The sequence below is a fragment of the Elaeis guineensis genome, chromosome 10, assembly GCF_000442705.2.
Source record: "Elaeis guineensis isolate ETL-2024a chromosome 10, EG11, whole genome shotgun sequence".
Taxonomy (NCBI): Eukaryota; Viridiplantae; Streptophyta; class Magnoliopsida; order Arecales; family Arecaceae; genus Elaeis; species Elaeis guineensis.
The window spans coordinates 22,967,045-23,253,879 of NC_026002.2; the positions used below are offsets into that span (position 1 = coordinate 22,967,045).

The following is a 286,835-nucleotide window of genomic DNA, read 5'->3' on the forward strand; positions in this document are numbered from 1 at the left end:
TATTTGCTATTATTATCTACTATCGTTTGATTGAGAAATTAAAATATCTACATTTATTGAATGCCGGTATCATTTCTCGGTATGTTAACAAACCAGATGGAATACAATTTGCTATTAGCTCTATCATGTGAAAAATATAGCTGGAGAATCAAAGTAAAGGTATTAAGAATGTGGGATTCAATGAATCCAAATATGGATAATCAACTTATTAGTACTGATTGTATACTACTTAATGAAGAGGTTATAACATTCTTTTTTATATCTTTATTGATATTTAATTTAGCACAGTGAGATACCCATCCATCAGCATATCTTTTTAACAAAGATCTTCTATTCAAGCATCTATATGAAGGGAGGATGTTGGTTGATTTAAGAATCTTCTCGCGGAAGGAAGTATATATTATCTAGAAATATTTAACGTTGCTTCAATAAAAAATTAAAAAAAAAAATCTCAAAGCAATTGTGCATCTGCATATGATCTACATCAATTGATGGACAATTGTACAACAATTAGATGACAATACTAATTCTATGTCTTTCCAAAAATTTAATTTTACTGATTTTGATAATATTCTATCAAAAAATTATAATGTTCTTTATCTAATAGGTAATAAAAAATATTGCATATATCGTTTTACATTAAAAAAATGCAATGCAAAAATACAATATATGCTTATTTTTTTATAGATGTAATTGGGCACTTCGTAAGCATAGATCTATTAGAGCAGATACATGAGGCAAAAATTAGTTTTAAGAAGGAATCTAGAAATCAAAAACTAGAAATAATGTGCATTACTTTTATATAATTATTTTTAGCATATACATTCACCTCTATTTCCTCGGCTTTACTCTGCTTTATGATGTTCAAATATCACAAAACATATAAAATCATCTTTATAATCCCGTGGGATGCAAAAATGATTGGTTACATTTTGGGATAAATTTGCTAAGGAGTTTGATGGAATGCTCATCCATGAAAAGGAAAATGAAGATTCAATTGTAATTATTTTGGCTGGTGTGATTGTAAGAACAAAGATAACTTTTGCCTAAATTTGTTTAAATAATATATAGCATATCATAAAATCACAAAAAAAAAAAAAAAAATCTCTATTTAGAAAAGCGTGTTATCAACCTTTTTTGCATCAAGATATTATGTGGATTTGCAATTCCCAGAAATAGTGGAGTACCAAAGTAGGTTGCCAATAATTTTTTTTAACAGTCAATGAATAGAAATTTCATATATCATTATTTGAACATGCCTATAAATTGATGTACAAATTAACCATATCAACTACTCCAAGTATATTCATAACACAAGGTAAACAGGTCATTGTTGATCCTCAACAAGAAGCAGCAGCCAATAGAAAAACAATTGAAAGCTTGCTCAAATTGGATCCTAACAATTTTTAGGTATAATCGATTGATTCGATGTCTTTTTTGTTTCAGTCGGAGGATGAAATTTGGGTATTTATTATAGCATAAAACTATATTTGTTTAGTAGAAAATTGAACTTATGTGCCAAGATTTATTTGCGGCTTTGCTACAATTTTGCTTTGTTACAATTTATTGATGCAATAATTGTATATTATCTATCATCTCTTTATTAGGATACAAAATTTATGTGTAAAATAATCTTGAAAACAATCTATATCTCATATGGTTGATGATATAAAGTATATTATAATTACAAAACTTCAGTGAAAATTTATGGGAATGATTTTTGGTATAGCCGGTGTGAAAAAAATAATTAACCTTCGGTATCTTGGTATACTTATATAGATTTTGTTTCTCTTTACTCTTTAAAAATGATAAAATTATATTTATTCCATTAAATTAAGTTGGCTAGTATTTGTTAACTTATTTTCAAGGTACAAATTAAATGCAAATGTTGAGGAAGAAACTGGTGTCGCCACTTTCATAAAATTTGGCAAATTAGCTTAATAATTAATTGGTGTTCCAACATTAATCTTGTAGTGGATGTAAGATCAAACAGATTCAATTTATCCTCGATTATTGAAAAGATTCTCTTTGTCACCTATATCTTCCAAACTGCATTTGGCTCACCAAATTACAGTACTAATATTGCTAGCTTTAAGGTGACAATTTTTTCAAGAAGATGAACGACAAAAGCTAATGTTTGTTAGAATACCAGTGCTAGACCATCTTCATGTCATGTTTCAGAAGAATTTGCTGTCACAACCCTTGAGGTGGGTGTCCGTGTCGAGTTCTTGCGAGAAGATACTCCTTTAAATTTATCTTTAGCTATGGCCAAGTACTTTCCTTTTGATGTTTGTCATCTTGGAGCCAACCATAAAAATTTTATTTGTGATTTTTATAATAATATCAAACATATGTTTGTTCCCATTTGTATAGACTTGGATACACTGCCTTCTTTAAATTTAGCTTTACCCATACCTAGGTACCATCCGTTTGATGTTTATCATCCTGGAGCAAACCACAAATATTTCATTTGTAGTTTTTACAACAATATCAGACATTTCTTCGTTCCCACACATAGAGATTTTAATACGCCATCTCCTGCAGCAAACAAAAAAAACAAAAAAAAACAAAAAAAACAAAGAAGAAGAAGAAGAAGAAGAAGTAAATCAGATTTTACGAATCTTCTGTCATCACTTTTTCATGCAAACCTTTTTTTTTTTTTTTATTCAGCTCGACCAGTGACTGTATAACCAAATACATGATAAGATGATTAGGTATCAATAATCTATATCTTTTTAAGTTTTCTATAATATTTATTAAAGAATCAGTGCACAGTGTGGGTTTACTACTAGTTAAGTCATAAAGTTTTATGCAGATGACTTTTTGAACAATAATTTTAGCATAACATGAAAAATCACCATCGTGAAGATTACTTAAATAAGTACATATTCAGCCTGTACCTCCGATCATCAAACTTGAAGCATGATTTTATTTTTTTTCACTATTATAATGAGAATGCTCCTATTTGGATTCCATCCAATTTTGACTCCATTTTGCTTCAATAATATAGTTTTATGGATGCTGGAGACTTTATCACATATATTCTATTTTTCTTTCAAATTTATGGACCCTTTCCAAGTCACGTACACTGCATGTGCACAATATTAGTATTGGTTTAAACATGACCTGAACTTGCTAAAATTAATATCATTAAATAGCCCATCCCAATTTTGGCTCTATTTTATTTTAATAATTTATATTTTTTGGATATAGGAGGCTTATCATATGTGTTTTATTTTTTTTCAAACTTTTGGGCTCTTTCCAAGCAATGTATATGCACAATATTTGTATTGATTCAAACAAGCGCCGAGCTGGCTAAAATTAAGATCACTTAATGGCCCACCGGCTTTATTTTATATATATATATTGGATATGGGAGGACAAGCATGTATGTTTTATTTTTCATTCAAGGTTTTGGAATTTTTTCAAATCACGTGAAATGCATGTGCAGCGGTCTAGACATGGGCCAAAATTAGATGCAGATCACATAGGGCCCACCACCAAACTGATCCACTGCATATAAAAGAAACGTCCATGCAATATATGAACGAAGAGTTTAGAGCTCTCTTCCATTGCAGCACGTATTGCTATTTCAGATGGGACACATGTCGCATTGTAGATGGGCTCTAAAATTTTCTGGCTGCCGTGCCCGGATGCCCCAAGGAAAGTAAAAAAGATAAAAAAGAGACAAACAGATATATAATTGGATGTGAAAAAAAAAAAAACTGTAGCAACCGGCTATATCATCAGATCATGTCAATACTGCATATCTGTGGCATATCAGCAACAACAATCTACATCAGAAATATGTCACATCCACGTCAGTGCCATGTCAGTAAACTACAAAGAGAGAAAGAGTAGAAAAAAACCAGTGGACTGTGAAATGTCTTTTCAAAGGTGCATCTTGCTTGTTAATTAAGAGAAGAGTAATGGCATGTTTAGCTTTAAATGGGAAAAGAAATTTTGGTGGTTTTTCGATGGAGGGAGAAGGGTTTTCAAATATGAAAACAGAGCAATGAGACAGAACAAATGAATAGTCAAATCTAAATCATTTCTATTTTTTTCTCTCAGACCATCCTATGTACATATACACGAGAAGTCATAGGATCAAAAAAAAAAAAAAAAAATTAGGAGAGCCCAACAAATAAAATCGAAGAAACATGCATTTGGAGAGATTAATGAGAAAAAATAAGTTCACATACTTTTTTTCTATCTTTTTTTTATTTCTAAATTCCATCGTTAATTTGTTGGAAAGTTATTGGCAACAATCCAATAATTTTTCAATTTCATAGGACATCATGTGAGAAATCACAACATGTTTCTCATCACCATGGGAGGGTTGCTATCTCAATTTCGGCAGCCTTTCACTTCTCAATTGAAATTTCATATGAGAGAGAAATTTGAAATAGTTGTTACTATGGATGTAGTAACCTTCTACTCCCAATTAAAAGATTGGAGTCATAATTTAAGTACCTCTTCATAAGGTGTTAATATCATTTAAGGGAAAAATTTTGGAATGACTGCTCCCGTAAATGCAGCAATAATTTTCTAGTTCCAAAGAGTCAAGGATAAAAAGGAAAGAATGAATAGGGTCAAGGGATCGAACAGAAAAAATTATTGGGGTGAGGAATTAATAGAAAAAAAAATAATTAGGATCATTGGATTAGGATAGTGGGTTGGGTAATGGAATTGAGTTAATGGATTAAAAATGAGGGATTCAGATTAGTAGGTTAATGGATTTGAGTTATTGGGTTAATGGTTTAATGAGTTAATGGGTTTTGGATTATCGGGTTTAGGTTATTTTGTTGTGAGTTAGGTTTAGGTTTTGTTGGGGAATACCCACCGACCGACCGACCGACCGATAGCCCGACCGACCGACCGACAGTCGGACCGACCGACCGACCGACCGACGGCCGGAGGGACCGACCGACCGACAGCCGGAGCGACCGACCGACGAACGCCATCACCGGCCAATTCACGGCCCTTAACCGACTGATGATGTGTCGGGCGGGCATACTTTTCCCGACCGACTGAACCTGGAAGTCTGATGGCCGACTCACGTAAGGCTCGCTGACCAACAAAGGGGCCCGAATCTCCATCCGACGTCACTCAGCTGGCCACCGACCTAGGGTCGGTCGACTACTCCGATCGCCGTACAGCCGCCAGAGCGTGTCAGTCCTGACAGCAACATGCGGCACTGCCACCTAGGGGCATTATCCTGCCTAGGGCATTATCAACCCTAGTGACTTGACAGCCCCACGGCGATATGACACTTTTACGGCGACTCTGACAGTCTACAGTGAGTTGACAACTCCTCAATTGTCTGCGCCATTAATGACGGCGCCATACCACGCTCCGCTATATATATCGGGGAAGGCAACAGTGCTAGAGACGACTTTTCGACTTCAAAACCACAGGCTTGCTCCTCTCTCTCTCTCTCTCGATTGAGCTCTCTGTCTTCATTTCACTGTTGCCCAACCACCTCTCTGACTTGACCGTCGGAGGGTCTCCCACCGGAGCCGCCTCCGGTCAGTGTGGACTTTTCTTTATACAGGCGCTCGTTCTCCGGCGATCAGGCGACGAGGGGATTGGCCGTAACAGATTGGCGCGCCAGGTAGGGGGTCAGCAAGCTATACGGCACTGTTGCCTCCCCAAGCAGGAGATACTGATGACGAAGACAAGAGCCCAACGATCGAGGGTCACCGGGTCGGCGAGACGCTCTTTCCGTCGGGAAGAGGCCTCCCCGCCACCCTCAGCGGCGGAACCTAGCTCTCCACACCCCGCGGTGACCACGGAGGCGCAGATCGCGGCCATCGTGCGGCAGATGACCGTACTGACGGACGGGGTCAAGAGCCTCCAGCAACAACCGACGGCCCGTCCGATGCCCTCCAGGAGCAGTCGCCGATGCCCGCGTCGGTCCCCGTCGCCTCCGTGCGAGCGTCCGCAACAGCGCTCCCACGGGGAGGAGGAGGGACGGCCATGGCGCGATGACCGACAGTCCCAGCAGCTCTCTCCTTTCCTGCTGGAATGGGCGAGGAAGGAGAAGCGACCGCGAACACCGTCCGCCTCCCTCTCGGAATCTTCCGAAGACTCCACCCCTGGGGTCTCTCAGCACCGACGGACGGACGACTACGAGCGCAGGTTCGAGGAAATCGACCGTTGGCTTGCGCAGTTGCAGGTGGACGGCCAGAAGTCTTCGAACGACGTCGACTTCCAGACCGCCCAACCTCTCTCCCGACTGGTTCTCGACGAACCGATTTCCAGTCGGTTCAAGATGCCGCACGTGGAGCCATACGATGGCTCCACCGACCCAATCGACCACCTTGAGAGCTACAAAGCTCTCATGACGATCCAAGGGGCAACCGACGCTCTCTTTTGCATCGGCTTTCCCGCTACACTCCGCAAGGCTGCCAGGGCTTGGTACTCCGATCTTCGATCGGGAAGTATCCACTCCTTCGGGCAGCTCGAGCACTCTTTCGTGGCTCACTTCAGCACCAGCCGGAAGCCGCCGCGAACGTCGGACAGCCTTTTCTCCCTCAAACAGGGAGAGAATGAGACGCTCCGACACTTCGTGGCGCGATTCAACACGGCCACGCTTGAGGTCCGGGATCTCAACGAAGACATGGCTATCTCAGCCATGAAACGGGGGCTGAGGGCGTCCCGATTCACCTACTCTCTGGACAAGACCCTCCCCCGGACGTACGCCGAGCTGCTGGAGCGCGCATACAAGTACATGCGCGCGGATGAAGGAGCTTCCGACCGACGCTTGGCCGAACCCAGAGGCCCGATGGAGAAGCGGAGGAAGGGTCGGGAACCCGCCGAACCCAGCAGGCCCCCGACCGATAGTCGGGTCTCGACGCCACGACAGAACCAAAAGTCGCCCCAGCGGCAGACTCCGAGGCCGACACGCCCCAGGTATGATTCCTATAACCCTCTCTCTGCCCCCCGTGCGCAGATTTTGATGGAGATCGAGGGGGAATAGTACCTGCGATGGCCTCCGCCTCTGAAGGCAAAAGGCCTCGACCGACGGAAGTACTGCCGATTCCACCGGGGCCACGGCCACAACACCGAGCAATGCATCCAGCTTAAGGATGAGATTGAAGCCCTCATTCGCCGGAGGTATCTTGATAAATTTCGAAAGAACCCGCCGACCCAACCAGTTGCCGACCGACGACCCCAGCCGACTGAAGAAGCGGTGACTAACCAGCCGACGGCCAGAGTCATCAATATGATCTCCAAGCGGCTGGGCCCGGGGATGTCTGCGGGAGGGGAGCCGACGAAGAAACTACGCCCGGACGACATAATCACTTTTACAGAGGAGGACGTTCGGGGCATCCAAACTCCCCACGACGACGCTGTTGTTGTTTCGGCAACAATAGCAAACTATGATGTAAAAAGAATTTTTGTAGATAATGAAAGTTCGACAAATATTTTGTTTTATTCGACCTTCTCCCGGATGCAACTGTCAACCGACCGACTTAAGAAGGTTTCTATGCCCTTGATCGGCTTCACCGGGGATGCTGTCGCAATGGAAGGAGAAATTACCCTGCCTGTGACGGTCGGCACCGAACCACGGCGAAGCACGGTCCACTTAACTTTTGCGGTCGTCCGAGTGCCTTCGGCTTATAACGCTATTCTTGGACGACCCGGACTAAACGCCCTCAAGGCAATCGTCTCGACGTACTATCTCCTCGTTCGGTTCCCGACCAAAAATGGGGTCGGGGAGATGCGCGGGGATCAACAGCTCGCCCGACGATGCTTCCAGATCTCCGCTCAAAATGACGAGTTGAGGGGCTCCCTGACGATCGACAAGCTGGACCAACGGGAGGAGGAAGAACGGGGTTCGCCGGTCGAGCAGCTCGTGCCGATCCCGATAGCGAAAAATCCTGACCGGAAGGTATGGGTCGGATCTCAACTGCCCGACTCCGAACGACGACTATTGACGGAGCTGCTGACGGCCAACGCCGATATATTTGCTTGGTCGGTAGCGGATATGTCGGGCATCCCCCCAGAGACAATAACCCACCGACTCAACGTCGACCCGACGATGAGGCCGGTGAGGCAGAAGAAGAGGTCCTTCGCTCCAGAGAGGCAGAGGGTCATCGACAAAGAAGTGGACAAGCTGCTCGAGGCGGGCTTCATTCGGGAATCCACGTATCCCGATTGGCTCGCCAATGTTGTCATGGTCAAAAAAGCCAACGAAAAGTGGAGGATTTACATCGACTATACTGACCTGAACCGAGCCTGCCCAAAAGATAGCTTTCCACTTCCAAAGATCGACCAGCTGGTGGACGCGACGTCCGAATTTCGACTGCTCAGCTTCATGGACGCCTTCGCCGGATACAACCAGATCCGGATGGCGCCTGAAGATGAGGAGCATACCGCCTTCGTGACTCCCAAGGGCCTCTACTGTTATCGGGTGATGCCCTTCGGGCTGAAGAACGCCGGCGCCACCTACCAGCGACTTGTCAATAAGGTCTTTAAAGATCAGATCGGGCGCAACATGGAGGTATACGTGGACGACATGCTGGTGAAAAGTGCGCAGATCCCGGATCACGTTCGGGATCTCGAGGAGACCTTCCGTACTCTACGACGACATCGAATGAAGCTCAATCCGATCAAGTGCGCTTTTGGGGTGACCTCAGGAAAGTTTCTCGGATTCCTCATTTCTCAGAGAGGGATTGAGGCCAACCCTGAGAAAATAAAGGCGATCCTCGACATGCATCGTCCGAACACCAAGAAGGAGGTCCAACAGTTGAACGGAAAAATCGTCGCTCTCAGCCGGTTCATTTCTCGATCAGCTGAAAGGTGCCTCCTGTTTTTTAAAACTTTGCGGCAAGCAAATGGTTTTTCTTGGTCAGATGAGTGCCAACAGACCTTCGAAGATTTGAAGAAGTACTTGGCTTCCCCGCCGCTGCTCGTAAAGCCGCAAGTCGGAGAGACCTTGTATCTCTATTTGGCCACATCTTCTGAGAGAGTCAGTTCGGTGCTCGTCCGAAAAAATGAGAATCGAACCCATCAGCCCATCTACTATACCAGCAGGGTGCTCCACAGCACCGAAGCCAGATATTCGGAGACGGAAAAGATGATTTTCACCCTGACCGTCTCCGCACAACGACTCCGTCCATACTTCCAGACCCATGCCATAGTGGTTCTCACCAACCAGCCCCTGAGGGCGATATTACGCCGACCGGATACATCTGGACGACTGGCAAAGTGGGCGATGAAGCTCAGCAAGTTCGACATTCAGTACCGACCGTGGCCTGCCTTGAAGGCTCAGGTCTTGGCCGACTTCATCGCCGAGTGCCCGACAACCGACCAAAGGTCGGGAGCTGAGGACCCGGGACGAGACGCGGCCTCCGAGCCAGATCCGGTCTCCACCTGGGTACTGCACATCGACGGAGCTTCAAACGCTCAGGGGAGCGGGGCCGGGCTTCTGCTCACAAATTCGGATGGGGTGGTCATCGAGTACGCCCTCCGATTCAACTTCAAGGCCTCCAACAACCAAGCTGAGTACGAAGCACTCCTCGCTGGCTTGAGGATGGTGAGGGAGCTGGGCGTCGACAGCCTCCGGACATTCTCCGATTCTCAGCTGATCGTGGGGCAGGTCAAGGGCGAATTCGAGGCACGAGATCCGATCATGGTCAAATACCTTCAGAAAGTGAAGGACCTCGTAGCCCGCTTCAGGTATTTTGAAATTTCTCACATCCCTAGGTCGGAGAACGTCCGTGCCGACGCACTCTCCAGACTGGCGACTTCGGCTTTCGACTCTTTGGGTCGGACGTTCGTGGAGAACCTCGAGCAGCCGAGTGTCGATCGGGTCGACGAGGTGCTACAACTAACGTCCGAACCAAGCTGGATGGACCCGATCGTTCGGTATTTGACCGACGGGATCGGCCCCGAGGATCCCGTGGATGCCAAGCGGCTCCGATGGTCGGCCTCCCAATATGTGATCATGGATGGCCGACTCTACAAGAGGTCGTTCTCCCTCCCCTTGCTTAGGTGCTTGGGACCGACCGACACCGACTATGCTCTCCGAGAAGTGCACAAAGGGATCTGCGGGAATCACTTGGGGGGCAAGTCTCTAGCCTACAAAGTCCTGCGACAGGGTTACTACTGGCCTACCATGAGGAAGGACGCGGTCGAGTTGGTCCGGAGGTGCGAACCTTGCCAGAAGTACGCCAATGTGCAACACCGCCCGGCTAGCCAAATCGCTCCTATTGTTGCTCCATGGCCCTTCGCTCAGTGGGGGGTCGACATTCTCGGTCCTTTCCCTCCAGCGTCGGGTCAAGGAAAGTTCATAGTTGTCGCCATCGACTACTTCACCAAATGGGTGGAGGCCGAACCCTTGGCGCAGATCACCGAGCGGAAGATGGAGGACTTTGTCCAAAAATCCATCATCTTCAGGTTCGGATTGCCGCATACTATCATCACCGACAATGGGCGGCAATTCGACAACCAAGACTTCAGAAATTTCTGCGCAAGGTTCCACATCACGCACCGACTGACTTCAGTCGGGCACCCACAGTCCAACGACGAAGTCGAGGTGACCAACCGGACCTTACTCCACGGACTCAAAACCCGACTAAATGAAGCCAAAGGCCTCTGGGTCGACGAGCTGGGCTCCGTCCTGTGGGCTTACCGAACGACCCCCCGCGTTCCGACTGGGGAGTCGCCTTTCAGCTTGGCCTACGGGACGGAGGTGATGATCCCACTCGAGGTTGGACTGCCGTCTTCAAGGGTCGAGCAGTATCAAGAGCCGGACAACTCTGATTGTCGGAGGGCCGATCTAGACCTCCTCCCCGAACTGCGAAACGAGGCCCAAATTCGCATGGCTTCGTACCGACAGAAGGTAGCTCGATATTACAATGCCAAAGTCAGACCAAAGCTCTTCAGGCCTGGTGACTTGGTCCTGAGGAAGGCAGAGGTCTCGAAGCCCCTGGACCAAGGGAAGCTGGCTCCGAACTGGGAAGGGCCCTACAAGGTAGCAGAAACCTATGGTCCGAGAGCCTACCGATTGGAGACTCTAGAGGGGAAGCCCATTCCTCGAACATGGAATGCCGATAACCTGAAATTGTACTACCAATGAACTCTGTATTTGTCCAGTCGGAATACAAATCCAGTTTGAAATCTCGGAGTTTATCTCTTCGACTAACGATCGGCGCCCGCCAAGGTCGAGCACCGACATGCCAACTCGGACTTGGTATCCGTGCGAAACCGATGGCTCCATGGTCGACGATACATCGGATCCTTACGAGGACCGATATATTTATATTTACGGGAGTTGACACTCCTTCGACGGTCGATGATACATCGGATCCTTACGAGGACCGATATATTTATATTTACGAGAGTTGACACTCCTTCGACGGTCGACGATACATCGGACCCTTACCAGGATCGATACACCATATTGACGAGAGTTGACACTCCTACTACGGTCGAACTTTCGGGCCAGACCATCGGCTAACACGCCGATCGGGCCCCGACCAAAGAAAGGCGGAATGCCTGCGCGACCGACGTCGCGACTCCCGACCAAGCTGCGACCGGTCGAAGGATATTCGGCTTGCCACCGTCTATCACACAATGCGACCTCGATCATATTCATAACTCACCGATCGAGCTACGGCCGGTCGAAAGATATCCGGCTTACCCCTGTATATCACGAGGTGCAGTATGGGTACCCGACACAAGGGTACCAGGATCCGACTTGCCGTCGTCTCCTCGACTGAATGCGCCGGACGACATTCGACTGAACGCGTCAGAGGGAACCCGACTACCGAACCTTTACCACGGTCGGTCGGCTCCCGACTCAACGGACGTGCCCGACTGACGACCTTGACTATCAAAGGCTGATTGAAAGTCGGGACTTGGCCTACCTTCGTGGTGGCGTGGGTTGCCGAACGTCCTAACCGACCTATATAAATTGGCAACTCATGTGTTCGGATGCATTCCACAACTCATGAAAGAAAGGAAAACAGGGAAAAGTTAAGTTTAAAAACTGATTTCATTCAAAGTCAAAAGAAGTTTACAAAGTCAGGCCAAAGCCCGATTACGAGTGTTCTAAAAAAAGGAAAAGACAAAAGAAACCAAAAGTCGGCAAGGCCGTGGTCATCCTTCAGAGTCGATCTCCTCGACCGACGAAAGATCGGGGATAACCGGTGTATCGACCACGATCGGTGCCGGGTCGACAGCCGAAGCAGGACCATCGGTCGGTGGGGGACTGGCAATCGGTGCCACTTGCTCCGGAACGGCTTCCTCCGCCACGGCGATGCCTCCAGATGGACGGTCGGCCATCTCTTCAGTAACTTGCTCCTCGGCCCCCGGCGGGATGATACTGCTGAGGTCCAGCTCCGGGTACAAGGCATGGACCGCATCCCGACCGTCCTCGTACCCCACCCGGTACGACGTGAAATCGGACTCCAGCATTTCCTCCCGGTACTGGTCGGTGGCACGGAAGTCATCCACCGCCCGGCTTGCCGACTCCTTCGCCGACCTTGCTTCCTCTTCCGCCCGGCCGAGCGAGTCCTTTGCCGACTCTGCTTCTGCCTTCTCTATGTCGGCGTCAGCCTGGGCGATTGACAGATCCTCCTCAGCTTTGGCGAGCTTCTCCAGGCTGATCCGAAGCTGCTCGCGCTCGCCTTCGAGTTCGACGGCAACGCCATCCCGCTCGCGCCGCAGACGATGCACGGTCCGGCCCTTGCGTTTGGCTTCTTTTTTGGCCGACCTTAGCTCGGACCCGAGGCGGGAGACTTCGTCCACCAACTTGGCCTCCCGATCGGCCGACTGCTTTAGGTGGTCGACCAACATTGCCCGGTCAGCTTCGGCCACCGCCGACCTTTCCTTCCAAGCCGCCCGGACGTTCCCGAACCTCCGGTATCCGGCTTCGAGCTCCGACATAGTGTAGATCAGCTGCCGACGCAAGTATTTCATCAGGAAAACAAAGTAACGAGAATACTAAGGAAAAAGGAGGCGAGACAGGACTTACCTCGACCATGGTCGGGTAGAACGAAGACAACATCTCGGTCACTTGCCGAGACCTTAACGCCTCCACGTCGGTCGGGAGGAGGATTCCCTGGCACAGCCTCCTGGCCAGGTTGTGGTCGGCCAACGCCGACGCCCCTTCGGGGAACTGTGCGTTGGGCGGCACAGTGCGACTCCCCGACCTTGTGTCGTCCGTGGGGTCCATCGGGGCTTTCCCTCGATCGGCCGCCCCGACCGACGGAACCGGCAGGGAGGGGATGCTCGAGTTTGAACCGGCACCCCCCGTAGCGGCCGCAGACGCCGTCGGATGGTGTTCAGTTTCCCGAACGTCATCCGACTCCACCGCTGCCGACGAGACTACCGACGTACCTTCGACCGCTTCTTCCACTGGCCTCTCCTCCGGATGTGCTGTCGGAGCCGCGAGCGCTATCACCGGCTCCGACTGGTCGGTCGCCGACGCTTCGATGGTCGGCGCCGCGGGAGTGGGCTTCTTCGGTGGACGCGAAGGTCCTGCCCCCGATGTCGGCCTCTTCCTTACTGCATACTGCCGAATCTCGACGTCGGTTGGCCGCATCCTTGGAGGTGTCCCTGCGATACCGACAGAAGTGTTAATCTAAGAACCGGAATAAGGGCCGAATGAAAAGAGGACCGGGGGATCGGGCGATACCTAGTCGGGGGACCAAGCTCAGGCCGGCGTCATAGAGAGCTTGTTCGGTAACAAGCTCCCTCTGCTTCGGAACCGACATGTCTTTTAGTCGGTGAAAGTTCTCCCGGTCGTCCGCCTCCACCCGGCTGTTGTCGTTTGCTTCGGTTCGGGGCACGCCCCAGTGGGAGGGGAAGCCCCAAGGAGATGGAGATGAGACGAAGAAAAACTGATTCTTCCATCCGTGGATGGACGATGGAAGAGCAGTGATGAAGGAGAGACCCTTCCGGGGGTTGAAGAGCCACCACCCTCGGGCTTTAGGGTGGGGTCGGAGCACAAAAAATGCCCGGAAGAGCGAGATCCGAGGGTTGGTCGGCAGAAGCTGACACAACAGTACGAAGCTGATTATCAGTCGGACAGAGTTCGGCGCTGATTGCGCCGGACAAAGTCCGTAGTAATCCAACAGATTCCGGACGAACTCCGAAATCGGGAGCCGAAGACCCGCGCGAAGATCTTCGACGTACAGCGCCAGCTGGCCCGGCGGAGGATTGTTAACCCGACCGCCGGCCCCTGGGGCGAAAAGTTGAAACTGCTCCGGAATGCGATACTGCTCCCGAAGCCGATCAACGTTCGGCCCCGAAAGCGAGGAGACCTCAGCTTCTGGAGTCGGTCGAGAGTCATCGGTCGGATTTCCCGACCGATCCCCCCGTGACGGATTTCCGGCCATCACACCAGAACCGAACAAGAAGCAAAGAAGAGGAAGAAGGAGAGGAAGAAGAAGCAAAGAGGAAGAAGAAGAAGAAGAGGAAGAAAAAAGGGAAGACCACGAACCAGAAATAAACCCTTTGGAGAGCGGGAGGAGAGACGACTGCCGGCGATGACGGAGAAATCGCCCGGATAGAGTCTCTGCAGCAAAAACGTCAACAATAAGGTCTTGGGTCCGGATGGTCCTATATATATAGGGCCGTCCGACGGCCGAGATGCCCCCACGCCGATCGAAGCCTCACCGATGTGCGACACGTGGCGGCTTCCGGGCCCTCCTTTCGGCCCGATGATTCGGCGCGCCCATCCCGGGACGGCCGCACCGCCCTCATTTAATGCGAGGGGCGCCGGCCCAACCACCTCCGACACGTGGCGAAAGGGGCCGCGGTTCCGAATTAAAGCGCCCGCGCCGATTCGCATTCCCGATGGGACGCCTGACAGCGCACCGCGCTCCCAGAATCGATGCTGGGCGATGGTCTGCGTTCCCCAGAAGGCGCCGGATATCCGATCGCCTGACACCGAATCGTCCGGCACCCGACCTCCTGACACCGACGTGACGTCTGACGACGACAAGACGGGATGCCTGATACTGACGTTACATCCGATGTCAGCGAATCGCCCGGCATTCATGAAGCGCCTGACATCGTATCCACTCACGGTACGGTCGGAATTGGGCACACAGTGATCCCACTCCTAGCCGCCCAGCGTCGCTGTCCGAGCAATACCGTCGGCCAGCTCACCGTCCGACTCAGGAGTGGAGGGGGGCAACTGTTGGGGAATACCCACCGACCGACAGCCCGACCGATCGACCGACAGCCGGACCGACCGACCGACTGACCGACGGTCGGAGGGACCGACCGACCGACGGCCGGAGGGACCGACCGACCGACCGACAGCCGGAGCGACCGACCGACGAACGCCATCACCGGCCAATTCACGGCCCTTAACCGACTGATGATGTGTCGGGCGGGCATACTTTTTCCGACCGACTAAACCTGGAAGTCTGATGGCCGACTCACGTAAGGCTCGCTGACCAATAAAGGGGCCCGAATCTCCACCCGACGCCACTCAGCTGGCCACCGACCTAGGGTCGGTCGACTACTCCGATCGCCGTACAGCCGCCAGAGCGTGTCAGTCCTGACAGCAACATGCGGTACTGCCACCTAGAGGCATTATCCTGCCTAGGGCATTGTCAACCCTAGTGACTTGACAGCCCCATGGCGATATGACACTTTTACGGCGACTCTGACAGTCTACAGTGAGTTGACAACTCCTCAATTGTCTGCGCCATTAATGACGGCGCCATACCATGCTCCGCTATATATATCGGGGAAGGCAACAGTGCTAGAGGCGACTTTTCGACTTCAAAACCACAGGCTTGCTCCTCTCTCTCTCTCTCTCGATTGAGCTCTCTGTCTTCATTTCACTGTTGCCCAACCACCTCTCTGACTTGACCGTCGGAGGGTCTCCCGTCGGAGCCGCCTCCGGTCAGTGTGGACTTTCCTTTTTGCAGGCGCTCGTTCCCCGGCGATCAGGCGACGAGGGGATTGGCCGCAACAGGTTTAGTGTTGGGAGGGGTGGGGAGGGGGGTGTTGGCGTTGGGATGTGGGAGAATGGGGAGGTGGAGGGGGTTGGGGTGGGGTGGGGAAGGGTATAGCATGGGGATGTGGGAGAATAGGGAAGAGAGTTGTGTGGGAGGTTTAAAAAAAGCCTCGCATAAGATTTGTATACGGTCAAAATGCATAAAATTCATATCTTCCGATTTTTATTGCAAGCGTCCACATAGAATATTTATTTAGATTTTTTTTTAAAAAAAGCTATTTTTATCAGATTCATTATATTAGCAATATTATTAGAAAAAAAATTTAGAAAATTAATTTCTATATTTTTTTTCAATATTATCATGAAACTCCTTGTTGTTTTTTTTATTTTCATATATTTTTAATTATATTTTTTAGAAAAGGATGATTGACACTTTGTTGATTAGTACACTAATTTCTATATATAGGTACAAATTTACTTTGATATTCATGAATTAATTTGATAATTTATTTTTTTATTGTATAGATTATATTTATAATCAAATTTTTTATTATTATGGAGTAATTAAAAAAATTTCATTGTAGTTGCTGAGTTGCTTATTTTTGCATGAAATTCATTTTCAGGTATAATTTTTTTGGATTAATTTAATTTATATTATTATTTTTAAATTGATCGAGAGATATATTTTTCATTTGCATATCTTAATCTTATCATTAAAAAAAAAAAAAATTATAGAAACACCTCCTCAACTTTAACTCAATTTTATTTATATCCCTTCGATTTTAAAAAGTATCAAACTAATCCTTCAAATTTTTGAGATATTTCTAAATTATCTTATCATTTATTTTCATTAATAAAATAATACCATATGACTATTATATGATACCATTATTTTATAAAATGACTGAATTATCCTTATACCGACCTCCCTCCTCCCTCCCTCCTCCTTTCCCTCTTCATCCACCGATGTCCCTCATCCCTCCTCCTTCCTCCTCCTTTCCTTCTTCCTCACCCCCCATCTCTTTCTTATTGTTCTCCTCTTCTAAGCCCCCCCATGAGCCCTTCCCCTCCATTTATTCCTTGCCAATGACCCATCCTTCCTCCTCTCCTCTTCTTTCTCACCTACTTCTTCTCCAAAATCATCTATGAGTCATCTTCATCCACTGTTGTTCTTTCCACCTTTGCCCTTTTCTCTTCGATGACCCCTCTTTCCCCCTCATCTCCTTCCTCCCCTTCCTCCTCAACCCCTTCTTATTCTCATCCTCTTTCTCCTCTAACTCTGTCTACAAGCCTTTCTCCTCCATGGCAGCTCTCTCTATCTCCGTCTATTCTTTTCGTTCTTCCTTATTCACTTTTTCTCCTCATCCTCCTCCTTGAAGCTCACCCATGAGCTCTCTCCCTCCACTTTGGCTCCCTCCATCCCCACTCCTTTTCGCTAGTAACCCCTCCTTTCTCCTTCTTTTCCATCTAACCTCCTTTCCTCCTCCACATCCTTCTCCTCTAAGCTTACCTATGAGCTTTCTCCCTCTATGATGGCTCAATCCATGTCCATCCCTTTCTTAATGATAACTTTTCCTTCCCTCTCCTTTCCTTCCTCTTCATCCACTTCTCCTCCTCTGATTCTATTCATGAGGTCTTCAATGCCGCCTTCCTTCTCCATGCCAACCTACATGACCTTATCCTTTCTCTCTACGACCGCACCATCCATCTCCATCCCTTCCTTGCAAGCGATCTTTTTTGAGCAAGGAGTATTTTCATTTATTAAAATAAAAAGCTGATATTTTTTATCAGTAAGTGAACAACAGGATTCTTTTGAAACATCTCAAAAATTTGAAAGAATAGTTTGATATTTTTTAAAATTAAAAAAATATAAATAAAATTAAACTAAAATTAAAAAAATATTAATTCTAAAAAATTACTAATAATTAGATATTAATTTTTTGATGTATTTTTATTTTTTCCTTCGCACAACCCACCACGGTCTCATGCTAGTCTCCCACCAAGGGGAGACCATAACCATCTAATTATTGGCCTCTAAGGTAGTGTTTGGCAGCTGTTTTGGTATTTTTGGAATTAAAATATCAATTTTTTAGAATATTTATTCACTATTTTTATTCTAATTTTGTGTTTGGTTGAAAATTTGTCGGGCTCATCAGAATTATATATTATTATTTTTTAAATTAAAATAATATAAAATTAGTTCTCATTATTTTTATAGAATAAACTATTCAATGATAAAGTATGAAATAGTTTAAATCAGATGAAAATAAAGTGCAATTAATGCATCTTTGATCCGAATTGTAAAACCCATGGATCCCACTATCATTTCACATTGTGTTTGGGGGAATAAGATGGAATAAGTCCTTATTCCACCTTATTCCCAGCAACCAAACGCTACATAAAGCCATACTCGGCCAACCCTAACGAAAACCCCAAAGCCACCCAGTCTCCTTTCAAACCAAGTATCCTTTTCCTTCTATTCTGTCCCCCATTCCCGTCCTCCCGAGTCCCAGCCCTCCTCCTCACCGGACATGAGGGCTTGAGCCCTCTTCCCATAATGCCTCCGCTCCCCTGCCGCCCCCTCCACAATCTCCTCCACTTCAGCTTCCTCATGGGCGGCTCCAAGCACCTTGCGGTGAGATGTTCCGCCGCCGCAGCTGTGCCCGTCTCCCCTTATCGCCTTCTCCATCTCCACACCCGTCGGGGCCTTCTCTTCCAGAGCGCACGAAGTCCCAGCTCCAAATATCGACCAATTTATCTGAAATCAGCTCGGTTCTTCTCCGTTAGCCCGGTTATGCTTAGCAAAGCTGGTACCGAGCTTAAAAATCCAATCTTTTTTCTTTTTTGTAACGTGAAAATTTGTTAGAATCTCATAATCGATTCGTTTTTTTTATCCTGGTGCTTTTTTGGGGTAATTTCTTGTGGCGCCTTAGAGCGATGCTTAAAAATTCAAACTTTTTATCGTTTGATAAATACCAGTCTGTCAGAGAATCGTAGGTGAATCGATTTTCTAAGTATTGTGGGCATTTTTTTTTTTTTTGGTTGTGAGTTAGTTCATCTGCCAAAGCTGGATGATAAGATGATTGACACAGAGCGACTTGTTAAATTAAAATTGAAGTTGGAAGAACTAGGAATTAAGTGTGGTTCTTGTCAGCCTGGGCAGTATTCGCATACGACATGCCCGCAGGTGCCTTCTGCTCCACTATAATTTGCTCCTTCTACCATTTGCTATATGTAATGACATTGTTAGTTGATTATATTAATCTTAATTACTGCGCATGTTAATTATAATTTGTAAATTGTAATTCCCTATTCTTATGCTCATCTCTCTCTCTCTCTCTCTCTCTCTCTCTCTATATCTCTCTCAATATGAGCTCTTTTGTTTGTCCTTTTCCCATATATAAATTGGCTTCTTTTCTTTTTTTGTTAATTTGCTTGTTAATTCTCCTTTGATAAAATGACATATTAGGTTTCTCATGAGGATGATGAGAACATGGTAAACCTGCTCTATTCTATAATATAAATTTAAAAGCATTCAATGTTTCTATTGTATCTTCTGTAAGCATGTACTAGATATACTTGTTTGTATTTGTAAATTCACACAAATTGATTTTTCCAACTTATGAATTGTTTGTAACATATTTCTTCGCATACCTATATGCATATACTGATGACGTTTGATGCAGATGAGATGACATCTGCCTTATGTTGTATGAGTATAGCTCCAGATTGCATTTGACGAAGCAGATGCTTTAAAAGTTTTATTTACATTATTTTGTCTTCATAAATGTTGAATTTCTATAGAACTTCTGGTAGCGCTCAGGCATATCATGAACTTCCCTTCCTTTTTGTTCATTATCTTAGACATGAGTAAAACTTCAAAATGATGAACTAAAGGGTTGTTATGATAGTATTTCTGACAACAGATTTCCAGTTTTGCTATACTAGAAAGACACCTTTGAAATCACTATAATTTTTATAGATTCACAAACATCAGTTTGTTCAGTATATTTTACATTAAAAAACATATTTTATCCATTTGTTAATCGTACACTGACATCACAGAACTTTGCATGTTCTAAAGTACTGTTTTATGGATAAAGAAGTTTGTGATCCATGTAATAGTGCCAATCATTTACTTTCTATCATGTTCGTGAAGTTCACATTGGTTATGATTTTGTAAATAGCAGGCTTAGTTGCACCTTGCTTGTCGTCTTTATGAAACTTCAAAACAGGAATTAGCTGTTCCCCTTTCGAACTGTTTGGTGAAAAGAAATAATGTTGTTGCCTTTTCTGCTAATCCATATTATTTCCGTTAAGCAAGTTCTAGGCAATTTACCTTAACTTCTTGCTGATAGCTTGAAATTCATGAATGTTCGGGCGTACTTTGGATCCTGATCATTAGGCTATCTGATGCTTGGTTTTTATAGGTATTGCATTCATATAATGCATCATTGTATACATTGAAAATAAGACAAGTAGATGGGGAAAAAATTATAAATGAACACTGAATTTACAATTCCTCAAAAATTGAAATTCACCATATTTTGATCAGATGACGTATGCTGCAGAAAGTACTATGATATGCTTTACCTGAAGAACATCATACTTCTGAAAGTTCAATACTCAAAGCATGATAGAAGGGTAGTACAGCAGAAAAGTACTTATCATATGCCGAAGTGAGTGGCAACCAAAATTTCTCAAAGCAATAAAAATAGAAGGTTAGAAGATTATATGATTGCACATGCCTCAATGCAGGCAATTTGATAGAGGTTATTTCACTTTGGCATACTCATACAATAATGAATAATCTCCACTTTTTACTCACAGTGAGTCTCTGCTTAGACTTGCTTCACCAATAATAAAGGCATCTAAGGTTTCCACGAACCTTGGATTGCTTTAAGAAGCTGTAGAAAAGGGAGGGAGAAGATATAAGTGAGAAAGGAGAGGAGTATTAGAGAAAAGAATGTGAGATATCCTATGGGTGAATCATGCCTCCTTTTATACGGGAGGTAGGTGGTTGCCTCTTGCCCTTCTTTCCTAATCATATTAGGAGAAAGAGTGGCACACTTAAGTGGGAGCCCCACTTAAGTGATTAGCTCGTTCGCTCTTCTCTCCTAATCCAATTTGGAGAGGAAAGAAGCTGCTGTACTAGCAGGACTGGCCTCCTCTCTCCTAACTCTTAGGAGAGGGTGTGTTTGCAATTATAATAGGCTTCCTCATGATTCTAAATGTTTAGCCCAATGCTGTCGAAGGCATGCCTAAGGCACAAGGCTCACCAAGGTGCCTCCTTCATGCCTCGCACCAAGGCGTTGCACCTTGCCACCTTCAGTGGTTGCTGCTGTTGTGTTTCTGTCCATTAGAAACAATGAATAGAAGATTGTCCCATCCCCTTCTTCTTGACATGCCAATTTTTTTTCATATATGCATAAATCTGAATGCTGATGCTTTTCTATATTTTTATTTGTATTTGGTTAGTTGATAATTCATTACTAAACATGTTCAATAGCATGCAACATGTTTAAGATTATGCATTCTTTTTTATTTATACATGTCCATATTTTTGTGCCTCACTTCACCAAGGCATGTGCCTTGCTTTGCACCTTGTGCCTAGGCTTCACAAGACCTTTGTGCCTTAGTGGACCTTTCGCCTTTGAACACTTTGGTTTAGCCCAAAAATGGACACAATAACCTCTCAAAATGGGCTAAAAAAGCCATTTGAGCAACCTCAAGCGGGATTGGACTTCTAGTTAGCCTAGCTCTACTATTGTGCTGAAACGGTGAGTTTATGCCTATGCATCACTCTAAAATCTTGATTAAGTGCATGCATCATGCATGGGCTCTAAAAAAAAGCTTATTCATGTTTTGAATGCATCAGACTGTCGGTAGATATGAGGTTTCAGTCACAGGGCTATAGGTGTACTACCAGTTAAGCTTTAACGAGTCATTCCTATCACAGCTAAAATGATTCTCACATCTAAAATATAGGTGACCGAGGAACATAAGTTTATGACAATCTCTATAGGACACAAAACATCATGATATTTAAGGTCTACTTGCACTTGCGTGCCTCCGCTGTAGCCTGCAAGTTTGTGTCGGTCCTCGTGATAGTATGATGACATCATCCAGATCCTAAACTTACATGTATCATTGGGCTCTAGGGTTTCATCAGGCACTGATGGCTCACTTTTTATAAGAAAATGTTCTGCAAACAAATAGATATATTTTATTTTTATTTTATGCAAAATAAATTTATTTTTTTAACAAATAATTTGTTTGGACTTGATTGTCTGATCAACGTTCATCACACAAATTAATTAACCTCCATGTGGGGTAGTGGATCCTTCGTTAGGCATCTACATGTTGTTACTATAACATGTATACTCAATAAACGACTAAAAATAACCTCTTGTTTTGCATAGTTCAGTCATCAAATTGTATACCTATGGTAATCCACATGTTTCTGTTGTGTTGAGAAACATGAAAAGGCTTCCACACGGCGAATATGATCTATCTCAACAGTATTGTTTCAGCTGGGCATACTGTCATGCCAGCCTGTCAACATTTTTTGACATTCCTAAGGTCCCTACTCCAGTAATTGGGAATAGTTGGCACTATCTAAGCTGACAACATCCACAGTTGGCATCTGTATGAGTAAAGTCTTTGAACCATGCCATATCTGTGAGTAGTCCAAAGAACATGGAGTTGGAACTTTAGTTATCCCTTGGTTGTTTAAAGCAACTGATTGAGTTTCCCTACAATGTCCCTATGGATCTTGGGCAACTTATGCTTTATTGCTCTACTCATGTTGACTCAATAGCACCTAGACATTGCATAGAAATAGGAAAAAAAACTCACAAATGCCACAATATATATGTTATACAAAAAATCAAGGTTTTCTTAGTGTATCATTTCAACAAATATTCCTTACCTCCACCTGATTGGTGAAATGTGAATAAACTGGAAATCATATTCAAGAAGTATGAATTTTAATTCTTTATTATTATTTTTTTAATTCGCTGTTGCCATCTTTACGTGCATTTGCATTCTGTTTCCTCATGGTTTTACTTTTTATCTGCATTACAGATGTTTCGTATCATTTACATGCACATATATCTTTTTGTATTAACATGTAAATGTATGCTCATATTTATATATGTGTTTATATACATGTTTTTGTATGTGTGTGTGTGTTTATGTGCGCAGACATGCATATGTGCATGCAAACCTCCTTGTGTACAATTCGGATGGATGAGGTGGGTTAAATAAATCAGAGTAGCTTTGTAAGGTTCTTTGTAGAGATGATGTTGATAATTTTATAAGTAGCATAGAAACAAATATGTCTGACTAATCCAGCGGATGCCAATTCATGTCCAATATTGCTTTCTTATGAAAAAGATTTTACCAATTTACACTATTGTTATGTTAGTGTAAAGGAGGGCTTTCAGAGGAGAAGAGCCTCTCACTTTTCATCCGCGAAGATCTGTGAGTTTCAATTTTTCTATATATCACATTATTGCCATATTTTTTAATGTCCTTACAATTGTTTAATTATTAGCCTCATAGTTTTTAGAACTTTATATATTTATCTTTGTATTTCTTCTTGATGCCATAGACAGCTGGCCATGTGGTCATGTTTCAGAGCTAAATGTGGTTGGAGAGGTGTTGCAAAGGTATCATTAACTTATAGCAGACTTTTTTGTGGATGCCATAATGATCTATTGCAGACTTGTGCACTTTTTACAGGCCTCTGGAGAGATGAAGGCATATAATCCTGGGGCAAATCAGCCTTTGCAAGTTAAGGAGTATAGAAAAATCTCAGAAAGGGACCTTCAACTAGAGCCTCTGTGTGAAGAGGTGGTTTACCAACCCCCTCACCCTCTTCCCGCCCCCCACCCACCCCCGCAAAAAAAAAAAAAAGAAAAAAAAATAAGAAGAAGAAAAAAAGGGGAGGAGGAATTTGAATCAGCTTGTATTGTTTCTGAAATTCATGGTTTGAGCTGTCGTTTAGATTCAATTTTTCAGAGCCAATTTGGCATGAGCTTAAGGTGAATACATCCATCTATAGTAAAATAAATAGTTTGGCTGGTCATGGTCTAGGCCAAACTGAAAGCAACATGCGCACGCACGCGCGCGCGTGCACACACACACACACACACACATATAATATTCCATTTCCGTACATACATTGGGGAAAGAGAGTACATGTTTCTCTTATTTTGAGTCCATTGTCCCAGTTTGAAAATAAGGGTGGGATCATGGATTTCCTCTCTTTTCCAGATTGCACATTCACTCAACAGCGAGAAATGAATTGTGTCTCCAATCTAGATGATGTGAGCTAAAAACAAGAGGAAATTGTTTGGAATTCACTAACAATGGAACTCAGTAAGATTTATACCCTTTTATTACTTTTTTAATAAAATTTTTAAAAATTATTCAGAGGATGTTGCTTGCTTTGGATCATCCTAAAGTTTTGTTGGCATCGGCGTTTCTTTGATTAAAATTGTAAATATACTCAAAACAAGCATCTTGTGCATTTTGCATGCTTTATGTAAAACCTAGCTTATCTTGGATCATTATGATTTTTCATATAATTTTTTCTATTTATTTCCTTTATAATGAGAAATTCTGAAAGTTAATCAACAATTAAAATAAAAAGATACATGCTTGTGATGGAATATTGACCTTGCGTTAATCATATTTTTACTTACATTGTAATAGTTTTTCTCAAATTTCAGATTTTATAATTATGTTTGTCCTACTCAGTTGTGTCTTATCAAATGATATTTTGATATTTTGCTGACATAGTAGAATTTCAACATAAAACTACCAAAGCTACAGGAATAAGGATCCTAGACAACTGCAACATACAGTAGAATGGTGCAGAATACCTTTCTTGCCTTTTGTGTTTCCTTTTATTTTATTTTATTTTATTTTTGACTGTTTGACCAAAACTGTGAGACTCAGAGTGGAATTGTTGAAACTGCCAGAATTTAAACTTTCACAAGCTTGACCAAAACCAAAACTGTATCTCTGTCAAATACCTATGGACAACACATGATTGTAGTGTTTTCATCAATTGTTGTTCCTGCAGTGAACATTTACTTGTGGAAACCTGAAAGCAACAATTTCTCACCCTATTTGATGATGGTCCTAAACTCGTTATAAACCATTGTTCACAAATAGCAAAACAAATTGCCGTCTGCCAGAGTTATGCTTAAACAAGTTTTGAAAGTTTGTAATGTTAATATTTGCCAAAAAAAATTTGTAATGTTAATCATGGATTTCAATATACTATAAGTGCTGTAACTTTATCTAAAATTTTATTGTTGGAAAGCATATCTGTTAAGGATCTAATGATTATCCTAAGGGTCCTCATGTCATTTAGTCATGCTCATTGTTAGAATCTTATGATTCATGATTCGTGTCTTAGGATGCAGATCAAAGTTGCCCGGAACAATCGATCTGATCCAATCCTTGAATCAGGATCAGTTACAGTTATAGGATCTAGATATGTATCATGGATTTTACAGTCCCTTGAATCATAAGATCCAGCTTGATTATGCTATTTACATATTAAATCATGTGAAAATCCACTTTCTATAATTTATTTGAATTTATTGATTTTGGATTGCTTATAGTTAACGAGTCTTGGGTAGGAAAATTAGCAAGCCTTTTTTGGTTCTTCTTGGAGTCAAAATTAAGAGGTGGATTTCTGTATATCTGCAACCATATTTTTAGATCTTATGCTTGTGTTTTTTGAAATATTGTACCTAAAAGGATAATTGAATTAATAGAGAGTACATAACTATCTTGAATAATTAGACAATAGTTGATTCATGAGACATTCTATATGTATATGGACTTAAGATGGCAGAAACTAGAGTTCTTATGTGTGTGGCCTTTTATTCTCCATTCATCTGCTTTATTTTATAATTGATTCCTATATTAAATTTCATCGTTCTTTTATATTTTAAAGATACTGGAAAGAAAGTAGAAATTTTTTTACAATTTGCAGTCTAATCTAAATGCCTAATAAATTATTATTTATTTTTGATCTTGAGACATCACTCATGCCAGATTATTGTCAATTATATCATTGTCAATTCGTGGATGCATTTACTCATTAAGTTCATGTCCTGCATTTAATTTTCAGCTTGTTGCATACTTCTCTGAGAGAATGATATCAGCAGAAACGCTTCGAAGAAATGCCGTATTGCAGCGTAAATATAATAATCAGGTCTAATTGCAGTCTTTGGTACTTGCATATCTGTGCTATCGGTGACAATAATAACATTGTAAATATTATCTACAGATTGTTATTGCTTTTACCTATCGACGAAATGGAGCTCTTGTAGGCTGCAAGTATCGTGCAGTCTCCAAAGAATTTTGGCAGGTCAATGATCATAACCCTTATGGAGTTTTCTGTTAGTCATATAATCTCAGCTGCCAATATATGTGATGAAGAAATCTTTTAAATTGTTGACATATTTGTTCTTTTTTGTACCAGGAAAGGGACACTGAAAAAATTTTTTATGGGCTTGATGATATCAAACAAGCCAATGATATTATAATTGTAATTTATCCATCCTGGCCTACTCAATTTGATAAAGCTACTTTTTCTTTTCTTGTCTGATTTTGATGTTCTTCTCTTCCTAACTTCCCCCTCTGTCATGGTAATAGGTTGAGGGCGAAATGGATAAGCTTTCTATGGAAGAGGCTGGCTACCGAAATTGTGTTAGTGTACCTGATGGTGCTCCTGCAAAAATTTCGGAAGATATACCTGTGGAGAAAGAGGTTTGGACCGCATTCCAAGTTTGAAGGAATTCTGTAGTTGATCCTTGAATGCCAAGTGTTCTTGATAACTATTATCCGATTAATGCAATGCTTAATGAAGGTAGAGCATTGTTTCTCTACTTTGATGAAAGAAAATAAAGGATACCATTTCATGCGGATTTTAAAGTGTAGAAGTTGTGGTCTAGATAAAAAGATTAGGCAATAAGTGTGTATTTACAGTTTGGGGAGGTGGGAGCCTACTTTCATCTTCAAGGCACAACTTAAAGAGCCTTGTTTGCTATGGACCAACATGGAACTGCACAATGTTTGATAAAATGGAGCAACTGAGCTACTATTATTTTTGAGGGAAAATCTACAAGCAGTGTTTTCATGTGTTAGGACCACATCTTTTAAATGGAGAAAACACAAAAACTAAGGAAATGCACACAATTACACACAAAAATAATGTTTAGCCTGTTTTCTGAGACCAGAGATTGTTGTACTGCTCTAAAATGGCTAATGCGGGCATATCAAGGCAAGGAACTGGCATGACTTGTAGGTTCCCAGGTTCTAGTTGAACTAAGGTGAACCAGTTTGTAGTGATTGATACCAACTGACACCTGCTGCCTCCATCTGGGTAGACTTTTTCTCTTCATTTGTCGCAGTGGGAGAGAGGAAAACGAGGTGAAGATAAGCTAGGGGGTGTTGAACCAGGTTCATGTCAAAAAATTAACACCCCCCAAAAGCCTGGAGCATCAAATGTTATTAAAATAGGACAAAATGCATTACAAACATTAAAGAAACAATGAAAGAAAAGAACAAAACTAAGAAAAACTTTAAAAAAATTTAATAGTTTAACTCTGGCCTACTATTCTTTTATTTTTAACATTAAAACTGATTAATGCATTGCTTAATGAAGGTAGAGCATTGTTTCTTTACTTTGATGAAAGAAAATAAAGGATTCCACTTCATGCAGATTTTTAAGTGTAGAACTTGTGGTCTAGATAAAAAGATTAGGCAATAAGTGTGTATTTGTGGTTTGGGGAGGCGGGAGCCTGCTTTCGTCTTCAAGGCACTACTTAAAGAGCCTTGTTTGCTATGGACAAACATGGAACTGGGCAATATTTGATAAAATGGAGCAACTGACCTACCATTATTTTTGAGGGAAATCCTGCAAGCGGTGTTTTCACGTGTTAGAACCGCATCTTTCAAATGAAGAGAAACACAAAAACTAATGAAATGCACACAAGTACACACAAAAATAATGTTTAGTTGGCCTGTTTTCTGAGACCAGAGATTGTTGTACTGCTCTAAAATGGCTAATGCGGGCATATCAACCCAAGGAACTGGCATGACTTGTAGGTTCCCAGGTTCTGGTTGAACTAAGGTGAACCAATTTGTACTGATTGATACCAACTGACATGTGCTGGCTCCATATGGGTAGCCTTTTTCTGTTCATTTGTCGCAGTGGGAGAGAGGAAAAAGAGGTGAAGATAAGCTAGGGCTTGTCAAACCAGGTTCATGTCAAAAAATTAAAACCCCACAAAGGTCTGGAGCATCAAATGTTATTAAAATATGACAAAATGCATTACAAACACAAAAGAAAAATGAAAGAAAGGAACAAAACTAAGAAAAACTAAAAACATTAATAATTTTACTCTAGCCTACTATTCTTTTATTTTTAACACTGAAACGTATCCTAGAACCTGTAAAATAAAAGTCTCTTAAACTGTGAAACAACAATCAAAACACACAAGGACCATAAAAAACAAAAAAAAATATTTTTGTAGTTTACCGATACTGGCTGTGACTGTCCAGCATACCATGCTTCGGTATGGTACTATATCAACCTAGCACCTGACAAGAACGCCTGACAAGTATGTTGAACCTTGTTCAAAACATTGACTAGTGACCTAATCAAGGTGCAATATCTGTAAATTTTACATCCTTAGAAAATTTGAAGAGCTTGGTTGCTGAGGCTGGAAAACTTATATCGCCTTCAAATTTGTTGATTCTGCTAAAAGTTGAATTGTTTTTTACACTTGTAAATGAGTTTGTAAGTTAATCAACAGTGTCTGAGAATAGGTTAGGAGCCTAGGTTAAGCTTTCATGCCTTTTTGTTTGACACCTAATTTTAGGAGTAAACAATTTGTTCTATATTATGTTTGCTAAAGTACTATCTAAATAAACAGAGATTCTAATCTCTACCAGCTCAAGTACTTGAATGACAGAAGCTTGAAATCTTAATCTCGCTGCATCTTGAATTTGGGTCTCCATAAACATGTGATGATTGTGTTGATGATACAGTTCCACTGGATCACTATGCTAGACAACTAAAACTGAAATCAAGACATGAAATGACAGGTTCTAGAGGTTGAATATTTGAAATAAAATGAAACTGAAATGGTTAAATTTAAGAAATAATCTCCCCTAGTTGAAGTTTGATTGATCCGGATCTCACTGTTGGCTCGGAAATAGCAACTGTCTAGCTCAAGTGAACAATGACTATAGATGATTTTTTCTCCACTGCTTGCGTAGTTCTTTTGTTTGGAAATTCTTGAACTTTGAAAATAGAAGGAAAATGTGGCTGAAGTCTTTTTTTTGATAGGGAATAGTCTTTAGTTTTTTTTTGCCTGATAGGATTGCCAGCTTCTGAAGTTGACATTACAAGATAAAATTGAGGCAATATAATTTGAGACCATTAAAGAAGTGTCAAAGTGGTTGCTGTAATAGCCAATGGAGGTCGAACTAAAGATGGTGGCTTTCAATATGGATGGAAACAATTCTCATCTCCATGTTGGTTCAATTATGTATTTTATGAGCATTATTAGGATTCTATGATTATCAAGGTATGATATCATAGAGGTGCTAAGAAAAGTCCTGCTTAGAGGATATATTGGAAAGTAATTCAATTTTATGGATGGTTAATGTCATGGACATTGAACTTATCAGCTTGGTCATAACCTGAAGTCTGGTCAAACACTTTGATTTTTTAGGCCACTTATGGAAATCTTGGAGCATGGTTGCTCTGATTATGGACCATTGTGGCCTTGTAAATCATGGACCATGCGACACTTTAGTCTTCCTAATATTTAATTATCAACTGTTAGGTTTGACTGAGTTTAGGATTCATTATTTTGGAGAAACATTCAAATGATCAAAGTCTCAGTCTATAATCGGTTAAGAAAGCTTTGATTCAAACTTGGGTTTCATTTTTGTGTGTGTGTGTGTGTCCGGGGGGTTTATCTCTCTCTCTCTCTCTCTCTCTCTCTCTCTCTCTCTACACACACACACACACACACACACACACACATATACATACATACATACAAAGTATAGGTTGGAGTCACAGTCATTATTTTTTGGAAGTAGGATAAAGTTTGAAAATTGCTTAATATGTCTAGCAGTTAGTGATTCCACTTCTTTCTTCCTTGCTCATTTCTCTTAGTTATCACATGCCCCTTGTGTCAAACATCTGCTGCCAATTTTCAGCATATATCAGTCCATGGAGACTTCATTTCTTTTGGTTACAGTGAATATCTTTTTCAGTAAAAAAAATTTCGAGGTTCAAGTGTTGGATCCAAATATTTCTTGATTCACCAAGAAGATGGATGGATGCATGAAATGAATAAGAGCCATATTGAAATGGTTGAGGGTTTGATCATGTCAATCAGCATGACAAGTACCTTAAAACTCTGAAGCTGTAATCACTTTGTCACTTTGTGATGGAAATCCAACAACTTCATTTTGTCAAAGTAATATCATTGAAGATTTTGAATCATTTGATTATCTGAAATCTTGTTAAGGTTTTGAAGGATTTAAAATATTTACTAAATAACTGATGATCTACCTATAGATAAGGAGATCATCATTCCTATATCTCTTATGGAAACAATATGATCGAGGAATTATGTGTCATTTGTATTTGTATTGTTTGCTTTTGTTCCATGCATATGATGTCCTTGTTTTAATGAGTCTTCTTTTGATGTTTAATAGTTTGTGGCTCATAAGAATCACATGCCATGGCGATATGATGGAAGATAGGGATTTAAAAGCCAGAGGGTTGGCTCTTAAGAATCTTGACTATATATTTTTTCTCCTTCAGGATTGTTGTGTTTGTATAATTACATGGACCTCAAAAACAGTTATGCAAGAGTGCCTATTTGGACCAAATTTAAGAACCAGGAATTGATAGATAAGTGGGCAGTCATGTTCTGCATTTGTCAGTTGTCAATGCCTCTATATCTCTTATTATGTCCTTCTTTGGATTATACTTTTCAATATTCTAGGTTTTTTGGACTAAAATTGAATGTAACACCAGTCTATCATTTATAATCTTAGAGAAAAAGGTAAAACAAAAAAGAGAACTCAATTTTGGGGAGTTTAATAGTCAAAATAAAGGAGGATTTTTTATCATTGTTTTCTGGTGGAGTCTATGCCTTGCTTTCTTGATGTTAAGGATTCTTTTTTGAAACATGCAACGAGCCTACTGTTTTGCTGAATTTAAGCTTCTACATGGTGAAGCTTTTTGATTATATTCAAGCCTGGAACAAGGATTATTTATCATTTTTCTCTGGCAAAGTCTATGCGTTGCCTTCTTGATGTTAAGGATTTCTTTTTTTAAACATGCAACGAGCCTACGGTTTTGGTGAATTTAAGCTTCTATATGGTGAAGCTTTTTGGTTATATGCAAGCCTAACAAGTTGTTGAGCTCATTTACTGTTTTAGGTCTGAGTGAAACTTCTTTCTTTTTGTACTTAATTGCTGGGTTGTTGCAGCATCTTGCCTTTTCCCAGTTACCTTAGATGACTGCTCAGTTGAGATCTAACCTTTGATCAGTGTTTTTTTTTGTAAAGCTAGGACAAAAAGTTTCAGTATATGTGGACCTGCAAGGAGTATTTAGAAAAGGTAGTATTTTAGTATGCAAAGGAAATTAATGTCAAGACACTTGCTAAAAAATAGCTTATATGATATTCCTGATTTGTTTAACTGAATTTGCAATGTACTTTTGGAAAAAACCTACCAGGCATCTCGTATAATACTAGCAACAGATGCTGACCCGCCAGGCCAAGCTTTAGCTGAAGAAATAGCCCGACGTGTTGGTAAAGAAAGGTTTAGTTTCTTATCATTATCATCTCTGTGCATTTTGTTCATCAAAGGAACTGTTTCATATGTGTTCAACACTTTTCTTGGCCAAACAAGTAGATGCTGGAGAGTCAAGTGGCCCGAGAAAAATTCTACTGATGTTTGCAAAGATGCAAATGAGGTTTGATCTGTGCTTTAAACTTCCTTTTCTTTTATCTGAGAACAAGTTGTACTTACAGTTTATATTTACTGCATCTTGATTGCTTTCACTAGAACCAAATGAAGGCTCAATGCAATAACCTGTGTTGTTTTCCTCTTTGTGCTCGAATATGCCTATCTGGGAATGCTGATTGTTTACCACACAAATATCATCACAGATATGGAGAATAAAATATGCAAAAAATGATGTGCTGCTAATGGATTTATTTTTTTGTCGATGTAAATAGTATAGGGGCTAGAAGAGAATAAAGAATAAGCAAGCCCGTATGTTGGATTTGTCTTTACCTTTCTGCTTCAAACTTCCAGTTTGTGTCTCTAATAGTCCTTCATTTTGCACGACTTTTGTCAATCTCTTGTAGGATCAAATAAATGTGAGGGATTTCGCATTTCTCTTTTGCCTCTTGTGTTGAAGTTTGCCACCAGCTCGCTGCATGAAACAGCCATTTGGGTATTAATAACCCTTGTTTTGGCACATTGTTGACTATTTATAAGCTAAACTAAACAATATTAGTTCATTCAGAAGCCCCAAGCTGATACAAATTGTATATCCATTTTTCTGGTTATGTTTGAAATTCTTTTCAAGCACTAAAAGGGATCGTGGAAACTGAAATACAAGAAAGAGAAAAATCTATGCTGGTATACATTGTCCAGGCCCTCCAGGGCATGTGTTCCCATTCTTCCATACATGTTTTCTCCTTCCCTTCTTTGCTTGCTACTCATCCATGCAGAGACTTGTGTAGATCTTATGCTTATATCTTAGAAGCTAAAAGCAGACAGGGGTTAAGATTTTGTAGATGGAAAATTATGGGAGGGAAAATTATTCTGTTACACACAGTTTAGATTCTTTCCAGGAAATGAACGAGATGCCACTCATAACAGGGTTTGTCACTGTGATTTCATGATTCCTGCTCCCAAGGTTCATAAAACTCATTGTAGACATTTTATACTAGTAGTTGTGGAGAATATTGTTGATTGCTTGCTACGTTGAAAGAGTTATTAAAGATGGTAAAGAAAATGCTATCACTGTGTTAGAGATTGGAAGAGGGAAACAAAAGAAAGTTTTGCAAGGTCAAACTTTGATCCGAAGATTCTTTTAGACAATCATTATGCTGAAGTGGATGGCGATTCATTATCATTGAAGTCTGTTAAATTCAATTTGATTAAACACAAAATAATTCACATTTTAAATATAATATTTTATGACATAGATCTGTTTAGGCATGGGCGCTGAAAGCAAACTGGTGATTTTTCTACTTAGCAAATTTGCTTTTCTTTTCATCACACTCACAATATATGTAATTTAAAATATTTGCTTTTTTTTTTTTGATACGAATGGGCGATCATACTAATCTAGTACGAGAGCAGCCCAATATATCAAGATACAAAAAATCCTGCAGAGCCTGCGGGCAAACCTCGCCTTGCCTCCATAGCCAGATATCAGATTGCTCGGCAACAAAAGTCACTACCCAATCTGCTGCCGTGTTCGCCTCTCTATAAACATGTCAGACTCTCACAGCAGCAGCTCGACGGAAGGAGGCCCAGATATCCTTGAGAAGCGGATGACCATCAAGCTACTTGGCCTCCTCCTGGATTCACGAAATGACAGTAGCAGAGTCACCCTCCAAGACAATCCGCTCTGCATGAAGCTGCTGTCTAGCAAAGGTGACACCTGCCCAAACAGCGTGAAGCTCCACAAGCTAGGATCGAAAGCTTAAAAAGGTGGGAACCACCAGCTGCTAAAAGTCTCCCATTTGGGCCACAGAAAACAAAGCCAGCTTCGCTCCCACCCATCCGGACATTGCCATCGAAGTTCACCTTGACAAACCTTGGGGGTGGGGGCTCTCATGAAATGGAAAGAACCCTATGGATCGCTATCGAGGCAGCCAGGGAGCTCCAGAGATCGGAGATGTCAAGGGACGAAGCGGCAGTATCAAACTGATAGTACTTCTGAGCTAAACAGACAGCTCGCTCCAGCACCCGATGAGCAGGAATCACTTCACCATCGAAGGCAAAGCTGTTCTTGGACAGCCAGATCTGGTAGGCAATATAAACCAGCCACCCTCCAGCAATAAACGTCCTGTCAGCAACACTCTGATGGATCAAACTCAGGAAGGATGCCAACCAAGGGCCAGGACTCCTCTCCCAAGGGTAATCGCCCACCCGTCTCCAAATCGCCTTCGTCCTAGGGCAGTGCAGGACAGCATGCTTCGTAGACTCATCCTCCATCCCACGAACCAGGCACAAGGTCGGAACTTCCATGCCTCGCTCCCGAAGTAAAGTTCGAGTAGGGAGCCGATCCCAGGCAAGCTTTCAAAAGTCCGCACCTGAGGATGAGCAGTGACTCTCCAAATCCAGGCGGCCTTAATCTGTTTGAAAGGCAGCGGAGTGTATAAACGTGAGGTCTCTCAAGAAAACCTTCAAGCAGGAGGAGCAACCCCAGACCCTCGCATTCTGTGTAGGGTGCACCGGAAGCGGGATGCAATGATCCGTTCCGCAAGTGGCCTCCCAAAGTAGCGAGTGATCTCCTGTACTCTCCAGCCCAAAACATCAATAGTGATGAGGTCAGACACCCGCGTGTGGTTCTCCACGTCGGTGCTCACAAATGTCGGCTAGCGAGATAGAGGATAGTTGGAGACCCAGGCATTCTGGATCACCACGACTGAGCGATCTTCGCCTATCAAATATCTGACTTGCTCCATCACCTCGGGCCTCCGAGCACAAATCTCCCTCCAGATGAAGGAGCACCCTTTAGCTGGCTGGATGGGGGTCTTTTGGCTCCACTCATCATAGCGGGCTCGCATCACACTGCTCCACAAACAGTCCAGTTGGAGTAAAAATCTGGCAGCATGTTTGGCAATCAAAGCCTCCTCACCAATTAGGAATGGATCCCTAGGCCACCATCCCGCAAAGGCCGACACAACCTCCCAAGAGAGTAGATGGAGTGGATGACGATCGCGCCCAGATCCCTAGAGAAAGTTGCGAAGCTGCTGATCCATCCATCTAATAAAAGCAATTGAGACAATCGTATTGGTCAGGAGGTAGATAGGAACTGAGCTCAGCATCGATCTCACCAAGGTCGTCCTCCCCATGAAAGAGAGGGCGTTGACCTGCCAGCCTTGAAGGCGCTCCTAGATCCGCTGCTCCAAGGGCCTACACTCCGCCCGCCGCAGTTGACGATCGGTGATCGGAACACCAAGAAGGTCAGTGTCCCAGACTGCTCACGAATCCCCAGGAGCTCCTTGATCCCCAACCTGACCTGGGGCTTCGTCCGTGGGCTGAAGAAGATCGTAGACTTCTGCGTGGGCTCATGTTTAAATTAATTAAAAACTTACATATATGGAAAATTACAATATTAAATTATATGAAGGGACTATATTTTCTCTACATTTGTAAAAATTTCACATATATTTTATTATATTTACTAAAACAATATCATTATATCTGATGATCTACAATCTAATTCTATGATTTAATTTGATCTGTTATGATCTAAGTTGTGATTCCTTTTCCTTAGAACATTCTTCAGACCTTGATTTAATATGGAGAACCACTCCTATTCTCCATTATGTAAAATTATTTTTACCATGTATTGCCCTCTAAATCAACTTGATAAAGGACATGGTGCATTTTTGATGTTTTGCTTAAAATTCATCTTGTTTATGAGAGATTACAAAAATTGCTAGGTTATATCTCTTATGTGATAATCAGAGGGTTTCATTGCCTACTCTCTTGCATGGTAGGAAACTGTCCTTCCTCTCTAACAAGAGAGTACATCTTATATTTTGATAGTTGCCCTTCTTTTGTATAACCTCAATAGTTGTTCTTCCATCTCATATTTTGATGCTAGATTACATTTGATAATATGTTCGTCATGATGGACTACCTCTTGAATATCGCCGTTGTGCAGATTAACTTGATTTTAAGGGGGCTCTCATCATATTTATTCCTCCAACCCCCCCCCCTTTTTTCTCTTACATGCACTACATACATACATTCATATATACATATATACTTACACACACACACATGCACACACACATACACATCTATACATATACACATATATACACATGTCTATACATATGCACATATATACACATGTCTATACATATACACATTCTATATACACGTGTATACATACACACCTATGTATGTACACACACACGCGCACACACACGTAGGTATGCATGTATACACACACGCACACACTGCATTAATGTCTACTTTGTTGGACCGGCTGGAAATTTGGTTTAATTGTTTGATGATATTTAGATCTAGAATGAAAAAAAAAACTTGTATGTTTATTCGTGGCTTTTTGGGATATATTGTTATTGCTGGATTTGAATTATTATTTGGGAGAGGTGAGCCTTGGTGCAATGTTAAGGTTGCTCTATTTTGAATTGGAGGTCATTGGTTTAAAATATGGAAGCAGCCTCTCCGTATATGGGGGTGAGGCTGCATGCATCCAACCTTCTCCAGACCCTGTGATTGTGGGAGTTGAGCCACCCATTTTTGAATTATCATTTGTGACCTGCCATGCAGGTTGTTGTTGTTAAACTCCAAAATTCATGTTCAGGGCATCATTGATTGCACACATTTGTCAACCTGTTCTCTAGATAGACTTAACCAATATGTATGTTGACAAATGGAGATAATAACAGAGTGCATATGTGTAAAATCTGGTACCATGATGTAAATTGTTTTCAGGAGTTTGGTATTTATGGGTGTCTTTTGATAGATTAATATGATAATGAAGAGTGCATGTGTGTGAAATCTGGTATTGTGCTATACATTCTTTTGAGGTTTTTGGGTATTTAGGATGCATGGGACCTTGTTGCTTCCAAGTTGGGCTTGATAGTGCCTGTGATGGAAAAATGTTTGGTTGAGCGGGGCTTTTTTACAAAAATAATGTTAATTTAAAAAATATTTATCAAAATAATATTTCGTGCAAACTATTTGTGAAAATGCTGCCCATCAGAAAGTCGGCCTACCATAGGGCGACTTTATTTGTCATGTAGCCACGGAGAAGCTAGGGTGGGAAGGGGAGGGGTACTAGTTCAATAGCCGCGCTATGGTAGAGCGACTTATAGAGTCGCCTTATAATAGGGCGACTCTCTCCCCTCCCTCTCGAACTCATCCCTCCCTCCCCTCTCTCCCTAACTAATTCTCGATCCCCGCTGCCTCTCCTCTCTCCGTCACTTATAGAGTCGTCCTATTATAGGACGACTTATAGAGCCACCCTACGATAGGGCAACTCATGCCACCTGTTCCTTAGCTGGCGGTAAGAGCAGTGAGTCAGCATGAAAAGTCGTCTTATCATAGGGTGATTTTATTTTGAGCAGCATTTCGGTAAATAATTTTGAAAAGATATTGTTTTGGTAATTTTTTAAAAAATTAACATTAAATCGGTAAAAAAATCTGTTGATCAGCTGTTTAATGTACTTAAACAATGTTTCTAAAACCATTGAAATTCAATAATTAGGGTTTCTTCATATGATAACAAATCTGTGTGAAGCTTCTTTCTTTTTATTTAATCTTTTGTTTAAGGGATGTAGGATTATGGATTCCTTCTTGGTGAGGACTGCCAAGGATGGGGATTGAATTTAACAACTTTGCTGGTGGGTACTGGTTTGCAATAACTCTGGTTGAGACTTACAATGTTTAAAAGCTCAATTTAATTTTCTAGGTTGATGAATGTCTCATAACTGAGTAAATACACTTAGCGTTGCGATAGCAGAATCAGAAATGTGCATATGTGAAGCTGAAAAATGAAGTGGCACAATTTGCTGGGTCATTTTGAAATTCTGGCCCACATATTCTACTTTTAATCAAGTTATATACCTTACATGCTGGTAATTCTTTTTACTTGTATTGTTGTATCTTTTGTGCTACAGTGGATTTGCTTTCATATTAAACTTTTCAAGTTAAAGTTACATGCCCCATTCAAAAGTTGGTTGGCAGTTCATGAGCAGTCCTCAACTTACAATATGCTAGATGATAAGATGATGTGAATGAAGAATTCTATAGAAACTACATAATCACAGCTGTTATAGTTTGTATCTTTGATCCTAAAATGCATAAAATTCCTTATCCTGAAGTACATGCTTTTATAGCTAAACATTAGGCCTTTAATTTTAGGAAGCTGCTTGATGCATTTAGCTTATGCATCATTAGCTATTACAAGGTATATATTCCATGGGAAGATAATCTAGAACAATACTTGATTTTTCTTCTGACATTGTGTTTCATCTTTGATTGTAGGTTTTGCTACACTTTGTTGTATTAAATGTTTTCTTGATCTTTCCTTCAGGTGCTCATGTATTTAGGACCAGATGCACTGAGAAAAGTTATAGAGACTGCTGAGTTGTGTCCCATACGTGGTCTATTTACCTTCAGTGATTTCTTCCATGAGATTGATGCTTATTATCATCGCAGTTGTGGATTTGAACTTGGTGTCCCAACAGGTTGGAAGGCTTTAGATGAACTATATAATGTAAGGATTGTGGATCTCCATGAACATTTTCCCTTATGCATTTCTTTTGGAAAAATATGGTTACATTATAATTGAATTATTTTATATGAAAACCAATATATTTTTGGAAGGCATCTAGTGGATGAAACATAATATCCATGATTGTTAATTTTGCATGGTTACCGATCACTTTAAAATATCATTTTAAGATAAATAGCTGCTGCATGCATTATGTTCTAGTTTGTTAGAGCTAGTTCTAGGTTGTCACAGTCAGCAGCCTAGGCACCTAGGCATTGTCACCTAGATGTAAGGTTTTAAATCCCGTGGGATGGGGGCGTCCAGTTTTCGCCTGGAACGGGACATCCCACCCCGTCCCGTCCCGATGGCCGTCTCGATCGGGCGTCGCGGTACGCACTTGGGACATCCTTTTATATATATAAATAATATATTTTTTTAAATTTATCTTGAAGTTTTACTGATGTATTTATTATTTAAATATATTTGAACTTTAAAAGTGATATATTTATAATAGATCAGTTCTATTTAATACTAACGCTCTGATGCATTATGAATTTTTTAGGTTATTGAAGATCATTTGTTGATTACGAAGCAAAGATTTTTCATAATTGACGCATCCATGAGTATTTGATACAGTAAAAATGTCAAAATTCAATAAAAAAGCTACGATCCATACAATTTGAGCTTAGTCACTTGTATATGCAAATATAAATATGCTAATAATTTCAATGTTGCACAAAATAGATTCATCTGTTTAAGATAAACATCGCGGATTTTACTTACTAATTTCAAGTGGAATGCCTATGATGTTTATAAATATCTGGATCCTGCTGATAATCGGAGCCTTGAATATGATGCCAATTTTGATACTAAGCTCATCCTTGTGTTTATCTTGTATTTGATGTTGTTTAGGATAATCCTCTTGATAGTACATTGGGTAAGAGACTGTCCATTTTGGATTAGGATAATGAGAGGTAATACTATACCGTGGTTCGAAAAAATATCCATATAAAGATAGATACTGCATATGAGAATACTCCTCAGGATATGACTATTATGAGGATACATCTGAATCATTCGTAGAAAAAGAAGAGCCATAATATGCACTTTGGCTATTTGATGCTCCAACGGATCCTGTTCTGATTGATGATGATGATGACCTAGCTTGCTCAGATTCTAACCTATTTCTCAAAACATCTTGCTCCATCCGCGTCATAAACTTTGGATATGCCCGACGTCGATGTTCCTCAGTTATTCTCAACTTTTCATGAAAATGATTCAAAATATTTGCAGCCTGTGTGCCACGTCTTGCAACAATTCTTCTTTCCCTCCTATAAGCCAGCAACTCTTGATATCTAGATCTGGATCTGGCTCCATGGTCCTGGTCCTATGTAGCATGAGTAAAATATGCTTTTTCAGTAAAAAGATTGATTCTATATGCTTCACCACCTCCACTCTGACCATCATGATCATCAGATCTATCATCACTCTTGCTATCATTATCATCATTACTATTATCACGAGATGATTTAAGCAATCCGAAATCTGAAGGCTCGGGTGTTTCAATATGACCATCTCGAATTTGCACATCATCAATTGCCTCTAGTGCATCAATTGTAGCCCTCCCTTTTGATTTGGATTTTGCATCTTTGCTCAACTGCAACTCTCTGGCTCCCTCTCGAGCTCTAACTAGCCTTTACTTGTTGACTTGTTCTACCTCTACTACTGATCGTAATGCCCTGGTTATCTTTAGAGATCTTTGTTTGATGTCTTGAACTAAACATTTTATGATCAAATCGTTGATCAGAATCCTCAGATTGCCTGCTACCCGATCTACCATCATCTCTACCAGTATCTCGTATTTCACTCTGAATGGGGGATAAATGAGAGGCCGCCCATTAGTCCACATCTTGTCCCTCTACTTCATGTGCTATTATTTTGTATGGTCGGGAGGATTTTCTAGCTCATCCAACACTGGTGGATTCCGTACTTCCTGATCTGCAATCCAGCTCGGCATAGGATCCTCTTCATCATGGACAAAGTCCTTTTTGAATGGGTCATCTTGTTTGAGCTCTTTCTTCATTTTTCCTTATTGACATATTTGAGCTTTAACCTCATATTACAGTGGACAAAAATCAGATCTCTTAATCTTTGTGAGGTTAGACGATTTCTGATTTTCGTATGGATTAGAGCAAATGTACTTCAGTTACGCTCGTATCCATTGGATGAGTTGGTATGTGATAGAATTTGAATGGCAATCTTTCTTAGATTTCGTGCGGATGTGCCCCACTGGACCCACACTCTCCTGCATTTAGATAATAGATATGTATATAAATGTTTAAGTCCTCGACTATACATAGATGTAAAGATAATAAAAAATAGTCCCATATTAATACCTGGTGATATTTTAGATACGGATCGATGTGCTCTTTGTTCTCCAAAGCTCCCTTTCCTCTCTCAAAAAATTTTTTCCTACCCAATCAATATAGATATGGTCATTTAATTTCAATAAATTAGTATAATTCAAATATATATCAACAATCCTACTATGATAGGCATCTACTCATTTATTACCTCATTTATAGCTTCTGCAGTCAAGCTCAGATCACTTTCTAGCCTATACGCCACATTCCTTAGGGCCATTAGAAGCTCCTCGTCCGAGACAATATTATGGTATTACTGATATTTAGGTTTTAAATAGTAAGTTGTACGAAAAATAAGAACAACATTGATTAAAACAAATATATTCACAGCTTATTCGATAAAGGATAAGTGAGAGTTGAGATTTAAATAAATTTTACTTGCCAAGTGTAATTGCTTCCTCATTTGAGTATCCCATTCGTCCTCAATGATGCGCAAATATGGTGCGGTTTTCTTTTATCCTCCTGCGGCTATAATCTCTTCTTTACAGGCAGACATCTTGGGATATACATAGCCCATTTGAGGAAACTTCTTAGTATCTAATATCCGTGGTACTACATACAAGAGCTCTACTGCCTTAACCACCACAGAGCACCTATCCCAAAAATCATTACTCAATATAATGCCCTCAACACATCGTCCGTCATTGATCCTTGCATATTTGGAAGCCCTCCATTCATCAGAAGTCATCATAGCTCTCAAATTAGATTTATTATCAAGAAGGCTTTTCAATGCTATGTAATTAGTAGCAAATCTAGTCAATCCCGGCCTAAGCAGCTCTCCTTGTACATGTTTTCTCATAAGAGCAAGTATCCAGATATGATTGTAGATGTATTTCGATACTGTTTGTCCACTGTCTACTGTGGATTTTACCTTAGGCAGCTACCTGATATCCTTCATCATCAGGTCTATACAATGTGCTGCACAAGGGGTTCAATACAGATGTTGCTTTTCTAGCATCAAATCCTTTCCTGCTTTCATATAGTTTGCCTTATTATTTGTGATCATTTGGACGATATATTCTTCACCAATCTCATCAACTACGTCCCTCATTAAGCCCAAAATATAATTAGAGTTATGTATTTTGTTTGAAGCATCAACTGAATTATGAAAGATGGTCACCTTAGCACAATAGACTAGGAAGTTGATAATACTCCTAGTAGGTCCAGACCAACCATCACACATCAATGTCACTCTATAAGTATTCCACTCCCTTTTACAACTTTCAATCCAAGATTTGATATATGCAACTTGCTGTTGCAAATATGGTCCATGTATCTCATAGGGTGTAGGGGGATCAATATCTAGACCGGCTTTCTGTATCGTACTAATCATCAATCAAAAGTACGTATTTGTTGCTGTCCATGCTGGAATATGGCTAAAGTGAAACCAATTAGCAATTGCCCTTCTTATTTGTTTTTTCTTATCTTTATTTATATAGTCATCAATTCGTGGTTGCTTTGGCTCTGGATCTGGATATGCTGTAGGATCTAGATCATGGATCCTGGGACTTTTTGAGTTCTTTTTCGACTTCTTCCCAAATACACCGAACAATGACTTGATTGAAGATGATTCCATCTTCGTAGACTGACTCCTCTCTAATCCAGCAAACTGTAAATGTGAACATGATCTTTCTCCTGCACCAGAACGATCAGGACTAGTGCTAGCATAGTTCGGCTCCAGTTTGGTGAATCTTGGTATTGACTAGTGCTAGCAATAGCGTTTGCCTCGATAATTCAAAATCTGGGTTGTTTTAACATGTCTGCTTCTGTTGACAACCAGATAGTTTATGCTCTTTTTCACCTTTCAAGTCAATAAACCCTGATATCAAGACATATGAACTCCTGGCACTTACTCTGTATGGTTGTTTCAACTCTAACATATTCTGAAGCAAAGATTTTGCCAACTCTATCAAATTGAAAAGTAATTGGTACAACAATTTATTGATCATATATAGTCATTTTTGAATATTTACAAATGCATATACATAATATAGATGTGTCTCCGTTCCTAATCTTTTGAAGATTCTCATATCTAACTCTTCTGGACACTAGGACACTTGACACTTGTGTCTGTCATGTGACTGGCAACATTGGCCATTAGGACTGGGTTTAGCCGAACAAGGCCTGAACTGCCAGGATAGCGCCAGATCAGGCTTGAAGCAGTTCCAAACCAATTGTGTACTGTTCCCTACTGGTTGAGAAGCCTTCTAAACTAATTTTTTGATGTTTTCTGCCATTTTAACTTTGAAGGTGGGAGCAGCCAAGAAGCATCCAAACTGCGAAAATATAGATAGACAAACTGCTAAATACAAATTTAGTTATATGAATATTATTTAAGTAAGTGTTCTTTTTTTTGGGTACGGTGAAGTAAGTGTCCTTTTATTAGAATATTACATGTGAGGAACAACCCCCTACTTGAGTTCAATCAAGATACTCAGAACTTAAGATTCCTTGAGAATAAACTTTGAGTTTAATTTTAATTTAACTTCAATAGTTTTGCAGTTGGGTCAAAATTTCAACTTTTAGATGTTAAATGCATTTTCAAATCTTAAAGGTTCATAAATTTTATTTCACCAAAACACTGTTAGAACCTAGAACTCGTAAGAGAAGTCATATATTTTAGTCTCTAAAGCATCTCATATAAAACAGCACTAAACAATATTTAATGCTTCAACAGTTCCTCTATGTAGATGGTTAGTTATTATATGTCTACAAGCCTACAAGGCATTTTTTTGGGGCATTGAGGTGATGAACTACATTCTATATGAAAGATGTGGTCATTGTTATTGAATATATGGTAAATATATTGATCTTCATTCATTTCTCAAATCACTGTTGGTACTGAGCTTTTTCATCTTGAATCCACTCCAAATTTTGGCATCATTCATTAATTTTAGGATTTTCAACACCTTAATTGTGTTTTAATTATTAATATACGCATACAGTTTGCCAAGGTAGATTTAATTGCAAGTTATGTAAAATTATATATTAAATTAGATAAAAAAATCTGCACACTGGATATGATAGCTAGGACATTTAAATCAATACACTCATCATATTTATGCATAATTAGAGCATTAAGACAAATAAAATATAAGGAAATGATCGAAAAATCAATTTGGAGGCCAAATGGACAGTACCAAGGGACTATTGGCTGTATGAAAGCATGCTGGCTCAATATCATTTGTACAGTGCGCCATGTGGTTAGCACTATATCAGTTGGTCATCAATATCCACCGGACCTCGATGTTTGAATCCTTGGTCCTGAACGGATCCATGCAATGGGAAACAAATGTTAAATGGTAAATTCAACTTCAAAAACAGCATTCAACTCATTATCACTTAGCAGACCAATAAAAACAAAAAAAAAGATATTTGGGTTTTCTAGTTGTAATTTTATCTAACCAGAGGAAGAAAGAATGGATGGGTCAATATAATGTAGATTAGCATAAGATAACTGCTACATGAGAAACTGGGGCTTTCACCCTTTTTCGGATATCTTAGCACAAGAGAAACTGGGGCTTCATACCATTCGATCTACCAGGGTCAGGTGATTTGAACCACCAAAGCATAAGAAAATGAATGAAATTCATAGTTAAATGAATAAAAACAAAGAGAGAGGATATCTAGCTTTGCCTTATGAGTCTTTACAACTTGGATTTTCAACACCCATCTCTCTTACCACTAACCATGTTGTCATTTTGGTGACTAGGTCACTAGACTTGTGTCTTTTGATGGACAGATCAACCGTCTAGGCACAAGAATTGTCTTGGGCATGGTTGTAAATTGCAGAAGGGGTTCCTATTGTGGCCACCTCACTCCCTTGTGTAATTTTTTGTGATATCTGTAGATAGGTGCAAAATGTTTAGTTGTAGTTCACAAATTTGAAATTGGGAATTTTTGTGCAGAACTCATTGATATATTTCTCTTGTGCAGGTTATGCCTGGAGAGCTGACTGTGATAACAGGTGTGCCAAATTCTGGCAAAAGTGAGTGGATTGATGCCTTGTTATGCAATATTAGTGAAAGCCATGGGTGGAAGTTTGTGCTATGCTCTATGGAAAACAAGGCAAGCTCACTCCAACATTATATCATGTTTCTTTTTTTTTTAGATTAATAATTAAATGATTGCATTTATTGGCCTTTAGGTTAGGGAGCATGCAAGGAAGCTTTTGGAGAAACATGTTAAGAAACCATTTTTCAATGCTAGGTAAAATCTATGTCATCTAATTATGTTTGTTCTCCTTACAATTCTGTTCTATGTTACTTCTAGCTTTACTTCCATGAACTATAAATGTTTATTTCTTGCATTCAGCTACCTAATATTACTTTCCATTACCATGTTAATCCCTGAGTTTTGATAATTAAACTGGGATTGGTTGAAAGTTCTTGATGTCTCATATACTAACCACTGTGCAACAGACTAGATCTTAACTGTTTCCTTGATTTAAATGAGCATAGAATCCTGATTTATAATTTCGGTTAGTTTTTGTTTAGCAAATGTATCGTTCTTTTGTTTAAACATGATCTTTTCCTAATTGAGATGGATAAGGCTTTTGACTCCACTTGGTGCCTCTGTTGTATGAATTCAAAAGGCATGTGGTTGACTTGGCCTTGACACATTATTGTCATCCAACCCTTGACTTATCAAATTGTCGACAATGATGGATTGCGATGATTTGATCAGCAAATAGTTGCAAGTTCTTCAAGACGTGATACTCGATGAAAGAAAGAAAATGACCTTAAAGCTATATGGATGGCATGATTCTATTTATGAGGAAGTGGCCGTTGACTGAGTGTGGCTGCAACTTAGTACTTTTTGTCCCTCCCAAAAAGGAGTGTCCAGAGACTCCAGACAGAGGTCTTTGAGTAGAAATAATTACGGAAATATAGGAGGAAAATAAAATTACGAGTCTTCCAATTTCCTATGAAGCTATTAATAATAATCCAACACTATTATTTGAGATTCTTTGCACTTCTGATTTACTCTCTATTTTCATACAGTACTCTCTATTTTCATCTGTATGAAGTGATTGATCTTCAGGTTGCAACACCTTAAAAATATGATCATCTGTTAAATGTAGTTGACGAAAATAAACTTCAGTTTCTTTTGTGGAAGAATGGGACTACATATTATGAAATAAAGTGACTTCATCCTCTTAACCTTTTCTGTGCTTTTGGTCTCCCTATAATGCCAAGTAGATTAGTGTTGGGACTAGTAAATTATGTGGGAGTTCCTCATGCACCATTAGTCATAAGCGAAGGATCACTCACAAACTCTTGGGCTGCATTTGTTTGTAGAATATTAACCTGGAATAAATTGGTGAACTTCTCCTAGTCCTCTTTACCATTGAATAAACTACTCCACCTTATGGGATGGGTGGAGTAGTTTGCTAGATTAGGTAGAAAAAAGTGGCTCTACAAATTTTTTTAAATGTCCTTTCCAACTTGGAAATAAATTGGGTTATGGTAGAGTAAACAGTTTTAAGGGATCATAATTCCATTACCCTCCTTCAATCCACAACCAATGCAGCCTATCGATCTTCTCTTTATGATGTATTTGGATGTTCTGCAAACTTATGATATTCTCTGATTATATATGATTTTCTGAATATGCAAGTTATGATTATACATAATTTGGAGATCCTTTGTTGTAAAAATTGTTAAAATTATTGAAATCATGAAATTGAAAATCTTTACTTTGTGATGTATTTGCCAATATTATGGTTTCCTCATCCTTACCATCTTATGTCGATCCTTCTTTGGCTCCCCTGTTAACAATCAAGAATATAAACCATTTTAACTGGGAAGTCTTGAATTGAGATGGAAATCATTGTGAGAATAGTCTGAGCAAAAAGAAAGAAGAAAATAGGAACCATATTGATTTGGACACTTTATCATGATTTGATGTGGATGCTTAGTACTATCATGGTGGGATATGATATAGATATGTGATAGTTTATTCATTTTTTCCAAGCAGCAGACAATGAAAATCTAGACCTACGAACACTTCAGACTCAAATAAATGATGGAAGATCCAAAGTAAACAAATTTCCACCAGCGCATTTTTATAGTGTATACGCTCAACATTCTCTCCTATTTTTCCTTCATCCAAGTTTATCTTATTCTTCTGACATCTATTCATCGAAGACTGAGGTGAGAAAAACCATAATTTAGTCATGTTGAATTTATAAATTAAACAACCTTTATTTTTAAATTAGAGCTTTTAAGTTCCTTGCATATGGGAATTTAACATATATTGTTACTCAATGATTATTCTCAGAATTTGCTTTCTGAGAAAACTTAGATTACCTACAACATTTTTTGTTTACCATATCATAATTAATGGAGGAGCTTCCTTTATGATAGGCTTTCTTTGTCATATGTACATGATTGACATTTAATATAGTTTTTCCACCTGTATATGCTTTCTAATCAACTTGAGTGGTTATTCTGAATATTTTATAAAATATATGTGATTCCTTGAGTAGCTTATTTTTGCTTCTGGCTACTAATAGATATGGAGGATCTGTTGAGCGTATGAGTGTTGAGGAGTTAGAACAAGGGAAAAAATGGCTGAATGATACATTTCATCTTATCCGGTAAGTTTGTTCTTTATGCACAAAGAAATTGTTGAAGTGACTAAATGCTTTTATTTTACTCATTTTATGAAGATATTGAAAGAACACCATTAGTTAGTGGACTGGTTTGGTTTTCTTGTTAGTATAGTCCATCAAAATTACAATTGTTTATTATGTCTGAATATCTGTGCAACCTTGTTGGTTTATCATGTTATGGGGGCCTTTTAGCACTGATATTAGTTGTTTGTGTAATAGGTGCGAGGATGATTGCCTTCCATCTATTAAATGGGTTCTTACCCTTGCTAAAGCTGCTGTTATGAGATATGGGGTGCGTGGATTTGTGATTGACCCATACAATGAACTTGATCACCAACGTCCTGCAAATCAGTGAGAGTTCTACAACTTTGCCAAATGATGGTTTTATTTGATTTCTTATGGAAGAGCTCAGTAAATAAATCTCTCTCTGTATCGGGGCTTCTGTATAGATACTTATTTACTGTCACAAGTTCTAATAGTTGCTTAGGTTCAAACTATATCTTGCTGTTATTTAATGCAAATCTCTTCGTGGTGTATATGAAACTAGTCTGTCTAATCTTCTTGCCTTCTCTGTAACAGAACAGAAACTGAGTATGTGAGTCAGATGCTTACCATGATCAAGCGCTTTGCTCAGCATCATTCATGCCATGTATGGTTTGTAGCACATCCTAGACAGGTATTCCATATCATGTATATAACCTTTGCATGCACACTTTTTCTCTATATCTATTCTTTTCTGATAATGACTTCGCCTCAGCTACAACACTGGAAAGGTGGTCCGCCTAATATGTATGATATTAGTGGAAGCGCACATTTTATAAACAAATGTGACAATGGTATTGTGATTCATCGTAATCGAGATGAAAATGCTGGGCCTCTTGACCGTGTGCAGGTTGACATCAATTCTTTGTTTAAAATAGATAATTCCTTACGATATATGTACCTTGCTAATTTTATGCTCTTCTAACTATTTTTTTATTTAGGTATGTGTACGGAAGGTACGAAATAAGGTTATTGGAAATATTGGAGAGGCTTTCTTGTCGTATAACCGGTATGCAGTCTTTTCCTGTTCTATTGTAAGCCTGTATATTCTGATGTGCTTAAGAGACATATATCTTGACAGGACCTGGATCTAATTGTGGACCTAAGGAAGCTTTAAAATCTCATTAGATTTCAAACATATTCAAATATTTAAATCTGCTTCGGAGAAAGATGCATTAATTACTTGAGAAAGATATTTAACTTAGAAATTGGTGCCATCTTTTTTCATCTATTAGGTTCTATGAATGTACCCACTCCTTGATTTAATTACCTATTATTCAGCACCATAGACTGATCAGCTTAAGTTAGACCCCTGCTGGGTACCAGGTTTCGAGTGCAATTATTGTTTTTCTTATGGAGAAATCAGTATTAAAGACAGCAACTCTTGAATGCAGGACTTCAACAAATTATTGGACTTGATCAATCATTTCTGTTGTGTGTTGATCTAATTAACGTATTCTCTTCCAATGTTTTAACTAGATTTTGAAGGGGGTTGACAAGTTAGCATTGAATTTGACTCAATTGGAAATGATAATGTTGTCATATTCTGCTGTTCATTGTGTGGACCAGATCAAGTCATATGGGTCGAGGGAGTAATAAAGGCAGCTCAGTGCATGAGACATCCACCACTGCAGGTCTTGGGAGGGTCGCATTTATACAGCCCTACCCTGCCTGCAGAGAGGCTGTTTCTATATTTTGAACCCGTGACACCTAGGTCACAATGGAGTAACTCTACTATTGTGCCAAGGCTCACCTTGTATGGGTCAAGAGAGTGGAATATAAATAGAAGAGTGGTTTCCATGATTAATGTTGGATGAAAAATGATCATCCAACCAATGTAGATAAATAACTATTTTTTCATAGGCCAACCTTTTGTATGTTCCAGCTTTCAAAGACATGATACTTCTGTCTATTGAGCAATCAGAAAGCCCAAGCAACCAAGAAGTTGGAGACAACTTGATTAGGGTGCATTTCATATAGTCAATCAGAAGAAAGTATCTGATCCCATTTGTACCTCTTCCCTCTACAAGTTTGATAGCCGCATTGGAGCTGAAAACCACACCATAACATAGTTGAACTGCTATCTTGATGGCGAACATAATTTCAAACTATCCTCCTTCAGAAATTCCGTAGTAGTTCTATAGTTTGTGGTGGAGATCAGTGAGGCTCATCTAGTATGTTTTTTCTGGTGGATGGGTTGGTGGATGGATCAGTTATCTTGTATTGTGATTTTTAGTGGCTTTCTTTTAGCTTTGCTAAGAACAAGATGTTATTTTTGCAATACTGAGCTTCTTCATCTACAAGGTGATGTTACCAGTTCTCTTATTTTTTGCCTTGGGCTCTCAGTGGATGGGGTTGGGTTGGGTTGCCCTCTGGGAATGTGACCAACATGCTGCCCAACCTACCTGAAGGTCAAAGAATACACACACAAACTAATGGAAGGGGTTGCCAAGGGCTCTCAGTGGATGGGTTGACTTGGACCTAGTCCTTTTGACTTGTCTAAGGAACAGGATAAGCAGCAGTGGGGTGTTGATGAATGGTTCAACTGCAGGTTGTGAGTTTCAACGTTTGCTTTGTTAGGGCTGATGGCAAGGCTGGGATGGCTATCAAGGCTGATGGCTAGGTGGTCTTGGTTGCTAGTGTGATGGTTTTGAACTGCCAGAAGAGTTAGGTATGGAGGTCTTTAGCATCTGGTGATAAGCATAACAATGGATATAATGATGAATGGGGTGAATGGGGAGAGGAGAGAAGGTGAGTGGCGGAGGTGGTTGGGGATAGGAATGGACTAGTTAGAAACCCAATCAGAGGCCAGGCATGATTGTTGGCATTTTGATAATGTATAACATGATCTTTGGATGTCCTTATAACAAGACCCAAGTGTTGAGTAGGGGTGCTGCAAATGATGAGTGGAGGAGAAAATGAGGGCATCGCATACAAGGAAAAAGGTAATGTAGGGTGAAGTGGCAGAGTGGGAAAGAAAACCTTGGGATTAACTGCCCGCTATCTTACTCTCTCTCTTATCATGAATGTCATCCCATCTCCATCAAGTAGTCTCAGTTCACGTAACTAATTTTATTGGTTGGGCTTGTGCCATGACCTGATCACAAGTCATTGATCTAAATCCATGTTGTCTGGTTCGCTTGGTTTATATCCAGGTTTGTAATTTAATCTTTGCTGCCTGTCAAAGAACTTGATTTGCTAGGAATAGGATTAGAAAAAAATATTTTTTTGAAAAGTAAAATTTTACCAACTTTGATAAGTTTGGTCAGGGCTGAAATTGGTCAGATAAATCCAACCTTATCTGTCTTCATATCGTATTAGAATCATATTTGGATAATAATTCTGGTACCAAGCGGATCCGGATCCGAATTTGGGTACCTACTTATAAATCTTGCAAGATATGGATCTGAAGTCGTATTTTAAAGGCTTTTCTGATTCGGAGCTGGATATCTGGTAATAGATTCTCTAAAACTGTGATCCCTAGGATTCGGACTGGTGACCGTTTACTCATATGGCAAGTGTTCAATCAGCAAGCTGTAATGTGTGTTTTCATTCAATATTGGTACTCGGTAGTTTATTTTACTTATTCTGTATTCAGGTCATAACTGGTCAGTTGATATATATTGTAGTATTTCATATTTTAATCCTTATTTTATAAAAATAAATCCTTATAGTAAATGTAATCTTTATTTTATTTTATTCTTTATGATATAATCTGTTAATGAGAGAGCCCAATAGACTTTGGTTCATGTGTGTTGCACATGTGAGTTTAAATTGATCAATATTTCAATAGTAGTTTAAAGTACTATTCAATATGATAAAATTCAAAATACTTCTTCAATATGAATGCATATGCTATTCAATAGTAAATTACTTAAATATTAAATATATATATATACATATTTTTAGTAATAAATAAAAAATTATGAGATTATGAATAAGATGAGTAAAATGATGAAATTATGAAAATAATTTTTTATTTTCAATATTTTAATATAATTTGGATGGACCCATGATCTGGACCCTTGGACCAGGTCAGTCTCCATGCGGGCTTAATAACTATGCCTTAGTTACTTATGTGTCGCATGCAATCTACATAGTGAATTTTATTCCATCCTTTATAATGATATAATTAACGTTTGTGCCATTGAATTCTGCTAAAAGTCTGATTTATGTCCAAATAATATCCTATATCCATATTTAGATAAAAAAAGTATGGATAGAACTAATATCTGATTTGTATTTGTATACATTTAGAACAAATATGAATACTAATTATGGTATCAGTTTAGTATCTATATCCATATTCGAGTCAGTTGGAAAATATGGATACAAATATGGTTATATCGGTATCCGACCCATTTTTAGCCCTAGTTTTGGTTACTAGATTCAAACAAAAAATGACTGGAAATAAATAATGCATTTGTTAAGAATTCAAGTTTGTCAATTATTTAATTATATATGATTCAACTTATTAAATTTTTAAGTGAGTGAGATGTTTTAATCTTTTATCCCACCTTTCCCGCTTTTCATAAAAGAGATGATCCACCGTTCTTTGTATTTCAAACTCAGAATTCTATAATCCCACCCAGAAATTTGTGATCTCTTGGATGCCCTCTTCCAGAGAGACTTCCTTATTTGTAAGTCCCTTGTTATTATCCTCAACTCTTGATGTCCAGGAAGAGACATGCATAATTAATGTTAAAGCGGGAGACCTTTGCTCAGCATTGGCTAAGAATTTCAAACAAACTAAAATCTCTCATCCATTGCTCCTTTATTCGAACTGGTGCAGATTGTATTGGGAATCAGTACGAAACTTAAGAATTCGCAAGATGCACATAATGAGCATGAATTAAGTACTCTCACCAAAGTTCAAACTGACCGTGTCAACAAAATCTAACTTGAAGCCAAGATGTGAACGGATGGACTGTGTTATGCAGGTCAGATTTCGGTCAGGTGAATAGGTCTGCATTGTTTTGACCCCGCCACCCCCGCCCCCCCCCCCCAAAAAAAAAAGAGGCCCATGCCATCTTTGCCACTGCCACTTCCCCCTGTAGTCTTGGGTTGCTCTTCCATCATCCTTCTGAGATTTGCTTTCTATGATGTTTGAACATATTGAGGTCATGTGCATGTGTAAAAGATGGAGCAAAGTTCTAATTGCTTGTATTGGCTTTTCATTTGTCACCGTTATTTCGTATCTGAGTCGTGTAATTAACATTGTAGACATTTTGTGTTCATATCGACACCATATAATGTCAAAATTTAGAAATTGTGGTGATAAATGTGGTTTTTTTAAAAAAAAGTTAGATTTATATGCTTATTTATACTGGCTGATAGCCTACAGATTCATGTAGAACCCTTGGCATTTTCATTTTATCAATGAGAACCAGAAATTCTTAATTGTCCATCTTCTGTATATGCATCCACCAAAAGGCTGTCCAACTTCAATTCTGCGGGAATTGCTGCAGTCGTTCAAAAATACTGTATAAGGAAGCTAATGCTTTAGCTGCAGTTATCTCCTATGTGGTTTAAAGCCTTTTTTAATCCTCTTGAGCTTTTTTTTTTTAAATTTTTCCAACACCAAATAACATTATGCCATTTTGCCTTAGACATTCAACATTTTAATTTTATTTAAACTAACAAATGAATTGTTATGTTGACTGTGGTTTTATGCAGGGTCACGGGAGAATTCATGGATATTGATGACAAGGATCTGGAAAATTTGACCTGATACTTATTAGCTTACTCGGTGAACAGAGTACTCTGGAAGAAAGGTTAGACTTTTAGCTCAGAGCAGAAACCAGAGCATGCAATGTCGGAAGAGTCGGGCACTTCAATTTTGCTGTATCTATTCGCAGAATTCTTGCAAGGGGTCTGGAGGAAGTTGCACCATCATTGTGTATAGAGTCACTGCTAGAAGTTCACTCATTTAAGCTAGGTTGCTTAGGCTTTGATATTCACCTAAGCTCATCTATGTTGTTTCCACACTGTACATGCTTGTATATCTGAAACAACTACAAGACACTATGTGGGTAGAATCCATGTCACTAAAATTTTCTCTTTTTATTCTCGTGGTTGTAAAATTTTGGTCTACCTTCCTTGTAGCCTTCTCAGACTCCCGTCCCCAGAGACGACCCATGAGAGTTGCATAAGATTGGGTTTATTTTTATTGTTCTTTGTGAGTTGCCATTATCTTTTACAGTATAACCTGTCATGGATCACATTTGTGGAACTTTGATGAGTTATACCATCCGCCACATTCAACTTATCAAATTCTAATATTTGAACGTTTAAGGTGTAAGAAATTGGTTATGTAATCTCTCTGGCCTTTGTTGTCTAGGAAACATGTACGAACTGTTTTAAATGATCGAGAAGGATTTTGGCCCCCAAACAAGGGCGTCTTGTACGTGGCCGGCTAGTGACATGCCATGCCATCAAATTTCGTGCCAATTGACAACCAATTAGCGGCAGAAGGTTGCTGGACTTTCATGTCAAATGAGTAAGAAATTGGCATCATCACCATCAGCAACAAGATCAAGTATGTTGTTAATTAAGTCATAAAATATTATAACATAATTATAAAATCAATGAATTATTGAGTAATTCTTGATTAAGTTGATGGGGGAAAAAAAAAAAGAAGAGAAGGTTATTTGAAGAACTATCAAACAATGTGGTGGCTGATACCTCCAGAGAGGCAAATGGTGTTGCATTTTGATTGTAGGTTGTCTCATGTTGTCAATCATACTTGGGTTATCTTGATTTTGTTCTTCCTACTATTTTGGAACTTTTATATGCTAGCTCTCATGGATGTTTTTATACATGTTATGTATAGTATATCCACACTACTCAAAGAAAAAGCCATTAAGCCAAAGGAAAATATCATGATTATATCAAGTGTCTTCAATAATTCATAGATTACATCATATTACAGTCTACAACATACGTTGGGTCATCAAACGGCTATCATATTGCAATTTGAATTCAATGTCATTAGTTTCATCTAATTCGCATTTGAGTAAATAAATTTGTTTTCTTAATTTAAAAAAACAACGATGGCATCTGGTCTAAATTTGGTACAATAAAATATTGATGTCCTGCTCCAAGGTCACAAGAAGTTATGTTCATAAGCATCCAAATTGCTGGTCCAATCAATCCTGGCCATCCAATTCCATCAGTTTCTCAGCCACTGGCCCTAATATTGGTCTAGGCTAAACTGAGTTTACCTGCAAGCAAATTTGGCATCTGTAGATACTCGAGGGTCATGGAAGAAAGAAACGCTTTGCCATGAAAAGAAAACAAAAGAAACTAGCCGTTAGGGGATTTGAAAAAAAAAAAAACAAAGAGAGGTAGGGAATCTCTCTCTCTCTCTCTCTCTCTCTCTCTCTCTCTGTAATGATAAGGCGGAGCACTTATATAAGTTTAGTATGGACGTAATAAAAAAGATTAGAAAACAAAACATCATGAAATGGGCCCAGCATAGTTCTCACATCAGTTCAGAGCATTTCTCTAGAGTGCTTCATAATAAAAGAGACGATCTAGTTTGTAGCACTTCTCACATCTCAATAGATATATCTGATATACAGAGAGATGGTCTTCCACAGTAGCAGGGAGATATCATACTATAGCGGACGGATGGTGTTTGACATCACATTTGATTGAATCCATCCTCCCATCGTGGATGAGTTATCTCAATGATGAGATGGTCAATCCCCAGAATGACTCTCGCATAGATGATGTCCACCTAGGTAGCCCGCAATTTCATACCCGATAGCATGGTCTCAAATAGATGGCTCCCATCCATAGCTACTAGTCTTGATTCCAATTTGTGGATTATGAACCTAGCTCCGTTTCTACTGTTAATTATACTGTAGTCAAAGTTGACCTTAAAAAAGACTGGGAGTGGGGGCTCCCATGTAATAAACACCCTATAGGTTGCTCCATAAGCTGAAAGGGGTCCTAGGAATCTAGAATCTTTAATGGCATACCAATCGATGATGGGTGAACAATCTTAGTAGCCTAAGCTAGAGCTCTCTTTAGGATAAACCTCACAGAAGATCTCCTCGACTCAACCACCAGATTATTTCTGGACAACCAAATATAATATGCAATATACTCAGAAGACTTTTGGGGCTCTTTAGTAATGCTAAAAATGCTTCTCCAGCCTTGCCACATCCTATCAATAGGATAGGATCCTCCAACAACTCTTCTGGGTGGTCCTAGATTAGTGATCTTTGGCAGGTCCCTATGCTCAATAAGTTCAAACCCAAATATAATTGCAAGGACCCCAGCCCCCCTCTCTCCATGCAACTACTCTCTCCTCTAACAGCGAAGAAGATTGCTGTACTTGTATGTTCTTAATTAAAGTATTAGAGCTTTTTACTCTATCTCTATCCTCGAGAATGCCAATCGATGTGAAATTTGATGCAGCCTAGATATAGAGGAGACCATCGAGGTTGTCGAGGAGCAAGTAGGAAGGGAAGAATATGAAGGAAAAAGAAAGGGTTAAGGAGAATAAGAAACCTAAAATCAATGAAGGAGAAAAGGTGAAAACTGAGCTGAAAGAGAAAGAGGAGGCAAAGGAGGAGGAGGAACTTGAGTCCTAAGAAGGTGGTGAAGGAGATAAAGTGAAACCTGAGCCAAAGGAGAAAGAGAAGGTGTAACCTAAAAACAAAGAAGGTAGAAAAGAAGAAAAGGCAAAGCCTGGCATAGCTACCGAGCAAAAGGCCAAAGAAGTTGAATCCATGCAGGAAAAGCCCACATTTCTACAATAAAAGTTTGTACAAGTAGCTGAAGCAACTAAGATCAAAGAGATTGAAGTCTTCGACAAGGAGATGTCTATTTGGGGAGCGCCCCTTATAGCAAAGATTTTGAGAGCACCGATCTGATCCTTTTGAGTTCAAAGTGAAAAAGGCTTACGAGATATCTCAGAATACTCTTCAGTGAAGAAAGTGTTCAGTGTTGACAAAGTTCTTGATGAGGAGTTGCTGAATGTCAATCTTACAGTAGTGAGCCATATAAATAGCATTAACTATGAGGGGCACCTTGTTTGTTGCAATGTCTCGGGGCGTTCAAGGATGACAAGATGTACTTGAAGATTTTTGGAACAAAGGTGGGGAGGGAGTTCTTGAAGTGGAGGATTCAACTAATGAAAAAAGATATTCAGTATAAGAAGTCTAGTTTATCCTTCCCATGCTTTCTTTCTTATCTTCTGTTTGGCCCTAGTGCCCTATGTATAAAAAAAATGATCAAGTTTATATCTATTTTTTCATTTATTTTTTCTTTTCTCAAAAAAATTGAGGCAAATATCTTTTTAAGATTTTTTTTTTTTACAAATAAAATAAAAATAGGAAATACGCAAGTACAGGGACCTCCCCTGAGGCCCTTATGGGCTATCTCCTCTATCTCTTCTCCTTTGATGCTTGCTAATTGGAGAGGTCTGTCCTCTAATTCCATTTCCATAGGGTCTCTCATAAAGATCCTTTTGGTATGCAGATTTAGAAGATAGAAAAATAGAACAAGTCATCCATTCTAATCTAAAAAAATCTACTACTTCGATCTTCTCAGGTTTCTGCTCAACCTCCATGCCTCGTCAAAGTGCTATAATTCTTTGTGCTCACTTTCCTACATAGTTCACTATGGTTTTCACAAACTGCAATAGCATGGCTCTTCTACTTAGTGTATCTACTATGCCATTTTACTTTTTTGCCTTATATTGTATCATGCATGATGGAAGGAAGAAGATCTATTTTAAAGAAGCTTGATTTTCAGATTGAAGGGATTGCCCTGATGCTTCAGATTACAAACCTAAATGACTTTTCTGATCCAGCAAAGAAGGAGCCAAGGATTGCTCTGAAGCAGGTCACCCAGCTGCTTCAGGATAATTATCTAAAATTTGTTGCAAGCAATGTGAGTATCATTCAAGTTTATGCATCTATCTTCCCATTTCTTTTTGTGATCGCAAAATAGGCCCAAACCTATTACCAATTTGATGAATTTTTATGGTTTTGTTTCATGTTGCCAAGGTCTACATGTTTGGGCGTAGCCCTTACACCCTTCCTTGATTCTCCCTTCCTTAATGTAGTAGCAGCAGTTGAGCCTCCATTTTTTCTTACAAGCTCTCAGTAGTTGGATAGCTCTACTTGATCTTGATGTAGTGTCCACACTTCCTCCGCTTCTCCTTCCTCAGCATAGTAGCAGCAGTGCCTCAGTTTTCCCTTGGAAGCTTTCGACAATCGGTTGGCTCTATCAGCCAATGGATCCAATATTCCTCTCTCCTTTCTTGCTCTCCTAATCTCTCTCTCTTTATCTCTCCCCATCTCTCCCTTCCTCTCTTTCTCCCTTTCTCCTTCTCTCTCTTCCCCCTTCTCTTCCTCTCTTCTACCCTCTCCCTTGGCCTTCTATCCCATGGCCAAGAAAATCTAGGGTTCTCCTACTCTCTCTTCCTCTCTTTCTCCCTCTTTGCCTCCTCTCTATCTACTTGTGTGATGGCCCTTCTACCTTCCTTCGCTTCCTCCCTCTCTCTTTTTATGTGAGGCCCCTTCCTCTTTCTTTTCTATGAGAGGCTGTTCATCTTACTTTTCCTCTTTGAGCCTTACACTTTTTTCCTGCCCGTGAGACAACTCTCTTTCTCTTCTCTCTCATCAGTCTGGCTCTCTTTTCCTCTCTTTATATATTTTCTCATACTCATTTTTCATTTCGGTGTTTGAAGCAAGGAGAGGATTAGATACTTTCTTATTCTTCTTCGACTGAGTTATCTGGCGATCGACGTGCTCTACAAGCAGTGACAAAATATATTTCTTTAAAATTTTAAAATTTGAATTTCAAAATTTACTGGATATTTGATGGTTGGAGGGGGTTCTAAATGTCAAATTTAAAATTTGAATTTCTCTTCTTATATTGTATGGAAGTAGGAGGGTCTTCTCATTTATATACCTTTTCCTCTTTTGTACTCTTTTCTATTGTCGTGTTTTTTTTTGCTCAATAAATATCGGATGGATTTCTCTCCCTTTTCATAAAAAAAAAGAAGAAAACATTGGCATAAATTTAAGTAAAATGGGTAGCCTTGAATAGGTGCATGAAAAAAAAAAAAAGAATAATATTTCATGAATCATGAAGATTTTTATGGCCACGCTGGAGAATGCAAACAGACATCATTCAGAAAGACAAGTTGTTTTGATGTTCATTTACCAATATGTAAAGATAAATGTGGTCATGTTTGTGGAAGTGTAAGCCTATGATGCATGCACATGAACCCGACATCTTGCATCCTCAAACACGAACGATGCATTGGATCATGAGCAATAGATTGTACTTGATGATGAATAGATTTCCTACTTGATGTTCCTATAGGTTGGAATTACCCTGGGATTTGACTTTGTCGGACAGGAAGCTGAGGTACAAAGAGGAGTTTGTTCATGTTGATGACCGCCATCATCATTCAGAGAGGCAAGAAGATGGGAGCTCAACAAGAATCATGAGGAACTCATGCAAGATCGAACAGCGAGCCTGGGAAGGTTGTCCTGACAATTGAGAACAGCTCATTCACAAAGGTCTTGTACCAATACAAGACCAAGAGTTCTTAAGAAAGAACAGCGAGATTCAAATCCTTCATAATTTCTACAAGATCAAGGGTGAGAGTGAGATGAGAGTTACGATGAGAGAGTGGGGTCGACTCATTCTTTTGGGGTGGGTAGCACTAAATGTTTCCTCTTTTGCTATCATTCTGTTAGCGGGATTCTGTGTGGGTTTTGAAGGTTTGCTTCCAAATTTCTTCGTGATTATATTACGGTGAAGTAGCTTTCCTGACACTTGTAATAAATCAGCAATTTTTCATTTGATATACCAATTCGAACACATATGCCAATGAATCATGTATGGACCAAAAGATAAATCCATAAAATATTTAGATATAGGCCTGGATTTACTCAAAATTGAGCTAATCCGAACCTGACCCCATGCATGCTCAGTTTATTTGGAACCTGGACCGGTCCAACATGGACTCAATCTCTACCCAACCAGGTCCTACTCTAACCTGACCCAATCCAATAGTGAACCCTCTAAGTAGTCAAGTTTTGGTTTGGCAATACTCATACCCGACCTAACCAATAGCAACCTTAACACCTATTTAAGTTCTACCTCTGGTTTTGGGACTGGCTAATCCAAACGTCAGTAGCTTGTTTCTTAATAACAACAATCTAATAAATTATTATATGAGCAATTAATTCATCCCGATCGCGTGGCCTAATGGATAAGGCGCTCGCCTCCGGAGCGGGAGATTGTGGGTTCGAGTCCCATCGCGATCGTTGACAGTTTCTTACTTTTTCTTTTTTTTTTTTTCCGGTAACAGGAAAACTTGAGCTTATATACATATGACAACCAATTTCCCCTCCCCGCTTTTCTTTTCAAAGTTCTACAATGCCAACTTCATGTCGATGAAACAAGCATTTGATTTTTTTTCCTTTTTCTTTTTGCTTTATTTGTCTTCAAATCCCAACAAGCCACCTTCTTGGTGCCGAACAAAAGGTCATCCTCTTCTAGATTTCAATTATTTTTGTTTTATTTGTCTTCAGAGGATGCCAAATGACTAAGGTAGACATAGAGCTGAACAAAGAAGATTTTATTGGCAAAAATCAGCACCTTCAACCTTCTAATCAGTATAGGTGGTTGATCATGATAATCGTATGAATACTCATATGGAAATGAAAAATAAACTTGGAAAGATGAACTAAGGAGGGGTTGCGGCATAATTATCAAGTTAAATTTCAAAATATATCAAAACGTTATGTATAAGATGCTTGCTATTCATTTTGAAGATGACTTATAGTATTTGAAGATTCTAAGGATTGCAAAATCTTTATATCAAAATTTTCATTTTGGCTATTGGGCATTTAGCAATACGAACAAAAATATATCAATAAAATGCAGCCTTTGGGGTTATTGGAAAAAATAAAAGATTTATTGTTAGATTTTTTAGGAGAGGGGAAGGGATATTTCTAGGAAAAAGTGGGGGTTCTATTGTTAGGATTTGATGAGCGGTGAGGTTATCCTAAATCTAAGGGCTAGGAGAAGAGGATTGTCTAGCTTATTCTCATTGGCTAATTGGTTTGAAGGAAGATTTATGAGATGGTATGAATGGATGGTTGAAATAGTTGGAGAGTATATTTTCTCAGCTTGTGTTTTTTTAGAAGGCTAGGACTATATAAAGAAGGGAACGACTAATTCGAGCGCTAGCTATAATTCAATCTAAAAGAATTTAAGGGTTAGAATTGGTAAGATTTTATTGGCAAAAAGATATGAAAAGAGGATCGAAGAGATGGATGACGGAAATTTGAAGGAAAAATATCTCAAATATGTTTCTGTGGAGGGATAGGATGGTGGAGTGAGGAAGGAGTTTGATTTGAGGGCTACGATTCAATTTAAAGAGATCTAAAGGTTATGATGAATTTTTAAGGTGGCAAGGCTCTATTAGTTAGGGGTTAAGGGGTATGAAGGGAGAATTAAAGATATTGATGGACATTTAAGAAAGGTGTATTTGTTTGCTTGTATTTCTTTGGAAGGGTAGGGGTAGTGGGAAGAGTGAGTGCTAAGATTCAGATATAAAGTTTAATCTAAAGATGATGAAAAGAACTAGATGAAAGAATATGATTACATCTTGTCCTATCATAAGAATACTAATGTAAATGGTGGATGAATGGCTAAGATTTTAAAGGAGGGGAGAAAACAATCCACTGATGTAAGTTAATGATGGTATTGGTGTGTATATTATTACATCTAGGGGAAGATTTAGGGTTATTAGATATTTCAAGAAGGATACGAGGATAAAATATAAGACACCAAGATTAAGTCAAAACATATCAAGGATTTGACATCTAAATAGGAAAGGATCGTTATGAGAGAAAATCCACTTATATTTATTGTTTCATGAAGCTAGGATTAGATATAAGGGAGAAAGCATGTGAGAGTTCCCATCATTCTTTTTTTCTTTTCATTGCTCTCTAGCTCAAGTTTAGAGTTTACTCTAGAATTCCCTAATGGGTTTTAGATTTTATTTAATGTGAGAGAGAGAGAGAGAGGGGGGGGAGGAAGAGATTTAAATAAGAGAGATATTATTGAGGTGGGTTTGGGGTGGAGCATACCATTATCCATGTCCCATTTGAACCCACTTTGGATATTTTTTTTAGAATCTATATCTGCCTCACCTCTTAATCGGATTAGATAAAATTCACCTCATTTGAGTTGAATCGGGTTGAATTGGATATCTACCGGATCAGAAAAAATTATCATTCCTAAAATTTGGATTGAAGAATTTTTCATTTGATGAAAGAAATTCTTTCTGATAAATTTTATTAATATATCAAAAAACTATCCATACAATGTACCAGATACATATACAGAGGATATGAGCTCTAACCTAATTCATGGATTAAACTTGAAATAGTACTTAATAATAGAAAAATATATGAGAATTATCTAACTATAATTAAAGAAATATGAATGTATCATCTCTAATAGAAAGTTTATAATAAAATTTGGTGAAAATCAAATTTACTTGTTTTCGTTTGTGACTTCCCTAACTCCTATGAAGCTTGGCATGGTCTAACTAGTATGGTGACCGTATATTACATCATGTCCAAAGATAGACGATGTTCTATCTCTCCAAGCATGTATCTTTGTGATTCAAACTGCATCATGATGCATCACAAAGATCCGAACTCACTTATAGTGCCCTCCAATCATGCACTGCACCTAGTGGCTGTTGGATATTTTCAAAATAAAAGAAATAAAAAAAATTATTTTAAATCAAAAACAGAGTGGTGGTTGTTTGGTTGGCGTGATCTAAAGATGAATGGACCGGTGATATGTAGCAGTATTTAATCACATTCATCATCCCAAAAACCAGACGTCCTCAAAACCGGTAATTTATTATCCACCAGGTGCCTTCGGAAACATTATCTGCCCTTCTAAAAACGGTAATTTATCACCCAATCGGGTCTCGGCTCGGGGCTCACCCGTTCTTGCCGCTCCAGTCGGCGACAACCACCCCAGTCGCTTGCCAGCTTTTTAAATTCTACAGGTATTGGCGGAAGAAATGTACGGGAGGAAATTTCTTTTAAAAAGAACTCCTTTGCCTCCCTTTATCTCTCCCTTCTCTCTGCGCGCGCTCCGCCCTCGGAGAGGAGGAGACCCCTTCTGAGTACGATCACAAGGCTTCGAGGGGGCCAAACCAATCGCGGAGGAGCATTCAGGTGCGAGGTTTTGGCCCTTGTTTCGTGACTTTCGTGCACTTTTTTTTTTGGTTTTTAGGGATGATTCTCAGATCTGGTTTTGTAACTTTGGGGCTCGGAGCGAGTTTTTTTTTTTTTTTCGATGGTTTTGTGGTGGAAATCTGTTGTTCTTGTTGGATGCATGGGCTTAATTGGTTTTTGATGCGCCATTGTTGCATTTGTTTGGTCTTTGATACGTCAAAGTGGCTCATTTCTTGTTTATCTATGTTGGTCCTGGAGTAAAGAACGGATTTTTCGGAGTTTTTTCTTTTAATCATAAGCTTATCGAATCCTTGCTTTTGTTTAACAACAATTTTGTTTTCGTGATACTACTCTGCTGTTTCGTTGAATTACATGATTTTCTGCATATATTTTGTTCGTTCTTCTAATTCTTTTTTTATTTTGAAATATATGTGGATGTCTGGAGAACTATTTGTTGGATTTTCAGGCCATTTTTTATGCCTTGGAAGGCGATCCTTCTTGGCATTCTTAAAATGTTATGTTAGAAATGTCTCTTTTCTTGACGCTCTAAGTTATATCTCAGAATGAGTCTGGATTTCATAGCAAATTTTTTAGGTTTTCCTTGCATGCTGGATCAAAATTATCTATCTTTATATATTTTAATGTGTTTGGTAGTGAATGAATAATGAAATATAGATCATTTCTCCCATTTTCTGGATAAATTTGGTAGGTTGAAATCCATCCATACAGGGTGGAAGAGAAACACACTCTATGAAACTTCAGTGAATAAGGATCACAAAAATGAAAATCTAAATCATTGGATATGAGCTACAAGGTATAAAATACGATGTGTATGTGAAAAATAATATGATATCATATATTCTATTCCTATTCATCAAGGAATTCCATAATTAGAATGTCATATTGTGCCATTAGAACTATTAATTCAGAAAAACTTGATCCATAGGCATTCAGTCTCCAAATAGCATAGCGGTATTGTTTACAGGTGTTTTACACCTTGGAGATCATATCAAAAACTTAGATATTCATTCTGTAATTTTGATCTCTCTTTTACTCAGTTAGTCTACATAAACTCCTTTTTTCCCCTCACACCTTTTTCTGTTAGAGATTTGTTGAAGAAAGATAATTGCCAAAACACAATATGTCAAATACTTTTTTCCTGTTGCTTGTAGTTATTTCTTTGGTCTGTAACTCGGTTTCTTTCTTCATAATAGCTTTTTGTCATCTTGCTATACATTTTCATGTTATTTACATTTTGCTTTATGCAATTGCAGTTCATAAGAACACCAAGATGGTTGCACAAAAGTTCACAGTGGACTTGAGCAAGCCTCTTGTTTTTCAAGTAACATTTCATGGTCAAACAAGCTTCTATGCTGATATTTTGAGTTGCTGTACTTAGGAGACACAATGTCGAACATTCGCATTAGTCGATATTATTAAATGGTAAAAAGGGGTAGGAAGTGGCAATGTCCCAGACACTTTTAAATAAATCAACATATATTAGAGTCATGTATTCACTTGTTATATTTGCATCCAATTAAGATAAGTTTCTTTCAACCTTTAGTGGTATTAAGAGCTTAAACTTATTCAAATACTTTCATGCGACACTACTTTTTCAAGATATGTCAACCTGTACAAATTGTACATCCTTTGTTTCACTCTAAATTTCTGTAAATTTTATCTTGTAAACTTCATATCTGTAAAGCTTTATATGAATAAAGACAGGTGACTTTTGTGCCATGCACAACAATCTCCTTTTCAACTCAAAAAAAAAAAAAAAAAAAAAAAGAAGAGAGAAAATAAAAGAAAAAGAAAAAGCAGCTGTTCAAAGAATGGCAAGACTGCCAAGTGCATTATGTTATATTTTTTTCATAGAGTTATTTTTAAAGTTGTTATGTCTGCTTTTTCTCTTCTCAAGCTGATCATTTCTTTCCTGTTTACTGCACTAACTCCCACATTAAATGATTAGATGAATGAACATAGTGACTGATTGCTTAGTGTACTCATGCATTATTTTTATCAAGTTGATTAGAAATCATGCCATTGAATTAATTCTATTTGCAATGGGGCTAATATGATATATTTATGGCATGTGAAGGAGTAACTTGGAGGGTGGTGATTTACATTCGTTACTTTAGATTAGGGGGTTCCTTTTTCTTATGAATTTAGAGTGTAGAATGGAAATTTTTCATGGTCCGTCTTTTTGTTTAGTAATATCCTTAATGTTCATTCTCATGAACGTGTGATAACCTTCCTACTTGCTTTGCATGGTAGGAATGAAATAACCATGCCCACAGAGCTACTTTTTTGTTAAGCTTCTGTTTGCAAAATTGTATAGATGCTTTCTGGAAATATTTTTTTGTGAGACTCATCTCATGAAATTAGGAGAAAACGGTATTGTTAGTCAAGTCCTATATCCCTGTCACTTGGTCAACTGGTTTTGTCACGTTTTGGTTGATGTTGGGTGACAAACATTTTACACACCAGCGATGGGAATGGGTGGGCGGACCATATAAAAGGAAAGTCAGCATTTTAAATGGTGCCAAGAATTTGGAGAATACGCTGTGTTTGTATCAAAATTGGAGACATTTATTATTTGCTAGTTCATCCTATTTTTACTAATTTTGAGAAATGGTGGGTGGTAGACCCTTAGCTTCCATATATTTTCCATGCAACATTTTCACACATATTAAATATTCAACATTTGACAGCCTTTTTGTACATGATGTATGCAAATATAATTTTTGTTGCCTCTGATATTTGTTTTTTATCTTGTTTCCCTACATTTTATTTTCTTTATATTTCTATATTCAATGAGTACAATCAAATTGATCCCACTGATAAGGAGTCCCTTGAGGAAGAATTATCATAAATCAAAAGACAGTTCACTATTAATAACTGACAAGATATATACGTATATGTTTCAAGAAATGCAATATTTACCCATTACTGGAGCATGGTTTCAACTAATGATAGTTATAATGTTAAAAAAGCTTTTACAATGGTTTTGTGGCACCATTCTCATTATGAAAAAAATATAATAGCTAAATATTATAATGGCTGTCAAATACAAGCACTAAATGCAGGAGAAAAATGAATGTGATATGCTTTTGCTGACAGTGAAGAAGTAGTAGTTTCTAGTTTGGTTCGTCAAAAGGAAGACCAAGTGGAGGAAGGAAAAAAAAATCTGGAATAAGATTGGATTGAGACAGAGATCTTACTGACAAGAACAAATCATGGACTGTGTTCCTGTTTTACCTATGAATATACTCTACGTATATTAAATGTGTTGTTGTGCTGACTGCTGACTAATTATTTGCCAACATGGACAAAAATGACAAGCCCAAAGACGCCCAACTTGTGCTTCTATATGTGCACATGATGCATGTATAATGGTTACCCTGGATGGCTGTGACAATTGGATAACAACATTTTTACAACCTTGATAAAGGTATCAACCTGCAATTTCTCATGCAACCTACATAGAGAAGGAAGCGAATTAAAAAAAGAAAACAAACAAAGAGAACAATCTTGTGGCATGATCAAACAACTCAAGTTATTAACCATCTCATCTAAGAAAACAATTCAAGTTATTAACCATCTCATCAAAGAAAACAGTTTTTTTACGAAAACTCCATATGCCTAACTTAAATGATATTTGTATTCTCATTTATCCTTGAAGATCAAATGATAGGTTTCTTCTCGTTTTCATTTGTGATATCCCCTTTCTAAGCCTATATTCTTGCTCTTCAATTCTGATTCCTAGTTTTTCCAATTTTTAAGTTGGTTACTGATATTTTGTTTTTAATGAATTAGATTCTCTTCTGTTCTATGACATGACCAATGAAAATTCTTTTAGGTTGGCCATCTTGGGGAAGACTATGAGGAATGGGTTCACCAGCTCATTGTGACCAAGGAAGGTCCACGCTTTTTTGCAAATGACTTCTTGGAGGTAATTAGCCAATTCTCTGTGTTCCAATACAGGACTATGAAAAACATTTAATAGTATCCTTCTGATTCGCTTGTGATTCACATTGATCAGATGTTCACCCGTACTAAATGGTGGGTGATTCCAGTCGTATGGATCCCTGTTGTCTGTTGGCTCATGAGCATGTCTATCTGCATGGGACATACAGTTCCTCAGGTAGCTCAAATGGTTGTGGGTGGTATTCTTTTGTGGACACTCATTGAGTATACATTGCACCGCTTCCTTTTCCATATGAAACTTCAAGCTACTGGTATGCTTTTCCTTTTGTTACTTATATTTATGGTTTTTATTATGAACCAGTATGCTTGTTTCTTTTTGAGCACAGGAAATTAATAAAACATGTTAATTGAGATTACACTCAGGGCAAATACCTTACATTATCTTCTTCATGGATGCCATCATAAGCACCCGATGGATGGACTACGCCTTGTTTTCCCACCAGCTGCAACAGCTATTCCTTGTGTGGGCGCCCGTATGCATTTTCCTCATCATTTCCTTTCTACTTCATAATAAGAATCAATTTACCAATCAAACTATGGATTTCTCTGTGTCATCCATGATTTAATAATGACACATCTTGAGATTTTCTAATTTGATAAGATATTGACATAATTCCTACCTGCATGTATGATCGGATCAACTTTAGAAGGGAATTTGTTATTCAGAACTTGCTATCTTTATTTGTCTAACATGTCAGTTTTGAATCCTGATGGTACTTTTGCTCATTCTTTATGGACTGTCTTGTAGATCTGGTCCCTGATTAGGCTCTTAACAACCCCTACTACTGCACCTGCGATATTTGGAGGAGGCTTGTTGGGCTATGTGATGTATGACTGCACCCACTATTACCTGCACCATGGACAACCATCCAAAGACACAGCTCGAAATATGAAGGTAAGAAGAGATTTGAGTTAACCAGAACCTTTGTTGGAATTCCAGTACTTTATATCGCAGTGCTTATGACCCTTGTTTTTGTTTAAGAAATATCATTTGAATCATCATTACAGAATACAAAACAAGGGCTTTGGCATTACTTCTTCACTTTGGGATGTTGTCTTTGGTACATTACCCCCTCCGATGCCATTCAGGAAAAGCCGCTGATTATATTAGTCCATAGGTTAGAAGTGAATGTAATCCATTAAAGTACTATTAAGGTACCTTTCCTTTTCTTCCTAGGCATTCTAGCTAATATGAAAATCTTGGGGCTTAAGATGGTGATATTGTTAACAATGTTTTTGGTCTTAATTGGTTTAAGGAGAGTAGCCCAGCGAGTCTTACTTCAGCCTTCTGTGATTTTTTGCAGCTTCCTGAATCTAAAATTGGTGTAATTTGTTTAAGTGGAAGCAGTGAAAGCAACTTGTAATTTTGTTTTTAGTCAAGAAAATTGCCTTCTTGACTCTGTATGAGGGAAACAGGACGATCAAAGAATTACACTGCATTTGGGTTAAAAATATTCCAGAATGTCAACTACTCTGGCGGACGCTCTTTTCTCCTCTCTCTCTCTCTTTCTCTCGTCAAAGTCCATCCGATGACAATTCTCCCATACATGGGGGCAAAGTGCTTGAGTTGAGCTCAAACTCAGCTCAGTTAAGTTGTAGTAGTAATGCTGCAGTGTTTTTCTTAGCCATCTGGTCAGTTTGTCATGCTGGTGATTCACAAAGGAATTGTTGCAATTCACTAGGAGGTGCTCGAATCATGATGTGTCATTTCAGTGCCATTTCAGCACAAGGAACTGATTGGACCACTGATCAAAGCCCCATAGATTTTCCCTCTCTCCTTCTGGTATTTTCAGCCATAGGGTCGGAGAGTTGAAGGCGGGGACTCAGCAGGTTTCAGAGAGATTGTTTGGTCATATTTTAGCTGATTACTGTTCTTTAGCTCTTGATAACAGAATATAATCAAGTCGGTCTTAATGGACAAGCCTCCTAAAGGCTGTGATGCATGATATGAAACAATATATATAAAATAAAAGGCAACTGAATTGACAAATAACAATTTATTAACTTCTCTTCTTATCGATTTATTTATTTACTTATTTTGGTAGATGACTTCTTATTCAACCAACAGAAATTTCATCTCCGTAAGGCTCCGAAGAGGTGCAAATATTGAAGGCAGAAAGCCACATCACAAATTTTGCCTGTAGGCTCTGCATCACACAAATCTAATCTAAAGATCCCTCTTGCTCTATAAGCTGCTATATAAGCAGGAAAGAGAGGTGGGACTCTGCTCCTTTCTAAAGAAATTCCCGGGATCATCTTTGCCCTTCACCGGTGCCAACCTCTCAAAGTCCCTCCTGAAGTACCACATTCCCCACACCCTAGCATTTGTAAGTGGTGTTACCCCCCCTATCGCTACCCAAATCAGTAGGGATCCCTTGGACTCTTTGAAACATAAGGAGCCATGAACTGACAGGAACTCCTAATCCAATCCAAATGCTTATTACTGATCCAAGCCCACCAAGTGCTTACTGTACATTACACAGGCTCCCTATGGCGCAAGGAGTCTGAGACTCAGAGATCTCATCCATCCTCCCACCATATGGATCGACCATCGGTTGCTCCTCACATCTGAGGAAATCCTCTTGCACCCCAATTCAGTGATGGGCTCTACCATGAACTCTAACTTAGCCTTGAAGGACACATTGAATTGTGGTGTCATATCAAGGAGACTACTTGGAGATCCTCCATTCTCAGGATTCAAGTTATATCCTCCGTATGAAAGAATGATTGACCTTTTTTTCTTTCAAGACATCAATGGTTGGATCGTGCATTACAAATCTTTCAAAGCATCATGTGATCTATGCTGCAGATGGAAAGAAAAGATTGGAGTGCTTTGAAAGCATGCAATGTTTGATCCAATAGTTGACATTGTGAAAGACGATCAATCATTCTTTAAGACAAAAGAAACAACCCAAAGCCCGATTCTCGTAGCAGACTCTATCCAACTGCTCTCTTGACAATCTTCAGCCTTGAAGCCAGCAGTCTTATTCTTCTCAGCATTCTGTACTCTCCTATCATTGTGCCTGGTTGGACCCATGCAGTGTCATGGTTGGCGTCTATTTTAATGGAACCAAGGTTGTGGAGGTGCAAAAATGATGAATGGTGGATCATGGACGCCACTGCTAACTCTAATTTGAAGGCCACGGATACGTGAACAGTTGATTGTGGCTTGGATGTAGCGTTTGAGTATCATGGGGCCCAATAAATTTGGGTTGGTAGGGGGTGCCGAACCTTTGGTTTTGGATGGAGGATCGGAGAAGGGTTGTGAAAATCTATTCGGGCATATGTTCAGTCCCATTATAACTATGTACCGGATTGATGTTGAGTATTCATACAGCGGCAAAAAAAACCTAAGTTACACCTTCTGGCTTGCTTTTTTCGAATAAAATCCTTACAAATAGGCCCATGGTCCACATTCCCTCATTCTTATTCACCTCTATATTTGTATATTCATTCTTTTTCTAAGCAATAAATTGAGGAAAGTTTTTTTCGCTTCCTCCACATGTACTTCAAAAATGAGCTTACGCAGAATATCTTTTCATTCTAGCAATGTTGTCATATAATTCCCATATATTCTATCTTTGATTTTGATATTCTCATGCCTAAGATTATTCCTCACCTTTGTGCTTAAATAATAATAATAATAATAATAATCTAAAAGTAATTCATTTGTAATATGTTCAGCTAATTTCTTGGCCTATCTAAATAGCATATGAAAATAAATTATATTCTCAAACAAGACAAAAGGAATTTGGAGCTAAAGATTTTGGGGTATACCTGAGCGGTGTGGTTTTCTAATTCTTTTTTACGTGTAAAGCTTAACACCAAACAATTGCGATGGTTCTACCTCGAGTTTTCTAAAAAGTTACAGGGTTGTGCTTTAAAATTGCGTTACAATTTGAAAAAAACAGAGCGTAACGCCGTTGCCGGGGATCGAACCCGGGTCGCCCGCGTGACAGGCGGGAATACTCACCACTATACTACAACGACTTTGGTGATGAAGGAATGATAAAATCACTACTTTTAAAATATTTTCCAGGCAATGTTTTGACCCCGACACCCCAATAATATTCCACATCGTAGATACTGGTTTTGAAAAGGGACTTTGAGTGATAAATCCATAACCCCGGAATCGAAAGGCCCAATATGTGCATCCAAACAAAACATTATCATCCAGTAGAATTGCATGCGAAACAAAAGGACAACTAGAGCATGCAAAGGGCCGGTAGCTTTCTTATTCAGTCTCGCGGTCTATGATTCATGAGAATATAAATGGGTTCAGATCCTCTTATACCAGATAATATTTTCCATTTCATTCACAGACTATTTATGAATGATGCGGAAGCAACCTGAATGAAGAATAGGCTAGCGGACCGAACAATCAAAAAATGGAAAAAAAGACGGAAGAATTTTGACAGAGAACTCAAACCCGTTCTCGGACCAAACAGAGGAATATTGTCGGGGGCAAATGTGTCATTTTATTTTATTTTTGGGTAAGATGGGCAAATGTGTCATTTAAAACCTTATTTTTGGTTAAGGCAAGAGCAAGAGGAGTAGATAAACGTAGTGACCATGCAGTAGACAAATGTAGTGACCATGACGAAACCATTATGCAATCCAAAAAACATAATAACGCGTATGAAGAGGATCGTGACCATTATTCACGACGTGCTGCATTACACTGGCATCCCATGAAGATCTTTTTCTAACACACAATCTTTGACATCAAACTGTTACCAGTCTCATCTTTTAACATTCGGGAGAAAACCCGGCGCCAATGTCAATCAAACAAAATCACCGGAGCCTAAACAGCTAATAGCAGCCAGAGGGAACATAAAAACTGCAAAATACAGGGATACTCTACAACATTCATTCCATCACCCTTGCTCGTCATTGCAACCAATCACATACAAATAAAGCTGATAGCTAACTCCAGTGCAGAAAAGATGACCAAATCCTACAAAATGCAAGCCCTGATCTTACAAACAGACTCACTGCTCCGAACATCACAAACATTATGTCGTACAAAGAGTTATACAACCAACCCATAGACAGCAAGCATGTCTAATATTGAAGCAACCCACCCCCCTCACAGCAGCACATTACGACAAATCTTTGCCACAAAGGGAATATACCTCAGGCAGCAACCTCCTCTTCCTCTTCCTCATACTCTTCCTCGTCTGCTGTTGCATCCTGGTACTGCTGGTACTCCGCCACCAGATCATTCATGTTGCTCTCAGCCTCAGTGAACTCCATCTCATCCATACCCTCACCTGTGTACCAGTGCAAGAAAGCCTTCCTCCTGAACATGGCTGTGAACTGCTCGCTGACCCTCCGAAACATCTCCTGAATGGAGGTTGAGTTACCAATAAAGGTGGATGCCATCTTTAGCCCCTTTGGAGGGATGTCACACACGCTGGACTTGACATTGTTTGGGATCCACTCAACGAAATAGGAAGAGTTTTTGTTTTGGACATTAATCATCTGTTCATCAACTTCCTTTGTGCTCATCTTCCCACGGAACATCGCAGAAGCAGTGAGGTAGCGGCCATGCCGGGGGTCTGCAGCACACATCATGTTCTTTGCATCCCACATCTGCTGGGTGAGCTCAGGCACAGTGAGTGCCCTGTACTGCTGGGAACCCCTTGATGTAAGGGGAGCAAAGCCTACCATGAAGAAGTGGAGGCGGGGGAAGGGAATCAGGTTGACTGCAAGTTTCCGGAGGTCAGAGTTCAGCTGACCAGGGAACCGGAGACAACATGTGACGCCACTCATGGTGGCAGAGATTAGGTGATTAAGATCACCAACTGTGGTGGAAAGAAACCAACAAAAATGTTAGAAACAAAATCTCAATAAGCAATATGAAACAACTGATATTACAGGACTAACATTTTGATTCTTCATGAACTTCCCAAAGGACCTAAGACCCAACATCAATGGTCGCATAAAGCATAAATATAGGAATAACAAAACAGATCTTCCTTCCCAAGTTCTTCCTTTCTCATTTCTCCTTATACATAGAATAACAAAACAGTCACCGGTAAATTAGGAAAATCTCAATTTTCTGAAGCATAAAAAATGAGGAGTAGAAAACATCTATAACATGACTCTGGGTAAACATACGAAGGAATGAAAAAAAGGCAACTGCATACACAGAAGCATTCTTGGATGTTCAAGATTACTTCAGCATGACATCAAAGGATAAAAAATCGTATATCAGGAATTGAAATATCACATTATAAATAGGATCCCAAAATTGCAGTAAAATGAGTTGAGAATCATTCATTTACAATATCCTCATCACTTTTAAAAGCATGAAACTACTCAAATTAAAAGATACTTGGAAAAGAATGGATCAGTGTTGTCAAAAAGGGTAGAAACATGCTTCCACTGAGCATTTAGCCCTGAATTTTCAAAAAAGAAAAAAGTTCATGACCAAAAGTTGCCAGTAAAATAGTATTATCAAAGCAGAGTTTGCAAGCCTTCCAGTATCAACAACACAAGTATTGCCAATTAACTATCCAAGTTTGAGTGCTGCAAGCCTAAATCAATATATGACATAAAACATAAAGGAGTCCAACATATTGAGTTTGAAATCAACAACATGAAACCCTCCAATGTTTGTAAATTTCAATTATTTCTTTTACAAAATAAATAAAAATCAAACATCAGATTCTTAAATAATGCATAATAAAGTAATATAAAAACTTACAGGTAGGGGTTGCAAGCTTTAGGGTGCGGAAGCAGATATCGTAGAGAGCTTCATTGTCAAGAACCATGCATTCATCAGCATTCTCAACAAGCTGATGAACGGATAGAGTGGCATTGTATGGCTCCACAACAGTGTCAGACACCTTCGGAGATGGAAAAACAGAGAATGTCAACATCATGCGATCTGGATACTCCTCCCTGATCTTAGAGATGAGAAGAGTGCCCATGCCAGATCCAGTTCCTCCTCCCAAAGAGTGGCAAACTTGGAATCCTGCACATACATGAATTAAAAGGTTCTTTGTTATTGAACCAAAAAAAGAGCTAAAGTTTAGACCACATGAAATGAATAACAAACTGAGAAATCTAACATAAATGCATATACAAGGACTGTAGCTCATTACAAGATAGAGTTGTGTGCTTTTGCCTTTCTCTGAGAAGGACCACAAAACATGATCAAAGAAAAAATAGATATCATGCAATTTTTCGAAAGCACCATTTAACTAGCCAACTTAGAAGACACCTACCCACTTAAATATGAACAGGAATAGAAAAAAGACAAAAATCTAAACACTCATACACAATACATTTCAAATATCAGTTTGATAGTGAGTTTCTAAAGCAATTTTCATCTTTTACGTAATGTCAAGTTTATGCAATTCACTGCTTTCCTGGTTGAAAATTCAAAACTGTTCAAGCCCCAAATTAGACCTTGGATTTAAAAATTTGGTTTTAGCTTTAGCTCAACTTGCAATATCCTAGATTTCCTGGTGCAAAAAGTGCTAAGAGTTTGAAAACACCAGCCTGCACAACCGAGCAAAAACGTGAGCAATAACAATAAACCTTACCATCACGAATACATAATTCTTAAACTGCTTCCATGAACAGAAGTAAAAAGTCCATGATATTCAAACCAAGCAAGAGTCAAGACCCTTCCATGACACTAAAAACTTGCTCCCTGTTCAATGACATAAGTTCATTCATACATAATCATGACTAGTACCAAGAAACCATATAACAATTGTGGTAACACATGAACGCATATCAATCTAAAGCAGACCATCAATGCTTTCGGAAACCTGATACCCAAGCAAAGCTTCAAGCCATGTGTGATAAAAGCATTGGTGCTTTGTACCCCCACTATGTACTGCACCAATCCTGTGAATCACACAAATGCCTTGTGCTTCAAGGCATAGAGCTTTCCTTTTTCTTTTCCTATTTTGGTACCATGGTTGAACACCATAGCATTACTAACAACCCAATGATCATAGTCTAAAGCAATAACTACGGATTATGAAATCTAACAAGCAGGCTTATATACCAAAGCTAGATATTAAAAGAATATAAAGGAGATATAAATTTCTATAGGTAATTAGACATTATTCAGAAACGAACGAAAAAAATTGAAATATATTAACATCCGTCTCAGCCGGAAAAGGAATACAGGGGAATATAAACAGGAAGAACCATTATAATTGAGAAGAAACAAAATCCACTTATTTATCATAACCAAATGCAGAGAATAGAAACATACATCCCGAACAAGCAGACGAGATACCTTGCAGAGAGATGAATGACAAAAAACAAAAAAAGAAAAAAAAAAGAAAATTTTAAATTTCATCAGATCAAAGTATCAAAAAATAAAATAAATTTCCAGACAGAAGGATGGCTGAATTCCCTACAATTCCTAAACTGTAATCCATTAATTTACGCTGATCAACAGTAAGAAGAAGAGGAAGCAGCCCATAAATCATGAGTTTCCTGGAAAATAAGTTTAAATCACTATAAAGAAACCCACAAAAAAGGAAGAAATTTCAGCACATGAACCAGTAATGTCCACTTAAAAATTCATTCAAACAATTTTCACAGGAAACGAAAAGGAATAGAATTGAAACCCCAATTTCTACCCCCAATCCAGTATACCTTGCAAGCAATCGCAATTCTCTGCCTCCTTCCGCACCACATCAAGAACCGAGTCGATGAGCTCCGCGCCCTCGGTGTAGTGCCCCTTGGCCCAGTTGTTCCCGGCCCCGGACTGCCCAAAGACAAAGTTATCCGGGCGGAATATCTGGCCGAAGGGTCCGGATCTCACGGAATCCATGGTCCCTGGCTCCAGATCCATGAGCACCGCTCGCGGGACGTAGCGGCCGCCGCTGGCCTCGTTGTAATAGACGTTGATCCGCTCGAGCTGAAGGTCCGAATCGCCGGAATACTTCCCGGTGTGGTCGATCCCGTGCTCGTCACAGATCACCTCCCAAAACTTGGCTCCGATCTGGTTGCCGCATTGGCCGCCCTGGATGTGGAGGATCTCCCTCATCTTCCCCGGATCTGCGCTTCCTCTAAGATTAGGGTTAGGGTATCGGGGGTCGCCGGCGGCGAACGAACTGACGAAATGGTGCAGGAGAGCGAATAAAGGCGTAGAGGAAACGAGATTTAAAGACTTTTGTAGTATGCTGTCTCGAATCCGGTAACTCTCGGCACGTTTACCACATCCTTTTCTAGGAGGTATAACAGAAAGATGCTATTTTTTGGGTGCAACAGAAAGATGCTATTCGAATTTAATAAAGTTCAGTTGTTTCCGGTGGTGACTACAACTAAGGTCTTTGCAACCTGGGGAATGATACCAATCTTCTAGGCACTTTTATAAAATTTTTATGTGGAATTATCATCGATCCGTCCGTCAATAGTGTCGAGATATTAGAGGCATTGACGCTCTTTTGACGCAATCTATAGGCGGTGATATGTGTTATTTGGTAGAGGAATGGACGAGAATGATTTGATTGCGTAGAGAAAATTTTATGCGGCACGGTATGAGGAGCGTTTTGTCCGGCGACGTTTGGACAGCTACTATTTTTATCGTTTTCCAGAAAATTTTAGGCCTGCTTTCGGTGTGAGTCGATCGTTTTTGTATAAATGGAGGGGAGACAGTTCTATTGTTTCTTGCGGTGTCTCGACGTCCCTGCAACGGCTTGAACCGGGTTGCGATCCCATTTTAAAACGGCGTTTTCCTATTATAACGCCCACCTCCGAAGTGCCATCGGCCGTTGTTTACCTGGTCAAAGTGCTGACCGGGAATTTGTAAAGGGAAATGGGGTTGTTATAACGGTAACCGTTTTATGGCTTAATAACAGCATTGGCTTTATTTTTTATAGTTGCTAGATCTTTTTTTCCTGTGCTCAGTTTTGCCTGTGATATTAATAACAGCATCGGCTTTATTTTTTATAGGTGCTAGATCTTTTTTTCCTGTGCTAAGTTTTGCCTGTGATAAAGAATAATTGTTGAAGCTAATTAACAATATGATATTTATATGAGTACAAAGTAAATTATAAATACTATGTAAGGGCATGATTATCAATGTGAGCTTTTAATTAACAAAAGTTATTTTTATTATCTAATTAAACCTTTATCAATGAACAATAGAGACTGTCTCATGACTTATGTTTCTTTTTTAATTAATAAAGACCATTAATTAAATTTAATTGTAATTTTTGCAATGTAATACTACTTTGTTACTAGTATTATCTAGCTAATATTACTTAATATTAGATAATTAAATAATATCTTTAGTTACAAGGGCTTATTTTGTTCTAAATAAGAAATATTGCTTGTAGATAGTATGTTTATTAAAATGACCAATAATTAATTTGTAATATATCATATTATAAATTGGCATGGTTTATAGTTAATGATACTATATGCATAACTACCGTGATAAGGGGTACATATATATTAACAACTGATAAAAAATGTATAGAATTAAAAGTAGGAAAATTTCTTTTTCTTTCCCATAAGGCATCAAATACTTGTATGTTTAATAATTACTTACATATTTTATGTACTCTAATCTATAATAATATTTATAAATGGAAAATAAATCATAGCCTCTTGGTCCAATGACTTCTTATGGTATTGTACCATGTGTCCTAAGGGCAAATTCTTGGATTTGAAATAACTAAAGAACAAAACATGAAAACAAAGCCATGTTTGTAACTAAAGAAGATTTATATTGATCCAAGTGCCACCTCAATAACCTAAGTTCAATATATGCTAGCTCATTGGTGTGCCATACATATGGAAAACTAATAATGCTAATATAACATATTTTTCTATTATTTCAGTATCATTACCCATCCATTATAATCTAACTTATGAAAAGTACTGGAACGAGTACAAACTATCAAGAAGTTATCAAGTGCAAGAGTTATATAACAACCATGTAATTTCTTCATATAAAAATTTCCTTGTAACTTTAACATTTTCTATGGAGAATTGAGCATTATAATTGGAAACAAAGGAAGAACAAACTAAACCTATCATTGCTAAAAGATCAGACTTGAAAATCCCAATATTGTAATGTTTTGGTCTTTAAACTAAACAAGTATTCACTATATATTTTATGAAAATATTGCAATATTAGAATTCATTCGTAGCCTTATATTTCTACCAAAGACAATGATAATTTTTAGTCTTAATATTGAAATAAAAGAAATTGATATGCAAATTGGCATGAATTCAAATAATAAAATAATTTATAGTAAAATAGTAATATATTCATCATTTATGATCCACAATCATGACAACCCATTAGTAAAGAGCATATCATGGATATATGTAATGACCATTTAATCTTACAAATAAATTCATAAGTATGAATATCATACATGAACACTTATTCAAAAAATAACCATTAAATAGTGATAATTTATCACAATTTCTTTCAAATTATATAATTAGTGGAAAATATACTTTTGGCTAGATAAATTATTATTGTATTATTTCTACAATCGTAAGGAAATAAATATAATTTTTTGTTTGTTTGGTAGCCTTTAAATCCAAAATATCCTCTTAAAATTTAGTCTGTCCCACTATGCTCCACATTCTCAAGTTTGTCCTTAATCATATGTTGCAACTGTACCTTCATCCTCGGACTGAAATAAACAACTGACCTAAGAAGGTTCATATTTTGGCCTGAAGCCAGATAATACTCCAAATCCTCCTGAATCCGACAATATTCCAGACTGAAGCCTGGCCCATCAGCAGGTAATCATCTGCAAAAATAAATTCAAGATCAGCTGGATCTCCGGGCCGACACATAGGGATCTAATGCCAACCCCTAAGATGCAGTACATAGAGCTCATGAGAAGATGCCAACATAGATAATGAAGAGGTAAGGGGATAGATGATAGCTTTGTCACAATCCGACCATGGAGCAGAAGAAGTCTAAGGGCATCCTATTGATCAAAATGGCAAAAGAGGAGCTGCATATACAAACTATAATCCAATCGATCCAATAGGGATGAAAATTAGAGTCCAACAAGACCTCTTTAGGGAACCACCAACTTATACGATCATGGACTTGCTCTATATCTTGTTTGATTGCCATGAGACTGTGGTGGGTGGAGGCACAATAAAAATCATGCACAAATTTTTGAGCAATGAGGATATTATCAGAGATGCTGTGACCATTGACGAACATCTCTTGCTCCAGACAAATCAGATAGGGAAGAATGAGCTTCATCCTGCACACCATAAGCTTGGCACAAACTTTGTATAGACTTGTGCATAGGATGATCAGTCTCAAGTGTCCGAGCTCTGATGGATCCTACCGCTTCGATAGCAAGGTGATCAAGGTCTACTTCTAAGCTTCAGGCATTGGCCGATGGTGAAGAATTTCTGCATAGTTGCCATGATCTCCAACTGGATGATGAACTAATATCTCCTGAAGAAGAGAGTTGGTAAGCTATCAGGTCCTAGGGCTTTGTCCTCTATCATGGACTAGATCACTCTCCACCCCTCATCCATTGTCATTGCTCTAAGAAGGTCCTTGTTCTCCTACTCCATGACCATGCTACTAGGGGTTGGGGGCTCAAAGGTCTTATCCCTACTCAATGCCATCATCCATCTTGATCTGAAGAAGCGCACAATCTTCTACCTGACATCGTTCTCTCCTACCAGCCAGTATCCACTGCTATCCCTGATCACCTGAATCTAGTTCCTATGTTTTCGGATGATGGTGGCCTAATAAAGGGCTTCGTATTTCGGTCCCCCTCCCTGATTGATAGAATCCTAATCTTCTATCTCCATAAAATCTTTTACTACCTCAAAAAAAAATGATGCACAGAAAGCTTACCTTGGAGGTCAACCAGATTATCCTCCATGAGTCTACCCTTATGGTCCTCATGCTCCTGTAGCTCAGAGATAGCTGTCTCTGTAGCCTCAAACCTCCTGAAGATATCATCCACTTCAATTCTGTTCCATCGCATGAGTCATCTCCTAGTTAGCTCTAGCCTTCAAGTCACTTGATACTTGGTATCTTCTAGCATCGATGGTCTCTATACCTCTCTCATAATATCCAACAATTGAGGGTAGGAGATCCAAAACTTCTCAAATCGAAAAGAGATATGATAAGAGAAAGAGGCATCGGTGGTGAATAGAATCAGATAATGATCGAAAGTTATCCTCAATGAGTGGTGGATCTAATAGGTGGGGCAACGTTGGATCCAATTGGCCATCATAAAATCTCTATCAATCCTCTCCCATACTTTGATTTTTCTTTGGCTATTGTTGCACTAGGTATAAACCTCAAGCCTACAAAATCAAGGTCCACTAAGCCACCAGAGTGGAGGAAATCTCTATACTTTCTAGACTCCACATCATCCATGAAAGGTCTATCCCCTTTTTTGGTGAGGACTGTCAATACAATTGAAGTCACCAGCAACAATAGAGAGGATTCCTTGATCAACCATGCTAGACACCTCCTGCCACAAGCTTCTCCTCTCTCTATAGTCAGTGCTCACATATACATGCCAGACAAGAGCCAAGAAAAATTATTTATTTCAGAAATAACAATAGAAATTTGCTGAGGACATCGATGCAAGACATTCACAATGGCTACTTCAGTTTTCCATATAATAATAAGTTTTTTGCCAGATCCTAGGATTCCACAGCATAAAATCTCCAATTTGTCAGGAAACAATGATGGGTGCAGGCCAAGCTCAGACTAAGAAGCCTCGTCTCCACTAGAACATACAGGTCTGGGCTATATTATTGCAAGATCGTTTTGAAATTCTAGTGGAAGGAAGATTTGCCCGCCCCCTGAACATTCTAGAAAAGCATCTTCGTTGATAAACTAGTGATGGGAGGGGTCTTTGGCACCCTCGACCGGAGGTCCGCTTAACTCCAAGTTCTTCTCCCTCTCTCCTCCCAACACCAATTGGCCACCACCAGCTTCTAGGGCCAATTTGAGTCCGCCCACCACAACCTCATTGTCTAATGCTTCTCTCATCAACAGCTCCCCTTTCCCCCAAAGTCACCTCCTACTGCCTTCTTCTTGATGGCCAAGTCGGGTTCACCATCGTGTAGGGTCGGGGCTAGCCTCCAGTGGTCCTCCTCTGGCTGGATCCCATCGAAGACCTCTTGGCATCCCTTATTGCCCCCACCCATCCGGATTCAGTGTTGAGGAGTTATTGTGACCACCCCTAGTTGTTGGCAGCAAGTCCATGGTGGCATTGGTGATGGATGAGGAGGGGACTAGGGTGGTGCTACCCCCGACTGCCAGGGGGTCTTCACCTCTGGTGAGGGTGTCAGAGTAATAGGCAGCACCCACTCGATGCCCTAATTTTTGCTTCCAATTGACCTTGAGCTCGAGCCTGGCTCGCGAGGCCCACATGGACCTAGACCCAAAGCTTGGGCTAGGATCCATTGGGCATCCTTGGACTGGGTCGGTCGAGCTGGACTACTGGCCCACTTCAAAGAAGGCCCACCAGTGTTGGATATGTAGTGGTCTTGTGGGCTTTGGTTCTCCTCTCGGCCCTCTTCCATATCTGAATGTGTGGTGCTCTCAAGACTTAGGAGGCCATGAAAGGAGTCATGACGATGGCTCCAAGAGGCTAGGATCAGATATGGATCCTAGGGCTAGGACGGGAGAAGTCTTAGGAAGAAGGTCTATTTCTATAGCAGAGGAGCCGACTAGGATCTGGATCGAGTCGATCCAGACTTAGTCTAGTCGACTCAAAATTCTGAGAGAGCCAGCTCGGATATGAAATAAAGAGCAAGTTTCACTGGCACGTGCGGTGGCACGTCAGTTGAGCTGGCTCGAGGTCGGCTTGGATATGAAATAAAGAGCAAGTTTCACTGGCACATGCGGTGGCATGTCAGTCGAGTCGGCTCGAGATCTGATCGAGCCGGTTTGAGTTGGGAACAGAATGGTGCATGGATTCTGGTTTTAGCTAGGATTGATTCTGATCCTAGAGGTCTTGAGGCATTATTTGGGAGGTCTTGAGGAGGCTAACTCAAAAGCTTGGACTAAAATTAAGTTCAAGAGATGAGAGCATGTGAGACATAGATTAGACATGGTTCGGTGAGTACTTTCATATATAGGGTTTAGCCAAGAAAAAATTTTGATCGGGCTTAATGGCTGTGTGTAAATATATATAGGTTATATTAGAATTTTATAATGTGATTGAGTGAATAAAGATCTTTTCTTCCTAATTTTCTCTCCCTCTCTGGTTCCAATGCCAAACCCTAGCATCCTTCTCTCTTCTTTGTCAATTGCTAGAGTAGTATCCAGGTTCCACGTGAGGTGTTTACAATCAGGTATGGAGGAAGTCGTACCAGAGTTTCTGCTACAATTGGTATCAGAGCTCGGTTATATGAAGGAAAGAAGAAGATGCCGAAATCAGTTTTCAGCCCAAATTTCTGCAGTGCCCAAGTTTCCCTGATTTTTTCCTATTACATCCTTGATTGTGGTGATCTCTCGATTAGGTGGAGGGATTTAGATACAAGAAAGGGTTGGAGGAAGGTGGAGGAGATCTGTTTTAGATCTGATTTGGTTTTGAGATTGTGAGGCATGGTATTGTAGAAGGATTTAGGGTTGGCTGGTTGTTTGAAGGGTGTGATGGCTTCAAGCGGGTTTAAGATGGAGTTCGAGAAGTTTGATGGCTAAGAAAACTTCACCTTATGATAGCAGTGTGTGAAGAATTTGTTTGTGCAGTAGCGGATCTATAAGATCTTGATACGAGAAAGATAAGAAAAGATCTCTGCTGAGGATTGGAAAGAGCTAGAAGAGATTGCTTTTAAAATGATCAGGATGTGATTGGCGGATCAGGTGTTACTGGAGGTTAGCATGGAGACCACGGCGAGAGGTCTTTAGGAGAAGCTAGAGAAGATGTACATAGAAAAAAAATATGACAAATAAACTTTAGTTGAAGAAGCAGTTATACAGCTTGTGGATGTCTGAAGGAGGCGATCTAATTGGTCGCATCCAGAGGTTTAATCAGGTATGTTCTAATTTGTTGAATATAGATGTAAAGATCGATGAAGAAGATCGGGCATTGTCGCTGCTGTGCTCTCTGCCATTGACATACGATGGTTTGATCACAACCTTGATATACAGTAAGGAGTCTTTGGAGTATAAGAAGGTTGTGGGTGCCCTGAGGTCGAACGTGCAGTAGGAGAAGATCTGCAAGGAAGACTCTATTTCGGAGGCATTCGTTGTTCATGAGAGGTGAGGAAGGCCTGGAAAGAGAAAAAAATTCAAGGATAGTTTGGAGAAGGTTCTGAAGTGTTACAGGTGTCACAAGACTGGACACTTCAAGAAGGATTGTTCATTGCGGAAGAAAAGAAGAGAAGAAAAGGTCTTAATCAGGACAGTCGTTGAAAGCGAAGGGATGGATGATCTCTTGGTAGTTTTAGAGGAGCTCATGAGGTACGAAGGATCCGAGATGACTTCGAAGAGATCCACAGAGTGTGAATGGTCGGAAGAAGCAGTGATGGAGGTCGAGATACAGCTGGGTCACAAGCAGCTGCGGCATGCGACAGAGACATGATCGATGATAGGTGGTTGTGGAGTTGCAGTACGGATGCAGTTGAGACATTCAGGACATAGGCGGTTGCATAGAGTGGTGCAGAGACAGTTGAAGGATAGACAACTATGGACCACACGGACAGCACAAAGGCAGCTGGGAGACAGACAGCTGTGAACCGAAGGTGCGGTATTGAGGTAGTTGGAGGATAGACAGTTGTGGATCATGAAACGGATGCAGTCAGGACACAAGCGGTAGCATGGGGCTACAGCACAGGCATGGTCAGAGAGAGGCGATGATGGAGTTGTAGCACGAGCACAGCCATGGAGATAGATGACTGTGGACTGTGGCACAAGTGCAACTGGAGAAACAGGCAGCTATGGAGCCGTGGTAGGGGCATAGCCGGATACAGATGACTATGGGACAGATGCACAGCTGGACTATAGGTAGTTGTGGGATTCTGAGATCCAAGTGGAGGCTATGGAGTATCGTAATCGAGGAGGATACCTTGAAGAATTTAGGCTTCGAGTTTCTTGATGGCAGAGGCATGCAGGATGCGGGGATGATGCACAGGATGTGGTGCACAGGAGATCCACTATGGCAGCAGTGGATGTAGATACGTCGGATGTGTGAGCATGGAGTACTAGAGGACAACAAGATATTAGAGGGTGCCAAGAGACAAGCAAGGTAGTAGGATCGTGTAGGTGGATTGTGCGGGGTTTGCCAAGGCTTAGGGCACCAAGGTAAAGATTGTTGTGAATGTGTAGTGCTCCCAAGCCTTGGGAGGCCATGAAAAGACTCACGGTGATGGCTTCGAGAGGCTAGGATCGGGTATGGATCTTAGGACTAGGACAGAAGAAGTGTTAGGAAGAAGGTATGTTTTTACAGCATAGGAGCCGACTCGGATTTGGGTCGAGTTGACTCGATTGGATCGAGTTGGCTTGAGATCCTGAGAGAGCTGGCTCGGATATGGAACAAAGAGTGAGTTTTACTGACATGCACCATGGCACGACAGTCCAGCCCGCTCGAGGTCTGACCGAGCTGGCTCGAGCTAGGAACAGATTCTGATTTAGCTAGAATTGGTTTTGATCCTAGGGGTCTTGAGGCTTTGTTTGGAAGGACTTGAGGAGGCTAACTCAAGGGCTTGGACTGAGATTAAGTCCAAAAAGTGAGAGCATGTAAGACATGGATTAGACATGGTTCATTGAGTGCTTTCATGTATTGGATTTAGTCAAGAAAAATTTTTGATTGGGCCTAATGGCTGTATATAAATATACATAGGTTGTATTAAGATTGTATAACATGATTGAGTGAATAAAGATTTTTTCTCCCTAACTTTCTCTTTCTCTCTGGTTCCAATGCCAAACCCTAGCATCATTCTCTCTTCTTTGTCAATTGTTGGAGTAACATCCAGGTTCCACATGAGGTGTTTACGATCAGGTATGGAGGATGCCATACTGAAGTTTCTGCTACAATATCAACTTGACCCGAGCCCAACTTAGTGAGCACTTGGAATGTTGACCCAGACTTGGCCAATTAAACTCAGCCCAACCCTAACTTGCCTCATTGTTTCTCCAGTGAGCAACTTTGGTTGGCTTCTACCAATCCTCTGAGTTCGGTGGCAAACCAGATGAGCTCTCCTTCTACTTGGTGAGCTTAGACAAGAGGGAGACGAGTGTGGGCCCAATGAGTATGGGTTGGACATGATCTCCTTTCTCAGCTTAGTCACAACCCTAGCCAACCATGGCCTCCAGATCCTAAAGGTTGCCACCCATGGTCTGAGTTGTGGCCGCACGATGTGGCCATTGCATTGCCCCCAGCCAAATCCCCTTCCATAGCCATCAAGGAGGCGAAAAAATTCTCTAATTGCAAGGAGCACCCCCTCTCTCTGATCCTTCTTAGGAAAATTAATACTCACTGTTAGTGTGACCCAACCAGCTACACTAGTAACCGGCATCCTTTCATAGATGAACGGTTGCCATTATATCCCCTTGTGCCCTTGGATCAAAAACCCCAGCTTCAAGGGTTTCGATGAATCTAGCTCCATTCGGATCCTCACAAAATTGATTTTCTGGCATTGGTGAACTCATCCATGGCCACTAGTTTACCGGCCACTAAAACTATCCCCAGCAATGGCTCTAACCACCAATATTTTTTAGTAACTCGGGTAGACAGACCTAAAGCACCATCCTTTGGACTATGTTGATACTGGAGATGAAGTCTATAACTCATGGCTCCACCACTAGAAGCTGGCCGACTGACGAATCATGGGCCACCATTGCGAATCCCTTTATAACCTACCTCCAATCGAAATCGGATGAGGTGGTGGTCCTTAGCCACTGAGAAAGATTCTAGATCATATTGGAGCTTACCTCGATTCTTGAATTCCTCCATGATCCACTCTATTGGGACTCTCCATCCTAGGTCTAGATAATAACTAAGAAATTCTTCCATTGTTTTCTTGATTTATTCATCTCCTCCTTTGGAAACTTGAGGATTTTAGTAAAATATTTTTGCAAGTGCCCTATCTCCTCTGGTGTGATCTTATGCACCATCCAATAGGGTTGCCTCGATAGCCCCTGGGCCACTTGAGCCTATGACCTCTCTCCACTGCTGGACTCCGGTGAAGATCTGCCACCATCTCTCGGTCTCTTCTTTTTATCAGCCAGCAGAAGTTCAGCACACCACCCCTAGCTTCAATTTCATAGAAAGCCCAAATGACTACATGATTATTGGTGCAATTGCACAATTGCACTCAGATGCACAAAATTTGATGCGTAGTCGTTGATAGCACCAAAAATAACTCTACTCACTACGTAGGTAGGATGAGTCGAGATCGTATCCTCAGAGACTTTGGGCTAAGTTGAGATTGCAAAATAAAAGAAAGAAGCGTTGTTTTGATTTAGAGAATAAATTATCTTAAAATTGATGTAATTAAAAAATAAAGAGCTCGAGAGTTTTGAATTAATTTTGCACTAGTAGAGTTATATCTCTTTTTTTATATTTAAATAGATACGATTAATTTTAAAAAAAATATCTATCTTTCTTCGGCACATTCCGTACCCGTAGATCATGGTGCATCTTCGAAAAGTACTAGGTAAACAACTCTTCTTTTCTTGACACGTCCCATACCCGTAGATCACGGTGCGTCTCCGAAAAGTAAAAGTTGTTCCTAATATTAATCTAACAGGAAAGCATAAATAAAAGCATATGAAAGAGAGCAAATAAAGAACTCATGACGATTTAAATAAAAAGCATAATCTTTATTGCATATAAAAAAATATAAGAAAGTTTAGAACAATAAACCCACTCTATGTCGTTACAAAATTTTTTCTCCACTCTCGAGACTGCTAGCCTAGCTGCTCATGAAGTAGTCCCTTTCTATTCCTCTATGCAAGACTCTAGAAGAATTTTTGGGCTTCCCCCCTAATGGGATTACAAAAACCTTTTTTATAGGTGTTAGGAGAGAGGAGTTTTATATGATTTTCCGATGTGGGACTAAAGAAAATACTAAGGATTAAAAGATGGATGGATGAGATGGTTTTCCTTTTGAAGTATTTTCAAGTATCGTATTTTTTCCTTTAATGAGCATCTGTTCGTCACTGTGTCCGCTGGCACCACTCCCCGCGAACCCGCCTGCCGTGCCCGTCGTGCCGCCCGCCCGCCCGCTCGTCCGCCCGCACGTCCGCCCGCATGAACCTTCCGCACGCTGTTTACGCTCCAAATTACAAAAAGAAACTTTTGTTTCTTTAAAATGACGTCTATATCCTTTTTGAGTTCCTTGCATAGTATCTTCATTTTCTATAATACCGTATGCATCCTTCTTTTATTTAAATTTTATTTTAAGTCTAATTTTCTTCAAACTTGAATCTTTTTGATCTACGAATCAGACTCTTTGTATCGACGATCATCTTTCCTGTAAAATATAAAAAAATATCAAATTTTTAATAAATAAAATAAATTAAATATAATTTTCTGCTTTAAATGACTTAAATTAAGTGTTTATCACACCCTCCAACTTGAATTTTGCTCGTCCTTGAGTAAAATAGATATATCAGCATTGTGTACCAACTCGGTCTTGAATAAAAAGTTAGGTTAGGCATCTCAAAAGATAGATGATATCTGGTCAGACCATTAAAGAGATACTTCATTGGATTATCAATTTGACCCAATTAGTGACTGAGTATTAACTAAAAAAATTTCAAGAGCTTTTCTTTCACCAACTCTCCATTTTACTCTTTAAATCCTCTAACTTAATGTGAGAGAGGTTTATTATCTTCTTACAATTTAGTCTTCTTATTATCCACTATTTTTTTTTAACATTGCCCACCTTTTTACGCGAACCACAATGCTTACTTAGGCGAAGGGGCCCGATTACTCAGTAAAAAATCAATATATATATATATTTTTTAAAGTAAATTTTAAGGAGAAATTTTGCATACCTCGACCTTTCCTCCCAATCTCTCATGAAGCAGATTTTTTATTGAGATCAGTAAGAAGAGAGTTGTAGAATCACTCCTAAAATTTGGTCTAGTCTAAATCCTACCATTCATTGGGTTTTCTTAATAATTTATTCCTCAGTATCTCTAAAATTATCTTGACCATTAATCATTCATTGATTAGGATGCCTAATTGACTCTTAATCAAAATAAAATTCGGATACACAAAACTAATTATTTTTGACCATACTCGAGGATTTGATTAATTTTCATTTTCTCCCCCCCAACTTAATCTACATTATCCTCAATGGAGTAGGAAAGCAAAGAAAATAAAAGGAGAGAGTGCACCTGGGATAATTTTGCTTCGGAAGTTGAAGATAGCTTCATTGATTAATAGGCTCTTGTTCTAAATTTCTGTAGCTGCAGTAAAGTAAAAAATATGAAATCGTTGGGTTACCTCCCAACAAGTGCTAAGTTTTACGTCTTCAGCCAGACGTTAAGTTTATTGACAGACTCTTCCATACAGAGTGGTCCTTTATTCTTAAGAAAAAATAAAGATCAGTTAAAATAAAATAAAAAAAATTTGGATTGCCTCCCAAAAAGTACTAAGTTTAACGTCTTCAGCCAGACACTAAAAGAGTGTCTATCCTATTCCTGCTCGAATCTTAACATGAGTGTCGATCCCTCTTTCAGAAATAATATGTCCTAATACAATTCCTTTCCGCACCATGAAATGGCTCTTTTCCCAACTTAGGACAAGATTTATCTCCATACACTGTTTAAGAACTTTAGAAAGATTATGGAGACAATCCTCAAAGGTGGTTCCAAACACATAAAAATCATCCATAAAAACTTCAAGATATTTATCCACCATATCGAAAAAAATGACCAGTATGCACCGTTGAAATGTAGCGGGTGCATTGCAGAACCCGAATGGCATACGCCGAAAAGCGAAGGTGCTATAGGGGCAGGTGAAAGTAGTCTTTTCTTGGTCATCCAAAAATACAGGTACTTGATTGTACCCTGAATAACCATCAAGAAAACAGAAGAAACTTTGTCCTGCTAACCGTTCTAAGATTTGATCGATGAAGGGCAATGAAAAATGGTCCTTCCTAGTAACGGCATTCAGTTTTCTATAATCTATGCATACTCGCCATCCAGATGATATGCGAGTGGGAAGCAGTTCACCTTCTTCATTCTCAACCACAGTAATACCTGATTTCTTAGGTACTACTTGAGTGGGACTGACCCATTTACTATCGGATATGGGGTAGATGATTTCAGCAATTAACCACTTTACCACATCTTTCTTTACTACTTCACGTATGTTTGGGTTCAATCTCCTCTGCATATCTCGATGGGGTTTGGCATTTGTCTCAAAATGAATATGATGCATGCAAATGGAGGGGTCAATTCCTTTTAAATCAGTAATGGATCATCCGATAGCCTCTTTGTGTTCCTTCAGAATACTAACCAATTGTGTTTCCTGATTAAGGGTCAAGTCTGATGCAATGATTATCGGGAGGGTGTGATTGGGTCTTAGAAATACATACTTGAGCATAGCAGGAAGGGGTTTCAATTCTAATGTAGGTGGTGATTCTAAAGATGGGACTATTGGTGTACTGGCTAGTGTGGGCAATGGCTCATACTTGATTGTCCATGGAGGAGTAGTTTTATCGTGTGGTGTATCCAACAAGGTGTTAACTTCTTTCATATATCCCTTAAAGTCATACACTCCAAAGTGAGCCAAGCAAGTATCTAAGGGGTCTGGTGCTAGAATTATGGGTGTTGCATCTTCTATAATGTCTTCTAGTGTATCTACTTCGAAGCAACTATCCATTGATGGTCCTTGGAAAGCACCAAATACATTCAGTCTCAATTTTTTATTCCCAAATGATACGTCCATGACTCCTGTCCTACAATTAATGCATGCATTTGCCGTAGCTAGGAAGGGTCGTCCTAAGATAATGAAAATTTGTCTGGGGTTGCCACTTAGTTCCATATCGAGAATCAAAAAATCAACTGGAAAGTAAAACTCATCTACCTTGACCAAGATATCCTCAAGCATTCCACGTGGTTCCTTAATTGATCTGTCGGCTAACTGCAGTGTGACTGATGTGGATTTCAGTTCTTCGAATCCAAAAAGTTCATACACCGAACTAGGTAAAAGATTCACACTTGCCCCTAAGTCCAAAAGAGCTTTTTCAATGTGATAATCTTCTATAACGTAGAAAATGATGGGGGCTCCTGGGTCCTTAAGCTTTGGAGGAGTGGCATGCTGGAAGATAGAATTAGCCTGTTCAGTGAGGCATACTTTCTTTGGGATTTGTGATCTAGATTTATATTTTTGGATGCACAAATCTTTCAAAAATTTGACATAAGCAGGGACCTGTTTGATTGCATCTAGAAGAGAAAGATTAATTTGGACTTGCTTAAACAATTCCAACATCTCATCGAGTTTTTCTCCCTTCTTATCTGCAGGAATAGGGCTTTTCAGGGCATCCAAAAATGAAACTTTAGGCAAGTAAGATGATTCCGGTGTAGTTGGTTCATTTTCTATTTTAAGGTCCTCTTTGTTCTTAGGTAATTTAGCTTCGGTTAGAGGTTTAGGATCGGTCTCATTGGTTTTACTAGTGTGTTCAATGACCTTCCCACTTCTCAGAGTCATGATTGATTTGGCATGTTCAGAAAAAGCTTCTGGGGTATTAGAGCTCTCAATCATAAATTGCCCTCTTGGGTTGCTCTCAGATTGGCTAGATAATTTTTCTTCTTCCCTCCTACTGAATATAGTCACTAGTTGACCTATTTGGATCTCTAGCTTAGCAATGGATTGTGTGTGGGAGTTAAGGGTCTGAGTGTTGACTTTTAATCGTTCTAGTGCTTTTAGAACTTTTTTCTCAAAAGCTGAGCTGTGACCAGTAGGAGACAGTTGAGGAGTATTTTGAAATTGATGGTATGGTCCATGCCTATATGTTGGGTTCTGATATTAAGGTCGAGGTCCGGCAGGGCCAACCATTGGTTGTGGTTTCCAAGAAAAATTTGGATGGTTTCTCCAGTCGAGATTATAAGTGTTCGAATATAGATCATTTTCTGATCTGCGAGCTTGTTGGACTTGAGCTAGCTGAACCTGCTTGTGCATAAACTCAGAAAATTGAGGTGCAGCGGATATTCACTAACAAAATGGTTCGGACTTGCACACAATGCATAAACTTCTTGGATTGGGTTAGGTGGAATCGAGAATTGTCTAGTATTTAGAAGACGGTCTAATTTTTGGGACAATTCATCTACCTTACTGTGGATATCCATGACGTTTCCAATCTGATAAATTTTACTTCTTTTTTGTTGAAGCATGGGTTGTTCTCTAGAGGTGGCAGACATATGATGTAGAAAATTCTCACTAAGTATTTCAAAGAGCTGCCAGGCTTCATCCTCACTCTTTAGCATGAATGTCCCACCACATGATGCATCAACCATTTGTCGGTGTTTCTTCGATAGACCATCATAAAAATACTGACAAAGTTGCCATTTAGAGATAGCATGGTGTGGACATTTACGAATGAGGTCCCTTAACCTTTCCTATGTCTCATGAAAAAGTTCACACTCCAATTGAGAAAAACTAGTGATAGCTTTTCTAATTTGATTTATTTTTTCGATTGAAAAGTATTTCTTGAAAAATTCTCTCTGCAGATGATCCCAAGTTGAAATGGTTATAGAGTCTAAGGAGTTTAACCAATGCTTGACTTTGTCTTTAAGTGAAAAAGGGAACAGTTTCAACCTAAGGGCATCATCGGAGAAGTTTTGGATTTTTACTGTGAAACAAATTTCAAGAAATTCATCCAAATGTTTGTATGGGTCCTCGTTACTAAGTCCATAGAATGATGGCAACATTTGAATAATGCTAGACTTAATCTCATATTGGGTAGCTTCTACTGGAGGTGCTTGAATGCATGGAGAGTAGGTATACGAGGATGGAGTGAAATATTCTCTCAATGAGCGTGGAGGATTAGCCTCACCAGGTGCAGCCATGTCTCTAACTCGGATAGTCCTAAGAGTCTTTTCTAATTCTTCATCTAATGGTTGCAAGTCGGGTTTTAGTGATCATCGACCTAACATGCAACTAAAAGGTCTATATAGGACTATCCTAGTCTGTTAAGGATTTTTTTTTTATTAAGAGGAGAAGAGAAGAGAAAAAAGAGTTCTAAAGAAAAGATCCTAAGAAGTCCTAAAACTAATAGAAGAATTAGTTGTGGTTAGATTTTAATTACAATCAAGTTAGCACGTAGTGGACTCTCTATCCTAAAGTTATCCTAGTTCTAGATAGCTCCTAACTGTAGTTAGCCTTCAAGCCCTTCAAGTCGGAGCTTGACCAATCAACTGGCCAGATAAGTGTAACGTTGGTGGGAGTCCCCCCGTTGCTTTCCTTAGACACCAATTAAATTGGCCAGGTCAGCGAACGGAACCAATTAAAAACCATCTTCCTTCGGGCCCAGTCGTCCCGCAAACCACTTGCCTAGACACCAGCTAGCTGATCAAGTCTAATCTGGTTCAACTCTTAGGGTCACTTGTCCTAATGAGCTCAAAATCCTATGGGGTCAACATCTAATTAATTTTAGATTAAGGTCTAGGTTATGCAAATGCAAGGGAGTGATTTGTGGGCCAAGGAAGGATGATCAAATCCCCACCTTATCTTAGTTAATGGGTTGCACCCTTAAAGTTAATTATGGAGATGCAATGCAAAGAAATAAGGTGTCCAATCAAGTTAAAAATTTTTATATTTGAGGTTATGCTATTTTAGTTAAATGTTATGAAATGTCAGTGGCTTTTTTTTTTTTAATTCAACTGTGCCAAGATCTCCGACAACGGCGCCAAAATTTGATGCGTAGTCGTTGATAGCACAAAAAATAACTCTACTCACTACGTACGTAGGATGAGTCGAGATCGTATCCTCAGGGACCTTGGACTAAGTTGAGATTGCAAAATAAAAGAAAGAAGCGTTGTTTTGATTTAGAGAATAAATTATCTTAAAATTGATGTAATTAGAAAATAAAGAGCTCAGGAGTTTTGAATTAATTTTGCACTAGTAGAGTTGTATCTCTTTTTTTATATTTAAATAGATGCGATTAATCTTAGAAAAAATATCTATCTTTTTTTGGCACGCCCCGTACCCGTAGATCACGGCGCATCTCCGAAAAGTACTAGGTAAATAATTTTTCTTTCCTCGACACGCTCCGTACCCGTAGATCACGGTGCATCTCCGGAAAGTAAAAGTTGTTCCTAATATTAATCTAACAGGAAATCATAAATAAAAGCATATGAAAGAGAGCAAATAAAGAACTCATGATGATTTAAATAAAAAGCATAATCTTTATTGCATATAAAGAAATACAAGAAAGTTTAGAACAATAAATCCACTCTATATCGTTACAAAATTTCTTCTCCACTCTCGAGACTGCTAGCCTAGCTGCTCATGAAGTAGTCCCTTTCTATTCCTCTATGCAAGGCTCTAGAAGAATTTCTGGGCTCTCCTACTAATGAGATTATAAAAGCCTTTTTTATAGGTGTTAGGAGGGAGAAGTTTTACATGATTTTCTGATATGGGACTAAAGAAAATACTAAAGACTAAAAGATGGATGGATGAGATGGTTTTTCTTTTGAAGTATTTCCAGGTATCATATTTTTTCCTTTAATGAGCATCTGTTCGTCACTGTGTCCGCTAGCACCACTCCCCGCGAAGCCGCCTGCCGCGCGTCCGTTGTGCCGCGCCCGCCGTACCGCACATCCGCGCCCACCTGCCTGCCCGCCGCGCGCCCGCCCGCGCGTCCGCTCGCATGAACCTTCCGCACGCTGTTTACGCTCCAAATTGCAAAAAAAAAAATTTTTGTTTCTTTAAAATGACGTCTATATCCTTTTTGGGTTCCTTGCATAGTATCTTCATTTTCTATAATACCATATGCATCTTTTTTTATTTAAATTTTATTTTAAGTTTAATTTTCTTCCAACTTGAGTCTTTTTGATCTACGAATCGGACTCTTTGTATCGACGATCATCTTTCCTGTAAAATATAAAAAAAATATCAAATTTTTAATAAATAAAATAAATTAAATATAATTTTTTGCTTTAAATGACTTAAATTAAGTGTTTATCACACAATCACTCCCATCAACCAACTAATCGAGATGCTATCTTAGCCCACCCTCTATGTATTTTCAACTCTATTACTCTTATAACATGGGGGGCACATTTTACTTCCTCCATTCCACCTTAGAAAAAACAACTACAGTAGTTCAAGTCTCATGTATCTATCATGACAGGTACAAGGCTGCTGACTTAGTTGTTAATTTTGATATTGTTATATGAGGACCTATATTTTGGAACCCAAATGTTTTGTTTGTACTTGACATGGTGCATTTAGCCCATTTCTAATCAAAAGACATGCACTTGTGTGTTCAAACATATTGCCATAATTTTGGGTCCCCTTTTTCTCTTACGCATATACATGTACACATGCACATGATCTCAATGATGTTGATATCTAATGTCACCTTAAATATATAAAGTGTTATTTTCCATTGTAAAAAAAAAAAATTGGCACTTGTTAATGTAGTCCACATGTGATTTGTATCCACATAATACTAGTTGGGCAACTTGACATTCAACTTTTAACCATTTATATTGTATTAATTCTTGTCATTTCTCTAGTGCTGTATAGTATAGGAAACTTGTTTATACAAAATGAGCACTATGTAGCCATGCTTTTGTAAGAAACATGAGCAACGACTATTTCTGCAAATTTGCTCTAAAAATTATAAATACTATTTACACCATATCCAAACTGATGCCTATGATTTCAAAGTCGACACAACAAGAGTGGTGCAGACCGATATAGTAGGTGAAGGTCTATATACCAAGGATGTAGGCTGATAAAGTAATTGTGTAGGCTAAATGATTGTAATATAGATTAGGAGAGGGGAGGTGAGAGCTATCGGCCTAGGATAATGCTTTTTATGGAGAGGAAGCTAAACAATGGATAATCCACAGTTAACACATTATAATAAAAAGGATCTTTAGTTATAGTCAAAATCATAATAATAAATATAGCAAACCATTGATAAAACTTATATCAATAATTGAAAAACTGTGATAACAGATGGCATTGCTAAAAGTTATCGCTACACTTTAGGTGACTGTAAGTATAAGCATCACTATACTGATTGCACTTGTTATTATAATATGGCCAAAATTAGGTATCAGAGATAAAATATTTTTGTTGCAAATTAGTGCTACAAAATAGTTGGATATTTGTCCTTAAAATTTTAAATATATGAAAGCCACTTTAACAACATTAGCTTCTAATATGGAGTTATGGTTTATTATATTTATTCAAAACTTATATTATTAAATATACTCATCTCAGATATATTATGATATTTCATATTTTAATAATTAATTAACTATTTCTGCAAGAATTCAATCCTCTTCCTTTTACATAGAAAATAAAAAATGAATAATATCATTTTATTCTTTATAACATTTTAAAAATATCTTTTCATTTAAAATATTTAAAAATATGAATAATTTTAATATATTTCTATAATTGAATATATTTTTTCTCAAGTCCTTTATAAGTAGATAATTCATGATTTTTTTATGTTGTAACTTAAAGTAATGGTTTTTATTATACAATATTGTTAAAATTTTATATTATATACTTTCTTTCAGTAGTTTTAATTTCTAGTCTATTTTTTAATATAAATTATATTGGATCAATGATCCAAATTTCTACTTAAATTGATCTCCATGAAAGTTTTTAATAATTATGTCTTAGACCATTAACTAGTTATATATGTTGTGTTGCTTGCAAAAGTGGATTTTATGTCAAGATTTATATCTATTTGTTAAACTGACTTGGCTCATATAGCTTATCCATTAAATAGATTGGATATTATATTGAAAATAACATCTTTAATCCATCAAAAAATTTTAAGTTAAAATATAATATATAATCAATTTCATTAAATTTATTGTCTCTCTAATAACCAATAAGCATTAATGATTCTTTCTTTATAAGAGTAGATAAAGATATTATTCACTCACTATATTAATAAATTAATTTTAATATACCTTTAGTTAATTCATAATCATTAATGTATATAAAACTATTATGAAATAGATCAAAAATTTGAAGTCCAACCAAACCTATATTTCTCCTACTATTTACTAGATTGACTTATAATGTAGTCTATTTAGTAAATAGGTCTAGCCAAACAAACTTAAAATATATATTTAATGCATTAAAAATTGTTAAGTACAAATAGAATGTATAATATTTCATCTATATAGTTGAAATCTAATTACTTCTAAAATTTATTAGATATATACAATAACCATTTCTAAAAATTTCAAGCACATATCTAATGATGAAATTTTATCCTTGCAAAACATCCAAATCAATTTGCAATGTTACTAATTTATCATTAAAGAAAACCATAAATAATTAGTAGCAAAAACTATTGGTTAATTATACAATGATGTATGGGGACCAAAATTTATTTCATTGATAAATAGTCAATATTTTGCAAATAAAACTATATATTGCCAATTAAGTTTAGTTTAACAAAAAATATTGTCCTTACAAGGTTTTGCACAACTTAGAAAAAATTAACAAAATCTACAAGTAACCATTACAATATTATTGATGTTTTACTATAATTTTTAGGATAAATTATAGCTAAAACCTCAACTTTTCATTCTTTATGATTACACCCCAAAAGTTTTAATTTTTTAAATTAGATCCTCAATCTTAGATTTTTGTTGCAATGTAGCCCAATTATCCATCTCTATTATGATATGTGAATATATGATAGCCATGTGAGATAAGTTTAGATACAAAATACCACTAATGCCCTTATCAATTGACTTAGCAGAAGTGATGTGTTTCGATAAGAATGAAAGCAGATCATGCTGCGATCTTGTGACTCCTTTCATTTATCTTTCTTTCTTTCTTTCAAAATAGGGGCTTTTCAATCCAATTTTAGTCTAGTTAAGAGAGAGAAGAAGAGAGAGCGAAGAGAGAAGAGAATACCGAGAGAGTGAAGGAGGAAGAGAGCAGGCAAAAATAGAGAGAGAAGAAAGGAACCTAGCTAGAAGCTCCATGGCTTCAAGTATGAACTTGTTCCAAAGCTCCTTCCAAAGCTCTAGCCAACTTTCCATCTACTCCCTATTTTCTGCAACTATGGGCTGAAGGTTTCAGTAAAGACCTTATGACCATGACCAATCTCGAATAGTAGTTCTATGGCTTGCTCCATATATGAGATAAGGAGAGGATGTAGTTTTCAACTAATTTTTTTAAGCAATATCTCTCACAAATTTCTCGAATATAGTTACAGGAGGTTCGTTGGTACGGAAATATAGGATGGAAAAGTGAGATGGGATGGTTAAAATGGAAGATTTCGCCCTATAAGTAGCTGTCAGTATAGTAGTCAAGAAGAGGTCAAGTGTAACTTTTTGAAAGTTTTTAAGTATGTATGCAAATCACGGAAAGTTAAAGGTTATCTCTATAATTTTTGGATAGCTTTTTTCAATTTTAAAATGAGAGGATAAATTAATAATTTGATAGTTGTTATTAACAATATTATTGAAATCTATTGGGTAGTTGGGCCACATTGCAACAAAAAACTTACATTTTGGGATCTATAGAAAAAATTAAAATTTTTGGGATGTAGGTACAAATCGTGAAAAGTTGAAGGATGTTGCTGTAACTCAAATCGTGAAAAGATGAAGGATATTGCTGTAACTTATCTTAATTTTTGAAACTATTAGCATAGAATATAATTTCTTTTAGTGGTTATAAAGTATTGTTGCTATATAATAATTTTTAGTAACATGCTTTAACAAAGCATTGCAATATTTTTGTGATATTTCTTGAAACTATTGCTAGAGAGCATTTATAGTAACAAATTTTGTTATGTGTTACTAAAATTAATTCCACTGCTATAAACAATTTTTATCGTAATGCACTACTCAACATAATTGGAATAGTAGCTATCCAGAATGTAAGAGTAGATGGAAGATGACTATCATACATTATAATAGTGGTCCATTGGCACAAGCCAACAAGAACAAATATCAAAATTGAGTAGTTACACATATTTTACTACTATATATATATATATATATATATATAATGTGGGAAGAGTGGTAGTACTACTCAAAATATAATGGTGGAGGAAAGATAACTATCATGAATGACAATAGTGGCCCATGTAGCATAAATCAGTAAGAATAAGTATCTAAAGTTAGGTACTAACATATATCCTAATAGTTAATAGGAGCTACTTGTAATAAATATCAAATTGCCATTCCAAGAAAGAAAATTTTTGACCAATCAATTAAATAGTTCATCATTGCATGTATCTTTACCTTTAACTTATCCTTGCATTATTTTTAGTCTCCTTGCATTAGCTACTTAGTTTTACTCTAGTTTATCCATATATAGTTGTAGTGTGGAATTATAGCACAAACTATATCTTACCTCCTCTTGTGAGTAAGCGGTATCATGATAATGGAAATCTTTGAATATCAAGACATCAGGACCTGTGCTATGATCTTTCACCCCATTTTCTTTCTAGCTATCTACACTAATAAAATGCTTGTGTATTTACACTTGAACATACCAAGAGAACATTCGCACTAGGGGTGTACAAAATTCTAATTAAACCATCTAAACCATTCAATCTGATCTGAATCAAAGCAAATATGACGACTTGATGGTTTAAATGGTTCGGCTCGATTGAATAAAATAAAAAAATTAATATTTCGATTTGGTTATTGATTTATTGATTTATGTGATCCGCTGAAATCAAACTGAACCAACAAATCAAAATTAAAATATCATTATTTTATATATTTATATACACACCTATGTTGCATGCTTTATATATTTATATATACACTTATGTTAGATGTATATTCAAAGTTGGGCTATGTATTTTATATGAATTAAGAATCTAAAATATTGATTTGATCCTATTTCAATCCAACTTAGATCAAATTTGATGTAATTATGGATCATAATAAAGAAATAAAAAATAGAAACCAAATCAACCAACCGCTTAAATCGAAAAACCATTCAAACTATTTAAATACTTGGGAAAGCTATATGAACAAACCAAACCGACACAAAATCGAATCGAAGAAATCGATTGTGTTTAGTCAAATATTTGATTTTAAGAATCTTTTAAAATAAAATATCAGTTGGGTTTTAAAAAATCACTTAAAACCGAACCGACCGAACCATTTTCAGCCCTAGTTCGCACCATCCATTGCAAGGCTAACAAATATGAGTGTAAAATAACAAATGTTAGAATGCATGGAAAGCAACAGATAATTATAAAAAAAAGAAGTGTTCTTTAATAAGTCAAAACAATATTTTCTAGATGGCATCAATATTTTGAATATCAAAATTTATCAAATAATGATACTTATTTTTTTCTATTTAACTATTACATATCAATAATGATTGCTATTTAAAAGCCTTCATGCTTTTATATAATGTGTCAGGAGACCTCATAAACCAATTTAACTGCCACTGTGATAATGTTGTAGTGGCAGTTGTTTGTAATCTATCTCTCTAAAACGTTTTAATAGTCATTATATAAGTTTACAACGATATTAATCTTCATTTCTATGTACAACGCAAAAGACTTCCTGTAAATATATTCATATACACTGAACACACAAAAAAGGTATCATTGTGCGGATAATATCAGCAAGCTAGTTATGTAATTGATTAAATATAAAATTGTAGATGTTTTAGCTCAAAAGATAAGATGGCGGATAAATAAAGGATCAGATTTTAGGTTCCTAGGTTCCCCTGCACATGGTTGTGAGTGAGGTCGCCCCCGCGATTGCGGGATATGTGACATGGTCATGACTTGAAAGCCTACTGACTTCTGCATGGGTGGTCTCACGAATCCTATATCTAATTGCACTACGTTTGAATCAGCTACAGCTAGCATATAGCTTTTGATTTCTGAAGCATATCCTCGTTCCCACAGCCACTCAATTTTTCTACACTGGCGTTGGTCAACAACCTTTTTGTTTCCTGTACTGTTGAAAATTTTATTAGCCGTATCGTACCATAGATACCTAACCCAAATGCTCACGAAGACTATAGGGCTCATCCACTTAAATTCGTAGTGCACGAAACATTTTAACATATATAGGTGGATGTGGGTTTCTCACTTTAAATTCACCATTAGGTACCGGGTAACCAGTGTCCGTGTATTTCTAGTTGAACCATGAATAGGAGCAAATAATTAACCATTCATGGAAAGATCAAGTAACAAAAAACTACCAACCCATTTAGATCGACGTCAAATTTAATATTGGAGGCATAATTATTTTTTTCTTGACGGCTGGATGTGATGAATGTTATCGTGCTCCTTCTTAATATAAAGAAGCATATTATCCAATAGCGTAGTCGTTATGCATCAGATCTCTCTCTCTCTCTCTCTCTCTCCCCTTCTCCCTCCCTCCATCTCTGAAAACCAATTAGATCAAGCCCTTTAAAATCAACTAGAGGAGCAGCACACCTGATCAATCCACTTCATACATATTTTCAGGCACATTGTAGAAAAAACAGGTCAGGTATCTGCTGGAAAGACAAGTTGAAAGATAGTCTTGATAAACTATTCGAGACCCAAGTTTTCTCGGAAAAGCTATTTCATGTCAAAGGACAACATGGCCCATCCAACTAATGCGACGTAACCTATTCCACAACATTTCTAAATTGTGACATGTACGTCATCAGAAATGGAGTCAATCAATGAGTGCTCTGCTAGCTGTTTTCTTTTTCTTTTTAATTTTATCTGTCCATGTACCTTTACCCTTTATTAATATACTGGATGGCTTTGCTTACCTTCCTTTCTTTTTTTTTTTTTAAAAAAAGAAAAAAAAATCTACGTCACCTAATCCTCATCTCTGCTCTCTATAAATTTGCCTCTTAGCCTCCAAGCTCAGCACAAGTCTAATCTTTCGTTCATTGCATCAATGGCCTCTCGAGCTCTTGTGATCGTCATTATGGCATGGGCTTTTGCTGAAGCTTTTGCCGGAGATCCCAGCCCACTGCAGGACTTCTGTGTCGCTGACTTGAAGTCTCCTGGTATACATTTCATTTCCTCAACTCTTTCCTTGTTCAAAGCCCAACGCATGCTTGCTGAGTTGGCTTCCTAAAACTAGGAAATTAAGGGTAACTTAATTCAACTTTACGAGGAGAAACCGCAGGAAATTAACTGTGTCAAACTATAAGGGGAAGGGAATGTGAACCAAAACTAAGAGTAATTTTCCTATGGTATTTCAATTGTACTCAGCATGTATTCCACTGCTTTTGATCTTTCTTCCTCATTAATTCAGGGATTTTCTTAAACTCCGATATATGTTTCTTTTCACAACAGCGTCACGAGAAACGGGACAATAATTCTTGTTGTCCAGCTCTTTATACATGAATAGATTATTAGCTCCAACTGTGACAATTTGACCTCTAATGTTATTTTTGTGCCCTTAACTTTCAGTGTTTGTCAATGGATTTGTCTGCAAGGACCCCAAGCTAGCCGTGCCAGAGGACTTCTTCTTCACCGGCCTCGACAAGCCTACTAACACACACAATCGGGTTGGCTTCAACGTTACCCTCGTCAACGCTGCCATGCTCCCAGGCCTGAACACTCTCGGCATCTCTATTGCCCGCCTCGACTATGCTCCTCATGGTCTCAACCCTCCCCATACCCACCCTCGGGCCACCGAGCTTTTCACCGTCATCGAGGGATCCCTCTACGTTGGCTTCGTGACTTCGAACCCTGATAACAAGCTTTTCGCCAAGATCCTCCACAAGGGTGACGTCTTCGTTTTCCCTGAAGGCCTAATTCACTTCCAGCTCAATGTTGGGGAGACCTATGCTGTTGCCATTGCTGGTCTTAGCAGTCAGAATCCTGGTGTGATCACTATAGCTGATGCTGTCTTCGGTTCCAAGCCACCCATCTCTGATGATGTTCTGACAAAGGCCTTCCAAGTGGGCAAGGAGATCATTGAAGAGCTTGAGGCTCCTTTTAAGTAGAGAAGCTTGAGATGAGTGTTTCAACTTATCGTATTGTGTGTTTGAATAAGCATGCAAGCATGCTCCGTATGTGTTTGGATATGTTCTATGAGTTAATGTATCATGATGTGGCATCGATGTCTTCGTTATTAAAGAGATGATGCTTGAGTTTGGATTATCAAAGGTTGAGTAATTTATTCATTTTATGTTGTCCACTTGGTTTTAGATTTTAGACTTGCTGCAGAAGGTGCAATGTTTATTGATTTATTTCCAAGTCGTGTGTAAAAGGGACAACCCCACACAACACCCCCCCACCCCAACAAAACCAAAAAAAAAAAAAAATAAAGGGCCACGGTTGTCGGGTTTAGTTAACAATGAAAACGTGAGATATTGATATGGTACAATTAATAAAATGATTTGCCATTTCTATTAACAATGAAAATGTTTATTATATCTGCCATTTCACATGATTTAGTTGTTTCTGCTAAATCTTGGAACTAAATTATATTAGTACTAGGCCTGTATGATTAATCTCCTTTGTTAAGAGAGGAAAAGGAGGAAAATATAAAAGAATTAATTAAAAAGATTATAATGCGTGGGACCAACCAGGATGGGCCTCAATCATGGGGATAAACATGAGAGGAAGGGATATTCGGTTTCTTACCGTGAGTAATTCTTTGTACCCCATATCCGATGTAGAAAAAATATACCATCCCATCCGATTGGGCTACGTAGCCATTACTTTTCAATACGCATTCAATGTCTGTAGGTTCATTTTTTTGTTTAAAATTTTGAATGATGAAAACATCCCTCTTTTTCTAAAAAAATTATGGCATCTCGTGGCCATATTATGATATCCTGCAGTCAAATTATGACTTCCTACATACAGAATATCATAAAGAAGAGAAGAACATTTTCATCATTGAAAAAAATTTATAAATTTTTAATGACGAAAATATCCTTATCTCTTTATGACTTCTGAAAGAAAAATTATGACATCCTGTATGCAGAAAGTAGTAATTTGACCTCAGGATATCATAATATGACCATAAGATGTCATAATTTATTCAGAAGAGAAAAGATATTTTCATCATTCAAAATTTTAAATGAAAAAGTAGAACTGCAGGTATTAAATATGCTATTAAATGTGTGTTGGAAAGTGGTGGCTATGTGCTCTAATGTGATTAGATGGTGCATTCCACATCAATTTTATTACACCGTATGCGATTTACAAAAACTTTCTCTTCTTACCATATTCACCCTCCTTCCCATTACATGTGCCCTTCCTGCACATTTCTTTTTTATTTTATTCTCTCACACCGTGCTTGCTCTCTAGTTTTCTTTTAGCACCTTTGTACCTCTCCACCGCTCTCTCTCTCTCTCTTCCCTCTATTTTTCTTCTCTTCCACGTCTTTTCTCACTCTCCCTTGCTCTCTCTCACACATCAATTCCATCTCATGATCTCTTCCAATCTCCCACTCCAGAGATGGCAATTTTAGCCGACTAACGGATTATTCAACTTAATCGATCCGAATGGAAGGGGGAGGGTTTATCGGATGTATTAGAACTCGGGATGGGCATGAATCTTAGAAAAAAAAAAACCAAAGTAGTTTTGGATTGATATGGATAATCATATGCCCATCTCGAACTCAATTCGATATAATCTTAATCTAAACCTCCTTTCAAAATTATAATTATTTTATAATATTTACATAATGAGTTCCTTATCCAATCCATCCTGGCCCTTGTTATCGACTTGACTTGATCCAATCTGTAGCTCTACTTTACCCAACCCGACCTGATTCGAGGTGGGTACGACATGGATATTGGTATGAAATTTTTAATTACGAGATGGATACAGATATTAACCAATTCGATCCATATCCAATCTATTGCCATCCCTATTCCACTTTCTCTCTATCTTGTTTATATTTTTTTTATTTTTTTCTCTCTTTTTTGCCAATTTCACTTTTTTTTCTCTCTCTAAGCTAGCTTCAAGGAAATTTTCATCGTACCATCTTCTATTCTTGCTTTATAATAACGAATAGGGTAAGGTTAGAGAATAATTTTCACTGCTATGATGATAATAGTTTCAAAATCGAGATTTTCGGAATTTTGGAGAATGCTAGAACCTATTTTGAAATATTCGTGTGATGTTGAGTTGATACAGTTTTTAATTATTTTATCCTAAAGCATCTGTGCGACCTGATCTGATTATTTGGATTCTTAGATATCTGCAAAGATTAGTAACAATTGTGCTCAATGAGTTTTTGAAATAGTTTTAATGATTTTTGCATCTATTTGATAATTAAATGGTCAAGCATATAAAGATCAAATATATATCTTAATATTTTTTAATAAGTTATTTGGATATATGATTTATTTTGAGTAATAGATTTGGAAAATTTGATGGGATAAGTTGTGAATATATATGGCTGCAAGAATCATCAGTCTTTGTTTGTTTTCTCTTTGAGCGACGACCTTTTGTTCTTTGGTATTTTTGTCTATGAAGATTATCGATCTTCGACTATCTTTTCTTATGTACCAGTCTTTTCTTCTGTGACATTTATATTTACAAGAACCATCGGCCTTTGATCTAATTTCAAAACTCACATTGACACTTATAGTACCATCTTAAATTTGAGGAAGAGTATTAGTATAAGTTTAGATGATCATATGATTTTAGGGATCATATGATTCTGGAACATATCCATATTTTTCTACACTGGTGTTGGTCACCAATCTTCTTATTTCCTGTACTGTTGAAAATTTTATTCGTTACCGTACCATAGATACCTAACCCATGTGCTAACGAAGACGATAGGACTCATCCACTCGTAGTGGACGAAATATTAACATATACAGGTGGATGTGGGTTTCTCACTTCAAATACACCTTTAGGTACCGGGTAATCGGTGCTTCTGTTTTTCTAGTTGAACCCTGAACAGCAGCAAATAATTAACCATTCATGGAAAGACAAGTAAACAAACAACTACCAGCACATTTAGACATCAAATTTAATACTGGGGGTATAATTATTTTTTTCTTGACGGCTGGACGCAATACTCATGTTTATATTAATGAATTTTGTTGTGCTTCTTCTCAGTGTACAGAAGAATCTATCCAATAGTGTGGTCTTTTTTTTTTTCTGACGATACAATAGTGTAGTCATTATGCATCACCCCAAGATCTCTCTCTCTATCTCTCCCTCTCCCTCTCTCTCCCCCTCCCCTCCCTCTAAGAACCAATTAGATCAGGTCCTTTTAAATCAACTAGAGGAGCAGCACATCTGATCAAGCCACTTCATACATATTTTCAACCACAATGCAGAACAAATAGGTCGGGTATCTGCTGGAAAGAGAAGTCGAAAGATAGTCTTGATCAACTATTCCCATGTCACAGGACAACATGGGGCATCCAACTAATTATACTACGTAACCTATTTCACAACATTTCTAAATTGTGAAATGTCATCAGAAATGTAGGTGCTCTGCAAGCTGTTTTCTTTTTCTTTTTAATTTTATCTGTCCATGTACCTTTACCCTTTATTAATATACTGGATGGCTTTGCTTACCTTCCTTTCTTTTTTTTTTTTTTAAAAAAAAAGAAAAAAAAATTTACGTCACCTAATCCTCATCTCTGCTCTCTATTAATTTGCCTCTGAGCCTCCAAGCTCTGCACAAGTCTAATCTTTCGTTCATTGCATCAATGGCCTCTCGAGCTCTTGTGATCGTCATTATGGCATGGGCTTTTGCTGAAGCTTTTGCCGGAGATCCCAGCCCACTGCAGGACTTCTGTGTCGCTGACTTGAAGTCTCCTGGTATACATTCCATTTCCTCAACTCTTTCCTTGTTCAAAGCCCAACGCATGCTTGCTGAGTTGGCTTCCTAAAACTAGGAAATTAAGGGTAACTTAATTCAACTTTACGAGGAGAAACCGCAGGAAATTAACTGTGTCAAACTATAAGGGGAAGGGAATGTGAACCAAAACTAAGAGTAATTTTCCTATGGTATTTCAATTGCACTCAGCATGTATTCCACTGCTTTTGATCTTTCTTCCTCATTAATTCAGGGATTTTCTGAAACTCCGATATATGTTTCTTTTCACATACAGGGTCACGAGAAACGGGACAAGAATTCTTGTTGTCTAGCTCTTTATACGTGAATAGATTATTAGCTTCCAACCGTGACAATTTGACTTCTAATGTTATTTTTGTCCTCTTGCCTTTCAGTGTTTGTCAATGGATTTGTCTGCAAGGACCCCAAGCTAGCCGTGCCAGAGGACTTCTTCTTCACCGGCCTCGACAAGCCTACTAACACAAACAACCGGCTTGGCTTCAACGTTAATTTCGTCAACGCTTCCGTGTTCCCAGGCCTGAACACTCTCGGCATCTCTATTGCCCGCATCGACTATGCTCCCTATGGTCTCAACCCTCCCCATACCCACCCTCGGGCCTCCGAGTTCCTCATTGTCATCGAGGGATCCCTCTATGCTGGCTTCGTGACTTCGAACCCTGATAACAAGCTTTTCGCCAAGATCCTCCACAAGGGTGATCTCTTCGTTTTCCCTGAAGGCCTAATTCACTTCCAGCTCAATGTTGGGAAGACCAATGCTGTTGCCATTGCCGGTCTTAGCAGCCAGAATCCTGGTGTGATCACCATAGCCGATGCAGTCTTCGGTTCCAAGCCACCCATCTCTGATGATGTTCTGACAAAGGCCTTCCAAGTGGGCAAGGAGATCATTGAAGAGCTTGAGGCTCCTTTTAAGTAGAGAAGCTTGAGATGAGTGTTTCAACTTGTCGTATTGTGCGTTTGAATAAGCATGCAAGCATGCTCCGTATGTGTTTGGATATGTTCTATGAGTTAATGTATCATGATGTGGCATCGATGTCTTCGTTATTAAAGAGATGATGCTTGAGTTTGGATTATCAAAGGTTGAGTAATTTATTCATTTTATGTTGTCCACTTGGTTTTAGATTTTAGACTTGCTGCAGAAGGTGCAATGTTTGTTGATTTATTTCCAAGTCGTGTGTAAAAGGGACAACCCCACACAACCCCCCCGGCCCCAACAAAACCAAAAAAAAAAAAAAAATAAAGGGCCACGGTTGTCGGGTTTAGTTAACAATGAAAACGTGAGATATTGATATGGTACAATTAATAAAATGATTTGCCATTTCTATTAACAATGAAAATGTTTATTATACCTGCCATTTCACATGATTTAGTTGTTTCTGCTAAATCTTGGAACTAAATTATATTAGTACTAGGCCTGTATGATTAATCTCCTTTGTCAAGAGAGGAAAAGGAGGAAAATATAAAAAAATTAATTAAAAAGATTATAATGCATGGGACCAATCGGGATGGGCCTCAATCCTGGGGATAAACATGAGAGGAAGGGACATTCGGTTTCTTACCATGAATAATTCTTTGTACACCATATCCGGTGTAGAAAAAATATACCACCCCATCTGATTGGGCTACGTAGCCATTACTTTTCAATGCGCATTTAATGTCCGTAGGTTCATTTTTTCGTTTAAAATTTTGAATGACGAAAATATCCCTCTTTTTCTAAAAAAATTATAGTATCTCGTGGTCATATTATGACATCCTGCAGTCAAATTATGACTTTCTACATACAGAATATCATAAAGAAGAGAAGAATATTTTCATAATTGAAAAAAATTTATAAATTTTTAATGATGAAAATGTTCTTATCTCTTTATGACTTTTGAAAGAAAAATTATGACATCCTGTATGCAGAAAGTCGTAATTTGACCTCAGGATATCATAATATGACCATAAGATGTCATAATTTATTCAGAAGAAAAAAGATATTTTCATCATTTAAAATTTTAAATGAAAAAGTAGAACTGCAGGCATTTAATATGCTATTAAATGTGTGTTAGAAAGTGATGGCTATGTGCTCTAATGTGATTAGATGGTGCATTCCACATCAATTTTATTACACCGTATACGGTGCACAAAGACTTTCTCTTCTTACCATATTCACCCTCCTTCCCGTTACATGTGCCCTTCCTGCACATTTTTCTTTTTATTTTATTCTCTCACATCGTGCTTGCTCTCTAGTTTTGTTTTAGCACCTTTGTACCTCTCCACCGCTCTCTCTCTCTCTTCCCTCTATTTTTCTTCTCTCTCACATCTTTTCTCACTCTCCCTTGCTCTCTCTCACACATCAATTCCATCTCATGATCTCTTCCAATCTCCCACTCCAGATATGGCAATTTTAGCCGACTAACGGATTATTCAACTTAATCGATCCAAATGGAAGGGGGAGGAGGGAGGGGGAGGGTTTATCGGATGTATTAGAACTCGGGATGGGCATGAATCTTAGAAAAAAAAATAAAGTAGTTTTGGATTGATATGGATAATCGTATGCCCATCTCGAACTCAATTCGATATAATTTTAATCTAAACCTCCTTTCAAAATTATAATTATTTTATAATATTTACATAATGAATTCCTTATCCAATCCATCCTGGTCCTTGTTATCGACTTGACTTGATCCAATCTGTAGCTCTACTTTATCCAATCCGACCTGATCCGAGGTGGGTACGATATGAATATTGGTATGAAATTTTTAATTACGAGATGGATACAGATATTAACCAATTCGATCCATATCTAATCTATTGCCATCCTTATTCCACTTTTTCTCTATCTCGTTTATATTTTTTTTATTTTTTTTCTCTCTTTTTTGCCACTTTCACTTTCTTTTCTCTCTCTAAGCTAGCTTTAAGGAAATTTTCATCGTACCATCTCCCATTCTTGCTTTATAATAACGAATAGGGTAACGTTAGAGAATAATTTTCACTGCTACGATGATAATAGTTTCAAAATCGAGATTTTCAGAATTTTGGAGAATGGTAGAACCTATTTTGAAATATTTGTGTGATGTTAAGTTGATACAGTTTTTAATTATTTTATCCTAAAGCATCTGTGCGACCTGACCTGATTATTTGGATTCTTAGATATCTGCAAAGAGTAGTAACAATTGTGCTTAATGAGTTTTTAAAATAGTTTTAATGATTTTTACATCTATTTGATAATTAAATGGTCAAGCATATAAAGATCAAATATATATCTTAATATTTTGCTAATAAGTTATTTGGATATATGATTTATTTTGAGTAATAGATTTGGAAAATTTGATGGAATAAGTTGTGAATATATATGGCTGCAAGGATCATCAGTCTTTGTTTATTTTCTCTTTGAGCGACGACCTTCTGTTCTTTGATATTTTTGTCTACGAAGATTATCGATCTTCGACTATCTTTACTTTAAGTACCAGTCTTTTCTTCTGTGACATTTATATTTACAAAAACCATCGGCCTTTGATCTAATTTCAAAACTCACATTGGTACTTATAGTACCATCTTAAGTTTGAGGAAAAGTATTAGTATAAGTTTAGATGATCATATGATTTTAGGGATCATATGATTCTGGAACATATCCATATTTTCCTACACTGGTGTTGGTCACCAACCTTCTTATTTCCTGTACTGTTGAAAATTTTATTCGTTACCGTACCATAGATACCTAACCCATATGCCAACGAAGACGATAGGACTCATCCACTCGTAGTGGACGAAATATTAACATATATTGGTGGATGTGGGTTTCTCGCTTCAAATACACCTTTAGGTACCGGGTAATCGGTGCTCCTGTTTTTCCAGTTGAACCCTGGACAGCAGCAAATAATTAACCATTCATGGAAAGACAAGTAAACAAACAACTACCAGCACATTTAGACATCAAATTTAATACTGGGGGTATAATTATTTTTTTCTTGACGGCTGGACGCAATACTCATGTTTATATTAATGAATTTTGTTGTGCTCCTTCTCAGTATACAGAAGAATCTATCCAATAGTGTGGTCTTTTTTTTTTTTCTGACGATACAATAGTGTAGTCATTATGCATCACCCCCAGATCTCTCTCTCTATCTCTGCCTCTCCCTCTCTCTCCCCCTCCCCTCCCTCTGAGAACCAATTAGATCAGGCCCTTTTAAATCAACTAGAGGAGCAGCACATCTGATCAAGCCACTTCATACATATTTTCAACCACAATGCAGAACAAATAGGTCGGGTATCTGCTGGAAAGAGAAGTCGAAAGATAGTCTTGATCAACTATTCCCATGTCACAGGACAACATGGGGCATCCAACTAATTATACTACGTAACCTATTTCACAACATTTCTAAATTGTGAAATGTCATCAGAAATGTAGTCAATCAATGAGTGCTCTGCAAGCTGTTTTCTTTTTCTTTTTAATTTTATCTGTCCATGTACCTTTACCCTTTATTAATATACTGGATGGCTTTGCTTACCTTCCTTTCTTTTTTTTTTTTTTTAAAAAAAAAGAAAAAAAAATTTACGTCACCTAATCCTCATCTCTGCTCTCTATTAATTTGCCTCTGAGCCTCCAAGCTCTGCACAAGTCTAATCTTTCGTTCATTGCATCAATGGCCTCTCGAGCTCTTGTGATCGTCATTATGGCATGGGCTTTTGCTGAAGCTTTTGCCGGAGATCCCAGCCCACTGCAGGACTTCTGTGTCGCTGACTTGAAGTCTCCTGGTATACATTCCATTTCCTCAACTCTTTCCTTGTTCAAAGCCCAACGCATGCTTGCTGAGTTGGCTTCCTAAGACTAGGAAATTAAGGGTAACTTAATTCAACTTTACGAGGAGAAACCGCAGGAAATTAACTGTGTCAAACCATAAGGGGAAGGGAATGTGAACCAAGACTAAAAGTAATTTTCCTATGGTATTTCAATTGTACTCAGCATGTATTCCACTGCTTTTGATCTTTCTTTCTCGTTAATTCAGGGATTTTCTTAAACTCCGATATATGTTTCTTTTCACAACAGGGTCACGAGAAACGGGACAAGACTTCTTGTTGTCCAGCTCTTTATACATGAATAGATTATTAGCTCCAACTGTGACAATTTGACCTCTAATGTTATTTTTGTGCTCTTGGCTTTCAGTGTTTGTCAATGGATTTGTCTGCAAGGACCCCAAGCTAGCCGTGCCAGAGGACTTCTTCTTCACCGGCCTCGACAAGCCTACTAACACAAACAACCGGCTTGGCTTCAACGTTAATTTGGTCAATGCTTCCGTGCTCCCAGGCCTGAACTCTCTCGGCATCTCTATTGCCCGCATCGACTATGCTCCCTATGGTCTCAACCCTCCCCATACCCACCCTCGGGCCTCCGAGTTCCTCACCGTCATCGAGGGATCCCTCTACGCTGGCTTCGTGACTTCGAACCCTGATAACAAGCTTTTCGCCAAGATCCTCCACAAGGGTGATGTCTTCGTTTTCCCTGAAGGCCTAATTCACTTCCAGCTCAATGTTGGGAAGACCAATGCTGTTGCCATTGCCGGTCTTAGCAGCCAGAATCCTGGGGTGATCACCATAGCCGATGCTGTCTTCGGTTCCAAGCCGCCCATCTCTGATGATGTTCTGATAAAGGCCTTCCAAGTGGGCAAGCAGGTCATTCAAGAGCTTGAGGCTCCTTTTAAGTAGAGAAGCTTGAGATGAGTGTTTCAACTTATCGTATTGTGCGTTTGAATAAGCATGCAAGCATGCCCCGTATGTGTTCGGATATGTTCTATGAGTTAAATGTATCACAATGTGGCATCGATTTCTTTGTTGTTAAAGAGATGATGCTTGAGTTTGGATTATCAAATGTTGAGCAATTTATTCATTTTATGTTGTCCACTTGGTTTTAGATTTTAGACTTGCTGCAGAAGCGGTGCAATGTTTATTGATTGATTTCCAAGTCTTGTGTAAAAGGGAACTCGGAACAGAGGGACTATTTGGTCAACATCTTGGCTAATTGGAGGGTCACAACATTGGCACGGCCATGGTTGTCGGGTCTAGTTAATAATGAAAATGTGAGATTTTGATATGGTACAATTTGTAAAATGATTTGCCATTTCTATTAATAATGAAAATGTTTATTAGATCTGCCATTTCGCAAGTTGTTTTTGCTAAATCTTGGAATTAAAATATATTAGTACCAGGCCTGTATGATTAATCTACTTTATCAAGACAGGAAAAGGAGGAAAATATAAAAGAGTTAATTAAAAAGATAGATTTATTATGATGTGTGGGACCAACCGGATTGGGCCTCGATCCGGAGGATAAACACGAGAGGAAGGGAAGATCCGGTTTCCAACCGTATTCTCCCTCCTTCCCGTTACTTGCGCCCCTCCGGCGCATTTCTCTTTTTATTTTATTCTCTCACACCGTGCTCGCTCTCCTGTGTTCTTTTAGCACCTCCATACCTCTCCACCGCTCTCTCTCTCTCTTCCCTCTAATTTTCTTCTCTTCCACGTCTTTTTTTCGCTCTCCCTTGCTCTCTCTCACACATCAATTCTGTCTCATGCTCTCTTCCAATCACCCATTCCAGAGACGACAATTTTAGCCGACCGACAGATCATCCAATCTATCCGAATGGAGGGGGGAGGAAGAGCATTTGTCGGATCTATTAGAACTCGGGATGGATATTGATCCTGGAAAAAAAAAAAAAAATCCAAAGTAGACTTGGATTGGTATGAATAATGGTATTGCCCATCTCTAACTTGATTTAATATAATTTTAATCTATTTTTTTTCAAAATTATAATTATTTTATAATATTTATATAATGAGTTCTTTATCAAATCCATCTTGATCTTTGTTATCAACTTGACTTAATCCAACCTATACCTCTACTTCACCAAACCCAATTTATACGAGACAGATATCGGTATGGAATTTTTAATTATGGAATGGATACAGATATTGATCGATTCGATCCACTGCCATCTCTATTCTACTTGCTCTCTATCTTATTTATATTTTTTATATTTTTTTTTCTTTCTCTCTTCTTTCTGTCAATTTCATTTTCTTTTATCTCTCCAAGCTAATTTAAAAAAAAAATTTACCGTACCATCTCCCGTTCTTGCTTTATAATAACAAATTGGGAAAGGTTAGAGAATAATTTTCACTATTATGATGATAATAATTTCAAAATTGAGATTTTGAAAATTTTAGAGAATGTTAGAACTCATTTTGAAATATTAGTGTGTTGTTGAGTTGATACAGTTTTGAATTATTTGATCCTAAAGCATCCGTGCAACCTGATTTGATTATTTAGATTCTTACATATCTACAAAGGTAAGTAACTTATTGTGCTCAATGAGTTTTAAAATAGTTTTGATGATTTTGTATTTATTTGATAATTTAATGGTCAAGCATACAAAGATTAAATATATATCTTAATATTTTTGCCAATAAATTATTTGGATATATGATTTATTTTAAATAATGTATTTAGAAAATTAGATAGGATGAGATGCGGATATATATGACTGCAAAGATCATGATTAGCCTTCGTCTGTCTTCTCTTTGAGCGATGACTCTCTCTTCTTTGGTATTTTTGTGTGCGAGAATTATTAGTCTTCGGTTGTTTTTTCTTTGAGCATCGATCTTTTTTTCTCTGACATTTATGTTTATAAGGGCCATCAACGTTTTGATTTAATTTCAAAACTCACGTTGATACTTATAGTACCACTTTAAGTTTGAGAGAGAGTATTAGCATGATTTTAGATGATCATATAACTCTAGATGATCATATGATTTTAGGGATCATATAGCTCTACATAATATTTTTTTCTATTAACACGATCTCATAATAATTTTTTTTTGTTATCATTATTTTCTATTTTTTTTTATTAGTATGATTTTGTATCCATCAATATTATTTTTTTTGAATGGAGTTTATATATTAGTATATATAACCTTGGGGATATGCATACGGAATGTTATTGAACAGAGATAATAAAGTCTCTTTCTTCCGTTTTTCTTTCCCTTGTTTTCTTCTGTAAATTTTTTAACACACACATAAAGACGTATAATTGGGTGGACAATGTCAGCTTAGTTAGTTATGTGAATGATTAAATATAAAATGCTAAATGTTTTAGGTCAAAGGAAAAGTTGGCAGATAAACAAAGGATTAAGTTCTTACCCTCCAAAAAAAAACAAAGGATTAGGTTTTAGGTTCCCTCCTCCATCAATGCCGCACATGGTTTTGAGTCAGGTTGCCCCTTGAAAGTCGACTGACTTCCACATGGGTGGTATAACAAATCTTATATTTAATTGCGCTACATTTGAATCAAATAGAATATAGCTTTTGATTCTAAACTGATCCTGATTCCCACTGCCACTCAAAAAAAAAAAAAAAAAAAAAATCCTCTCCGTTTCCTATGTTTATAGACATATGAGGTATGAGGCACTACCTCATATATTTTATTCACCATTGCACCATAGATACCCAAACCACATGTTACCGAAGAACATAGGACTGTACGAGTAGTGAAGGGAGGTTGTTGACATGCATAATAATAGGCATATGGCACAAACCAATAAGAACAAATATCAAATTAAATTTGAATAGTTACATATATTTTACTACTAGCTAGAACATGGAAAGAACAATAGCACTATTCAAAATGTAAGAGTAGTGGAAAAAAGATAACTACACTACATGAGTACAAATTAGTAAGGATAAGTATTTAAAGCTAGGTGGGGACAAATATTCTAGTAGTTAATAGATGTCATCTATAAATATCAAATTATAATTTCAAGAAAGAAAATCTTTGACCAATCACTCAAACAGCCGATTGTTTTCTCTATCTTTGCCTTTAATTTATCCTCACATTTATTTTTAGCTTCCTTACTTTAGTTACCTAGTTCCACTCTAGTTATTCATATTTGTAGTACAGAACTGTAGCCCTGAATACATCCTACTCCTCTTTCGAGCTAATAGTACCGTGATAGTGAAAGTTTTTGAAAATCAAGATACTATTATAGGTGCTACTAATTAATCCTTCGTCCTATTTTCTTCTAGTGATACCAATGGCATGCCTATGCCTATGCATTCACGACCAAACTTGCCAAGGGACCTTCGTGCCATCCTTTTTCTTTTCCTATTGTTTGACGAAATCATGTTGTCCATTCCATAGCCAACAAATATGACCGTAAAACAACAAATATTACCATGGAGAGCAACAGATGATAATAAAAACAAGGTATTCTTAAATAAATGGAAAACAATATTTTCTAGATGGTATCCATACTCAAATGCCGGAATTTATCAAATAATGGTACTTAATTTTTCTATTTAAAAACTAATACATATGACTAATGATTGTTATTTAAAAGCCTTCATGCTTGTATATAATGTGCCAAGAGGCCTCCTAAACCAATGTAACAGCCACCGTAAATTTTTAATTGCTGTTATTGGTAATCTATCCCTTTAAAACATTTAAAATTTTCTCTTCAGCTTCAGATCTTCGATCATCTATCTTTATCATTGTTTGATAAATTTTTCTCCATCATCAGCCTTCAGCTTCCTTTCTTTAAGAGTTGGCCTTCTTTTATGTGATATTTTTGTTTGTAATTAAGGATCATCAGTCATCGTCTATCTTTTCTTTGAGCATCGATCTTTTCTTTTATGATATTTTTATTTGCAAAGATCATCGATCTTTGGCTACCTTCTTTTAAAGTATCGATCTTCTCTTCTGTGGTATTTTTATTTATGAGGGTCATTGGCCTTCGACTGTTTTTTTTTTAGTATTGATCTTTTTTCTTGTGGCATTTTTGTCAGCAAGAATCATTGACATTTGATTGTCTTCTTTATGTGTGTTGGTCTTATTGCGATGCTACCTTTTGTGTCTTCTCGTAATCACATCATGTAAATCAGTCACACTAGTAGACATATCAGTGTATTATGCTAGGTTCTGTGTATATTCATGATCTAATTATTAAACTCAAATTAGCACCTACAGTACTATCTTATATTTAAGGAAGAGTATTAGCATGATTTTAGATGATCACATGATTTTAGAAATCACATGACCACATATAATATTTTCTTTTGCTAATGTGATCTCATAATATTTTTCTTTGTTGGTATGATTCTATATCATTTTTTTGTTAGCATGATTCTATATCAGCTAATATTATTTTTCTTATATAAGGTCTATGTATCAGTATATATAACTTTTGAGATGTATCGAACGTAATTAAAATAAAGATAATAGAGCTCCTTTGTTCTATTTATATTTTTTTATTTTTTTCTTCTCGTGTAAATATTTTAATACATGCATATGCTTGAAGAGGTATAACTGAGGGGACAATATCAGCTAGCTAGTTATGTGAATGACTACAAATAAAATGCTATTTGTACTCATTCACATAACTAGCTAGCTTTTTTGTTTTGGGTCATGAATAGTTATGTACTCATTCACATACTATTTGTACCCAAAACAAATAGTATGAGTACATAAATAGTATGTGAATGACTACATCACTATTTGTTTTGGGTCAGAATTTGTTTTGAGTATAAATGCTAATGATGTTTGAGTATAAAATGCTAGTTATGTGAATGATTACAAATTAATTGAGCACGTTGAGAAATCTTATAATCGCTTTCAAATATCATTATTAATATAATTTATACTCAAACATCATTAGCATCATCAAAATCAATTCTAGAGTTAATACTATCCATGTTAGATCTCAACTTGTTGTAGTTTTGGTAAGTGACTCTGGTTGTCCTCTCATGACATATGTCTGTTGATATAACTTAACCCTACACCACCTGTCAGATCAACAATCACATTTAGCTGGGCCTACTTTATATTGGTGCTTTGTTCGGCCCTTGAATATCTATAAGAAAAATAGCCTGTAGCAATTAAATTTTAGTAACATTTAAAAACAACATTACAATAAATGCTCTCTAGTAATGATTTGAGAAAAATATCATAAAAGATATGTAATATTATAGTAGTCCATCAAGAGTGTTCCTAAAACTTGTCATATAGCAATGGCATCTTATCAAATAGCAATAATGTTAAAAATTGTCATCTTTATAGATATCACTAAAATTTTCAATATTACGATGGCATATACCTGGCAAGAACAATATTTTCTGCTTAAATAAAACTTAATTGAAGATATACATTGTTTTATTATAGAATTAATACTAGCTATTTGTTGATGAAATAGGTTTTGCTATCCTTACATCGTTGTATAATTAATAATTTTTATTATTAATTGCTTTATTTTTTATTAAATTTGTATCATTACAAACTAACTTAGATTTTTTGTGATGATAATTTTTCATGACTGAAAATATATTTTATTTTATAAAAATATTTCATACATATAATAAATTTTAAAACTAATAAGGTTTCTATTTTATATCAACCACTATGTATTCTATTCGCACTTATCAAATTTTAATGGTCTAAATATGCTAGTTTCAACTTTATTTGTTGAGATCTATTTACTGAATGAGATGTATAATTAATCAAGTCAGATAAATAGTTGGAGAAGAGTATGGCTTGGGACTTTTAATCTATTTAATAATAGTCTTGTATATATTAGTGATTATTGATTAATTAAAGGTGTATTCCAAACAATTTATTGATATAGGAAAGTGTATCATATCTTTTAACTACTTCAACAATAATTTGTAATGCTTATTGGTTATTAATGGAACAGTAAATTTATGAAATTGATTATATATTACCCTTTCAAAAAGAAGAAATTGAATTTTTTGAAAACATAATTAGTTGCTAAAATTAAAATATCATAACACATTTTAAATAAGTATATTTTATGATATGAATAAGCTTTGAATAGCTATAATAAATCATAACTTCATACTAGAAACTAGTGTTATTATGGTAGCTAAGTAGTAGGCAACAATCCAAGAGGTCATATCTTAGATTCTTTGTGAATTCTTTGTGTAGGTGTTTAATTAAAATTGTAAGAATATACCTAAATTTGATCGGAGATAAAGATTTCCATCCAAATCTTATCGAATACTAAATTTTGATTGCATCTATTGCAAGGTCTTAGGTTTGATTTCTTGCATAGGTGTTTAATTAAAATTGCAAGCATATATCCAAATTTGATTGAAGACAAGGATTTCCATCCAAATCTAATAGGATACCAAATATGGACATGATGATTTTGATTGCATCTATAGCAAGAGTGTTATGACATAATTGATGATATCAATTGTTATTAGAAGTGTAGTAATAGTTTTTAGCAATGCTACCTGTTGCTGTAATTTATTCATCATTGATAGAGGTTTTTTCAATGATTTTTTACAGTTTTTGTCACGATTTTGACTACTACTATAGTAATTTTTTATTATAAATATATACTTGGTTTGGAGCATGATTCCTAAGTCAGCTTCTATATAGTGTTCTTTCAACCTCATCTCTTAGCATATGACCATCTAAAACTTATTGTACATGTTCTCGCTCCACCATGTCTTCAATTAAGCACATATCTCTTACATGTTGGTTTGAGCATGGATGTTGTTAAACATGCCCAAATATTGGAAAAGGAACCACAACACGCTAAATCCCAAGATACCATGCATAAAAAATAAGATTAAAGAACAAATAGATGGAGAGAGGATATATGAATAGAGGAGTAAAGAAAATTTAATCTAGATGTAGAAATATACCATTGTTGTTCCAGCTCAAAAATAAATTTAATCAGATGGAGGAGTAAATATACCTCCAGCCATTGTTGTTCCAGCTCAAAAATAAATTAGAGATGAAGAACGTCACGAGAATACTAGAAGATAGATCTTGTAGATGAATCTATCTCATTTTAATCCTGCAAAAGAATACTATGAAAGAGTTCTTCTAGTCTATGCCAGAGGATCTTAATGCCTATTACTTTATGGAGAGTCATAGGACAAGTTCCTTTCCATCAAAAAATCATAACTATAGTGGAGTCCTTATTTTAACTAGAGTCTATCTTTATCTTAAAAAAATATTAATTCTTTATAATTATCTTAATTATCTTAAATTATGTTTAATCATGAGGCTACATATGGGCTACATCAAGTCCCTAATATTGGGATGAGTACAACATTCTCTCACTTAGCTCACATGTTACAATCAAGATACCGAATAAATGATAAACAAAACTATAATATGGCTACAAACCAACTCAAGTCAAAACTCTCACTTAAATAAAAATTTTAATACACGAATCATAATAGTTATATCCTATAAATTGAATACTCTCTTTCATGTATCACAATGCATGCACTTTATATTTTTCTTTATGAATAACTTTTTATAAGTTATTCAGAGTCCAACTTTATGATATGAACTTTATATGTACCAAACAAAAATCATATCTTTTATTTTTAAGAATATCATAAACATTCATACAAGAAGCAAATCAAACAAAAATTAAATTAATAATTCTCATATGATCCACATGATCTTTAAACTGTTTGGTCGATAATTTTTTGGTCATAAGATCAGCAATCATCAATTCAGTATTGATATGTATCCACTTCATATTTTTTGACATGATCTTTAACAGCAAGATACTTTATATCGATGTACTTACAACGACTTTCATTTTTATCATTCTTAGTAAAAAAGATTATAGCAAAGTTGTCACAATAAATCTTTATTGATCTTGTAATAGAATCAAAAATTTTTAAAATAGAAATGAGATTTCTCATTCATATTACCTATGAAGTAGTTTCGTAGTATGCAACGAACTCTACCTCCATGGTAGATGAAGCAACTATAGTTTGCTCATTACTTTTCTAAGATACAACACTATCAGTAAGAAGAAAAATATATTCTGAAGTAGATTTTCTTGTATCCATACATCCACTAAAATTTGAGATCCACTAAAATTTGAGCCTGAAAAATCAACCACCTGCAAGTAATCAGTATGTCTGTAGATAAGCATATAATGCTTTATTCCTTGTAGATACCTCATAACTTGCTTTACCATTTTTTAACGATGAAGGCTAGGATTGCTTTGGTATCTATCCAAAATGCCAATTACATATGTAATATAAAGTCTTATACAAATATGCACATACATCAAGCTTCCCACTGTAAATGAATATGGGATATTCTTCATCTCTCTTTTTTTAATTCATTTTGTGGATACTGATTTCGACTGAATTTATCACCTTTCATAATGGATGCAATTATACGAGTACAGTCTAACATTTTAAATCTTTCCAAAATCTTTTCAATATAAGCTTTTTGAGATAAACCTAAAATCCTTTGTAATATGTTTTAGTGAATCTCTATGTCAATGACATAAGAGGTTTCATCCAAATCCTTCATCCTAAAGTTTTGAGAAAGAAATAGTTTTATCTCCTTTAGTAAATCCAAATCATTGTTTGTAAGTAATTTATCATCTACATATAGAATCAGATATATGTATTTATTCTCACTAATCTTAAAGTATATATATTGATCCATAATATTCTTCGTAAAGTCAAAAGAGCTAATAACATCATGAAATATCATATAGCATTGGCGGAAAGTCTGTTTAAGTCCATATATGGACTTCTTTAACTTGCATACATGGTGACTATTTTTATCTATATAGAAATCTATAGGCTGAGTCATATGCACTGTCTCTTTTAGACTTTCATTTAGAAATACCGTTTTCACATCCATTTGATGTAACTTTAAATCAAAATGAGCTACTAAAGCCATAATTATCCTTAATGAGTTCTTTTTTGAAACTAAAAAGAAGGTTTCATGATAATTAATATCTTCTTTTTGAGTAAAACTCTTAGCTATAAGTCTAGCTTTATATTATTCAATTTTAGCTAATGAGTCTCTTTTGATCTTATAGATCCATTTACAATCAATGGCTAAAGTTCCTTTAGATAATTCAATGAGATCCCAAACTTGATTTTTAACCATAGATTTCATCTCATCTTTCATGACATCATACCAGTATGTACATTTGTTTCCACTAATGGCTTGTAAAAATGACTTAGGATCATCGTTCGGCCCAACATCAAAGTCGGATTCCTATAGGTAGACAATATAATTATTAAGAATTATAGGTCTTTTTTCTCTTGTGGATCTTTTTAATCCTACTATATCTGTATTTTGAGTATTTTCACTAGTGGGCTCAATATGAACTTGCTCTTCATGGAGTGGTTGTTCTTGATCTTGTGGATCGTCTTGAATAACAATCAATTCCATATCTTTTGTGGGTTGATCAATTTGATCCCTTATTTTCTCAAATTCATCCTTACGAGAAAAATCACTCCCACTACGTTTATAATCCTCAAGAAACTTAGCATTCCTAGATTCAATTATTTTGGATATATGGTTAGGACAATAAAACTTATATCTCTTAGAGTTTACTGCATAGCCAATAAAATAGCCACTAATTACTCTAGAATCTAATTTTTTTAAGTGTGATTATAAATTCATATCTCAATTGGACATCCCCATACGTGTAAGTACTTAAACTCAATTTTTATCCTTTCCACAACTCAAAAAGAGTTTTAAGTACAGCCTTCGATGGAATCCTATTTAAGACATACACCATAATTTTTAATACTTCATTTCAAAGAGATAAAGGAAGATTAGAATGACTAATAATACTCCTAACCATGTCCATCAGCATACGATTCCTTCTTTCTGCCACACCATTTTGTTGTGGTGTTTCAGGCATTGTGTATTGGGCAATATATCTTCTTCTTCAGGAGACTTACCAAATGAGCCCATGGACTAATCCCTTTCAATATACCCTCCATAGTACTCTTCATCTCCGTCAAATCTTACAATCTTTATTTTTTTGTCCAGTTGTTTCTCTACTTCTACTTTATAAACCTTAAAGGCATCTAGTGCCTTACTTTTTTTAAAGAGAAGATAGAGATACATATATCTGGTATGGTCATCAATGAATGAGATAAAATATCTCTGACTATTAAAATAGAGAGTAGAAAATGGTCCACAGATATTAGTGTGTATGATTTCCAAAACATTAAAACTCCTTCTAGCACCTTTAGAGAACTTGTTAATTTGCTATCTCTTTATGCAATCCAAACAAATACTAAAGTCAGTAAAATCAATATTTTTTAAAATACCATCATTTACCAATCTCTTTATTCTCTCTAAAGAGATATGGGCTAGTCTTTTATGCCATAAACTTGAAATTTTTTTTTTAATAATATTCTTCTTTATGCCAATATTATCATCATGCACAAATGAATGATTATATTCAAAATTCAGATTTAAATCTATTAGAAAATCAATATCAATAACACTTTTATTCCAAAAAAAAGTTTAACTACAAAATTTTCATAATAAAAAATTAAAATTAAAATCTATTAATTTGAAAATAAAAATTAAATTTCTATTAAAACTAGAGACATAAAAAGTATTTTCAAGGTCCAAAATAAAATCAGAAGTCAAAACTAATTTAAAGATTTTACAGCTTCCACATGTGAACATATTCAGTTACCTGAATAGATATTTTGTTCACTTTTCTTCAGATCCCTTAGATTGAGAAAGTCCTGCATGATATTGATAATATGAATTATAGTACTAGAATCAATCCATCAAGTATTATTAGAAACATCAACAGAAAAAGATTTATATCACACTAGAGATATAAAAGTATCTTTTTTTTCAAGCTATTCTTATACTTTATACAGTCCTTCTTCGTATGTTCTTTTTTCTTACAAAAAAAACATGCATCTTTATTTTCATGACACTTTATTAGCATTGCTGCATTCTTCCTTTTAGAAGCACCTTTTTCCTTTCTTTCTTTATTATGAGAAGCAAGATTAACACTTTTATATTTTATTTCTTGCTTCTCTTATTTTAATCTTTCTTCCTCTTGAACACACATAGTCAAAAATTCATTAACGGATCATTTTTTCTTATGTGTGTTATAAAAAATCTTGAAAAGATCATATTCTGCATGTAGAAAATTTAAAATGAAATAGGCTAGAGAAGAATCAGAAATCTCAACTTTCAAAGACTTGAGCAGTTACATTTCTCATTTTCATGATATGGTAATGTACACCTTTAGTACTATCAAATCTCATACCTAAAAATCTCTTCATTAAGGTACTGATCAATGCTTTATTAGATCTTTTAAACTGTTCTTCAATGACCTTCATGAAATTTTGACCTTATCATATTGAGAGATTGACCCTCTAATACTTTTTGGCGCTTGAGACTTGATGAGTATCAAGCTAAGCGATTGGATTGCTCCTATTTCTCATATACCAAAATTTGTTATGGCGTACTTGAATCTGTGGGAATAGATGGTTCATCCATACGAAGTGCTAGGTCAAGGTCTTTATACCCAAGAGTGTAAAAGACACTATCTTTCCGATCCAAAAAATTATCACCACTTCATATTGGAATAAGAGTATCATCATTAATGTACGCAATAGGATTAGCTGTAATAATTAATAAGCATAGAAAAATTTTAGTGCTGTAAAGCATATACTGTAATTTAAAATAATCTATATTAATTTCAATAGTAAATTCTAACCTTCCTATGAACAGAGGTGCATCATGCGTAGAATTCACTTATGCTTTATCAATTAGATCAGTAACATATATAAATATCAAAAGATAGTAAATTCCATACCTGTGAGTCTAGAAAAAATCTATTCTCAATATCTAGATTATCATCTTATTTCAATTAAATCACAAAAATAACTACTTCATATAGATAAAGTTAATTATTTTTATGATTTAATTATAATTTATTCGCATGCCATTAAATTTTAGTTTATAGTCTTTATATGATTTTTACTGTATCCAGGATGCCGTGGCTACTCCTGAACATAATAAACCCACTATTTTACGTGATTTTTACTATATTTAAGATGCTGTGGCTACTCCTGAACATAATAAATCCACTAGTTTTAATATGATATTGACTAACCTAAATAACCATATAAAATTTTATTATGATTTTTATTTTTATTATGATCACAAAATTTTCAACAAATAAATAATAATTCAAAAACTTTCATATGACCAAAATAAACTACACAACAAAATTTAAAAACCTTTATGCAATAAAGTTTATTATGGGACTAAATTATAATAAAAAAATCTTTATGTAATAAACTCTATCATAAGAATCAAAATGCAATTTTATGAGGATTTTTATGGAATAATTACTTTGTCAGAGACTAAATTGCAAAAGTCCCTAAACGCAATTAATTAAAAGGGCTGTTACCGAATATAGACTTTGTTAGGGGTTACACTGCAAAATCCCATGTTTTAATAGACGGGTCCATGCCGGATTTCGGATTTCGGGTTGGGACCCAAAACCCGAACCTGTTGGCCTTCCTCCCTTCTTCCTCTTCTCTTCCCCGATTAAAAACCCTCAAACCCCATGGCCGGCGGTGGGAAACACCCCAAATGCATCGCCAGTGAGGCACCGGGAGTCCTCAACCACCGGCGGCCGGCCTGAGACAGCCTTCCCGGCCGCCGGTTTGCCGGCGATGGGCGATTTTTTCTCGATGAGAGAACGTTGGGAGAACTAGCGGTGCAGGCCGGCGCTTTTGTCCCTTAAATCCAGGCCGGCGGCACCAGAAAATCTCAATGAAACCCAGTTCCGCCGCCTGAGAGTAATACCTCGGAGTCCTAACGGAGGTCCAGCTGCTGCAATTTCAAAGGAGAGCCGACCGACGTGAAAGATCCGAAAATCACGCCGTCGGTTGTGGGCAGCTCAGCACGGTGGCTGCCGGAAGGGGTTGTTGCCGGATAGGAAGCTCACTGGCGATGTGCTTAAAGTGGTCGCCGGATGCAGACCGGAGGATCGGTCATCGTGATGAAGAGAGGAGGCCCTCGGCCTTCTTCTTCCCTCAAAAAATTCTATTTATTTATTTATTCAAAAAACAATTCTAGCCCAAAATAAATCTTAAAATAAATAAATAAAAAACTATAAATTCTTTATGGGATCCAAAAATCGATCCAGATCGGCAATCAACGTCGCAGCTTCAGGAATCAGCTGTCAGCCTATCCCCCGATATCGGAAGAAGAAAACTCTGTTTTTTTTTTATTATTCATAAATAATAATCAAATAATTTTTAATATATGGCATATTAAAATTTTTTGTATAGCAATAACACCAATGGACCGAATAAAACAGCATAGAGGTGACTACCACTGAATGAAAAAAAATTTATCTATACGTGAAAATAAACATATCTTCCGTCATTATTGTTCAAACTAAAAAATAAATCAGAGATGAAGAACATCACGAGAATACTAGAAGTGGATCTTATAGACGAATCTACCACGCTTCAATCCTGCAAAAGAACACTGTGAATGAGTTCTTATCACAGGCTTTATTTATAGGTTAATATCTGTAATGGAGTCTTTATTTTGATCAGAGTCTATTCTTATCTCAAAAAAAATTTTAATTCTTTATTATCATTTTAATTATCTTGAATTATCTTTAATCATTAGACTACATATGGGCTACATCAAGCTATTAATATTGGGATGAGTACACCAAGGAGCACATGCACTATAACCCTAGGTTACGATTCACATTGGCCAATTGAATACAAAAAATATTTCAAGATAGATTTTTAATACAAAATTTAATCTAAATTTATTATTTTTAAGGAGAAAATATAAGATAGAAGGCTTATCTTATGAAGCACGGGAGCATGCTTCTTACGGCTACAACATGGGGTCGATGGCCTCCTAGGATGGCCGATTTGTTGGTTGGGAGACTGTAAGGATGGTTGGAATAGAAGCAGAAAAAAATTGGGGACAGTGAAATGGACCTCAAAGAAGATTGAACAAGATAGGGGCATGTTTATCATTTGGAATGGTGAGTTGATGGCAATGACTGGTTCAAGGGTTTGTGGACTATATTGTGTTATTTTGGCAACTTAAAGTAGCAAATTGAATACTTTAAACAAGCGAGCATGCATGTGGACAATGTCCAAACTTGTAGTGGTGAAATTGTTTTTTATTTTTCCCCCTATCCTTCTTCCATACAGTTCCATGATCCTTATAAGCGTCGTTTTCTTATCTCTTACTTTTGCAGTATTTTGTTACGAAAGGTCTTTTGAAAGCCAGATCTCCTCGAATGCACTAATTGGATAAGTTTTTTAATTTCTATTTTTCTATATGCATAAAAACATGATCAAGAAAGGGAAAAAAAGACAAGTTTGGTAGCTTAACATCGCGCATGTACATGGAAAGGAAAAAGGGGAAACAAACATGTAATGAGATGATTTCTCCTTCTCCTTCAGAGGTTCAAGAAATCCGTCTAGAGAATGATAATTCAGCTCAAAATCCAAGTACAATAAGGCACTCAGCAATGAACAACAAAAAAGTCTAGTCTAATATAGTAAAGATTCAAGGAAAGAAATGTGCAAATCCTTTTTTGGCACATGACATGGAATGTCTCTACAAATAATCTATGACCATTTCTTCAAATATATTAACCATTTTCACATGCATCGCATGCGTTCCCAACTAGCACAAAATTAAAAATAAATAAGTCGTTTAATTATGTTAACTTTGTTTGGACCAGTTCATGATTAGAAGGAAACTGGCCCGGTCACTCTAAGCATCAAAAGCCGCAATCATTGATCTATTCCACCAAGCTGTTCATCTACCAACACTTGGGTGGACAACTAAAACAACGGTGTGAAGCAGTCGATTTTGGGTTGGGTGGACCATCTAAGAAGAACGATCCAAAAAAAAAAAAACCATTTCAGAAGAACCGTATAAAATAACTGAGTCCTTCCTCGAGCGTATAGGAATGAAAAGGAGGACCGAGTCTACTACTCTTAGAAGAACGTTAGAAGAAACCGTTCAATTTATACTTCATAAAAGAATACAAAACAAATCACGACCAACCTTCATGACTGCTTCAAAGGTCTAACCTTCTCATAAAACGGGTCGCTCTTTTCCCTCCTCACTCTATATATATGTCACGCCCCGAACCCAACATCCGGATCGGATACGTGATGGCCGCACACTCTTTAGAGCAAGCTCTAAAAAATATGCAAGGCCAAATTAAATTGTTACAATCTTAACATCCATAACAATTTATTTCAACAATAATTCGTAAAACCTTGCATAATTATAATTTAAATTTCTTCAATTTTTTGATCAGATACTATGATACCCTATTTATCCTTCTGCTCACCCGTAAATCCAAGCTATAGCCAATCATAAGCGTCCTATAACTTTGAAAAGAAAAAGAAAGATGAAGTGGTGTGAGCTTTACAGCCCAGTAAGAATTCCCATATCACACTGATATAGTAATATAGTCTGAAAATAAGAATAAGCAATAAAATATAAAATCTCATGTTCTATATTCAGAATACTGAAAACATCCATAAATTTACTGTTTTGTTAAAATAGATGCATCATCATATGTTAATAGGTGAAACACTTTTATTCAACAATTATTTCATGTCTTATCTTTCATTTCTCTTTTCATAATCATATGATTTTTAACCTTTTCTTTCTGACTCTGGACTATCTAAGTCTATACCTCAGTCATCATCCGAATCAATTTTCACATAAAAGCCTTTTAAGGCTGTCCCAGGATGAGCTCCTGGCCGGCTGTCCCATATACGAAAGCCCGTGAGAGGCTGTCCCAGGCATAAGCTCCTGGCCGGCTGATCCACCTGTAAGCCAGTGGGGGCTGTCCCAGGCATAAGCTTCTGGCGGGCTGTCCCAGGCATAAGTTCCTGGCCGGCTGTTCCACATGACAAGGCTAGTCCATACCATATATCTCTTTCTTTTCATTTAATCATTATGTGTTGATTTTATCAAATAAATTCTGTCTTGCATTATGATCAATTCAGATATGTCATATCCATATAGTCATGCCATCAATCTCTATACATATATATTGACATAACATACTCATGCTCAAAATCAAATAACAGTATCTCAGATATAATAAATTCATCGATCTCAAATCCGACGATGCAAAACCAATAATGCAAGACCAACAGTAAAATAGCATATATATAATAGTGATCATGTACAGGGATTCTTACTTTTACCGGTGACTGATCCAAGCACAAAAATCAATGTTCTTCTTTGATTTATGAATTTCTCTTAACAAAATATTTCACTCGATATCTTATGCAGACAATCATATCTCTTCATAACTCTGATCAAATATAAAAATCATATATGAAGAAAATTATCAATAATCGATCCTAATAACATAAATCTAGGACCTCTCTTAGAATTAACCAAAATTAGGATTTGTCTCAGTATCTGGATCCTCCACTGATCCATAAGACTTCTAGAGAGAGAAAATTCATGAACAAAAAAAAAATTCTAGAGAGAAAAAGTAGAGAGAGAAAGTGGAGAGAGAATATTCATATCCTTCTGGTAAGGCAATCATGATCGAGATCATCAGAGGTCATATCAGGGTGACTTAATATGGATTAACTATGATTGATGTTATCAATTTTGAATAAAGATCGGATCGGAATCTAATCTACTGCATGAATTTCGGAGCAATCTCAGGTCATCATATTTTCATTTCAATTTTATCTTAGGATTCGTGATGAAATCAGAGAGAGAAAGACACTAGAGAGATAAAATCCATAAAGAGAGAAAGGTCTAGAGAGAGAATCTAGAGAGAGAAAATATAGAGAGAATGTAGAGAGAGAAGAGAAGAAAGAGAGAGAAAGGAGATAGAGGAGATTTTCTCTTTCTTTTTTTTTTTTCTTTCTCTTTTTTTCTTTTTCTTTTTCTCTTTTTCTTTTCTTTTCTTTTTTTTTTCTTTTCCTTCTTCTTTTCTTTTTCTTCTTTCTTCTTTCTTTTTCCTTTTCTTCCCACGGCCTCCCTTGGGCCGAAACAGGGAAAGACTGACGAGGTGCCCCCCCAGTGACCCGGGCTCTGATGAGGTGGGTTGCTTCATCAGAGGTCAGGCAACGATGGCTGACCATGCGAAGCCGGCCGACGACGGAGTTCGACCGACAAGCTTTCCCTCTTCTTTTTTTTTTCCTCAAAAAATAGGGGATCCATCCCCTTTCTTCATGATTTCCGACCATTGACCGGTCGCCGGTGGTCGAAAATAAATGCAAAATGAAAAGAGAAGAGATTACCTTATTCCGGCAGCCAAGGTGAGCTCCGACGGCCCCTTTCTTCCCGATCAAAACCCACGACGCTCTCATAGAAAAATCCCTCAAATTTCTCCAAAATTTCTTTGTAAATACCTAAGCGAGGGAAAGAGGGTTTTATAGAGGAGGTCTCCCACCCCTACTCGGACTCCTAGAGGAGAGGAAGAAGACTCCGGTGAGGAGTCTTCCTCCTCCCATCGGCTTTCTTCTTTTGTTTTTGTTTTGTTTTGTTTTTTTTTTGTATGGGCTTTGGGCTTTTGGGCTTGGTCCAGGGTCCAAATGGACCGGGATGTTACATTCTCCCTCCCTTCAAATAATTTTATCCTCGAAATTAAGTTATGTTATTTGAGATATATTCTAAAAATATATATATACATGCATCATGTCTTTTATTTCTCATGATCTTGTTATAACAAAAATTATTTGAAATCTCAAACTCATCCCTTCTTATTAATTTCTCAACTTTTTGAAGAACTGTAATATTTTGGACTTGTATTAATATACCACCGTTATTTGTCTAATACATTCCACTCAAAATTCATAATTATCTCAGACTACCCTTGATAGAAAAATAAATAAAGGTCAAACATCGAGTACTCTTCACAATCATCGATTTCTTTCTTCTCTTGACCTTCCAACAAATTTTATATGTAGACTCTCATCTTAAGAAAATCTCAATCTTCTGTATCAGTCCAAGTAACAATATTAAATTTTTTAAAAAAATATGAGATCTATGTCAGGATATTCTAAGTTTGAACTAATATCAGAACTATTAAGCTATTAATAAACTTGAGATATCTAGAATTTCTTGGTATTTCTATAATGAAGCAACCTATTGACAAAAATTATCTGGCTATGATCAGATTAGATCAAAATTTATAGCATCCTTTCATTATCAATAAAATCCTTCTTTATTTGCAACTAATGTATTTCATCATAATATCTTTTGATTTAAAAGATTAATATTTCTAATCAATTTAATCCACCATGCTTTTGCTGCACACTCTGATCTTAATTTATCAAATTATATAAGTCTATCAAAGATAAAAATATCCTTAAATGTTAGATCAATCTAGGATAGATCCAACCTTCAAATTTCATATAAGATTTAGGGCAAAATTTTAAGTTTCTTTATCTTTACTACCTTTGGGTATTGCATATAAAAATTAAATCTTGATCCACTTTCTATGTTTGAAATCATTGCATAAGTTTCATCACTCTTCAAAAATCCAACATGTTTAGAATCAATTGGAGTTAACCTTAGATTTACCTTACAATCATTTAGATAATTTCTAAATCAATCTTTCTTTTTAAAAGAATTAATTTTAACTTGACAAACTACAAGAACTCCAGCCAACATCCTTAAGTAGAATCAACTTAATTATTTCTTATAGAGCTTCCTTCATCATAACCCTTAATATTCATCAATAAATCTATACAAAATCTTGTCCCTTGTATAAGTCATTCAAAATTTAACACTAGCAAGATGTCTTAGTTCAATTCAGAAATTCAAATTTTGACTTGAATAATTAATACACTTCACCATCTTCAACAATCACAAGAAAAATTAAAAAAAAATCTAATCCAAAGATAGTAATACGAATTATTAAAGATTTCATCATAACCTATATATCATACTCTGATAAAATAATTTTTTTTCTTTAATTTAACAACAATATCAAAATACTTTTGATCCACTTAGAAAAGTAAGCTTTTGACTTAAAATTCAATGCAACTTGAAAGATCAAGAAATCATATTTAGAATATGATATTTTGAGTAACCAAAGATTTCACCAAGAAGTGTATCTCATATTCTCATAATAAAATTCAAGTATATATTTTCATCTAAAATTGAGTTTCATATATGACCTCTTATAGGTTCAATGTTAAAAAATATTTCTCTCTCATATGATGTAATTTCTTCTTAGACCATATCCTAATTAACTTTTTTTTGATAAGTCCAAAATTCATAATGCTCAGACAATTATCATCGAAATTAAAAAAAATATCATGATCTTCAATCATATAAGTTTTACATTCCAAAATCATCTAATATACTCAACATAACTTATCAATACCTTCCACTTCATTCCAAAGTCAACTCTTTTCATACTTAGGTCAACCTTACTAATTGAAATCTAAGATATAACTCGTCAATTCTATTATAGATATCACATGCCACTTATGCATAAATTTTATCTTAATATCTATTGATTCAAAATCTAAATACTGAATCATTTGTTTTATGTCTATCATGTTTCTTATGATCATAACCTAAGTTTAAATATCACTAAAGTCATAATTTCAAATAATTATAATCTTAAGCTCAAATACTACTTAAATCATATTCTCTAATGATCATAACTTAAACTATAATATCATTCTATTACATCCTTAATGATTATAACCTTAAACTCTGATATTATCTATCATACTCTATTGATTATAATCTCAAAGTTTTGATATCACTTATATGATAATCCCTAGTGACCTTAAACTTGGGCTCTAGTACTGTTCTATCATATCCTAATCACTTGTATCATTGTCTCCAAATAAACGTAACCTAAGCTCTAAGCTCAGATGCCACTCTGTCACATCCTACTGATTTTACATAAAGTTTTAATATCTCTTCATAATCTCTAGTGATCTTAAACTTAAGCTTTGATATTATTCTATCATATCCTAATCATTTATATCGTAATCTCCAATGATCATAACCTAAGCTTTAAGTTCAGATATCACTCTGTCATATCCTATTGATCTTACATAAAGCTTTGACATCACTTCATAATCTTAGTGATTTTAAATCTAAGCTCTGATGCTATTCTATCATATCCTAATCACTTGTATTATAGTTCCCAAATGATCATAACCTAGGCTCTGATACCATTTTGTCATGCCCCGAACCCAACATTCGGATCGGATACGTGATGGCCGCACACTCCTTAGAGCAAGCCCTAAAGAATTTGCGAGGCCAAATTAAATTGTTACAACCTTAACATCCATAACAATTTATTTCAACAATAATTCGTAAAATCTTGCATAATTACAATTTAAATTTCTTCAATTCTTTGATCAGATACTATGACACTCTATTTATCCTTCTGCTCATCCGTAAATCCAAGCCATAGCCAATCATAAGCGTCCTATAACTCTGAGAAGAAAAAGAAAGATGAAGGGGTGTGAGCTTTACAGTCCAGTAAGAATTCTCATATCACACTGATATAGTAATATAGTCTGAAAATAAGAATAAGCAATAAAATATAAAATCTCATGTTCAATATTCAGAATACTGGAAACATCCATAAATTTACTGTCTTGTTAAAATAGATGCATCATCATTTGTTAATAGGTGAAACACTTTTATTCAACAATTATTTAATATCTTATCTTTCATTTCTCTTTTCATAATCATATGATTTTTAACCTTTTCTTTCTGGTTCTGAACTATCCAAGTCTATACCTCAGTCATCATCCGAATCAATTTCCACATAAAAGCTTTTCAAGGCTGTCCTAGGATGAGCTCCTGACCGGCTGTCCCACGTACGAAAGTCCGTAAGAGGCTGTCCCAGGCATAAGTTCCTGACGGACTGTCCCAGACATGAGCTCCTGGCCGGCTGATCCATCTGTAAGCCAGTGGGGGCTGTCCCAGGCATAAGCTCCTGGCAGGCTATCCCAAGCATAAACTCCTGGTCGGTTGTTCCATATGACAAGGCTAGTCCATACCATATATCTCTTTTTTTTCATTTAATCATTATATGTTGATTTCATCAAATAAATTCTGTCTTGCATTATGATCAATTCAGATATGTCATATCCATATGTCATGCCATCAATCTCTGATACATATATATTGACATAACATACTCATGCTCAAAATCAAATAACAGTATCTCAGATATAATAAATTCATCGATCTCAAATCCGACGATGCAAAACTAATGATGCAAGACCAATAGTAAAATAGCATATATATAATAGTGATCATGTACAGGGATTCTTATCTTTACCGGTGACTGATCCAAACACAGAAATCAATGTTCTTCTTTGATTTATGAATTTCTCTTAACAAAATATTTCACTCGATATCTTATGCAGACAATCGTATCTCTTCATAACTCTGATCAAATATAAAAATCATATATAGAGAAAATTATCGATAATCGATCCTAATAACACAAATCTAGGACCTCTCTTAGAATTAACCAAAATTAAGATTTGTCTCAGTATCTGGATCCTCCACTGATCCATAAGACTTCTAGAGAGAGAAAATTCATGAAGAGAGAGAAAATTCTAGAGAAAAAAAGTAGAGAGAGAAAGTGGAGAGAGAATCTTCGTATCCTTCCGATGAGGCAATCATGGTCGAGATCATCAGAGGTCATATCAGGATGACTCAATATGGATTAACCATGATTGATGTTATCAATTTCGAATAAAGATTGGATCAGAATCTAATCTACTGTACGAATTTTGGAGCAATCTCAAATCATCATATTTTCATATCAATTTTATCCTAGGATTCGTGATGAAATCAGAGAGAGAAAGATACTAGAGAGATAAAATTCATAAAGAGAGAAAGGTCTAGAGAGAGAATCTAGAGAGAGAAAATATAGAGAGAATATAGAGAGAGGAGAGAGAAAAGAGAGAGAAAGGAGAGAGAGAGGAGATTTTCTCTTTCTTTTTTTTTCTTTCTCTTTTTTTTTCTTTTTCTTTTTGTCTTTTTCTTTTCTTTTCTTTTTCTTTTTCTTTTCCTTCTTCTTTTCTTTTTCTTCTTTCTTCTTCTTTCTTTTTCCTTTTCTTCCCGCAGCCTCCCTTGGGCCAAAACAGGGGAAGACTGACGAGATGCCCCCCCCAGTGACCCGGGCTCTGACGAGGTGGGTGGCTTCGTTGGAGGTCAGGCAACGATGGCCGACCATGTGAAGCCGACCGGCGACTGAGTTCGGCCGGCAAGCTTTCCTTCTTTTTTTTTCCTCGAAAAATAAGGGATCCATCCCCTTTCTTCATGATTTCCGGCCATTGGCCGGTCGCCGGTGGTCGGAAAACAAATGCAAAATGAAAAGAGAAGAGATTACCTTATTCCGGCAGCCAAGGTGAGCTCCGGCGGCCCCTTTCTTCTCGATCAAAACTCACGGCACTCTCATGAAAAAATCTCTCAAATTTCTCCAAAATTTCTTTGTAAATACCTAAGCGAGGGAAAGAGGGTTTTATAGAGGAGGTCTCCCACCCCTACTCGGACTCCTAGAGGAGAGGAAGAAGACTCCGGTGAGGAGTCTTCCTCTTCTCATCGGCTTTCTTCTTTTATTTTTGTTTTGTTTTGTTTTGTTTTTTTTTTGTATGGGCTTTGGGCTTTTGGGCTTGGTTCAGGGTCCAAATGGGCCGGGGTGTTACAATATATATATCTGCTCCAAGCCATCCCAGCCCCATCTACGTACCTCTGATCTAAACTCCTGCTTGATCTACAGACATGGCTTTTCACTCATCCTCCTGCTTGCTTTCCTTGCGCTGGTTTGTTCTCACGCAATTGCTTCTGATCCTAGTCCCCTCCAGGACTTCTATGTCGCTGACAAGACGTCCCATGGTAATTACATTTGTTGTGTCTCTTTCTAGTTAAACAAAATCTCTTACAGATTCACAAACTTTGTAGGCTTTCAAGCAAGGTTCTTCTCAAGTTTTTCTATCAAGCTTAGTGAATTATGTTAATTTTTATTGTTGCAGTGTTTGTCAACGGTCTTGTGTGCAAGAACCCAAAGGATGTCAAAGCTGATGATTTCTTCTTCTCCGGCCTCGACAAGCCTGGCGACACAACAAACAAACTTGGGTCAAATGTGAGTTTGGTTAATGTGGAGAAAATTGCAGGGCTCAACACCCTTGGCATCTCGTTGGCTCGCATAGACTTCGCTCCTTATGGCCTGAACCCACCTCACATCCATCCTCGGGCGACAGAGATTTTGACCGTGTTAGAAGGCTCGCTCTATGTGGGTTTTGTGACTTCCAACCCGGACAACGGGCTCTTTGCCAAAGTCATCAACATGGGTGACGTGTTTGTGTTCCCCCAGGGTCTGATCCACTTCCAGTTCAACTACGGCACGAAGAATGCGGTTGCTACTGCCGCATTGAGCAGCCAAAACCCTGGCATGTGATCACTGTAGCCAATGCCGTGTTTGGGTCGAAGCCACCCATCTCTCGTGATGTACTTGCGAAGGCCTTTCAGGCGGACAAGAAGATTATTGACTGGCTGCAGGCTCAGTTCTGGATGGACAACAACAATTGACAATGCCAAATGCAATGATTGTTACACTGATTCATTTGCATTCTTTAGAATGTTACACTGATTCGTTTGTGTTCTTTAGCACAAATTAGCAAACAATGAGTTGCAAATTCTACAGCAAGAAAGACAATTTATTCACCGGATAGCAAGAAAGTGCGCTTTTTCCGCTCCAACGTAAGGTCAAGATGGTTGTTGGACATGATATTACAAATGACTTAACTCGCGTATTCACAAATTTAATGTCTCAGAGTGGATTGGAGGAATTAAACTAAAGGCACCATGGAGAAAAAGATGGATCTTACTGATTGGAGGACTGATTAATGAAAGGATTTGGATTTGGATAGTCTTTGGGCATCCTTGGCTTAAAAACTTTGGCAGAAACGGACTACTAGTGTATGGCATTCTCTATAGAGGTTCTAGCAGCACCTGCCTCTAAGCTTCGGCCTAGACACAAGATACTTCTACTTTGAATAATTAGCAACGATAGTTTTACATCAATTAAACTTTAATTAATAATCATGTAAAAAATGATAATAAATTTAAAATAAAATTATGTTGATATGGTCGAATCTTATTTTTAATCTCACTCTGATAGATAGCAGTATCTATGTCGCGACTAAGAATTTAAATAAAAAAAAAAAAAGATATTGAGCTCGACAGTCTAGTAAATAATGAACATTTTATTTAGATAAATCATGTAATAACAATATAGTAAAAATAAATATATAAGGTATATCAATTCAAAGCCAGATAAAAACATACAGCACTGATCAAAACAATATATATACAAAATTAGTTTTTTCAAAATTCAAATTTCATTCATAAATTAATTTTTTTCAAAATCTCAAGTTTCTTTTGCCAGACATAAACCATGACTGCATTTATATCTTGTCGCTAGGCCAGATAATGAGCTCGAAATAGTCAAAATATCAATATATAATTTTTATTTGAAGGATATAAATATGTCAATATATAATCCCTACTGATAGGATGTCGATATGCCAATATATATTTTTATTGATCGGATATGATATACCAATATATAATCTTCACTAATAGAATATCGATGTAGCAATTACAATCTATACTTGTAAGATATCAATGTACTAGCGCACAACTCTCACTAATAATATATCGATATAATAATGCACAGCTTTCATTGGCAGGGTTTTAATATACTAGCGCACAACTCCTACTCATAGGGTATCAATATATAAGTGCATAATCTCTTCTAATAGGATATCAATATATAGTGTAGCTGCGAGCCAAACTCCATCTCAAATTAAAGCTTTTTTTGTATAAATCTAGTTTCATATTTTAAATCGAACAAGATGCAAAATCATTCGAAATTGAAATCAAACTATCATAATCCATAATAGAATCAATACCTTCGATAACACATCGAATAGTACCATCATAAAATGAATTCAACAAATAACTATCGTGCTTTATATTTATAAAGTACAAATAATATGACTTAAAATTTAATGATTTAAATATTATATAATTTATCGATAAATTTAAAAAAAAATTATATTACTTGTCTAGTGAGCGAGACCCATCGATAGATCCAATTAATTCTGAAAACCTTTCTCAAAATATAATGTTTAGAAATTATAATTTTATTAGATTTTTAGCTTTGTTACTTTAAAAATAAAGCCTTATATTCCAACATCCTCATAGAGTTAGTCAAGCGGTAGTGCCTCACATGCTAGTCAGTTGATTTAGGTCATCTAATGGATCAAGCATAAAACATGAGTCATGCTAAGATATAATAATGCAGTAGAAAAATTGATGATGAGATCTAGCGGTGCTCGACTTGGCCGTGGTGGAGATCGGTATGCCGTCCGATAATCATGAATCAGGATCTTTCATCAAGATTGATCATATTCATTACGAGAAAGTCTTTTCAAAGATTCTAAAAATTATAGAAGAGATAGGAATTTAGTGAGAGAAAGTGAAGAAGGACAGTACAAAGAAGGTGGAGAAGTGAGAGAAATTTTTTTTTTTCTTTTTTTCTTTTTCTCTTTCTACCATTTTTTTCTTCCCTTGATTTCTTTGCGAAATAGGGGACTCAAGCTCTTCTATTTTTTCTCAAAATGAAGAAGCCTTCTCACCGGCGATGACTATGGCCAAGAAGATGGGCCATGACGGCATAGTTGGAGGTTCCCTGACTGGTAGCTGGTGGTGACAACTGATGTTGAAAAAATCAAAGAAAAAAACAGAATAACAGAAAAAAATTGGAGGCTCGATTTTTCAAGAAAATTTAGTGATAGGTGGCCAAAAACCATGGTTTAAAGGTTAAGGCAGAGTTTGGAGGAGATTATCAAAGGATTGAGATATCATTACCTTGTTTTGGGCGGTGCTTATGCTGCGATCGGATAGGCATGCTGATGGGCTTTCGAGAAGAAGAAGAGATGGGGAAGAAAATTCAAGTGATCTCCCCATCCAAGCTCCTATATTTGGTGTAGGATCGAAGAAAGTGGTGGAAGGGCTCTAAATAGAGTGGGAAGGGAGCTGGGATTTGCCCCAATGTTGGATTTCGTCTAACGATCTTGGGGAGGAGAAGACATCCTTTTTTTGTTCGAGCCGGTTTCTAAGGTTTAGGAATGGGGTCTAGCTTTTTATCAGCCCAATCGTGCTGGGTTATCACAATTTCTATCCCGTAGGTACCAAGGATCATGTTAGACACCTCATTAGCCAATGAGATGTGAAGGATATTACTTACACCCCATGCTTAGCAATCTAGGTGGCAGCTGTGAGCAAGCATCGTTTGGATCATGTTAGATGGAGTCAGAACTCAGAATAGATGAAAATGACATAACACTTGCTGGACTATATGGTGCTCGGGTATGAGTCATGTTAAGTGTGGAAGCACAGGATGGAGAAATAGAATTCATGATCACACTGCACATGGAATCATAGAAGCGAAATTCGAAGATGACTTAGAATAGTGGTCACATAGGTAGTTAAGGGATCGACAGCCATAATATAGTTATTTTGTTTCTTAATGTAAATAAGTGTAATTAAATTTTGGAAGAAGATCTTTCAACATTTAACTTATCAATGCATATTAATATTTTAGCTTACTTTTGTCATTAGTTTCTAGCTGAAAAGTAGTGTTAACTTAGATCTTTACTTTCATAGTCTGGACTACACCCCTATCCCTATCCAAATTCATCTTCTTTGAATAATAATGCCATGACAGTTACGGAAGTCCTTGAAGTCAGCGCACTTAGACTCACATTGCTCTCATAGCTTCCCTTCGATCATCCTCTTTCTAGTTGATTTAATGCCGATGGCATGCCCGTGCATCAATCTATACATTACTAATTGACTTGTCACTTTTTCTCTCAACTAACAAGTTTCTAGGCACTCTTAGATGGGTCAATAAGGGCAAACACTATCATATACTAATGGTTTCAGTTTGCATGGAATTTCATACTTATGTATCATATATGCATCATGTACTGTTGATTCAGCTAAGAAATCTCTAATTCCATGTTAGGTTGAATTGCTTTCCCCACCATCTCCCCTGCTGGCACTTGGGATATTTCTGAGTCAATGATCTAATTACATAATAAATTTAAGAGATCTAATTAAATTATTTTAAATAAACATAAACTAAATGAAGCTCAAGGAAATTGTGGGGTCAATAGGTAATTTTTCCTTAAAAAATTAGAAGCATGTGAACAACTCAAGAAAAAATGATAAGAGAGAGATAGAAACCAAAGAAAACTTACCTTGAACGTGGAAGCTACGATGAAACCATTGCATCATACCGTGGTGAAACCATGCATCATAATTATACGTTTCAAATGGATATAGTACCTAAGGAGACAACATGAAATATTCAAGAATTCCAATAAATTTACTCTTGGCTTGTCTTGGACAAGAATTAATTAAACACATAAACCAAGAGATGGTATCAGCACCTTTAACCACATGTCTCAGGGTGGTGGGAGAAAACGAAAGTCATCACATCATTTGGGAATATATCAGAATTCAGCTTAGATGGTTCGCTAGTGAGCTCTAATGATGCATGTCGTTTGGAGCATTGTCATTGGAGTAGTCTACAGATCAAAGAATAGAACTCTTTACTCTTTGGATTCAGCAGAAGGCCCAATAAATGAAATTCTCTCTTGACACATAATAGAAAGCCATCACAAGTAATGCCACTAAAAGTGCTACCGGACAGTGTTTCATGGGTATGTAGACTAGGGAGCATAAAAAGGTATGCATGCGCGCGCACACATATATATGCCACAAATCTCTTTTATTTAGAAAAGCAATGCAATTCATCATAGTATACGTCTAGACATATGGGCATATAAAATTGCAATCTAATTTGACCTTTTTTTATTTATATAAATAAATAAATACATGCATACATACATAAAAGATTATTTATGTTCTTGTAGCATGCAAAATAATAATGTATATAACTTTAGACTCTTTAGCCTTATTAACTTTTCCAATTTCAGAATTTTGGCAAAATCTTCTGTTCTCAAATTTTTTAATTTTTGGATGTTTGTTTTTAATGGTGATATTCCACAACTCCGAACTTCTGGCATTTGTGTTTGAAATAAGAAAAAAATCGTGAAGTATATGTGGAGCCGCATGGACCCAACATGGCTCCACGTCTAGTGAAGGGTGTGTGGTTCTGGGTTCTGCCAAGGTGATTATATGTTTATATGTTTATATATATATATATATATATATATATATATATATATAATTAAGTAAGCCGTGTTGATCTCCATGTGCTCAAACAGCGAGACTCTATCCAACTTTTTAATATGTATGACTTGATATGCACAATAGACTGCGTCTGTCGCCGGCAGCCGAGTAATTAATTTGTGTGAAAACTTCGTGCCTAATCCCATAGACTCTTCTACTATGATTTTAAAGCATGGCTCTTCTATATCTAGACCTTCGTTGTTTGGATTAATTTAAAAATCAGATTGTCTTCTAAGATGGTGGTGCATATCACAACGATTAAAATATGTGACTCGTTGTGCAAAACTAGGATGTGCAGGTGTTCCTTTCTATATATTTTTTTTAGTTTACATATTTTTTTTAAAAAAATTAAATTTGAATGAAGAAAATAATTTAAAATTATTTTTTTATTTTAATTAAATTTTGAAATTTAATTTTAAAAATTTATTCCAAATTATAATTTTTAATTTTTTCTTATTTTTTTTTTCAATTTTTTTCTTCTTTTATGATATTTTTTTAAAAAAATTAATTCGAAAAAGATATTGTAATATGAAATGATGATTTTTATTTGAATTAAATTTAAAATTTTTATTTTCTTAAAATTTTGAATTATAATTTTTATTTCTTTTCAATTCTTTTTTATGATATTTTTAATTTTTTTACCATAATTTTTTTCATATATTTTTTTAAAAAAATAATTTAAAAAGATAATTTGAAATAAAAAATAATTTAAAATAAAAAGATAATTTTTATTTTTATCAAAATTATAATTTTATTTTTTAAAAATTTAAAATTATAATTTTTATTTTTTGATCATTTTTTTTATTTTTTTTTTGAGAATATTTAAAAACGTCATTTGGTATGGCGTTTTTAAAAATACCTTTTGGAATGACGTTTTTAAAAACACCTTTTGGAATGGCATTTTTAAAAATGCCATACCAAATAGCATTTTTATTTTTTTTTTTTTTTTCGCGTGGTCCGTGAAAAATGGGGATGGGTGACGTGGACGATAAAACGTCATTTTGAATGACGTTTTATCATTTTTGTATCAAATCGATAAATAAGTTAAAAATTAAATTATTTTTGTAATTATTTTTTTTTTTTATATTACTTTGAAAAAGGACTCGTGTTATTAAAGCATGACTAGTTCCATCACCCAGTCTATATATACCGATCCGCTCCACGCCTTCTTATCCCGCCAAATAACATCATTTCCTCTAGCGATTTAGTTTCCACACCCACAGAGGAAAGAAATGGCATGCCATATCCTCCTTTTTGCTTTCCTTGCGCTGGCTTTCTCTCATGTGATGGCCTCCGATCCCAGCCAACTTCAAGACTTCTGCGTTGCTGACCTCAAGTCACCTAGTAATTACTAGATCTGCACTATTATCTTTTACCATGGTTTCACCATACTGGTTTGCAAGTTACTCTTTGTTAATTACTTAGCTTCTTCCTTTGGTTGCAGTCCTTGTGAATGGTTTTGTGTGCAAGCCACCGACGCACGTGACAGCGGACGACTTCTTCTTCTCCAGCCTTGATATGCCTGGCAACACGTCGAACCAGCTTGGGTCTAAGGTGACACAGGTGAATGTGAACCAAATTGCAGGGCTCAACACACTCGGCATATCATTGGCTCGAATAGATTATGCACCTTATGGTCTCAACCCACCGCACACCCACCCACGGGCCACCGAGATCCTGACCGTGTTAGAAGGCACGCTCTATGTCGGTTTTGTCACATCGAACACCAACAACGGCAACCTTCTCTTCACTAAGATGCTCAAGAAGGGTGATGTCTTTGTGTTTCCTGAAGGTTTAATCCACTTCCAGTTCAACTACGGTCCGACACCTGCCGTGGCCATTGCAGCCCTGAGCAGCCAAAACCCCGGTGTGATCACTACAGCCAATGCAGTCTTTGGATCAAACCCATCCATCCCTGATGCGGTTTTGGCCAAGGCCTTCCAAGTGGGCAAGGATACCATCAAGTATCTCCAGGCTCAATTCTGGATGGATAACAACTAGTGAAGAAGGCTACAAACAGCACAGTGCAAGCGTCGGAACATACGGTTCATGATCATGTGATTTGCTTGTGCTAAGCGATTATTTGGCAAGTGGTTAAATAAGTGGTCTGTTTGTCGATCAATAAGCACACCAGCTGGTATGGAGGTGTCCATTTGTTTGGTGTATGTGTACTTAATTCTGTGTAATTCAGCTTCACAAGGTTTTGAAACTACTCTTTCTTATTATACAAATTTTTACATAAACGAATTATTTCTTTTGAATTTTTGTATAAATCAATAATTGGGCCATATCGAAGGTGCAGAGGTCAGACCCATTGTCTTGAAAAGACCACCCGTCTCCCAAGTCCGCCAATGCACCAATTGTTCTCTCTTGCTCTGTTTGCTCGCTGGCAAACTTGCAAGGTTCTTGCTCCAACCTTCAATGGTACGTAGCTGCTTCCAACAGACCCCAAAGGGGTTTTTACTGCCTCAATATATCCTAGACGGTTGTCAACTTGGTCGCATCTTAAATTGAATAATCTAGCATTAAATGATAGCTCCAATGATCGAAGGATTGAACAAGGAGTTGCTGGGTGCTGGTTTACTTTGATTTGGTTGTGTGGTTTAGTCGACTGTATCTTGGTGCCAGACAATCGTAACCAAGACTAGCATCTATATTCTGCCCCTGATCGGGAGTGCACCTAGTTGCTTCTGGGTGACTGTCTTTGAAGGGAAGTAGGTTGCATGTTCCTTTCTTCCAATAAAAAACTATATAAATTAATGTACCATAATTCAAGACACTATCTAATGTCCCAGCTATTTGAACTCCAAGATCAAGCCTGATTTGTTTACCATTATTTAAAGTTTAATTCGAGCGTTCGTTCAAATCGAGCTTTAGAAAGGCATATTTGATCAGCCGGATAATCCGAATTGAGTTAAAATCAACCTGAGACTAGATAAAGCTTTGTTCAACCATGAATAAAAGCTGAATCTTGATTTCTAGCTTGGTTTTAGCTTTATGATTTGGAGCTAAATTAATATTCAATGGATCTACAGAATAAAAAGTGTACCAATTAAATACATTTGATCCTTATTGCACTGAGTCTGATTGAGGCAGCACAACTTAGATGCGACTTAAAATTAACTTTGGCCCATTTTGCTGGTACAAACTTGGTTTGCTTAGCTTCAAACCAAGCTTGATTCAAGATCTTCTCGAACAGAGCTTAAGCCGAACTTCAGCATGCTTAATTCATTTGGCACCCCTAGTATAAATATGCCTATATATTACTCAATTTAAATACAATTTGCAAGAGTTGACAACTAAAACCCAATTGCACTTTCTCTGTGAAGCAAATGAGAGAGAAGAAATTTTTTTAGAAAAAAAACTTCTCCATCATCGAGCTTCAAGGAGAATGAAACAAGACAAGATGCTTCAAGTTTCTTACCTGATAAGATTTTTGTCAGGGTCATGCCCCTATTCCCTGAAACATCAAAATTAAGAAGGGATTGGTAGCAAGACAGAAATTTACCTTCGCATTGACTTGTGCAAGGAACAGGGCAAAGAGATTCCTGCACTAGCTGAAGGCAGAAAGTATCATCATTTGATGGCATCGATGACTAAGAATCTGACAACAGAGATGACTGAGAATCTAGTAGTTTAGAACCAAGTCAATCAAACTGATCCAGTAGTTATAACCTATGTTCCTTCAAATTTCCAAAAAGTCAATAAGATCAACTAATATATATAATTTGGAAAAGCTTCTGTTAAAGAAGTACTAAACTTTGAAGTCTCCAATTATCTCCTTGATTTCCCCAAATATGAAAGTAAAATATAAATCTGCTGAAGGTTCAAACATTTATTAGACCTTTAGAACCACATCTCTAAATCTTTGTCTGACATAGGAAATAAGTGGATGCCCACAACACTTCGGCCACAATACCTATTATACATTCAAATATTTCAAGTCCATTCTAACAACCGACTACTAATCCTTCCTTCTATCCTATTAAGAGAAGGATTCGTCTCAGAATGCTTCACTCATCTTGAGGGGGAAAATAGAACGGGCATGGGCGGAATTTGCAAGTCTATAATCCTTCCTTCTAACATATCTAGAACCTTAGTCATCGACGGTCGATCTGTTGGCTTAGTCTGGATGCACCATAAACCAACAAGAATCATCCTTTTGGAAATCTCTTCTTCCACTTTGGTTATGGCCCGGAAAGTTTTCAAATTTTCATCCAAGTTAAGATGCTTGTAAATCCAATGTGGGAAGTAGATCTCGCTGGTGTTGTCCACTTGAATCTCAACATTTCTCCTTCCCCCAACCATTTCGAGCACCACCATACCATAACTATAAACATCGGATTTGCTAGAGGCCCCTCTAAAATTCTTCGAGAAAATCTCAGGTGCAATGTACCCTACAGTCCCTCGAGCTCTGACCATTGATATGATGCTGTCCGCCGAGCGGCACAATTTAGCTAGCCCAAAATCAGATATTTTTGGATGAAAATCTTTGTCTAATAGTATATTGTGTGGCTTAATATCAAAATGTAAAATTCCGATGTTGCAGCCATGGTGAAGATACTCTAAGCCTCGTGCAATGCCAATTGCAATCTCCAATAGCTTCTCCCATTTAAGACTTGGTCTTGTTCCTTTCTCAGTGTAAATGAACTTTTCAAGTGATCCGTTGGCCATGAACTCATATATAAGAATTCTGATGGTCCCTTCTAAACAAAATCCTACTAAGCTCACAATATTGATATGGTAAGTGCAACCAATGCTGATAACTTCACTAAAAAATTCCCTATCATTGCCTTTAGAACTATTTAAGACCTTTACTGCCACTAGACAACCATTATCAAGCTGCCCTTTGTATACACCACCATAACCACCTTGACCTATTCTTTGACTGAAGGAAGTGGTCATCTTCTCGACATCGGAGTAGCTATATCTTGTTGGGGCCAAGTGCCCGAAATTCTCCAAGAAGGCTTCTAGCTTTGGATCTTTTCTTGACCCATTCTTCCCACATAAGATTGAAATGTTCAATTTTCCCGAGCAATAGAAATAAAGCAGGAGGAATACAAATAGGAAAATTCCTGCAGTCAAAACTCCACCTGCAAAGTAATATAGTTAGCATTTGGGATGTATTACTATATTCAACTTTAAAGTACCTAAGATGATTGAAAGTATTTGTAATAGTCAACATTCCACATGCAAAGTTGAGATCTAATCTAGGCTATGAGGGAAAGATCAAAGAATGCATGCTATTTATAACATTATTGAAAGTTGAGTTTGAGAATCAATAAGGAGGTCCTAGTTATACACTTCTCACCAATTGGTCAACAGAAACATGTAGTTATTATTTGATTGAAAAAGAAATCACAAACCTAAGATCCTATTGCATCATCTTAGTGAAAATATAGGATTATGATATTTTATTTGAGTGTGCCCATCCGTTGGGCTTCCAAGAGAATGAAACAATACCTAGGATGCTGCTTTAAGTTTATTACCTACTATGATTTGTTTAGCTGGAATTTTGGTCCCATTCCCTACGTCATGATACCTTGTAACATCATGCCCTGTAACATCAAAACACATCAAAATTAGCATGGAAGCTACTAGAATTTTGATTATAAAGCATAAAAGTCTTGCAGAAACTTGCCATCAGTTACACTTAATCTTAGCTATATGCCATTTCTGACCTGATAATCACACAAGTAAATGGTACATTTGAGATGCGCGTATTGGTCTGATCCAGCCCATAACTTACTTGAACCCAAATTGTGGATGGCGGGGGACAAGTTGTCCGTGGCTCGAGTTGAGCTTGTACCAATAATACTACCTTGTTAGCATGATAGCCTCACCCAAATCAGCACACCTATACATGGTATGCTTTGCTTGTGGCTGATATTATTGTACACGCAACAACAACCATTATGTGTTATAGGCATTCTTGCTTTTGTCTAGCACCGCTTTATGTATTACATAAGGAAAAAAAAATTTATTAAAAATAAAATACCAAACATAAAAACATGGGAGCACCTGTGAAATTATTTATTTTTTTTAATTTCACGCACAGCAACGAATAAGAGTCCAATACATGACTTGCATAGCAATTTTTGATGTAAGATTTCAAATTTCAAATTTTGAAATTTGAGTTACAGTTGAGCCAGTCATCTGATGTACTAAATCTTGGATATGAGGTGGGGATGATCTTTGCGATAAATAGATCCTTTTGTATGGTCAGCTTGTTCTAGTAGGGCGAGGCGTTGTTGCTTGAAATGGTTATGGTCCCAACCATCATGTGTCCTCTCTCTCTCTCTCTCCCCGTCTAGATAAATGGGATTGCTCAAAAGAAAAAAAGAAAGAAAAATAAATAAGAAGAAACCACCTAAGTATTGAAATAACTTGAACTACTATTGGATTATTCAAAAGCTATGGTTGGTGTACCTAGGCTTGCAAATGGATCAGATAAGAGCAGATCTGGATCGGATATGATCCACATCAAGTAGGCTATTTATCAATAAAGCGCACCAATTCTCTTTATTGAATAGGTAACCCCACAAATCCAGCATAATCATTTTATAAACAGGTTGGAAGTAATTAAACTTAATTCAATTTTGAACAAGTTAAATGAGTACCAAATGTCATCAAACATGTGATAGGCTCGACCTAAGACAAATATAGTGAGGGACACATGCTGATGGCGGTTAGCACGCAGTTTGCGAGATAATAAGACAGTGGAGAGTGCTGCACGTGGGTGTTCTGCCATATTAATCCCTCTTGGAGACAATACCATTTAGAAATCTACGGTAACTTGTTAGCAACAAAAAGATAATGGTAATTAAGCACTACCTACCGCTTTGAACCGGACAAATGTGAAGATAAGTAAAGCCATTCAGGCAATGACAGAAGACCATGTCATCCAGGAACGAGTAATTCCTACATAGTCCACCAGATTGGACGCACGCGTCGCATCCCATTCTTTCTCGTGCCGTCCATGTCACCTCAAATCCCTGCTTCAGGGCCTCCAGAAGCCATCCCTCACCATCTTCCTCCCTGTTGATCCGTAGGTCCAAACTCATCTGATTCACAACAGCGTAGCTAACCGATGCGCATTCTGACCCGAAGAGACCGCGATCAACCGCAGTGTAATAATATTGGCTAGCACTATCGTTGGAGCAATGCACCTGATGGGCACCATCAAAGACCAGCTGCCGATCAAATGAGCAATTGTCGAGCAGCAAAACCAGTTGATTATGCTCGGTATAGCTGAAAAAAGGCTCAACATCCTGAGAGTAAGTAATCCTTGAGGAAGAACCGCATAAATATGGGTCGTAGGGCAAGAAAGAATCAGCACTGGCCAACACAAGAGTTTGGTTCTCGTAATCGATGTTATTGATCCGATAGTCAAGCGAGCCGATCTTCATAACAACGTGATTTTGTGAACAAGTGATTTGAGGATAACAAGATCCGTTGAGAGGGTCAACTCGCATGAAAGGATAGAAGTCCTTCATATCCTTCCCTCCGCACTCTACTATGGAATCATCGCAAGAGAGTTCTCCCGCAGAGTTCCATACTGGGTAGCCAATGAAGGAAGCAGCTGAGAGGTAGAGGTTATGGGCGAGCAAGAAGAGCAGGAGAAGAAAATTAGAGAGCATTTTTGGGAAAATTCCAAATGCGAACCCCAATATTGCTCAAAGCTGCGGGCTACGGACCAAGATGGAGTTCATATAGATCCTTAAGACCAGAGGGCATGACGAACGGCACGGTGGCTTTCGGCAAAGACTTGGGAAAGGAGACGGGTCTTCGGCATTTGTTTGTTTCCTGAGATATTCAATAGGCTTTTCCTGGACTGCTTCTGGCCTCATTCACCGAGCCTCCCAGCGTTCCCACGCTGTGGGGCCACGTCCGCTGGACTTGGGCAATTTACTGTTACCTAGTTGTCCATCTTCTCTCTTTCTTTTTGCCGACAGCATCCGACGGACTCAAAATTGATCAAAAAATAGATTTCTTTCCAATGATTTTTGTTATAATTTTCTACGAAATTTTACATTGGAAAAAGTCTTTCCTCTTCGTGCACGTGCCCGCGGAAAATTGACATCTGAAGATAGAGGCAATGCGAAACTGGAGCAATTCCACCATTTTTAAATCCATAACGTCAAGCTTTTCTGGACAAAACCAGCAAGATTTCCGATCGCCAAAAATTTCTCCAACTTTTCTCCTTCCATGCGACCTTCGGCGAACAACGTGCCAAACTTTTGTCCAACTTCTCTCCTTCTACACAACCATCGGCGAACAACGCAAACTGTCACGCAGGCACGTAATTAAGAGCGCGACAATCCACCGTAATAGGATAAAATCTCACGAGCATACAAGACGGTAATCTATCAATAATATATTAAATTAATAAAATAATATTTATAATTTAAAATTAATTAATTAAAATTTTAAAATAAAACATTGACCGCTATTATATACAAATAATTTCAATCATATAATTTATATATTTACACATAAAGTAGTATAAAAAAGATTCTACAAAATTTGAAAGATCGATCTAAGATGGCTAACTAGAATCTCATTTTATCATACAATCCAACTTTTATCCATTCTCATTGTTGCTCCTGATCTCTCCACATGAGGTCGACCGCCGAGGTAGATATCACCGAGGTGAAACCACCGTTGGAGTTTCGTCCGAACACCTGCAAAGAAGTTCTCACCGGAAGCATTCTCCGATGAAGATCTTCCGACGCTCAAGTCAGGAGATGGAGAACAATGAGAGGAGAAAGCGAGGAGTCAATTGCGTACCTTAGAGGATTTCGGAACCTTTATTTATAGGGAAGGAGTTGGAGTCGCATCCATCTTGGAGTCTTGATAATTTTTGGATTTGTCATACAGATTGATTTGGATGAGATATTTTTCTTTTACGGAGACTCGATCACGAAGAAATTTCACTCTATTTGAATTTTTTCAATTTGACAAGGAGACGGATTTGGTGAGGAGCTTAGCTCGACCGCAAATGAGCTATAATAGATCATTTGAAACTGAGGCTCTGGAGTCCGTGAAGCAGGTGTTGGACCTCAAGTTGGCTAAGATTGATCAATCATGTATGAGCTATGGTAGGTTGGCCGAGATTGGCCAGTCATACATGAGCTATGGTAGGTCGTTTGAGATTGATCGACCGTATATGAGCTATAGTAGGTCGTCTGAGGATGAGATGAATCAAAATTAGGCTGAGTAGGAACTACGGCCAACTCGGTAGGTCATGCCTAGCGATCTTCATTTTGTCATATATCCATAGTCTAATAGTCATCATCTTCTTTAGCTCAGCCAATGCCGAGGATGTAAAAGTCGAGGCCAAGGTACAGATCCACAATAGATGCCTTCTACTCTCGAGGTCGAGCTATCTATAGATCAGTCGAAGAGAGTACTATCCGAGGTCGAGGCTGGTCTAATCTTATCGAGTTATCCTTGATTAACGCATATCAAAGATCGACTTTCTGAGGTGAATCGTCTTCAAATCTGGACCGTTGATTTTTTGGATCCGCAGGAGCCACATCTTAACAAATCAGAGGTTTCTATTTGTCGAGCATCAGCAGGGGGAGATAAATCAACAGTAGATTGAGGCTGTTCTAGCCTTTTATAAATAGGGTCATGGTCACTTCATTTTTACTGCTTCTAATATTCAGAGGGGAAACTTTATCACTTTTCATTTCTCAAAGATTTTGCTCGATCGAGGCCGATCAGGGGTCTGTATCAAAATAGCTAAATTGCCGGGCCAATCAATTCATGACAAACATCGAGGATCTGCATCACTGATGCCTCAATTAGTTGATCTGAATTGTCTAATTTGAGTTTTCGTGTTGAGCCGATGATGGTCAATCGTAAGCTACCAAATGACGTTCACCATAGTGGCAACCTGAATCATCATCAGATTGGATCCATCCTATTCCTTATGAACAGCCAATTACTATTGTAGGGGCGCCGCTTTCCTTTTTTCGAGCTCAAAAAGTGATTTCTGGATGATTTTTGATGAACCTTCGGTGATCGCTGCTGGTTGATGCATTCATTCTCGATATAGCCGAACTCCATTGTCCTCAGTTGTAGCGAAACTCCGATCCCCAAATTTGTAGTCCTATTCCTTGGCCAACTCAATCGTCGAATTTTGGTAGACCTCTTTTTTTTTTCCTACTTCATTTAGAAATATCCAGAGATAAGCGCATCAAGCTCATCTTCAGCTTTCTTAGTCTTCGGCCGAAGGGCCGGCCGAAGCCAATCCTTACTGTGTCGGTTTCCCTCAGATGGATCTGAGGTCGAAGAGGAGGTCTGGTCCTTGAAGGCTAAGCTAAAGTTGATGGAGATCGAGGTCGCACAAGCTTGGAGCTAGGTTGAAGCTCGACTGACTGAAGGGCTTCGATCGGCGGCAAGTCAATGATAGAAGAAGCTTGAGCAAGAAAAGACTGCCGTCGTGGAAGCGTTCTACTTTTCTGAAGAGTTCATCAGGATAAAGTGGGAGTTCACTTTGGAGTTGTACATGCAGGGCCTTGCTGATCATAAGGTTACGGTCCGACATCTTTTTTCGGACATCGACTTCAACTTGCTGGACGCCAACGATGAGGATGGAAAAGATGGAGATGAGGTAGAGAGAGCTAAAAAAGATGCTTCTGCCCCCCTATCCTTGCCTATAGCCGAGCCTTCTGAGCTAGGAGCTCCCTTCGAGCAAGGTGCCCCTGCTCCAGCTGAAGCTTAGGACTTTTTTTCTTAGTTCTTTTTGTAATTAGGTTCGGGTATATCCTAGGATCGATCTTTTTGTAATTGAGTTCGATCTTCAGTGAATTTTTATGCACATCTTTGGTATTTGAGGGTTTTGTCCGAAGTTACATGGAGCTTCATTTGGAGTTTTGTGCATCATCGTTTGTTTTGTCTTGGTTCAAAAATGAAGTATTTTGCCATAGGCATCGGCTTTTGCTGACCTTTGATGTTGATATTCAAGGTTTTGCAATAGGAGGAAGAGCGCCATGGCCAATCGGTGTTTTAAGGTTTCTGCTTTGGCTTGTTCAGGGACAGGGGATGTCTGTTGGCCGATGTTAGCTTTTATTGACCTTCCACTCAACCTATATGAGGACAAGAAGCATATGGAGATCGAGTGGAGATGCGTACCATTTTTTGACTGTGATCGAAGAGTGCACGATAGAAATCGAGTCGAGAACCACATGGAGATGCATGTCGCTCCTCGATCGTGACAGAGGAGTATGCGATGGAGACCCGCATGGAGATGGATATCTCTCCTCAGCCGTGGCCGAGGAACGCGCGATGGAGATCCGCATGAAGAATACATTTTGATCTTCGACTGTGGTCGAGAATCATATGTTTGGAGAACTACATGGAGAACATGTTCCTATCCTCGGCCATGACTGAAGAGTATGTGTTTGGAAAATTGTATGGAGAACTGCATAGAGAACACGTTTCGATCCTCGACGGTGGTCGAGGAGCGCATGCTTGGAGAGTGCATGGAAAGTATGTTTCGATCCTCGATCGTGATCGAGGAGCACATATTTGGAGAATCGTATAAAAAATCGCATGAAGAACACATTTCAATCCTCGATCGTGGTCGAGGAGCGCGTGTTTGGAGAATCATATAGAGAACCACATGGAGAACACGTTTCGATTTTCGATTGTGATCGAGGAGCACGTGTTTGAAGAGCCATATAGAGAATCGCATAAAGAATGCATTTCGATCTTTGGCCATAGTTGAAGATTGCATGTTTGGAGAACCGCATGGAAAGCACGTTTCGATCCTCAACCATGGCCGAAGAGCACATATTTGGAGAACTGTATAGAGAACCACATGGAGAACACATTTCGATCCTCGACCATGGTCGAGGAGTGTTTGTTTGGAGAACCACATGGAGAACAAATTTTAATCCTCGATCATGATTGAGGATCGTATGTTTGGAGAACTATATGGAGAACCGCATGGAGAACACATTCTGATCCCTGATCGTGATCGAAGAGCACATGTTTGGAGAACTGTATGGAGAATACATTCCGATCCTCGACTGTGGTCGAGGAGTGCATGTTTGGAGAACCGTATGGAGAGTACGTTTCGATCCTGGACCATGGCCGAGGAGCGTATATTTGGAGAACTATACGGAGAATCGCATGGAGAATATGTTTCGATCGATCCTCAATCATGGTCGAGGAGCACGTGTTTAGAAAATCACATAGAGAATATATTCTAATCCTTGACTGTGGTTAAGGAGCGTGTATTTGGAGAACTGTATGTAGAACCATATGGAGACCACGTTTCGATCCTCGACTGTGGCTGAGGAGCGTGTGTTTAGAGAACAATATAAAGAGCACATTCCGATCCTCGGCCATGGTCGAGGAGTGCGTGTTTGGAAAATCATATGGAGAACTGCATAGAGAATATGTTTCAATCCTTGACCATGGTCGAAAAGTACATATATAGAGAACCGCATGGAAAATGCATTTCGATCTTTGATCGTGGCCAAGGAACAGGTGTTTGGAGAACCGTATGGAGAACATATTTCGATCCTCGACTGTGATCGAGGAGCATGTGTTTGGATAATCGTATGGAGAACCAAATGGAGAATACATTCCGATCTTTGATTGTAGTTGAGAAGTGCATGTTTGGAGAGTCATATGAAGAACACATTCTGATCCTTGGCCATGGTCGAAAAGTGCATGTTTGGAGAACTGTATAGAGAACTACATAAAGAACACGTTTCGATCCTCGATCGTGATCAAGGAGCATGTGTTTGAAAAACCGCATGGAGAGCACATTTTGATTTTCGACCATGGCTGAGGAGCGTGTGTTTGAAGAACCGTATGGAGAACCTCATGGAGAATACATTTCGATCCTCGATCATGGCTGAGGAGTGTATGTTTGGAGAATCGAAACCATATGGAGAAATGTTCTGATCCTTGATCATGGTCGAGAAGCACGTGTTTGGAGAACCATATGGAGAACCGCATGAAGAACACAGATTGATCCTCGACCGTAGCCGTGGAGCACATATTTGGAGAATCGCACGGAGAATACGTTCCGTTCTTCGATCGTGGTCGAGAAACGTATGTTTAGAGAATCGTATCAAGAATCACATGTGTTGGTGCAAAAATTCACCTACGTCGGAGAAGCTGGAGTCGAGGGAGTCACGGCTGCCGTCGGGACCTGCAAAAGAAGTCTAAATCGGAGTTGGAGTTACTCCGACAAGACCCTCCGACGCTCAAGTCAGTTCTCTATCTCAACAAGAATGGAGTGCTCGAACGAAAATTTTAGTAGAGTTTTGGGATAGAAAGTAGAGCTTAAAGAATAACGTATCTGGGGTCCCCCTTTTATAGGCGGAGGGTGCAATAGGCTGATGGCGACGTTTTGTAACCGTCTGTTAGTGGGCCGTTCGGAGCCAGGAGGGGTCTGTTATGAAGAGTAGTAGAGCAGAATCGTGGCCATTACTGTGGCCTGCCACGTGGAGCCTGTCGTGGGGAGTGGGGCAGCGTCCGTTGTCACGACTTGCCAGAGGGTGAGGAGACTGCGCGGTATCCATCGCAGGAAGTGGAGCAGAGTCGTGACCATTACTGTGGCCTGCCAGGGAGTGATGGAGCCATGCGAAAACCATCACAGGAAGTGGAGCAGAGTCGTGGCCGTTACTGCAGCCTGCCAGGGAGTGATGGAGCCGCACGGGATCCGTCGCAGGAAGTGGAGCAGAGTCGTGGCCATTACTGTGGCCTGCCAGGGGATCCAGGCCTGTCGATCGAAGTTCGATCGGGGTGTCCGGTGGAGAGGGGTGGCTAGCTACCCATTTGAGAGGAGCTCGGATGCTGCAAATCCTATTGAGTGCCTTGGACATTAAGGCAGTAGGTGAGGATCACTTGCCGTAGGAGCTCGAAGTCCAGCTCCCGTAGGAGCCCGGACGAAGTCTTCCCGCAGCCGGAGTCGGGGGCAAAGTCTGACTCCCGCAGGAGTCCGGATGGAGTCTACCTGCAGTTGAAGTCGGGGACGAAGTCCGGCTCCCGTAGGAGCCCGCACGGAGTCTACCTGCAGTTGAAGTCGGAGATGAAGTCTGGCTCCCGTAGGAGTCCGGATGGAGCTTACCTACAGTTGAAGTCGGAGACGAAGTCCGGCTCCCGTAGGAGTCCGGGCGGAGTCTACCTGCAGTTGAAGTCGGGGATGAAGTCCGGCTCCCATAGGAATCCGGATGGAGTCTACCTGCAGTTGAAGTCGGAGACGAAGTCCGGCTCCCGTAGGAGTCCGGACGGAGTCTACCTGCAGTTGAAGTCGGGGATGAAGTCCGGCTCCCGTAGGAGTCCGGATGGAGTCTACCTGCAGTTGAAGTCGGGGATGAAATCCGGCTCCCGTAGGAATCCGGACGGAGTCTACCTGCAGTTGAAGTTGGAGACGAGGTCTGGCTCCCGTAGGAGTCCGGACGGAGTCTACCTGCAGTTGAAGTTGGGGATGAAGTCCGGCTCCCGTAGGAGTCCGGACGGAGTCTACCTGCACTTGGAGTCGGGGATGAAGTTCGGCTCCCGTAGGAGTCCGGACGGAGTCTACCTGCAGTTGAAGTCGGGGATGAGGTCTAGCTCCCGTAAGAGTCCGGACGGAGTCTACCTGCAATTGAAGTCGGGGATGAAGTCCGGCTCCCGTAGGAGGTGGTCGATCATCGGGGAAACTTGGGTGGAGTCCGTCCGTCGTGAAGAATTCGGTCGACGTTGGTGGGGGCTTATCCGTCGGCAAAACTTGGAAGTGTTGCGGAGGCTCGGCCGCCAGAGAGGTTCGGAGAGATGTCGCCATAGGTCGGAAGCCGGTAGAATCCCCGAAGGGTCACTCCTGTCACGAACTTCGATTAGGGGAGAATTTTATACCCAACACCAGTCCCTCTACTTTCGAGTTTGAATTTCTATCGAAAAAAGTACAAAAAAATTTTCACAGCTGAAGTCGTTCACTCGAATCCTATGTGCGATCGCCCTCAGATATTTTGGTATTTATTGCGCGCGTGCTGGAGTCTTTTCGAATCGGGGCGATTCGAAGGGACCTTTCAAAATTTTTGCTGGTGCGCTGGCCCAGGTATGGCGCAGTAATGGCCCTATCAGCTGTCAGCCACTTTTAGCCGCCTGCGGTTGTGAGTAGGACACGTGGCGAGCGCGGGTCGGACTGGGGAGATCCGTGATCATTATAGCGTCGGATCTCAGGGTCTATTTAAACCCGCCTTTCCGCCTTCAGGAGCCTCATTCTGCCTAAGAGTTATGTCGGTGTCTGCTTTCTCCCCGAGAGCCCTGACCCTCTTTGGCGTCCTCCTTGGCCTTAGGCGTTCTTCGAGTCATCCCTGTCCTCGCCCCTCTGCATCCATCGGAGTGATCTAGGTTAGTCCTGGAACCTTCATTTCTATTCTCGCCATCTAGGTGCCCTTTCTCCTCCATTTTTCTTCTGCCGCATCCCTCTGGCTTGGTCCCCTGCAAACTTTTCGCCTCTTGTCCCACCTGATTTCTTCAAGATCTTTAGGGTCTTTGTTCGAAATATCCTCCAGCATCTTCGCCTCTAGTGGTTCCAGGAGTTCGTCTTCCTCAGCCCCCGAGAATCCCCACACTGTGGACGAACCCATGTTTAGGGCTGGGCCTCGCCTGGTTTTTGCATCGGGGGCTGTTCTCTATTTTCTGACTTCGGATGAACTTCTACTGATAAGGATTCAGTATGGGATTCCTCCGTAGTACGATCTGGAGCTTCCTGATCCCACCGACCGGGCTAGCACCCTCCCACCTGGCCATTTCTGTCTGTATCAGGAGGCCTTCTGCATCGGACTCCGGCTTTCGCTTCCGCCCTTCATCATCGTACTTTCTGCTTTTTAGATATTTCTTTAGCTTCGATTGCGTCGAATTCTTTTAGATTTTTGATAGGGTTCCTCTCCCTTTGCCATGTAGTCGAAGTTCAGCCCTCTCTTTCCTTGTTTAGATATTTTTATACCTTCAAGTGCCACCCCTCGACGAAGGACTGGTGGTATTTCTCTCCTCAGTTTGGCAAGAAGGGGTTGCTGAAAGGTGCCGCCTCTTCAATCCACAACTGGAAGGGAAAGTACCTCTTCATCCGATGCCCGCCTTTGAGGCTGGGATTGCTCCCTTGGGGCTCCTTAAGGGACTCTGCCCGCAGGGCTCCTAGTCTGGGGGAGGACGACCTTCAGGCCGTCCGAAAACTTCTTAGTTACCCAACTCCTTCTCTCCCCAACCTTCTGAGGGAGCAATTTTTGTTCAACATCAGCCTGAGCCCCCTGGACCCTGCGAGTATCCCATCTTTTCCTTCCTTTTCTTTTTTCTCGCTCTTCCTCTCCCTCTCTCTTTTTCTTCTTCCTTCTTCTTTTCTTTTTTTTTTCTTTTTTTTTACTGATCTCTTTTCCTCTCTCTTCTTTTGTTTACAAGAATGGACGCTGAAGCAGCACGGATGTTCGTCAGGGGCCTCAAGGCTCACAAAAGGAAAGGCGTCGCGGCCTCTGGATCGGCCAAGAAGGCCAGAACGGAGGAGACGAGCTCGGCCACACCTGCCCAGGCGTCCCTCGCAGTCGACATTTCTTCAGACGTCGAACCTCCGGCTCCCCGGGCTTAATTAAGGAGTCCCCCCGCTGAGGCTCCCGCTTCGGGGGTCTGCCCCGAGGAGGCGCCAGGGGTTGAGAGGGGGAGGAGAAGGAAGTCGGTGGCCCGCAGGGTGAGTCACCGCCGAGCTGCCATCGAAGAGTCCCTCGGTTTTGAAGAAGAGCCGGGGGACTATCCCTTTAATGACAGCGACTTGATCAAGCGATTGATCGACGGCTGCATCCTGTCCAAAGTCGTCCGGAGGATTGATCGTGCCGATCCCGAACAGCGGGTCTGGGACTCCCTAGGGTCCTTTCTCGAGATAAACAGATTCACCTTTCCCCTCATCTTTGCTCCTTCATTTTATTAATTCCCAACCTTCATTCTGACTTCCTAGCCGCCCTTGCAGATCGGGCACCAGCTCCTTGCCAATATCGAGGCGACGAACCGGGCGAGGAGGGATGCCATCCAGGCAGAGGAGAGTCGCCGGGCCGAAGTTGCTCGCCTCAAAGAGAAGGCAACCGAGGTAGCCACCCTCCAAGAGGCCCTGGAGAGAGAAAAGCAAGCCCTGGAGAAAGAAAGCAGATCTCGGAGGAGACGGCGAGGAAGGCGGAGGCCGAGGTCGCAAATTTGATGGAGCAGATCCCGATCCTGGTCTCGGAGGCCAGGGTTCAAGCAATGGAGGAGTTCAAGACCTCTGCGGAGATGAGGGACCTGAACGTCAAGTTTGGCCAAGAGGCATTCATCAAGGAATTCGAGCTCTGCCAGGAGAAAGTGGCCAAAAAATTTTCTGAGCTCGACCTCGGCTTCTTGGATGAGGCGTCTGAAGATGAAGCCGGTCCCTCTCCCACTGCTACTGCTACCGCTACCGCAGCCCCTCTTCCGGGAACACCGAGCTCCCCAACTTCTATTCTAGAGGTCTGAGACCTCTGACCTTGTATTTTTCTTTCATTGCAATTTTTTCTTTTCCTCCTGTCTTTAAAAAATATTTAATTAATAAAATTGAGTTTCTCCTTTTGGAGGGCTTCTCCATTCCTCTCTCCTCTTTTTTTTTTTTTATTTTTGCTTTATGCAATGAGATGCGCTTTGACGCCTTTATCTCTCGATGACAGCATCCTGCTGAAGCGCTCCCCCTGCCACAAGGGATTCCACTGAAGTCCACAATCTGACGTCTGAAGAAGGAAGTTCATCATTTAACAAAAAGGTCGAAGGAGATGGACGGCGAGCTTCGCAGGCTGAGGAAGAGCCACTCTGAAGCCACTGCGGAGGCCACCCGCTTTCGGAACCTCCACGTGAAGGAGATCATGAAGTATAGTTGGAGAAAAGCGAACTTTGAGAAGGAGCTCGAGGAACACAAGAAGCACGCCAGCGATCGATCTTGGGCTCAAGCTGCCAAGATCAACTCTCTCAGAGTGGAGCTGTCGGCTATGCAGGAGAGGATCAGTCAGTTGGAAGGAAGCTCGTTCCTGCTTCCGACACGGGCCGACTGCGACCGGGAATGGTCGAAGAAGCTCTCCGACCTTCAGCAACAGCTCCGAGATGCCGAGGCGAGCTATGACGCGTACCGGGCCGACTGGTGCAGGAAGATGGACGAATACAGGGGGAAGCTCAGGATGGCGACCGACGAAGTTGCCCGCCTTCAAAGACAGCTAGCTGAAGGGGCCCAGTTTGCTTTCGCTCGGGATTCCGACGAACTCCAATCCCTGAGAAGAACCGTAGAGGAGCTATCTGTCGCCCTTGGAGAGGAGAGGGTCAAACTGCAGCAATTGAAGATCCAACTGGTGTGCGAGCAGCGGGCAGTTAAGGATGCGGAGGCAGAATCTGAGGTCCTGAGAAAAAGGCATCGAGAGGCGGAGAACGAAAGCCAGCGACTTCATCGGAGGTACATGGAGATATTAATGAGAGAGAGAAAATTAGAAGGAGAAGTCGAGAGCTTAAGGCACTCCCTGATGAGGACTGAAGCCGAAAGTTCGAAGTCGGAGGAAGTCGAGCCCCCTTAGAGCTCTTTTTGTCCTTTGTCCCTCCAAGTGCCTTCCTTTGCCGCTTGTCTGTTCGTCGTCGTCATTGCTATTGTCGTTGTTGTCGTTGTTTTTTGTTTTTGTCTTCTTCTCTTTTTTTTTTCTTTTCGGTCTTTCAGGCTCTGTAACGTATATTTTGCTAATGAAATGAAAAGATCTTTGTTATCTTACCCATACATCGTGTCGAATTGTCATGCGTCGGACTTCTTTCATTTTTGTCCCGTGCGATATAGATGTTGTTCGAAGGTTCCTTGTTCATCCTTGTATTAGGTCGTCATTGCTGAGTTTCTTGTGCTTTTGATTAGTTCGGCGTCGATGCCGCTTGGAGGTTCCTAGTCACCGCCGTGTCGATTTGCCTTTTGTCTGCGACTGTAGATCTTACTTTTTCTACCTCCCTCTTCATAGAGACGAGGTCTTTCATGCTTTTAGTGTAGTTCGGCCTCCATTTTTCGTTGGGGTAGCTCGCCGCTGTTCCTTCATATTTTCCTCTTTTTTCTTCTTTTTGTCGGGTGTCGAATGGCTAGACCCTAATCGGTGTCGAGATGAGGTTCTTCCCCTATCTCTGATGTGATCGATTTCAGCTCGGGTTAGGATGAGGTCCTCTTTCTGTTCCTAACGGGACTGTGGGGGTGTATATGGGCGCTGTATGGCCTCTCCCCCCATCCGGTCTACAAACAACCGGGCCTTCGACCTTGCTCATGTTAGGGCGAGGTTCTCCTCCTATCCCTAACATGGATGTGGAGGCATATATGGGTGCTGTATGGCCTCTCCCCCCATCCGGTCTACAAATAATCGAACCTTCGACTTCGCTCAAGTTAGGGCGAGGTTCTCCTCCTGTCCCTAACAGGGCCGTGGGGGCACATATGGGCTTGCAGGGCCTCTCCCCCCATCCGGTCTAAGGAGAACTGGACCTTCGATCTTGCTCATGTTAGGGTGAGATTCTCCTCCTGTTCCTAACATGGCTGTGGGGGCGCTGTATGGCCTCTCCCCCTATCTGATCTAAGGAGAACCGGGCCTTCGACCTTGCTCATGTTAGGACGAGGTTCTCCTCCTGTCCCTAACATGACTGTGGGGGCGCATGTGGGCGCTGTATGGCCTCTCCCCCTATCCGACCTACAGATAATCGGGCCTTCGACCTTGTGGTTGACAGCCATATTGGGGTTCATTTTCGTTATCCGAAGGGGTCATCCCCTGTCGTTTCAAGTCCAAAAAAAGAGAAAGATGTGCAAGTCTGAAAGAAATCTTGATTTAAAGTGTTCAATATATTTACAAGTTTTCAAACTCTAGGGCAGTGGAAGGTCTGCTTTCTGTTAAGGTCCTCCAGAGACGGAGTTGATGATCCCAATTGGGGGCCGATCTTCGGGCTGCTCTTCCCTCCTTGGCGGCTCAGGATGCGGCAGGGCCCTTGGTCGGTCCTCTCTGCCCTCAGGCCGGCATCGAATGAACCTGTCGAGCTGGCCTCGGTGGATGAGCTCCTTGATCTCATCTCGGAGCTGAATGCATTCCTCCGTATCATGATCGTGGTCACGAAGGTAGAGGCAGAATTTATTGGGATTGTACTTTCTGGAGTGCGTGCGCATCCTTTCGGGCCTCGGGAGCTGCTCCCTGACTTCCATCAGCACCTGGGCCTTCGATGCGTTGAGGGGGGCGTAGCTGTGGAATCTTCCTGGGGGAGAGCTCCGCCGAACCCGATGCTCCGGGCTTCTCTGCCTACGTGCTCGGGGTGGAGTCTGGGTGCGCTTGTGCCCGGGAGTAGTTCGGGATCGTGGCTGAGCTTCGCTCGACCCTTTTTCGATTGCGGGCTTGCTCGACTCTCCCACCTGCCGCTCTCTCACGGTCTCCTCATCCTTCATTTTGAAGGCTTCCTCTGCTCGGGCGTACCCTTCGGCTCGAGCCAATAGATCAGCAAAATTCTTGGGGTACTTCTTTTTCAGGGAGAATAAAAGGTCGTTCTTCTGAAGGCCGTCTTTCAGGACGGCCATAGCTACCGATTGATCCAAATTTCAGACCTCCAACGCGGCGATATTGAAACGGTTGATGTAGACCCGAATGGACTCCCCCTCCCTCTGCTTGATGTTGATGAGGGACTCCGAACCCTTCCGGGGATGCCGGCTGCTAACAAAATGAGCCACAAACTGGTGGCTCATCTGGTCAAAGGAAAAGATGGTACCCAGCTTCAGCGTCGAGTACCAGTTTCTCGCCGCTTTTTTAGGATGGACGGAAAAGCCCGGCACAGGATGGCGTCGAACGTGCCATGAAGCAGTATCATTGTCCGGAAGGTCTCCAGGTGGTCAACCGGATTCGAAGTCCTGTCGTAGCTTTCAAATTGAGGGAGCTTGAAGTTTGGCGGGATCGGTTCCTGCATGATCATTTGAGAAAAGGGAGGGTCAGTACAAATATCCTCACCGTAGGTGGGGGGTGCGTGGTGGAGCTCCTCGATCTGCCGATTCATCTCCCAGAGCTGTTGATCCAGGAAATCCTCTCGACTGTGAGTCTCGAGGTTCTTCTGGTAGAAGGAAGGTAGGGATCTCCCAGGGGTAGAATCGTGATCCGATTGAGGGCTCTCCACCCTCAAATTCATCTTTTTGGGAAAGACGGGGCGGCTGGCCCAAGTAGCCCGCCCTACCGTCGGGTTTTGGGGTTCTGACGATGCTCTCTCTAGTCGTACTGACGTCTGCGGTTGTTGCTGTAGCTGCATGGCCTGCACAGCTTCAGTGAGGCCTCTAACCTGTTGAGCCAGTAGGTCTAATTGCTCCGCACCAACTGCCGTCACCGGGGGAGGAAGAGGCGGCTGGGAGACTGGAGGTGAGGCTGGAGCCTGAGATTTGACCGCGGAGGCTGTGGACCGCCGCATGGATGCTCTGCGGGGAGGCATCGGGCGAAAATATAGCGGAGGAAGGAGGAGAGGATGTCGGGGAAGACGACCGGAGGTGGTCCCATTGAGTGCTCCTTTAAGAACAAGGATACTGCGAAGACACAGGCCCCTTCCTCTAGCGCCAATCCTGTTGGTGCAAAAATCTATCTGCATCGGAGAAGCTGGAGTCGAGGGAGTCGCGACCGCCGTCGGGACCTGCAAAAGAAGTCTAAACCGGAGTTGGGGTTGCTCCGGCAAGACCCTCCGACACTCAAGTCAGTTTTCTGCCTCAACAAGAATGGAGTGCTCGAACGAAAATTTTAGCAGAGTTTTGGGATAAAAAGTAGAGCTTAGAGAATAACGTATCTGAGGTCCCCCTTTTTATAGGCGGAGGGTGCAATAGGCTGATTGTGACATTTTGTAACCATCTGTCAGTGGGCTGTTCGAAGCCAGGAGGGGTCTGTTACGAAGAGTACTGGAGCGGAATCGTGGCCATTACTGTGGCCTGCCACGTGGAGCCTGTCGTGGGGAGTGGGGCGACATCCGTTGTCGCGACTTGCCAGAGGATGGAGAGACTGCGCGGTATCCGTCGCAGGAAGTGGAGCAGAGTCGTGGCCGTTACTGCGGCCTGCCAGGGAGTGATGGAGCCACTTGAAAATCGTCGCAGGAAGTGGAGCAGAGTCGTGGCCGTTACTGCGGCCTGTCAGGGAGTGATGGAGCCACGTGGGATCCGTCGCAGGAAGTGGAGCAGAGTCGTGGCCCTTACTGCGGCCTGCCAGGTGGTCCAGGCCTGTCGGTCGAAGTTCGATCGGGGTGTCTGGCGGAGAGGGGTGGCTAGCTACCCATCTGAGAGGAGCTCGGATGCTGCAAATCCTATTGAGTGCTTTGGGCATTAAGGCGGTAGGCGAGGGCCACTTGCCGTAGGAGCTCGAAGTCTGGCTCCCATAGGAGCCCGGACGAAGTCTTCCCGCAGCCGGAGTCGGAGGTGAAGTCCGACACCCGCAGGAATCCGGACGGAGTCTACCTGCAGTTGAAGTCAGGGATGAAGTCCGGCTCCCGTAGGAGCCCGGACGGAGTCTACCTACAGTTGAAGTCGGAGATGAAGTCCGGCTCCCGTAGGAGTCCGGACGGAGCCTACCTGCAGTTGAAGTCGGGGACGAAGTCCGGCTCCCGTAGGAGTCCAGGTGGAGTCTACCTGCAGTTGAAGTTGGGGATGAAGTCCGGCTCCCGTAGGAATCCGGACGGAGTCTACCTGCAGTTGAAGTCGGGGATGAAGTCCGGCTCCCGTAGGAGTCCGGACGGAGTCTACCTACAGTTGAAGTCGGGGACGAAGTCTGGCTCTCGTAGGAATCCGGACAGAGTCTACCTGCAGTTGAAGTCGGGGACGAGGTCCGGCTCCCGTAGGAGTCCGGATGGAGTCTACCTGCAGTTGAAGTCGGGGATGAAGTCCGGCTCCCATAGGAGTCCGGACGGAGTCTACCTGCAGTTGGAGTCGGGGATGAAGTCCGGCTCTCGTAGGAGTCCGGACGGAGTCTACCTGCAGTTGAAGTCGGGGATGAGGTCCGGCTCCCGTAGGAGTCCGGACGGAGTCTACCTCCAGTTGAAGTTAGGGATGAAGTCCGGCTCCCGTAGGAGGTGGTCGATCATCGGAAAAACTTGGGTGGAGTCCGTCCGTCGTGAAGAATCCGGTCGACGTTGGTGGGGGCTTATCCGTCGGCAAAACTTAGAAGTGTTGCGGAGGCTCGGCCGCCAGAGAGGTTCGGAGAGATGTCGCCATAGGTCGGAAGCCGGTAGAATCTCCGAAGGGTCACTCCTGTCACAAACTTCGGCTAGGGGGATTTTATACCCAACAACATGGGAAACATATTTCGATCCTCGATCGTGGACGAGGAGCATGTATTTGGATAAAGACGTGGAGAGCTTGTTTCGATTCTCTATCATGGTCGAGGAGCGTGTGTTTGGAGAACCTCATAAAGAACATGTTTTGATCATTGACTGTGGTCGAGGAGTGCATGTTTGGAGAACTGTATGGAGAACACGTTCCAATCTTCGACCATAGTCGAGGTGCTTGTATTTGGAGAACCACATGAAGATCACGTTCTGGTCCTCGACTGTGGCCTAAGAGCGCATATTTGGAGAGCCGCATGGATAACATATTTCGATCCTCGATCGTGGTCCAGGAGTACGTGTTTGGAGAACTGCATGAAAAATACATTTCGATTCTCGACTGTGACCGAGGAGCATGTGTTTGGAGATTCATATGGAGATGCTTTTCGCTCAGCTCATCCGTGGATGAGGAGCATGCATTGGAGATTCAGATTACAGATCTACGTAAAAAGAATGAAAGAACTCACTAGATTGGCTCTGACTGGGCCCTCTGTTTCCTATATTAGATCGTGCTTCGAAATAATAATAAAGTAATAGTTGATTAAAGTCATGTTATCCTGTTCTAGTTACTTTGCCTCTAGTCGACCTTCCTAAGTAAATCTTTTTCACTTTGTCTTTGGGAGATGGGCTTTGGGAGTTTGATCTCTGGGAGCTCAGCTTTTAGAGTTCGGCTTTTTAGAGGTCGGCCTTCTGGGACTTAGCTTTTAGAAGCTCAGTCTTTTGGAAGGTCAGCCTTTAGGAGCTTGACTTTTTGAAAGCTTGGCCTTTTGGAAGCTCGGCCTTCTAGAGATTTGATCTTTTAGAGGTCGGTCTATTGGAAGCTCGGCTTTTGGAAGCTTGGCTTTTGGAAGCTCGGCCTCTTGGAAATTCAGCCTTTTGGAGGTCGGCTTTTTGGGAGCTCGGCTTTAAGAGTTTGGCCTTTTGGAGGTCGGTTTTTTGAGACTCGACCTTTATAAGCTCAGCTTTTTGGAAGCTCGGCCTTTAGAAGCTCAGCTTTTCGGAAGCTCGGCCTTTAGAAGCTTTGCCTTTTGGAGGTTCGGCCTTTTGAAGGTCAGCCTTTTGGGAGCTCTGCTTTTGGAAGGTCAGCCTTTGGAAGCTCAACTTCAGTCATGATCTTTACCTCGGCTTGGTAAACTACGTTGGGTTTGATAGCTCAGCTTCTTTCTTTACCTCAAATCAGTCTTAATTTTCACCTCGGTCTTTAGCTTGGTAGCTCAGCCTGATCTTGATCTTCATCTTGACTTTTGGCTTAATAGCTCAACCTCGATTTTGATCTTTTTCTTAACTTGATGGTGTGTTTTGGGCTTTATAGCTCAGCCTCTTTCTTCACCTCAGATTAGTCTTGATTTTTACTTCAGCCTTTGACTTGATAGCTCGACCTCGGTCTTCACCTCGATCTGAAGTGCTCATGGACTTGTCGACCTATTGAAGAAACTAGAATGATAGATGAGGACTTAAAAGCTCTTTCCATGCTAGCTTTTGAGTTATGGGAGTCTCTTCCTGATCGTAGAGTCCGTGAGTACGTATGCTGTTCTCAATCGAGGCTTTCAAGTCAGTAATGTCGATTGTGCCCCTGCCTCAGACTATGAGGAGGTGACCACTAGGTCACCGGTCTAACTTGATCTTGGTGGGAGGTGGGGGATTCAGTGTAGGTTGAGGTACAGCAGCCTACTGTGTATATTATATTGCAGCAATCCAGACCTATACCTGCTGAACAATTGATCATTTACGATCGTTGGTGTGGGCTAAGGAGGTGGCGACGGTGCCTGAACTGATTCAGGTACCATGATTTTTTGCTGAACATCATTAAGTTGTGTATTGTTTGAGTGGCAAGATGCATGTGATGCTCCTCTTCATGGCCTCATGATGGCTGGTGGTGAGCTCTTTCCTCTCAAAATAGGACCCCAAAATCAGTCGAGGCCCTTCCTTTAGCATCAAGTATTGCTCTTGATCTCCCCATCTGAGGTCAGCCATCAAGGTAGATGTGATCGAGGTTAAACCGCTGCTAGAGCTTTGCCCGAATACCTACAAAGAAGTCTTCATTGGGGGTGTTCTCTGGTGAAGATCCTCCGATGCTCAAGTCAGGAGATAGAGAACAATAAAAGGAGAGAGCGAGGAGTCGATTGTGTATCTTGGAGGATCTCGGAGCCTTTATTTATAGGAAAGGAGTTGGAGTCTATGCATCTTGGAGTCCTGATAATTTTTAAATTTATCGTTCAGATTGATTTGGATGAGATTTTTCTTTTATGAAAGACTCGAGCGTAGAAGAATTTCACTATATCTGAACTTTTCTAATTTGAGGAAGAGATGGATCTGGTGAGGAGCTTAGCTCGACACCAGATGAGCTATAATAGATCATCTGGAATCGAGGTTCTAGAGTCCGCGAAGCAAGTATTGGATCTCAAGTTGGCTGAGATTGATCGACCATGTATGAGCTATGGTAGATTGTTTGAGATTGGTCGGTTGTGTATGAGCTATGGTAGATCGTCTGAGATTGGTTGGTCGTGTATGAGTTATGGTAGATCGTCCGAGGATGAGGTGAATCAGAATTATGCTGAGTAGAAACTATGGCCAACTCGATAGGTCATGTCCAATGATCTTCATCTGTCGTATACCCATAATCTAATAGTCATCATCTTCCATAGCTTGGCCAGTGCCGAGGATATAAAAGCTGAGGCCGAGGTAACTCATCACGCTTCAGGCTCTGTAAAAATATTGAAAGTAATAGAATGAGCTAATGGCCCAATAAGTAACCAAAACATAATTAAAAGAATCAAGTTATTGGAGCCAAATATGCACTTGATATAAAAATTAGTATAACAATATAATATATATAGTTAGAGTCAAACTTATAGCTGTATAACATAGATAAAATCATACACCAGAAATTTATATATAAATTAAAAATATTTCAGAATCCACGTAGAAATCAGATGATTATACCGAAGTTTTCGATAATATTATAAAATTATATTTTTCAAAAGTATCATATTAAGTTATCAACCTGTACAACTACAGCGACATATAATCTTTGTGATAGGGCCCAGTATATTGTATTTAATCACTACGGAGTAGGTCCATAGTATAAATTTTGGAACAATCAATATCAATTGCCAACATATAACCACCGTGTGGAAGAGTCTATAATATAGGTAGATTGAGAGTTCAATACGTACACACAAGCTCAATTCCAATAATCATTACTATAATATACATAAGTTGCAATATATAAAATTCTGAATCAGCACGTAAAATTTATAAAAATGACTAATCATTAATTTTTGATAATCCAAATACAATATGATTTTTCAAATCAATGTACTCACCTACATGAATTCTAAAGATTCATATCAAGTTTTTCTAAAATTCTATCAATTAAAAATCATTCTAATAAACTAGCAATTATCAATTTGTGAAATACCATAAACACTTGAGACTTGAAATACTCATAATTTTATGATTCATGCTTACTGGTTGAGTATAACCAGTATAGCAAACAAATGATATAATTTTCAAAGATTTGGTAGCAATGAAATCAATGAACATTCTGAAGTAATATGTACTTATTATTTCATGTAATTATTTTGATTAAATAAATGTTACTAACCTTGCAGATATCTACTATCATGTTATCTAATGCTTCACTGGTACTCTTCGGAACCTAATAATCTGAAACACATATATATCCAAAAATTAGTGCCATATTATTGCCTTGTAATAATCTATAAAACTCCTTAAAATTCTAAAACCTAAATTTCTGATGAACTGCTCTTTTCTGCATAATAGTCTCAATCCAAAATTTATTTATCCTATCAAATAACATCCAAAAAATCTCAAATTTTGCAAATTTGTTGAGCAATAAGTTGGCAACTTTCAATTAAATTTTCAGATTGAAATTCTTAACCATTAAAGAATTAAAAATTTTAGACTACCATAGACAGATCTAATCCATCCCAAAATCAGCAACAATCTTTCCTTAACATTCTTCCTCTGTTGCTCTAAACTATTTAATAATTAAATCTCATATTGAAATCAGATTAAATACCAAGTAGAGAGGTTTGGGGTTTACTCACATAGATAAGGAGAAAAATTAGAGTAGCAATCATGCCCAAGAAGAGAAGAGAAGAAAGGAGGAGGAAGAAGATGAAATAAAAGAAGAAGAAGAAAGAAAGAAAGTAGAAGAAAGAAGAGGAAGATGGCAAACAAGAGAGAGATAGAGCGTGCAAGAGGGAAAGAGCGAAAGAGTGAGTACATGTATGAGAAAAAAGGAGGGAGTATATATATCAAAGAGAAAGCGGGAGTATTCAGGTGGGAGGCGGTGGAATAGGGCATTCCCCTGTTCTATTTGGGTTACGGGTGGGAACCGCCTAATAGGCGGGCCCTAAATTTGGGTTGGACTGGCTAAGCCAGTCAGATCTCACATATACATTATTCTTTATTGACATATAAAATATTTACGGTAAAGCTCATGGTGCTGGTGCTTAATTGCACTTGGACTATAACATGAAATTTTTGGACAAATCTTCCCATTAAAATTTTAAATATTTGCTTATTGATTCATATATATACACTTTGAAATCCATGACAAAAAGCTTTTTTGAATAAAATCTACAACATTTCTGACCGCCAAACTTTTCCTTTTCTATAAGTTTGCTAGTGAATAACACACATATTATTCTGTATTGATATATAAAATATTTACAGAAAAGTTAATAGTGTTGCTGGTTGGATGGTTGCCTATGTCGCCAATTGCACTAGAGCTACGACATGAAATTTTTGGATAAATCTTCCAAATCATTTTTTGAATATTTTGTTTATTGATTTTCATGGATGTGTATGTGCTTTGATGGTTTAATTCATCCAATTTACCAAAAAAATCTATATCTCATAAAAATGTGAGGGAAAAAACATTCTTATGCTTGAAATCAAAATAGACTAATTTAAGTCATTAATGTCTAAGCAATTAACACAAATTTTCAAAAAGAAAAAGTTTGACATGATATTATGGACCCAAAAATCAAAAGAAACTAACAACCAATAGCTGCATCAGCTTTCTCTATCTATTTTATTATTAAGTTGAGCCACACAAGTGTTGCATCCTTGAGGCTCTCCCAGCGGTGCATCTGCACCTTCTTGTTCATAGCACGTGCTGGAATCAAATTTTATCACAATACAAACTCAGGAGTAGCGATTTCCTCCTCAACCTTTTTCCTTGCGCTATCCCTGATGTTGATAGTAATCTAGTTATTTAAAACGTGAAGCTAAGGTTAATTGGCAACATGCGATAAGAGCTAAACTTTTCTCATACCGCTGTCACCTGTACACAGGGAATGAATTTAAAAAGGCATGGTAGCGGGAACAAGCAATGCTCTTGGTCAAATTAGATGACACTTGATACTCGACATCCCTGGTCTACCTCGACCTTGATGCCCAGTAGTTTTGTGAGGGTACAAAAATCCAGAATTCCTGATCCATTGAAGATGTAAAAGAATCTTTCTTGCAACAAAGTTCATGCTATGGGATGCAGATAAACTCATAGATACTTGAGTTTCTCCAATTTCTCCCGTTTTCTAATTTGGTTCCAATTGAGCAACCTGGTCACCTCATCTTGCTTAGGGTTCGGCCAAATCCTAATTCATTTATCCTATTTAATCTAATTCATAGCATACCTTTGCATTAGTAGATCTCCCCTCAACAATGGGTGACATTACTTGATTGTGTCCAAAATTGACTTGGGATCAATCCTTTACTACCCGAACACACTGCTAGCCTTATATCATTCTCGGGCAAGGATTGTATCTTTTGTGCAAAGGAAGATTAAATGAAGGATATTTGTTAGTAAATAAACTTAATTGTACTATTATTAGTGTTGGAAATCTAAGAGTTTTGGGAGTCTAAAAGTCATATAGAAACTCCCATTATCTAGAAGATGCACGAGTAATTATGTGTTAATCTTGGAATATGGATGTGACCTTTGGGAAGAAGTGTTATAAATGCTTATTTAATGATGTATTGTGTCTAGTAAGTTCCCCTAGTGGCTATAAATACTCTTGGGATCATTTTGTAATGCAACAATGAGCATTTTGAGCCTCTAAGTACCTTCAAAAAATATAATATTATTTTATTTCGAGCCCATCATTCTTTCATTGACAACTTTAAAGTGGTATCAGAGCCAATAATATCCATCAATAGTCTCCTCCAACCTTCCTTGCCTCGTCTCACTAAAACAAACTATGAAAATTGGTGCTTGCAAATAAAGGCTCTACTTGGGTCTTAAGATCTTTGGGATTCGGTAGAAAAAGGCTATCAAGAGTCAAGAGAAGGAGAGGTTCTCACTAATCAATAAAGAGAGTCTCGAAAGAGGGATAAAAAAGTCTAATATTTCATCTATCAATCTATGGATGAATCAGCTTTTGAGAAGATCGCGGTGGCAACTACTTCAAAGCAAGTATGGGAGATTCCCAAAATTCTTATAAACGAGTAGAGAAGGTGAAGAAAGTTCGCCTTCAAACTCTTTGAGGCAAATTTGAAGCCCTACAAATGAAGAAATCTAAATATATTTCGGATTATTTCATAAGAGTCTTAGCCGTTGTCAATCAATTGAGGAGGAATGGTGAAACTATAGATGACACCAGAGTAATAAAAAAATTTTTGCGCTCATTGGATGTCAAATTCGACTATATTGTGGTTGCCATCGAGGAGTCAAAGGATTTGAAAGAGATGACTATAGACGAGCTTATATATTTCCTACAAGCTCATGAAGAAAGATTCAACAAGAGGAGGCAAGAGCCTTCGGAGTAAGTTTTTCAATTTAAGGTTTCTTTGAAGGAGAACAAAGAAGACTCCAAGAATGAAAGGAGTCGAAGAGGCCGAGGATGAGGCTGTGGCCAATGGAGAGGCCATGGACGCGGTCGAGGATGTGGAGGCTATAATAACAAAGAGGAGTTAAGCCAAAGTTCAAAAGGAGGACGTGGACAAAGAGGCTCATCTAGAGGCAGAAGGTATGACAATTTTAAAGTTCGTTGTTTTAATTGCAACAAACTTGGTCATTATGCTTCGGATTGTTGGTATAATGATGCTAACCAAGTTGAAGAGAAGGCTCATTATACAAAGAAGAAAGAAGAAAATAGTGATGAAGTCTTATTACTTGCTTGCAAAGAAAATGACACCGGTGAGCAAAATATATGGTTCTTGGACACCGGTGCAAGTAATCACATGTGTGGCTATAAGAATATATTCACAGAGTTGGATGAATCGGTGAATAGACATGTATCTTTTGGTGACTCCTCCAAAGTAGATGTGAAGGGCAAAGATAAAATTTTTATTCAATTAAAAGATAGAAGTCATAAATTTATCTCTAATATTTATTACATACCGGAGATGAAGAACAATATTTTGAGTTTGGGGCAACTTTTGGAGAAAGGATATGATATGCATATGAAAAATAGAAGTCTATTTTTGAGAGATCAAAAGAATAATTTGATAGCCCATGTTCAAATGATAAAAAATAGAATGTTCATGCTTAACATCAAATATGTCGATACTAAATGTTTGAATGTAAGTGTGAAAGATTGCTCATGGTTTTGGCACTTGAGATTTGGTCATCTTCACTTTGGTGGCCTTAAGCAACTATCAAGCAAGAAGATGGTGAAGGACTTACCACATATTGGCTCTTCAGAATAATTTTGTGAAGGGTGTATTCTTAGCAAGCAATCAAGAAAGAGTTTTTTCAAAGAAGCTTCCTATCATGCAAAGAAGTCACTTGAACTCATCCACATCGATATATGTGGGTCAATTTCTCCAATATCTTTTGGAGAGCATCATTATTTTCTAATCTTTTTTGATGATTTTAGCAGAAAAACTTGGGTGTATTTTTTGAAAGAGAAGTCTGAAGCATTTTTCACATTCAAGAAGTTCAAAGCTATAGTGAAAAAAGAATGTGGTTACTACATCAAGGCCTTGCGATTCGATCGTGGAGGTGAATTCACATCCAAAGAGTTCGAATATTTTTGTAAGGAGCATGGCATTCAACGATTCTTGACGGCATCCTATTTTCCTCAACAAAATGGAGTGACAGAGAGAAAGAATTAGACCATTCTTGATATGGTTTGAAGTATACTGAAGACGAAGGTCATGTCGAAGAAATTTTAGTCGGAGACCGTAAATTGTGTGGTCTACTTGCTCAATAGGTGTCCTACCAAGAGCTTAGAGGATATAACTCTATAAAAGACGTGGAGTGGAAGACAATCTAGTGTCTCACACTTAAAGATTTTCGAAAGTATCGCCTATGCTCATACCTCAGACCAAAGAAGAATGAAACTTGAAGATAAGGGTAAAAAATTTATTTTTATCGGGTATGATGCTCGATCTAAAGCTTACAAGCTCTTTGATCCAAAAACTACAAAGATTCATATTAGTAGAGATGTGGAGTTTCATGAAGATGGTATGTGGAGTTGGTAATCAAATAAAGAGCTATTTTATGAAGAGAAGGAAGAGGAAGAGAAAAAATCAAAGGTGCATTTTGAAGTTTCTTCACCACCTTCATCTTTACATTCTAGAGTATCACCTCTTTTGGATGATAGTCTAATACAAAGGAAGACAAGGAGTTTGCAAGAGCTATATGAGGTAACAAACGAACTTAATCTTGTTTGTCTTTTGGCTAACAATGAAAATATTTTTTTTGAAGAAGCAATACAAGATAAGATTTGGAAAGTTACCATGGATGAGAAGATCAAAGCAATAGAAAAAAATGATACTTGGGAACTTACTACTCTCACCAAAGACCATAAATCCATAAATATTAAATGGATTTACAAGAAGAAGAAGAATGCTCAAAGATATATAGAGAAGTACAAAGCAAGATTGGTAGCCAAAGATTACAAGCAACAAGCTGGTATCGACTATGAAGAAGTGTTCGCCTCGGTTACTCGCATGAAAATTATAAGATTACTCATCTCTATTGCAGCATAATTCAAATGGCCAATTCTTCAAATGGATATCAAATCAGTTTTTTTGAATGAAATTTTAGAAGAAGAAGTCTATGTAAATCAACCCAAAGGGTATGTGAAGAAGGATCAAGAAAAAAAGATCTTAAAGTTGAAAAAAGTGCTCTATGGCTTGTAACAAGCATCTAGAGCATGGAATAGTAGAATTAATGCATACTTCAAAGCTAATGACTTTATGCAATGTCCATATGAGCGTGCCTTATATGTGAAAAAGAAGAATGAAGATAGATTGTTTGTTTCTTTTTATGTAGATGATATTATTTTTATAGGAAGCAACCCTCAAATGTTTGAAGAATTCAAGCAAGCTATGACCCTAGAGTTTGAGATGACAAATTTGGGGCTTATGTCATATTTTCTCGGCTTAGAGGTCAAGCAAAATAATGAAGACATCTTCATTTCTCAAGAAGCATATGCGAAGGAGATTCTTAAGATGTTTAAGATGGAAGATTGTAAGCCAATAAGCACTCCTGTTGATTGTGGAGTCAAACTATCAAAATTTGAAAAAGGTAAGGTGATGGATCCTACTCTTTATAAAAGCTCAGTTGGAAGCTTAAGATATCTTACATGCACAAGATGACATTCTATATGGAGTTAGCTTATTAAGTCATTTTATGGAAGAGCCAAAATGTACACATTGGAAGGCCATAAAATGAATTCTTCATTACATCCGAGGTACTATATTTCATGGATTAATGCTTCTCTTTCTTATGATTTTCGATTTTTTGATTATTCGGATAGTGATTGGGGAGAAGATTTGGATGATAGAAAGAGTACAATTAGATTTGTTTTCTACATGGATGATACGACATTCACTTGGCTTTCTAAGAAGCAAGTTATTGTGACTTTTTCTACTTGTGAGGTAGAATATATTGCGGCATCTTTATGTATTTGCCATGCTATATAGCTTAGAAGATTGTTACAAGATATTTATTTCTCTCAAATTGATGCTACTAAGATATATGTGGATAGTAAGTCGGTAATGGCATTAGCAAAAAAATCCAGTCTATCATAAAGGGACTAAGTATATTGACATTCATTTTCATTTCATAAGGGAGCATGTAAAAGAAAAGAATGTGAAGTTAACTTATGCGAAGACTCATGATCAAGTTGCCGATATTTTCACTAAGCCATTTGCAGCAAATCATTTTCATAAGCTTAAAAACTTAGTTGGCATGAAGGATGGAATACAGTTAAGTTTAAGGGGGGGTGTTAGTAAATAAACTTAATTATACTATTATTAGTGTTGGAAGTCAAAGAGTTTTGGGAGTCTAAGAGTCATATAGAAACTCCCAGTATTTAGAAGATGCATGAGTAATTATGTGTTAATCTCGGAATATGGACGTGACCCTTGAGAAGAAGTGTTATAAATGCTTATTTAGTAATGTATTGTATCTAGTAAGTTCTTCCAGTGGCTATAAATACCTATGGGGTCATTTTATAATGCAACAATGAGCATTTTGAGTCTCTGAGCATCTTAAAAAAATATAATATTATTTTATTTCGAGTCCGTCATTCTTTCATTGACAACTTCAATATTCGCCTTCCCTTGCATGAATCTACCGCTATATCGTATAATGGTCATTTAGAGATTTGTGCAGACAGATAAATGAAGCAGTTTGGAGTGCTTTGAGATTTGTGTAAGGTGCAATCTAACGATCGATGTTATACAAGAAGATCAATCATTCTTTTGGGGTAAATTAGAAAACCTCCTTTGAGGTTAGGTCGAAATTTTACTTACATCCAGTAGTTTACAAAAGCTATGCCTACACCATTCCTTTTTATTTTAAGTCTACAGTTTAACCCATGCCATTAGGCAGATCATTAATGCTAAATAGGATCTAAATGCCACATCATAATAATTTTATGAAATGACCAAAGGGACCTCCAACGAGAAATGAGCTAGATGAAGTGGGAACACCCCCTTATGTAAAAGCTGGTCTCTTCTCCTTCATTCCTAACTCCATTCTCCTCGTACGATGATGACCTCCTACTCCGATATGCCTCTACTCTCCAGATCTCTTCGACGCGGACTAGTACTACCTCTTCGATTCAGATGATGATGTGATCCATGGTTAGCTACAGGGCAGCCAAACTTAGCATTCCATCCATCTGATCACCACCATTATACGCTTCAATTTCAGGCAACATCTTCTCCTTCATCCACTCCTTCAGAATGGGGATGCAGGTCAACATGAAGAAGAAGAAGATGATGTAGAAAAGGAGGGATGTCATAGATCTATTTCCGTTCTGCTTCTGTTACAGCCGCTTCAAGGGATCATTCAACTTGGTTTTCTTTCTGGTTCCCTAAATATTCAATAGGTTGTCATATTTGTTCATGGTTTTTTGCCTACATCACCGGCTATTCCATGGTTTTCCTATCTTGTTCAGCTGTACATTCCTGGGGGCGTGGTTTTTTATTGCATAATTTTCTACGCTTCGTGTTATTGTGTTCAGGGAAGACCCAATTGCAGCACTATGCTTGTATATCTTCAAAGTGATGAAATGCTTATGATCTCAAGACTGCTGTTGGGCATCTTTCTATATATTACTGCTGTTGTCCTATGTCATGGATCCAAACTGGCTTTTGTGTAGTAAATCTTCTACGAACTGAAATTGGAACATCTTTATCTTTGTTTCACTTAGTATTAAATTTCAGAATCTTCACATAAAAAAAAAAAAAAGGAAATTCAGAATCTATTTTGTTTCGAATGGTATCTGCAGTTCACGCTTGCTTCGTTCAAGATAGTTTAGAAGATGTCTTCAATGTGCTTATTGTCTTTTATCCCCATATTTTGTGGTTGCTTTGATCAACAGAAATTGACTGACTTGTTCATCTCACCTATTGGCTTCTATTCTGCATCAAGCTCAAGCTTCTACTTTGTTATCGTCTTTCTTCAGAACAATGTATGTGGGGAAGGGCTTATTTGGAGCCAAATGTTTGTATGTCTCCTATATGCTACTTGTATGATCTCATGGCTGAAAATGGAAATGTTTGTATTCTTGGGTCTACTACATTGTTCTGGTTTGGTGCTTCATTCTCATTGTTCGTATTGTTACTTTCTGGATTCCCGGTCAAGGTCTACTTTCTTTTGCCAGTTTCCATAGTGGTTTGTGAGTTAACGTGTGCATCACCTAGTCAATACAACATATGTCTTTATGCTTTATTCACTATTATTTCTCAGACTGCGGTGGTTTTTGCCGATAACAATGGTTGAATCTCTTCTTTGAAGGCACTTATGGGTTACTGCTCTTCATCAAGCTTTGAGTTGTATTTATTTTACATTTCCTTGTCCACATCAGTGTATAACTGGTTTGTCAGTTGCATGTTTGTTTTATCTGCTTCACTCTCAGCTTCCTTTTATTTTTTCCCCAGGCGCTTAGATCCCAACAATGATCCAGTCGTGCTCCTCCGAGATTACTAATGGACACGGTCCTCCCCTCCTTTCTCCTAAGCCCACTGGAGATTGCTGATCAAGGCTTTGGAGGAGTTTGAGTCTTTGCTGCCCTCCATGCTCATTTGATCACCATTGCTACTTCGATGGGTTGTCAAGCCATCAAGAATGGTCGAGGGGGGCGGAGAAGATGCCGCTGGAGATGCAGTTGGCGAGGGGGCCTAACTTGAAGCCACACTAGGTTGCGAGGTGGTCGGACATGAAGATCCGGTCGAAGGCAAGGGGATCAAACATGAATCCATGGTTGGCGGCGAGGGGGCCATACATGAAGCTCTGGTCGGAGGAAAAAGGGGGACCGGACATGAATCTGTTGTCGATGGCGGGGGGGCCAGAGAGGGGGCTTGAGAAGAGAGGGACGGGTGGTAATTTGGTCTAGAAGGCGGCTAGGTTTGATCTCCTCATGCGACGATGACGACCTCCTGGTTTGATCTCCTCATGCGACGATGACGACCTCCTGCTTTAATATAAATTTTTATATTTCATCGATGAGTCTGAATTTTTTATTGTGCACCACATAGTGCGATGCACAGCGCATCATCCATCGCATGATGAACGTCCATGCATGGATGCATGCTTATTTCTCGCGGTTGTGCGTGGCCGTCCATCGCACGATGGACGGTGTGTGCTGTGCTCCACACCATGGGGTGCACAGCAGACGATCAGCGCAGTTCATCGATTCTCATGTATAATATCTCACATTAGTCTTTATATTTTATTAATTTTTAATTTTTAATTAATTTGTTACAAGGGCGATATGGTATCATCGCGGTTGCAACGAATATTCACTCAACTTGACTTCTTCATACTATATTAATTATGAGAGGTCATACGGTCATTTCATATTTTTGAAACAGCTTAGAAAACACCGTTACAACTCATGAGTATTGATATAGATTTTTCCTAACTATTGGGCGTGAATGTAATAAATGAAAATTTTAAGAAGATATTTGTAATTTATTCTATTATTAAAAAACTACTGTATTATAAAACTATTATTTTATTATGTTATTCTATGGTTATATTGAATCATTAAAACTATCATTATATAGTATTGTTGGCTTATAAATTATTTTTAAATTAACATTTCACAAATTCATTGCAGTCTTGACTTCAGGTCTCATCTAAAGAGGAAGCTTTATAATGCATCTTTAAGTAGAGTTTCTGTCCAAAAGATCTAAATTGGAACTTTTCTCTTACAGATTTTTTTAGGCTTGCGGAAGAGTTTGGAAAGCTATTTCAAAATTTTCATAAATATACCTCAAAAACATCTAATAAAGTTTTTTGCCCTCCAGGAAGTACATTTAATTTGATCCTCCAAAAGCAATGCTAAATAGTGACTTACAGGGAAAGACATTTAGTACTTGACCTTGTTGTTTTATTATACTCAAGTTAGTGGCCACTTAAAATCCTTGTGCCATTAAGAACTCGTTTGGTTTGCAGAAACTTTTTTTTTCTTCAGAAAGTTACTTTTTGAGAACTGACTTTTTAGAAAGTTATTTTCTAAGACTATAATTTTAGCATGTTTGGTTGGCCATGGGAAGTGACATATTCTATAGTGACTTATATTTAGTTGAACATCCATCTTCTTAGAAAAACTATATAAAATACCTATTATATTCTTAATAGATATAAGACCATACATTTTTACTCCCAAACTATATATAAATAATAATATTATATTTATATTCTTATAAATATAATATTAATATATTATAATATTTATATAATAGTAATTTATTACATTGATATAATACTAATATATGTATTAATATTACATTTATATAATATTAATATCTTAATATTATTAAAATAGATATAATATAATATTAAATATAGTATTATATTCATATGAATATTAATATATATACGCTATATTAATATTAATAAACATATTAAATTACTATAAATATTAAAATAATATTAATATATTATAAATATTATATTATTTATATTAATATAAATATTAAGATAATATTTATATAAAATTATAAAATTACTATTTAGCTGTTGATCTTATAAAGGTAATTTTGAAAAGAAAAAATAGCCATCAATTTTTATCCCATGGGAAGACCCAAAACCCACCTCTCCTATGAAATATGAAAAGTGTCTTCTCATGGGAACAGCCTTTTTCTATCCTTCTCATCTTAAAACTCTAATCAAACCAGAGGATTTCTCCCCCACTTTCTAGGAACTGCTACTTTCCACCTCCCACGAACCAAAGGAGTCCTAAAACATCGGAAAGAATAAAAAAACTTGCTCCTTCATGAACTTTCATCTTTTCTTATATATCCTGTATTCATACGGTTCCATGGTCCAACAAGTCTTATTTTCTTATCTCTTATTTTTATAATATTAAATTAGAAAAAAACTTTTGAAAGCCCGACTCTTTGAATACTCTAATATGATACTTTTTTTAATTTTTATTTTTCTACAACTAAATATGCATAAAAAGTGACTAGGCAAAACGAAGGAAAAGCAGAGTAGTTTAGGATAGTACATGGTGGATGGAAAGGAAAAAAAAAAAAAAGAAACAAACATATAATGGAATGATTTTTTCTTTATTTTTAGAGATTTTAGAAATCCATCTAGTTAGAAAATGATAGTTTAGCTCGAAATCCAATTATAAAAAGGCCCTCGATAATAAATATAAAAAAAGTCCAATTGTAAAGATTTCTCTTTCTTGAGAGCCATAATTTCTTTGCTTTCTCCATGTCAACTTTAATAGCAGTATATAATAGAGGGATGGTTTTGGCGGAGTAGGCTTTGCCATCAAGAGTACTAGTAGTTCTCTGATTTTGGCAGAGCAGGCTTTGTCATCAAGACTACCGGTGGTTCTCTATTTATTGTAGGTAGTGTCAAGATTTTTGATATTATATCTCCAATAATAAAATTATGTGCGACATAGGAGGGGTTGGCTTATGCTATAAAGACTTTTAGAGATTTTCAAATTTATTTAGATGGCAACTCTATGACAATTATTAAATAACATTTGATCCACCTCGAACTCCATCCTATTCTAGAGGATTGTTAGTAGATGACATGCATGTACATTAGGGGTGCAATCGAGTTGAGTTGAGTCGAGTAGCTGAAAACTCGAGCTCAACTTGATTCAAAATATTCGGATATAAAATTCGGTTCGAGATCAATCGAGCTTTAATATTTCGAGACTAAGCTTGACTCGATGAAATATAAGTAAAATTCGAGATTAATTTGACTCAACTCGACTCGAATATCAATCAAGCCATGCTCGAGCTCGAGTTTGAGCTCGAAATCAGACATTACCCTATTAATAATATATGTATTAATATATATCTTATAAATAAAAATAATAATATTAAAAAATATATAAGCTTGAGTAGGTTCGTGAGGTTTCGAGTTGAGTATTTGCTACTCAAGCTCGATTCAAAAGGCTATTCAAGGTCGACTCGACTACTGAAGCTCGATAATAATCGAATCAAGTCAAGCTCGATTAGTTCGTGAGCAACTCGATTCGTTTGCACCCCTAACATATTCTATGCTCTATTGAGGTATTACATGTCTATAAGGAAGCTAACAATGCAACTGATGGGATGGTGCCGACCACACTGACTCTACATTAAGGGATTCCTCTAAATTTTTCTATTTGATAATTAATTATTTTATTTTCTAATTTCCATGAATGTATGCATGTTCCAATGATTTAATTCATCCAGTTTACCAATGAAAAATGATTTCTCTGTCTAATATAGTACAGGTAAAGATTAATATAAGTCGGAATGAAATGGGATATGTATATCCTCTGTTGGGAAATTATCTGGAATGTCTCGACAAGTCATCTCGATGACCGACTCTTCAAATTTAAAAAGCTTTTTCACCTGCTTGGCATATGCCCGTACTAGCATAAGATTAAAAATAAATAAATCGTTAAAACTGTAATAACTTTGGCATGTAGCTGGCCCAACCGTTGTAAGCGTCAAACGCGGCTATACTTAATCCATAGATCAACTGGCTACAGAACTGGTCATACTTTCTCTTCTGGGATGTTGTATTTGCCGCCGTATACTGGGATTGCTTAAGAACTGAAACATCGGTGTGAAAGCATTCTATTTTGGGAAGCGTGGACTAGATCTGTCATTCATCCTTGCGCTTAGAGTCTATTACTTTTAGAAGAATGTTGGAAGAAAAAGATTTTATTTATACTTCATAACAGAACACAAAGCAAATCACTACCAACCTCAACGACTACTTCAAAGGTCTAACCTTCTAATAAACCGGGTCGCTTATCCCTCCTCTCTCTATATATATCTATCTACTCCAAGCCTTCCCAGCCCATCCAGCTTCGATCTAAACCCTCGAGTTCTATTCCCTCCATATTCTGTCCTGCTTGACCGAACGGACATGGCTTCACGCATCCTCCTGCTTGCTTTCCTTGCGCTGGTTTGTTCTCATGCAATTGCTTCTGATCCTAGTCCTGTCCAGGATTTCTGTGTCGCTGACAAGACGTCCCATGGTAATTATATATGTTCTGTCTCTTTCTAGTTGAGCAAAATCTCTTACGGATTCACAAACTTCGTCGGCTTTGAAGCAAGGTTCTTCTCAAGTTTTTCGATCAAGCTAAGTGAATTATGTTAATTTTATTTGTTGCAGTATTTGTCAACGGCCTTGTGTGCAAGAACCCAAAGGATGTCAAAGCTGATGATTTCTTCCTCTCCGGCCTCGACAAGCCTGGCGATACAGCAAACAAACTTGGGTCAAATGTGACTTTGGTTAATGTGGAGAAAATTGCAGGGCTCAACACCCTTGGCATCTCGTTGGCTCGCATAGACTTCGCTCCTTATGGCCTGAACCCACCTCACATCCACCCTCGGGCGACGGAGATTTTGACCGTGTTAGAAGGCTCGATTTACGTGGGTTTTGTGACTTCCAACCCGGACAACCGGCTCTTTACCAGAGTCATCAACAAGGGTGATGTGTTTGTGTTCCCCCAAGGTCTAATCCACTTCCAGTTCAACTACGGCACGAAGAATGCGGTTGCTATTGCCGCATTGAGCAGCCAAAACCCTGGTGTGATCACTGTAGCCAATGCTGTGTTTGGGTCGAAGCCACCCATCTCTCGTGATGTACTTGCGAAGGCCTTTCAGGCGGACGAGAAGACTGTTGACTGGCTGCAGGCTCAGTTTTGGATGGACAACAACAATTGATAACTCTTTCTATGCCAAATAGAAAGATTGTTACACTGACTCGTGTGTGTCTTTAGAATGTTACACCGATTCGTATGTATTCTTTAGCACAAATAAGCAAAAAGTGAGTTGCGAAATTTTACAGTAATAAAGGCAATTTATTCACCAGTGCAAGAAAGTGCTTTTTTGTTTCTTTGCTCTGACATTAGGTCAACATCGTTGTTGGACATGATTATACAAATTACTTGTTCGCCTATTCACAAATTTCATGTCTCAGAGTGGACTGTAGGAATTAAACCAAAGGCACCATGGAAAAAAAGATGGATTTTTCTGAATAAAGGACTGAAAAGCAAAAGGATTTGGATTTGGATGGTCCTTTGGCAACCTTGGCTTGAAAGGTTTGGCAAAAACGGACTGCTAGTTTATGGCATCCTCTGCGGAGGTTTGAGCAGCACTTACCTCTAAGCTTCAGCTTAAACTCACGGCGCTTCTACTTCGAATAATTAGCTAAAGTTGCCACCTGTGTCTTTCCTCCGATCTAGGCTAGGGGAGGAGCGAAGTTTAAGAGCATGTTTGAGTTTTTAATTAGTTTTATAACCTTAGGATAAAATCCATGATGGGATATAGCTTTTGATCCTGCAGCATTATACATTAAATTCTATTGGATAAAAACCTTATGTAGCTAATGCTATCCTATATTTGGATGATAAATATTTTATCCCCTATTTTCTTTCTCTTTCCCTCCTCTCTCTGATCTCTACCCCTTCTTTTACTAATATAATAAACTTATCCTTATCAAAATATCATATTGATTATTGTAATTAAAAAATAATTTATATCAAGACATAGCTAAAATATCTTTATGTACATTTAGAATTTAAAACTAAAATCCAGGATGGATTTGAAATTTGTCCTCGGATATCTACTACTTGAATTTGATTATATATATTTTAAAATTTTTTATAAAAAATATATATGTATATATAATACGAGAACATAGGGATTTGAACTCCAAATCTGGCCTAATAACTACTTTAACCATTCAAACCATTCAAAGGTTTCATCTTTTTGACAGTATACTTATATATTTTAAACTATCAACACAAAACTCTAGCCGTCTTCTAAGCTTCCTTATTCGGCCGCTACTAGCCACCCACCCCATTGAGACTCCTGAGGATGTAAAAAATAGAGAAAAATCAGGATAAAATATAGAAAAAATCAATGAAAATAATGGAAAGAGGCGCACAAATTGATCATTATTTTTTCCATTTTGCTTTGTTTTCTTTTCATTTCATTCTCTTTTTCGAAGATCTGTAGTGAAGGAGAGCACCTAAGGGAGATCGAGAGGTTTTTTAAGTTGGCTGGTGAAGGCGGCGAGGAGTTGTATGTAGGACAGTGGGGAGGTCGTCATCGGAGCGGAGGAAGAGGAGGACGTGGAGGAGGACGAGGATGGTGAGGGGCCAAATGGGGTAGTTGGAGAGGGGAGGAGGCGGAAGAGGGGGGGGGAGATGGCATGGGCGAAGAGGGGTTGAAGATGGTGGGGGGTGGGAAGGTAGAGCCGAAAAATCATAGAAAAGAAAATGACCTCTTGAGGCCATTTTTTTTTCTTATAGTATTGATTAGCCATTCCTCATTGTTTTTTTTTGTCACATAGTTTAGACCTAGGAAAGATTTTAATCGATAGGATTCCCAAATCCTATAAGATTTGGGCCAACCCTATCCATTCCAAATAGGCCCGTATAAGCAAGGAAGGCTTTGGAATTTAGATCCTGCTCTGCTTCCCTATTGCATCTCTGATGAAAATGCCTTAAAAAAAATAGAAAAGGCAAAATAAAGTGGAGGCAGGGGCCTTTCAAGCTGATGCTGTCACGCCCCGAATCCAACATCCGGATCGGATACATGATGGCCGCATACTCCTTAGAGCATGTCCTAAAGAATATGCAAGGCCAAATTAAATCATTACAACCTTATCAACCATAATATTTAATTTCAATAATAATTCATAAAATTTGTATAATTATAATTAACATTCCTTCAATCCTCTGATCAGGTATCAACAGTACTCTATCTATGCATCCGTTCACTCACAAATCTATTCCATAGCCAACCATGGACATCTTGTAACTCTGAGAAGAAAAGAAAGATGAAGGGGTGTGAGCTTTACAGCCCAGTAAAAATTTTCATATCACATCAATATAATAATATAATCTGAAAATAAAGATAAGCAATAACACATAAAAGTCGATGTTCACTGTCCAGAATACTGCAAACATTTATAGATTATCTGTTTTATCAAAAGAGATGCATTATCATATGTTAATAAGTAAAATAATTTTATTCAACGATTGTTTCATGTCTTATCTTTCTATTTTCTTCTATTATCACATCGTCTTTAATCTTTTTCTTTTTGACTTTGGCTGTGGACTACCTGGATCATGCGACGATCTTTTATTCGAATCGATTTTTGTGATCTTCCTTGGATCGAAATATTCATGATCTTTCTCGGATCAAAGTGGCCATGATCTTTCTTGGATCAAATTATTCATGATCTTTCTCGGATTAGATTCTTCCACACATAAGCCTGTGGGGACTGTTCCAAGCATAAGCTCCTCGCAGGCTATTCCACATGACAAGGCCAGTCCAAACCATATTTTTCTTTCTTTTCATTTTCATAAAATTATAATATTTGACTTCATTAATCAATTCATATTTTGCAGTGTAATAAATATGTCATACCCATATAATCATGCCATCAATTGCTGATACATATATATTGATATAACATACTCATGCTCAAAATCACATAAATAAATAACAGTGTCTCGGATATAATAAATTCATCGATCTCAAATCCAACGATGCAAAATCAATGAGATAAAACCAACGGTAAAATAACATATATAATGATGATCATGTACAGAAATTCTTACCTTTACCAATGACTGATTCAAGCACAGAAATCAATATTCTTCTTTAATTTATAAATTTCACAAACAAGATGTTCCACTCAATATCTTATGCAGACAATCATATCTCTTCATGACCCTGATCAATATAAAAATCATATATAGAGAAATTATCGATAATCGATCTTAATAACACAAATTTAGGACCTCTCTTAGAATTAACCAAAATTAGGATTTGTCTAAGTATTTGGATTCTCCACTGATCCATAAGACTTCTAGAGAGAGAAAATTCATGAAGAGAGAGAAAGTGAGAAGAGAATCTTCATATCCTTTCGATGAGGCAATCATGGTCGAGATCATCAGAGGTCATATCAGGATGATTCAATATAGATTAACCATGATTGATGTTATCAACTTCGAATAAAGATCGGATCGGGATCTAATCTACTGCACAAATTTCAGAGCAATCTCAGGTCATCATATTTTTATATCAATTTTATCCTAAGATTCGTGATGAAATCAGAGAGAGAAAGATACTAGAGAGATAAAATTCATAAAGAGAGAGAATCTAGAGAGAGAAAATATAGAGAGAAGGTAGAGAGAGGAGAGAGAGAGAAAGGAGGGAGAGGAGAGAGAGAATTCTCTCTTTCTTTTTTTTTCTATTTTTTTTTCTTTCTCTTTCTTTTTTTTTTCTTTTTCTTTTCTTTTTCTTTTCCTTCTTCTTTTGTTTTTCTTCTTCTTCTTCTTTCTTTTTCCTTTTCTTCCCGCGGCCTCCCTTGGGCTGAAACAGGGGACGGACGAAGGGGCTCCAGCTTGGCTTCGGCGAGGGCGACGGCTTCGTCGAAGGTCCGGCAGCAGGTGGAGGTGGTGGTGGAGCAAGGGATGGCCGGCGGTAAGATTCTGCCGGCGAAAAATCAAGAAGAGATCGAAAAAACAGAGGATCGCTATTTTTTTTTTATTTTTCAGTCATTAGCCGGTCACCGACGGCTAATACCTTCAGAGAAGAGAGATAAAGGGATGAGGATCCTATCCTAAGGATGAGACACCGCAACCGACGACGTCGGTGGCCGAAAAAGAGAGAAAAGGGTCCGATCGAAACAGAGCAAAATAGGGGTTCACCTTGTTCATGGATTTTCTGACGATCCCAACGGTCGGTGAGGGTCTAAAACCATGGGGAGAAAGGAAAGAGGGAAAGGAAGAAAATTTGGAGCCTTACCTGAGCTCCGATGGCCTCTTCGACCTTCGATTTTCGATGAACACGAGAAGAGGCTGCCGCGGCTTCCACGAAGAAAAGAGGAGGAATCGGGCTCAACGGTCGTTGGTGGAGGCTCGTGAGGGAGAGAGGAGTCTTATTTATAAAGGGCCCTAGAGTTTTAAGGATCCCAGAACTCTTCTTCGTCCGGGATTCATCGGAGAAGAAGACTCCCATCGGGAGTCTTCTTCCCGTTCTATTTTTTTTTTTTTTGTGTGTGTGGGCTTTGGGTTTTTGGGCTTGATCCAGAGTCCAAATGGGCCGGGGTGTTACAGATGCCTTGGATGGACAGATTGGAGGACGAAAAGAGATGGTGATGGCAATTGCTATGCAAGTCATTCTTTCCAAGGAGACGAGAAAAGTGGAAGAAGAAGCAAGGACCCAATTTTTCTTACTTTCAGTTGTGATTTTTTGCAGATAAAAGCCTATTTTTTATAATTAAAATATGATGATCCTTGATTACCATTAATACGTCGAGATAATGCGATAGGATCTTGGTTCTTGTGATCTGTTTCCAAATCAAATAATACTTGCATGTATCCCTTGATCAATTGGCGAGGGGTGTACAATGAGGACCACCTATATAATTTATTCTCAAACTTATCCTTCAATGATCATGTTATACATGCCATGGTGAAATACTTTGATCTTTCCTCTCAAAGCCAAGTTGGGTCTTAACTATGTAGTTGAAATTTTGAATATCAGTAATACATTACACATACCTTCAATCATCTTAAGTACTTTAAATTTGAATATAGCAGTATATCAGAAACACTACATCCATTATTTTATAGGTGGAGTTTTGACTACAGAAATCTTCCTATTTATATTCCTTCTCCTGCTTTACTTTTATTTAGGGCTGGCAAAATATGATCCGATCCATCAATCCGATCTATGTTCGATCCGTCATAAATAGATTTGGATTTTAGCTAAACAAGTTTGGGTCATAAATGGATCGATCCATTTAACCCATTTAATAATTAGATCGGATTTGAGTTTTAGATATCTGATCTATTTAATTCATTTAATCTATTTAATATTCAGATTGGGTTGAGTCAGATAACTCATTTAACCTATTTAACTTATTTCTAATCCATTTAATCTGACCGATTTAATCTGTTTAACCTATTTAAGACCTGTTTAATCTGTTTAAAATCTATTTAACTTGTTTCTGATCCACTTAATCCAATCTATTTAACCTATTTAATCCGTTTAACCTGTTTAACTCGTTTAACCTAATTTGACCTATTTAATAAATGAATTAAATGGATCGAATCGAGGTACTTGTTTAATAAATAGATTTGATTCAGATTTAAATTTTTGACCCATTTAATAAATAGGTCAGATTTGGATTAACGATTTTCTGATCCGATCTGCATTGATCCAATCCATTTATGATTCGACTCGATCGATTGCCACTCCTATTTTTATTGTCATGGAAAAATGAATATTTCAATATCATGTGGGAAGAAAATGTCAAGAAAAAATTGAAAGCTAGAAGCTTTCATAGAGAAGTTTGGGCAACTGGCTCCCATGACCCAGCTCTTCCTTCAGTCACAAAATAGTTTAATATGGATATGGTCGCATATACAAAGGAAAGCTTGATAATGGACATCATTTGGTGGCAATGAAGGTCTTGAATAGTTCTAAAGGTAATGATAAGGAATTCCTCAGGCAAATTATCAGCATTGGTTGCACTTACCATGTCAACATTATGAGCTTACTAGCTAGGCTTTTGTTTGGAAGGCTCTGTAAGAATTCTTGTATATGAGTTCATGGGTAGTGGATCACTTGAAAAATTTATTTATACTAAGAAACAAACAATACCAAGTCTTAGATTGGAGAAACTATTGGACTTTGCATTGGGTATTGCAGGGAGCTTAGAGTATCCGCAGTATTGCTGCAACATTAGAATTCGACATTTCGATGTTAACATACTACTAGATGAAGATTTACATCCAAAAATATCTGATTTTAGACTAGCAAAATTATGCTGCTCGACGGAGAGCATCACATCTAAAGTGGAAACTAAAGGGACTGTAGGGTACACTACCCTTGTAACACCCAGCCTAATTGGGCCCAGAATCAGCCACAACCCAAACACAAAAAAAAAAGAGGAAAGAAATAGAGGAGAAGACTCCCGAAGGGAGTCTTCTTCCTCCGTTCACCGGCTCCCAATCGGAGTCAGAAAAGAGCCCCTTCCAACTCTATTTAAGGAGGAGATCCCTCCTCTCTCCCTTCCAGCAAAGATTCGAGATCCAGTCGGTGGCAATCATCGAAAAACCACCGTGGAGACCCGACCTGTGCTTGTCCAATTTTTCATCGAAAAGTCTCACCGACGTCAAAGGTGAGCCTCCTCCTCCATTCTCTCTTCTCTCCTTTCCTTTCAATGCCGGTGTGCACGCTCATCGATGATCAGAGTCACAAGATTTTGTTATGGAAGAAACCTCTATTTTGCCCATTTTTCTTCGATTTTTCAACACCGGTGGTCACCGCCGACCACCGATTTGGTCCCTCTGAGCTGTGGGATCATCGGCCCTTGTCGTCGGCCACCGCCATGCCGGCTGTGGCCCTTGGTCGGTCGAGAAAAGGGATTTGAGATCCCCTATTTCGGCCCAAGAGAGGGTCGTGGGAAGAAGGAAAAGAAAAAAAAGAAAAAGAAGAAGGAAAAGAAAAAAAAGGAAAAGAAAAGAAAAGAAAAAGAAAAATAAAAAGAGAAAGAGAAAAAAAAATAGAAAAAAAAAAGAAAAAGAGAATTTTCTCTCTCTCCTCTCTCTCCTTTCTCTTCCTCTTTCCTCTCTCCTCTCTCTACCTTCCCTCTCCAGTTTCTCTCTCTAGATTCTCTCTCTAGACATTTTTCTCTTTTTTTATAGATTTTATCTCTCTAGAGTCTTTCTCTCTCTTTGATTTCATCACACACCCTAGGATAAACTTGAGATGAAAATAAGATAATTTGAGATTGCTTTGAAATTCGTCCAGTAGATCTGATTTCAGTCCGATCCTATTCAAAATTTATAATATTTGATTTATATTAAGTCATCCTGATATGATCTTTGATGATCTCGATCATGATTGCCTCGTTTGAAGGATACAAAAATTTTTTCTCTCTACTTTCTCTCTCTACATTCTCTCTCTAAAATTTTTTCTCTCTTCATAGATTTTTTCTCTCTAGAAGTCTTATGGATCAGTGGAGGATTCAGATACTTAGATAAATCCTAATTTTGATTAATCCTAAGAGCGATCCTCAATTTGTGTTATTAGGATCGATTATCGGTAATTTCTCTATATGTGATTTTTATATTGATCAGAGTTATAAAGAGATGATTGTCTACATATGATATCGAGTGAAATATTTTATTAAAAAAATTCATAAATCAAAGAAGAACATTGATTTCTGTGTTTGGATCAGTCACCGGTAAAGGTAAGAATCCCTGTACATGATCACCATTATATATATGCTATTTTACTGTTGGTCTTGCATTATTGATTTTGCATCATTGAATTTGAGATCGATGAATTTATTATATCTGAGATATTATTATTTGATTTTGAGCATGAGTATGTTATGTCAATATATATGTATCAGAGATTGATGGCATGATTATATGGATATGACATATCTGAATTGATCATAATGCAAGACAGAATTGATTTGATGAAATCAACACATAATGATTAAATGAAAAGAAAGAGATATATGGTATGGACTAGCCTTGTCATGTGGAACAGCCGGCCAGGAGCTTATGCCTGGGATAGCCTGCCAGGAGCTTATACCTGGGACAGCCCCCACTGGCTTACAGGTAGATCAGTGGCCAGGAGCTCATGCCTGAGATAGCCCGCCAGAAGCTTATGCCTGGGACAGCCTCTCATGGGCTTTCGTATATAGGACAATCGGCCAGGAGCTCATCCTGGGACAGCCTTGAAAGGCTTTTTAAGTGGATTCGATTCGGATGATGATTGAGGTATAGACTTAGTTAGTCCAGAGCCAGAAAGAAAATATTAAAAATTATGTGATTATGAAAAGAGAAATAAAAGATAAGACATGAAATAATTATTGAATAAAAGTATTTCACCTGTTGACAGATGATGATGCATCTATTTTAACAAGACAGAAAATTTATAGATATTTGCATTATTCTAGACATTGAACATTGGATTTTATATTTTATTATTTATCTTTATTTTTAAATTATATTATTATATCAGTGTGATATGAGAATTCTTACTGGACTGTAAAGCTCACACCTCTTCATCTTTCTTTTTCTTCTCAGAGTTACAGGATGCTCATGATTGACTGTGGTATAGATTTAAGGGTGAGCAGATGGAAAATAGAGTGTCATAGTATCTGATCAGAGAATTGAAAAAAATTAAAATTATAATTATGTAAGATTTTATGAATTATTATTGAAATAAATTATTATGGATATTAAGGTTGTAACGATTTAATTTGGCCTTGCATATTCTTTAGGACTTGCTCTAAAGAGTGTGCAGCCATCATGTATCCGATCTGGATGTTGGGTTCGGGACATGATAAAATGGTATCAGAGCTTAGGTTATGATCATTGGGGATTATGATATACGTGATAGAATATGACAGAATAATATCAGAGCTTAGATTATGATCATTGGGGATTATGATATACGTGATAGGATATGACAGAATGGTATCAGAGCTTAGGTTATGATCATTAGAGATTACGATATAAATGATTAGGATGTGATAGAATAATATCAGAGCTTAAGTTTAAGATCCCCAGAGATTATGAAGATATATTAAAATTTTATGTAAGATCAATAGGATGTGACAGAGTGATATATGAGCTTAGAGCTTAGGTTATGTTCATTTGGAGACAATGATACAAGTGATTAGGATATGATAGAACAGTACTAGAGCTCAGGTTTAAGGTCATTAGGGATTGTCATATAAGTGATATCAAAACTTTGAGATTATAATCAATAGAGTATGATTGATAATATCAGAGTTTAAGATTATGATCATTAAAGGTATGATAGAATGATATTAGAGTTTAGGTTATGATCACTAAAAAATATGATTTAAGTGGTATTTGAGTTTAAAGTTATAATTATTCAGAATTATAATTTTAGTGATATCTGAACTTAGGTTATGATCATGAGGAACATGATAGATATAAAAGAGAAGATTCAATATTTAGATTTCGAATCAATAAATATTAAGATAAAATTTATGCATAAGTGACATATGATATCTATAATAGAATTGATGAGTTATATCTTGGATTTCAATTAGTAGAATGGCCTGAATATAAGAAGAGTTGACCCTAAAAAGAAGTGGGAGGTATTGATATGTTATGTTGAGTATACTCGATGATTTTGGAATGTTAAACTTATATGGAAGAAAATCATAATAACTTTTTCGATTTTGATATTAATTATCTGAGCATTACGAATTTTAAATTTATCAGAAGGAAGTTAGGATATGGTCTAAGAAAAAATTTCATCATATGAGAGAGAAATATTTTTGAGCATTGAACCTATAAGAGGATCATATATGAAACTCAATCTTAGATAAAAAAATATATTTGAATTTTATTATGAGAATATGAGATACACATCTTGGTGAAATCTTTAGTTACTCAAAATATCATATTCTGAATATGATTTCTCGATCTTTCAAATTGTATTGAATTTCAAGACAAAAGTTTGCTTTTCTAAATGGATCAAAAGTATTTTGATATTGTTGTTAAATTAAAGAAGAAAATTTATTTTGGCAGAGTATGATATACAGATTATGATGAAATATTTAATAATTTATATTATGATCTTTGGATTAGATTTTTTTTAATTTTTTTTGTGATTGTTGAAGATGGTGAAGTGTATTAATTATTCAAGTCAAAGTTTAAATTTTTTTTAAAATTGAACTAAGACATCTTGTTAGTATTAAATTTTGAATGACTTATACAAGGGACAAGATTTTATATGGATTTATTGATTAATATTAAGGGTTGTGATGAAGAGAGCTCTACAAAAAATTATCAAGTTGATTCTACTTACAAGGATGTTGGCTTGAGTTCTTCTAGTTTGTCAAGTTAGAATTAATTTTTTTAAAAAGAAAGATTGATTTAAAAATTATCTAAATGATTGTAAGGTAAATCTAAGGTTAACTCCAATTGATTCTAGACATGTTGGATTCTTGAAGAGTGATGAAGCTTATACAATGATTTCAAACATAGGAAGTGGATCAAGATTTAATTTTTATATGCTATACCCAAAGGTAGTAAAGATAAAGAAACTTAAAATTTTGTCCTAAGTCTTATATGAAATTTGAAGGTTGGATCTATCCTGAATTGATCTAACATATAAGGATATTTTTATCTTTGATAGACTTATATAATTTGATAAATTAAGATTAGAGTACGCAGCAAAAGCATGGTGATTTAAATCAATTAGAAATATTAATTCTTTAATTCAAAAGATATTATAGAATACATTAGTTACAAATAAGAAAAAAAATTTTTGATAATGAAAGGATGCTATAGATCTTGATCTAATCTGATCATAGTCGGATAATTTTTGTCAGTAGGTTATTTTATTGTAGATAATTTTAAGAAGAACCCTAAACATCTCAAGTTATAGCTTGATAGTTCTGTTATTAGTTCAAACTTAGAATGTCTTGACATAGATCTCATATTTTTTTTTAAAATTTAATATTGTTACTCGAACTGATATAGAAGATTGAGATTTTCTTAAGATGAGGGTTTACATATAAAATTTGTTGGAAGATCAAGAGAAGAAAGAAATCGATGATTGTGAAGAGTGCCCAATGTTTGGCCTTTATTTATTTTTCTATCATAGGCAGTCTGAGATAATTATAAATTTCGAGTGGAATGTATTAGATAAATAATGGTGGTATATTAATACAAGTCTAAAATATTACGGTTCTTCAAAAAAAGTTGAGAAATCGATAAGAAGGGATAAGTTTGAGATTTTAAATAATTTTGTTATAACAAGATCATGAGAAATAAATAATATATAAGACATTATCATAAGCTTGAGAATGACATGAAGAATGAATACTTTGAAATATGTATCTCAAATGACAAAACTTAATTTCAAGGACAAAATTATTTGAAGGGGGAGAGAATGTAACACCCGACCCAATTGGGCCCAGAATTAGCCACAGCCCAAACACAAAAAAAAAAGAGGAAAGAAACAGAGGAGAAGACTTTCGAAGAGAATCTTCTTCCTCCGTTCACTGGCTCCCAATCGGAGTCAGAAAAGAGCTCCTTCCAACTCTATTTAAGGAGGAGATCTCTCCTCTCTCCCTTCCACCAAAGACCCGAGATCCAGTCGGTGGCAATCGTCAGAAAACCATCATGGAGACCCGACCTGTACCCATCCAATTTCTCGTTAGAAAGTCTCACCGGTGTCGAAGGTGAGCCTCCTCCTCCTTCCTCTCTTCTCTCCTTTCCTTCCCGTGTCGGTGTGCACGCTCGTCGGGGACCGGAGTCGTCGGATTTTGTTGCGGAAGAAACCTCTATTTTGCCCATTTTCTTCGATTTTTCGACGTCGGTGGTCACCGCCGACCATCGGTTTGGTCCCTCCGAGCTGTGGGATCGTCGGCCCTTGTCGCCGTTCACCGCCATGCCGGCTGTAGCCCTTGGTCGGTCAAGCAAAGGAGAGGATTTGAGATCCCCTATTTCGGCCCAAGAGAGGGCCGTGGGAAGAAGGAAAAGAAAAAAAAGAAAAAGAAGGAAAAAAAAAGGAAAAGAAAAGAAAAGAAAAAGAAAAAGAGAAAGAGAAAAAGAAAAATAGAAAAAAAAAGAAAGAGAGAATTTTCTCTCTCCTCACTCTTCCTCTTTCCTCTCTCCTCTCTCTACCTTCTCTCTCCAGTTTCTCTCTCCAGATTCTCTCTCTAGATCTTTTTCTCTTTTTTTATGGATTTTATCTCTCTAGAGTCTTTCTCTCTCTTTGATTTCATCACAGATCCTAGGATAAACTTGAGATAAAAATAAGATAATTTGAGATTGCTTCGAAATTCGTGCAGTAGATCTGATTCCAGCCCGATCCTATTCAAAATTTATAATATTTGATTTATATTAAGTCACCTTGATATAATCTTTGATGATCTCGATCATGATTACCTCATCTGAAGGATACAAAAATTTTTTCTTTACTTTTTCTCTCTATATTCTCTCTCTAGAATTTTTTCTCTCTTCATGAATTTTTTCTCTCTAGAAGTCTTATGGATCAGTGGAGTATCCAGATACTTAGATAAATTTTAATTTTGATTAATCTTAAGAGAGGTCCTCGATTTGTGTTATTAGGGTCGATTATCGGTAATTTCTCTATATGTGATTTTTATATTGATCAGGGTCATGAAGAGATGATTGTCTACATATGATATCGAGTGGAATATTTTGTTAAAGAAATTCATAAATCAAAGAAGAATATTGATTTCTGTATTTGGATCAGTCACCGATAAAGGTAAGAATCTCTGTACATGATCACCATTATATATATGCTATTTTACTGTTGGTCTTGCATTATTGATTTTGCATCGTCGGATTTGAGATCGATAAATTTATTATATCTGAGATATTTTTATTTGATTTTGAGCATGAGTATGTTATGTCAATATATATGTATTAGAGATTGATGGCTTGATTATATGGATATAACATATCTGAATTGATCATAATGCAAGACAGAATTGATTTGATGAAATCAACACATAATGATTAAATGAAAAGAAAGAGATATATGGTATGGACTAGTCTTGTCATGTGGAACAGCCGGCCAGGAGCTTATGTCTGGGATAGCCCGACAGGAGCTTATACCTGGGACAGCCCCCACTGGCTTACAAGTGGATCAACCGGTTAGGAGCTCATGCCTGGGACAGCCCGCCAGGAGCTTATGCCTGGGACAGCCTCTCACGGGCTTTCGTACGTGGGACAGTCGGTCAGGAGCTCATCCTGGGACAGCCTTGAAAGACTTTTTAAGTGGATTCGATCCGGATGATGACTGAGGTATAGACTTGGTTAGTCCAGAGCCAGAAAGAAAATGTTAAAAATCCTGTGATTATGAAAAGAGAAATGAAAGATAATACATGAAATAATTATTGAATAAAAATGTTTCACCTGTTAACATATGATGATGCATCTATTTTAACAAGACAGAAAATTTATGGATATTTGCATTATTCTGGATATTGAACATCGGATTTTATATTTTATTGTTTATCTTTATTTTTAGATTATATTATTATATCAGTGTGATATGGAAATTCTTATTGGGCTGTAAAGCTCACACCTCTTCATCTTTCTTTTTCTTCTCAGAGTTACAGGATGCTCATGATTGGCTGTGGTATGGATTTACGGGTGAGCAGATGGATAAATAGAGCGTCATAGTATCTGATCAGAGAATTAAAAAAAAATTAAATTATAATTATGCAAGATTTTATGAATTATTATTGAAATAAATTATTATGGACGTTAAGGTTGTAACGATTTAATTTGGCCTTGCATATTCTTTAGAGCTTGCTCTAAAGAGTGTGCGGTCATCACGTATCCGATCCGGGTGTTGGGTTCGGGGTATGACAGCCCATGCATGAAGTCCTTTGAAGAATTCTAGAGGGGTCTATGACAAACCCAGTGTTTATAGCTATGGGATGGTAGTGCTTGAAATGGTTGGGGGAAGAGAGAACGTACAAGTTCAAGTAGACATCACCAACGATTCTACTTTCCACATTGGACTAACAAGCATCTCAACTTGGATGGAAATTTTAAAACTTTCAGGGCCATGATCAAAGTGAATGAAGAGAACACAAGAAGGATCGATAATTCTAGTTGGTTTGTAATGCATCCAGACTAAGCCAACAGTTCCAACCTCAATGATAAAAATGGTTGAACTTGTACTTGAAATCAAGATTAAGCTTGTATTCATGGTTGAACAAAGCTTCATCTATTATCAGGTTGCTTTTAGCTCAACTTGGATAATCAACCTGATCAAATATGTCTTTCTAAAGCTAGATTTAAATATAAGCTTGAATTAAGTTTGAAATAAAGGTAAAAATTATTTATTTATGCAAAAATTTCGTTTATATAAAAAATTATGTAATAAGAAAGAGTAATTTCAAAACCTTATAACAGAAAGAGTAATTTCAATTATATATATAGAATACAATACACGTACACCAAGCAAATGAACACCTCTAAACCAGTGGGTGTGCATATTGATCAATTAAATAGACACTTATTTAACCGCAAACCAAATAATCACTTAACAGAAGCAAATGATCTCATGATGAACCACACGTACGTGCTGACACCTGCACAACACCGTTTGCAGCCTTCTTCATTAGTTGTTATCCATCCAGAATTGAGCCTGGAGATACTTGATGGTGTCCTGGCCCACTTGGAAGGCCTTGGCCAAAACTGCATCAGAGATGGGCGGGTTTGATCCAAAGACTGTATTGGCTATAGTGATCACACCGGGGTTCTGGCTGCTTAGGGCTGCAATGGCCACGGCAGGTGTCGAACCATGGTTGAATTGGAAATGGATTAAACCTTCAGGAAACACAAAGACATCACCCTTCTCGAGCATCTTAGTGAAGAGAAGGTTGCCGTTGTTGATGTTGGATGTGACAAAGCCAACATAGAGCGTGCCTTCCAACACGGTCAGGATCTCGGTGGCCCGTGGGTGGGTGTGCGGTGGGTTGAGACCATAAGGTGCATAGTCTATTCGAGCCAAGGAGATGCCGAGGGTGTTGAGGCCTGCAATTTGGTTCACATTCACCTGTGTCACCTTAGACCCGAGCTGGTTCGACGTGTTGCCAGGCATGTCAAGGCCGGAGAAGAAGAAGTCGTCCGCTGTCACGTGCATTGGTGGCTTGCACACAAAACCATTCACAAGGACTGCATCCAAAGGAAGACGTACGCTAAGCAACAAGGATAACTTGTAAACCAGTAAAAGATAAAGAGTGAAAGAGTAATTAATCACTAGGTGACTTGAGGTCGGCAACGCAGAAGTCTTGAAGTTGGCTGGGATCGGAGGCCATCACATGAGAGGAGGCCCAGGCAAGGAGAGAAAAGAAGAGAATATGGCAAGCCATTTCTTTCCTCTACGCGTGCAAATTAAATTGCTAATGGAAATGAGGGAATTTGGTGGGATAAGAAGGCCTGGAGAAGATTGGTACATATATAGGGGAGATGGAACCCTGCGCTCTCCAGAAGGCATTTGAACTACTTATTCTTTAATTAGTAACACTGTAGAAGAGTCTATGAGGTTAGGTATGAAGTTTTCGAACAAACTACTTGCCTCCATGCCATGAACGCAGTCTATTGTGTATGCATTCATACATATTGATACAGTCTTGGGTTTAGAGCACGTGGCAAAAAAAAATATATGAACAGTATTGTTTACTTAGTAAAATGAATGCGCAGAGCCACGCGGCCTTTCTTTTAAAATGCGCATTGACGGGCAGCTAGGAATTTTTAATGATTCATTTCTGTTTTCAGACATAAAGGGAAAAATTCCGGAGTTCTCAAATATAGCACTTGGAGCAAAGATCCAACAATTAGGAAAGAAGTGAATATTAATTTCACCAAAATTATAATGAAAAAGTTAAGAAGAACAAAAAATATATAGAGAGAGAGAGATAGAGAGAGGGGTGACTTTATGTAAGAGGTGAGAAAACATAATAATAATTTTTGGATCCACGTCAATGGTTCGCATATATTTATATTATTTTACATGCTATAAAAGCATAAATGATCTCTATCAAAATATATTTCATAGCATTAGATTTTCTTAATCTCCCTGAGACCATGACATTTTGTATGTACATCAATCACCATGGATATCTTTTTGTCTTGCTCCATCTGTCTGCATATCAAACCCATGAAACACGAGTCAGATGCACCTTTAATGGAATTTGTGGTACTTTTCTATTTAGAATTAGGAAAAATTATCCATAGGTCCCTAGATTGATCCGAAATTACTTTCAAGTCCCTGAACTTTTCAAATTTTACAAAAATCTTTGAACCGCTAAGGAGTTATTTCTAGATCCCTGCTGTCCCCACAAATTGGTTACACGGGTCCATGTTCAGGTTACACAGATTTATGTTCAAATTATATAAGTTTATATTCAAGTTATGTAGGTTATGCAGATAAATATGCATAAAATGTGTCTAGGTGAAAAGAAAGAAAAGCATGGTAGCTTAAGATAGCACATGATGGGTGGAAAGGAAAAAAGAAAACAAACATATAACGGCATGATTTTTCCTTCATTTTTTAGAGATTTTAAAAATCTATCTATCTAGAAAATGAAAACTTAGCTCAAAATCCAATTACAAAAAGGCACTCAATAATAATTAAAAAAAGTCTAGCCATAAAGATGTGACACCCCGGCCCAAATTGGGTCCAGATTCAGCCACGGCCCACAAAAAAAAAAAAAAAAGAAAAAGAAAAAGAGAAAGAGAAAAATAAAAATAAAATAAAATAAGAAGAAGAAGAAGAGAGAAAAATTTTCTCTCTCTCCTCTCTCTACCTTCTCTCTCCAATTTCTCTCTCTAGATTCTCTCTCTATTTTCTTTCTCTAGATCTTTCTCTCTTTTTGTGAATTTTATCTCTCTAGAAACTTTCTCTACTCTCTCTCTGATTACATCACAGATCCTAGGATAAATTTGAAATAAAAATATGATGATTTGAGATTGCTTCAAAATTCGTGCGGTAGATCTGATCCCAGCCGATCCTATTTGAAATTGTAACACTTGATTCATATTAAGTCATCCTGATAGGACCTCTGATGGTCTCGACCATGATTGCCTCATCTGAAGGATACGAAGATTTCTCTCTCCATTTTTTCTCTCTATTTTCTCTCTCTAGAATTTTCTCTCTATTCATGGATTTTTTTTCTCTCTAGAAGTCTTATGGATCAGTGGAGGATCCAGACACTTAGACAAATCCTAATTTTGATTAATCCTGAGAGAGATACTAGATTCGTGTTATTAGGATTGATTATCGGATAATTTTCTCCATATATGATTTTTATATTTGATTAGGGTTATGAAGAGATGATTGTCAGCATATGATATCGAGTAGAATATTTTATTAAAAAAATTCATAAATAAAAAAAAAATATTGATTTCTGTGCTTGGATCAGTCACCAATAAAGGTAAGAATCCCTATACATGATCATCATTATGTATGTTATTTTACCATTGATTTTATCTCATTGATTTTGCATCGTTGGATTTGAGATCGATGAATTTGTTATATCTGAGACATTGTTATTTATTTATGTGATTTTGAGCATGAGTGTGCTATATCAATACAAATGTATCAGCGATTGATGGCATGATTATGTGTATGACATATTTATTACACTGCAAAAGATGAATTGATTAATGAAGTTAAATATCATAATTTCATGAAAATGAAAAGAAAGAGAAATATGGTTTGGACTGGTCTTGTTATGTGGAATAGCTTGCCAGGAGTTTATGCCTGGGACAGCCCCCACAGGCTTATATGTGGAAGAATATGATCCGAGAAAGGTCATGAAGAATTTGATCCGAGAAAGATCATGAATAATTTAATCCGAGAAAGATCATGGCCACTTTGATCTGAGAAAGATCATGAATATTTCGATCCAAGAAAGATCACAGAAATCGATCCGAATAAAAGATCGTCGCATGATCCTGGTAGTCCAAAGCCAAAGTCAAAGCCAAAGCCAAAAAGAAAGGATTAAAGATGATGTGATAATAGAAGAAAATAGAAAGATAAGACATGAAACAATCGTTGAATAAAATTGTTTCACTTATTTAACATATGATGATGCATCTCTTTTGATAAAACAGATAATCTATAAATGTTTGCAGTATTCTGGACAGTGAACATCGACTTTTATGTGTTATTGCCTATCATTATTTTTAGATTATATTATTATATTGGTGTGATATGAAAATTCTTACTGGGCTGTAAAGCCCACACCCCTTCATTTTCTTTTTCTTCTCAGAGTTACAAGATGTCCATGGTTGGCTATGGTATGGATTTATGAGTGAGCGGATGCATAGATAGAATACCGTTGATACCTGATCAGAGGATTGAAGGAATGTTAATTGTAATTATGCAAAATTTTATGAATTATTGTTGAAATAATTTATTATGGTTGATAAGGTTGTAATGATTTAATTTGGCCTTGCATATTCTTTAGGGCTTGCTCTAAGGAGTGTGCGGCTATCACGTATCCGACCTGGGTGTTGGGTTCAGAGCGTGACAGAATGGTATCAGAGCCAGGTTATGATCATTGGAGATTACGATATAAATGATTAGGATGTGATAGAATAATATCAAAGCTTAGGTTTAAGATCACTAGAGATTATGAAGAGATATTAAAACTTTATGTAAGATCAGTAGGATGTGACAGAGTGGCATCTGAGCTTAGAACTTAGGTTACGTTCATTTGGAGACAATGATACAAGTGATTAGGATATGACAGAACAGTACTAGAGCCCAAGTTTAAGGTCACTAGGGATTGTCATATAAATGATATCAAAACTTGAGATTATAATCGATAGAGTATGATAGATAATATCAGAGTTTAAGGTTATAATCATTAAGGATGTAATAGAATGATATTAGAGTTTAGGTTATGATCACTAGAAAATATGATTTAAGTGATATTTGAATTTAAGGTTATAATTATTCAGAATTATAATTCTAGTGATATCTGAATTTAGGTTATGATCATGAGAAACATGATAGATATAAAAGAGAAGATTCAATATTTAGATTTCGAATCAATAGATATTAAGATAAAATTTATGCATAAGTGGCATATGTTATCTATAATAAAATTGATGAGTTATATCTTGAATTTCAATTAGTAGGGTTGCCTGAATACAAGAAGAGTTGACCTTGGAATGAAGTGGGAGGTATTGATATGTAATGTTGAGTATACTCGATGATTTTGGAATGCTAAACCTATATGGAAGGAAATTATGATAACTTTTCTGATTTTGATGTTAATTATTTGAGCGTTATAAATTTTTGGACTTATCAAAAGAAAATTAATTAGGGTATTGTCTAAGAAGAAATTTCATCATATGAGAGAGAAATATTTTTGAGCATTGAACCTATAAGAGGATCATATATGAAATTCAATCTTAGATGAAAAATATACTTGAATTTTATTATGAGAATATGAGATAAAAAAAATATTTTGGTGAAATCTTTGGTTACTCAAAATATCATATTCTGAATATGATTCCTTGATCTTTCAAGTTGTATTGAATTTCAAGTCAAAAAGCTTACCTTTCTGAGTGGTCAAAAGTATTTTGATATTGTTGTTAAATTAAAGAAGAAAAATTATTTTGTCAGAGTATGATATATAGGTTATGATAAAATCTTTAATAATTCGTATTACTATCTTTGGATTACATTTTAATGTTTCTTGTGATTGTTGAAGATGGTGAAGTGTATTAATTATTCCAGTCAAAGTTTGAATTTTTAAATTAAATTAAGACATCTTGTTAGTGTTAAATTTTGAATGACTTATACAAGAGACAAGATTTTGTATGGATTTATTGATTAATATTAAGAATTGTGATAAAGGGAGCTCTATAAGAAATAATCAAGTTAATTCTATTTATAAAGATGTTGGCTTGAGTTCTTCTAATTTGTCAAGTTAAAATTAATTCTTTTAAAAAAGAAGATTGATTTAGAAATTATCTAAATGATTGTAAGGTAAATCTAAGGTTAACTCCAATTGATTTTAGACATGTTGGATTCTTGAAGAGTGATGAAACTTATGCAATGATTTCAAACATAGGAAGTGGATCAAGATTTAATTTTTATATGCTATACCCAAAGGTAGTAAAGATAAAGAAACTTAAAATTTTGCCCTAAGTCTTATATGAAATTTGAAGGTTGGATCTATCCTGGATTGATCTAACATATAAGGATATTTTTATCTTTGATAGACTTATATAATTTGATAAATTAAGATCAGAGTGCGCAGCAAAAGCGTGTTGGATTAAATTGATTAGAAATATTAATCTTTTAAATCAAAAGATATTATGATGGAATACATTAGTTGCAAATAAGGAAGGATTTTATTGATAATGAAAGGATGCTATAAATTTTGATCTAATTTGATCATAGCCGGATAATTTTTGTCAGTAGGTTGCTTCATTGTAGATAATACCAAGAAATTTTAGATATCTCAAATTTATTAACACCTTGATAGTTCTGATATTAGTTCAAACTTAGAATGTCCTCACATAGATCTCATATTTTTTTAAAATTTAATATTGTTACTCGAACTGATATAGAAGATTGAGATTTTCTTAAGATGAGAGTCTATATATAAAAATTGTTGGAAGGTCAAGAGAAGAAAGAAATTGATGATTGTGAAGAGTGACCGATGTTTGACCTTTATTTATTTTTCTATCAAGGGTAGTCTGAGATAATTATGAAGTTGAGTGGAATGTATTAGATAAATAATGGTGGTATATTAATACAAGTCCAAAATATTACAGTTCTTCAAAAAATTGAGAAATCAATAAGAAGGGATGAGTTTGAGATTTCAAATAATTTTGTTATAACAAGATCATGAGAAATAAAAGATATTATTGTAAGCTTGAGAATGATATGAAGAATGTATACTTTGAAATATATCTCAACAACATAACTTAATTTCGAGGACGAAATTATTTGAAGGGGGAGAATGTGACACCCCGACCCAAATTAGGTCCAGATTCAGCCACGGCCCACAAAAAAAAAAAAAAAAGAAAAAGAGAAAGAGAAAAATAAAAATAAAATAAAATAAAAAGAAGAAGAAGAAAAAAAATTTTTCTCTCTCTCTCCTCTCTCTACCTTCTCTCCCAGTTTTTCTCTCTAAATTCTCTCTCTAGATCTTTCTCTCTTTTTATGAATTTTATCTCTCTAGAATCTTTCTCTACTCTCTCTCTTTGATTACATCACAGACCCTAGGATAAATTTAAAATAAAAATATGATGATTTGAGATTGCTCCAAAATTCGTACGGTAGATCTGATCCCAGCTGATCCTATTTAAAATTGTAACACTTGATTCATATTAAGTTATCCTGATAGGATCTCTGATGGTCTCGACCATGATTGCCTCATCTGAAGGATACGAAGATTTCTCTCTCTCTATTTTTCTCTCTATTTTCTTTCTCTAGAATTTTCTCTCTCTTCATGGATTTTTTTTCTCTCTAGAAGTCTTATGGATCAGTGGAGGATCCAGACACTTAGACAAATCCTAATTTTGGTTAATCCTGAGAGAGATCCAAGATTTGTATTATTAGGATTGATTATCGGATAATTTTTTTCATATATGATTTTTATATTTGATTAGGATTATGAAGAGATGATTGTCTGCATATGATATCGAGTGAAATATTTTGTTAAAGAAATTCATAAATCAAAGAAGAACATTGATTTCTGTGCTTGGATCAGTCACCGATAAAGGTAAGAATCCCTATACATGATCATCATTATGTATGTTATTTTACCGTTGGTTTTATCTCATTGATTTTGCATCGTTGGATTTGAGATCGATGAATTTGTTATATCTGAGACATTGTTATTTATTTATGTGATTTTGAGCATGAGTATGCTATATCAATACAAATGTATCAACGATTGATGGCATGATTATGTGTATGACATATTTATTACACTACAAAGGATGAATTGATTAATGAAGTTAAATATCATAATTTCATGAAAATGAAAAGAAAAAGAAATATGGTTTGGACTGGCCTTGTCATGTGGAATAGCCTGCCAGGAGTTTATGCTTGGGACAACCCCCACAGGCTTACATGTGGAAGAATATGATCCGAGAAAGATCATGAAGAATTTGATCCGAGAAAGATCATGAATGATTTGATCCGAGAAAGATCATGGCCACTTTGATCCGAGAAAGATCATGAATATTTTGATCCGAGGAAGATCACAGAAATCGATCTGAATAAAAGATCGTCGCATGATCCTGGTAGTCCAAAGCCAAAGCCAAAGCCAAAGCCAAAAAGAAAGGATTAAAGATGATGTGATAATAGAAGAAAATAGAAATATAAGACATGAAACAATCGTTGAATAAAATTGTTTCACTTATTTAACATATGATGATGCATCTCTTTTGATAAAACAGATAATCTATAAATGTTTGCAGTATTCTGGACAGTGAACATCGACTTTTATGTGTTATTGCCTATCATTATTTTCAGATTATATTATTATATTGATGTGATATGGAAATTCTTACTGGGCTGTAAAGCTCACACCCCTTCATTTTTTTTTTCTTCTCAGAGTTACAAGATGTCCATGGTTGGCTATGGTATGGATTTATGAGTGAGCGGATGCATAGATAGAATACCGTTGATACCTGATCAGATGATTGAAGGAATGTTAATTGTAATTATGCAAGATTTTATGAATTATTGTTGAAATAAATTATTATGATTGATAAGGTTGTAATGATTTAATTTGGCCTTGCATATTCTTTAGGGCTTGCTCTAAGGAGCGTGCGGCCATCACGTATCTGACCCGAGTGTTGGGTTCGGGGCGTGACAAAAGATTTTTCTTTCTTGGGAGCCACAATTCCCTTGCTTCTCTTAGCTGTAGGTAGTCTCAAGATTTTTGATATTATATTTTCAATAACAGAACTACGTGTGACACTGGAGGGGTTGGCCTATCTCTTTCTAATATGGTACAGGGGCAAAGATTAATATAAATTGGAATGAAATGAGATGTATATATCCTGTGTTGGCACATTATCTGGAATGTCTCCGCAAATAATCCATGACCAAGTCTTCAAATTTATTAACCTTTTTCACCTGCATGGCGTATGCCCGTACTAGCATATGATTAAAATTAAATAAATCGTTAAACGGTAATAACACTGGCATGTAGCTGGCCCAACCGCTGTAGGCGTCAAAGGCGGCTATACTCTATCCATAGATCAACTGGCTACAGAACTGGTCATACTTTCTCTTCTGGGATGTTGTCTTTGCCGCTGTCTACTGCATTGCTGGACATCTGAAACAACGGTGTGAAAGCATTCTGTTTTGGGATGCGTGGACTCTATCATTCATCCTTGAGATTAGAGGAACGATATAAAAAGGACCGAGTCTATTACTTTTAGAAGAACGTAAGAAGAAAAAGATTTTATTTATACTTCATAACAGAATACAAAGCAAATCATCACCAACCTCAACAACTACTTCAAAGGTCCAACCTTCTAATAAATCGGGTAGCTTATCCCTCCTCTCTCTATATATATATCTATCTACTCCAAGCCATCCCAGCCCATCCAGCTTCGATCTAAACTCCCGAGTTCCATTCCTGTGTATTCTTTCCTGCTTGACCGAACAGAGACATGGCTTCAATCATCGTCCTGCTTGCTTTCCTAGCTCTGGTTTGTTCTCATGCAATTGCTTCTGATCCTAGTCCCCTCCAGGACTTCTGTGTCGCTGACAAGACGTCCCATGGTAATTATATATGTTCTGTCTCTTTCTAGTTGTGCAAAATTGTCTTACAGATTCACAAACTTCGTAGGCTTTCAAGCAAGGTTCTTCTCAAGTTTTTTGATCAAGCTTAGTGAATTATTTTAATTTTTATTGTTGCAGTATTTGTCAACGGTCTTGTGTGCAAGAACCCAAAGGATGTCAAAACTGATGATTTCTTCGTCTCTGGCCTCGACAAGCCTGGCGATACAGCAAACAAACTTGGGTCAAATGTGACCTTGGTTAATGTGGAGAAAATTGCAGGGCTCAACACCCTTGGCATCTCGTTGGCTCGCATAGACTTCGCTCCTTATGGCCTGAACCCACCTCACTTCCACCCTCGGGCGACAGAGATTTTGACCGTGTTAGAAGGCTCGCTCTACGTGGGCTTTGTGACTTCCAACCCGGACAACCGGCTCTTTGCCAAAGTCATCAACAAGGGTGATGTGTTTGTGTTCCCCCAAGGCCTAATCCACTTCCAGTTCAACTACGGCACGAAGAATGCGGTTGCTATTGCCGCATTGAGCAGCCAAAACCCTGGTGTGATCACTATAGCCAATGCCGTGTTTGGGTCGAAGCCACCCATCTCTCGTGATGTTCTTGCGAAGGCCTTTCAGGCGGACAAGAAGACTATTGACTGGCTGCAGGCTCAGTTCTGGATGGACAACAACAATTGATAACTCTCTCTATGCCAAATACAGAGATTGTTACACTGATTTATTTGTGTTCTTTAGAATGTTACAATGATTTGTTAGTATTCTTTAGCACCAATAAGCAAACAATGAGTTGCAAATTCTACAGCAAAAAAGGCAATTTATTCACAGTGCGAGAAAGAAAGTGCTCTTTTTGTTTCTTTGCTCTAGCATAAGGTAAAGATGGTTGTTGGACATGATATTACAAATTACTTATTCGCAAATTCATAAATTTCATGTCTCAGAGTGGATTATAGGAATTAATCCAAAGGCACCATGGAGAAAAAGAGGGATTTTTCTGAATGAAGGACGGAAAAACAAAAGGATTTGGATTCGGATGGTCTTTTGGCAACCTTGGCTTGAAAATTTTGGCAAAAATGGACAGCTGGCGTATGGCATCCTCTACGTAGGCTTGAGCAGCAACTGCCTCCAAGCTTTGGCTTAGAATCAGGACACTTATACTTCGAATAATTAGCAAAAATAGCTACCTGTATCTTTCCTCCGATCTAGGCCAGAGGAGAAGCAAAGTTTAATAGCATGTTTGAGTGTTTAAGATTTATAACTTTAGGATAAAATTTACGATGGGATATAGCTTTTGATCCCATAGGATTACACATTAAATCCTATCGGATAATAACCCTTTATAGCCGGGGAACGGACCCTCTGCGGTGCTTAAAAAGTATCACAGGATGTTATGCATGCTTCGGAGATATCCATCAAAAGATGGATAGTTGCGCATGCTTACACACACGCGCGTTAAAATACTAAGAAAATAGGAATAGACAAACTCTAGGGATATTTGAACAGTTTAGATAAATATTACATAACCACCCATCTTTTAATGGACGTCTCAAAATATGCACGGTACCTGCGGTACTTTTTGAATACCGCAGAGGATCCCGTACCTTGTAGCTAATCCTATCCTACATTTGGATGATAAATATTTTCTCCCCTCCTTTCTTTCTTTTCTCCTCCTCTTTCTACCCCTTCTTTTACCAATATAATAAATTTATTATTATCAAAATATCATATTGGTTATTATAATTATAAAATAATTCGTATCAAGAAAAAGTTAAAATATCTTTATGTATTTTTAAAATTTAAAATAAAAATTTAAAATGGTTTTAAAATTTATTCTTCAGGTATTTGCTTCAATTATATATATATATATATTTTTTACTACTTGAATACAGGGATATGGAGAATTGAACTCCAAATCTCTAGCCAGCCTAACCATTGCCTTAACTATTAAGCCACACTTCAAAAATTTATAAATTTTTTGATAACATTCATATGTACATTAAATTAACCATGAAAAAGCTCTAACCAACTTCTAAGCTTCCCTATTCAGCCGTGTTAAGCTGCCCACCTGATTGAGACTCCTGGGTATAAAAAAAGCAAGAGCTTCTTAGGTTGAGTGTGTAAAAAATAGGAGCATTTAAGGGAGATTGAGGAGTTTTTCGGTTGGCCGGCAAAGACGGCGAGGAGGCAATGTACTGAGGGGAGGTCGTCGTAGGAGGGGATGGAGAGGAAGAGGTGGAGGAGGGTGAGAAAGGAGAGGGAGTAGGAGGGGTAGTTGGTGAGGGGAGAAGGCGGAAGAGGGGGGAGGATAGTGGAGGGGGAGGAGATGGCACTGGTGGAGCGGGGTTGGAGATGGTGGGGGTGGGAAGGCAGAGCTGAACAACCATGGGAAAAAAAATAACTTCTTGAGGTCATTTTCCTTATAGAATTAGCCATTTTCCATTATTTTATTATCCTATAGTTCAATCTCCCAAACAGTGGCTCAATCTCCAGACGGTGGCTTGGAAAGAAAATGGGATTTTTATCCATAGGATTTCCAAATCCTATAGGATTTGGTACACATCTTTTATGAGAACACATGTAGCTTGTGTTTAATTTCATAATAATTGTACACTAAATAAATCTTGGATACATGTACCATTCTAGGAGGCATGAAGCATATATTTAATCATATTGGTTATATATTCCATAGATCTTGAGTATATATATAATTTCAAGAGATTCAAAATACTCATCAGCTAGCTAAATTGTGTGTATATATTTCTAAACTATTTAATCCTCTTTTTTGTTTATTTTGTAAAAGACTGTTTAACATTGACCGTTTATAGCCGACAATGCAGGAGTTGGTTCTACTGATGCAGAAATGAAGAACGACACTAGGCAATTTTGCGATTTTGTTGCGGCTGCTGCTACTCTACATTGTCCTCCAATTACAAGTAAAAACGGGACAAGACCAAGAGACAAGGCAGACGTGTGGGTATTGTCACGCCCCGAACCCAACACTCAGATCGGATACGTGATGGCCGCACACTCCTTAGAGCAAGCCCTAAAGAATATGCAAGGCCAAATTAAATCATTACAATCTTATCAACCATAATAATTTATTTCAACAATAATTCATAAAACCTTGCATAATTACAATTTAAATTTCTTCAATTCTCTGATCAGATATTATGACACTTTTATCTATCCTTCTGCTCATCCGTAATTTCAGGCCATAGCCAATCATAAGCATCCTGTAACTCTAAGAAGAAAAGAAAGATGAAGGGGTGTGAGCTTTATAGCCCAGTAAGAATTCTCATATCACACCAATATAATAATATAATCTGAAAATAAAGATAAGCAATAACACATAAAAATCGATGTTCACTGTCCAGAAAACTGCAAACATTTATAAATTATCTGTTTTATCAAAAGAGATGCATCATCATATGTTAAATAAGTGAAACAATTTTATTCAACGATTGTTTCATGTCTTATCTTTCCACTTTCTTCTATTATCATATCATCTTTAATCCTTTTCTTTTTGGTTTTGGCTTTGGCTTTGGCTTTGGACTATCAGGATCATGCGACGATCTTTTATTCGGATCGATTTCTGTGATCTTCCTCAGATCGAAATATTCATGATCTTTCTCGGATCAAAGTGGCCATGATCTTTCTCGGATCAAATCATTCATGATCTTTCTCGGATCAGATTCTTCATGATCTTTCTCGGATCATATTCTTCCACATATAAGCCTGTAGGGGTTGTCCCAGGCATAAGCTCCTGGTAAGCTATTCCACATGACAAGGCCAGTCCAAACCATATTTCTCTGTCTTTTCATTTTTATGAAATTATAATATTTGACTTCATTAATCAATTCAACTTTTGCAGCATAATAAATATGTCATACACATAATCATGCCATCAATCGTTGATACATATGTATTGATATAGCATACTCATGCTCAAAATCACATAAATAAATAACAGTGTCTTAGATATAACAAATTCATCAATCTCAAATCCAATGATGCAAAATCAATGAGATAAAATCAACGATAAAATAATATATATAATGATGATCATGTACAGAGATTCTTACTTTTACCGGTGACTGATCCAAGCACCAAAAATCAATGTTCTTTTTTGATTTATGAATTTCTTTAACAAAATATTCTACTCAATATCATATGCAGACAATCATCTCTTCATGATCCTGATCAATATAAAAATCACATATAGAGAAATTATCGATAATCAATCTTAATAACACAAATCGAGGATCTCTCTTAGGATTAACCAAAATTAAGACTTATCTAAGTATCTAGATCTTCTACTGATCCATAAGACTTCTAGAGAGAGAAAATTTATGAAGAGAAAGAAAATTCTAGAGAGAGAAAGTAGAGAGAGAAATCTTCGTATCCTTCAGATGAGGCAATCATGATCGAGATCATCAAAGGTCCTATCAGGGTGACTTAATATGAATCAAGTGTTACAAATTTCGAATAGGATCGGACTGGGATCAGATCTACTGCACGAATTTCGGAGCAATATCAGATCATCTTATTTTCATCTTAAGTTTATCCTAAGATCCGTGATGAAATCAAAGAGAGAAAGACACTAGAGAGATAAAATTCATAAAGAGAGAGAAAAAAATCTAGAGAGGGAATCTAGAGAGAGAAACTGGAGAGAGAAGGTAGAGAGAGGAGAGAGGAAAGAGAGAGAAAGGAGGGAGAGGAAAATTCTCTCTCTTCTTCTTCTTCTTCTTTTTTATTTTTTTTTTCTTTTTCTTTTTCTCTTTTTCCTTTTCTTTTTCTTTTCTTTTCCTTCTTCTTTTCTTTTTCTTTTTCTTTTCCTTCTTCTTCTTCTTTTCTTCTTTCCCGTGGGTTTCTTTTGGGCCGAAACAGGGGATCTTTGATCCCCTCATTGGTTGGCCGACCGGCGGCGCAGCCGACGTGGGGATGGTCGGTGACTGAAGGAGAGGTGATCCGGCGGCAAGAGGAGATCAAACCGATGGTCGGCAGTGACCACCAGCGTCGGAATCAAAGGAAAACGGTCAAAAAATGAAGGTTACTTCCGCAACAAAATCCGACAACTCCGGTCGCCAGCGAGCATGCACATCGGCACGGGAAGGAAGGGGAGGAAGAGAGGAAGGGGAGGAGGCTTACCTCCGTCGCCGGCGAAGCTTTTCCGACGAGAAATTGGATGTCACAGTGATGGGTCTCCATGAGGAATTTCCGGCGATTGCCACTGTTTTGCCCCGGGATTTTCGATGGAAAGGAGAGAGAAGGGATCTCCTCCTTAAATAGGGCCGGAGGGAGTTTGTCTCCGACTCCGATTGGGAGCCAGTGAATGGAGGAAAAAGACTCTCTCCGGGAGTCTTCTCCCCTGTTTTCTATTTTTTTTTTTTTTTATGGGCCGTGGCTGATTCTGGACCTAATTTGGGCCGGGGTGTTACATTCTCCCCCCTTCAAATAATTTCATCCTCGAAATTAAGTTATGTTGTTTGAAATATATTTCAAAGTATACATTCTTCATGTCATTCTCAAGCTTACAATAATGTCTTATATATTATTTATTTATCATGATCTTGTTATAACAAAATTATTTGAAATTTCAAATTCATCTCCTCTTATTGATTTCTCAACTTTTTGAAAAACTGTAACATTTTGGACTTGTATTAATATACCACCGTTATTTGTCTAATACATTCCACTCAAATTCATAATTATCTCAGGCTACCCTTGATAGAAAAATAAATAAAGATCAAACATCGGGCACTCTTCACAATCATCGATTTCTTTCTTCACTTGATCTTCCAACAAATTTTATATATAGACTCTCATCTTAAGAAAAATCTCAATCTTCTATATCAGTTCAAGTAACAATATTAAATTTTTAAAAATATGAGATGTATGTCAGGACATTCTAAGTTTGAACTAATATCAGAACTATCAAGCTGTTAATAATCTTGAAATATCTAAAATTTCTTGGCATTATCTACAATGAAACAACCTATTGACAAAAATTATCCGACTATGATCAGATTAGATCAAAATCTGTAGCATCATTTCATTATCAATAAAATCCTTCCTTATTTGCAACTAATGTATTTCATCATAATATCTTTTGATTTAAAAGATTAATATTTCTAATCAATTCAGACCATCACGCTTTTGCTGCGTACTCTGATTTTAATTTATCAAATTATATAAGTCTATTAAAGATAAAAATATCCTTATATGTTAGATCAATCCAAGATAGATCCAACCTTCAAATTTCATATAAGACTTAGGCAAAATTTAAGTTTCTTTATCTTTACTATCTTTGGGTATAGCATATAAAAATTAAATCTTGATCTACTTCCTATATTTGAAATCATTGTATAAGTTTCATCACTCTTCAGGAATCCAACATATCTAGAATCAATTGGAGTTAATCTTAGATTTATCTTACAATCATTCTGATAATTTTTAAATCAATCTTTCTTTTTAAAAGAATTAATTCTAACTTGACGAACTAAAAGAACTCAAGCCAACATCCTTATGAGTAGAATCAACTTGATTATTTCTTATAGATCTCCCTTCATCACAACCCTTAATATTAATCAATAAATCCATACAAAATCTTGTCCCTTGTATAAGTCATTCAAAATTTAATATTAGCAAGATGTCTTAATTTAATTTAAAAATTCAAACTTTGACTTGAATAATTAATACACTTCACCATCTTCAATAATTATAAAAAAAATCTAATCCAAAGATAGTAATATGAATTATTAAAAAAATTTTATCATAACCTGTATATCATTCTCTGACACAATAAATTTTCTTCTTTAATTTAACAATAATATCAAAATACTTTTGAACCACTTAGAAAAGTAAGCTTTTGACTTTAAATTCAATGCAACTTGAAAGATCAAGGAATCATATTCAGAATATGATATTTGAGTAACCAAAGATTTCACCAAGATGTGTATCTCATATTCTCATAATAAAATTCAAGTATATTTTTTATTTAAAATTGAGTTTCATATATGATCCTCTTATAGGTTTAATACTCAAAAATATTTCTCTCTCATATGATGAAATTTCTTCTTAGACCATAGCCTAACTTCCTTCTGATAAATTTAAAATTTGTAATGCTCAGATAATTAACATCAAAATCAAAAAAATTATCATGATCTTCAATCATATAAGTTTAACATTCCAAAATCCTCTAGTATACTCAACATAACTTATCAATAACTCTCACTTTATTCCAAGGTCAACTCTTTTTATACTTAGGTCAACCTTACTAATTGAAATCTAAGATATAACTCATCAATTCTATTATAGATATCATATGCCACTTATACATAAATTTTATCTTAATATCTATTGACTCGAAATCTAATTACCGGATCGTTTATTTTATGTCTATCATGTTCCTTATGATCATAACCTAAGTTTAAATATCACTAAAGTCATAATTTCAATAATTATAATCTTAAGCTTAAATACCACTTAAATCATATTCTCTAATGATCATAACCTAAATTGTAATATCATTCTATCATACCTTTAATAATCATAATCTTAAACTCTGATTTTATCAATCATACTCTATTGATTATAATCTCAAAGTTTTGATATCACTTATATGACAATCTTTAGTGACCCTAAACTTTCTGTCATATCCTAATCACTTGTATCATTGTCTCCAAATAAACGTAACCTAAGCTCTAAGCTCAGATGCCACTCTGTCACATCCTACTGATCTTACATAAAATTTTAATATCTCTTCATAATCTCTAGTGATCTTAAACCTAAGCTTTGATATTATTCTATCACATCCTAATCATTTATATCGTAATCTCCAATGATCATAACCTAAGCTCTGATACCATTCTGTCATGCCCCGAACCCAACATCCGGATCGGATACGTGATGGCCGCACACTCTTTAGAGCAAGCCCTAAAGAATATGCAAGACCAAATTAAATCATTACAACCTTATCAACCATAATAATTTATTTCAACAATAATTTATAAAATCTTGCATAATTACAATTTAAATTTCTTCAATTCTCTGATCAGATACTATGACACTTTTATCTATCCTTCTGCTCACCCGTAATTCCAGGCCATAGCCAATCATAAGCATCCTGTAACTTTGAGAAGAAAAGAAAGATGAAGAGGTGTGAGCTTTACAGCCCAGTAAGAATTTCCATATCACACCAATATAATAATATAATCTGAAAATAAAGATAAGCAATAACACATAAAAGTTGATGTTCACTGTCCAGAAAACTGCAAACATTTATAGATTATCTGTTTTATTAAAAGAGATGCATCATCATATGTTAAATAAGTGAAACAATTTTATTCAACGATTGTTTCATGTCTTATCTTTCCACTTTCTTCTATTATCACATCATCTTTAATCCTTTTCTTTTTGGTTTTGGCTTTGGCTTTGGCTTTGGACTACCAGGATCATGCGACGATCTTTTATTCGGATCGATTTCTATGATCTTCCTCGGATCGAAATATTCATGATCTTTCTCGGATCAAAGTGGCCATGATCTTTCTCGGATCAAATCATTCATGATCTTTCTCGGATCAGATTCTTCATGATCTTTCTCGGATCATATTCTTCCACATATAAGCCTGTGGGGGCTGTCCCAGGCATAAGCTCCTGGCAAGCTATTCCACATGACAAGTCCAGTCCAAACCATATTTCTCTTTCTTTTCATTTTTATGAAATTATAATATTTGACTTCATTAATCAATTCAACTTTTACAGCATAATAAATATGTTATACACATAATCATGCCATCAATCGCTGATACATATGTATTGATATAGCATACTCATGCTCAAAATCACATAAATAAATAACAGTGTCTCAGATATAACAAATTCATCGATCTCAAATCCAACGATGCAAAATCAATGAGATAAAACCAATGGTAAAATAACATATATAATGATGATCATGTACAGGGATTCTTACTTTTACCGGTGACTGATCCAAGCACCAAAAATCAATGTTCTTCTTTGATTTATAAATTTCTTTAACAAAATATTCTACTCGATATCATATGCAGACAATCATCTCTTCATGACCCTGATAATATAAAAATCACATATAGAGAAATTATCGATAATCGATATTAATAACACAAATCGAGGATCTCTCTTAGGATTAACCAAAATTAAGACTTATCTAAGTATCTAGATCCTCCACTGATCCATAAGACTTCTAGAGAGAGAAAATTCATGATGAGAGAGAAAATTCTAGAGAGAAATAGAGAGAGAAATAGAGAGAGAAATCTTCGTATCCTTCAGATGAGGCAATCATGATCGAGATCATCAAAGGTCCTATCAGGGTGACTCAATATGAATCAAGTGTTACAAATTTCGAATATGATCGGACTGGGATCAGATCTACTGCACGAATTTCGGAGCAATCTCAGATCATCTTATTTTCATCTTAAGTTTATCCTAAGATCCGTGACGAAATCAAAGAGAGAAAGACACTAGAGAGATAAAATTCATAAAGAGAGAGAAAAAAATCTAGAGAGGGAATATAGAGAGAGAAACTGGAGAGAGAAGGTAGAGAGAGGAGAGAGGAAAGAGAGAGAAAGGAGGGAGAGAAAAATTCTCTCTCTTCTTCTTCTTCTTCTTCTTCTTCTTTATTTTTTTATTTTTCTCTTTTTCCTTTTCTTTTTCTTTTCTTTTCCTTCTTCTTTTCTTTTTCTTTTTCTTTTCCTTCTTCTTCTTCTTATTTTCTTCTTTCCCGTGGGTTTCTTTTGGGCCGAAACAGGGGATCTTTGATCTCCTCATTGGTTGGCCGGCTGGCGGCGCAGCCGGCGCGGGGATGGTCGGCAGCCGAAGGAGAGGTGATCCGGCGGCAAGAGGAGATCAAACCGGTGGTCGGCGGTGACCACCGGCGTCGGAATCAAAGAAAAACAGTCAAAAAATGAAGGTTACTTCCGCAACAAAATCCGGCGACTCCGGTCGCTGGCGAGCATGCACATCGGCACGGAAAGGAAGGGGAGGAAGAGAGGAAGGGGAGGAGGCTTACCTCCGTCGCCGGCGAAGCTTTTCCGACGAAAAATTGGACGTCACAATGATGGGTCTCCGTAAGGAATTTCCGGCGATTGCCGCCGTTTTACCTCGGAATTTTCGATGGAAAGGAGAGAGGAGGGATCTCCTCCTTAAATAGGGCCGGAGAGAGCTTGTCTCCGACTCCGATTGGGAGCCGGTGAATGGAGGAAGAAGACTCCCTCCGGGAGTCTTCTCCCCTGTTTTCTATTTTTTTTTTTTTTTATGGGCCGTGGCTGATTCTGGACCCAATTTGGACCGGGGTGTTACAGGTACAGGGGAGAAGCAAGTAAGAGAGTGCTGTGGACTTGGGAGGAGGGGATTAGGCAAGCAACTAATAGAAGGCAGAACCAACCCGTTCCTAGACCAGGGGGTACAATTAAAATAGAGCAGCATAATATTAAGTTGGGTAGTATAAGGCAAAAGTGGCATTCGTACGTACGTGCATCACAGATCTTGCTCCAGCCAATATAAATCTGCAGTTCTGACCAACATAATTTGTATAGATATACCAAGTTTATGTAAGTACTTGGATTAGCTTAGTTCATCAACTTAAAGATTTTTATCTTCAATCAAGAGGCCGATAAAAATATTCCAGCTAAAATTAGGAGTTCAATTATTGGTGAATGAATATTCAAATTAGCCACAATTATTCCCTCACATGCATCTCAACACAAATGTGCTGACACATAAGGCTAGCAATCCAACTACCAATTTCATTTTTATTCTATTATAATACACACACACACACACACACACACACACACACACACGGAGGCTCAGCTAGCTTATGCAAACTTCTCCATTCACTAAAGGGATCAATATTAAACATAACGATATTAATGATATTAATGATATTAATATCATTGACGATATTAATGATATTAACGATATTAATGATGATCAATATTAATGACATTAGCTTATACAAAAACTAAAGGGATCAATATTAAACATAATGATATTAATGATGAAAGTTTTTGCACCGTAGCTTAATTAGGTTGTGCATATGAATCTCCTGTACTTCCTCCTAGAACTGCCAGCTTATCATTAACCCCTCCATATGATTCTTTTATACAACTACAGGCATATATATCTACTCTTATATATATATATATATATATATATATATATATATTTATTTATTTATTTATTTATGCAAAAATTTCAAAGGAAACAATTTATATAAAAGATTATATGTATAATAAGAAAGAGTAATTTCAAAACCATATAAAAGAAAGAGTAATTTCAATTATGTAGAATACAATACACATACACCAAACAAATGAACACCTCTAAACCAGTGGGTGTGCATATTGATCAATTAAACAAACACTTATTTGACCGCAAACCAAGAAATCTCCTAATAGAAGCAAATGATCTCATGATCATGAACCAAACACGTGCACTACACCATTTGTAGCCTTCTTTACTAGTTGTTATCCATCCAGAATTGAGCCTGGAGATACTTGATGGTGTCCTGGCCCACTTGGAAGGCCTTAGCCAAAACCGCATCAGAGATGGGCGGGTTTGATCCGAAGACTGCATTTGCTATAGTGATCACACCGGGGTTCTGGCTGCTTAGGGCTGCAATGGCCACGGCAGGTGTCGAACCATGGTTGAATTGGAAATGGATTAAACCTTCGGGAAACACGAAGACATCACCCTTCTTGAGCATCTTAGTGAAGAGAAGGTTGCCGTTGTTGGTGTTGGATGTGACAAAGCCGACGTAAAGCGTGCCTTCCAACACGGTCAGGATCTCGGTGGCCCGCGGGTGGGTGTGTGGTGGGTTGAGACCGTAAGGTGCATAGTCTATTCGAGCCAAGGAGATGCCGAGGGTGTTGAGCCCTGCAATTTGGTTCACATTCACCTGCGTCACCTTGGACCCAAGCTGGTTCGACGTGTTGCCAGGCTTGTCAAGGCCGGAGAAGAAGAAGTCGTCCGCTGTCACGTGCATCGGTGGCTTGCACACAAAACCATTCACAAGGACTGCATGCATCCAAAGGAAGACGCTAAGCGACAAAGGATAACTTGCAAAACAGTATGGTGAAATCAACCAGTAAAAGATAAGAGTGAAGAGTAATTAATTACCAGGAGACTTGAGGTCGGCAACGCAGAAGTCTTGAAGTTGGCTGGGATCGGAGGCCATGACATTCACATGAGAGGAAGCCAAGGCAAGGAGAGCAAAGAAGAGAATATGGCAAGCCATTTCTTTCCTCTGTGCGTGCAAAATAAATTGCAAATAATGGAAATGAGGGTATTTGGTGGGATAAGAAGGCCCGGAGAAGATTGGTATATATATAGGGGAGATGGAACCCAGCGCTCTCCAGAAGCCATTTGAACTAGTTATTCTTTAGTAACACTGCAGAAGAGTCTATGAGGTTAGGTATGAAGTTTTCGCACAAACTACTTGCCTGCATGCCATGGACGCAGTCTATTGTGTATCCAGTCATGCTATTGATGCAGTCTTCGGTTTAGAGCACATGGCAATAAAACATATATGAACAGTATTGTTTACTTAGTAAAATGAATATGTATATAATCGTCGCCCTTGGCGGAATCCTGAATCGCAAATTCTTAATCAGACGCGGAGCCACGTGGCCCCACGCTTTTCCCCCTATTTTTTTTTTTGGTAACACCCCACGCTTTTCTTTTAAAAGCGCATTGACGGGCAACTAGGAATTCTTAATGATTCATTTCCGTTTTTAGGCATAAAGGTAAGAAATTCGGAGTTCTCAAATATAGCATTTGGAGCAAAGATCCAACAATTAGGAAAGAAGTGAAAATTTCCCCAAAATTCTGATGAAAAAGATAAGAAGAATAAAGAATCAAAAATTATATATATGTACATACATAAATATATATATATACATACATGCATACATGTGTATCCATGCTTACATACGTACATACATTTATATTATTTTACATACTATAAAAGCATAAATAATCTCTATCAACATAAATTTCATAGCATTAGATTTTCTTTATCTCCGTGAGACCATGACATTTTGCATGTACATCAATTACAATGCGTACCTTTTTGTCCTGCTCAGTCCGTCTACATAGCGAACCCATACACACGATTCAGATGTACCTTTAATGGAATTTGTGATGCCTTTCTATTAAGAATTATCAGGGAGTTTTATTTATTGGGCCTCTATCTTGCCCCATCTGATGAGCACAACTGAGCATGTGATGGAAGACAACATATCTTGCAGAGTTTTGCCCACAAATAATGTAAGACCTAAAATTCACTTAGTACTAGTGCAAGCAAATTAGAATACTTAAAAACTTTAAGGCGATGTTCGAGTTCAACATTATTTTTAAATCCAATTCAGATTAATTATATAATATTTATTTTTAGATAAAAAGAAAATGTTTAAAAGTCCTAATTCTTTTGCTCATGGCCCATAATGCCATCCGCACTAGGTTTTGGCATATGAAAAAGGGTAATAAAACAGAATTGATCTAAAAGTCTAGTAAATCACCTCTATCACTATTCGATTAAGCATTATACGTACGAACCTCATGATCGTAATATAAGATTTTTAATTTATAATTTAAGGCATTCTAAGCAATATAAAGTGTATATATATTCAAAATGATCAGCATATTTGATAATAGAAGAAGAAAATAAAATTTTCAGTCATTGTATTCAACTATTCAAACTTTCTCTCTCCCCTGGTCTTTTGACTACATCCACGATCGACCTGTGGTAAGCCCCAAAAGAGTCAGATCCTTGTTATACCTCTGACTCGAGTGTGTGAGCTAGAGCTTCACAACAATTGCAGCATACTTATTGGAAAACTTTTTTCATAAGCATGTTAAGCATCTCATTATGATATTATAAACAAACAACGGAACAAAATTCAAATAATTAATATCTAAAATTTAATTTAAATAACTAAATCTCAATTCAACGTCAATGAAATCACAACTAAATATTTGACAAAATCAACAATAAATAAATTCTTGCATCAAATTTGATAACCCCTAATAAGATAAAGTAAGCTAAATTCCATCTCTAATCACATTCCCATAATGAAACCATGCATCAAGCTAATTTTCTGAATCTATAAAAAAAAATTTGATAATGAGCTAGACAACCCAATAAATAGTGAATACTTTCAACTAAATAAATCAAAAAAATAATTATATATATTAATTTATCAAAATATCATAATGAGTACATTAGTTCAAAAGTTTAGGTCTTGATGTATCATATTATCAAATTTTTATATATTGAAATTTAATTTATCACAAAGATAATTTTTGTTTATAATCTCAAAATTTTCAAATTATCAAGTTTAACTTATCAACCATGAGCTATGACCATATTTTTTCTATGGTAGCATCATAATATCGTGCATCATCTTGCGGTGAGCTATGTATCATCTTATAGCATGCTGCGTATCATCTGACAGTAAAATCTTTAAGAATTATAAATTTACTGGTGATTGTCATATATCTACTTGTGACATAAACTCTGATAAGTCACCAACATATTAGCATTCATTAATGGTAGGATCTTTTTCGTAGCTAGGGTAACAATTCAAATCATTATGCAATTTCATATATATCTTAGTTCGATAAAAATACAAGTAATCATGAGATATCGAAATCAATCAAATCAAATCAATCATTATGAACATACATCATCATAATATTTTAAAAATAAGATATTTTCAATACTCAAATACTTTTCATCATACTCATAAATCATGAATTAATACAATTTAAAATTTATTAATTTAATATTTTATAAATTATGAGATAAATTTAGGAAAGATGAAATATTACTTACCTCACAAGCAAAATTAGGCTATGGTCCAATAAATCCTGAAAATCTTTCTCTTAGTTTGATATATAAAAATCATATTTCGATTAAACTTCTATCATAATTATTTTAAAAATGAAAATCCTAAAATCTTGTATCCTTATAAAATTGGCTAGGTGATAGCGCTTGAAATTCTGATTAGTCGACCTAGGTCATCTAACTGATCAATCATAAATTAGGAGTCATACTTAAGATATGAAAACTCTATAAAAATTATTGACGGTGGTATCTAGAGGTGTCTAGCTTAGCTGGTGTAAGGACCAACATGCTATATGGAGATCACGATTGAGATCCTTTTCACTAGGATTGTTCAAGGTCACTAAGGAGAAAACCCTTTTTACAAGATCCAAGAACCCTAAGAGGGAAAAATAAGAGAGAGACAGTAGAGGGAAGGTAGAGAGAAAGTAGAGAGAGAAAATAGAGAAAGAAAGTTGAGAGAGAAGGTAGGGAAGAGAGAGAAAAGAGAGAAGCAAAATTCTTTTTTCCCCCTTTTTTTCTTTTTCATTTGTTTTTCTTTTTCTTTTTTATTTTCATTTTCTCTCTTCTTCTTCCTTCATCTAGGCAAAATAGGGGATCTCGTTTGAATCCCCTTCTCCCCTGAACTCAAGGGTAGTTTTGCCAAGAGATGATGGCTGGGGGTGTGGCTCGGTGGCACAGCCATGGGTCCTCGATCCAGTGATCAATGGTGACATTTGAGATCCCTAATTTGGTAATCAATGGTGTAGCCATGAATTCTACCTCTTCAACTTGTGGTTCATATAACTTTCATCTAGTGTAACACCGTCTAACACGATCCACATGATGCTTGCTCATAGCTACCATCTAGATTGTTAAAATGGGGTGTAAGCAATGCCCTTCACATCTCGTTGGCTAAAGTTCAAAGGTTGATGGGATGTCTAGCTAACATGATCCTCTGTACTTGTAGGATTCATGAAATTGCGATAACCTAGACCAACTGGGCTAATAGGAAACCAGACCTCGTCCATTTAATCGGTTTAAACATTAGAAACCAGCTCGAAGAAAAAAAAGGAAGGAGTCTTCTTCTCCTTGAGATCATTGGACGAACTTTGACATTGAGGCAAATTCCAGTGCTTTTCTACCACTTCCTTCGATCCCATACCAAAGGTAGGAGCTTAGATGGGAAGCTCGCTAGAGTTTTTTTCCCCTTCTCTTCTTTTTCTTCTTAGAAGCCCATCAGTATGCCTACCAGATCGTAGCATAAGCATTACCTGAAAGAAGGTAATGTTACCTCAATCCTTTGATTTATTCTCCTCCAAAATCTGCCTTAACCTTTAAACCATGGTTTCTAGCTAGCTATCGCTAAATTTTTCCTTGTTATTCAGTTTTTTTCTTTGATTTTTCTAGCATTGATTGTCACCGCCACTTGCTAGTTAGGAAACCTCCAACTGTGCTGCCATGGCCCACCTTGCTAGCCATAGTCACTGCCAGTGAGAAAGCTTATTTGTTCTGGAAAAAAAAAAAAAAGAAGGAGAGCTTGAGTCCCCTGTTTCACCCAAAAACCAAGGGAAGAAAAAAATAAGAAAAGAAAGAGAAAAAGAAAGAAAGAAAGAGAAAAAAATAGAAAAGAAAAAAAAATAAAGACAAGAGAGTATCTATCTCTTCTCTTTCCCTCTCTTTCCCACTTTCTCCATACTTCTCTCTCCACTTTTTTCACTCTACTTTCTCTCTCTAAGTTTTTACCTCTATTATGCTTTTTGTAAATCTTTGAGAAGATTTTCTCTTAATGAATTTGATCGACCTTGGTGAAGGGGGGTCCTGACCCAGAGTTATTGACAACATGTCTATCACCAGCTTAGCTAAGCTAGGCACCACTAGATCTCACCATCAATACTTCCATAGAGTTATTATATCTTAGCATGATTCCTGATTTATAGTTGATCTATTAATGACCTAAATCGACTAAATAGGATGTCAAGGAATACCACTTGACTAGCTGTATGAGGAAGTTGGGATTCGAAATTTTTATTCTTAAAGTAATGATGATAAAAATATAATAAAAACATAATTTTTGAATATTATAATATTAAAAAAAATTTAGAATTAATTGGATTTGTCGATCAGTTTTGCTCTCAAGCAGAAACATTGTACATGTAGCCAGTCATGGGCAGGAATGTGACCTGATTTACTGATCATGAGTGGAAGCATATATAGTGTGGTAGTCCAACATCAAAAGATGATTGACATCCCAGGATTATCATTGAATGTCAATTGGAATAATTGATATTAGGCACCTAATTAAAAATTTGATTGAGATAATTTCTTTGGTTAGCATATTTTTGTGCATACTTGGTTTAATATATGATATACATGTCATGATATTATGCGCGAGAATTTTCAATAGCCATGTTTAATGTTCCATATACATTATTAAAATTTTTAGCTGGTATGGGGTTTTTCTTACTAAACTTGTTAGCTCATAATATTTTGTAGTGATGGAGATAGCCTAGGGCATCACTAAATTTGCATATGACAACACATAGTGAGGAAGGACAAAAAGGGTGAGACACTAAGGCTTGTAGTTACCCATTTCACCATTCACTATATTACACTCATTAGACAAATTGAGAATAAGTTTGGCCTGTACTAGATGTTCATGAGTGCAAAGTGGCTTGGGAGTAGATATGTTTATAGTTGTACAAAGGGGAGTCATATGGAGGGGCTAGTGGTATGTCCTCCTACCCTCAGCTCCATAATCTCCATCCTTGTTTTTATTCAATATCTGAAAAGAGCAAGAGAAAGAAATAGTGACATAAAAACCCAGTAAGTATCTTTATACCATTAGTTGGATCAAGCAAATTATATACAATGCAACATCAATATGGGTAACATTTTCAATTTCAAAGAAATAAGTGCAATATATAAGAAAAAGTTTCACATATAACATATGAACAATTAAAAAAAATTTACCTGTTAAAATACTAGGCAACTAGCTAAATTTGTAGACAGGGTTAGGAAAGAAAATATTATTTCTTTTGAAATTTTTTTATATTTTTTGCACTCTTAGTCACTACTGTTATGATTAGAAACATAATAAGCAAAGATTGGTGCATGCTAACATTCAGTCCCAACTGACTAGATCTGAAAGTAACTTACTTTGAACCATACTAGTATGTCAAGAATCAGTACTAACTAGCTAAGCTCAAAAGAAACTGACTCCTAAAAATATAATATCTTAGTAGTCAAAATATGTTAGTTTGAGGCTCAGTAGGTTAGGGTTGAAAGAAACTAGCTCCTAATCACACAAACATGCCAACAATTATCTTGATTGATTAGGCCCGTATTATTATTAGCAATCAATGACTATAGTACACAAATTCTATACTAGTTTTTAGTAATATATTTGATGTATTCCAATCACTTATAAACTTACAAATTTATGGGCATGTAATGTTTTAGAATACATTATGGCAATCCAAACAATTTTCTTGGAGCACATTTAATTATGAAATTCCAACTAGCATACACAATGTTGTGTTCTATGCTTGATCCATATTTTCAAATTTATTTTTCATCATGAAAGTTTTACAATTTACACAATTCCATCCATCAAAATTGTTATTATAGAGTGTTCTTATTTATAAATTACATATTTTAATATTTAACCAAACGTAATAATACTTTGTTAGTATTATTATAAAAACTACTATATTATAAAATTATTATTTTATTATGTTATTCTGATGTTATATTGAACCATTAAAACTATCATTAAAATATTTTAAATTAATATTTCACAAATTCATTGCAGAGACTTGAATTTGGGTCTCATCTAAGAAGGAAGCTTCATGATGCATCTTAACTAGAGTTTTTGCCCAAAGGATTTAAATTGGAACTTTCAGACTTTTTTAAGCTTGTGGAAGAGTCTGAAAAGCTATTTCAAAATCTCCACTAAATATACCTCAAAACCATCTAGTAAAGCATTTTACCCTCGAAAAAGTACATTTTGACCCCCTAGAAGCAATGCTAAATAGTTCCTTACTGGGAAAGCCATTTGGTATTAACCTTTTTGTTTTATCATACCCAAGTTAATTTTTTGGTGGCCATTTGAAGCCCTTGTGCCATTAAACGTCAGGAAAGAATAAAAAAAACTTGTTCCTTTATCCACTTCTTTTCTTATCCTGTATTCATACAGTTCCATGGTCCAACAAGTCTTGTTTTCTTATCTCTTATTTTTGTAATATTAAATTAGAAAATGGCTTTTGAAAGCCAGGCTCGTTGAATACTTTAATAATGATAAATTTTTTAATTTTTATTTTTTTACAACTAAATATGCATAAAATGTGACTAGGTGAAAAGAAGGAAAAGCATGGTAGCTTAAGATAGCACATGTTGGATGGAAAGGACAAAAAAGAAGTAAACATATAATGGCATGATTTTTTCTTCATTTTTAGAGATTTTAGAAATCCTTCTAGTTAGAAAATAAAAATTTAGCACAAAATCCAATTACAAAAAGACACTCAACAATAAATAAAAAAGAGATATAGTCATAAAGATTTCTCTTTCTTCGGAGCCATAATTTCCTTGCTTCTTCAATGTCAACTTAATAGCAGCATATAGGAGAGAGATGGTTTTGGTAGAGTAGGCTTTGTGATCAAGAGTGCTATTGGTGCACTATTACGTACCTATAGGTAGTGTTAAGATTTTTGATATTATATTTTTAATAACAAAACAACGTACGACATCAGAGGGGTTGGCTTGTGCTATAAAGACTTTGAGAGATTCTCAAATTTATTTAGATGGCACCTTCATGATAATTTTTAAATAACATACGATCCACCTCAAATTTTATCCTATTCTAGAGGATTGCTAGCAATGACATGCATACTACATCCTATTAAGATATCACATATTTACAAAGAAGCTAATAGTGTAATTGGTTGGATGGTGCCAACCGTATTGACCATACATTTTAGGATTCTTCGATAAATTTTTTTATTTAATTATTAAATATTTTATTTTTTAATTTTTATAAATGTATGTATATTGGAATGATTTAATTCATCCAGTTTACCAATGAAAAAGGATTTCTCTTTCTAATATGGTACAGGTAAAGATTAATATAAGTAGGAATGAAATGGGATATGTAGGTCTTCTGTTGGGAAATTATCTGGATTGTCTCCACAAATCACCTCGATGACCGAGTCTTCAAATTTATTAACCATTTTCACCTGCGTGGCATACGTTCGTACTAGCAGAAGATTAAAAATAAAATCGTTACTGTAATAACTTTGGCATGTAGCTGGCCCAACCGTCAAAAGGCGGCTATACTTTATGTCACGCCCCGAACCCAACACTTAGGTCGAATACGTGATGGCCACACACTCCTTAGAGCAAGCCCTAAAGAATATGCAAGGCCAAATTAAATCATTACAACCTTATCAACCATAATATTTAATTTCAATAATAATTCATAAAATCTTGCATAATTACAATTTAAATTTCTTCAATCCTCTGATCAGGTACTATGACACTCTATCTATCCATCTGCTCACCCATAAATCTAAGCCATAGCCAATCATGAACGTTCTGTATCTCTGAGAAGAAAAGAAAGATAAAGGAGTGTGAGCTTTACAGCCCAGTAAGAATTTCCATATCACACCAATATAATAATATAATCTGAAAATAAAAATAAGCAATAACACATAAAAGTAGATGTTCACTGTCCAAAATACTGCAAATATTTATAGATTATCTGTTTTATCAAAAGAGATACATCATCATATGTTAATAAGAGAAACAATTTTATTCAATGATTGTTTCATGTCTTATTTTTCTATTTTCTTCTATTATCATTTCGTCTTTAATCCTTTTCTTTTTGGCTTTAGCTTTAGCTTTGGCTTTGGCTTTGGCTTTGGACTACCAGGATCATGCGACGATCTTTTATTCGGATCGATTTCTGTGATCTTCCTCGGATCAAAATATTCATGATCTTTCTCGGATCAAAGTGGCCATGATCTTTCTCGGATCAAATCATTCATGATCTTTCTCGGATCAGATTCTTCATGATCTTTCTCGGATCATATTCTTCCACACATAAGCCTGTGGGGGCTGTCTCAGACATAAGCTCCTGGCAAACTATTCCACATGACAAGACCAGTCCAAACCATATTTTTCTTTCTTTTTATTTTTATGATATTTAACTTCATTAATCAATTCATCTTTTGCAGTGTAATAAATATGTCATACATATAATCATGCCATCAATCGCTGATACATATGTATTGATATAGCATACTCATGCTCAAAATCATATAAATAACTAACAATGTCTCAGATATAACAAATTCATCAATCTCAAATCCAACGATGCAAAATCAATGAGATAAAACCAACGATAAAATAACATATATAATGATGATCATGTACAGGGATTCTTACCTTTACCGGTGACTGATCCAAGCACAAAAAATAATGTTCTTTTTTGATTTATGAATTTTTTAACAAAATATTCCACTCGATATCATTTGCAGACAATCATCTCTTCATAACCCTGATCAAATATAAAGATCATATATGGAAAAAATTATCGATAATCGATCCTAATAACACAGATCGAGGACCTCTCTTAGGATTAATCAAAATTAGGATTTATCTAAGTATCTAGATCCTCCACTGATCCATAAGACTTCTAGAGAGAGAAAATCTATGAAGAGAGAGAAAATTCTAGAGAGAGAAAGTAGAGAGAGAAATTGGAGAGAAAAATCTTCGTATTCTTCTGATGAGGCAATCATGGTCAAGATCATTAGAGGTCCTATCAGGGTGACTTAACATAAATCAAGTGTTACAAATTTCAAATAGAATCGGACTGGGATTAGATCTACCGCACGAATTTCGGAGCAATCTCGGATCGTCTTATTTTCATCTCAATTTTATCCTAGGGTCTGTGATGAAATCAGAGAGAGAGAAAGACACTAGAGAGATAAAATTCATAAAGAGAGAAAAAAAATCTAGAGAGAGAAAATAGAGAGAGAAAATGTAGAGAGAAGGTAGAGAGAGGAGAGAGAGAAAATTTTTCTCTCTTCTTCTTCTTTTTATATTATTTTATTTTTATTTTTTTCTTTCTCTTTTTTCCCTTTTTTTTTTCTTTTCTTTTTCTTTTTCTTTTTTCTTTTCTTTTTCTTTTTCCTTTTTCTTTTCTTTTCTTTTCTTCTTCTTCTTTTCTTTCCTTCCTGCGGCTTATTTTTGATCGAAACAGGGGATCTTTGATCCCCTTATTGGTTGGCCGGCCGGCGGCGCAGCCGGCACGGGGATGGTTGGCGGCCAAAGGAGAGGTGATCCGACGGCAAGAGGCGCCCAAACCGGTGGTCGGCAGTGACCACTGACGACGGAAAATGGCAAAAAGAAGGATTTCTTTCGCAACAAAATCCAGTGACTTCGGTCGCCAGCGAGCGTGCACATCGGCACGGAAATGAAGGGGAGGAGGCTTACCTCCATCACCGGCGAAGCTTTTCTGACGAAAAATTGGACGTCACAGTGATGGGTCTCCGTGAGAAATTTTCGACGATTGCCGCCGTTTTGCCCCGAGATTTTTGATGGAAAGGAGAGAGGAGGGATCTCCTCCTTAAATAGGGCCGGAGGGAGCTTGTCTCCGACTCCGATTGGGAGCCGGTGAACGGAGGAAGAAGACTCCCTTCGGGAGTCTTCTCCCCTATTTTTATTTTTTTTTTGTGTGGGCTGTGGCTGATTCTGGGCCCAATTTGGGCCGGGGTGTTACATTCTCCCCCCTTCAAATAATTTCATCCTCGAAATTAAGTTATGTTGTTGAGATATATTTCAAAGATACATTCTTCATATCATTCTCAAGCTTACAATAATGTCTTATATATTATTTATTTCTCATGATCTTGTTATAACAAAATTATTTAAAATTTCAAATTCATCTCCTCTTATTGATTTCTCAACTTTTTTGAAGAACCGTAACATTTTAGACTTGTATTAATATACCACCATTATTTGTCTAATACATTTCACTCGAAATTCATAATTATCTCAGACTACCCTTGATAGAAAATAAATAAAGGTCAAACATCGGGTACTCTTCACAATCATCGATTTCTTTCTTCACTTGATTTTCCAACAAATTTTATATATAGACTCTCATCTTAAGAAAAATCTCAATCTTCTATATTTAAGTAATAATATTAAATTTTTTAAAAATATGAGATGTATGTCAGGACATTCTAAGTTTGAACTAATATCAGAACTATCAAGCTGTTAATAAACTTGAGATATCTAAAATTTCTTGACATTATCTACAATGAAATAACCTACTAACAAAAATTATCCGACTATGATCAGATTAAAATCATTCTTTATTTACAACTAATGTATTCCATAATATCTTCAGAATCAAAGAATTAATATTTCTAATCAATTTAAACCACCATGCTTTTGCTGCGTACTCTGATTTTAATTCATCAAATTATATAAGTCTATTAAAGATAAAAATATCCTTATATGTTAGATCAATCCAGGATAGATCCAACCTTCAAATTTCATATAAGACTTAGGCAAAATTTAAGTTTCTTTATCTTTACTACCTTTGGGTATAGCATATAAAAATTAAATCTTGATCCACTTACTATATTTGAAATCATTGCATAAGTTTCATTACTCTTCAAGAATCCAACATGTCTAGAATCAATTGGAGTTAACCTTAGATTTATCTTACAATCATTCAGATAATTTCTAAATTAATCTTTCTTTTTAAAAAAATTAATTCTAACTTGACAACTAAAAGAACTCAAGCCAACATCCTTAAGTAGAATCATCTTGATTATTTCTTATAGAGATTCGTTCATCATAACCCTTAATATTAATCAATAAATCCATACGAAATTTTATCCCTTGTATAAGTCATTCAAAATTTAACACTAGTAAGATGTCTTAGTTCAATTTTAAAAAAAAATCTAAACTTTGATTTGAATAATTAATACACTTCACCATCTTCAACAATCACAAAAAAAATTAAAAAAAAAATCTAATCCAAAGATAGTAATACGAATTATTAAAGATTTCATCATAACCTGTATATCATACTCTGATAAAATAAATTTTTTTCTTTAATTTAACAACAATATCAAAATACTTTTGATTCACTTAGAAAAATAAACTTTTGACTTGAAATTTAATATAACTTGAAAGATCAAGGAATCATATTCATAATATGATATTTTGAGTAACCAAAGATTTCACCAAGATGTATATCTCATATTCTCATAAAAAAATTCAAGTATATTTTTCATCTAAGATTGAGTTTCATATATGATCCTCTTATAGGTTTAGTGTTCAAAAATATTTCTTTCTCATATGATGAAATTTCTTCTTAAACCATACCCTAATTAACTTTCTTTTGATAAATCCAAAATTCATAATGCATTAGACAATTATCATCAAAATTAAAAAAAATATCATGATCTTTAATCATATAAGTTTTACATTCCAAAATCATCTAGTATACTCAACATAACTTATCAATACCTCCCATTTCATTCCAAGATCAACTCTTTTCATACTTAGGTCAACCTTACTAATTGAAATCTAAGATATAACTCGTCAATTCTATTATAGATATCATATGCCGCTTATACATAAATTTCATCTTAATATCTATTGATTCAAAATCTAAATATTGAATCTTCTCTTTTATATCTATCATGTTCCTCATGATCATAACCTAAGTTTAAATATCACTAAAGTCATAATTCAAATAATTATAATATTAAGCTTAAATACCACTTAAATCATATTCTCTAATGATCATAACCTAAATTGTAATATCATTCTATTACATCCTTAATAATTGTAACCTTAAACTCTGATATTATCTATCATACTCTATCGATTATAATCTCAAGTTTTGATATCATTTATATGACAATCCCTAGTGACCTTAAACTTGGACTCTAGTACTGTTCTGTCATATCCTAATCACTTGTATCATTGTTTCCAAATGAACGTAACCTAAGTTCTAAGCTCAGATGCCACTCTGTCACATCCTATTGATCTTACATAAAATTTTAATATCTCTTTATAATCTCTAGTGATCTTAAACCTAAGCTTTGATATTATTCTATCACATCCTAATTATTTATATCGTAATCTCCAATGATCATTACCTAAGCTCTAATATCACTCTGTAATATTCTAATCACTTATATCATAATCCCTAATGATCATAACCTATGCTCTGATACCATTCTGTCACGCCCCGAACCCAATACCCGGATCGGATACGTGATGGCCGCACACTCCTTAGAGCAAGCCCTAAAGAATATGCAAGGCCAAATTAAATCATTACAACCTTATCAACCATAATATTTAATTTTAATAATAATTCATAAAACCTTGCATAATTACAATTTAATTTTTTTCAATCCTCTGATCAGGTACTATGACACTCTATCTATCTATCTGCTCACCCATAAATCTAAGTCATAGCCAATCATGAACGTCCTGTATCTCTGAGAAGAAAAGAAAGATAAAGGGATGTGAGCTTTACAGCCCAGTAAGAATTTTCATATCACACCAATATAATAATATAATCTGAAAATAAAAATAAGCAATAACACATAAAAGTCGATGTTCACTGTCCAAAATACTGCAAACATTTATAGATTATCTGTTTTATCAAAAGAGATGTATCATCATATGTTAATAAGAGAAACAATTTTATTCAACGATTGTTTCATGTCTTATTTTTCTATTTTCTTCTATTATCACATCGTCTTTAATCCTTTTCTTTTTGGCTTTAGCTTTAGTTTTGGCTTTGGCTTTGGACTACCAGGATCATGCGACGATCTTTTATTCGGATCGATTTCTGTGATCTTCCTCGGATCGAAATATTCATGATCTTTCTCGGATCAAAGTGGCCATGATCTTTCTCGGATCAAATCATTCATGATCTTTCTCGGATCAGATTCTTCATGATCTTTCTCGGATCATATTCTTCCACATATAAGCCTGTGGGGGCTGTCCCAGGCATAAGCTCCTGGCAAACTATTCCACATGACAAGGCCAGTCCAAACCATATTTCTCTTTCTTTTCATTTTTATGATATTTAACTTCATTAATCAATTCATCTTTTGTAGTGTAATAAATATGTCATACATATAATCATGCCATCAATCGCTGATACATATGTATTGATATAGCATACTCATGCTCAAAATCACATAAATAACTAACAGTGTCTCAGATATAACAAATTCATCAATCTCAAATCCAACGATGCAAAATCAATGAGATAAAACCAACGGTAAAATAACATATATAATGATGATCATGTACAGGAATTCTTACCTTTACCGGTGACTGATCCAAGCACAAAAATCAATATTCTTCTTTGATTTATGAATTCTTTAACAAAATATTCTACTCGATATCATTTGCAGACAATCATCTCTTCATAACCCTGATCAAATATAAAGATCATATATGGAGAAAATTACCAATAATCGATCCTAATAACACAGATCGAGGACCTCTCTTAGGATTAATCAAAATTAAGATTTATCTAAGTATCTAGATCCTCCACTGATCCATAAGACTTCTAAAGAGAGAAAATCTATGAAGAGAGAGAAAATTTTAGAGAGAAAAAGTAGAGAGAGAAAGTGGAGAGAGAAATCTTCGTATTCTTTCGATGAGGCAATCATGGTCAAGATCATCAGAGGTCCTATCAGGGTGACTTAACATAAATCAAGTGTTACAAATTTCAAATAGAATCGGACTGGGATCAGATCTATCGCACGAATTTCGGAGCAATCTCGGATCATCTTATTTTCATCTCAATTTTATCCTAGGGTCCGTGATGAAATCAGAGAGAGAGAAAGACACTAGAGAGATAAAATTCATAAAGAGAGAAAAAAATCTAGAGAGAGAAAATAGAGAGAGAATCTAGAGAGAGAAAATGTAGAGAGAAGGTAGAGAGAGGAGAGAGAAAAAAATTTTCTCTCTTCTTCTTCTTTTTATTTTATTTTATTTTTATTTTTCTCTTTCTATTTTTTCCTTTTTTTTTCTTTTCTTTTTCTTTTTTCTTTTTCTTTTCTTTTTCTTTTTCTTTTTTCTTTTTTCTTTTCTTTTCTTTTCTTCTTCTTCTTCTTTTCTTTCCTTCCCGTGGCTTGTTTTTGACCGAAACTGGGGATCTTTGATCCCCTCATTGGTTGATCGACCGACAGCGCAGCCGGTACGGGGATGGTCGGCGGCCAAAGGAGAGGTGATCCGGCGGCAAGAGGCGGCCAAACCGATAGTCGGCGGTGACCACCGGCGACGGAAAACAGCAAAAAGAAAGATTTCTTTCGCAACAAAATCCGGCGATTCTGATCGCTAGCGAGCGTGCACATCGGCACGGGAAGGAAGGGGAAGGAGAGAGGAAGGGGAGGAGGCTTACCTCCGTCGCCGGCGAAGCTTTTCCGGCGAGAAATTGGACGTCACAGTGATGGGTCTCCGTGAGAAATTTCTGGCGATTGCCGCCGTTTTGCCCCGAGATTTTCGATGGAAAGGAGAGAGGAGGGATCTCCTCCTTAAATAGGGCTGGAGGGAGCTTGTCTCCGACTCCGATTGGGAGCCGGTGAACGGAGAAGTCTTCTCCCTCGTGTTTTTTTTTTTTTTTGTGGGCTGTGGCTGATTCTGGGCCCAATTTGGGCCGGGGTGTTACACTTTATCCATAGATCAACTGGCTACAGAACTGGTCATACCTTCTCTTCTGGGATGTTGCCTTTGCCGCCGTCTACTGGGATTGCTGGACAACGGGAACAACGGTGTGAAAGCATTCTATTTTGGGATGCGTGGACTCTATCATTCATCCTTGAGCTTAGAGGAACGGTATAACAAGGACCGAGTCTATTACTTTTAGAAGAATGTTAGAAGAGAAAGATTTTTGTTATACTTCATTACAGAATACAAAGCAAATCACTACCAACCTCAACGACTACTTCAAAGGTCTAAGCTTCTAATAAACTGGGTCGCTTATCCCTACTCTCTCTGTATATATCTATCCACTCCAAGCCATCCCAGCACATCCAGCTTTGATCTAAACTCTCGAGTTCCATTCTCTCTGTATTCTCTCCCGCTTGACCGAACAGACATGGCTTCACGCATCCTCCTGCTTGCTTTCCTTGCACTGGTTTGTTCTCATGCAATTGCTTCTGATCCTAGTCCCCTCCAGGACTTCTGTGTCGCTGACAAGACGTCCCATGGTAATTATATATGTTCTATCTCTTTCTAGTTTAGCAAAATCTCTTACAGATTCACAAACTTCGTAGGATTTCAAGCAAGGTTCTTCTCAAGTTTTTCGATGAAACTTAGTAAATTATGTTAATCTTTATTGTTGCAGTCTTTGTCAACGGTCTTGTGTGCAAGAACCCAAAGGATGTCAAAGCTGATGATTTCTTCTTCTCCGGCCTCAACAAGCCTGGCGATACAGCAAACAAACTTGGGTCAAATGTGACTTTGGTTAATGTGGAGAAAATTGCAGGGCTCAACACCCTCGGCATCTCGTTGGCTCGCATAGACTTCGCTCCTTATGGCCTGAACCCACCTCACATCCACCCTCGGGCGACAGAGATTTTGACCGTGTTAGAAGGCTCGCTCTACGTGGGTTTTGTGACTTCCAACCCAGACAACCGGCTCTTTACCAAAGTAATCAACGAGGGTGATGTGTTTGTGTTCCCCCAAGGTCTAATCCACTTCCAGTTCAACTACGGCATGAAGAATGCGGTTGCTATTGCCGCATTGAGCAGCCAAAACCCGGGTGTGATCACTGTAGCCAATGCCGTATTTGGGTCGAAGCCACCCATCTCTCGTGATGTACTTGCGAAGGCCTTTCAGACGGACAAGAAGACTATTGACTGGCTGCAGGCTCAGTTCTGGATGGACAACAACAATTGATAACTCTTTCTATGCCAAATACAAAGGTTGTTACACTGATTCATTTGTGTTCTTGAGAATGTTACGCTTATTCGTTTGTACTCTTTAGCGCAAATAAGCAAATTAACAATGAGTTGCAAAATTCTACAGCAATAAAGGCAATTTATTCGCCTGTGCGAGAAAGTGCTCTTTTTTCTTCCTTTGCTCTAGCATAAGGTCAAGATGGTTGTTGGACATGATATTACAAATTACTTATTCGCTTATTCATAAATTTCATGTTTCGGAGTGGATTGTAGGAGTTAAACCAAAGGCACCATGGAGAAAAAGATGGATTTTTCTGAATGAAGGACTGAAAAGAGAAAGGATTTGGATTTGGATGGTCTTTTGGCAACCTTGGCTTGATAAGTTTGGCAAAATTGAAGTACTAGTATGACATGCATCCTCTCCGGAGGTTTGAGAAGCACCTGCCTCTAAGCTTTGGCGTGGACTCAGGACACCTCTACTTCGAATAATTAGCAACAATAGCAACCCTTATATCTGTCTTTCCTTCGACCTAGGCCGGCGGAGGAATCAAGCTTAAGAGCCTGTTTGAGCGTCTAGGATTTATAACCTTAGGATAATTTGACAAGCCCGAAATCATGATATATATATATATTCTGGGGCGAAAGTCTTGATGTAGTAGCATGTTATGTGGCTTAATGTCGAAACAAAGAATTCCAAGGCTACAGCCATGCGGAGATAATCTAAACCACGAGCATTGCAATCTTCAATAGCTTCTCCCTTTTGTGAATGGGTCCTGCCTGTCTCTCGGTATAAATATATTTGTGGAACAAACCATTATGCATGAACTTATGGATAAGAGTTCTGTGGGAACCCAATAGACAAAAAGGCTACCAAGCTAACAATGTTGACACGGTAAGTGAATGCAACTTTAATGACCTCATTTAGAAATTCCTTGCCGCTGCCTTTGGAATGATTCAAGTCCTTCACCGTCAAGCTTCCTCTCTAAAAAGGAATCGAGCTTTTGATCTCTCCTTGACCCACTTTTCCTACATTAGCCTAGAGATGTCAGTGTTCCAGGAGGTAAAAACACAGCAAAAGGTGGCACTCTGTAGCAAGTCAAGTAGCGGAGTTATGTATGTTACCTACTGCTTTGGACAATATCGGCTAGACATGTATTTCTAAGTATGATGAACTAACCTCAGTTCGGAACTTAGCTGATTTATTTACATTCGTTAAAAATATAACTTTTTTATCGTTAAATTTTGATGAAAGCTGGAATTTGTGGCTAAATAGGGAATAGAGCTGACGAGACTATCAATGGGCTTGGCCTTGCTCAAAGTGTAACAGAGCTTCAGTGGGACGGGTGAGGACAAGGCATAATTTGTTAGGCTCGATTAGGCCCAACTTGAACCAGGCCCAAGTCTACAACTTCAAGCTTAACTAGACTATGGTCCTTTATTGGGCTCCATTAGAAATTCTTTGTGCACCTTGGGTGGTGTAGAAAATCCGACATAGATATGTGATTGGTCCATATAGCCATCATTTTCTAACGTATATTTAATGTCTGCAGTTCTATTTTTTTATTTAAAAATTTTATATAATGAAGATATCCCTGGTATTTAAAAAAGATTATAATATCCTACAACATATTATGATACTTAGAAGATTATGACATCCTGTATCAAATTATTATTTCCTGCATGCAAGATGTCATAATATGGTCTAGGATATCATAACATAGCGCAGGATATCATAATATGGAAGGAACATTTTTGTCCAACCATTTTCAAACGTGCGTTTAATGCCTGCAGCTTTATTTTTTCGTTTGAAAATTTTGAATGATGAAAATGTTCTTATTCTTTGAAAAAAATTATGACATCCTATGTATATTATAATATTCTGCACTATATTATGACATTCTGTGGATAAAAATTATGACTTTTTGAATGTAGGATATCATAATATGGACATAGGATGCCATAATTTTTCTAAAAAATAGAGACATTTTCGTCATTCAAAATTTTAAATGAAAAAGTAAAGCTGCAGGTATTAAATATGTGTTAAAAAATGATGACTATATGGATCAATTGGATAAGATGGTGTACTCTACATCGGATTTTCTATACCGCCCATGATGCACAAAAAATTTCTCTGGGCTGCATTTATATTTTTTTTACAGCATAGCTAGGGAAGGCCCAGTGGCTGCCTACCATGTCAGCTTACGGGTTTTAGGCCTAAAACCCAAGCCCGGTCCTATTCTCCCAATCTCCGGGCCGCTCAGGTTGGTCCTCATCTACAGAAAGAATGTTGAAGTTAGCAGGCTGGTCCTCATCTGTTCTTCTAATCTTGCTTATAGTAGTTTTTCACCTTAAGGACAACCTAAGAAAGCTTGAATTTATGCGCCTAGCCTCGGAAAGGATGGAACAAACACTTCTACCTTTAGGGTAATAGGTAAAGTTTTGAGGTCCCCCGCACAGATTGACTGTAACTGAACCCAGCTTGGTCAAGCTTTGGTGTGATCAAACTTGTTTTGAAAATAATTTCGAATTCACTTCTAATTTTGAACCCCGTTGATTTATTTACCATTGTTTCAAGCTGAATTCAAGCTTAAGTTCAAATCGAGCTTTAGAAAGGCATATTTGATCAGCTTGATAATCCTAATTGAGCTAAAATCAACGTGAGACTAGATAAAACTTGGTTCAAACATAAGTAAAAGCTGAATCTTGATTTCAAGATTGGTTCAAGTTTTAAGGCTTGGTTAGGAGCCAAATTTTAAATATATGGATCCTTATTGAGTTGACCCTAATCAAGATGGGTTAATTTTTGACCGGATTTAAAATTAATTTTGAGCCTATTTTGTTAGTTTGAACTTGATTTGCTTAGCTTCAAACCAAGTTTGATTCAAAATCTTCTCAGCTAGAACCCAAGACAGAGCGAGTGTTTAGTTCATTTGACACCCCCAGTATAAATACACCTATATATTATTCAATTTAAATATATTTGACCAAAGTTGACAATTGCCAAAAATCTTATACACCAGACCTTCTCCGATTATATGTGATACGGTATTTGACAAACATCTTGTACCATAGATTTTTTGCTGATAGAAAGTTATATGACAATTGCCAAAAATTGTTTTGCAGACTACTTGCTATATATCATCATTTAAATTAACCTTTTATCTAACTTATAGGGCCAGTAAATAGGAAAAAGCTACTAGTAAAATATTTTGCCAATGGCTTTTTTATATGCCATCAGCAAATTTGACGAGAAAAGCTCTATTTTTATTTGCAGTGATAGATTCTAGTTTAGAAGCAAGTCGCTTTTCTTTTTCATGATAAGGGTAATAACCACCTGGCTTTTATTAAGGAATGGTAAAAGAGATATAATACATGATGAATATAATGCTGCTGCACCTAAGAGAGAGGTGCAGAAAAGAGAGGAGATTTGTAACTTCAACAAAACAAAAACAGAGTAGATATTACAATATTTCACCAACTGAAGGAAGGTAACTATCTTGGCTTGCTAAAGGAACAAGGCAAAAGATTCAAGGGGTCAAAAAACAGCATATACCAATTGAATGCGAAAAGTATATACGACTATTGAGATATCTGAGAATCCGGTGGTTTAGAAGTCAATCCAACTAATCCAGTAGTCATAACCTGTGCTCATTCGAATTCCCAAAAGGTACAATAAAAGTAAATATATACAATTTAGAAAAGCTTTTGTGAATGAAATCTTAAACTTTGAAGTCTATAATTTTATCCTTGAATTCCCTAAATATGAAAGTAAAATGTAAATTTGCTCAAGGTTCAAAGATTTATTAGGCCTTTAGAACCCCATCTCTAAATCTTTGTATAACATAAGAAATAATTGGATGCTTACATCACTGTGGTCAATATACCAATTATACGTTCAAATCTAAGTCTATTCTAAGAAGTGACTACTGATATTATTTCATTGGAATGATTTGTCTGAGAATGCTCCGCTGGTCTTGAGGAGGAAGATAGATCTGGCATGGGTGGAATTTGCAAATGTATAATCCTTCCTTCTAACATATCTAGAACCTTACTCATCGATGGTCGATCGGTTGGCTTAATCTGGATGCACCATAAACCAACTAGAATCATCCTTCTAGAAATCTCTTCTTCCACTTCGGTCATGGTCCTGAAAGTCTTCAAATTTCCATCCAAGTTGAGATGCTTGTAAATCCAATGTGGGAAGTAGATCTCACTGGTGTTGTCTACTTGAACTTCAAGATTTCTTCTTCCCCCAACCATTTCAAGCACTAGCATACCGTAACTATAAACATCAGATTTGCTAGACACCCCTCCAGAGTTCTTCAAGAAGACCTCAGGGGCAATGTATCCTATAGTCCCTCGAGCTCCCACCATTGATATGATGCTCTCCGCCGAGCGGCACAATTTGGCTAGCCCAAAGTCAGATATTTTTGGATGCATATCATCATCTAGTAGTATGTTATGTGGCTTAATGTCAAAATGTAGAATTCCGATATTGCAGCCATGGTGGAGGTACTCTAAGCCCCGTGCAATGCCAATTGCAATCTCCAATAGCTTCTCCCATTTCAGACTTGGTATTGCTTGTTTCTCAGTGTAAATGAACTTTTCAAGTGATCCATTGGCCATGAACTCATATATAAGAATTCTTTTGGACCCTTCCATACAAAAGCCTAGCAAGCTCACGATGTTAATATGGTAGGTGCAACCAATACTGATAACCTCGCTGAAGAATTCTTTGCCATTGCCTTTAGAACTATTTAAGACCTTCACTGCCACCGGACAGCCATTTTCAAGCTTCCCTTTGTACACGCCACCATAACCACCTTGACCTATTCTGTGACTGAAGCAAGAGGTCATCTTCTCCACATTGGAGTAGCTATATCTCGTTGGAGCCAAGTGCTTGAACATCTCAATGAAGGCCTCTAGCTTTGGATCTTTTCTTGATCCATTCTTCCCATGAAAGATTGAAATGTTCAATTGTCTATTGCAACAGAAATAAAGTGAAAGGAGACATACAAATAGAAAGATTCCGGTAGACAAAATTCCACCTGCAAAGTGATGGAGTTAGCGTTTGTGACGTATTACCATATTGAACTTTAAAGCATCTAAGATGATTGAAGGTATCTGTAACGTCTTAGTCATGGTCAAAATTCCACCTGCAAGGTTAAAATCTTAACTAGGCTATGAGAGGAAAGATCAAAATACTGATCACGGTACTTGTAACATGATTGAAGGATAAAGTTCGGGAATCTGGTCACATGTTTCACCACTTGATCGATGGAAACGTGTAAGTATTATTCGATTGGAAAGGAAATCACGAGAACTAAGATCCTTTTGCATTATCTCTACATATTAGTGAGAATCAAGGATTGTGATATTTTATTTGAGTGTGATCATCCATTGGTTTTCCAAGAGAATGAAATAAGACAAAGGATGCTAGTTCAAATTTGTTACCTATTGTGATGTATCTTGCCGGAATCTTGCTCTCATGACCTGTAACATCAAGAAACAACAAAATTTAGCATGTAAATTGACAACCAAAATTTTGAATATAAAGCATAATAGTCTTAGAGAAACTTGTTAATGATACTTAGTCTTAGGCATGCCATTTCTGGCATGACTATCACACAAGTAAATAGTATATTAGAGATGTTTGCCCCAACCCACAACTTACTTGAACCCAAATTTTAAATGGGGAGAGACAAGTTAGCCATGGCTTGTGTTGAGCTAGGGCATCAAAATATGCTGAATTGGAGCTGGAATGAGCTTGTGCCACCGCTACTATTTTGCTAGCATGACAGTTTGCATATGATCCGTGATACTTGTGGTTATCGTACGCATGACAACAACCATCACAGCCATTATTGCCTTTTCCTAGCATTACTTTTATGTATCACATAATGGAATAAAGTTTTAATATAATTAAAATAGAAAGCATGTAAATATATATAGGAGTACTTGTAAGATAATTTAGTTTTTTATTTTCTATACAGATCGAAGAATTGGGCTCGGCTATATAGATTTCACAGTTATCTTTGATCTAAAATTTTAACTATCAAATTTTGAATATTAGTTATCGTTAAAACAGTCTTAGAAAGTACGTGGACAATCTACGTGGACATAAGCTGGTGCTGATCTTTCCTATAAATTGTTCTTTTCGCATGGTTGGCTGGTTCTAGTTGGGCAAGACCTTGTTAAATGGATTAATTATGGTCCCTACCATCTTCTAAAACTATTTAGAAGCTAAGATTGGCATGCCTAGCATTGCAAATGGGCCGGGTAGGTTAGACATGAACCGGGTCTGATGCATGTATTAAATGGAAATGTAAAACTGAGCTCATCATCTTTGTTAAAGAGATAACCCAACAAAGCTTTGCAAATGGATCAGATCAGATCTGGATCGGATATGATACAGATCAAGTAGGCTATTTATCAATAAAGAGCACCAATTCTCTTTATTGAATAGGTAACCCGACAAATCCAGCATAATCATTTTATAAACAGGTTGGACATAATTAAACTTAATTCGATTTTGAACAAGTTAAATGAGTACCAAATGTCATCAAACATGTGAGAGGCTCGACCTAAGCCAAATATAGTGAGGGACACATGCTGATGGCGGTTAGCACGCAGTTTGCGAGATAATAAGACAGTGGAGAGTGCTGCACGTGGGTGTTCTGCCATATTAATCCCTCTTGGAGACAATACTATTTAGAAATCTACGGCAACTTGTTAGCAACAAAAAGATAATGGTAATTAAGCACTACCTACCTCTTTGAACCGGACAAATGTGAAGATAAGTAAAGCCATTCAGGCAATGACAGAAGACCATGTCATGCAGGAACGAGTAATTCCTACGCAGTCCACCAGATTGGACGCACGCGTCGCATCCCATTCTTTCTCGTGCCGCCCATGTCACCTCAAATCCCTGCTTCAGGGCCTCCAGAAGCCATCCCTCACCATCTTCCTCCCTGTTGATCAGTAGGTCCAAACTCATCTGATTCACAACAGCGTAGCTAACCGATGCGCATTCTGACCCGAAGAGACCGTGATCCACGGCAGTGTAATAATATTGGCCAGCACTACCGCTGGAGCAAAGGACCTGATGGACACCATCAAAGACCGGCTGCCGATCAACTGAGCAATTGTCGAGAAGCAAAACCAGTTGATTATGCTCGGTATAGCTGAAAAAAGGCTCAACATCCTGAAAGTAAGTAAAACTTGAGAAAGAACCGCATAAATCTGGGTCGTAGGGCAAGAAAAAATCAGCACCGGCCAACACAAGAGTTTGGTTCTCGTAATCGATGCTATTGATCCGATATTCAAGCGAGCCGATCTTCATAACAACGTAATTTTGTGAACAAGTGATTTGAGGATAACAAGATCCGTTGAGAAGGTCAACTCGCATGAAAGGATAGAGGTCCTTCATAGATGGCCCTCCACAATATACCATGGAATCATTGCAATAGAGTCCATCGTCAGATTTCAATGCTCCGTAGCCAATGAAGGGAGCAGCTGAGAGGTAGAGGTTATGGGCGAGCAAGAAGAGCAGGAGAAGAAAATTAGAGAGCATTTTTGGGAAAATTCCAAATGCGAACCCAAATATTGCTCAAAACTGCGGGTTACGGACCAAGATGGAGTGCATATAGATCCTTAAGACGAACGGCACGGTCGCTTTCGGCAAAGACTTGGGAAAGGAGACGGGTCTTCGGCATTTATTTGTTTCATGAGATATTCAATAGACTTTTCCTGGACTGCTTCTGGCCACATTCACCGAGCCTCCCAGCGTTCCCACGCTGTGGGGCAATTGACTGTTACCTAGTTGTCCATCTTTTCTCTTTCTTTTTGCCCACAGCATCCGACGGACTCAAAATTGATCAAAAAATAAATTTCTTTCCAATGATTTTTGTTATAATTTTCTACGAAATTTTTCATTGGAAAAAGTCTTTCCTCTCGTGGTGGGATGACGTGTGTTTGATTTTTTCTAAAGAATAGAGGAAACTTCGTGCACGTGCCCGCGGAAAATTGACATCTGAAGATAGAGGGAATGCGAAACTGGAGCAATTCCACCATTTTTAAATCCATAACCTCAAGCTTTTCTGGACAAAACCTGCAAGATTTCCGATCGCCAAAAATTTCTCCAACTTTTCTCCTTCCACACGACCTTCGGCGAACAACGCGCCAAACTTTTGTCCAACTTCTCTCCTTCTACACAACCATCGGCGAACAACGCAAACTGTCACGCAGGTACATAATTAAGAGCGCGACAATCCACCGCACCCTAATAGGATAAAATCTCACGAGCATACAAGACAATAATCTATCAATAATATATTAAATTAATAAAATAATATTTATAATTTAAAATTAATTAATTAAAATTTTAAAATAAAATATTTACAGCTATTTTACACAAATAACATCAATCATATAATTTATATATTTACACATAAAGTAGTATAAAAAGGATTCTACAAAATTTGAAAGGTTGATCTAAGATGGCTAATTAGAACCTCATTCTCATTTTTGTTGGAGCACGATCCCGGCTCCTCCCACAGACCTTGGATGCAGCGGAACCAGCAACGAACAGATCAGGAGACTTCTGGACACGATCCAAGGCTCTTGACGAAAATAGCCTGGTTGCTGTCGTCTTCGTCAGCCTTTCGTTCCAGATGAAGAACGCCTCTGAAATCACCTCTAAAAAATCCAAGATCTGGTACCCAACCAGATCAGGCCTGGACCGAGGTCTCCCAATTTGTTGATCTCGAATCGGGATATTCTAGACAGGGAAGAAGGTAGATGGAGACAGATCTTGCAGATCTGTCCTGCTGCAGCCTTTCCTGTAGATCTGTTGATGGAGATCTCACCCGCGCCTCAAACGACCTCAGATCAACTCCAGATCTGAGAGGGACTTGTATCAACCTCTTCGCAAGAGATTTCAGGCCTGGACCTGGTGCTTGGGCGGCTGCAAGAAAGGAAGAGAGGGATCTAGTTGGCGGCTGCAAGAGAGGAGGGGCTAGCGCCTCCTTTGCTTTTCTTTCCTTTTATGGACTGGCGGCAAGAAACCCTAGGGTTTCTTGCTCCTGGGGCATGGAGAAGAGCTGGAGAGAGAGGGAGAAGAGAGAGAGACTTGGGAGAAATGGTTCTTGTATTCCTTTGGCTTAATCAACCTATACAAGTACATGTATATATAAACACAGGGTCAAGTGACCCAAACCCAAAACTCCCTTGACCAACTCTATGGGAGATTAGATTAACCCAAGCCCATGTACACCCATGACTCGACCTAATCTCACCTATCCTGGGCCCAGACCTGGCCCATAAAGAGTTGGTCCCTTGAGGCCCACATAACCTAGACCTCAAGAACCCGAAAGGCCCACAGCCTTTCAACCTAGGGCCCAACTAGCCCTAGAGCCTCCATGAAGCCCTCATGAATGATGAACCTTGGCCTTAGACTTGGTCCCCTGGGTCTTAGGCACACCACCTGGATCACAACAATCTCCACTTTGATGTCCCAAGGCCTCAACCAGCTCCACTCTGTCCATCAGCCGCATCAGCTCAACACATCTCTGAAAGCTGTCCCGTGGAAGTACCTTCGTAAGTGCATCAGCTGGGTTCTCCTTGGTGTGTACCTTTACCAGCTCCACCTTGCCATCCTCCACAAGCTCTCAGATCCGATAATACCGAATGTCGATGTGCTTTGTCCTTGCATGATAGACTGAGTTCTGTGCTAATAGAAGTACACTCTGGCTGTCACAGTGCACTCTAATGGCCTCCTGAGTAAGGCCCATCTCCATCACCAAACCTTTCAGTCAAATTGCCTCCTTAGCTGCTTCTGTCAGCCCGATGTACTCCGCCTCTGTAGTAGATAGGGCCGTGATAGACTGCAGAATCGATCTCCAAGAAATAGGACCTCCATACAGGCTAAAGATGAAGCCTGTCGTAGATCTCTGGGTATCCACATCTCCACCGAAGTCTGCATCTACATAACCGCCAATCAGCCCCTGAGCCTCTCTGGACATGTCAGAGTATCCCACTGCACCTCCTCACTGTCCGTAGCAGATGCCAACTCCAACTGAACCCGCCAGGTATCTGAATATCCACTTCAGATCTCTCCAGTGCTCTCTGCCAGGCTGCGCCATGAACCTGCTAACCTGACTCACTGCATGAGCGATGTCTGGTCTACAACAAACCATCACATACATCAAGCTCCCAACTCCTGAAGCATAAGGAACCTTCTCCATCTCCTGAGCCTCCACCTCAGTCTGTGGCGCCATGATTTTCGAGAGTCTGAAGTGACCGGCAAGTGGCAGCTCCACCGACTTTGCTCTCTTCATCCCGAACCTCTCTAAGACCTTCTGTATGTAGCCCCCCTGAGATAGATGCAGCACCCTCCGGGCTCGATCTCTGAAAATCTCCATGCCTAGGATTTTTCTTGCAGGGCCCAAATCCTTCATCTCAAACTCTCGAGATAAGGATGCCTTCAGATCCTGCACAACCTTCCTACTCTTGCATGCTATAAGCATGTCATCCACATACAAGAGTAGGAACACCCTAGAACCATCCTCAAGAGATTGAACATAAACACAGAGATCAAACTCACACCTGAAAAGTCCAATGCTGTGCACATAGGAGTCGAATCGCTTGTACCATTGCCTCGGCGACTGCTTCAGCCCATACAGCGACTTCTGCAACAAGCATACCTTTCCCTTTGATCCTGGATCCCTGAAACTGGATGGCTGCTCCATGTAAATCCTCTCCTCCAAATGCCCATGGAGGAACGCCGTCTTGACATCCATCTGCTCCAGCTCTAAATCCTGAGCTGCTACAATGCTCAGCAACACTCTGATGGAAGTATATCTGACAACGGGAGAGAAGACCTCACTGAAGTCGATGCTTTCCTTCTAGGAGTATCCCTTGGCCACTAACCTCGTCTTGAATCTGATACCTCCCTGCTCTGAAGGCCCTTCCTTGCGACTGTAGACCCATTTGCAGCCAATGGGCCTCTTCTCCTGTGGCAACTGCACCAATCGCCATGTCTGATTCTGGTAGAGAGATTGCATCTCCTCGGACATCGTCTGGACCCACCACTCTCTGTCCTGGCTCTCAATAGCCTCCTGATACGTATATGGGTCTCTATTCGCTGTCATCAGGGCATATGACAGCATCTCCTAGAAGCCATATCGGTCCGATTGCCTGATGGTCCTCTTGGGCTTGTGTAGGGCAACACCGATATCAGTCCTCGATCCAGCTTGCTCCTGCTGGACCTCTTCGCCTCGATCATCCGTCCGAGTCCTCTCCACCTGTGGAGACACTTTAGGTAGGTTCTCCACCTGAATGTCATGTCCTCCCGTAGTACCTGCAAGAGGCAAAATCAAAGAGGTAAGCTGTCCAGCAGCGCCCTGCTGGACCTCCTCCTGCTCCTGCTGCTCCTCTATGCCTGCTCGCATCTGTAGGACTGACTCCTCATCAAAAGTCACATCCCGACTAATGATGACCTTCTTTTTCAAGGGATCTCGCAGTCTGTATCCCTTGACTCCTTGCAGATAGCCTAGAAACACCGTCTTGCGTGATCTGGCATCTAGCTTGCTCTGCTCACCAGCTCCAATGTGCACATAGGCCGTGCACCCAAATACCCGTAGATGGCCCAGCCCAACTGTCCTCCCAGACCACACCTCCTCTGGAAGCCTACCATCCAACCTGGTGTGAGGTGACCGATTGACCAAGTAACCTGCTGCGTCAATTGTGTCAACCCAGAACTCCTTTGGAAGCCCTGCCTGCAGCCTCATGCATCGTGCCTTTTCCAAAAATGTTCTGTTCATCCTCTCGACCACCCCATTCTGCTGTGGAGTCCCCTTAACTGAGAAGTGTCTCTTGATCCTACACTCCTCACAGTAGTCCTGGAACTCTCTACTGGTGTACTCTCCATCATTGTCTGACCTCAGACACTTCACGCTCCTCCCCTGCTCCTTCTCCACCTCAGCTCTCCAGATTTTGAACTTGGTGAAGACCTCTGACTTCTCTCTCATGAAGTAAATCCAGAGTTTTCTTGAGAAATCATCAATCAGGGTCATGAAGTATCTGGCCCCATTCCTAGCTAAAACTGAGGTTGGTCCCCACACATCCGTGTGTACTAACTCCAGAGGAGCTGCACTGCGGGCTGTACTGATGTTGAACTGAACTCTCCTCTGCTTTCTCATCTGGCAAGGCTCACAGATCTCCCTTGTAGCACCATCCTCCAGATCAGAGATGAGTCCTCTCCTGCTCAACTCCCTCAGCCCTTTGTCACCCATGTGGCCTAGGCGGTAGTGCCACATCCTATAAGTCCCCTGCTGGTCCTGTGCTACAGCTACTGCATCAGACTCTCCGGTCACCACAGATCCCTCCATGCGATAGAGGTTATTGTCCAACCTCCTGCCTCTCATCACTACCATAGCTCCATTGGAGATGTTCAGTACTCCACTTCTAGCCCTACTGCTGAAGCTGTATCCACTGTGCTCCAAGTAGCCTAGTGACACTAGATTCTTTTCCAACTCCGAGATGTGCTTTACATTTGTCAATGTCCTCACAATCCCATCAAACATCCTCACCCTGACTGTCCCTATCCCAGCCACCTTGCAAGGATGATTGTCGCCTAGTGTCACTGATCCCTCATCTGTCTTGGTGTATGTCGCAAACCAAGACCTGTGTGGTGTGTAGTGATATGAGCATGCAGAGTCTAGTATCCACTCCTCTGTGTAATGCCTGTGACCATCTGATACCACAAGTAGATCATCCTCCACCTGCTGCCCAGCAACTGCACTCACTGATTCTGAGCCACTTCTTTCTCCCTTCTTGCTCTTCCATAGTGGATATTCTCGCTTGAAGTACCCGAACTCATTACACTTGAAGCATTTCATCTCTTTCTTTCCCTTCCTGGACTTGGACCGCCCCCTTGACTTGCTTCTGCCTCTGCCTCTACCTGTCCTCTCCCCTACTGCCAAACCCTCCTGGGGAGCCCGATCTCTAGTCAACTTTTTCCTTTGCTCATTAGACCTCAGCACCGAGACCATGTCTTCATATTCCAGAGTCTCCTTGCCGTAGAGCAGTGTAGTCACCAAAGAGTCATATGATCCTGACAGCGAACACAAAAGCAACAGGGGCTTGTCCTCCTCTTCCAGCTTCACCCCGATATTCATCAACTCCGTGCACAACTGGTCGAACCTCTGAATGTGGCCAATCACATCAGATCCCTCCTGCATCTGAAGACTGTACAACCTTTTCTTCAGCATTAGCTTGTTGCACATATTCTTCCCCATATATATGGTGTGCAACTTCGACCAAAAGCCCTTCGGGGTCTTTTCTTTCGGCACCGAATACAACGCCGCATCCGTCAAACATCCTCTAATCACCGAGCATGCTTTCTTCTCCAACGATGCCCACTGTCTATCTGTCATTCCCTCAGGCTTCTCATCCAAAGCCTGATCCAGATCTGCTTGCACCAGAAGATCCTCCACCTGAATTTTCCATATGAAAAAATTTTTCTTGCCATCAAACTTCTCGAACTCGACCTTCATATTGCTGCCCATGACTGGATCCAAGCCAAACAAGCAATATAAAATCAAGAAGTGTAGAATATACCTTGATGGTACCTTGCTGAAAATTTTCAGCACTTGGGATCTTCAACTTCTCGCGCTTGGAACCGCTTTCTCACCATCGTGGCTCTGATACCAATTATTGGAGCATGATTCCAGCTCCTTCCACGGACCTTGGGTGCAGCGGAACCAGCAACGAATAGATCTGGAGACTTCTGGACATGATCCAAGGCTCTTGACGAAAACAGCCTGGTTGCTGTCTTCTTCGTCAGCCTTTCGTTCCAGATGAAGAACGCCTCTGAAATCACTTCTAAAAAATCTAAGATCTAGTACCCAACCAGATCAGGCCTGGACCGAGGTCTCTCAATTTGTTGATCTCAAATCGGGGTGTTCTAGATAGGGAAGAAGGTAGATGGAGATAGATCTTGCGGATCTGTCCTGCTGCAGCCTTTTCTGTAGATCTGTTGATGGAGATCTCACCCGCACCTCAAACGGCCTCAGATCAACTCCAGATCTGAGAGGGACTTGTATCAACCTCTTTGCAAGAGATTCTAGGTCTTGGACTTGGTGCTTGGGTGGCTGCAAGAAAGGGAGAGAGGGATCTGGTTGGTGGCTGCAAGAGAGGAGGGGCTAGCGCCTCCTTTGCTTTTCTTTCCTTTTATGGACTGGCGGCAAGAAACCCTAGGGTTTCTTGGTCCTGGGGCATGGAGAAGAGCTGGAGAGAGAGGGAGAAGAGAGAGAGAGAGAGAGACTTGGGAGAAATAGTTCTTGTATTCCTTTGGCTTAATCAATCTATACAAGTACATGTATATATAAACACAGGGTCAAGTGACCCAAACCCAAAACTTCCTTGACCAACTCTATGGGAGATTAGGTTAACCCAAGCCCATGTACACCCATGACTCAACCTAATCTCACCTATCCTAGGTCCAGACCTGGCCCATAAAGAGTTGGTCCCTTGAGGCTCACATAACCTAGACCTCAAGAATCCGAAAGGCCCACAGCCTTTCAACCTAGGGCCAAACTAGCCCTAGAGCCTCCATGAAGCCCTCATGAATGATGGACCTTGGCCTTAGCCTTGGTCCCCTGGGCCTTGGGCACACCACCTGGATCACAATAATTTTATCATACAATCCAACTTCTACCCATCCTCATTGTTGCTCCTGATCTCTCCACATTAGGTCGGCCGCCGAGGTAGATATGGCCGAGGTGAAACCATCGTTGGAGTTTCGTCCGAACACCTGCAAAGAAGTTCTCACTGGGGGCATTCTCCGATGAAGATCTTCTGATGCTCAAATCAAGAGATGGAGAACAATGAGAGAAGAGAGCGAGGAGTCGATTACGTATCTTAGAGAATTTCGGAACCGTTATTTATAGGGGAAGTGTTAGAGTCGCATCCATCTTGGAGTCTTGATAATTTTTGGATTTGTCGTGCAGATTGATTTGGATGAGATATTTTTCTTTTACAGAGACTCGATCGTGAAAAAATTTTACTCTATCTGAATTTTTTCAATTTGACAAGGTGATGGATCTGGTGAGGAGCTTAGCTCGACCGCAAATGAGCTATAATAGATCATCTGAAACTGAGGTTCTGGAGTCTGTGAAGCAAGTGTTGGACCTCAGGTTGGCTAAGATTGATCGGTCATGTATGAGCTATGGTAGGTTGGTTGAGATTGGTCAGTCGTGCATAAGCTATGGTAGGTCGTCTGAGATTGATCGACCGTATATGAGCTATAGTAGGTCGTCTAAGGATGAGGTGAATCAAAATTAGGCTGAGTAGGAACTACGGCCAACTTGATAGGTCATGCCTAGTGATCTTCATCTGTCGTATATCCATAGTCTAATAGTCATCATCTTCTCTAGCTCGGCCAATGCCGAGGATGTAAAAGCCGAGGTCGAGGTACAGATCCACAACAGATGCCCCCTACTCTCGAGGTCGAGCCATCTATAGGTCAGTCAAAGAGAGTACCATCTGAGGTCGAGGCTGATCTAATCTCATCAAGTTATCCTTCATTAACACATATCAAAGATTGACTTTATGAGGTTAATCATCTTCAAATCTGGACCGTTGATTTTTTGGATCCACAGGAGCCATATCTTAACCAATCAGAGGCTGCCATTTGTCGAACATCAGCAGGGGGAGTTAAATCAACAGTAGATTGAGGCTGTTCCAGCCTTTTATAAATAGGGTCATGGTCACTTCATTTTTACTGCTTCTAATATTCAGAGGGGAACTTTATCACTTTGCATTTCTTGAAGATTTTGCTCGGTCGAGGCCGATCAGGGGTCTGTATCAAAATAGCTAAATTGTCGGGCCAATTAATTCATGACAAACATCAAGGATCTGCGTCACTGATGCCTCAATTAGTTGATCTGAATTGTCAAATTTGAGTTTCCATATTGAGCCGATGATGGTCAATCGTAAGCTACCAAATGACGTTCACCACAGTGGCAACCTGAATCATCATCAGATCGGATCCATCCTATTCCTTATAAACAGCCAATCGCTATTGCTGGGGCCTCCACCACTTTGCCGCTTTCCTCTTTTCGAGCTTGAAAAGTGATTTCTAGATGATTTTTGATGAACCTTTGGTGATCGCTGCTGGTTGATGCATTCATTCTTGATGTAGCAGAACTCCAATGTCCTCGGTTGTAGCGAAACTCCGATCCCCAAATTTGTAGTCCTATTCCTTGGCCAGCTCGGCCATCAAATTTTGGTAGACCTCTTTTTTTTTCTACTTCATTTAGAAATATCCAGAGATGAGCGCATCAAGCTCATTTTTGGCTTTTTTGGTCTTCGGTCGAAGGGCCGACCGAAGCCAATCCCTATTGTGTCGGTTCCCCTCGGATGGATCTGAGGTCGAAGAGGAGGTCCGATCCTTGAAGGCTAAGTTGAAGTTGATGGAGACCGAGGTCGCACAAGCTTGGAGCTAGGCTGAAGCTTGATTGACTGAAGGGCTTCGATCGACAGCAAGTCAATGGTAGAAGAAGCTTGAGCAAGAAAAGGCTGCTGTCGTGGAAGCATCTGCTTTTCTGAAGAGTTCATCAGGATAAAGTGGGAGTTCACTTTGGAGTTGTACATGCAGGGCCTTGCTGATCATAAGGTTATGGTCCGACGTCTTTTTTCGGACATCGACTTCAACTTGCTGGACACCGACAATGAGGATGGAGAAGATGGAGATGAGATAGAGAGAGCTAAAAAAGATGCTTCTGCCCCCCTATCCTTGCCTATAGCCAAGCCTTCTGATTTAGGAGCTCCCTCTGAGCAAGGTGCCCCTACTCCAGCTAAAGCTTAGGACTTCTTTTTCTTGGTCTTTTTTGTAATTAGGTTCGGGTATATCCGAGGATCGATCTTTTTGTAATTGAGTTCGATCTTTAGCAAATTTTTATACTCATCTTTGGCATCTGAGGGTTTTGTCCGAAGTTACATGAAGCTTCATTTGGAGTTTTGTGCATCGCCATTTGTTTTGTCTTGGTCCAAAAATGAAGTATTTTGTGATAGGCATCGGCTTTTGCCGACCTCCGATGTTGATATTCAAGGTTTTGCAATAGGAGGAAGAGCGCCATGGCCAATCGGCATTTTAAGGTTTCTGCTTTGGCTTGTTCAAGGACAGGGGATGTCCGTTGGCCGATGTTAGCTTTTATTGACCTTCCACTCAACCTATATGAGGATAAGAAGCATATGGAGATCGAGTGGAGATGCATACCACTCTTCGACTGTGATCAAAGAGTGCACGATAGAAATCGAGTCGAGAACCATATGGAGATGTGTATCGCTCCTCGATCGTGATAGAGGAGTGTGCAATGGAGACCCGCATGGAGATGGATATCTCTCCTCAGCCATGGCCGAGGAACACGCGACGAAGATCTGCATGAAGAATACATTCTGATCTTCAGCTATGATCGAGAATTGTATGTTTGGAGAACCACATGGAGAACACGTTCCTATCCTCGGCCATGATCGAGGAGCGTGTGTTTGGAAAATCGTATGGAGAACTGCATAGAGAACACATTTCAATCCTCGATGGTGGTTGAGGAGCGTGTGTTTGGAGAACGCATGGAAAGCACATTTCGATCCTCGACCATGATCGAGGAGCACATATTTGGAGAATCATATAAAAAATCGCATGGAGAACACATTCCAATCCTCAATCGTGGTCGAGGAGCGCGTGTTTGGAGAACCACATGGAGAACACGTTCCGATCCTCGATCGTGATCGAGGAGCACATGTTTGGAGAGCCATATAGAGAATTACATAAAGATCATGTTTTGATCTTTGGCCATAGTCGAGGAGTGCATGTTTGGAGAACCGCATGGAGAGCACGTTCCGACCCTCAACCATGGTCGAAGAGCACATATTTGGGGAACTGTATAGAGAACCACATAGAGAACATATTTCGATCCTCGATCGTGGCCGAGGAGTGTTTGTTTGGAGAACCGCATGGAGAACAAATTTCAATCCTCGATCGTGGTTGAGGATCGTGTGCTTGGAGAACCATATGGAGAACCGTATGGAGAACATATTTCGATCCCCAATCATGATTGAAGAGTGCATGTTTGGAGAACTGTATGGAGAATACATTCCGATCTTCGACCGTGGTCGAGGAGCACGTGTTTGAAGAACCACATGGAGAGTACGTTTTGATCTTGGATCGTGGCCGAGGAGCGTATATTTGGAGAACCATATGGAGAACCACATGGAGAAAATGTTTCGATCGATCCTCGATCATGGTCGAGGAGTGCGTGTTTATAAAATTGCATAGAGAATATATTCTGATCCTTGACTATGGTTAAGGAACGTGTGTTTGGAGAACTGTGTGTAGAACCGTATGGAGACCACGTTTCGATCCTCGACCGTGGCTGAGGAGCGCGTGTTTAGAGAACCATATAAAGAGCACATTTCGATCCTCGGCCATGGTCGAGGAGTGTGTGTTTGGAGAACCATATGGAGAACTGCATGAAGAATATGTTCCAATCTTTGACCATGGTCGAGAAGTACATGTATAGAGAACCGCATGAAAAATACATTCTGATCTTTGATCATGGCCAAAGAGCAGGTGTTTGGAGAACCATATGGAGAACATGTTTCGATCCTCGACTGTGATCGAGGAGCACGTGTTTGGATAATCGTATGGAGAACAAAATGGAGAATACATTCTGATCCTTGATCGTAGTCGAGAAGTGTATGTTTGGAGAACCATATGAAGAATACATTCTGATCCTTGGCCATGATCGAAAAGTGAATGTTTGGAGAACCGTATAGAGAACTGCATGAAGAACACATTTCGATCCTCAATCGTGATCGAGGAGCGTGTGTTTGGAGAACCGCATGGAAAGCATGTTTCGATTCTCGATCGTGGCTAAGGAGCGTGTGTTTGAAGAACCGTATGAAGAACCTCATGGAGAATACATTTCGATCCTCGATCGTGGCTGAGGAGTGCATGTTTGGAGAATCGAAACCATATGGAGAAATGTTCTGATCCTCGATCATGGTCGAGAAGCACGTGTTTGGAGAACCATATGGAGAACCGCATGAAGAATACATTTTGATCCTCGATCGTAGTCATGGAGCACATATTTGGAGAACCGCATGGAGAATATGTTCCATTCCTCGATCGTGGTCGAGAAATGCGTGTTTAGAGAATCGTATCAAGAATCACATGGAAAATATATTACGATCCTCGATCATGATCGAGGAGCACGTATTTGGAGAACCACGTGGAGAGCATGTTTTGATTCTCGATCATGGTCGAGGAGCATGAGTTTGGAGAACCTCATAAAGAACACGTTCTGATCCTTGTCTATGGTCGAGGAGTGCATGTTTGGAGAACTGCATGAAGAATACGTTTCGATCTTTGACCATGATTGAGGTGCGTGTATTTGGATAATCACATGAAGATCACGTTTTGATCCTCGACTGTGGCCAAAGAGCGCATGTTTGGAGAACCGCATGGATAACATATTTTGATCCTCGATCATGATCCAGAAGTACGTGTTTGGAGAACTGCATGAAAAATACATTCTGATTCTCGATTGTGGCCGAGGAGCATGTGTTTGGAGATTCATATGGAGATAATTTCCGCTCAGCTTATCCATGAATAAGGAGCATGCATTGGAGATTGGGATTACAAATCCACGTAAAAAGAATGAAAGAACTCATTGGATTGGCTCTGACTGGGCCCTCCATTTTCTATGTTAGATCGTGCTTTGGAATAATAATAAAGTAATAGATGATTAAAGTCATGTTATCTTGTTCTAGTTACTTTGCCTCTAGTCGACCTTCCTAAGTAAATCTTTTTCACTTTGCCTTTGGGAGATGGGCTTCGGGAGTTCGATCTTTGGGAGTTCAGCTTTTGGAGTTCGGCCTTTTAGAGGTCGGCCTTTTGGGACTCAGCTTTTAGAAGCTCAATCTTTTGGAAGGTCGGCCTTTAGGAGCTCGGCTTTTTGAAAGCTTGGCCTTTTGGAAGCTCGGCCTTCTAGAGATTTGATCTTTTAGAAGTCGGTCTATTGGGAGCTCGGCTTTTGGAAGCTTGGCCTTTGGAAGCTCGGCCTTTTGAAAATTCGGCCTTTTGGAGGTCGGCTTTTTGGGAGCTCGGCTTTAAGAATTTGGCCTTTTGGAGGTTGGCTTTTTGGGACTCGACCTTTAGAAGCTCAGCTTTTCGAAAGCTTGGCTTTTAGAAGCTCAACTTTTCGGAAGCTCGGCCTTTAGAAGCTTGGCCTTTTGGAGGTTCGGCCTTTTGAAGGTCAGCCTTTTGGGAGCTCTGCTTTTGGAAGGTCGGCCTTTGGAAGCTCAACTTCAGTCATGATCTTTACCTCAGCTTGGTAAAGTACGTTGGGTTTGATAGCTCAGCTTTTTTCTTTACCTCAAATTAGTCTTGATTTTTACCTCGGTCTTTAGCTTGGTAGCTCAGTCTCGATCTTGATCTTCATCTTGACTTTTGGCTTGATAGCTCAACTTCGATTTTGATCTTCTCCTCAACTTAATGGTGTGTTTTGGGCTTGATAGCTCAGCCTCTTTCTTCACCTCGGATCAGTCTTGATTTTTACTTTAGTCTTTGACTTGATAGCTCAACCTCGATCTTCACCTCGGTCTGAAGTGCTCATGGACTTGTCGACCTGTCGAAGAAACTAGAATGATAGATGAGGACTTACAAGCTCTTACCATGCCAGCTTTTGAGTTATGGGAGTCTCTTCTTGATCGTAGAGTCGGTGAGTACGTATGCTGTTCTCGATCAGGGCCCTCAAGTCAGTAATGTCAATTATGCCCCTACCTTAGACTATGAGGAGGTGACCACTAGGTCATCAATCTAACTTGATCTTGATGGGAGGTGGGGGATTCGGTGTAGGTTGAGGTACAACAGCCTATTGCGTATATTATATTACAGTAATCTAGACCTATACCTACTGAACAATTGATCATTTATGATCGTTGGTGTACGCTAAGGAGGTGGTGGTGGTGCCTGAACTGATTCAGGTACCATGATTTTTTGCTGAACATCATTAAGTTGTGTATTGTTTGAGTGGCAAGATGCATGTGATGCTCCTCTTCATGGCCTCATGATAGCTAGTGGTGAGCTCTCTCCTCTCAAAATAGGACCCCAAAATCAGTCGAGGCCCTTCCTTTAGCTTCAAGTATTGCTCTTGATCTCCCCACCTGAGGTCAGCCGTCGAGGTAGATGTGGTCGAGGTTAAACCACCGCTAGAGCTTTGCCCGAATACCTATAAAGAAGTCTTCATTAGGGGTGTTCTCTGGTAAAGATCCTCCGATGTTCAAGTCAGGAGATAGAGAATAATGAAAGGAGAGAGCAAGGAGTCGATTGCGTACCTTGAAGAATCTTGGAGCTTTTATTTATAGGGAAGGAGTTGGAGTTTATGCATCTTGGAGTCCTGATAATTTTCAAATTTATCATGCAGATTGATTTGGATGAGATTTTTTCTTTTATGAAAAACTCGAGCGTAGAAGAATTTCACTCTATCTGAACTTTTTTAATTTGAGGGGGAGATGGATCTAGAGAGAAGCTTAGCTCGACAGCAGATGAGTTATAATAGATCATCTGGAATCGAGGTTTTGGAGTCCGTGAAGCAAGTATTGGATCTCAAGTTGGCTAAGATTGATCGGCCATGTATGAGCTATGGTAGATTGTCTGAGATTGGTCGGTCGTGTATGAGCTATGGTAGGTCGTCTGAGATTGGTTGGCCGTGTATGAGCTATGGTAGATCGTTCGAGGATGAGGTGAATCAGAATTATACTGAGTAGGAACTACGGCCACTCGATAGGTCATGTCCAGTGATCTTCATCTATCGTATACCCATAATCTAATAGTCATCATCTTCCATAGCTTGGCCAGTGCTGATGATGTAAAAGTTGAGGCCGAGGTAACTCATCATGCTTCAGGCTCTGTAAAAATATAAAAAGTAATAGAATGAGCTAATAGCCCAATAAGTAACCAAGACATAATTAAAAGAATCAAGTTATTGGAGCCAAATATGCACTTGATATAAAAATTAGTATAACAATATAATATATATAGTTAGAGTCAAACTTATAGCTGTATAACATAGATAAAATCATACACCAGAAATTTATATATAAATTAAAAATATTTTAGAATCCACATAGAAATCAGATGATTATATCGAAGTTTTTGATAATATTATAAAATTATATTTTTTAAAAGTATCATATTAAGTTATCAACCTGTACAACTACAGTGACATATAATCTCTATGATAGGGCCCAGTATACTGTATTTAATCCTTACAGAGTAGGTCCATAGTATAAATTTTGGAACAATCAATATCAATTGCTAACATATAACCACCATGTGGAAGAGTCTATAATATAGGTAGATTGAGAGTTCAATACGACACACAAGCTCAATTCCAATAATCATTACTATAATATACATAAGTTGCAATATATAAAATTCTAAATCAGCACGTAAAATTTATAAAAATGACTAATCATTAATTTTTGATAATCCAAATACAATATGATTTTTCAAGTCAATGTACTCACCTTTACTGACATGAATTCTAAAGATTCATATCAAATTTTTCTAAAATTCTATCAATTAAAAATCATTCTAATAAACTAGCAATTATCAATTTGTGAAATACCATAAACACTTGAGACTTGAAATACTCATAATTTTATAATTCATGCTTACTAGTTGAGTATAACCAGTATAGCAAACAAATAATATAATTTTCAAAGATTTGGTAGCAATGAAATCAATGAACATTCTGAAGTAATATGTACTTATTATTTTATGTAATTATTTTGATTAAATAAATGTTACTAACCTTGCAGATATCTACTATCATGTTATCTAATGCTTCACTAGTACTCTTCGGAACCTAATAATCTGAAACACATATATATCTAAAAATTAGTGCCATATTATTGCCTTGTAATAATCTATAAAAACTCCTTAAAATTTCAAAACCTAAATTTTTGATTAACTGCTCTTTTCTGCACAATAGTCTCAATCCAAAATTTGTTTATCCTATCAAATAACATCCAAAAAATCTCAAATTTTGCAAATTTGTTGAGCAATAAGTTGGCAACTTTCAATTAAATTTTTAGATTGAAATACTTAACCATTAAAGAATTAAAAATTTCAGGCTACCATAGCCAGATCTAATCCATCCCAAAATCAGCAACAATCTTTCCTTAACATTCTTCCTCTGTTGCTCTAAACTATTTAATAATTAAATCTCATATTGAAATCAGATTAAATACCAAGTAGAGATGTTTAGGGTTTACTCACATAGATAAGGAGAAAAATTAGAGTAGCACCCACGTCCAAGAAGAGAAGAGAAGAAAAGAGGAGGAAGAAGAAGGAAGAAAGGAAGAAGAAGAAAGAAAGAAAGTAGAAGAAAGAAGAGGAAGATGGCAAACAAGAGAGAGATAGAGTGTGTGGGAGGGAAAGAGTGAAAGAGTGAGTACATGTATGAGAAAAAGGGAGGGAGCATATCGAAGAGAGAGAGAGAGTATTCAGGTGGGAGGCGGTGGAATAGGGCATTCCCCTGTTCGATTTGGGTTACGGGTGGGAACCGCCTAACAAGAGGGCCTTAAATTTGGGTTGGACTGGCTAAGCCGGCCAGATCTCACATATACATTATTCTTTATTGACATATAAAATATTTACGGTAAAGCTCATGGTGCTGCCAATTGGATGGTAGCCTATGTGCTTAATTGCACTTGGACTATAACATGAAATTTTTGGACAAATCTTCCCATTAAAATTTTAATATTTGCTTACTGATTCATATATATACACTTTGAAATCCATGACAAAAAGCTTTTTTGAACAAAATCTACAACATTTCTGACCGCCAAACTTTTCCTTTTCTACAAGCTTGCTAGTGAATAACACACATATTATTCTGTATTGATATATAAAATATTTGCAGAAAAGTTAATAGTGTTGCTGGTTGGATGGTTGCCTATGTGGCCAATTGCACTAGAGCTACGTCATGAAATTTTTGGATAAATCTTCCAAATCATTTTTTGAATATTTTGTTCATTGATTTTCATGGATGTGTATGTGCTTTGATGGTTTAATTCATCCAATTTACCAAAAAAATCTATATGTCATAAAAATGTGAGGGGAAAAAACATTCTTATGCTTGAAATCAAAATAGACTAATTTAAGTCATTAATGTCTAAGCAATTAACACAAATTTTCAAAAAGAAAAAGTTTGACATGATATTATGCACCCAAAAATCAAAAGAAACTAACAACCAATAGCTGCATCAGCTTTCTCTATCTATTTTATTATTAAGTTGAGCCACCCAAGTGTTGCATCCTTGAGGCTCTCCCGGCGGTGCATCTGCACCTTTGTTCATAGCACGTGCTGGAATCAAATTTTATCACAATACAAACTCAGGAGTAGCGATTTCATCCTCAACCTTTTTCCTTGCGCTATATATCCCTGATGTTGATAGTAATCTAGTTATTTAAAACGTGAAGCTAAGGTTAATTGGCAACATGCGATAAGAGCTAAACTTTTCTCTTACCGCTGTCACCTGTACACAGGGAATGCATTTAAAAAGGCATGGTAGCGGGAACAAGCAATTTCCTTGGTCAAATTAGATGACACTTGATACTCGGCATCCCTGGTCTACCTCTACCTTAATGCCCAGTAGTTTTGTGAGGGTACAAAAATCCAGAATTGCTGATCCATTGAAGATGTAAAAGAATCTTTCTTGCAACAGATTTCATGCTATGGGATGCAGATAAACTCATAGATACTTGAGTTTCTCCAATTTCTCCCGTTTTCTAATTTGGTTCCAATTGAGCAACCTGGTCACCTCATCTTGCTTAGGGTTCGGCCAAATCCTAATTCATTTATCCTATTTAATCTAATTCATAGCATACCTTTGCATTAGTAGATCTCCCCTCAACAATGGGTGACATTACTTGATTGTGTCCAAAATTGACTTGGGATCAATCCTTTACTACCCGAACACACTGCTAGCCTTATATCATTCTCGGGCAAGGATTGTATCTTTTGTGCAAAGGAAGGTTAAATAAAGGATTTTTGTTAGTAAATAAACTTAATTGTACTATTATTAGTGTTGGAAGTTTAAGAGTTTTGGGAGTCTAAAAGTCATATAGAAACTCCCATTATCTAGAAGATACACGAGTAATTATGTGTTAATCTTGGAATATGGATATGACCTTTGGGAAGAAGTGTTATAAATGCTTATTTAATGATGTATTGTGTCTAGTAAGTTTCCCTAGTGGCTATAAATACTCTTGGGATCATTTTGTAATGCAACAATGAGCATTTTGAGCCTCTAAGTACCTTCAAAAAATATAATATTATTTTATTTCGAGCCCATCATTCTTTCATTGACAACTTTAAAGTGGTATCAGAGCCAATAATGTCCACCAACAGTCTCCTCCAACCTTTCTTGCCTCGTCTCACTAAAACAAACTATGAAAATTGGTGCTTGCAAATGAAGGCTCTACTTGGGTCTTAAGATCTTTGGGATTTGATAGAAAAAGGCTATCAAGAGTCAAGAGAAGGAGAGGTTCTCACTAATTAACAAAGGGAGTCTCGAAAGAGGGATAAAAAAGTCTTATATTTCATCTATCAATCTATGGATGAATCAGCTTTTGAGAAGATCGCGGTGGCAACCACTTCAAAGCAAGCATGGGAGATTCTCCAAAATTCTTATAAACGAGTAGAGAAGGTGAAGAAAGTTCACCTTCAAACTCTTTGAGGCAAATTTGAAGCCCTACAAATGAAGAAATCTAAATGTATTTCGGATTATTTCACAAGAGTCGTAGCCGTTGTCAATCAATTGAGGAGGAACGGTGAAACTATAGATGACACCAGAGTAATAAAGAAAATTCTACGCTCATTGGATGTCAAATTCGACTATATTGTGGTTGCCATCGAGGAGTCAAAAGATTTGAAAGAGATGACTATATACGAGCTTATAGATTTCCTACAAGCTCATGAAGAAAGATTCAACAAGAGGAGGCAAGAGCCTTCGGAGTAAGTTTTTTAATTTAAGGTTTCTTTGAAGGAGAACAAAGAAGACTCCAAGAATGAAAGGAGTCGAAGAGGCCGAGGATGAGGCTGTGGCCAATGGAGAGGCCATGGACGCGGTCGAGGATGTGGAGGCTATAATAACAAAGAGGAGTTAAGCCAAAGTTCAAAAGGAGGACGTGGACAAGGAGGCTCATCTAGAGGCAGAAGGTATGACAATTTTAAAGTTTGTTCTTTTAATTGCAACAAACTTGGTCATTATGCTTCGGATTGTTGGTATAATGATGCTAACCAAGTTGAAGAGAAGGCTCATTATACAAAGAAGAAAGAAGAAGATAGTGATGAAGTCTTATTACTTGCTTGCAAAGAAAATGACATCTGTGAGCAAAATATATGGTTCTTGGACATCGGTGCAAGTAATCACATGTGTGGCTATAAGAATATGTTCACAGAGTTGGACGAATCGGTGAATAGACATGTATCTTTTGGTGACTCCTCCAAAGTAGATGTGAAGGGCAAAGATAAAATCTTTATTCAATTAAAAGATGGAAGTCATAAATTTATCTCTAATATTTATTATATACCGGAGATGAAGAATAATATTTTGAGTTTGGGGCAACTTTTGGAGAAAGGATATGATATGCATATGAAAAATAGAAGTTTATTTTTGAGAGATCAAAAGAATAATTTGATAGTCCATGTTCAAATGACAAAAAATAGAATGTTCATGCTTAACATCAAATATGTCGATACTAAATGTTTGAATGTAAGTGTGAAGGATTGCTCATGGTTTTGGCACTTGAGATTTGGTCATCTTCACTTTGGTGGCCTTAAGCAACTATCAAGCAAGAAGATGGTGAAGGACTTACCACATATTGGCTCTTCAGAATAATTTTATGAAGGGTGTATTCTTAGCAAGCAATCAAGAAAGAGTTTTTCCAAAGAAGCTTCCTATCATGCAAAGAAGCCACTTGAACTCATCCACATCGATATATGTGAGTCAATTTCTCCCATATCTTTTGGAGAGCATCATTATTTTCTAACCTTTATTGATGATTTTAGCAGAAAAACTTGGGTGTATTTTTTGAAAGAGAAGTCTGAAGCATTTTTCACATTCAAGAAGTTCAAAGCTATAGTGAAAAAAGAATATGGCTACTACATCAAGGCCTTGCGATCTGATTGTGGAGGTGAATTCACATCCAAAGAGTTCGAATATTTTTGTAAAGAGCATGGCATTCAACGATTCTTGACGGCATCCTATTTCCCTCAACAAAATGGAGTGACAGAGAGAAAGAATTAGACCATTCTTGATATGGTTTGAAGTATGCTGAAGACGAAGGTCATGTCGAAGAAATTTTAGTCGGAGACCGTAAATTGTGTGGTCTACTTGCTCAATAGGTGTCCTACCAAGAGCTTAGAAGATATAACTCCACAAAAGACGTGGAGTGGAAGACAATCTAGTGTCTCACACTTGAAGATTTTCGAAAGTATCGCCTATGCTCATACCTCAGACCAAAGAAGAATGAAACTTGAAGATAAGAGTAAAAAATTTATTTTTATCGGGTATGATGCTCGATCTAAAGCTTACAAGCTCTTTGATCCAAAAACTACAAGGATTCATATTAGTAGAGATGTGGAGTTTCATGAAGATGGTATGTGGAGTTGGCAATCAAATAAAGAGCTATTTTATGAAGAGAAGAAAGAGGAACAAAAAAAATCAAAGGTGCATTTTGAAGTTTCTTCATCACCTTCATCTTTACATTCTAGAGTATCACCTCTTTTGGATGATAGTCTAATATAAAGCTTAGTTGGAAGCTTAAGATATCTTACATGCACAAGATCGGACATTCTATATAGAGTTAGCTTATTAAGTCATTTCATGGAAGAGCCAAAATGTACACATTGGAAGGCCATAAAACGAATTCTTCATTACATCTGAGGTACTATATTTCATGGATTAATGCATTCTCTTTCTTATGATTTTCGATTTTTTGATTATTCGGATAGTGATTGGGGAGAAGATTCGGATGATAGAAAGAGTACAATTAGATTTGTTTTCTACATGGGTGATACGACATTCACTTGGCTTTCTAAGAAGCAAGTTATTGTGACTTTTTCTACTTGTGAGGTAGAATATATTGCGGCATCTTTATGTATTTGCCATGCTATATAGCTTAGAAGATTGTTACAAGATATCTATTTCTCTCAAATTGATGCTACTAAGATATATGTAGATATTAAGTCGGTAATGGCATTAGCAAAAAAATCCGATCTATCATAAAAGGACTAAGTATATCGACATTTGTTTTCATTTCATAAGGGAGCATGTAAAAGAAAAGAACGTGAAGTTAACTTATGCGAAGACTCTTGATCAAGTTGTCGATATTTTCACTAAGCCATTTGAAGCAAATCATTTTCACAAGCTTAAAAACTTACTTGGCATGAAGGATGGAATACAGTTAAGTTTAAGGGGGGTGTTAGTAAATAAACTTAATTATACTATTATTAGTGTAGGAAGTCAAAGAGTTTTGGGAGTCTAAGAGTCATATAGAAACTCCCAGTATTTAGAAGATGCATGAGTAATTATGTGTTAATCTTGGAATATGGATGTGACCCTTGAGAAGAAGTGTTATAAATGCTTATTTAGTAATGTATTGTGTCTTGTAAGTTCTCCCAGTGGTTATAAATACCTATGGGGTCATTTTATAATACAACAATGAGCATTTTGAGCCTCTGAGTACCTTAAAAAAATATAATATTATTTTATTTCGAGTCCGTCATTCTTTCATTGACAACTTCAATATTCGCCTTCCCTTGCATGAATCTACCGCTATATCGTATAATGGTCATTTAGAGATCTGTGCAGGCAGATGAATGAAGCAGTTTGGAGTGCTTTGAGATTTGTGTAAGGTGCAATCTAACGGTCGATGTTATACAAGAAGATCAATCATTCTTTTGGGGTAAATTACAAAACCTCCTTTGAGGTTAGGTCGAAATTTTACTTACATCCAGTAGTTTACAAAAGCTATGCCTACATCGTTCCTTTTTATTTTAAGTCTACAGTTTAACCCATGCCATTAGGCAGATCATTAATGCTAAATAGGATCTAAATGCCACATCCTAATAATTTTATGAAATGACCAAAGGGACCTCCAACGAGAAATGAGCTAGATGAAGTGGGAACACCCCCTTATGTAAAAGCTGGTCTCTTCTCCTTCATTCCTAACTCCGTTCTCCTCGTACGATGATGACCTCCTACTCCGATATGCCTCTACTCTCCAGATCTCTTCGACGCGGACTAGTACTACCTCTTCGATTCAGATGATGATGTGATCCATGGTTAGCTACAGGGCAGCCAAACTTAGCATTCCATCCATCTGATCACCACCATTATACGCTTCAATTTCATGCAACATCTTCTCCTTCATCCACTCCTTCAGAGTGGGGATGCAGGTCAACATGAAGAAGAAGAAGATGAGGTAGAAAAGGAGGGATGTCATAGATCTATTTCCGTTCTGCTTCTGTTACAGCCGCTTCAAGGGATCATTCAACTTGGTTTTCTTTCTAGTTCCCTAAATATTCAATAGGTTGTCATATTTGTTCATGGTTTTTTGCCTACATCACCGGCTATTCAATGGTTTTCCTATCTTGTTCAGCTGTACATTCCTGGGGGCGTGGTTTTTTATGGCATAATTTTCTACTCTTCGTGTTATTATGTTCAGGGAAGACCCAATTGCAGCACTATGCTTGTATATCTTCAAAGTGATGAAATGCTTATGATCTCAAGACTGCTGTTGGGCATCTTTCTATATATTACTGCTGTTGTCCTATGTCATGGATCCAAACTGGCTTTTGTGTAGTAAATCTTCTACGAACTGAAATTGGAACATCTTTATCTTTGTTTCACTTAGTATTAAATTTCAGAATCTTCACATAAAAAAAAAAAAGGAAATTCAGAATCTATTTTGTTTCGAATGGTATCTGCAGTTCACGCTTGCTTCGTTCAAGATAGTTTAGAAGATGTCTTCAATGTGCTTATTGTCTTTTATCCCCATATTTTGTGGTTGCTTTGATCAACAGAAATTTGACTGACTTGTTCATCTCACCTATTGGCTTCTATTCTGCATCAAGCTCAAGCTTCTACTTTGTTATCGTCTTTCTTCAGAACAATGTATGTGGGGAAGGGCTTATTTGGAGCCAAATGTTTGTATGTCTCCTATATGCTACTTGTATGATCTCATGGCTGAAAATGGAAATGTTTGTATTCTTGGGTCTACTACATTGTTCTGGTTTGGTGCTTCATTCTCATTGTTCGTATTGTTACTTTCTGGATTCCCGGTCAAGGTCTACTTTCTTTTGCCAGTTTCCATAGTGGTTTGTGAGTTAACGTGTGCATCACCTAGTCAATACAACATATGTCTTTATGCTTTATTCACTATTATTTCTCTGACTTCGGTGGTTTTTGCCGATCACAATGGTTGAATCTCTTCTTTGAAGGCACTTATGGGTTACTGCTCTTCATCAAGCTTTGAGTTGTATTTATTTTACATTTCCTTGTCCACATCAGTGTATAACTGGTTTGTCAGTTGCATGTTTGTTTTATCTGCTTCACTCTCAGCTTCCTTTTATTTTTTCCCCAGGCGCTTAGATCCCAACAATGATCCAGTCGTGCTCCTCCGAGATTACTACATGGACACGGTCCTCCCCTCCTTTCTCCTAAGCCCACTGGAGATTGCTGATCAAGGCTTTGGAGGAGTTTGAGTCTTTGCTGCCCTCCATGCTCATTTGATCTCTAACACCCCGGCCCAGAATCAGCCACAGCCCACATAAAAAAAAAAAAAGAGAAAACAGAGGAATTGGGAGGAAGAAGACTCCCGTTGAGAGTCTTCTTCCCACCGTGAAAAGGAGAGAGGAATCCGAGTAAAAACCGGATTCCTCCTCTATAAAACCCCCTTTTCCCTCCCTTTAGGTCTTTATCACGGGATTTTGAGAGATTTTTAAGAAATTGAGGGATTTTTTTTCAAGAGGATCCGCGGGTTCTTAGATGGAAAAGAAAAAAGATTGCCGGAGTTCTTCTCGGCTGTCGGAGCTCGAGGTGAGCCCCTCCCCTTCTTCCTCTCCCTCTTCCCTTTCTCCTCTGGCCCAAAGCCTCGCCGCCGGCCACCGTCTTCGTCGGAAAATCCATGAACAAGAAATCCCCTGTTTTTCGATCTCTTTTTGATTCTCGCCGGCCGAACCTTGCCACCGGCCGTTCATTGCCCATCGCCGTTGTTGCCGGATCTCCGGTCAAGCCGTCGGAGCCCGAGCCACCGCGGGGGGGGACCTCACGGTCCTCCCCTGTTTCAGCCAAGGGAGGCCGCGGGAAGAAAAGAAGAAGGAAGAAAGAAGAAGAAGAAGAAAATAAAAGAAAAAGGAAAAAGGAAAAGAAAAAGAAAAAGGAAAAAGAAAAGAAAAAAAAAGGAAAAAGAGAAAGAGAAAAATAAAAATAAAATAAAAAGAAGAAGGAGAGAATTTTTCTCTCTCTCCTTTCTCTCTTCTTTCTCTCTCTTTTCTCTCTCTCTCTACCTTCTCTCTCCAGTTTCTCTCTTTAGATCTCTCTCTATTTTCTCTCTCTAGATCTTTCTCTCTTTTTGTGAATTTTATCTCTCTAGAATCTTTCTACTCTCTCTCTGATTACATCACAAACCCTAGGATAAATTTGAAATAAAAATAAGATGATCTGAGGTTGCTCCAAAATTCGTGCGGTAGATCTGATCCCAGTCCGATCCTATTCGAAATTGTAACACTTGATTCATATTGAGTCACCATGATAGGACCTCTGATGATCTCAACCGTGATTGCCTCATCGAAAGGATACGAAGATTCTCTCTCCACTTTCTCTCTCTACTTTCTCTCTCTAGAATTTTCTCTCTCTTCATGGATTTTCTCTGTCTAGAAGTCTTATGGATCAGTGGAGGATCCAGATACTTAGATAAATCCTAATTTTGATTAATCCTAAGAGAGATCCTCGATTTGTGTATTAGGATCAATTATCGGTAATTTCTCTATATATGATCTTTATATTTGATCAGGGTTATGAAGAGATGATTGTCTGCAAATGATATCCAGTGGAATATTTTGTTAAAGAATTCATAAATCAAAGAAGAACATCGATTTCTGTGTTTGGATCAGTCACTGGTAAAGGTAAGAATCTCTGTACATGATCACTATTATATATATGCTATTTTACTGTTGGTCTTGCATTATTGGTTTTGCATTGTCGAATTTAAGATCGATAAATTTATTATATCTGAGATACTGTTATTTAATTTGAGCATGAGTATGTTATGTCAATATATATGTATCAGAGATTTATAGCATGATTATATGGATATGACATATCTGAGTTGATCATAATGCAAGTCGGAATTGATTTGATGAAATCAATACATAATGATTAAATGAAAAGAAAGAGATATATGGTATGGACTAGCCTTGTCATGTGGAACAGCCGGCCAGGAGCTTATGCCTGGGACAGCCCGCCAGGAGCTTATGCCTGGGACAGCCCCTACTGGCTTACAGGTGGATCAGCCGGCCAGGAGCTCATGCCTGGGACAGCCCGCCAGGAGCTTATGCCTGGGACAGCCTCTCACGGGCTTTGGTACGTGGGACAGCCGGCCAGGAGCTCATCCTGGGACAGTCTTGAAAGACTTTTTAAAGTGGATTCGATTTGGATGATGACTAAGGTATAGACTTGGATAGTCCAGAGCCAGAAAGAAAATGTTAAAAATCATGTGATTATGAAAAGAGAAATGAAAGATAAGGCATGAGATAATTGTTGAACAAAAGTGTTTCACCTGTTAACATATGATGATGCATCTATTTTGACAAGACAGTAAATTTATGAATGTTTGCATTATTCTGGACATTGAACATGAGATTTTATATTTTATTGCTATTCTTTATTTTCAGACTATATTACTATATCAGTGTGATATGGGAATTCTTACTGGGCTGTAAAGCTCACACCCCTTCATCTTTCTTTTCTTTTCAGAGATACAGGATGTTCATGATTGGCCATGACTTAGATTTATGGGTGAGCAGATGGATAGATAGAGTGTTATAGTACCTGATCAGAGAACTGAAGAAATTTAATTTATACCTATACAAAATTTTATGAATTATATTTAAAATTAATTGTTATGGATGTTAAGGTTGTAATATTTATTTTGGCCTTGCATATTCTTTAGGGCTTGCTCTAAGGAGTGTGCGGCCATCACGTATCCGACCCGGGTGTTGGGTTCGGGGCGTGACATGATCACCATTGCTACTTCGATGGGTTGTCAAGCCATCAAGAATGGTCGACGGGGGCGGAGAAGATGCCGCTGGAGATGCAGTTGGCGAGGGGGCCTAACTTGAAGCCACACTAGGTTGCGAGGTGGTCGGACATGAAGATCTGGTCGAAGGCAAGGGGATCAGACATGAATCCATGGTTGGCGGCGAGGGGGCCATACATGAAGCTCTGGTCGGAGGCAGGGGGGACCGGACATGAATCTGTTGTCGATGGCGGGGGGGCCAGAGAGGGGGGCTTGAGAAGCGAGGGACGAGTGGTAATTTGGTCTAGAAGGCGGCTAGGTTTGATCTCCTCATGCGACGATGATGACCTCCTGCTTTCCGCTTTGAAAATATTTTCGTTGCAACGGTGAAACCACATCAAATTTATAATAAATTAATATAATTTTTTTTATTTCATCGATGAGCCCAAGTTCTCTATTGTGCACCATATGGTGCGGTGCACAGTACACCATCCATCGCATGATGGATAGCCATGTGTGGATGCATGCTCATTGCACGCGGCTGTCCATCGCACGATGAATGATGTGTGCTGTGCACCGCATCATGGGGTGCACAGTAGATGATCAGCATGATTCATCGATTCTCATGTATAATATGTCACACTAGTCTTTATATTTCATCAATTTTCAACTTTTAATTAGTTTGTTACAATGGTGACATGGTATCACCATTGCAACGAATATTCACTCAACTTGACTTCTTCATACTATATTAATTATGGGAGGTCATTTGGCCATTTCATATTTTTGAAACAGCTTAAAAAACACCGTAACAACTCATGAGTATTGATATAGGTTTTTCCTAATTATTGGGCGTGAATGTAATAAATGAAAATTTTAAGGAGATGTTTGTAATTTATCTTATTATTAAAAAACTACTGTATTATAAAACTATTATTTTATTATGTTATTCTATGGTTATATTGAACCATTAAAACTATCATTATATAGTATTGTTGGCTTATAAATTATTTTTAAATTAACATTTCACAAATTCATTGCAGTCTTGACTTCAGGTCTCGTCTAAAGAGGAAACTTTATAATGCATCTTTAAGTAGAGTTTCTGTCCAAAAGATCTAAATTGGAACTTTTCTCTTACAGATTTTTTTAAGCTTGCAGAAGAGTTTGGAAAGCTATTTCAAAATTTCCATAAATATACCTCAAAGCCATCTAATAAAGTTTTTTGCCCTCCAGGAAGTACATTTAATTTGATCCTCCAAAAGCAATGCTAAGTAGTGACTTACAGGGAAAGCCATTTAGTACTTGACCTTGTTGTTTTATGATACTCAAGTTAGTGGCCACTTAAAGCCCTTGTGCCATTAAAAACTCGTTTGGTTTGCAGAAAATTTTTTTTTTTCAGAAAATTACTTTCTGAGAACTGACTTTTCAGAAAGTTATTTCTCAAGACTATAATTTTGGCATGTTTGGTTGGCCATGGGAAGTGACATATTCCATAGTGACTTATATTTAGTTGAACATCCATCTTCCTAGAAAAACTGTATAAAATACCTATTATATCTTTAATAGATATAAGACCATACATTTTTGCTCCAAAACTATATATAAATAATAATATTATATTTATATTCTTATAAATATAATATTAATATATTATAATATTTATATAATAATAATTTATTACATTGATATAATACTAATATATGTATTAATATTATATTTATATAATACTAATATTTTAATATTATTAAAATAGATATAATATAATATTAAATATAGTATTATATTCATATGAATATTAATATATATACGCTATATTAATATTAATAAAAATATTAAATAAGTATAAATATTAAAATAGTATAAATATTAAAATAATATTAATATATTATAAATATTATATTATTTATATTAATATAAATATTAAGATAATATTTATATAAAATTATAAAATTACTATTTAGCCGTTGATCTTATAAAGGTAATTTTGAAAAGAAAAAATAGTCATCAAATTTTGTCCCATGGGAAGACTCAAAACCCACCTCTCCCGTGGGTTTTTACTTCCCATGAAATATGAGAAGTGTCTTCTCATGGGAGCAGCTTTTTTCTGTCTTTCTCATCTTAAAACTCCAATCAAACCAGAGGATTTCTCTCCACTTTCCAGGAACTGCTACTTTCCACCTCCCACGAACAAGGAGTCCTAAAACATCGGAAAGAATAAAAAAAACTTGCTCCTTTATGAACTTTCATCTTTTCTTATAAATCCTGTATTCATACGGTCCATGGTCCAACAAGTCTTATTTTCTTATCTCTTATTTTTATAATATTAAATTAGGAAAAAACTTTTGAAAGCCCGACTCTTTGAATACTCTAATATGATACTTTTTTTAATTTTTATTTTTCTACAACTAAATATGCATAAAAAGTGACTAGGCAAAACGAAGGAAAAGCAGAATAGTTTAGGATAGTACATGGTGGATGGAAAGGAAAAAAAAAAAGAAACAAACATATAATGGAATGATTTTTTTCTTCACTTTTAGAAATTTTAGAAATCCATCTAATTAGAAAATGATAGTTTAGCTTGAAATCCAATTATAAAAAGGCCCTCGATAATAAATATAAAAAAAATCCAATCATAAAGATTTCTCTTTCTTGAGAGCCATAATTTCTTTGCTTTCTCAATGTCAACTTTAATAGCAGTATATAGGAGAGGGATGGTTTTGGCGGAATAGGCTTTGCCATCAAGAGTACTAGTAGTTCTCTGATTTTGGCAGAGCAGGCTTTATCATCAAGACTACCAGTGGTTCTCTATTTATTGTAGGTAGTGTCAAAATTTTTGATATTATATCTCCAATAATAAAATTATGTGCGACATAGGAGGGGTTGGCTTATGCTATAAAGACTTTTAGAGATTCTCAAATTTATTTAGATGGCAACTCTATAACAATTATTAAATAACATTTGATCCACCTGGAACTCCATCCTATTCTAGAGGATTGTTAGTAGATGACATGCATGTACATTAGGGGTGCAATCGAGTTGAGTTGAGTAGAATAGCTGAAAATCCAAGCTCAACTTAATTCAAAATATTCGGACGTAAAATTCGGCTCGAGATCAATTGAGCTTTAATATTCCGAGACTGAGCTTGACTCAATGAAATATAAGTAAAACTCGAGATTAATTTGACTCTACTCGACTCGAATATCAATCAAGCCATGCTCGAGCTCGAGTTTGAGCTTGAAATCAGACTTTACCCTACTAATAATATATGTATTAATATATATCTTATAAATAAAAATAATATTATTAAAAAAATATATAAGTTTGAGTAGGTTCGTGAGGTTTCGAGTTGAGTATCTGCTACTCAAGCTCGATTCAAAAGGCTATTCGAGCTCGACTTGACTACTGAAGCTCGATAATAATCGAATCAAGTCAAGCTCGAGTAGTTCGCGAGCAACTCGATTCGTTTGCACCCCTAACATATACTACGCTCTATTGAGGTATTACATATCTATAAGGAAGCTAACAATGCAACTGATGGGATGGTGCCGACCACACTGACTCTACATTATGGGATTCTTCTAAATTTTTCTATTTGATAATTAATTATTTTATTTTTTAATTTTCATGAATGTATGCATGTTCTAATGATTTAATTCATCCAGTTTACCAATGAAAAAAGATTTCTCTGTCTAATATAGTACAGGTAAAGATTAATATAAGTCAGAATGAAATGGGACATGTATATCCTGTGTTGGCACATCATCTGGAATGTCTCCGCAAATACTCCATGACCGACTCTTCAAATTTAAAAAGCTTTTTCACCTGCATGGTGAAATACTTTGATCTTTCCTCTCAAAGCCAAGTTGGTTCTTAACTATGCAGTTGAAATTTTGAATATCAGTAATACATTATAAATACCTTCAATCATCTTAAGTACTTTAAATTTGAATATAGCAGTACATCAGAAACACTTCATCCATTATTTTATAGGTGGAGTTTTGACTACAGGAATATTCCTATTTATATTCCTCCTCCTGCTCTACTTTTATATAAGGCTAGCAAAATATGATCCGATCCGTTAATCTGACCTATGTTCGACCCACCATAAATAGATTTGAATTTTAGCTAAACAGGTTTGGGTTATAAATGGATCGATCCATTTAACCCATTTAATAATTGGATCAGATTTAGATTTTAGATATCTTATCCATTTAACCCATTTAATCTGTTTAATATTCAGATCGGGTTGAGTCAGATAACTCATTTAACCTATTTAACTTATTTCTGATTCATTTAATCTGACCGGTTTAATCTGTTTAACCTATTTAAGACCTGTTTAATTTGTTTAAAATCTGTTTAACTTGTTTCTGATCCATTTAATCTGATCTGCTTAATCTGTTTAATCCGTTTAACCTGTTTAACTCGTTTAATCTAATTTGACTTATTTAATAAATAGGTTAAATAGATCGAATCGAGTTACTTGTTTAATAAACAGATCGGATTCAGATTTAAATTTTTGACCAATTTAATAAACAGGTCAGATTTGGATTAACGATTTTCTGATCCGATCCGTATTGATCCAATCCATTTATGATCTGACTCGACCCGATTGCCACCTCTACTTTTGTTGTCATGAAAAAATGAACATTCCAATATCATGTGGGAAGAAAATGTCAAGAAAAAATTGAAGGCTGGAAGCTTTCATAGAGAAGTTTGGGCAACTGGCTCCCATGACCCAGCTCTTCCTTCAGTCACAAAATAGTTTAATATGGATATGGTGGCATATGTGAAGGGAGGCTTGATAATGGACATCATTTGGTGGCAATGAAGGTCTTGGATAGTTCTAAAGATAATGATAAGGAATTTTTCAGACAGGTTATCAGTATTGGTTGCACTTACCATGTCAACATTATAAGCTTACCAGCTAAGCTTTTGTTTGGAAGGCACTGTAAGAATTCTTGTATATGAGTTCATGGGTAGTGGATCACTTGAAAAATTTATTTATACTGAGGAACAAACAATACCAAGTCTTAGATTGGAGAAACTATTGGATATTGCATTGGGTATTGCACGGAGCTTAGAGTATCTGCAGTATTGCTGCAACATTAGAATTCGACATTTCGATGTTAACATACTACTAGACGAAGGTTTACATCCAAAAATATCTGATTTTAGACTAGCTAAATTATGCTGCTCGGCGGAGAGCATCACATCTAAAGTGGAAACTTGAGGGACTATAGGGTACACTGCCCATGCAAGAAGTTCTTTGAAGAATTCTAGAGGGGTCTATGGCAAACCCAGTGTTTATGGTTATGGGATGGTAGTGCTTGAAATGGTTGGGGGAAGAGAGAACGTACTAAGTTCAAGTAGACATCACCAACGATTCTACTTTCCACATTGGACTAACAAGCATCTCAACTTGGATGGAAATTTTAAAACTTTCAGGGCCTTGACCAAAGTGAATGAAGAGAACACAAGAAGGATCGATAATTCTAGTTGGTTTGTAATGCATCCAGACTAAGCCAACAGTTCCAACCTCAATGATAAAAATGGTTGAACTTGTACTTGAAATCAAGATTAAGCTTGTATTCATGGTTGAACAAAGCTTCATCTATTATCAGGTTGCTTTTAGCTCAATGCTTTTAGCTCAACTTGGATAATCAACCTGATCAAATGTCTTTCTAAAGCTAGATTTAAATATAAGCTTGAATTAAGTTTGAAATAAGGGTAAAAATTATTTATTTATGCAAAAATTTCGTTTATATAAAAAATTATGTAATAAGAAAGAGTAATTTCAAAACCTTATAACAGAAAGAGTAATTTCAATTATGTATATAGAATACAATACACGTACACCAAGCAAATGAACACCTCTAAACCAGTGGGTGTGCATATTGATCAATTAAATAGACACTTATTTAACCGCAAACCAAATAATCACTTAACAGAAGCAAATGATCTCATGATGAACCACACGTACGTGCTGACACCTGCACAACACCGTTTGCAGCCTTCTTCATTAGTTGTTATCCATCCAGAATTGAGCCCGGAGATACTTGATGGTGTCCTGGCCCACTTGGAAGGCCTTGGCCAAAACTGCGTCAGAGATGGGCGGGTTTGATCCAAAGACTGTATTGGCTATAGTGATCACACCGGGGTTCTGGCTGCTTAGGGCTGCAATGGCCACGGCAGGTGTCGAACCATGGTTGAATTGGAAATGGATTAAACCTTCAGGAAACACAAAGACATCACCCTTCTCGAGCATCTTAGTGAAGAGAAGGTTGCCGTTGTTGATGTTGGATGTGACAAAGCCAACATAGAGCGTGCCTTCCAACACGGTCAGGATCTCGGTGGCCCGTGGGTGGGTGTGCGGTGGGTTGAGACCATAAGGTGCATAGTCTATTCGAGCCAAGGAGATGCCGAGGGTGTTGAGGCCTGCAATTTGGTTCACATTCACCTGTGTCACCTTAGACCCGAGCTGGTTCGACGTGTTGCCAGGCATGTCAAGGCCGGAGAAGAAGAAGTCGTCCGCTGTCACGTGCATTGGTGGCTTGCACACAAAACCATTCACAAGGACTGCATCCAAAGGAAGACGTACGCTAAGCCACAAGGATAACTTGTAAACCAGTAAAAGATAAAGAGTGAAAGAGTAATTAATCACTAGGTGACTTGAGGTCGGCAACGCAGAAGTCTTGAAGTTGGCTGGGATCGGAGGCCATGATCACATGAGAGGAGGCCAAGGCAAGGAGAGAAAAGAAGAGAATATGGCAAGCCATTTCTTTCCTCTACGCGTGCAAATTAAATTGCTAATGGAAATGAGGGAATTTGGTGGGATAAGAAGGCCTGGAGAAGATTGGTATATATATAGGGGAGATGGAACCCTGCGCTCTCCAGAAGGCATTTGAACTACTTATTCTTTAATTGGTAACACTGCAGAAGAGTCTATGAGGTTAGGTATGAAGTTTTCGAACAAACTACTTGCGTCCATGCCATGGACGCAGTCTATTGTGTATGCATTCATACATATTGATACAGTCTTGGGTTTAGAGCACGTGGCAAAAAAGAAATATATGAACAGTATTGTTTACTTAATAAAATGAATGTGTAATCGTCTTTGGCGGAATCCTGAATCACAAATTCTTAATCAGGCGCAGAGCCACGTGGCCCCACGCGGCCTTTCTTTTAAAATGCGCATTGACGGGCAGCTAGGAATTTTTAATGATTCATTTCTGTTTTCAGACATAAAGGAAAAAATTCCGGAGTTCTCAAATATAGCACTTGGAGCAAAGATCCAACAATTAGGAAAGAAGTGAATATTAATTTCACCAAAATTATAATGAAAAAGTTAAGAAGAACAAAAAATATATAGAGAGAGAGATAGAGAGAAAGCGTATCAAGTGAGAGGAGTGACTTTATGTGAGAGGTGAGAAAACATAATAATAATTCTTGGATCTACGTCAACGGTTCGCATATATTTATATTATTTTACATGCTATAAAAGCATAAATGATCTCTATCAAAATATATTTCATAGCATTAGATTTTCTTAATCTCCCTGAGACCATGACATTTTGTATGTACATCAATCACCATGGATATCTTTTTGTCTTGCTCCATCTGTCTGCATATCAAACCCATGAAACACGAGTCAGATGCACCTTTAATGGAATTTATGGTAATTTTCTATTTAGAATTAGAAAAAATTATCTATAGGTCCCTATATTGATCCGAAATTACTTTTAAGTCTCTGAATTTTTCAAATTCCACAAAAAGTCCTTCAACTGCTAAGGAATTATTTCTAGGTTCCTGCCATCCCCACAAATTGGTTACACAGGTTCATGTTCAGGTTACACAGATTTATGTTCAAATTATATAGGTTTATATTCAGGTTATGTAGGTTATGCAGATAAATATGCATAAAATGTGTCTAGGTGAAAAGAAAGAAAAGCATGGTAGCTTAAGATAGCACATGATGGATGGAAAGGAAAAATGAAAACAAACATATAATGGCATGATTTTTCCTTCATTTTTTAGAGATTTAAGAAATCTGTCTATCTAGAAAATGAAAACTTAGCTCAAAATTCAATTACAAAAAGGCACTCAATAATAATTAAAAAAAGTCTAGCCATAAAGATTTTTCTTTCTTGGGAGCCACAATTCCCTTGCTTCTATTAGCTGTATCTAGTCTCAAGATTTTTGATATTATATTTTCAATAACAGAACTACGTGTGACATTGGAGGGGTTGGCCTATCTCTTTCTAATATGGTACAGGTAAAGATTAATATAAATTGGAATGAAATGAGATGTATATATCCTGTGTTGGCACATTATCTGGAATGTCTCCGCAAATAATCCATGACCAAGTCTTCAAATTTATTAACCTTTTTCACCTGCATGGCGTATGCCCGTACTAACATATGATTAAAATAAAATAAATCGTTAAACTGTAATAACACTGGCATGTAGCTGGCCCAACCGCTGTAGGCGTCAAAGGCGGCTATACTCTATCCATAGATCAACTGGCTACAGAACTGGTCATACTTTCTCTTCTGGGATGTTGTCTTTGCCGCTGTCTACTGCATTGCTGGACATCTGAAACAACGGTGTGAAAGCATTCTGTTTTGGGATGCGTGGACTCTATCATTCATCCTTGAGATTAGAGGAACGATATAAAAAGGACCGAGTCTATTACTTTTAGAAGAACGTAAGAAGAAAAAGATTTTATTTATACTCAATAACAGAATACAAAGCAAATCATTACCAACCTCAACGACTACTTCAAAGGTCTAACCTTCTAATAAATCGGGTAGCTTATCCCTCCTCTCTCTATATATATATCTATCTACTCCAAGCCATCCCAGCCCATCCAGCTTCGATCTAAACTCCCGAGTTCCATTCCTGTGTATTCTTTCCTGCTTGACCGAACAGAGACATGGCTTCAATCATCGTCCTGCTTGCTTTCCTAGCTCTGGTTTGTTCTCATGCAATTGCTTCTGATCCTAGTCCCCTCCAGGACTTCTGTGTCGCTGACAAGACGTCCCATGGTAATTATATATGTTCTGTCTCTTTCTAGTTGTGCAAAATTGTCTTACAGCTGCACAAACTTCGTAGGCTTTCAAGCAAGGTTCTTCTCAAGTTTTTTGATCAAGCTTAGTGAATTATTTTAATTTTTATTGTTGCAGTATTTGTCAACGGTCTTGTGTGCAAGAACCCAAAGGATGTCAAAACTGATGATTTCTTCGTCTCTGGCCTCGACAAGCCTGGCGATACAGCAAACAAACTTGGGTCAAATGTGACCTTGGTTAATGTGGAGAAAATTGCAGGGCTCAACACCCTTGGCATCTCGTTGGCTCGCATAGACTTCGCTCCTTATGGCCTGAACCCACCTCACATCCACCCTCGGGCGACAGAGATTTTGACCGTGTTAGAAGGCTCGCTCTACGTGGGCTTTGTGACTTCCAACCCGGACAACCGGCTCTTTGCCAAAGTCATCAACAAGGGTGATGTGTTTGTGTTCCCCCAAGGCCTAATCCACTTCCAGTTCAACTACGGCACGAAGAATGCGGTTGCTATTGCCGCATTGAGCAGCCAAAACCCTGGTGTGATCACTATAGCCAATGCCGTGTTTGGGTCGAAGCCACCCATCTCTCGTGATGTACTTGCGAAGGCCTTTCAGGCGGACGAGAAGACTATTGACTGGCTGCAGGCTCAGTTCTGGATGGACAACAACAATTGATAACTCTCTCTATGCCAAATACAGAGATTGTTACACTGATTTATTTGTGTTCTTTAGAATGTTACAATGATTTGTTAGTATTCTTTAGCACCAATAAGCAAACAATGAGTTGCAAATTCTACAGCAAAAAAGGCAATTTATTCACAGTGCGAGAAAGAAAGTGCTCTTTTTGTTTCTTTGCTCTAGCATAAGGTAAAGATGGTTGTTGGACATGATATTACAAATTACTTATTCGTTAATTCATAAATTTCATGTCTCAGAGTGGATTATAGGAATTAAACCAAAGGCGCCATGGAGAAAAAGAGGGATTTTTCTGAATGAAGGACGGAAAAACAAAAGGATTTGGATTCGGATGGTCTTTTGGCAACCTTGGCTTGAAAATTTTGGCAAAAATGGACTGCTGGCGTATGGCATCCTCTACGTAGGCTTGAGCAGCAACTGCCTCCAAGCTTTGGCTTAGAATCAGGACACTTATACTTCGAATAATTAGCAAAAATAGCTACCTGTATCTTTCCTCCGATCTAGGCCAGAGGAGAAGCAAAGTTTAATAGCATGTTTGAGTGTTTAAGATTTATAACTTTAGGATAAAATTTATGATGGGATATAGCTTTTGATCCTGTAGGATTATACATTAAATCCTATCGGATAAAAATCCTTTATAGCCGGGGAACGAACCCTCTGCGGTGCTTAAAAGGTACCACAGGATGTTATGCATGCTTCGGAGATATCCATCAAAAGTTGGATAGTTGTACATGCGCATTAAAATACTAAGAAAATAAAAATAGACAAACTCTAGGGATATTTGAACAGTTTAGATAAGTATTACATAACCACCCCATCTTTCAATGGACGTCTCAAAACATGCACAGCACCTGCGGTACTTTTTAAATATCGCAGAGGATCCCGTTCTTTATAGCTAATCCTATCCTACATTTGGATGATAAATATTTTCTCCCCTCCTTTCTTTCTCTTCTCCTCCTCTTTCTATCCCTTCTTTTACCAATATAATAAATTTATTATTATCAAAATATCATATTGATTATTATAATTATAAAATAATTCGTATCAAGAAAAAGTTAAAATATCTTTATATATTTTTAAAATTTTAAAAAAAAATTAAAATAGTTTTAAAATTTGTTCTTCAGGTATTTGCTTCAATTATATATATATATATATATATATATATATATATATATATATATATATATATATATATATATATATATATTCTACTACTCGAATTCAGTGATATGGAGATTTGAACTCCAAATCTCTAGCCAGCCTAAACATTGCCTTAACTATTAAGCCACACTTCAAAAATTTATAAATTTTTTAATAACATTCATATGTACATTAAATTAATCAAGAAAAAGCTCTAACCAACTTCTAAGCTTCCCTATTCAGCCATGTCAAGCCGCCCACCCGATTGAGACTCCTGACTATAAAAAAAGCAAGAGTTTCTTAGGTTGAGTTTGTAAAAAATAGGAGCATTTAAGGGAGATTGAGGGATTTTTCGATTGGCCGGCGAAGATGGCGAGGAGGCAATGTATCGGGGGGAGGTCGTCATAGGAGGGGATGGAGAGGAAGAGGTGGAGGAGGGTGAGAAAGGAGAGGGAGTTGGAGGGGCAGTTGGAAAGGGGAGAAGGCGGAAGAGGGGGGAGGATAGTGGAGGGGGAGGAGATGGCGTGGGTAGCGCGGGGTTGGAGATGGTGGGGGTGCGAAAGTAGAGCTGTACAACCATAGAAAAAAAAAAAACCTCTTGAGGTCATTTTCCTTATAGAATTAGCTATTTTCTATTATTTTATTATCCTATAGTTCCATCTCCCAAACAGTGGCTCAATCTCCAGACGGTGGCTCGGAAAAAAAATGGGATTTTTATCCATAGGATTTCCAAATCCCATAGGATTTGGTACACATCTTTTATGAGAATACATGTAGCTTGTGTTTAATTTCATAATAATTGTACACTAAATAAATCTTGGATACATGTACCATTCTAGGAGGCATGAAGCATATATTTAATCATATTGGTTATATATTCCATAGATCTTGAGTATATATATAATTTCAAGAGATTCAAAATACTCATCAGCGAGCTAAATTGTGTGTATATATTTCTAAACTATTTAATCCTCTTTTTTGTTTATTTTTTAAAAGACTGTTTAACATGACCGTTTATAGCCGACAATGCAGGAGTTGGTTCTACTGATGCAGAAATGAAGAACGACACTAGGCAATTTTGCGATTTTGTTGCGGCTGCTGCTACTCTACATTGTCCTCCAATTACAAGTAAAAATAGAAGGCAGAACCAACTAATAGAAGGCAGAACCAACCCGTTCCTAGACCAGGGGTACAATTAAAATAGAGCAGCATAATATTAAGTTGGGTAGTATAAGGCAAAAGTGGCATTCGTACGTACGTGCATCACAGATCTTGCTCCAGCCAATATAAATCTGCAGTTCTTACCAACATAATTTGTATAAATATACCAAGTTTATGTAAGTACTTGGATTAGCTTAGTTCATCAACTTAAAGATTTTTATCTTCAATCAAGAGGCTGATAAAAGTATTCCAGCTAAAATTAGGAGTTCAATTATTGGTCAATGAATATTCAAATTAGCCACAATTATTCCCTCACATGCATCTCAACACAAATGTGCTGACACATAAGGCTAGCAATCCAACTACCAATTTCATTTTTATTCTATTATAACACACACACACACACACACACACACGGAGGCTCAGCTAGCTTATGCAAACTTCTCCATTCACTAATGGGATCAATATTAAACATAACGATATTAATGATATTAATGATATTAATATCATTAACGATATTAATGATATTAACGATATTAATGATGATCAATATTAATGACATTAGCTTATACAAAAGGGATCAATATTAAAGATAACGATATTAATGATGAAAGTTTTTGCACCGTAGCTTAATTAGGTTGTGCATATGAATCTCCCGTACTTCCTCCTAGAACTGCCGCTTATCATTAACCCCTCCATATGACTCTTTTATACAACTACAGGCACATATATCTACTCTCTTATATATATATACATATTTATTTATGCAAAAATTTCAAAGGAAACAATTTATATAAAAGATTATGTGTATAATAAGAAAGAGTAATTTCAAAACCATATAAAAGAAAGAGTAATTTCAATTATGTAGAATACAATACACGTACACCAAACAAATGAACACCTCGTGGGTGTGCATATTGATCAATTAAACAAACACTTATTTAACCGCAAACCAAGAAATCGCCTAATAGAAGCAAATGATCTCATGATCATGAACCAAACACTTGCACTACACCGTTTGTAGCCTTCTTTACTAGTTGTTATCCATCCAGAATTGAGCCTGGAGATACTTGATGGTGTCCTGGCCCACTTGGAAGGCCTTAGCCAAAACCGCATCAGAGATGGGCGGGTTTGATCCGAAGACAGCATTTGCTATAGTGATCACACCGGGGTTCTGGCTGCTTAGGGCTGCAATGGCCACGGCAGGTGTCGAACCATGGTTGAATTGGAAATGGATTAAACCTTCGGGAAACACGAAGACATCACCCTTATTGAGCATCTTAGTGAAGAGAAGGTTGCCGTTGTTGGTGTTGGATGTGACAAAGCCGACGTAAAGCGTGCCTTCCAACACGGTCAGGATCTCGGTGGCCCGCGGGTGGGTGTGTGGTGGGTTGAGACCGTAAGGTGCATAGTCTATTCGAGCCAAGGAGATGCCGAGGGTGTTGAGCCCTGCAATTTGGTTCACATTCACCTGTGTCACCTTGGACCCAAGCTGGTTCGACGTGTTGCCAGGCTTGTCAAGGCCGGAGAAGAAGAAGTCGTCCGCTGTCACGTGCATCGGTGGCTTGCACACAAAACCATTCACAAGGACTGCATGCATCCAAAGGAAGACGCTAAGCGACAAAGGATAACTTGCAAAACAGTATGGTGAAATCAACCAGTAAAAGATAAGAGTGAAGAGTAATTAATTACCAGGAGACTTGAGGTCGGCAACGCAGAAGTCTTGAAGTTGGCTGGGATCGGAGGCCATGACATTCACATGAGAGGAAGCCAAGGCAAGGAGAGCAAAGAAGAGAATATGGCTAGCCATTTCTTTCCTCTGTGCGTGCAAAATAAATTGCAAATAATGGAAATGAGGGTATTTGGTGGGATAAGAAGGCCTGGAGAAGATTGGTATATATATAGGGGAGATGGAACCCTGCGCTCTCCAGAAGCCATTTGAACTACTTATTCTTTAGTAGCACTGCAGAAGAGTCTATGAGGTTAGGTATGAAGTTTTCGCACAAACTACTTGCCTGCATGCCATGGACGCAGTCTATTGTGTATCCAGTCATGCTATTGATGCAGTCTTCGGTTTAGAGCACATGGCAATAAAACATATATGAACAATATTGTTTACTTAGTAAAATGAATATGTATATAATCGTCGTCCTTGGCGGAATCCTGAATCGCAAATTCTTAATCAGACGCGGAGCCACGTGGCCCCACGCTTCCCCCCCCCCTTTTTTTTTTGGTAACATCCCACGCTTTTCTTTTTAAAATGCGCATTGACGGGCAACTAGGAATTCTTAATGATTCATTTCCGTTTTTAGGCATAAAGGTAAGAAATTCGGAGTTCTCAAATATAGCATTTGGAACAAAGATCCAACAATTAGGGAAGAAGTGAAAATTTCCCCAAAATTCTGATGAAAAAGTTAAGAAGAATAAAGAATCAAAAATTATATATATGTACATACATAAATATATATATACATACATGCATACATGTGTATCCATGCTTACATACGTACATATATTTATATTATTTTACATACTATAAAAGCATAAATAATCTCTATCAACATAAATTTCATAGCATTAGATTTTCTTTATCTCCGTGAGACCATGACATTTTGCATGTACATCAATTACAATGCGTACCATTTTGTCCTGCTCAGTCCGTCTACATTGCGAATCCATACACACGATTCAGATGTACCTTTAATGGAATCTGTAATGCCTTTCTATTAAGAATTATCGAGGAGTTTTATTATTGGGCCTCTATCTTGCCCCATCTGATGAGCACAACCGAGCATGTGATGGAAGACAACATATCTTGCAGAGTTTTGCCCACAAATAATGTAAGACCTAAAATTTACTTAGTACTAGTGCAAGCAAATTAGAATACTTGAAAACTTTCAGGTGATGTATGACTCCAACATTATTTTTAAATCCAATTCAGATTAATTACATAATATTTATTTTCAGATAAAAAGAAAACACTTAAAAGTCCTAATCCTTCTTCTCATGGACCATAATGCCATCCACACTAGGTTTTGGCATATGAAAAAGGGTAATAAAATAGAAATGAGCTAAAAGTCTAGTAAATCACCTCGATCACTATTCGATTAAGCATTATACATACGAACCTCAGGATCGTAATATATGATTTTTAATTTATAATTTAAGGCATTCTAAGCAATATAAAGTGTATATATATTTAAAATGATCCGCATATCTGGATAATAGAAGAAGAAAATAAAATTTTCAATCATTGTATTCAACTGTTCAAACTTTCTCTCTCCCCTAGCCTTTTGACTACATTCACGATCGGACTGTGGTAAGCCCCAAAAGAGTCTAGATCCTTATCATGCCCCTAGCCCGAGTGTGTGAGCTAGAGCTTCACAATAATCACCGTATACTTATCGAAAACTCTTCCCATAAGCATGTAAAGCATCTCATCATGAAATTATAAATTAAAAATGAAACAAAATTCAAATGATTAATGTCCAAAACTTAATTTAAATAACTAAATTTCAACTCAATGTCAATGAAATCACAACTAAATATTTGACAAAATCAACAATAAATAAATTCTTGCATCAAATTTGATAACCCCTAATAAGATAAAGTAAGTTAAATTCCATCTCTAATCATATTTCTATAATGAAACCATGCATCAAGCTAATTTTCTGAATCTATAAAAAAAAAATGATAATGAGCTAGACAACCCAATAAATAGTGAACATTTTCAACTAAATCAATCAAAAAAATAATTATATATATTAATTTATCAAAATATCATAATGAGTACATTAGTTCAAAACTTTAGGTCTTGATGTATCATATTATCAAATTTTTATATATTGAAATTCAATTCATCACAAAGATAATTTTTGTTTATAATCTCAAATTCTTCAAATTATCAAGTTCATCTTATCAACTATGAGCTATGACTATTTTTTTTCTATAGTAGGATCATGATGTCGTGTATTATCTTGTGGTGAGCTATGTATCGTCTTATAGCATACTGCATATCATCTGACAGCAAAGTTTTTAAGAATTGTGAATTTATTGATGGTTTGTCATATGTCTGCTTGTGACATAAACTCTAATCAATCATCAACATATTAGCCTTCATTAATGGCAGGGTCCTTTACGTAGCTAGGCTAATAATTCAAATCATTATGCAATTTCATGCATATCTTAGTTCGACAAAAATACAAATAATCATGAGATATCGAAATCAATCATTATGAACATACATCATCATAATATTTTAAAAATAAGATATTTTCAATACTCAAATATGTTTCATCATACTCATAAATCATGAATTAATACAATTCAAAATTTATCAATTTAATATTTTATAAATTATGAGATAAATTTGGGAAAGATAAAATATTACTTACCTCACAAGCAAAATTAGACTATGGTCCAACAAATCCTAAAAATCTTTCTCTGAGCCTGATATATAAAAATCATATTTTGATTAAAATTCTATCATAATTATTTTTTTAAAAAAATCCTAAAATCCTATATCCTTATAGAATTGGCTAGGTGATAGCGCTCGAGATTCTGACTAGTCGATCTAGGTCATCTAACTTATAAATCATAAATTAGGAGTCATACTTAAGATATGACAACTCTATAAAAATTGTTGCCGGTGGTATCTAGAGGTGCCTAGCTTAGCTGGTGTAAGGACCAACATGCTACTCGAAGATGACGGTTGAGATCCTTTTCACTAGGATTGTTCGAGGTCACTAAAGAGAAAACCCATTTTATAAGATCCAAGATCCCGAATAGAGGGGAAAATAATAGAGAGAAAGTAGAGAGAAGGTGGAGAAAAGGTAGAGAGAGAAGATAGAGAAAGAAAGTTGAGAGAGAAGGTCGAGAAGAGAGAAGCAAAATTCTTTTTTCCCCTTTTTACTTGTTCTTTTTCTTTTTTGTTTTCGTTTTCTCTCTTCTTCTTCTTTCATTTAGGTAAAATAAGGGATCTCGTTTGAATCCCCTTCTCCTCTGAACTCAAGGTGAGTTTTGCCAAGAGATGATGGCTGGGGGTGTGGCTCGATGGCACAGCCATGGGTCCTCGATCCAGTGATCAATGGTGACATTTGAGATCCTTGGTTTGGTGATCAATGGTGTAGCCATGAATTCTATCTCTTCAGCTTGTGGTTCCATTCTTCAGCATGATTCATTGCCGATCGAGCACTATTTTGTGGAGCAAATGTTATGTAACTTTCATCTATTCTAACACAGTCTAACATGATCCACATGATGCTTGCTCATAGCTACCATCTAGATTGTTAAAATGGGGTGCAAGCAATGCTTTTCACATCTCATTGGCTAATGATCAAAGGTTGATGGGATGTCTAGCTAACATGATCCTCTGTACCTGCAGGATTGCAATTGCAATAACCCAGACCAATTGCGCTGCTAGGAAACTGGGCCTCGTCCATTTATCGGTTTAAGCATTAGAAACCAGATCGAAGAAACAAAAGGAAGGAAGGAGTCTTCTTCTCCTTGAGATCGTTGGACGAACTTTGACATTGAGGCAAATTCCAGTGCTTTTCTACCACTTCCTTTGATCCCACACCAAAGGTAGGAGCTTAGATGGGAAGCTCGCTAGAATTTTTTTCTCCTTCTCTTCTTCTTCTTCTTCTTGGAAGCCCATCAGTATGCCTACTAGATCATAGCATAAACATTGCCCGAAATAAGGTAATGGTACCTCAATCCTTTGTTTTATTCTCCTCCAACATCTGCCTTAACCTTTAAACCATGGTTTCTAGCCGGCTATCGCTAAATTTTTTCTTGTTATTCAATTTTTTTTCTTTGATTTTTCTAGCATCGATTGTCACCGCTAGTTGCCAGTTAGGGAACCTCCAACTGAGCTACCATGGCCCACCTTTTTGCTGGCCACAGTCACTGCCAGTGAGAAGGCTTTTTTGTTCTGGAAAAAAAAAAGAAGAGCTTGAGTCCCTTGTTTCACCCAGAAACCAAGGGAAGAAAAAAATAAGAAAAGAAAGAGAAAAAGAGAAAAAATAGAAAAGAAAAAACAAATGAAGACAAGAGAGTATCTATCTCCTCTTTCTCTCTCTTCCCCACTTTCTCCATACTTCTCTCTCCATTTTCTTCACTCTACTTTCTCTCTCTAAGTTTTTATTTCTACTATGCTTTTTTGAATCGTTGAGAAGACTTTCTCTTAATGAATTTGATCGACCTTGGTGAAGGGGGGGTCCTGACCCATGGTTGCTGACAACATGTCTATTTCCAACTTAACTTAGCTAGGCACCACTAGATCCTCCATCAATACTTCCATAGAGTTACTATATCTTAGCATGACTCCTGATTTATAGTTGATTCATTGGATGACCTAAATCGACTAAATAGGATGTAGGAGGATACCACTTGACTAGCTGTATGAGGAAGTTGGGATTTAAAATTTTTATTCTTAAAGTAATGATGATAAAAATATAATAAAAATATAATTTTTGAATATTAATATATTAGAAGAATTTTTAGAATTAATTGGATTTGTGGATTAGTTTCGCTCTCAAGCAGAAACATTGTACGTGTAGCCAGTCATGGGCAGGAATATGACCTGATTTACTGATCATGAGTGGGAGCATATATAGTGTGGCTAGTCCAATATCAAAAGATGATTGACATCCTAGGATTATCATTGAATGTCAATTGGAATAATTGATAATAAGCACCTACTTAAAAATTTGATTGAGATAATTTCTATGGTTAGCATATTTTTGTGCGTACTTGGTTTAATATATGATATATATGTCAGGATATTATGCTCGAGAATTTTCAATAGCCATGTTTATTTTTTCATATACATTATTAAAATTTTTAGCTGGTATGGGATTTTTCTTACCAAGCTTGTTAGCTCATAATATTTTGTAGTGGTGGAGATAGCCTAGGGCATCACTAAATTTGCATGTGACAACACATAATGAGGAAGGACACAAAGGGTGAGACACAAAGGCTAGTAGTTACCCACTTCACCATTCACCACATTACACTCATTAGACATATTGAGAATAAGTTTGGCCTGTACTAGATGTTCATGAGTGCAAAGTAGCTGGAGAGTAGATATGTTTATAGTTGTATAAAGGGGAGTCATATGGAGGGGCTAGTGGTATGTCCTGCTACACTCAGCTCCATAATCTCCATCCTTGTTTTTGTTCAATATCTGAAAAGAGCAAGAGAAAGAAATAGTGACCTGAAAACCCAGTCAGTATCTCTATACCATTAGTTGGATCAAGCAAATAATATACAATGCAACATAAATATGGGTAACATTTTCAATTTCAAAGAAATAAATGCAATATATAAGAAGAAGTTTCACATATAACATATGAACAATTGAAACAAATTTACCTGTTAAAATACTAGGCAACTAGCTAAATTTGTAAGCAAGGTTAGGGAAGAAAATAGTATTTCTTTTGAAAATTTTTTATATTTTTTGCTCTCTTAGTCACTACTGTTATGATTAGAAACATAATAAGCAAAGATTGATATGTGCTAACATTCAGTCCCGACTGGCTAGGCCTAAAAGTAACTTACCTTGAATCATACTAGCATGTCAAGAATCGATATCAACTAGCTAAGCTCAAGAAAAACTAGCTCCTAAAAATATAATATCTCAGTAGTCAAAATATGTTAGTTTGAGGCTCAGTAGATTATGGTTGAAAGAAACTAGCTCTTAATCGCACAAACATGCCAACAATCACCTCGATTGGTTAGGTCTGTATTATTATTAGCAATCAATGGCTATAGTACACAAATTCTACACTAGTTTTTAGTAATATATTTGAAGTATTCCAATCACTCATAAACTTATAAATTTATGGGCATGTCATGTTTTAGAATACGTTATGTCAATCCAACAATTTTCTTGGAGCACATTTAATCATGAAATTCCAACTAGCATACACAATGTTGTGTTCTATGCTGGATCCATATTTTCAAATTTATTTTTCATCATGAAAGTTTTACAATTTACTCAATTCCAACCATCAAAATTGTTATTATAGAGTGTTCTTATTTATAAATTACATATTTTAATATTTAACCAAATGTAATAATACTTTGTTAGTATTATTATAAAAACTACTATATTATAAAATTATTATTTTATTATGTTAT

General features: G+C 37.9%; 17 protein-coding genes, 3 non-coding genes and 2 pseudogenes across 24 annotated transcripts; 14 read left to right on the forward strand and 8 right to left on the reverse strand.

Moving 5' to 3' along the window:
• The first annotated feature begins 18,289 nt into the window (after positions 1–18,289).
• Positions 18,290–53,751, forward strand: LOC105059833 (twinkle homolog protein, chloroplastic/mitochondrial). Of its 2 annotated transcripts, none has more exons than XM_019855615.2 (21): positions 18,290–18,741; positions 18,985–19,118; positions 23,361–23,416; positions 23,547–23,604; positions 23,678–23,788; positions 26,088–26,171; positions 26,247–26,327; positions 26,442–26,507; positions 26,615–26,728; positions 31,568–31,615; positions 31,734–31,819; positions 31,913–31,973; positions 38,322–38,504; positions 44,861–44,992; positions 45,072–45,133; positions 47,442–47,525; positions 47,760–47,891; positions 48,120–48,216; positions 48,298–48,432; positions 48,524–48,591; positions 53,259–53,751. In XM_019855615.2, exons 1-21 carry the CDS (start codon positions 18,489–18,491, stop codon positions 53,311–53,313), a joined length of 2,100 nt encoding a protein of 699 aa, XP_019711174.1. In that variant the 5' UTR covers positions 18,290–18,488; the 3' UTR covers positions 53,314–53,751. The 2 variants fall into 2 exon arrangements, with proteins under 2 accessions (XP_019711174.1, XP_019711175.1); XM_019855616.2 differs by having other exon boundaries at positions 18,356–18,741; positions 48,120–48,189.
• Positions 53,752–56,065: 2,314 nt separating this feature from the next.
• LOC105059973 (patellin-6-like) lies at positions 56,066–59,112 on the forward strand (annotated as a pseudogene).
• A 699-nt stretch (positions 59,113–59,811) lies between these two features.
• Positions 59,812–59,884, forward strand: TRNAR-CCG (transfer RNA arginine (anticodon CCG)). Its single transcript has one exon. It is a non-coding gene; the product is annotated as a tRNA-Arg (tRNA).
• A 2,617-nt stretch (positions 59,885–62,501) lies between these two features.
• LOC105059835 (dihydroceramide fatty acyl 2-hydroxylase FAH1) lies at positions 62,502–68,446 on the forward strand. Of its 4 annotated transcripts, none has more exons than XR_012135126.1 (8): positions 62,502–62,827; positions 64,102–64,169; positions 66,687–66,779; positions 66,870–67,065; positions 67,178–67,287; positions 67,563–67,709; positions 67,797–67,969; positions 68,119–68,446. XR_012135126.1 is itself a non-coding variant. In XM_073245116.1 (8 exons), exons 2-7 carry the CDS (start codon positions 64,119–64,121, stop codon positions 67,955–67,957), a joined length of 732 nt encoding a protein of 243 aa, XP_073101217.1. In that variant the 5' UTR covers positions 62,502–62,827; positions 64,102–64,118; the 3' UTR covers positions 67,958–67,969; positions 68,119–68,443. The 4 variants fall into 4 exon arrangements, 3 of the variants coding, with proteins under 3 accessions (XP_073101217.1, XP_019711179.1, XP_073101216.1); XM_073245116.1 differs by having other exon boundaries at positions 67,823–67,969; positions 68,119–68,443; XM_019855620.3 differs by having other exon boundaries at positions 67,797–68,443.
• Positions 68,447–70,732: 2,286 nt separating this feature from the next.
• On the reverse strand, positions 70,733–70,804 carry TRNAD-GUC (transfer RNA aspartic acid (anticodon GUC)). The gene has a single exon. It is a non-coding gene; the product is annotated as a tRNA-Asp (tRNA).
• An 858-nt stretch (positions 70,805–71,662) lies between these two features.
• Positions 71,663–75,943, reverse strand: LOC105059836 (tubulin beta-1 chain). Its single transcript, XM_010943296.4, has 3 exons — positions 75,446–75,943; positions 73,527–73,796; positions 71,663–72,621 (listed from the first exon to the last, which is right to left on the reverse strand). The coding sequence occupies exons 1-3, from the start codon at positions 75,837–75,839 to the stop codon at positions 71,951–71,953; spliced, it is 1,335 nt and encodes a 444-aa protein (XP_010941598.1). The 5' UTR covers positions 75,840–75,943; the 3' UTR covers positions 71,663–71,950.
• Positions 75,944–91,296: 15,353 nt separating this feature from the next.
• LOC140852254 (small nucleolar RNA R71) lies at positions 91,297–91,402 on the forward strand. The gene has a single exon (XR_012135158.1). It is a non-coding gene; the product is annotated as a small nucleolar RNA R71 (small nucleolar RNA).
• Positions 91,403–100,790: 9,388 nt separating this feature from the next.
• LOC105059974 (germin-like protein 8-2) lies at positions 100,791–102,052 on the forward strand. The gene is made up of 2 exons (XM_073244712.1): positions 100,791–100,926; positions 101,336–102,052. Exons 1-2 carry the CDS (start codon positions 100,815–100,817, stop codon positions 101,872–101,874), a joined length of 651 nt encoding a protein of 216 aa, XP_073100813.1. The 5' UTR covers positions 100,791–100,814; the 3' UTR covers positions 101,875–102,052.
• A 3,485-nt stretch (positions 102,053–105,537) lies between these two features.
• LOC140852073 (putative germin-like protein 2-1) lies at positions 105,538–106,770 on the forward strand. Its single transcript, XM_073244815.1, has 2 exons — positions 105,538–105,673; positions 106,085–106,770. Exons 1-2 carry the CDS (start codon positions 105,562–105,564, stop codon positions 106,621–106,623), a joined length of 651 nt encoding a protein of 216 aa, XP_073100916.1. The 5' UTR covers positions 105,538–105,561; the 3' UTR covers positions 106,624–106,770.
• A 3,541-nt stretch (positions 106,771–110,311) lies between these two features.
• Positions 110,312–111,784, forward strand: LOC140852037 (putative germin-like protein 2-1). Its single transcript, XM_073244699.1, has 2 exons — positions 110,312–110,447; positions 110,857–111,784. The coding sequence occupies exons 1-2, from the start codon at positions 110,336–110,338 to the stop codon at positions 111,393–111,395; spliced, it is 651 nt and encodes a 216-aa protein (XP_073100800.1). The 5' UTR covers positions 110,312–110,335; the 3' UTR covers positions 111,396–111,784.
• Positions 111,785–133,876: 22,092 nt separating this feature from the next.
• LOC109504764 (putative germin-like protein 2-1) lies at positions 133,877–135,102 on the forward strand (annotated as a pseudogene).
• A 5,954-nt stretch (positions 135,103–141,056) lies between these two features.
• LOC105059975 (putative germin-like protein 2-1) lies at positions 141,057–142,024 on the forward strand. Its single transcript, XM_019855601.3, has 2 exons — positions 141,057–141,183; positions 141,284–142,024. The coding sequence occupies exons 1-2, from the start codon at positions 141,072–141,074 to the stop codon at positions 141,838–141,840; spliced, it is 669 nt and encodes a 222-aa protein (XP_019711160.1). The 5' UTR covers positions 141,057–141,071; the 3' UTR covers positions 141,841–142,024.
• Positions 142,025–142,885: 861 nt separating this feature from the next.
• LOC105059837 (LEAF RUST 10 DISEASE-RESISTANCE LOCUS RECEPTOR-LIKE PROTEIN KINASE-like 2.7) lies at positions 142,886–147,539 on the reverse strand. Its single transcript, XM_010943297.4, has 3 exons — positions 146,678–147,539; positions 145,329–145,397; positions 142,886–144,932 (listed from the first exon to the last, which is right to left on the reverse strand). The coding sequence occupies exons 1-3, from the start codon at positions 147,477–147,479 to the stop codon at positions 143,857–143,859; spliced, it is 1,947 nt and encodes a 648-aa protein (XP_010941599.1). The 5' UTR covers positions 147,480–147,539; the 3' UTR covers positions 142,886–143,856.
• A 32,399-nt stretch (positions 147,540–179,938) lies between these two features.
• LOC140852032 (putative germin-like protein 2-1) lies at positions 179,939–180,937 on the forward strand. The gene is made up of 2 exons (XM_073244686.1): positions 179,939–180,104; positions 180,242–180,937. Exons 1-2 carry the CDS (start codon positions 179,993–179,995, stop codon positions 180,793–180,795), a joined length of 666 nt encoding a protein of 221 aa, XP_073100787.1. The 5' UTR covers positions 179,939–179,992; the 3' UTR covers positions 180,796–180,937.
• Positions 180,938–195,061: 14,124 nt separating this feature from the next.
• On the reverse strand, positions 195,062–196,069 carry LOC140852022 (putative germin-like protein 2-1). Its single transcript, XM_073244670.1, has 2 exons — positions 195,913–196,069; positions 195,062–195,827 (listed from the first exon to the last, which is right to left on the reverse strand). Exons 1-2 carry the CDS (start codon positions 196,022–196,024, stop codon positions 195,271–195,273), a joined length of 669 nt encoding a protein of 222 aa, XP_073100771.1. The 5' UTR covers positions 196,025–196,069; the 3' UTR covers positions 195,062–195,270.
• An 8,170-nt stretch (positions 196,070–204,239) lies between these two features.
• LOC140852244 (putative germin-like protein 2-1) lies at positions 204,240–205,467 on the forward strand. Its single transcript, XM_073245223.1, has 2 exons — positions 204,240–204,426; positions 204,565–205,467. The coding sequence occupies exons 1-2, from the start codon at positions 204,315–204,317 to the stop codon at positions 205,116–205,118; spliced, it is 666 nt and encodes a 221-aa protein (XP_073101324.1). The 5' UTR covers positions 204,240–204,314; the 3' UTR covers positions 205,119–205,467.
• Positions 205,468–215,920: 10,453 nt separating this feature from the next.
• Positions 215,921–216,770, reverse strand: LOC140852023 (putative germin-like protein 2-1). The gene is made up of 2 exons (XM_073244673.1): positions 216,597–216,770; positions 215,921–216,494 (listed from the first exon to the last, which is right to left on the reverse strand). Exons 1-2 carry the CDS (start codon positions 216,712–216,714, stop codon positions 215,938–215,940), a joined length of 675 nt encoding a protein of 224 aa, XP_073100774.1. The 5' UTR covers positions 216,715–216,770; the 3' UTR covers positions 215,921–215,937.
• A 15,596-nt stretch (positions 216,771–232,366) lies between these two features.
• On the forward strand, positions 232,367–233,490 carry LOC140852245 (putative germin-like protein 2-1). The gene is made up of 2 exons (XM_073245224.1): positions 232,367–232,562; positions 232,700–233,490. The coding sequence occupies exons 1-2, from the start codon at positions 232,451–232,453 to the stop codon at positions 233,251–233,253; spliced, it is 666 nt and encodes a 221-aa protein (XP_073101325.1). The 5' UTR covers positions 232,367–232,450; the 3' UTR covers positions 233,254–233,490.
• A 3,371-nt stretch (positions 233,491–236,861) lies between these two features.
• Positions 236,862–240,868, reverse strand: LOC105059976 (rust resistance kinase Lr10-like). The gene is made up of 3 exons (XM_073245127.1): positions 240,027–240,868; positions 238,710–238,748; positions 236,862–238,303 (listed from the first exon to the last, which is right to left on the reverse strand). Exons 1-3 carry the CDS (start codon positions 240,826–240,828, stop codon positions 237,168–237,170), a joined length of 1,977 nt encoding a protein of 658 aa, XP_073101228.1. The 5' UTR covers positions 240,829–240,868; the 3' UTR covers positions 236,862–237,167.
• A 31,581-nt stretch (positions 240,869–272,449) lies between these two features.
• Positions 272,450–273,474, reverse strand: LOC140852019 (putative germin-like protein 2-1). Its single transcript, XM_073244665.1, has 2 exons — positions 273,296–273,474; positions 272,450–273,210 (listed from the first exon to the last, which is right to left on the reverse strand). Exons 1-2 carry the CDS (start codon positions 273,408–273,410, stop codon positions 272,654–272,656), a joined length of 672 nt encoding a protein of 223 aa, XP_073100766.1. The 5' UTR covers positions 273,411–273,474; the 3' UTR covers positions 272,450–272,653.
• Positions 273,475–275,478: 2,004 nt separating this feature from the next.
• Positions 275,479–276,581, forward strand: LOC140852012 (putative germin-like protein 2-1). Its single transcript, XM_073244629.1, has 2 exons — positions 275,479–275,679; positions 275,818–276,581. Exons 1-2 carry the CDS (start codon positions 275,568–275,570, stop codon positions 276,369–276,371), a joined length of 666 nt encoding a protein of 221 aa, XP_073100730.1. The 5' UTR covers positions 275,479–275,567; the 3' UTR covers positions 276,372–276,581.
• A 2,985-nt stretch (positions 276,582–279,566) lies between these two features.
• On the reverse strand, positions 279,567–280,562 carry LOC140852015 (putative germin-like protein 2-1). The gene is made up of 2 exons (XM_073244653.1): positions 280,386–280,562; positions 279,567–280,283 (listed from the first exon to the last, which is right to left on the reverse strand). The coding sequence occupies exons 1-2, from the start codon at positions 280,501–280,503 to the stop codon at positions 279,727–279,729; spliced, it is 675 nt and encodes a 224-aa protein (XP_073100754.1). The 5' UTR covers positions 280,504–280,562; the 3' UTR covers positions 279,567–279,726.
• Positions 280,563–286,835: the final 6,273 nt, after the last annotated feature.

Excerpts from the sequence above, each read along its gene's own strand:
- LOC105059837 (XM_010943297.4), bottom strand. The coding sequence starts at position 147,479 with ATGCTCTCTAATTTTCTTCTCCTGCTCTTCTTGCTCGCCCATAACCTC. Across the intron at positions 145,398-146,677 it reads CATTTGTCCGGTTCAAAGCG|GGCATGATGTTACAAGGTAT; the intron begins GTAGGTAGTGCT and ends TTGATGTTACAG. Across the intron at positions 144,933-145,328 it reads AGCTAAACAAATCATAGTAG|GTGGAGTTTTGACTGCAGGA; the intron begins GTAATAAACTTA and ends ATTACTTTGCAG.
- LOC140852073 (XM_073244815.1), top strand. The coding sequence starts at position 105,562 with ATGGCCTCTCGAGCTCTTGTGATCGTCATTATGGCATGGGCTTTTGCT. Across the intron at positions 105,674-106,084 it reads CGCTGACTTGAAGTCTCCTG|TGTTTGTCAATGGATTTGTC; the intron begins GTATACATTCCA and ends CTTGCCTTTCAG.
- LOC140852022 (XM_073244670.1), bottom strand. The coding sequence starts at position 196,024 with ATGGCTTGCCATATTCTCTTCTTTTCTCTCCTTGCCTGGGCCTCCTCT. Across the intron at positions 195,828-195,912 it reads TGCCGACCTCAAGTCACCTA|TCCTTGTGAATGGTTTTGTG; the intron begins GTGATTAATTAC and ends CTTTGGATGCAG.
- LOC105059975 (XM_019855601.3), top strand. The coding sequence starts at position 141,072 with ATGGCATGCCATATCCTCCTTTTTGCTTTCCTTGCGCTGGCTTTCTCT. Across the intron at positions 141,184-141,283 it reads TGCTGACCTCAAGTCACCTA|TCCTTGTGAATGGTTTTGTG; the intron begins GTAATTACTAGA and ends CTTTGGTTGCAG.
- LOC140852019 (XM_073244665.1), bottom strand. The coding sequence starts at position 273,410 with ATGGCTTGCCATATTCTCTTCTTTTCTCTCCTTGCCTTGGCCTCCTCT. Across the intron at positions 273,211-273,295 it reads TGCCGACCTCAAGTCACCTA|TCCTTGTGAATGGTTTTGTG; the intron begins GTGATTAATTAC and ends CTTTGGATGCAG.
- LOC140852015 (XM_073244653.1), bottom strand. The coding sequence starts at position 280,503 with ATGGCTAGCCATATTCTCTTCTTTGCTCTCCTTGCCTTGGCTTCCTCT. Across the intron at positions 280,284-280,385 it reads TGCCGACCTCAAGTCTCCTG|TCCTTGTGAATGGTTTTGTG; the intron begins GTAATTAATTAC and ends GGATGCATGCAG.
- LOC140852244 (XM_073245223.1), top strand. The coding sequence starts at position 204,315 with ATGGCTTCAATCATCGTCCTGCTTGCTTTCCTAGCTCTGGTTTGTTCT. Across the intron at positions 204,427-204,564 it reads CGCTGACAAGACGTCCCATG|TATTTGTCAACGGTCTTGTG; the intron begins GTAATTATATAT and ends TTATTGTTGCAG.
- LOC140852023 (XM_073244673.1), bottom strand. The coding sequence starts at position 216,714 with ATGGCTTGCCATATTCTCTTCTTTGCTCTCCTTGCCTTGGCTTCCTCT. Across the intron at positions 216,495-216,596 it reads TGCCGACCTCAAGTCTCCTG|TCCTTGTGAATGGTTTTGTG; the intron begins GTAATTAATTAC and ends GGATGCATGCAG.
- LOC140852037 (XM_073244699.1), top strand. The coding sequence starts at position 110,336 with ATGGCCTCTCGAGCTCTTGTGATCGTCATTATGGCATGGGCTTTTGCT. Across the intron at positions 110,448-110,856 it reads CGCTGACTTGAAGTCTCCTG|TGTTTGTCAATGGATTTGTC; the intron begins GTATACATTCCA and ends CTTGGCTTTCAG.
- LOC140852032 (XM_073244686.1), top strand. The coding sequence starts at position 179,993 with ATGGCTTCACGCATCCTCCTGCTTGCTTTCCTTGCGCTGGTTTGTTCT. Across the intron at positions 180,105-180,241 it reads CGCTGACAAGACGTCCCATG|TATTTGTCAACGGCCTTGTG; the intron begins GTAATTATATAT and ends TATTTGTTGCAG.
- LOC140852012 (XM_073244629.1), top strand. The coding sequence starts at position 275,568 with ATGGCTTCAATCATCGTCCTGCTTGCTTTCCTAGCTCTGGTTTGTTCT. Across the intron at positions 275,680-275,817 it reads CGCTGACAAGACGTCCCATG|TATTTGTCAACGGTCTTGTG; the intron begins GTAATTATATAT and ends TTATTGTTGCAG.
- LOC105059836 (XM_010943296.4), bottom strand. The coding sequence starts at position 75,839 with ATGAGGGAGATCCTCCACATCCAGGGCGGCCAATGCGGCAACCAGATC. Across the intron at positions 73,797-75,445 it reads GAATTGCGATTGCTTGCAAG|GATTCCAAGTTTGCCACTCT; the intron begins GTATACTGGATT and ends ATGTATGTGCAG. Across the intron at positions 72,622-73,526 it reads AAAGCTTGCAACCCCTACCT|TTGGTGATCTTAATCACCTA; the intron begins GTAAGTTTTTAT and ends TTTCCACCACAG.
- LOC105059976 (XM_073245127.1), bottom strand. The coding sequence starts at position 240,828 with ATGCTCTCTAATTTTCTTCTCCTGCTCTTCTTGCTCGCCCATAACCTC. Across the intron at positions 238,749-240,026 it reads CATTTGTCCGGTTCAAAGAG|GTCATGAGAGCAAGATTCCG; the intron begins GTAGGTAGTGCT and ends TTGATGTTACAG. Across the intron at positions 238,304-238,709 it reads GGCAAGATACATCACAATAG|GTGGAATTTTGTCTACCGGA; the intron begins GTAACAAATTTG and ends ATCACTTTGCAG.
- LOC140852245 (XM_073245224.1), top strand. The coding sequence starts at position 232,451 with ATGGCTTCACGCATCCTCCTGCTTGCTTTCCTTGCACTGGTTTGTTCT. Across the intron at positions 232,563-232,699 it reads CGCTGACAAGACGTCCCATG|TCTTTGTCAACGGTCTTGTG; the intron begins GTAATTATATAT and ends TTATTGTTGCAG.
- LOC105059833 (XM_019855615.2), top strand. The coding sequence starts at position 18,489 with ATGCCTCCGCTCCCCTGCCGCCCCCTCCACAATCTCCTCCACTTCAGC. Across the intron at positions 26,172-26,246 it reads AGCGTAAATATAATAATCAG|ATTGTTATTGCTTTTACCTA; the intron begins GTCTAATTGCAG and ends TATTATCTACAG. Across the intron at positions 31,616-31,733 it reads GCAAGGAGTATTTAGAAAAG|GCATCTCGTATAATACTAGC; the intron begins GTAGTATTTTAG and ends AAAACCTACCAG.
- LOC105059974 (XM_073244712.1), top strand. The coding sequence starts at position 100,815 with ATGGCCTCTCGAGCTCTTGTGATCGTCATTATGGCATGGGCTTTTGCT. Across the intron at positions 100,927-101,335 it reads CGCTGACTTGAAGTCTCCTG|TGTTTGTCAATGGATTTGTC; the intron begins GTATACATTTCA and ends CTTAACTTTCAG.
- LOC105059835 (XM_073245116.1), top strand. The coding sequence starts at position 64,119 with ATGGTTGCACAAAAGTTCACAGTGGACTTGAGCAAGCCTCTTGTTTTT. Across the intron at positions 64,170-66,686 it reads GCAAGCCTCTTGTTTTTCAA|GTTGGCCATCTTGGGGAAGA; the intron begins GTAACATTTCAT and ends AAATTCTTTTAG. Across the intron at positions 67,288-67,562 it reads TATTCCTTGTGTGGGCGCCC|ATCTGGTCCCTGATTAGGCT; the intron begins GTATGCATTTTC and ends ACTGTCTTGTAG.